This window comes from Microcaecilia unicolor, unplaced genomic scaffold, assembly GCF_901765095.1.
Source record: "Microcaecilia unicolor unplaced genomic scaffold, aMicUni1.1, whole genome shotgun sequence".
Classification (NCBI taxonomy): Eukaryota; Metazoa; Chordata; class Amphibia; order Gymnophiona; family Siphonopidae; genus Microcaecilia; species Microcaecilia unicolor.
The window spans coordinates 457-288,814 of record NW_021963017.1 but is presented as its reverse complement, the minus strand read 5'-3'; the positions used below and the strand labels follow the sequence as shown (position 1 = coordinate 288,814).

Sequence of the window (288,358 nt, the reverse complement as noted above, 5' to 3'; positions counted from 1 at the left end):
TACGAGTATTAAATACAGTTTTTGCTCCATGAAGTAAAGAAATCAGGTCAGACATTTAAGATGGAGCAACTCAACATAGAATTTTGGGACACTGTAATGCTTAAATGTAAATTGTACTCATGCCTCAATTGGAAGCCAGTGCAATTTAGAGTAGAAAGCTCTAATTGGGTCATATGTTTGAAGTCCATAGATCAGCCAAACGGCTGTATTCTGAATACTTGTGTACAAATACCCACACCACCAACAATTTAATTCCAACAGAAAAACATGCAAACCTGAGAACAAAAGGCAGGAATGAAACATTACCTGTGCAATTAGATCCATTATTCTTCCTTTAATATGAATATCTTTAAGGGGGATAGAGTTACCAGAAGTATCCAGAAGACCAGCTTTTATCTTGTGCAATGAGCTGTTATCCAAAGAAATCTCTAAATATGAATAGCATGAAGAAGAAATATATTTTTGCCTTTGCTGAATGAGTATCATGACTTAGGTAACAGACATATGAACTGTCAGTATATTTCATTATCCTAAACCACATGGTGGTTTGGTCAGAAACTTTACATTTCTTGTTCACACGACCTTGGTACATCAAAAAGGCAGTAAATAAATCCTAATAAATAAACAAACAAGCATCCAGTAGGGAGTACACCATTGCTACATATATGAATACGAACAAAAAAAGCAAAACTGGGCCTTCAAGACTGAGACAACAGGAGTCCTCTATTAATAAGTGACCCAACATGGGTCGTGTTTCGGCGTTACATAACGCCTGCCTCAGGGGTCTAGTAATAAAGCATGTGGAGGGGCATAATCGAACGCGAACGCCCATCTCCATGGGTGTCTATGTCCGAAAACGGGTACGTGAAGAGGCGGGACAGACCGTATTTTTGAACAAAATGTACGTCCATCTTTTTTTTCGATAGTACAGTTTGTGCCGGCCAAATGCATCAAATTTGTGCGGATTTGAGCTGGGCAGTATCGTTTTTCAGCGATAATGGAAACCGAAGGCGCCCAGCTCAAAAACAATCAAATCCAAGGCATTGGGTCGTGGGAGGGGCCAGGATTTGTAGTGCACTGGTCCCCCTCACACAGTGGCGTACCAAGGAGAGGCAGTGGGGGCGGTCTGCCCCGGGTGCACGCCGCTGGGGGGGGTGCCACGCGCCGGTCAGCGTCGTTGGTTTCCATGCTCCCTCTGCCCCAGAACAGGAAGTAACCTGTTCCGGGGCAGAGGGAGCATGGAAACGAACGACGCTGACCAGCGGCGTGCACCGGGGGGGGGGTTCTTTCACCGGGGTGGGGGGGGTGTCCCTTCGCCGGGGGGGGGGGGGGCGCTGCACGGGGGGGGGGGCACTGCACCCGGGGGGGCGGGGCGCATCGGCGATCTGCCCCGGGTGTCAGCGCCCCTTGGAACGCCACTGCCCTCACATGCCAGGACAGCAACTGGGCACCCTAGGGGGCACTTGTAAAGCATAAAAACAAAAGTAAAATACCTCCCAAGTCCATAGCTCCCTTCCTTTGGGTGCTGAGCCCCTCAAATCCCCCCCAAAACTCACTGCCCACAACTCTACATCATTACCATAGCCCTAAGGGGTGATGGGGAGCACCTATATGTGGGTACAGTGGGTTTTGGGGGCGGTCTGGTAGGCTCCCATTTACCACCACAAGTTCGAACAGGTAGGGGGGGATGGGCCTGTGCCCACCTGGGTGAAGTCCACTGCACCCACTAACAATTGCTCCAGGGACCTGCATACTGCTGTCATGGAGCTGGGTATGACATTTGAGGCTGCCATACAGGCTGGAAAAAAAGGTTTTTCAAGTTCTTTTTTTTTGGTGGGAGGGGGTTAGTGACCACTGGGGGAGCCCGGGGAGGTCATCCCCGATTCCCTCCAGTGGTCATCTGGGCAGTTGGGGCACTTTTTTGGGACTTGTTCATGAAAAAAAAGGGTCCAAAAAAAGTGACCCAAAATTGCAGTAAAACCGCCTTTCTTTTTTCGATTATTGGCCGAAGGCGGCCATCTCTCCTCGGCCGATAACCACGCCCCAGTCCCGCCTTTACCACACCTCCGACACGCCCCCGTCAACTTTGGTCGTTCCTGCAACGGAGTGCAGTTGAAGACGCCCCAAATCAGCTTTCGATTATACCGATTTGGTCGCAAACGGGAGAAAGACGCCCATCTCCCGATTAGGGTCGAAATATGGGCGTCTTTCTCTTTCGGAAACAAGCTGGATAGTGGCATAAAAATGAGAATAATAATAATAATTACAAAATAATAATGATAATAAAAACAACATAGGCAACATATAGTGTAATGATAAAACAGCATCACCATAAAATCTCTCTATATAAAAAGCAACACCAACGTTCTATGAAGCCTCCAGCCGGAAGTGTGAAGGGGGCGAGATATCCGGTTTCCCTATGAGTGTCTGCCCCGCCCTCTCTGTAACACAGTCAGTGAAGGAAAACAGCAGAGCACGAAATCAAATCGCTGGCTCTGTAACAGTGAAGGACTCAGAGGGGGGAGGGGAGAGAGGCCAGAGGGCAGGGACACACACACTCCCACATGCACACAGAAGAAAACATCGCTAGCCCCCGTTTCATTTGCATCAGAAACGGGGCTTTTTTACTAGTATTTATATAAAAAGGACATTACCAAATAATTAGAAATACTTTAGGAATACATATGTGTGTGTATAAAGTATGTACAAACTTAAGAAAATCCATCCATCAAAATGGGCGAAAATGTTCAAGAACATCTATAAATAAAAACCAACCACATATAAACCGAACATATCTATGTATAAACATCCATATCTGATTCTGATGAATGAATCAAATGAACACATGTAAACATGGGTTTAAATTCCTATATTCATTTGTGTACCATATTATTAAGTTTAACCAAAAAAAATTTGTATTATTAATTTTAACCAAAAAAAAAAAAAAATTGTTTTAAAAGAATGTTTATAAGAAGTGTGTATGTAAAAGACAATACCAATAATTAAAAAATACAAATATAGTAATTAAAATAGTGATAAAAATGACCTCCAATGTATTAATAAACAAATTTAGGTTAATGGGGACAGTGGGTTGGGGGGGGGGGGAATCCACAGGAAAGGGAGAGTCTGGAAAATCTGTGGCTTTTGTTGAAGAAGGTTCCCAGACCAATACTGGTGATATACAAATTTTTGAGGGAATATGACCCTAGGCCATTTGGTTTTCAGGGGGCTTAGGAGGAGGATTTAAATTACTGTTTTTCTGATCAGGAGTGGGAAGTTATTTGTGGGGAGGTGCAGAAAGCCTCGGTATGTGTTTTGGTGCAGGCAAATGCATATAAAAGTCTTATCCCGATGGTATTACACACCTGAGAGATTGAAGAGGATGTACCCCAGTGCGTCGGATCTATGTTGGAGGTGTGGTTCACAGAGGGGTACTTTTATACATATATGGTGGTCATGCTCCGGGGTGGTACCTTTTTGGCAAGATGTTATGAAAGTATTAGTAAAGTTGATTGGATCATCCTTGGTGTGCAGCCCTTTGGTGTGTCTCTTGGGCTTACATAATGAAAGGGAATCTTGGGAGGAGCGGAAATGGTTACGATGGGAGCTGGCAGCAGCTAAGTGCCTCATAGCACAGTACTGGAAGAGGGTAGATCCCCCGACATTGGGTGATTGGAAATGTAAATTGGGTCAGTTAATACAAATGGAGAGACTAACGGCTTACCGTAGGGAGGGTACATGGCGACATAAGGGAAGATGGGTTCGCTTACAACAGCGATTGACAAGTATTTAGGTCAATGGAGCCTTATAGGAGGGGGGAGGGGAGTGGAGAGGGAGGGGGAGAGAGAGTGCTCCAAAAAACCACGAGGTGCTCTTAAGCTGAGTTGGAGCTGGAGATGGTGAGAGTGAAGGGGAGGGGGATGTTGTATCTGAGGAGTACAAGGTTTAGTTGGGCTGTGGTGGTTGTCTTTGTGATGATCTTGTTATTTGTTGTAGTGGATATAGTGATGAGTTGGTTTTAGATGTAGTAGTGTAGTAAAGTATTTATGAGCCCCTGCGTGGGCAAATGTGAGCGAGATGTGCTCTTATTACAGAGTTATGCAAAATAAAAATATTTTAGATTGGAAAAAAAAAGTGTAATTAAAAAATATTCTTTACCTTCTGACTGTAAATGACATGGAACTCTTTCTGCCACCTCAGTAATACTTATATCAGGAAAAAACTCTTTCACATTGTCTTCCTCCAGGCAAAATTTTACAATATATCCCATTTTGACCTGGTTTGTATTATATATAACAAATTCATCATCCTATAAAAAAAAAATTACAAACCTGTATATAGATATATAGACATATATTACAGTTACAAATCACACCAAAAAACATCCACCCATTTGTCTAAATGTGCTTCTTTTAATGCAACTGAACTGTATCATAGCACAAATGCAAACTGGAACAAGCAAGCAATCAAAACAAAAGATTAAACAGCTTAAATATCCAAATTTATTAAGACAAATTTTTTTTTAAATGGGACACTATCAACAATAATTCATGCAAGCGCCCACAAAAAACATGCGAGAAGCACAGACATAATGAACAAATAGCAGCAGACAGGTGACCAAGATATAGGGCACCAGAATGGTGGCGTGCAACATAGACAGTTCCAGGGCACACTTTATGAGCAATTCTATAACTGGAACGCAGCAGGTGCCTACTTCAACTGAGTATCAATGCACCTAACATTTAGGTGCTCACACTTACGCCAGTCATAGGGCTACTGTAAGTGCAAGTACATAAGTATGGAAGGGTGGTGCATACCGTAAAATATTCTTAACCTTTAAGGGGTATATTCTATAAGTAGTGTCTAAAACTCGGTGTGAAAATTTAACATTTAAATTTATCACCAATTATCAGTGCAGATTGACTCATTAAGTTATGCGCATTAAATGGGGGCACACGTCCAATTTAATGCACGTAACTTTTAGGGCCAAATTCTATATATGCTGTTAAGTGCCTAAATGAGAGCCTTGTCAATGGTTTTTAAGGTTCTCAAGACTCATTACTGGTATGGTTCAATATGTATTTTCATACCTCAAAGTCCGAGAGGCTGCCTGGTGCTTTCCGAACCCCATGTACACTCTGATATCCTGCTGGGGCTTTGGCTAATGAAAAATCTGTCTCGTACAGCTCCATGCATTTCCCAAGAGCCACGCTACATACCACTAAGAGCCGGGAGCCATCTGTTTCACTGGGTTTTGAGTATTTGATGCAGGTACTTTGCATAATAAAATACACAAGCAATAAATGGTTACATGTTCAAGGACATCAGTCTTGGTATGCTAGAATACTTATCATGGGGAAAAAAAAGAGTAAAAAGATAATTTGAGTCACAGATAACATTAGTTGACAACCAAGTTAAAAACTATTTATGATAAATAATTTGAGATATTCCCAAAGTGAGATTTTAAACAGTAGCAGATTCCAAGGACAGTACTCCAGTGGATACATGTATGCATTTTGTATATTTGCTTTTTAAACCTTATTCTCCCCTTGCTTTTCAACTTTTTTCAGGATGATTCTCTAGGAGAAATTAGCCAGAGGGGTAGCCAGGTTAATCTGTAGAAACAAAATCATCAAAAGATGCAGGTGGTGCCTGAAAGATTTATTGAGGCATAAGCTTTCAAGAACAAGAGTCCACTTCATCAGATGCACAAAGTATAGTGGAAGAGGTGGATATGTACGTACAGTGCTAAGACAGTTTGTGAACACCTAAATAATAAGTACAAATTCTTACCATAAGACTTTTGTTTAATTGAAAACAATCCACCCTATATTCAAAGAAGAAGCTCCAGGCCATTTAAACTGCTTAGTCAGGATTAACCAGCAATATTCAACAGCACTTAACCGGACAGTGCCGATTAATGCTGCCACTAAATGGCCAACCAGTGAGGTTAGGGGTGAGCTAAGGTTGGAAATCAGGTGGCACACAGCTCAGGCTGGTTAGCGGCAATATTCAGACTGCAAAGCAGCTAGGTTGGAGCATAAAGTTACGACAGAAAAAGGCTGTCCTAAAATTTTATGCAACAAATTTAACCGGGCACTGGTCCGATATCAGCTGTGACCTGGTTAAACTTACATAGGGTCTAGCGAGGCTGCAGCAGCCATTTTGGAATGCAGGCTGGTACCAAACAGGAACAAGTGGGAATTTCTCCTACCCGAGTTTCTTCTAGATCACCAGGAACTTTTTAGGCAAGCCCAGAGGGCCTAGGGAGGGGAGGGGAATGCCAGACTTTGCATTTGTTTTTATGCAGGTCCTCGCCAATATTCAGCTGGGATCTGCCTAGGTGTTTTATGCAGATCCCAGCTGACTATCATCCTGGACTTACATAAGCTCCGGCAGTTAACACCATTGAATTACCCCCAGATATTCAATGCGGTTGCCTAAACACGGCCCAGCACTGAATATCCGGGGCTAATTCTGGCCACCATGAGCTAAATAGGGATCGGACTATTTGCTTATGTAACAAAAAGGGTATAAATTAAACAATTCCATGTTTCATGAGAAACTATAATTTACAAAGTAGGAACAATAAGACTACTTTACCATCGGTGTGTGAACAGTAAGTGTATCCTAGCTCCCTTAGCACAATTAATTGGCTAATTAAATTCAAGTGCTTAAATAATTGGGTAACAAGTAATCTGTTCTGCAAAGTGAATCTATCTGCATGAGAATATTTGGGCATCTAAAAGATTCTGAGTTTGGCCTTCACCAAAAAAAATTTAGTAGCAACTCATTCTAAGGTCAAAAGAAATATCAGAGGATCTACAAAAAGTAGTTGATGCTCATTTGTCCAACAAGGTGTCAAGACCCTTTCTAAATAATTGCAGCACCATCTATCCACTGTGGGGGTAATTTTATAAAAGATTTTCTGTGTGTAGAGCTGATGCTAAGGGGCAGAAAAGGCCTTTTAAAAAAACTCTGTAACTGTTTACATGCATGTAAGTATATGTGCCTGTGAAGAAACAGTGGGTTTTAAGTCTGTAAAATGTATTGGATATTTTCCTGTCTTAAATATGTCTGAAGTATATTTCTCCTGTTTGGCCAGCAGATCGTGCATGTTTACACTTTAAGCTGTTACAGAGGACTGACATCTCTTTCTTTTATTTGGAACACAGATAATAGGAAGTGCCTGTAGTGATGAAACCAGTTTTTATTTGAAACTTAACTGTTCTGGGCTATGACTGGCCTGGAGTTTTGAAATTACCCAGCAGATGCTGGCTGTTGCTTCAGTTTCAGCCTGGGAGAAGAAGAGAGAGAGAGAGATCTGTTTTGCTGAAGCTCTGTGAACAGATATATGCCCTGATCTCCCCAGGTACTTTCTAGGCAGTATGTAAGTGTTTAATTAGTGTTATAATTGATCCATATTTCAGTTACCTGTTATTGTTTGCCAATTGAACTATTTTGTTCCACTGTTCAATATTTTTTAAGAGAATAAACAAATTGTTTGTTCACCCTGTTTGCCTGGATTGATAAAGAATCCTGGTGGTTTGTGTGTTGGTCTGCGAGTGCTCTCTGGGGACTGTGGCTCCAGAAACCTAGAAATCACTGGGGATAATCTGTGAGTGGGAGACTCACCCAGAGGCAGTTGTGACCCAGTCAGTGGGAGGAGAATACTAGTGTAGAGCACAAGAAGCAGGTGCAGGTGGACCTGAGCTGTGCTGGGGATAGACCATCTAAGTGGCCGCAGGGTAACCCCAGGTGGGTTCGTGACAGTGCCTAAAGGATTGTGCACACTTATACATGAGCCCTCGCAGGCATAGTTTGGAATGAAGAGGAGCTGAAATTGTAATGTACATGTGTATTTTATAAAATATGCAGAACATCACGTGCTGCTATGAGCTGAACAGCAGCATCTTGCTGAAGCTCTGGGGCCCTCGCATCCATATCATCTTAACTGCTGCACTATATCTTTGTTTGGTGCTGGATGGTGGTGGGACATTTCTTTATGGACAAACATTTGAACAAATTGCCTGCTGGGATGCGCATAAGGCTGTTAAAGAAAAAAGTAAGCCTGGCAGTGTGGAGGCCAACATGGCGAAGGATCCTCCCTTGCCGCCACCGGCCTTTACTGACACCCAGCTCCTGCAGCTAACATCGGCAGTAGAGAAAGCCTGGGAGCAGAAGTGGGAAATGATGGATCAAAAACTGGATTTGTTTCAAACGATGCTGGACGGTTTGGGGACCCGCACGGGGGACTTAGAAGCCAGGGTTTCGGCTCTGGAGGATGACTCCCACGTGTACGGCCCAGACATAGTGTGTCTAAATCAGCAGCTAAAGGAACAAATGAACAAACTGGAAGATCTTGAAAACCGCTCCCACAGGAACAACTTGCGTATACCGAAGGTATTCTCCGAGGACAGCAGGCTGATTGTTCTCACTGATGGGTGACGTCCACGGCAGCCCCTCCAATCGGAATCTTCACTAGCAAAGTCCTTTGCTAGCCCTCGCGCGCCTGCGCGCACCGCACATGCGCGGCCGTCTTCCCGCCCGAAACCGGCTCGAGCCGGCCAGTTTCATATGTAGCAAGACAAGAGAAGGGAAGACACAACTCCAAAGGGGAGGCGGGCGGGTTTGTGAGAACAATCAGCCTGCTGTCCTCGGAGAATACCTTCTACAGGTATGTAGCATTCGCTTTCTCCGAGGACAAGCAGGCTGCTTGTTCTCACTGATGGGGTATCCCTAGCCCCCAGGCTCACTCAAAACAACAACCATGGTCAATTGGGCCTCGCAACGGCGAGGACATAACTGAGATTGACCTAAAAAAATTTACCAACTAACTGAGAGTGCAGCCTGGAACAGAACAAACAGGGCCCTCGGGGGGTGGAGTTGGATCCTAAAGCCCAAACAGGTTCTGAAGAACTGACTGCCCGAACCGACTGTCGCGTCGGGTATCCTGCTGCAGGCAGTAATGAGATGTGAATGTGTGGACAGATGACCACGTCGCAGCTTTGCAAATTTCTTCAATGGAGGCTGACTTCAAGTGGGCTACCGACGCAGCCATGGCTCTAACATTATGAGCCGTGACATGACCCTCAAGAGCCAGCCCCGCCTGGGCGTAAGTGAAGGAAATGCAATCTGCTAGCCAATTGGATATGGTGCGTTTCCCCACAGCCACTCCCCTCCTATTGGGATCAAAAGAAACAAACAATTGGGCGGACTGTCTGTTGGGCTGTGTCCGCTCCAGATAGAAGGCCAATGCTCTCTTGCAGTCCAATGTGTGCAGCGACGTTCAGCAGGGCAGGAATGAGGACGGGGAAAAAATGTTGGCAAGACAATTGACTGGTTCAGATGGAACTCCGACACGACCTTTGGCAGGAACTTAGGGTGAGTGCGGAGGACTACTCTGTTATGATGAAATTTGGTGTAAGGGGCCTGGGCTACCAGGGCCTGAAGCTCACTGACTCTACGAGCTGAAGTAACTGCCACCAAGAAAATGACCTTCCAGGTCAAGTACTTCAGATGGCAGGAGTTCAGTGGCTCAAAAGGAGGTTTCATCAGCTGGGTGAGAACGACATTGAGATCCCATGACACTGTAGGAGGCTTGACAGGGGGCTTTGACAAAAGCAAACCTCTCATGAAGCAAACAACTAAAGGCTGTCCTGAGATCGGCTTACCTTCCATATGGTAATGGTATGCACTGATTGCACTAAGGTGAACCCTTACAGAGTTGGTCTTGAGGCCAGACTCAGACAAGTGCAGAAGGTATTCAAGCAGGGTCTGTGTAGGACAAGAGCGAGGATCTAGGGCCTTGCTGTCACACCAGACGGCAAACCTCCTCCACAGAAAGAAGTAACTCCTCTTAGTGGAATCTTTCCTGGAAGCAAGCAAGATGCGGGAGACACCCTCTGACAGACCCAAAGAGGCAAAGTCTACGCTCTCAACATCCAGGCCGTGAGAGCCAGGGACCGGAGGCTGGGATGCAGAAGAGCCCCTTCGTCCTGCGTGATGAGGGTCGGAAAACACTCCAATCTCCACGGTTCTTCGGAGGATAACTCCAGAAGAAGAGGGAACCAGATCTGACGCGGCCAAAAAGGAGCAATCAGAATCATGGTGCCTCGGTCTTGCTTGAGTTTCAACAAAGTCTTCCCCACCAGAGGTATGGGAGGATAAGCATACAGCAGGCCCTCCCCCCAATCCAGGAGGAAGGCATCCGATGCCAGTCTGCCGTGGGCCTGAAGCCTGGAACAGAACTGAGGGACTTTGTGGTTGGCTCGAGATGCGAAGAGATCCACCAAGGGGGTGCCCCACGCTTGGAAGATCTGGCGCACCACTCGGGAGTTGAGCGACCACTCGTGAGGTTGCATAATCCTGCTCAACCTGTTGGCCAGACTGTTGTTTACGCCTGCCAGATATGTGGCTTGGAGCACCATGCCGTGACGGCGAGCCCAGAGCCACATGCTGACGGCTTCCTGACACAGGGGGCGAGATCCAGTGCCCCCCTGCTTGTTGACGTAGTACATGGCAACCTGGTTGTCTGTCTGAATTTGGATAATTTGGTGGGACAGCCGATCTCTGAAAGCCTTCAGAGCGTTCCAGATCGCTCGCAACTCCAGAAGATTGATCTGTAGATCGCGTTCCTGGAGGGACCAGCTTCCTTGGGTGTGAAGCCCATCGACATGAGCTCCCCATCCCAGGAGAGACGCATCCGTGGTCAGCACTTTTTGTGGCTGAGGAATTTGGAAAGGATGTCCCAGAGTCAAATTGGACCAAATCGTCCACCAATACAGGGATTCGAGAAAACTCGTGGACAGGTGGATCACGTCTTCTAGATCCCCAGCAGCCTGAAACCACTGGGAAGCTAGGGTCCATTGAGCAGACCTCATGTGAAGGCGGGCCATGGGAGTCACATGAACTGTGGAGGCCATGTGGCCCAGCAATCTCAACATCTGCCGAGCTGTGATCTGCAGGGCTCCTGCCTCGGACGTGTTCTTCACCAGCCAATCGTCGAGATATGGGAACACGTGCACTCCCAGCCTGCGAAGTGCTGCTGCTACTACAGCCAAGCACTTTGTGAACACCCTGGGCGCAGAGGCGAGCCCAAAGGGTAGCACACAGTACTGGAAGTGACGTGTGCCCAGCTGAAATCACAGATACTGTCTGTGAGCTGGCAGTATCGGGATGTGTGTGTAGGCATCCTTCAAGTCCAGAGAGCATAGCCAATCGTTTTCCTGAATCATGGGAAGTAGGGTGCCCAGGGAAAGCATCCTGAACTTTTCTTTGACCAGATATTTGTTCAGGGCCCTTAGGTCTAGGATGGGACGCATCCCCCCTGTTTTCTTTTCCACAAGGAAGTACCTGGAATAGAATCCCAGCCCTTCTTGCCCGGATGGCACGGGCTCGACCGCATTGGCGCTGAGAAGGGCGGAGAGTTCCTCTGCAAGTACCTGCTTGTGCTGGAAGCTGTAAGACTGAGCTCCCGGTGGACAATTTGGAGGTTTTGAGGCCAAATTGAGGGTGTATCCTTGCCGGACTATTTGCAGAACCCACTGATCGGAGGTTATGAGAGGCCACCTTTGGTGAAAAGCTTTCAACCTCCCTCCGACTGGCAGGTCGCCCGGCACTGACACTTGGATGTCGGCTATGCTCTGCTGGAGCCAGTCAAAAGCTCGTCCCTTGCTTTTGCTGGGGAGCCGAGGGGCCTTGCTGAGTCGCACGCTGCTGACGAGAGCGAGCGCGCTGGGGCTTAGCCTGGGCCGCAGGCTGTCGAGAAGGAGGATTGTACCTACGCTTGCCAGAAGAGTAGGGAACAGTCTTCCTTCCCCCGAAAAATCGTCTACCTGTAGAGGTAGAAGCTGAAGGCTGCCGGCGGGAGAACTTGTCGAATGCGGTGTCCCGCTGGTGGAGCTGCTCTACCACCTGCTCGACTTTCTCTCCAAAAATGTTATCTGCACGGCAAGGCGAGTCCGCAATCCGCTGCTGGATTCTATTCTCCAGGTCGGAGGCACGCAGCCATGAGAGCCTGCGCATCACCACACCTTGAGCAGCGGCCCTGGACGCAACATCAAAGGTGTCATACACCCCTCTGGCCAGGAATTTTCTGCACGCCTTCAGCTGCCTGACCACCTCCTGAAAAGGTTTGGCTTGCTCAGGGGGGAGAGCATCAACCAAGCCCGCCAACTGCCGCACATTGTTCCGCATGTGTATGCTCGTGTAGAGCTGGTAAGACTGAATTTTGGCCACGAGCATAGAAGAATGGTAGGCCTTCCTCCCAAAGGAGTCTAAGATTCTAGAGTCCTTGCCCGGGGGCGCCGAAGCATGCTCCCTAGAACTCTTAGCCTTCTTTAGGGCCAGATCCACAACTCCAGAATCATGAGGCAACTGAGTGCGCATCAGATCTGGGTCCCCATGGATCCGGTACTGGGACTCGATCTTCTTGGGGATGTGGGGGTTAGTTAATGGTTTTGTCCAGTTCGCAAGCAATGTCTTTTTCAGGACATGGTGCAAGGGAACAGTGGACGCTTCCTTAGGTGGAGAAGGATAGTCCAGGAGCTCAAACATTTCAGCCCTGGGCTCGTCCTCCACAACCACCGGGAAGGGGATGGCCGTAGACATCTCCCGGACAAAGGAAGCGAAAGACAGACTCTCAGGAGGAGAAAGCTGTCTTTCAGGAGAGGGAGTAGGATCGGAAGGAAGACCCTCAGACTCCTCGTCAGAGAAATATCTGGGGTCTTCTTCCTCTTCCCACGAGGCCTCACCCTCGGTGTCAGACACAAGTTCACGGACCTGTGTCTGCAACCGTGCCCAACTCGACTCCGTGGAGCCACGTCCACGATGGGGGCGTCAAGAGGTAGACTCCCTCGCCCGCATCGGCGAAGCTCCCTCCGCCGACGTAGTCGGGGAGCCCTCCTGGGAGGCGACGGCAGCCGGCACCGCACGCAGCACCGACGCCGGAGACCTCACCTCGGGCGATGGGCCAGCCGGCGCCACGCTCGACGGTACCGGTGGCGCAAGCACCGCCGGTACCGGAGGGGTAGGGCGCAACAGCTCTCCCAGAATCTCTGGGAGAACGGCCCGGAGGCTCTCGTTCAGAGCGGCTGCAGAGAAAGGCATGGAGGTTGATGCAGGCGTCGACGTCAGAACCTGTTCCGGGCGTGGAGGCTGTTCCGGGCTGTCCAGAGTGGAGCGCATCGACACCTCCTGAACAGAGGGTGAGCGGTCCTCTCGGTGCCGATGCCTGCTGGGTGCCGACTCCCTCGGCGACCCAGAGCTCTCGGTACCGACACGGGAAGGGGACCGGTGACGATGCTTCTTCAACTTCTTGGAACGAAGCATGTCACCGGAGCTTCCCGGTACCGACGAGGAGGACGTAGAATCCAGCCGTCGCTTCCTCGGGGCCGAGGCCGAAGGAGGTCGGTCTCGGGGGGGCTGTACCGCAGGAGCCCTCAGGGTAGGGGGAGACCCACCCGAAGGCTCACCGCCACCAGCAGGGGAATGGACAGCCCTCACCTGCACTCCTGACGATGCACCACCGTCCGACGACATCAGCAGACGAGGTCCCGGTACCACCGACGTCGATGCAGCTATCCGATGTCTCGGCGCCGATGCAGAGGGCCGATGCCTCGATGCACTCGATGCACTGGCGGCCGAGGATGAAGCTCTGGACGCTGAAGACGTCGATGTACACGATACCCCCGGTGCCGATGCCGACGAAGAGCCCGAGAACAAAACGTTCCACTGGGCCAATCTCGCTACCTGAGTCCGCCTTTGCAAAAGGGAACACAGACTACAGGCCTGAGGGCGGTGCTCGGCCCCCAGACACTGAAGACACGACGCGTGCCTGTCAGTGAGCGAGATAACCCGGGCGCACTGGGTGCACTTCTTGAAGCCGCTGGAAGGCTTCGATGTCATGGGCGGAAAAATCACGCCGGCGAAATCAAAATCCGAAATGACGAAAATGAGCACCAAAAAACTTTGAGGGAGAAAAATCTCGACCGAGGCCGAAAAGAGGCCTACCCCGACGACGAAAGAAAACTTACCGGGGCAAAGACTGAAAATACGGGAAGGGGCAAAACGAAACCCAAGGGGGCTTCCGGAGCACTTCCCGAACGAATTCTAATATTTTCCGAAGAAAAAACACGTCGATTAGACAAAGGACGCGCGAGGTCGACTCTCCGGGGCTCGACACGGCGAAAAACACAACCGTACCGAGTGCGGACGAAAGAAGACTGGCCGGCTCGAGCCGGTTTCGGGCGGGAAGACGGCCGCGCATGCGCGCGGGCGCGCGAGGGCTAGCAAAGGACTTTGCTAGTGAAGATTCCGATTGGAGGGGCTGCCGTGGACGTCACCCATCAGTGAGAACAAGCAGCCTGCTTGTCCTCGGAGAAAGTGGGGTTAACAGAAAAACTCCCTGAATGGAACCTAGCGACTTGGCTGGCTAAGGAATTGGCCCTTACAGACACAATGGGCCCGGTAGTGGTGGAAAGGGCACATTGCGTCGGGCGCAGATAGGAGGATCAGAACTGACCAAGAGTAATTATGGCAAAAATATTGAATTACAGACATAAAGTTGAAATTCTTCGAGGGTTTAAATTACAGAGAGACTCACTGATGCACGACGGGCGCAACATACTGATGATTTTACAAGATTTCTCCCCCGCACAAAGCAGCATCAACAGTTTCATCCTCTCTGCTCAGCTCTTATAAAAGAATTCATTTTGCTTTACAATATCCAGCACAATTAAGGGTTTCAATTCAAGGTCAATGGCAAGCTTTCAAGACTGTAACAGAGGCAAAATCAGCATTATTGAACAACAGATTGATTGATGCGGATTAATCCATGTTGCATTTGTTGGTGTGGTACAGGAGTAAATATATTACTAGTTGCTTTAACATAGTGTATTATGGTGACATAGCCTATAAGCAGTTGCATTTGGAGGTTGGGGTCCCTAGCACTTAATGTGATCTTTGCTTCCATCCCCAGGTCTGTTCCCTGGGTAGATGGATTGGGTTAAGTTTAGGGTTGGGGGGGAATGGGGAGGGAAGGTAGGAAGGATGAGGGGACCTGTACTGGATTTACAATGGTTACATGGGAAGGGGGAGGAGTTCTCGGGAAATAGAAGGGTTGAGGGTACTGTTAACCTGGGCAAGAAGGGTCAAAATTGCATTGAATCTGTATGAATATGTTGCTGAATGTATGTTTACAGGTTTTAATGGAGGGGATAGGAATGTGCATAGGGGATATCTCTTTACCAATGTTAGTTTCTTTAAATAGCGTTTGCCTACATGAGTAATATCTTGGAATGTAGGGGGCATTAGTTCCCCGATAAAGCACTCTAAAATTTTGTCAGCATTAAAACGCCATAAATCAGATATAGCTTGTTTGCAAGAGACACGTCTCACGGATTTAGAACACGCTAAGTTGCAGAGATCCTGGGTAGGGGAGATTTACGCGGCTGCCTCACAGGGGCAGAAAGGGGGAATGGCAGTTTTGTTTCGAAAGGGGCTATCGTATAAAGCTACTTTGGTGACAAAAGGGACACAGGGGAATTACATAATTTTACATGTATGGCTGCAAGGCATAGACTTTCTGCTAGTGGTGTTGTATGGTCTCAATTGTTATGACCCAGTCTTTTTTAAATCGCTGGTTGGATGTTGCTTGCACATAAGAACTCAAAGTTGATGGTACTGGGTGATTTTAACTTAGTTTCGGACCCGGTTTATGACTGTTCCAACCCGAATTCTTTGCATTATTCAGGGCAACGGACCAGAGAGTTCTCTATACTCTCAAAATCTCTTAACTTAGTTGATGTATGGAGGGCACTGCAACCGGGTGAGCGAGATTACAATCACCAGTCAAGGGCTCATGGAACACAAGCCTGTTTGGATTATATTTTGATGGAATGTTCCTTGTTTCCTCTGACATTAGCAGAGACCATAGGGCCCGAAGAAATTTCAGACCATGCTCTAGTGTGGGTGGACCTAGAAATACCTGCTGATAGTCCGGGTGGAAAAGGGAGGAAATAGCCAGCCTACTTGTACACAGACCCTCAATTTCAGAAATACATAAATATAAGGTGGGCTTAGAATGCGGCTAATAATGGTGAACAAGCTCAAAATCAGCCACTATTATTTTGGTCTGCATCGAAGGTGGTGATACGGGGAGACAGCATTGCATTTTGTAGTATGAAGAAAAAGCGTAGAGCAGCAGGTATTTTGCATTTAGAAACAGTTACGAAGGGCTAAACGGGCCCATGTGCAAAGGCCTACAAAGGCTACTCTGGAGAACTTAAAAGCCACTCAAATAGCTCTCAATACTCTATTTTACAAAATAGAGACTAGCAAGCTCATTTTCAAAGCACTTAGCCTCCCAAAGTTCCATAGAAACCTATGGAACTTAGCCTCCCAAAGTGCTTTGAAAATATGCCCATAGGTCATCTCTTTATTATAAGTATAGATTGCAAAGGTTTGGTAATAGACCGGGACGAATGCTTGCACGACTAATTAAGAATTGGGGATGGCCTCAGACCGTGGCAGCCCTACGGGACAAGCGTGGAGTGCTTACAAGTGATCAAGGGGAAATAGGGAGCTATTCACAGAATATTTCTCCTCCCTATATAAAGCAGAGTTGATACCTCATGAGCGAAATCTATTGGATTATTTAAAGCGCTCAGGTTTACCTACACTGTCCTTAGCAGATCTGGACTGCTTGAACGCACCCCTATCGTTAACTGAGTTGCAAAAAGCGGTAAAGTCGCTAAAATTTCATTCTGCTCCAGGTCCTGATGGATTCACAGGAGATTATTATAAGACCTTACCCCCAGCGGTTCTGGCCTCCGTGCTAGAATATTATGAGGAGGTGATATAACAAGGTAAATTTCCCATTTATGCTAATACCGCGTTGATAACTTTAATACCAAAGTCGGGTAAATCATCAGAGCAGGCAGACTCCTATAGGCCGATATTGCTTCTAAATGTAGACATTAAGTTGTTAGCTAAAATATTGGCTGAAAGATTGGCACAGTGTCTACCAAAATTGATAGGATCTGAGCAGGTGGGGTTTGTATGACACCATCAAGCGGCGCATAATGTCAGACGTTTACTACTGGCAATGGCATCTCGCAGAGATAAAGGTGTTCCATTCTTGGTGGTTAGCTGGGATGCAGAAAAGGCCTTTGACCAGGTGGGATAGGACTATGGCTGCTATGGGAATTACTGGTTGGTTTTTACAAACGATACAAGCTCTCTACTATCATCCTCAGGCATGCGTGTTAATTAATGGTATTAAAGAAAAAGAATTTATTATAGAAAGAAGCACTAGGCAAGGATGTCCCCTCTCTCCTTTATTTTTTGTGATATCATTAGAGCCATTGCTCCGGATGCTCTCGCTTACAAAGGGGATAGAGGGCATCTCTCTTGCAGATCAATGTATCAAAGACTGGCTTATGCTGACGATTTATTACTGATATTGACAAATCCACCCCAATCACTAGAGTTGCTGCTTACAAGTATTAGGCAATTTGGGCACATTTCTGGTTTCAAGATGAACTTAAATAAATCCTTTGCTCTTCCTGTATTAACAGGAAGGCAAATAAATTGGAGAGAACAGTTTCCCCTTAACTGGGCACAGGGCTCAATTAAATATTTTGGAGTACACATTCCAGCAGATTTAAATTTGTTATATGAAAAAAATATTCAGTGGTTATTAAAGGAGACAAAATTGAGGTTGCATGCATGGGGCTCCTTACCTATTTCATTGTTAGGACGTATAGCATTATTCAATATGTTTATTGTCCCCAGATGGCTTTATGTCTTTCAGATCCTACCTTTGTATTTGAAATGGGGGGATGAAAGGAAACTGAACACATTGGTTCAGTGTTTTCTCTGGCAAGGTAGGAAAGCTCGTCTTCCCATATCAACCTTATATATACCGGTGGAGTACGGGGGGTTGGGATTACTTAGCATAAGATTTCTTACTATTGCCAGTGGCATGAGGCATATTAATGACTGGTTTAGAGCCACTCAAGATTACTGTAATACAACTATGGAGTTACAACTCTCCCTGGGAGTTCATTTCAGTAGTTATTTGCACACAAACGGTGAGTCCATACCAAATGTGTTAAAACATTCTTTGATTATGAAGTCTGCAAAAGCAGTTAGGAGGTGGATTTGCCAATTACATCGTTTTTCTGCAAAGGTAACACCATATTTGGCAATTTGTGATAATGCGGCCTTTGCACCAGGACAACTGTATTCTGTCTTCCGCAGATGGAAGAAGCAAGGTATTGTGTACTTACTACAGGTGGTTTCCAAAGAAGATCGTATAAAAACTTTTCAAGGTCTCCAAGTAGAATTTGCCTTGCCACATTTTGATGAGTTCCATTATGCTCAACTGTGGCATTATGTATCATCGCTGCCTTGGGAGTCAATGACAGAAGACATACAAGAAGAACTTTCATCTGCTTTCTCTTTAGAAGTGCAGCATAAGGTGTTGCTTTCTTTTCATCACAGGCATACACGGGACTCAATACCTGAGTTGGATTATTCAAGATTGTTGTCTTTGTGGCAAAGAGATTTACAAGTAAACATCACTGCAGCGCAAATTAAATCGCATATACTTTCGATTCAGCGTTTATCTCCATTGGCATTACACTGGAAGTTACAATACAAATTTGTCCTCCGTTTATATATATCTCCTCGAACGGCATTTCATATGGGACTTTCTCCTTAGGGGTCAAGTCTGAAGTGTGGAGCCAGTGGTGCGACCCTAGGACATATGTTCTGGTCCTGTAAAGGCATTGCAAGTTTTTGGAAAGCAATCATGCTTCACATATCTAGCTTGTGGAAGACAGGTTGGCATTACGACCCTGCACTCTTGTTTGGACAGCCTAAGTTGGGACACCCGATGCCGTGTGGATTTGCATCCTTTGTCTCTAGGGCCATTATTGTATCCAAGCAGGTAATTCTGGCAGAGTGGCTGACATATAAATACCCTTCACTATAACAGTGGTGTATGCACATGCTATTTCTAATGCGTATTGAGCGGGTGGGAATTACAGATTTTAATTCCAAAGCTGGAGATAGTTTTCAACAGAGTTGGAGCCCCTTTTGGAACACTTTAAGACCCTCAGCCCGGAGCCACCTGTTGAACTTATAGACTTAATGATGAGGAGGGATGTTTGGGAGGGAGGGGAGGGGGGAGGGTAGGGATGGGAAAGGTGTAGTGGGTAGCAATTGGGAGGTTAGTTTACAAACTGGATGAAATGGGATATTTCTACAGACAGTTGTTGTAGCAATGTACTTGGATTTGTTTGTTTGAATAAAAATGATTTAAACATAAAATATGCAGAACATGTGTAGCGTACAGGCAGGGCCGCTGAGAGACTGGGCCGGGCCTGGGGCAAGGCTGCCCCTGGGGCCCCGCCCCCACCCCCATCCCCTGCATTGAAATCACAACGTCTCTCACCTCCATGTGAAAGTGCTGCAGGCAGCAGATTGCTTCCCTTCAGGCCTCCTTCCCCCCCTGTGACCCGCCCTCGCGGAAGTTACGTCAGACGAGGGCAGGACAAAGGGAGGGAAGGAGGCCCGAAGGGAGGCGATCTGCTGCCCTGCTGCGCTTTCACACAGAGGTGAGAGGCGCTGTGATTTCAATGCAGGGGGCCCGGCCCGGTGGCAGACGGTTGGCGACGGAGGACGGGTGGGACTGCGGCGCCGGGCCCCCCTTGGAGGCCCGGGCCTGGGGAATTTTGTCCCCCCTGGCTCCCCCCCCCCCCCCTCGGCGGCCCTGAGTACAGGCACACAATTACAACTTCGGAGTACATGAAAAAGTGCCTATTTTATAAAAGCAATTTAGACATCTTTTATAAAATTATCCTATAAGGCTACAAATAGAAAAGTTGAAGAGTACTGGGAAAGCAATCCTAAATCATAGTGCTTAGCCATATGTACAATGGCTGAATATAGCCGCTATACATATGCCAGTAGCAGTGACTAACTTGTACATATATTCAGCACCACTGCCTATTCACATGTTGGGCTGTGGACCTGTAGAGTACAGCAATTTGATTCAACTCCTGAAGAAGCTGAAGATCGAACCAACTTGAAGTCTTGAGCTGGGCACGGTGGAGTTTGGATGTCAGTAAGACCACATTATTGGTGCTGCTTCAATAGAGCTACAAAATTATAAATTAAATATTTGGAGTGACTATTTTTGTAAGACTTTTTAGTAGGTTACAAGTGAGTTGTCAATGATTGCACTGTAATAAATGAATTTGTACATACAGCACAAGCTACAGTGGTTTGATTTGGTGATGGTTTGATCAGGGGAGCAAGGACTATTAAAGCCTTATCGAGCTGAGACTGTGAAGCTCCTAACATTTTGCGAGTCATCTACTTCACCTAATAATTTTCACATTCAGTTAATCAGATCCAGCAATTTATTGTGAGCAGTGTTACAGAGTTCCAACAGATTGCAAGTATACTGATTTTAGCCTGTGAGGGTCTCTTTTGGAGTTGAATAAAAAAATCAAAATATATCATTTTTTATAACATATGTATTCAATGGGAATAGTTTTCTCTCTTATTAGGGTTTTGATTAGAATCTAATCATGTTTTTGAGTATAAACTGTACTAAAATACACACTGTTCTAAGAGTTCACAAACTGTTTCTCAAACACATACACATATACACGCACATGTGGTGATTTTCATTAAAGTGTTATTTGGATGGGATAAAAGAAGGGAGAACAATGATGCCAAACTTCTCTCTACCCCAACTCCTCTCCCCTTTGTACAGTTAAGACATTGTTAATATATATATATATTTTTTAATTCAAAGTGGTGCCTACCCTGGAAACAAGCCCCCCCTCCCAAAAGAAAAATCTAGAAGCTGAGCTGTAACTACCCTCTTCCACCTTGACCTTCCCAGAAGAGTGGCAGACAGACTGCACCCTCCCCATGAAGAAAAACAACCAGACCATGCCTCTACCACACATCAGCACAGTCAAACTTCAACAGGGTGACTGGCAGAGTGGCCAGTCAGTGCCATGCCCCTAGTGATGGGAACTTGATTGGGAGATGAGGCTTATGGTGGGAAATGGACAGCTGCCCCAGGGCTTCAGTTTCCAGGCAGGTGCAAAGCAGTTAACCAAAGGTATGGCTCCTCAAGCCCTTCACTGGCTTGGATGAAAGAAGCAGAATAAGGGCTGGTTGTCTAAAGGTTTTCAGCCTGCAGTAAAAGGGGCATTGCTCAATTGTCCACTGTACATGGAGAACTACCAGGAAGAAAACTGGGACTCCTTTTCCTCAACCCACAGGGCTAATGAATCGACTTCCTCCTCTCCTCGTTTCAGCTCATTTGGGTCACTGATGCTGCTTCCTGCTCCTTCAGTCCCTGTCAGGTGCTGAGGCTGCCTCTTTCCCTTCAGGCTATACAAGCTGCCCAGGTGAAAAGGTTCATGGTCAGTGACCCAGCACAAAATCACCACTGTATTACATTACACTTCATGCTTCTGCCACAGTGAAAGCCTATGACTCAATAAAGTTGTAGGTGCCAACAGCAAATAGCGAAACACCACATACCCAAAGAGGCCAAACACACATAATCCAAACATTTTATATTTAAACAAAACTTTAGGTACATGATTTGTAAGCAGTCTGGCATCAGTTGGTATGTTATTATCCTTTTTATTTGTTTCTATAAGATCTATGAATATGCTTTTTATGCTCTCCTGGTTTTTATTCACCTATGCTGTTTTATTTTGTTTTTGTGTAAACCATCCTTTTTCAGTCCCTATTGCATAATTGCTTTACACTGACCAACTAGATTCCAATACCCATAGCCAGCAAGAGCCAAAGAGAGCAACCTGTCCTACTCTTTTAGAACAGAGGTTCTAAACCCAGTCCTCAGGTACACCCAGCCAGTTAGGTTTTCAAATACCCACAATGAATATGCATGAGATAGATTTGCATACAATGGAGGCAATGATTGTAAAATTCTCTCATGCATATTTGCAATGTATATCTTGAAAACCAGACTGGTTTGATGTGTCCTGAGGACTGGGTTACATACCCTTGAAATGGAGGTAGGGCATGCAAATCTCTGTCATGCAAACTCATTGTGGGTATCCTGAAAACCTAACTGGCTAGGTGAGTCCTGAGGACTGGGTTCAGAACCCCCGCTCTAAATGAAGAAAAGCAGTCTGCTTAAACCATTCTCCCAAGTGCCACAGATTAAGTTGCAGAACTTTAAGCTGAGATACTGATCCAGATAAAATGGAAATATTATACAAGTCAAAATCATAAGGAGTCAAATGCATGTTATGGCATTTGTTATGCAGCCAGCAATTTAATTTGTTAATGAGATAATGAGGATAACTTTCTAATAGGCTAAGTGAAAAACAGGAATTCAATTTAAATAATTATAGCACTAATATAAGCTAATTCTGTAATATCCTAGTTGAAAAAAAAAGATGGATAACAATGGATAACAAGCATGAGTAATGGAATAGGAAAGACACATCCCCAGACTTCAGATACTACTCCTGGATGAGATACAGAGATAGAGAGATACAGAGATAGATATAGAGAAGGCCCAAAACATGCCAGACCTGATGGAATCACCAAAGTAAATGCCGCTGCCAAGGTTCCCAATATCTGTCCTCTCCAAGCCATGATCTTCTACCACCATCTTTGGTAGAAGTAAACCACTGTGAGGATGAGGGAAAGAAAAATGAGTAACACATCCAGATATGCTGTCATCTGATCACAATGTTGCTCTCTGACATAAAATGGAAGTGTTCAAGATGCCACATATAAATAAGACATTTCACAGAAACTGTAGAAAAGGTAATCTGGAAAAGTTTATTTATTTATTTTTGTGCATTTTTACCCCACATTTTCCCCACATGAGCAGGCACAAGTTTATTAGAAAGGATGTGGGGACACATTTACAAAAACATCAGATCTGTTTCATATAAAATACAGTAAGTCAAATCCGTTATACTATATCAAAATCTCAATGTTTCCAAGTATTTTTTTATGTTGTCCATTTCTAATCAGAGGTGGAAAAAGAAGGCTGCTAAGAAAATGCAGTGAGGAACACGGAGATACCCATTTTAATAACACAGTAGCAAAGAACCCGTTCTTAGATGGCTTCTTAAGACCCAAACTTTGTTTGGCCCATGGAGAAAAGCAGCTCACCACCAAGTATCAACTCTGATGCCATGACCTCCCAGGTGTTATTTAATGCTCTTACCGCAAAGCATCTAGTTGGAAATGACTGCTCTTACCGCAAAGCATCTAATTGGAAATGACTGCAGATGGTCATAACGGGAACCATGAGGTTGCATAAGGATGGTGGTAGAGATCATGAGTCTCCCAAGAGAGATGCTGAGGACAATCTATTGACACATGGATTGGTTTAAGGAGATAAGGAGTAACCTTTATGAGTTTTGTGGTAGGATTTCTGAGATGGTGGAGGTAGAGAATGACGTGGGGACAGTTTATCCCCGTCCCATCCCTGTGAACTCTGTTCCTGCCCACGCCCATCCCGGTGAACTCTGTGCCTGTCCCATCCCTGCAAACTCTGTCCTCATCCACAGAAGCCGCAAACAGTTGATTTTATATTTAAATCTTTTATTACAGTATAAAAATGAATATTCTGAATTGTCATTAATAAAGCAAAAATAGAACGAAGATACATCCCCCATCTTCCCTCCCTCCTCTCCTTTCACAAATGATCCCCTCCCCTACACTCCTTCTTTGTCCCACTACAAAAAACACCCTTGCATTCAGCAAATATGAAGCAGAAGCACTCCCCTATACTCCTGAACAAGTGTTCTGCTTTTTAATCCAGCTTCTCTCATGCCCCCTGCCCCCTTCCTAGCCTCTCACATAGGTTCTCTCATGCCCCCTGCCCCTATATGGTTATTAACACGTTAATTGTCCACCCTGTCCCCTGCTTCCGGCTCACTTTTGTGCTGCGCGTAGCACATACATCGAGCGCCCTCATTTCCTGTTTCCGCAAGGGCAGGACCAAAGCTTCAGAGACAGAAGGGAAGGCCGAAGGTGCGCCGAGCAAACAACACACTTTTCGCTGCCGACGCCGCCTTAACCCCGACGAGGTATGCCTTTTAGATTTCGGAGGAGGGGGGGCCCTGGTGCTAGGAGGGAGGGAGGGCGGGCAGCCTGGTGCTCGGAGGGAGGGAGGCCTGGTACTGGATGCTGGGTGGGACAGAGGCCTGATGCTGGGTGGGAGGGAGGCCTGGTGCTGGGTGGCAGAGAGGGTGGGAGGCCTGATGCTGAATGCTGGGTGGGAGGGAGGGAGGCCTGGTGCATGGTGGAAGGGAGGGATGCCTGGTGCTGGGAGGGAGGCCTGCCTGCCTGGTGCTGGGAGGGTAGGGGGGGAGAGGAGGGTTGCTGGACATGGATGGAGGGAAAGAAATGAAGAAAGGAGGAAAGTAAAGAAATAAATGGAAAGGAAGCCCTGGAAACGGAGTTAAGAGAACAGATAGAGAGCAGCAGAATCAGAGACTAGGACCAATATGGATGGAAAAACAAAATCACCAGACAACAAAGGTAGAAAAAAATCATTTTATTTTCATTTTAGTGTTTGGAATATGTCCAATTTGAGAATTTACATCTGCTGTCTTATTTTGCACTGGGTATACTGGAGCTGTAACAGCTTACAGAAATGATTTATAATGAAAAAAATAATGTTATTTTTTTCTCCTATACTAGTATAATATTTTCAATCATGTCTGTTTATATGCGCCATGGCTGGTGTAAGGGGTGTGGCTATCACAGGGGTGGAGTCATATATGGTGACCCCGCCCATAATGAGTACCAGCACCTGTTATTCAGGTTAAATTGCCCTGTTGGCACTTTGTGATAAATAATTAGATTTTGGGTTGCTGTTTGGGCACTCAGTCTCTGAAAGGTTCGCCATCACTGGTCTAGAGAAACACAGAAAAGGCGTAAAGCCTTTTTGGTTTTGTGCCCAAGGACTTTGGCATTAGGTGCAAATTTTGTACTTAAATTTTCTTGTATATGCAGTATATTAATTCAGTCTAAACAATTTCAATTCTTTGATCCCAAGCAGTTAGAAGATTTTTTGCTGTCTAAAGAAGAGGTTAATGTTATTGTCTAGACACAGATGTACACTGTAAGATAGCTTGGCGTAAGCTACCTGGGTAGCATAAATTTAGTATTGCTTCTTAGATACGTTAAGTAATCTTTTTCCTTTCTTGGATCTAATTTACCTAATGTATAGTGGGCAAAAGTGGTGAAGCTATTTCAGTTAAGGATAACTTTGAATATTTTGTTATGAGGTATTTCCAATTTCTTGTATTATTTTTCTCTGAGTTGTATAATATATATAATTTAATAAAAATAATGAACATAACTTTGAAAAGGAAGACTATAATAAAATGAGGAAAATGGTTAAAAATAAACTAAAAGGATCGACTCCTACAGTTAGGACACTAAAACAGGCGTGGACGCTATTCAAAAATACCATCTTGGAAGCCAGTCCAGATGAATTCCACATATTTGCAAAGGTGGAAAGAAAAGAAAACGACAGCCAGCATGGTTAAAAGCTGAAGTAAAAGAGGCTATTACAGCCAAAAGATTGTCCTTCAAAGAATGGAAAAAGGATCTAAATTAAAAAAATAAGAAGCAACATAAGAACTGGCAAGTCAGATGCAAAGCATTAATAAAGACGGCTAAAAGAGATTAAGAGAAATATGCCGCAGAGGCTAACAGTAACAACCTTTTCAGATACATCAAAAGCAGAAAGCCTGTGAGGGAATTCATGGGACCGTTAGATCACGAAGGAGCAAAAGGGGAGTTCAGGGAGGACAAGGCCATAGTGGAAAACCTGAATGAATTCTTTGGAGGAGGAGGCTGGCTCAGGGATACAGGTTTGTGGTGGCACAGAGGGCTACATGCACTAATCAATCGTTAGAGCCCTTCCCTTACCAATTCCCTTAGCGAATCGGTAAGGAACAGGCATGCATCAAGGAATAGGAATGTAAATGAGTTGCTCGTTGTAGCTCACTTGCATTCTCTATTCCATCGTTAAACAGTCAGCCAATTGGCCGGTGGAGCATGCGCAGAGCAGCCAAGCGTTCTTTTTACAGGGGTTGAATGAGGTCCAAAAAAGAGCCAAGCGTTCTTTTTACAGGGGTTGAATGAGGTCCAAAAAAGAGCCTGCAGCATCGGAGCCTGTTTGATTTTTTTAAATAAAGCTTCACTTAAAAAAAAAAAAAACGTACATTTTGGGTGGCCTCCCTCCCCCCCCCCCCCCCCCCCCCCCCGCAATAATAAAAACGTCCTTTTTGGCCGTGCTTCACTCAGCTGAGAGACCTAGAAGTAAGGGAGGGGCGTCCAAGCAAGTAGAGTGGTAACCGAGTGGTTAGAGCACCGGTCTTGTAATCCAGAGGTGGAGGGTTCAAATCTAATAGTTTTGTTAAAAAAAAAAAAAAAAGGACAAGCACTTGGATTTTTTTTCCCACTTTTTTAAGTTGTATGACGTCTTTATTGAACATTTATCAAAACAGCATCAGAGCCTGTTTGATTTTTTTTTTTTTAATATAGTGAAGAACGTCCATAAAGGACGCTCCTGACGAGCACTTGGCCGTTTCCCCCCCCCCCGATTGTTTTTTTTTTTTTTACATTTTAATAATTTTTCCAATCCCGCGTAGCCCCAACGAGAGGTACAGACCTCTCGTTAGATTTTCCAGCGTTTTCCAGCATTAAGGCAATCAGAAAAGGTTAGTGCATCTCATTACAATAGGGTTTCTAGACGATTTGCTCATCTGCATTCCGTTTTCGTTAGCTGCTACCGTCGTCGGAAAAAAGTGTTTAGTGCATGCCAGATTTTACTACTTGCTCGTTAAGGGCTCGTTAAGTTTAGTGCATCTGGCCCAGAGTGGTCATGGGGGGGGGGGGGGGGGGGGGGGGTGGAGGCAGCGGGTTTTGATTTCAGCCGAAAATGCACTTGCATTTTTGGTCAAAACTGAAGAACGGCCAAATCTGGATTTCAGGCCTGTTTTAGTACTGAAGCTAAACTGAAATTTGGTCAGTTTCTAATTATAACCATAGGAGGCTGTGCTAAGTGCTAGTATGAATAGGGTACACTGTAACACTGAATGTGGAACTTCCTGAAGATGATAAACTTTTGGGCAGGTGTTTGAGAACATTTAGGGCCCTGTTTACTAAGCCACACTAAGGATGCACTAGCGTATTTAGTGAACGCTAATGATTAGCACGCACTAAACGCTAAATCGCCCATAGGAACATATGGGCGACTCTAGCATTTAGCGTGCGCTAAAAACACTAGAACACCTTAGTAAACAGGGCCTTTAAGTAGCATGATTGGAGTGAGGCTATATATGAACCCACAGATAAATTTACTACACAAAATGGAGGTTCTGCCCAAGGGTGCAGGACCCTATGTACTGTTTATACACAAAGTGCTGATAGCAAAGCACTGTATTCTATTACAATGGGTGTCCGATTACCTACTGACTCTGGTGTTATAGCAAAACCAAATGTATGAATTATTGCAAATGGAGTACATGTCAACAAAAACAGCAGGATTAATAGCTAAAAAGTTATTTTTGAAAGTTTGGACCCCTTTTTGGGGATGTTGATGTTCGTGCACTGCCTTGTTAAAAAGTTTAGAAGTGTAAAATGAAGAAGGGAATGTTGGGGTGGGAGGATTTGGGGAAGTGGATTTGACTAATCATTCTCGTCACTCATAGCAAGTTTATTTCAGAATTGTTTATGTGATTTTGAAGATAAAACCTGGATATATATTTCATACCTCTCTGGAGATATGGCAAAATAAACAAGTTTAACTTAAAACAAACATTTACCTTAGTGCTTGAATAGTGCACAAGTTGCCCCTTGCTGGGAAGCAGTATGCCTGAATACAGGGCCGGTCTTAGGCAGAGGCAACCGAGGCGGCCGCATAGGGCCCCGCGCTTAAGGGGGCCCCGCGCTTAAGGGGGCCCCGCGTGGCGCGCCTCAACTCTGCCTCTCCGACCGACCCCCGCTTAGACTGCACCGCCGCATCATGATTTGATCCCGCTCCCGCTCGGCCGCTCCGCTTCTGCCTCCGGTCCGGTGCCCTGCCCACTCACCGCTGAGCCCGCTGTCAGCTCCCGCCTCTCCCCGGACCCGACAGACAATTGCAGGCTTGCAGCGACGCCACGAACCCCGACAGTCAGAGTTGCAGGCAGTGATGGCTCACCCACCCAGCTTTTCCCTTCCCGCCCAATGTCCCGCCTTCCTTCTGATGACGTATTTCCTGAGCGGGAAGGGAAAAGAGGTGAGCCTGATGTGAGTGAGTCGACTTCAAATAAAGTGAAGTGGAACGGAGCTGATCAGCTGGAGCAAGTTTGTGCGCCTCCTGCACTGCCACTCAAAGGCAAGCCAGCCAGGTATTTATGATTATTAGCTTTTCTTCCCCCATCTTTTTTTCCAGCTCTGGAGCACAGCAGTCTCTTCCCCCTCCCCCTCTCCAGGGCAATTAAACTGTAGATCACGATCACCATGTGGCAGAAGAACATCGCCCACTGAAAAATGCCTGTTGAAGAATTAAAAACAAAACGACCCCCCCCCCCCCCAAGCATATTTACATCAACATAGCTATACATTTATTTATTCACCTTTTCAGTTAAGGCATCATTGCTGTTACATAGTAACATAGTAGATGACGGCAGAAAAAGACCTGCACGGTCCATCCAGTCTGCCCAACAAGATAACTCATATTTGCTGCTTTTTGTGTATACCCTACTTTGATTTGTACCTGTGCTCTTCAGGGCTCAGACCGTATAAGTCTGCCCAGCGCTATCCCCGCCTCCCAACCACCTGCCCCTCCTCCCAACCACCGGCTCTGGCACAGACCGTATAAGTCTGCCCAGCACTATCCTCACCTCCCAACCATCAGCCCTGCCTCCCAACCACCGGCTCTGGTACAGACCGTACAAGTCTGTCCAGCACTATCCCCGCCTCCCAACCACCAGTCCCGCTGCCCACCACCGGCTCTGGCACAGACCGTACAAGTCTGTCCAGCACTATCCCTGCCTCCCAACCACCAGCCCTGCCTCCCGATCCTGACTAAGCTCCTGAGGATCCATTCCTTCGGCACAGGATTCCTTTATGCTTATCCCGACACTTAGGGAATATGTTAATCCTTCTTCTCAGTCAGGTGGATTTGTGACCGCAAGCAATTAAAGTAAAAGGCGGGACTGAAAGTGTCCGGGGGGGGGGGGGGGGGGGGGACTGACAGGAGTTCATTAAACAAAAGAGATTCTTGGCGGCAGAGGTGTTTTTGATCCACAACTACCTGATTTTCACTGACTTTGCATGCACAAAGCAGGCAGGATGGCCTGCCTAAACTGTTTGATCTTTAACTCCAGGCAGCCTTTCTGAAAGAACCTCCTAACAATGAACTACAGATAATAGAGAAAGGGGAAGCCTTGATGACCCCCTAGTGTGGTCAGTGCAGTGCACACAGAGCTACACAGGACATGCACTTGAAATTATGAGCACTTAGGCCCTCATGATCAAAAGCAAACTCTGGCGCTAGAGGCTGTTAACGCCATACTAGCACCAGAGTTTGCAGCCGACCCATGATCAGAGCCCTCGAGCGCCTGAAACAGCGCACTCGAGGGCTCTCAGCGCAAGTAGCATGCAAATGCATGCAAAACAGGGCTTCTAGCGCAATTAGCCTGCAAACGTATGCTAATTGGCGCTTAACGCATTCATCCCCAATGATCAGCGACCAGCGCGCCAAAGATTGGGTCGCTGGCCGCAGCAAAATCAACGCCAGCTCCGAGCTGGCGTTAGATTTTGCGGATCATTGGGGAGGAATGGTGAGCCCTGTCCAGCATTCAGTTGCATGCTGGCAGGCCCCCGTTCCCCCCCAAGGCAACAGCACACGGGACTGGAGGTCCGGAGGACCTCCGGTCCCCCCCCTCGACGATTCGACCCTCCCCCGAACCCCCCCGAAATCTTCGTGGCCGCCTCCGGCCAAGCGTTGTCCCACCCTCCCACCAGCGCCGGGGGGGGGGGGGGGGGGGGCTGGAGGTTCGGTGGGCCTCCAGCCCCCCAAACCCCAAGAAATCCTTGTGGCCGCCTCCGGCCAAGGGCTGTAATCTACCAACGAGGGGGGTGGGGCTGGAGGTCCACCCCAACTCCTCCCCCCCCCCGCGTTCTCCACAAATCCCTGGTGGTCCGTGGTGACACGTAACCCCACCCTCCTCCCTCCCTCCTGGCCCACCTACCTTTTGTTGGAGGAGGGACGCAGCCTGCATGCCTCCCTCCTCTTCCTTTCGACGTCGCTTCAAAATGGCGGCGCCCAGCCCCGCCCATTGCATCCTGGGATGCGCTGGGCAGGGCTACATACCATGTAAGGGAATCGCTCCCTTATATGGTATGTAGCCCCTCCCAGCACATCCCAGGATGCAATGGGCGGGGCTGGGCGCCGCCATTTTGAAGCGGCGTCGAAAGGAAGAGGAGGGAGGCATGCAGGCTGCGTCCCTCCTCCAACAAAGGTAGGGGGGCCGGGAGGGAGGGAGGGAGGAGGGTGGGGTTACGTGTCACCACGGACCACCAGGGATTTGTGGAGAACGCCGGGGGGGGGGGGAGTTGGGGTGGGCTGTAGGTCCAGTGGATCACAACGATTTCTGGGGATTTGGAGGGCTGGAGACCCACCGATCCTCCAGCCCCCCCCCCCCCCCCCGGTTGCAGATGGGAGGGTAGGGCAGCGTTTCTCTAAAGCCGGCAATCAAGTCCTCTGGGGGCTCGTGGGGGGGGGGCTGGAGAACCACCGGATCTCCATCCCTCCGTGAACATGGGGGGGGGTCGTCGGGGGGACCGGAGGTCCACTGGACCTCCAGCCCCCCCCCCCCCCATCGCTGGGGGGGGGGGGGGGAGTCGGTTTGGCCGGCGGCGGCCTCTTTGTTGGGGGATCGGCAGGCCACTTTGACAGTTTTGGGCTTTTGACAGCCCAGACCTGTCAAAGAAGTGCAGGAGGATTGTGCTGAGCACGTGCTCGGGTGCAATTCTCCCACACTTCAACATGATAATCAAAGATAATAGCGCTGCTTAGATTTGCATGCATTATCTTTGATCATCGATGCAGAAAAGCCCTGCGCTGTCCCGGCGCTATTTTTAGGGCACTGTTTGGAACAGCGCAGGGCTTTTGATCATCTGGGCCTTAGTTAGCAGAAGTCCTTCACACTGTTCTTTTTAGCTGTACTTGGTTCACTGAAACAAAACTGGCTAGTGCTGTGTAATTACCACTGATCCTATGCCCACCAGTCATACCATAGTTATAATTTGCTGTTAGCCTATTGACTTTTCTGTTTCTTCAAATGTTTTGATTTGCAATTTTTTGGTGTTGCTTTCTTTTTCTTTTTTTTCATTGGTGGACTCTTGCAAGTTAAAAAAAAATTAGACTTTCAGACTGGTGGAATATACACTTTTAGAAATCTAGAATAAATGATGCGCTTAAATTTGGCTTTTTTTTTTTAACCTACAGTGTGACAAACTGCCTTGTTACTGGGCATTTTTTTTCAGGAAGGTGCATAGGCTTGAGAAGGTATAGTTATGTTTGCACCTTTTGCTCCTAGATGCCCTTATGGGATTGGGAGACTGGGCATCCAAATGGCAGATGACATTTATTGTGAGCAAGTGCAAAGTGATGCATGTGGGAAAGAGGAACCCAAACCATAGTTATGTGATGCAAGGTGCCACACTAGGAGTCACCGCCCAGGAAAAGCATCTACTACTACTACTTACCATTTCTATAGCACTATTATATGTACGCAGCGCTATACACTGGACATGAAGAGATAGTCCCTGTTCGACAAAGCTTACAATGTAATTAGGACAGACAAATAAGGGAATTACTAAGGTGGGAATGATAAAACATGGGTTCTGAACAAGTGAATAAGGGTTAGGAGTTAAAAGCTGCAGCATCAAAAACGTGGGCTTTTAGCCTAGATTTGAAGACGGCCAGAGATGGAGCTTGACGTATCGGCTTAGGAAGTCTATTCCAAGCATATGGCACAGCAAAATAAAAGGAACGGAGTCTGGAGTTAGCAGTGGAGGAGAAGAGCGCAAATAAGAGAGATTTACCCAGAGAACAGAATTCCAGGTAGGAGTGTAGGGAGAGATAGGAGTGGAAAGATACTGAGGAGCTGCAGATTAAATGCACTTGTAAGTCAATAAGAAGAGTTTTAACTGTATGCAGAAATGGATAGGGAGCCAATGAAGTGACTTGAGAAGAGGGCTCATATGAGCATAGCAAGCAACACTGGAGGAATATAAGTCATGCAGCAGAATTTTGAACAGATTGAAGGGGAGAGAGATGGCTTAGTGGAAGACTTGTGAGAAGCAAGTTGCAATAGTCTACATGAGAGGTGATAAGAGTGTGGATAAGGGTTCTTGTAGTGTACTCAGAAAGGAAAGTATTAATTTTGTTGATATTATAGAGAAAGAAGCAACAGATTTTATTAGTCTTCTGAATATGTGCAGAGAAGGAGATTGTGTGTCCGAACCTCTGACCCCCCCGGGGTTATGAGAATTGGAACTACTAATTGTAGTGGACTTGAACTGAATAATTTCTGGGGGGGGGGGGGGGGTTCATGATAGCATTGTGCTTATTATTTCAATCAGTTTTTCTGTACAAGTTTAGCTTCATTTGTCTTAATTTGAAATTTCTTAAAAAATTTTCTAAAAATTGAATAATCTTATCAATGGGGTGGAGCTGGGGTGGGGCGGGGCTAGGATAGGGCCCCACCAAATTGGTCTGCACAGGGCCCCGCACTTGCTAAGACCGGCCCTGCCTGAATAAACATTAGAGTGGAAGGACAGTCTAGTGGTTACAGCAGTGGGCTGAATACCAGTACAGTCAGGGTTCAGATCTGTAACTTTGGGCAAGGCATTTATCTCTCCATTGCCTCAGGTACATGGGGGAAGTTAGCAATGTGGGTTACCATTTATTCTGATTATTTTACCACTAATTCATTTTAGCACAGGTCCTATTTTATTGCAATAAGACCTAGTTACTAATAAACTGGGATAACAGTAAGATAACAACCCACTTTGATAATTTCCCCTCAAAGACTGCAAGCTTTCTGGAAACGGGGAAATACCAACTGAATACAGAACGTGAACACCAAAAAACCCACAAAACCATGTAGCAGGATATAACACACACTTACCGAGAGAGAATGCCAACAAAGTTGCAAACAGAAGAGGAATGGAGTAAGGACTGAATATTGCCATACTTGCTCTGAAATGCTGCTGTTTCATTCATTCTGCCAACTCTGTATACTTGCAAGACTTTCACTGGAATGTCACTATAAAGACAATATTAAAGATTTCCATAGAAGAAGATTCAAACATCATTGTCATTTCTGCATGACTTTCCACTTTCTTTCTTTAAAAATTTTTTTATCTATCAAGTTTTTACAATATACGACCAAGTAATAAGCACTTGTACAGAAAAGTGATCTAATAGAAAAATTTAAATCAAAATAATATTACTGCAAAACAAACAAGACTAACAATAGGAAACTAATCACTCAAGTCCACAAAACTGGATTCAAGAATATATGTAGGAGAACTAAGGAAAAATGTTAAGAAAGCAAATATTTATTTATTTAATACATTTATATCCCACATTATCCCACCAATTGCAGGCTCAATGTGGCTTACACAATCTGTAGACAAGGCTACAGTGCATGAAGTACAATTATACAGTTTAAAAGTAAGATAGTAAACAACATTTGAAACAACAATATGTAAAGAGAAAAAGATAACTAGTGTCTTTGAATCTTTGTTAGACTAGAAGTTAATTTGAATTATGTTGAGCCTGGAGAATAAGCCTTTTTGAACATTACAGTCTTCAATAATTTTCTGAATTTTAAGTAGATCAGGGTACATTTGACTAATTTGGGTAGAGCATTCCACAATTGTGTGCCTATATATGTGAAGTTGGAGGCATAAATAGATTTGTACTTAAGGCCATTACAGTCTGGGTAGTGTAGATTCAAGTAGGATCGTGAGAGACTGGATCTATTTCTAGGTGGCAAGTCAACCAATTCAAGCATATATTCTGGAACTTCCCCATAAATTATCCTGTGAATTAAAGGTGCAGACCTTAAATATATACCTGCAAACTAAAAGGGTCTCAAAATCTAAACTAAAGAGACGTTCTAGGTCAGTTCCCACCCACCAATTCCCATCTGGACAATTCCCACCATACTAGGGAGGAGAATTCCCACCCATAACCAAAAATGCACAGCACACTAGGACAATTAATCTCCTTCCCTTTCCCCTTCTAGATCATTTGGGGAGGTGTGGGGGTCAATACCCCTCCCAAACATTACCTTTAAACATGCCATACCCAAATAACTTATTCCACTCCCCAACACTGTCCCAGTGGCAACCCTGCATGTTGATAGACCACCTGAGCTTTGCAGAGTTACCAGAGAAAAGCACACCAAAGAAAACATTTGGGGAAAAAAAATCCTTAAAAAAAAAAACAAAAACTACTACTTATGACTTATTAACTAAATATTTAAAAAAATGACTTTTTCCACACCCCAATACACACCAATTCCCACCAGAAGCCAAATCCAGAAAACAAACTTTTCCTCGCTCAGCAAATCAAAGAAAATTACCCTTAAAACAAACCATCATATTTGAATCCAACCCTCACCTGCAGGATTACGCTACAAAACAAGCTATTTTAACACAAATCTTGCAGCCTGTCAGCAATTCCAAGCATCACCATTAACCGATCATCCCAGCAGCGACTCAAACAGCTTCACTTCCGTACCTCTCAATGCCACGTCATAGCACGTCACACGTGTGGGAGTTCAGGCAGCACAAAAAAAAAGAAGGGACTCAATACTACAACACCAACTGGAGAACCTCAATCTTATGGGAGTCCTTCATCAATAAACGATCTCCACATAAGACTGAGGTTCTCCAGTCTCCGACTGCTGTCGTCAACTTACTTTTGCTTGTCACTATTAGCACACTGGCATGGTTTTACCATATTATGATAGTAGAAATTTTTAAGACTCTGTCCTGAGATTTTACTATTTTCAGGAGCGGTCATCATTAAAGAGTACAGAGATCTATGCATGCCAGTATGACAGATTTTAATGCACCCAGAAGAAAAAGCAATAAGTTCTTAGAATGAACCTGTGGTGAAACAAAGGACTTTCATGCTTGCAATTTGTAATGTTGACTTATGACACTTTTTCTCTTTCATGGTAATTTCCGTGTTTGGCCAGCAGGTGGTGTCTGTCCTCTGCACTATAGCTGTAGCGGAGGTCCATTTTTCTTTTAGCTGATCTTCCCCAAAGAAAAGACGAAAACCCCAAGAGTAATCTGCAATGCCATTGGTCAAACACCCTTAGGGCTAATGCTCTGTACCCTGATTGGCCCTGAAGCCCAAGATCTAGCCAGGTGCTAGAATTCTCCAGTCTCAGAGTAAAAGTGTGGAGGGGGGTAGAAATCTGCACTGAAACCCTATTCAAATCCTGTGAGCAGTTCCTTTTCTTGATTTCCTCAGGTACTACTTAGGTTTACAACTTTTACTGTTCACGGTTCTTTTTTTGTGATAATAAACCTATTGGTTTGTTAGCTCTGTTGTCCTGGACTAATTAAGAATCCTGGCAGTTTCTGTTCTCTGTGAGTGGTTTTCTGGAAACTGTGGGACCCCTAGGATTGTGGCCCCAGTATCTCTAGAAACCACTGGGAAAATAACTTGTGGGTGGAAGACTCGCCCAGAGGCAAGTAGGACCCAGCAGGTGGTGGAGGGTATGCTAGTGTAGGTGCACATGCGCAGGTGCAAGCAGGCTTGGGTAGTGCTGGGTAGGACCCTTCAGGTGGCCACAGGTTAACTCTAGGTAGATGCTAGAGGCAGCACTCCAGGCATTATGTGTCAGAACCCCAAGTCCATTTTCTTTGGGCATAGATTTGATTTTCAAAAAACTTTATACAGTAGTTCTGTAGCTGCTATAGGATGCTTACCTATGATTGTTTTGCAGCACCTGGTGTTCAACTTGTAGGAACTCATCACTGTCCGGATCCACATAGTCTATTTTGCATCTCAAAGCACGATATTTGGCAAGAGCGGGTGGATTAGGGCTCGACATGCTTGTTTCACAGACATTAACCATGTCCCTTATCAACTACACATAGGAAAATAAAGAGACACTCAGAATTATCATAATCATCATGCACCAAACATATATAAAGGTCAATATCTACAAAGAAATAAGCAAAATATATACACACAAAAATATCAATAATTACAATCAACAGTTATTATGCAAGTTCCATCCAGAACTAAAAGCGCACACTTTCCAGTATGTATGTCTATACATACATGTTCACTAAATAAATAAATAAAATTTAAAACGTTCTTTCCTTGACATGACCTGAAAACCTAGTGTAGAAAAGGCATCAAAACCAAAATAAATTATTTACAGGAAAACACAAACATACAGCAGTCTTAAAGGCCTTCTTTAAGAATATAGGCTAATAAAATACAAACAATTTTCAAAAGGCACAGAGTATTTATCATAACAAAAAATGAAGGGTTTATGGAGATCACGTGACACCAAGCCTGGGAGAGAATGCCGATAACTGGAGCTCCCAGGCCCGGCCACTGTGAACCCCCATTGGTCTGACTTACCATTAATTTTATACCACATATCTGCTGCATCAGGGTGTGTTCTTTGGTTTCGTACCCCTGGTGCCTGGACGTTTGAGCTGAATGGCATTTAAAGGTCTGTGGAAAGACGTGGTGTGCCGTAAATCTCACAAGAGCAAGGTGGCGGATCCACAGAAGCCCTCCGCGCCTCCATTAGCTCCATGTGGATAGCTGAAATTGTGACCGAGGTGATGGCAGCAGTGAAGCTCACTTCATAAAAAAGAGACTACAGCAAATTTCCAACAAATTTGATGTGGTCACAGAATGCCTCGAAGATCTCCATAATGATTTCACCATGACACAGCAGAGCGTTGACACGTTGGAATCATCAATACAATGGCTGGAGGCCTTGGAGCAATCCCTTATTAAAACAAGTGGCCTCCCTCAAGGATACGATCGACGACCTAGGAAACCATTTGAGGCGTAACAACCTTAGATCTGTGGGGTTATCTGACTCTATAAAAGATGGTGAACTGGGCGTTTTTGGTTTTTTTGTTTTGAAAATTGGCTGTCAACTTCACTACAGCAGCAATCCAGGGCGGGGCCATTCCAAATTGAGTGGGCACATCGGGTTGGATCCTGAAAACTAGACACCTCCCACCTGAAAATGGGGATATGCCGACTTTTAAGTTTCCAGCACAAGCAAGAAATTCTGCAGGCACTATGAACTGGTAAAAAACTCATGCATGAGGGCCGCAAGGTCTTATTTTTCCAGGATCATTCGGCCCGGGTTATAGCGCTGAGGAAGAGCTTTAGCCCTGTTTGTTCCACCCTCTTTGCCCAGAAAATTAAATTTGCGCTTCTTTTCCCAGCCTGGCTGCAGGTGGACCATGGCAGTAAGATGCTGTTTTTGGATACATCAGGCGACATTGGATTTTGTACATTTAAGCTGTTTGACAGAAGTTTGGTTTTTGTATTGCTTCTGTATAAAACCAATAAAAACATTTCAACTAAAAATGAAGGGCTTATTTCTAAAAAACCCTCTAAATCCAATTTCCAAAACCCGCTAAATCCACATTAGTTGCATTGGATTTAGAGGGTTTTGGAAATAAGCCCTTCAAATATAACTAGCCCAAAATTGTTTAGATTTCTAATACTTTATACAGTACAGTCTCGATTATCTGACCTTCACTAACCCGACCATTCGGCACACCTGACAGATTCTCTGGTGATGTCATCATGTCTCTTTCCATTTTCCAGGATTGCACAGAGGGAAATTTCGCACCTGAGACAGTTTGTTATAGACCAGGGACTCTGCTTTTACAGTCTTTGTTTCTGCATTGTTTGAGGGGTTACCATTGTTTTCTGTTATCATCTGACTTTTCACTTATCCAATAACAGGTCGGTCCCATTTACATCAGATAATCCAGACTTTACTGTACTAAACATTTATTTAAGAATCATCCTTTAACATCTTCTTAATTTTCCACTGTTCCAGAATATTCACCTTAATTTATCTCTGCTCAGGAGGATTTGAATTTCTTTTCTAAGCTGTTGAAGAGCGTCACTCCCCCAGATTCTATATAGGTCATCCAAATTTGGGCGCAGAGCCCAGATGTGCATCTGTCCCACACTATATTCTATAATGCTGTGCACCCAAACAACCCAAAAGGAGGTGTGGCCATGAGAGGGGCATCGACGGATCAGGGGCGTTCCAAATATTTAGGCACAGTGTTAGTTTCAGCAGCTGTAAGTCCTCACGCCCATAGATGGATGCAGGAATATGCTCTGGACCTCTTTTACAAAACCATGCTTGTGATTCCTGTGCAGCAATGCTGACGAAAATCACTGAAAGAGAATGGGCTTGTCAGCATTACCACACCAGGGACCGCTAGCTCAGTTTGATAAAAGAAGCCCTCTAAGCGCTACGGTATAAAAGGCACTAAGCTCAGCTCAGAGTGCGCTGGAGTGGAGGAGTAGCCTAGTGGTTAGTGCAGTGGACTTTGATCCTGGGGAACTGAGTTCAATTCCCACTGCAACTCCTTGTGACTCTGGGCAAGTTACTTAACCCTGTACTGCCCCTAGTACAAAATAAGTACCTGAATATATGTAAACCGCTTTGAATGTAGTTGCAAAAAAAAACCTCAGAAAGGCAGTATATCAAGTCTCATTTCCCTTCCCTTTATAGAATAGTGCTTGGCCCAGATTATTCCCAGGTTTAGTCTTCAGCACCATTTATAAAATTCCCCCTCCCCATAGCATTCAGTTTTTCCTTTACACTAATTTTCAAAGAGAAACCACCCCAGTGGATTCTCTTTGAAAATCAGCATACATTTTGAGTACTACAGCATCTGTATACTTTGCACCTGCTATTTGTTTTAACGACCAAGAGGATAAAATAGTGCAAACACGTTTGAAAACAACAAAGCAGTCATGTTCTTTTCCTTCCCCAACCTAACCACATCCCTGGGAATGACACCTCACAATCCAGCTAAAAGGATGAAAGATGTGGATGCCTGTGCATACTTTGGGTGGCCAGAATGCAAATTTTCAGAAAGAACAATCTAGGTGTGGCAATCCATTTTAACATGGCTAGCTTGATCTGAAGAGTGAAGAAGTGGCATAAAGGTTAAAGCTGCAGGCTGAGAACCAGGGAAGACAGGGCTCAAATTCTGTTGACACTCCTTGTGACCTTGACAAGTTATTTCACCGTTCATTGGCTCAGGTGCAAAACTTACAACCTTATCTTAAGTTTTTATATACTAACCTGTTCTAACTCATATTTAACACAGGCCCCATTATTCTTAATGAGGCCTATTTATTAATAACCTCTTGTATCACAAATTAATACACGTGACTACATTAACACAGGTTAGCAAATCCAGCGGATAGAGAAATATCTACTGTGCCTAAATATAATTGACCAATAAAAAGGCATAAACTAAATCGAAATAAATAAAAATTGTCCTCCCCAAGCAGGGTTAGAACTAGGGCAGGGCAACTAGGAATTTCTGGAAGGCACCATATTTTTTAGGGCACATCTGGCTCTGCTTTGTGGGGAGAGGAGGGTTGCAACACCTTTGAATTACCTGCAGCAGTGCCCAACAGTTAGTCCTCATGCTATCCATAGGAACGTATCTCATAATGATGGCACCACCATTTGTTTTTCTGCACTGGTTTTGCATACAATAACAGTCATTCAGATGCAACACTTTATTTCTTTCTGAAGAAATGTGGGAAATTAAACCAAGATAGACAGTGACACCCACTTCCTAACTAGCTCTACAAAATTAAAACTGCATTTTAAAATCAGCAAAGGGTTAATAATCCAAGAATATTTTTCATTTAGAAACATAGATTTCTCTTCTTTAAATCACGTAGATTATGTTTTACCTGACATAAGTCCTCTTTGGAAGACAAGAGCTTTTTGTTAACATTATAATCGATTCCATTTTTGTGAGGGATAATGCGATAGAATTCCAACATCATCTGTTTCAAAACTTCTGCTGAAGCCCCATCATCCAGAGCCTTTCTGACATGAAACAAAATACCTTCACCTTTGCTCACCTTTAAAAAAAAAAAAAAAAAAAAAAGATCATTACAGGAAAAATAAATAAAAAATAATCTCTAACACAGATACCTAATGGCAGAAAACAAATATACACATATCTAGATAGCTTTTCACATTGAGATACATGGATTGTGGATGGTATGCTGTTCTCAAACTGATCACATTCAGAATTTGCATCAATATACTACAAAACAATGAGAAGAACAAAACATTGGTGGTTATAAAACTGCACAAGGTCTCAAGCTACAATGGTTAAGTGTAGCCACACAGTGAAATCAAGACTTCGCGATCCCATCCATCAGGATTAGTCAGGCTGAATGAACTATGGAAGTGGTGTACTCAGGCAAGGGAAATGAAAGAAAGATGGCTAATACTACTATCAATCCCTACAGTCAGTGTGTATGGCTGAGGTTCCTCTCCAGTCCTTGGCCTGGTGACGCTACTTTGAGCTTTCTGAACATACTGTCTGAGCAAGGATTTGTAAGGGGGGGGGGGTCTGAACCACAGAGTCAGAAACAGGAAGACAAATCAGAGAGATTAAAGAAAAATTGTAAAGCAAACGCAGATGAGACTTGTTAAGAGGGCTCTGGCTGTGGGACTAGTGAAACTAGCCTGGCAGGATAATTGGGGATAAGGTGGATGTCATGAAATGCCTAGCCACCCAACTGCGGTTACCCCACCGCCAATTAGAGGGTCTATCCCCTGCACAGCTCAGGTCCGCCTGCACCTTCTGCTTGTGCTCTACACTAGCACCCTCCTCCTACCGACTGGGTCACAACCGCCTCTGGGCAAGTCTCCCACTCTCAAATTATATCCATTGATTTCTAGGTTACTGGGGCCACACTTCCAGTGGTCCCACAGTTCCCAGAAAGCACTCACAGAACCAACGCACAAACCACCAGGATTCCTTATCAGTCCAGACAAAGAGGTAATAAACTAAATTGTTTATTGTCTTTTAAAAATGAACAGTGTTCAGAAAAATGTGCAATCAGCAAACAATAACAGGTAACTGAAATATGGATCAATTATAACACTAGCCAAATATTTGTTTTCTTTCTAAAACGTACTTGGAAAGATCAGGACATATAGCTGCTCACAAGTTATCAAATGTAACTGTTTGCAGGGCCTTAGCAAAGAGATCTGTCTCTCTCTTCTTCCTGGCTAAGACTAGAGTAAAAGCCTCCAAATAAAATGAGCTCCTGTGCCAATCAGAGCCCAGAACAAGAAAATTTCAAACATATACTGATTCTTGCTTCCTGTTTGTGTACTAAAACTAAAGAAAAGAACATTCATTTCTCCATAACAGCTTTACAGCAAAGAAGCACCACCTGCTGGCCAAGTAGGAGAAATACACTTCAGGACATAATGCAGGAAAATGTCCAATACATTTTACAGGCTTAAAACACACAGTTTCTTCACAGTGTATATGAGTTTTCCTTTGAGTTTTACAGTAAAAAGCAAAGCAGTTTTAGTTGGAGGTGAAAGCCTCTGAATAAAAAAAGAATTAGGAAGAGATGGGTGGTGGAGGCATGCATGCTCAGCTCTGTAGTAATAGTATTAAATGAGAAGGGAATGAAATGAGGCTTGAAGACCCATTTCAGCAGAACACTGAGATCCAAACCAGGGCATCTGAATTTTGGTCGTGTTCAATTTCAGCAGTATCTTACAAAAGGCTATACTACCAAAGGCTTTATTTTTTTCAAGTTGTTTTTATTTAAACTTAAACCAAAAACACAAATGAAAACAGTATACAACAAGAAAAAGGACAAGTATGTTAAACGACAGGCTCCTTTTGTAAAATATCGATAGGGACATGCAGGAGTGCGCGTGGATGTGACAAAGCAGCCATTCTACACATGGAAAAAAATAAGCGTCAGAAGCCTGGCAGCTTCCACATAAAACTGTTGTCACTTCCATGTAGAAATAGTGGTGCTTCCACATGTAGCTGTCCAGTGAGTACCGCCCATAAAGTAGTGAAGTCATTAAAGAGAATAATTACCCTCTTAATCCCTAGTATAAAGCCCAAGCCAAAACATGTGCTTTCTAAAAATCTGTGCATGCCTTTGAGCTGGTGTAAAACCTAACCAGGACATTTTTTCCAATAAACATTATTTCCTTTGTAAAACGGGGAATACACGTGTAGATTTTTATCCCATTCAAGGCATGCCCAGACTATGCCTCCTTGTGTAAACCTCCCCGTGGAAACAGCAGCTTTCCAAAATTGGCATTTACACGTGTATGCAATCTATATGTGCAGATACCACTATCTGCGCATGGAGATGCTTCTAAAATAATCCCCTATACCCCTCATTCTATAATCTTAGTGCCTAAATGTAAACACCATTTACGCTCTAAGATTACAGAATATTAGCACTTATACGTGTGAATGTTACAACTGGGCTCTAAGCAGTATTATGTAAACCTGGCACGCAACTCGCATAGCAGGTGGAGAGGAATCGATTTTCCACTCATTCAAAAACTACAAAGACCAGGGGCACTCAATGAAATTGCATGAAAATACTTTAAAAATAAATAGGAGAAAATATTTTTTCACTCAAAGAATAGTTAAGCTCTGGGACTCATTGCCAAAGGATGTGGTAACAGTGGTTAGCATATTTGGGTAAAAAAAAAAGGGCTGGACAAGTTCCTGGAGGAAAAGTCTACAGTCTGTTATTGACATGGACATGGGGGAAATCATTGCTTGCCCTGGGATTAGTAGCATGGAATGGTGCAACTAACTGGGTTTCTGCCAGGTACTTGTGACCTCGATTGGCCACTGCTGGAAGCAGGATACTGGGCTAGATGGACCATTGGTCTGACCCAGTATGGCTATTCTTATGTTGTTAAACTGGGTTTGCTGATTTGGCTATGAGAGTAAGTAAAATAAAATAAGAAAATCATTCTTACAGCCTACAGCACCAGATGTGGGACATGAACTGCCAGAGATACTCCTGATCAAATTTATTTATAGAGCTTATACCCGCCTATAACTAAGTGGCTTACACAAAATAATGCATGCAAAATACATCTGAGTTTTAGGATTCGGGGTAGTGAATAAAAGAGTTTTAAGTGTGTGGGTCCATCACCCCTTGTGGACCAGTCCACGTGCTGAGCAGAAAGTGTTAATACAGCATCGATGGTGGCTCATCCTCTTGGATATCCTTGGGCTTTTTTGTTTGTGGGTTTTTTTTAATTGCGCCTAACACTGTTTGTGTTTACTCCAAATAGCTCCCAGACTGGCCCTTTTACAACCATTTCTATTCAGCAAAACATGAATTTCCCAAAACATTTGTTTCTGGAGCTAAAAAAAAAAAAAAAAAAGATCAGGGTGAATGCTCATTTGTTAACATATTCAAGTTTGTTCTCATTTACAAATCATTACCACGCTCTTATATAAAGGTATCCCCCAACTCCAGGAGAAGGGGAGGGAAACTTTATGACTGAATAGGGCCCTATCTACTATAATAAAACTTACCCTCAACGTTCTGAAGACAACATTCTGAAGTCACTCAGTCACTCCCTGAAGGGTTCATGGATTCATAGTGGTGAAGCCACAACACTGACCATGTCTCTCTGCCCCGCCCTCGCATGACGGACCAATCAGAAAAAACACCCTCAACATTCTGAAACACAAAGGACCATCACAACACCGTTCCCAGGCAACACTAGGCAACATAAGACGGACCAATCAGAGGAAACTACGTGACAATAAGGGAGGAGCATTCCCCAGCAGAATGGCTCATTATCTGTGCAGCACGGAGAGCACAGAACCACCACTGGAACAAGAGAAGAATATTCCTGCTGTGGGTATGTGCAAAAATAGACCGGGGGGGGGAGGGGGGGGGAGAAATTTTAAAATGCCTAATGCCAGTACTGAAGAGTGCCAGAGGGCCTATAGCAGAGACTATATTTGGGATCGCTTGACATGGAGTCAGAGGAGCCGGAAAACAACGTGCCCGTCACCATCTGGGACGTGGGCGAACAGGACAAGCTGCGGCCCAGCTGGAAGGATTACCCGCGACCCAGCCAGCAGCAAACAGCGACCAAGGACAGCACAGCACATTCCCCAACCCCCAAGCAAAAAACAAAACAAAACAAAAAAAGACACACATCAACAACCTACACACACACACAAAATAACTCTGTGACACATATACACACAAAAAAAGCCACATGTTAGCGCCCGTTTCATTGGTTTTGGAAACGGGCCTTTTTTACTAGTATAATATAATAATTAATACACTCAACTCACATCATTGAGACTAATGCTGTTTACAGGTTTGCGAAGTATATGATCCAAGTGGCCAAGTGCTTCTACCCAAATGAGCTCCACAAAATTATATGTCTCTGGAGATAAGCTGCTTGTATTTCTGGCTTCTTCAAGAAGTTGCTGTAGAAAGAAAAACAGTTTGCCAAGGTAAAGTGTTGTTCACATACGAAGAAACTGTCCAAGTGCTATGCTTAACTAATTATAACTGGACTGTGCCCTGAATGCCCAAACCATAGATTAGCCTGATGCTACACACAATAGAAATACAATAGAAAAATCTCACTTGATAAAAACTACAAAGTACTCAATATGATAGTAGATTCCTATGAAGTGCAAGATCTAATTAATGAGAAAGAGAAGAAGCCTCTGTGCCCAACCTCCACCCAAAAATGTTATTTATGGCATAAGAAGGAAAAAACTGGGTCAACTTTCTTCATCGGCATGAAAAAAAAAAATTACTCAATTCTTTACTTGCTAAAAACGTCACAGGAATACTGAATCCAAAGAAATTAATTTAAAAAAAAAAAAGCACTTAGCTTAAAATTCTGAACACTTGTGAAGACAAACGTTATTTATCCCATAAATAACATTTCTGGGGGGAGGTTGGGCACAGAGGCTTTTTCCCTCTCTCATTAATTAGATCTTGCACTTCATAAGAATCTAGTATCATATTAAGTACTTTGTAGTTTTTAATCAAGAGAGATTTTTCTATTATGTTGTTCAGATACTCTCTTGTCCTTGTATTTATCTATCACACACAACAGAAATGCCAGATGGGGTCTCACTCTGCTGTTATGCTCTTTTTGTTCTAATGTTTCAAAGAGGTGTACAGTGCAAATCCGCTTAAGTGCAAGGGTCTGGGACCAAAGAAATGCATGCAGTTAACCAGAGCGTGCACTTAACCCTTGTGACCCAAAGAAGCTTGACATCTGATAAACATATGTACAGTACTGTTTATTATTATACGTACAGTATACAGTCTCCGTTAACTGACATTAGGCATACTGGAAGTAATCAGTTATAGTCCCCTGTACAATCTTGGGTCTGTGAGTTCCATACACTACGTCTGCCAGACGGTAAAACCTGTCATAGCACTGACATCCAGTGGCCTCCAGATAGGCCCTCACGGTATTGAGACTCTCCAGCGCCAGCGCTCTTGTAAAAGTGACAGGAGGTTATTGAATTTCGTCAGCATGTGCCTCGCTGTTCATTTCTTCATCTGTTCCATCATCAGCCGTTGTTGCCTGCGTGTAGGCGCATATCTCAACATCAGTGCTGTCTTCAGCTGTTTGTAGATCGTGATCAACAGTTACGTAGCGATGGAACTCCTCTTCAGTAACACCGGCTGGGATGTCAATAACCTCTTTGTCTGACATGTTCGCAACAGCTTCCCTCTCCACATCCTTAACAAAGCTTGCCCGCTTGTAGCAGTTCACAATGGTTGCCTGTGTAACATGAATCCAGGCTTCTTTCTGCATATGTAGGGAATCCAACAGTGATAGATTACGAGCCAGATCAATAGCACGTTTATCCTTGCCAGTCTGGTCATCCATAACACTCATCAGACGACATAGCACAAGAGCCCGATAATGTTGTTTGAAATTGGCTATTATGCCCTGATCCATAGGTTGGATCAGAGAGGTAGTGTTTGGTGGCAAGAAGACCACCTTGACGTTAGACAGCCTGACATCATCCCTGTGTGCCACACAATTATCACAAAGCAGCAAAATTTGACGCTTTTGTGCCCGCATTCTAGTGTCTAACTTCTTTAGCCATTGCTTCCAAATTTCCCCAGTCATCCATGAATTTGCATTAGCCTCGTATGACACAGGAAGTCGCTTAACATTCTTGAAGCAACGGGGCTGTTTGCTCTTTCCAATGACGAGGGGTTCCAACTTCTCACTCCCATCCATATTGCAGCAAAGGAGGATCGTCAGTCGGTCCTTCGACGTTTTATCTCCAGTAGTTTCGGCATATTTGAATGCAAGTGTTCCATCAGGAATTGCTAGCCAGTAGAGACTGTTTTTGTCAGCATTGAAAATGTCACGAGGTGCAAACTCATTCAAGATGGTAGGAAGAACTGAAACAACCCAATTTTCAGCACCAAAGTCATCAGCGTCTTGTTTCTCACCATGCTGTTTTTTTAAATTTTATGTTGTTCCTCTCCTTCCTTCTTTCCAACCATCCAACAGTGGCTTTGAATTCAGTTAGTCCAAGACTTTTACCTAGCTGGTTAGCTTTCTCCATAAGCAGTGGACCACTGACAGGAAACTGTCTGCTCCTGACTCGAGAAAACCACCAAAGAAGAGCATGTTCTACCTCCTCAGCTTTTCCCGCCCGTTTTCATTTCTGTTGTGGATTTGTATTGTTTTGCCAGTCTTCTAGAAGCTGGTCTTTCTGCTTCAAGACACGTGAAATTTGACTGGGATTGACACAATATTCTTTAGCAATAGATGCTTGACTTTGTTTGTTTTCTAATTTTTTTAAGAACTTCTATTCGTTCAGCCAGTGTTAAAGTCTTACAGTTCCACCGCGGTGACGACGACCCCGGTGTACGCTCTAACAACATTCTTTCGCTTATTCTGCCTGTGGCAGTTAAAGAGGTGGTAAATTTGAAATCTCGTTGGTTGTCACGCGCCAATCGGCTTCCACATTCCATGCACGCGCTTATGCGGAGTCTTTCCTGCAGAGGAGAGGTCTTGAACCATGCATATAAATGAATCTTGCACTTATCAGTGGTGTGCTAAACTGAAGATTGTGTTGTTATTCAGCAGTTTTTGATTACTGACAACCTTTATCAGTATAATGGACTAAGGCACAGTGTGTTAATATATAGACCATTGTGAGGTTTTCAGACTCCTGATGCAGGCTCGTTGTGGACAAAACACAATTTATATCAAGTCTATTGAACATCAGTAAAGTTTTCTGCAGCACCTTTGGTGTGAATTTTTTGTTTTTGGTCACTTCCGCTTTGTTGTTTTTTTCTTGGTACAATATTATTCTTCATGGACAGAATCATGATTTGAGCTCAGATATTCCTGAAATTCTGGCCCTCTGTTCTCAGTTTATAAAAAGACTGTTAATACTAGCAAACAAATTTGAAAATATAGGACTCTTTGGGGCTCATTTTCAAAGCGCTTAGACTTATGAAGTTCAACAGGATACTATGCAACTTTTTATGTTTAAGTGCTTTGAAAATACATTGCATTCCATTTAAGTGCACGCTCTGTTTGACTGCATGCCGCACTTCGGTCCCGTTTTTGGCACCATCAATTTCTATGGGAAGAAAATGATTGTTTCTGTCCCGACTACCACCACCGGCAGCTCCGCACACTCTTTCAACTTGGTACAACTTCCTAGCAACACTGATTCAGTCAAAAACGGTAGACCACATTTTTCTTCCCACAAGCTTAACTAAACCAATGCGTTCCTGATCTTTATTCTAATCCTGCTTCCAGATTCTATGTACTTTCTCCTTTCGAAGGCAGCTGTCCGTCAGTAAATTCCAGTTAACTTCCTGCAGAATATCTATTCCAGCTATTCCCGGTATGTAATTGACTTGCAGATAAACTGCATCATCCTGGACCATTAGTATACCAGAGCTTTTTACCACCTGGCCCAAGCAGTCAATGATTGGTATGTCCATTCCATTCACTGCAGATAGTTTCACCAGTGTGTCTTGTAACTCGACCTGGTCTTCCAGGTGTTGCTTTCTGAAATAACTTGCGGTAATAGTTGACACTTCTGAACCTGTGTCCAAGCAACATGGAACAGGCACATTCCCAGTGAAAAGTTCTACCAGGGGACTTGCGCCAAAGGTTTTGCTTGTTCCTGTCCCAGGCACCCGAGTGCCTACTCGCTGAAGCCACATAGCCGAGGTAGAAGCTTCTGAAGTAGAAGGAACCACCGCTGTTGTCATCATCCTTCTTGATGAGTTTTCTCTCTATTCCTTGGAAGCAACGGTGGACACTGTGCAAGACATTGTTCCGGACACTGCACTCAACATTACACTTAATGCTCCATCACGTTTTGCATTGGATAACTTCTCCACAGAGCCAGCCCATGCTACACCCAACACATTTTTTACTCTTTCACTCCAGCTTCAGCTTTCTCCTGCCACATGTCCAGACTCTAGACACCAATAGAAGACCAGGTCTCCTCATTCATTTCTCAAAGGTGTTCTACGATCTCATACACATCTAAACTGACTTCTGGCATTTCTGTTCCACTCCAACCTCTGCCTACTGTTTTCTTCTCTCCATCCACAGGGCTGTTGGGAAACAACTGTACTGTTCTTATGCTTGCCTCTTGTCCCTCAGTAACTCTGTCATCATAGTTCATTTAATTCAGGCTCCATCCTTGCCTCCGCACTAGTGCCTCACAGCGCTGCTTCACTCTTAACATGAGTTAATATTTTCGGGGGCCTCTCTACCCAATCAAGTGACATATGTTCCTCAGCCCACTTCACCGCTTTCTGCAAGATTCCAGAAAATGCTGGCGCCAGAGCTCTTTTCAGTCTTTTTTTCATCTCATGTCTAAGGCTACTTTCATGATTCCCAGAACAAATCTTTCCTTCAATATCTTCTGAGAATCACTAAAACAACGTGGGTCAATCACCTCTATTCGAGCTAGCTTTTCTTGGAGACTATAAGCAATAGGTACGCATATCTTCACCAGGCTCTTGCTTTCGGTCATAGAACTCAACTTGAACTGTGACAGGAACCTTGTCACCATATACTGTCTTCAACACCTGAAACAAATCATCCACCGTCCTCTGTGACCCTGGTGGAACAAATTGAGCAGTAACTCTTGCCTGACCAATCAAATGGTCCTTCACAATTTCTAGCTGGTCTTCAGGAGGGATACAAAGTGCCTTCAATGCTGCTCTGGTCCTCTCAAGCCATTGTTCCACAGTGTAATCTCCATGTTTCTTTGGGGTGCCAGGAAAATCTGGGATCTTATCTGGCTCCCAATCAAAGAACGTATTGCTTTCAAAATCTGCACCCTGGTTCATAAAATTATCTACAGCGAAGCCCCAGGATACATGACAGACCTCATAGACCTACCAACCAGAAACACAACAGGATCAACATGAACAAAATCTCCACTACCCAAGCTGCAAAGGACTCAAATACAAATCAACCTATGCATCCAGCTTTTCCTACATAAGCACACAACTATGGAACGCATTACCAAAAGCTGTGAAAACAACTTATGATCACTTAAACTTCCGGAAATCATTAAAAACTAACCTGTTCAAAAAGGCATAACCTACCGACCCAACTTAAATGCCTGTACTCTGTAACACAATGAAACCAAAGCTCATAATGGACATATAATAACTCTTCCTCTCTACAATTCTCTAATGTGTCTATACACACGAACCTTATTCTACCACATTACTGTATTTGTTCATACCAGAATTGGCGAACGCCTTTACGGTAGTATGTAAGCCACATTGAGCCTACAAATAGGTGGGAAAATGTGGGATACAAATGTAACAAATAAATAAATATGGGATATACGTAGCTATGGGCATTCAGAGTCCCTCCAGGAACCTTTCCATAATCTGCCGCTCTATCCTCTGTTCTTCTTGTGTTTGTCTCAATGCCTCGTCACATCGCCACAGCTGTAATTTCTCCTTGTAGGCACTCCACTCTAATTCTAGAGCTCTGGTCCAATCTTCCATGTCAACAATCTCAGGGAGCGCCCCAAACCCCAATAAGGACTGAGCACCACTCAAACAATGGTCAGTATCTGCGGGCCACACACACACCCAGGAAACCCTAAGGTGGAGAGGTCATACAGACACCTATTTTGAAGTTATTCTATAACACAGAAGTGCCCTTGTGTTTTCATAGAATAGCATCACAAAATTAGCTGAAATTGCAGCTAAAACGTGGCCACATGCAATTACAACTCCTCCAAATTTGGTCTAAATATATCCAGCAAAGTATTTTCAACCCATAAACCTACTTCGTGATTCCATCCATGCATCACCAAACTTCTTTTACACTCTGGTTGCATATTTATAGGTGTGTATCCAGTGGGGTAACTGAGTCCCAATACACACGTGAAATAGTACTAAAAAGCAAAAACATTCTTGAAACAATTAGACCCTTAATATTTTATATGGTTTTTGGTTCAAGTCACTGTATGGCAGATAGAGTTTGCTATATTGTAATTACATAATAAAAAATACTGTTTCTCAATCCTTAGTCCTGGGGGAATTCTTCAACAGTACCATTGCAGGATTTGTGCAGAAACCCCCTGCCGTGCAAAATTATGCAAAAGGGACTACAATGCAGCAAAAACTGCATTGCAACCAGTCAAACCCCGACCCCTCGATAAACATCACCTCCTGAAGTTTCCCCCTGCACTATACTTCCCTGAAAAAAACATAACAGTTACTTAGTTTTGAAAAAATTTTGAGTTAACTAGCCAGATGTCCTGTAGTTCCTGTATTTTTTCTTTATATTTTTTTTGTTAAATTTTAAGCAAACAACTTACACAAAGTATGGTAAACAGCTTATTCACTATAAACTTCACTAAAGCAAACAATTGCTAACATTTTTGCACCAAATGAAAATACATATTGCCCATGCATACTCTTCTTCTTTGAGCTTACTAACCATACCCCTCCTAACATTATCCACTCTGCAGGTAACCTTTATGTGAACATGAAACATTTTCCCCTTCCATAGTCATCCCCAACATAACTTGAGATTGTCCCCTGGTTCTTGGGGACAAACTCCCTTTCCCCCTATCCCTTCCTCCCCTCCCATTCTTTCCGAGCCCCAATCGTACTCCCAGATCCCACCCATCTTATACACTTGCTAGACATTGTTGAAGTCGAATCCACCCCCCATTGCGTCGTAGGCCTCCATCTCTACAATACGCCGTGAGGCGTTCCATATGTAGAAGCTGTCCCAATTTACACTTCCATTCACCCAGTGTCGGGGGGGGGGGGGGGGGGGTCTATCGTTTTCCAGCGTTGCGCTATGAGGCACTTAGCTGCCGCCAACCCCCATCACATCAGTTTGCTCTTCTCCCAAAAGTCGCTTTCATTGTGCAAACCCAATAGGCACACCAAGGGACTGCACACCAAGGATGTGTCCGTCATAGTTACTAATGCTTCTATAGTAGCCTGCCAAAAAGGGACCACCCTAGGACAGGTCCACCAAATGTGTAGGAAAGAACCTGTCTGGGACCCACACCTCCCGCATAAAGTTCCTGTATTTTTTAACATGGTAGTCATTTAATATTTTGAATGCATTTTCAAGCCTGTAACAAAAGTCCAAAACATAGTATCTCTTGATATATGGGAGATATGTTAAGCCAGAACACAGTACTGTATTAGTTTTGGTCAAGGGATTTATTCAAAGAAATTGTTTTTTGTTTTACTTTTTCTCATATTTACATTCTCAACAGTTACTGTGTTTTGGCATCAGGCCTAATAGGAGCTGAATAACTTTACGTTCAAAAAAAGATCATAAGTGCTACTCATGTCTCTCCTTTCAGAACACTGCTCATAAAATCTGGGCAATCCAACACTCTCTCTCCTGCTCCGCATTACTACCAAGTCACTTAAGCCCCCGTTGTCTTTTCCTGCTTCCACTGACTGCTAAAAATCTCTCATATACTGTAATAACTTGTAAAGCTAGAGAAAGCATAGTACTGCTCTAAAGAAGTAAAACTGAAAGCATATGAAATCAAAACCAGTAGAAACCTCCTGCAGCATCTCAGAAGCAAACCGGATTGCTTCTTGGGGGACATCTTCTTTTAATGTGAAATCTTTCTTCTTGAGATCTTCAAGATAGACATCATAACTTTCGCAAGCCTCTTTCGAAGTTTTCACCTGTAGAAACTGTGTTTCTTTCTGTTAATCACAAAACCACCATGTTTTAATGAACAGGCTGGACTAATGATGCCTCACACTCTCTTCTCTTTCACAGTTTGGTGATAAAAGAAACACTTATATCACTGAACTTGCTTTCTACAGATTCCATTACTATATAAGGAGGCATATTTTCAAAGCACTTTGGGAGGCTAAGTTCCATAGGTTTCTATGGAACTTTGGGAGGCTAAGTGCTTTGAAAATAAGCCTCAAGGTCAGCTCATGATTAGACAAATCAGCATAAACTCACAGAGAAAGAGAGAATATTATGTGTTTTCCATTTAAAATATTTTGAAGTCTGTTACTAAGAGTTATGTTTTCTCTACTGTGTCATTAAAACCAATCTACTATAGATGGTGACAGTGCTACAAATTTATATTCAGAAAATATTTTCATGCTTTTGTGCTGACTTGCTGCCTCAGTGAAATACACTGTCACAGTGTTACCAATTACTTTAACTATATTGGGAAACCTTCTAAAAATGCATCGAACACATCAGTGGCGTCGCCAGATAGCTGATTTTGGGTGAGCCTGAGCCAAACGTGGGCACACAATTATCTCCCCACCCCTCTGCCCTCCCCCCCCCCCCCCCCCCCCCCCCCGTCCAAATACAAAATATAAAATACCTGAGCTGGTGGGGATCCCCAAGCCTTGACAGCTGAAGACCTCCCCAGGAACACTGACACTGGCTGCAGAGCTTGAAGAGTTCTGGTCACTAAACAGGAAGAGGAGATCTTCAGTTGGCGGAGCTTGAGGATATCCACCAGCCACAGCAAGGGAGATGTCTAATTTTGGGTGGACCCGAGCCCAAATTGGGGGCATGTGCCTTAAATTCATGAAAAAATGGACCACCACAAAATATGAAGAGTATTTACTATGCACTGTTGTGCAGTTAATACAACTGAAGTATATTCTCCTGTTCTCTTTTGCCTTGGGAAATGGAAAGAGAAAAAGAATGTCAGATGCTCATTTAGAGCCCGATGTACTAACTAAAGTTTTTTACTCGTGTCGTGCTTAGTGTAGCCGGTCCATATCATACCAATTATTTATCACTTAGATCTGTACAGAATATTTTTAAGAGACTGGTGAAAAGATTTTTAAGGCAATAAAAATTACCTGAGATCCATTTGATAAACCAAAGTTTGCTGAAATGCGAAATGGAAATGCATAATTTTCCGATAGTTGCTGCAGCTCAACAACTGCCATTTCTTTTAAATCTGTTAGAATCTGAAAAAACGTTTTCCAGTTTAATACATTTCTACATAGACCTCACACCCTCAGTGATATGCTACCAAGTTTTAATGGATGCTCACCAGCTCTGCTCCACTCAGTGAGCCACTCTTTCTTTCAGAAATAAAGGATTCCCTACTAGGGTTATCGTATTTGCCCTAAGGAAAAAGAGGAAACATGCCCTGGCCCCTGTCACACCTCCACCCTCCCAAACAGGCAGATGATCAAAAGCCCTGCGCTGTTCCAACAGCGCTCTAAAATAGCGCTGGAACAGTGTGGAGCCCTATTAGACCTATGATCATAGATAATGCATGCAAATTTAAACAGCGCAATTATCTCTGATCATGGGGTAGAAGTGCGGGCAAATTGTGCCGAGCATGCGCTCAGCACAATCCTCCCGCACTTGTTTGACAGATCTGGGCTGTCAAAAGCCCAAACCTGTCAAACACAGGGGCTGGAGGTCCATGGGACCACCAGGCCATGACTACCCCTGTCCCGAGCAACGTCATCAACCATTTTGCGGCGGCAGCGTCATCCCATGGAAGAGGAAGGAGGCAGGCTACCTACCTCCCTCCTCCAACTAAGGTAGGGGGGGGCAGGAGGGGGTTCTTTTTTACACTGGACCACCAGGGATTCTTCAGACGTTGTGGGGGGGGGGGAGTTGGGGTGGGCTGGAGGTCCGCCGGATCTCCAGCCCCCCCCCCCGGTCGCTCGCTGGGAGGGGGTTCTTTTTTATGCTGGACCACCAGGGATTCTTGAAAACGCTGGGGGAGGGCGAGCTGGGGTGGGCTGGAGGTCCGCCGGACCTCCAGCCCACCCCTGTCGCTTGCTGGGGGGGGGGGGGTTAGCCAGCGGCCACCAGGGACCATTTTCTGGGGGTTTGGGGGGGCTGGAGATCCACCGGACTGCCAGCCCTCCCTGAACCTGGGGGGGTGGGATCGTCGGGGGGGGGAGGGGGAACAGAGGTCCGCCAGACCTCCTGCCCCCTGTTGGCAGGTTTGCTTTGGGGGCAACGGGGGCCTGCTAGCATGCAACTGCATGCTGGACACAGGGCTCACCATTCCTCCCCAATGATCTGTAAACCCTAACGCCAGCTCGGAACTGCCGTAGGGTTTGCCACGGCCAGCAACCCAAATTTTGGCACGCTGACCGCTGATCATCGGCGATGAATGCGCTAAGCCCTGTTTAACATGCATTTGCATGCTACTTGCGCAAAGAGCCCTCGAGCGCGTTGTTTCACTCGCTCGAGGGCTCTGATTATGGGGCGGTAGCAAACGCCGGCATGCCGGCGTTTGCTTTTGATCATCTGCCTGAAAGAAAGCCAGATTCCCTCTCTCTCCCCCCCCATGTACATCCTCTCCCCAATTTTCCTGTCTCCCCCCACCCACGACTCCATTCGTTCACTACCCCTCCTGTACCTTATTGTAGTGCCCTGGTGGCCTCTTTGGGCCAGGAAAGATGGGGCCTGGCATGGCTACACTGTCTTGCGCCTGGCGCCAATTCAAAATGGCTGCCGACAGTTCAAGCAGTGACCTTGCAAGACTTCTGTGAAAGTCTCATGAGGCCATCACTTGAACTCTCAGCAGGCATTTTGAAGCAGCGCCAGAAGTAAGGCCGTCTACAGCCACGCCAGGCAGGAAAGATGGGCTTTTTACTGCCCCGTAGAGGTCACTAGACCACCAGAACACTACAATAAAGTAAAGGAGGGGAGGGGAGGACACCCTGAAGCCCACCACCCTACCCGTTCGTCAGCAAGTCCAGACAAATGGGCAGGCTGGCAAAACCTGCCCAGATGCCTGGCCATGTCCTCACAAAGAGGACATGACCGGGTAAAACTGGCCATATGGTAACCCTATTCCCTCCCATCATATTTTTAAGGTCCTATAAGCCTACATGTAATGGTACTAAATAAGACAGCACCAGTCAGCAGTGGCCATTTCATTAATCAAATTGCCTGACTGGCAGGCATGCTAACATCTCTATCTCTTGGTGCACCCAGCAGAAGCATTCCACTATAGCAAGCAAGATAAAAAATGGTAGAAGAAAAGCATTTGAACAAAAAACTCACTTATGATATTAACATTTTTCTTTTTATTCCTTAATACTTCCAGCTCAACTGAAATGAGGGCTAGAATCTGGTGCCATAAGCCTTTATTACCTACTCCCTAGCAATTAACCTTCCTTTTCACCTTCTTAACCCCCCTTCCCCCCCACTCAGCCCCAATCCCACCCCACCCTGTATAGCTGATCAGGTCACTACAATGCAAATGCTCAGCCAAGGGCCATGCACCAGGGCTCGTTCTTGAACTCTTACATTACAGTACTTGTAAATGACATATCTAACAATTCAATGCAGGTTTCCAGAGATGATAACTAGATAAACCTATGTATTACAACATTATTAAATAACCAATAACCCATTTTAAGATTTCAAAGACACATATTTGCAGAATAAAAACGTTTTTCAAGATTTCTAAAAGAACTTATAATTAGTCATAGCTCTAATATCTTCCGTTGAAGTATTCCATGTATTAGTGGTTTGATAAGCAAAAGTTGACTTCAATACCATTTTATACCTTACCATTTTTGGACTGGGAAAGTAAAGTGTCTGCTGATGTCAAAATGAACAACTTCTACTTGTTTCTGGCACAACTACAATACTGAGGAACTTGCCCACCTAAGATGGTAAAAAATCTCTGTACACAACTTAAAATGGCTAGTGCCTCTATTGAAACCTAATGACATTTCATAAACAGGGGCATTATTCTATGAGCTAAACAAACAAAAAAAAAGACTAAGACTCTGAAACCATAGGCCCTAAATCTGGTAACTTGGTGCTGCTCATAAGCAATGGCCATGGAAACTGAACACTGCCGCCTCAACACCCTCTCAGCCAATCTGGGTAATGGAAGGCTCAGTTAAGCAACTGAACTGGGGACCTTCAACAGTGAACAGCTCTTGCCACCTCAGCCGCTTTACTGGTCCTGCTGCCTAATAAGTTAATAGAGGGCCTTACTGTTCAAGGTCATCACTGCACAAAGCTCTAGTATATCACTACTCCTCCTCTCACTCTGCTTGTCCTTTACCTCTCACGGGATTTGCATGTGCTGATGGCTTTGACCCTAGCAGTAGCACTAACAAACTTAAATCAGGCAAAGGTCAGTAAAATACTTTAATTGATTTACAAGATAGAGAACTGCAACTGCAAAATAATTCAGCTGATCCAACTCTTACTTTTTCAAGAACAGCATACTTTGCAATTTCGACATCTTGAAGATTGGTAGGATCCAGATTATCTTTGGTATAAATTCTGAAATAAACAAGATAAATTGGTAGACTGTTAACCCCAGAATATCTACAGGGTGTAATCCCCTGAAGTTTTCTGGTATTTTCTCAGCAACCGCTTGGAATTTCAACTTGAAATTTTACAACTTTATTTGTTGTAACTCTCTACGTTTATGTATCGAGTGGAATGAGATTATCTTTAAACACAAAGTTACAGACTTTGAAAAACAAACCGGGGTACCAGCTTACTGTTAATGACATCAGAGTGATGTAGACTTTTGTCTGGGGAGCAATGTTGGAGGCCTATCACAAGCTCCACCCTCTGCAAACAATTGGTGAACTCAAGGAAACTGTTGCAGATGATCTCGGATAGCCTGCCACAAGGACCAATCAACAAGGCTGTTAGAACTTCCCCAAGGAACTATGTTAAAGCTGGGGGGTGAACACTTTGAGCATTCATGGTGACTGTGAAATTCTGACACACTGTTAACTGTATCGTTTGGATGATGTTATTTTACCGTGTTTTAGTTTGAACATTTTTAATGCACAAAAATCACTAGGTAGTAATGCTAAAATGTCAGCAACATCAACACAGCTTAAGATAATTAAATGTTGTTTAATAGTAATATGCAAGTATGATGACTACAAAAGTATGTAAAATTTCTCACTGAAATTCAAAGCAGTTGCTGAGAAAATGGCAAAAAAGCTCTAGAGGGTTACTTTTCTTTTGCCTCATGCTGTAGATGGTCCCAGAGCTAGGGCAAGTTAATAACCAGACATGCAGTTTTGTTGTTGAACATCCCTGACAGGCTTTCAATTCATTCTCATTTAAAAAGCTATTCTGCATCCAAGAAATTATGCCAAAACCTTCAAACATCAGAAGACAGACATTTAGCTTTCAAGCATACTCAATTGTTTTTCTTTAAAATATAGGGATCTTACTTTAACTTGCAAAAACATAAATACAGTCAAATCTCGATTATCCGACCTAAACGGGACCAAACCAGTTGTTGGATAAATGAATAGATGGATAATACAGAAAACAACGGTAACCACTCAAACAATGCAGAAACAAAGGCAGTAAAAGAAGGGTCTCGGCTCACAACGGTGCTGTTTTGCTATAAAAATAGGGTCCTGCACTATTGGAAAACAGAAAGAAAAGATGCATGATGTCACCGGGGGTCTGTCGGATATGCTGAATGGTCGGATCAGTGAAGGTCGGATAATCAAAACTGTAACTTTCAAATACGGATATCTGGAATTGCTTGGCTTCCAAAACTTAACTGTACCCTTGGTCACAATACAAATTAATTCAACATAGTTTCACTTGGCTTTGACCCTATCCAAAATGTAACTTTAAAAAAAAATGTATGACTGGATTTCAAGTTTCTGGTTCACACATTTCCCTCTGGTTATACTACGTACAGAGTACAACTAAAGAAGCAGTGTGTTATTTTGAGTGGAAAAGAAGTCTAGTGATATGAGAACCAGACAATGCACGGTTCAAATCCTCCTCTCATTGACATTCCTTGCAACACTGGGCAGGTCAAGTGGAGGGGCATTTTCGAAAGAAATGTCTAGATCAGAATGTAGTCGTTTTACAAAGACGTCCAAATTCCGAACAGGAAAGAAGGTTATTTTAGAAAAAGATGGACTTCTTTCTTTTGTGTTCAAAAATACTATGGACGTCCTGTGATTTGGATGTTTTGGACGTCCTTTTTTTTGGTCCATTTTCGAACAAAAGACATCCAAATGCAAGACATCTAAAACAGAGGAGGAGTGGCTTAACAGTTAGTGCAGCGGGCTTTGATCCTGGTAGCATGGGTTCAATTCCCACTGCTGCTCCTTGTGACTCTGGGCAAGTCAAATGCGCCAGCAGCATTTTTGGATACGACATCTAAGTCTGAATTTGGACGTCTTTTCTAAAACGTCCAAAATCAGAACAGGAAAGGTCATTTTCTACAAAAAAAAGTTTCTTTTCCTTTTGAAAATGCTGTTTGGAAAAATGTTTTGTGATTTGGATGTTTTATTTCTTGATCCATTTTCAAACAAATACAGCCAAATGCAAAATGTACAAAATACACAAGAAAATCCAAAATAAAGTGAAACCATTCACATGTTCTAAGTGTGGTAAAAGCACTGTGTTCTGGTAAAGTCAGTGCAATACAAACAAAGCTATGGCAGACAGCAGGAAACCAAAGAGCAGAGGTGGCCAAAAAAAATGGAGGCGTTAAATCACAGGTGCAAATAGGAAGTCTTTATTAATGGCTGACTTCCTATTTGCAACTGTGATTCACGTCTCTGTTTCATTTGACCACCTCCGTTCTTTGGTTTCCTGTGTTTACTCTGCACAGTCTTTTCCTCTCTTTCGTTTTTCAGACAGCAAGGAATACAATTCACATAACAGATATGATACAATGCCAGCACAAGATCAATGAAACACCTGTCAGCTTTGTGAGTTCCTGTGCTGAGCAGTGGGCTGCCGGATGCGAGGAATTCGGACCCGGATTCCCAGACAACCCCGAATTTCACCTGTGGTGACCGCCGTTCCCTGAGGGTTGAGCACCCAGGTGTGGGCGGCAGACAGGACTTATACTGAGAGGCAAGAAGCGGGGTGCCATGAGGAGCCAGCTGATGGAGAGCAGAAGGAACAGGTCCAGGTACAGTCCATTAATTACAGGCAGGCAGCAAACAAGAGTGCGTAGACCAGGTTCTAGCGAACGTATCACAGGCAGGCAGCAGACAAGAGAGCGTAGACCAGGTTCTAGCGAACGTATCACAGGCAGGCAGCAGACAAGAGAGTAGGCAACGTATCACAGGCAGGCAGCAGACAAGAGAGTAGACCAGGTCCAGGCGACGTATCACAGGCAGGCAGCAGACAAGAGAGTATACCAGGAACTAGCAGGGTCCAGAACCAGAAATGCACACAAAATACAGTGAAGAAGAAAGCTCACCAATTAGAAGCCGAAGCAAAGCAGCAGAGGAAGAGCTTCCCTGAAATAGTGTTGGCGTCTGATGTCAGCCGGGACCAGCTGGGGGGGGGGGAGACCAGTCGAGGACCAATGGCAAATGAGGGAGAGAGTCAGAAGCCTGCCCGCGGAGGAAGCCAATCCTTGTGAAGCAAGAAGGCATGGTTACGGCCCAGGGCAGGCCGCAGAACGGGGCACAGGAAGGACAGCGGTGCTCCCAGTACCTGTGGGAACGGCGGCAACATCAGCGTGAAGGCAGCGTGGCCGACAGGAGCGTCGGTCCAGCTCAGTGCTGCTGAAGAGAGCACCGGGCCCGCTACAACGGTGGGTGTTCCTGGTTCCCTGGAGCATCCCGCCGAACCGGAGGTGAGGGGCATAACAACAACTAATAGGCAGACATTAGAACATTCAAATAACAAAGATATGGTAACACTGTTTTTACAATACAATAAGGAATCTTAATACATAGCCGAGGGTGCAAGTGAAACTGAGATATGTAGATGGATGAAGTTTTACAATGCCCTTGGGCAGCATGTTAAGACCTGTTTTAACGTGTGCAATAAATTTTACCAAGTTGCACATTAAAATTCTTTTAGCATGAGTCTTAAGTACACATATCAACTGCCAGGTACAGAATAGAGTGGTTATTTACATTCCTTACGGCCTCTCCCACTTCATAGGCAAGCCGTAAGTGATTTCTCACACCCAAGGATGTGAACTCTCCCTTCAGTTATTTTTATTCTAAGTTTCCCCAAGTCATACACAAGTGTAATGCCCAGCTTGGATTCTTCTTCTACAAACTGGCTGGAATTAGGAGTGTTATTGTGACTTGCTAGTCACTGTGACATGGTTAGAGTCAAATAAGGGTATCCTGCAGATGAACAAGCAAATTGATGGCTAAAAATTCATGTTTTTAGTATTTGTTCTTAGCAAATAGAGGGAAGTAAACATACATTGATGATTCTTTTAGCTTGCTAAGGTATTGTAAGAACTTGAACAAAAATTAATCCTAACATAATTTTACTCTAAAGAAACTGTAAAAAAAAATTTGATTTTCCACTCCTTGATTGCTTTTTTTGATAGTGTGCTGAATACCTCAACCTTATCTCATTCATATCTGTTAATTTAATTCCTGGTTGGCAATAATACATCCCAAAAGGTATGTAAGGGAGTGGGTGATTCAAGATAGGGTTTCCTTAGAAACACTCCCTCACTGTCAGGCTTCACATGAAACACTGGATAGTGAGCCCTTGGGCTACTGCCGAGGGCGGCAGCGGCAGGAGGAACACCCACCGGAACAGAAGCCACAGCAGAGAGCAGGAAGATAGTCCACAAACCCAGCAGGACCGTGGGCAGGCAAAATAAAGTCCAAGTCCAGGCACAAGGTTCAAAGGCAAAAACTGAAAGTAGCAAGGGAAGCACAGCAACAAACAATCGCAGAAGACACACCTCCGAGGACCTCTGTTGTAAGGCAAACTAGTGAAACTTCCAGGTGGTTAATAAAGGCCAACAGCCAGGGAGTTCACCAGGTACGGAAACAGCTTAGTTCCAAAAAGTCTCAAGACCAACTGGCAGCCTAGAAAATCCGGACCGGACCGGAATGACTTCTGGAACCGGGAAAACCACAGACAGACAGTCCATTGCGACCACCAAGGGGCGAGATGAATGAGAGCATGATACCGGGGCAGAGTCATAACAGTTCCTCCCTCTCAAGGCCCCCCCGGACCTCTCGGGTGATCTAGGTCTCCATGGATATCTCTGATGGAATCTGTTGGTGAGTTTAAGCGAGTGATCCATAATCCCCGTACTAGGCATGGGTCGTGAGACGGTCGGTTGTCGACCGGGCTGGAGCTTGTACACCGAGTTGGCCCGAGTGCCCAGCACCGAAGCAGGGCTACCCGCCATGATTCGCTGGGGACTCCTCTGCGAGCCTTGATACTTCCGAACATCATGGCGATCCCGAGCCTTAAGACCTGAATCCTGTCTTCAAGGGGAGGTGTAGGGTAACCCGCCTCAAGGGATCTTCTTAGAGCTCCTGATGGCGGAACTCTGGGGTTTGGACGCCTTGCCGACTCCAGCTTGGGACTGACTGATCGGGGGTGCCATGCAGACACAGTTCAGACCCATTGCAGCAACATCCAAGTCCTGGGACTGTGAGTCACTAATGTTTATTTATTTTATTTTTATTACATTTGTACCCCGCGCTTTCCCACTCATGGCAGGCTCTATGCGGCAGGCAATGGAGGGTTAAGTGACTTGCCCAGAGTCACAAGGAGCTGCCTATGCCGGGAATCGAACTCAGTTCCTCAGTTCCCCAGGACCAAAGTCCACCACCCTAACCACTAGGCCACTCTTCCACTTCATGTCAGTCCAGGCATCTGATTCTTGGTCTTGCCGTTCGCTGTCAATCTCACCATGATCCGACACGAGGCAATCCTTCCTGCAGGACTCACCCCAGTCCAAAATCTCACCCTTTTCCCAGTCTAAGATCGGATTGTGGCTCTGTATCCACGGTAGACCCAACACAATGGGTTGCACGGCTGACTGGAGGACGTAAAAGGAAATGTCTTCTCTGTGATCCCCAATACATAAGCTCACCGGACCCGTCTGGGTGTTTACATAACCTTGAATGCGTCCATAAACTGAAAAAAGCCGCATGGTCTTAGGTAGTTCTTGTATAGGAATGTTTAACTGATGAACCAGGGCCTCGGTTATAAAGTTTCCACCAGCCCCAGAGTCCAGGAAAACTTCAGTCTGTTCCTTTCTGTGACCAAGATCGAGCACAGCTGGCACCTAGAATTGAGTACGAAGAATGTCAGAAGATAGACTTACTATAGTGCCTGCTGTCAAACCCTGATCCAGGGGTGCCGGTTTAAGAGGGCACCTGGCCGCATAATGTCCAGTATCACCACAATACAGACAAAGGTTGAGATTCTGACGTCTCTTTCTCCTGCATGGAGAAACCAAAGATTGCTCAATATGTACCCACAATTTATGATCCTCCCTCTGAAACCACTCAAGAGCCGATCTAGACTGCGCAGCACAATAATACCAGAACAAGTTAGGTACCCCTAATCCCCCAGCATGCTTACTCTTATATAAAAAAGCACGCGGTCTATTATGATACCAAATAAAACGAATCAAACTGTCTTGAATGACCTAGACAAACGAAAGGGAAGTACCTGAAATAAATACAATAAGCGAGGTAAAATATTCATTTTAATCGCAGCAATCCACCCAAACCAGGTGAGACCCATGGACATCCATCTATCCAAATCTCTTTGCATCGCCTTCTGAACAGCCGGATAATTAACAGCAAACAACTCTGACAGGTTCCCAGGAATCTGAACCCCCAAACAGCGAAGATCTCTGACAGACCATTTAAAAGCAAAGGAAGTCTTCAACGCCTCCATCAGCCTAGGTGATACCCCCACAGCCATCCCAGTGGACTTACTCGCATTCAACTTGTATCCAAATATCTGTGAGTACGCCGCCATCTCCTTCATTAAGTTAGGAAGAGAAACTAACGGTTTAGTCAAGGACAGGAGAACATCGCCCACAAATAATGTGATTTTATGTTCCTGTTCTCCCACCCTTACCCCGGTGATGTCTACATTTTCTTGAATAGCTGCCGCTAAAGGCTCCATCGCCAGAGCAAATAGAAGAGGAGACAACGGACACCCCTGTCTGGTACCACGCCCCAAAAAGAAAGCCCCCAAATTCTCCCCATTTACTCTCACACAAGCCTGCGGCGAAGAATAGAACGCCTGAATCCAGGACCTATAAAACGGTCCCAACCCAAATCGATGTAAAACCTTATCCAAATATCCCCAATGTACCCTGTCAAAGGCCTTTTCAGCATCCTGTCCTAATAACCCCACAGGCCAGGCTTTCAACTGAGATGCATAAAGTAAGTCCAAAGTTTTACGAATATTATCCATTGCCTGCTACTTTGCTCCAAAACCGACCTGATCTAGATGGATTAAATTAGGAAGCACATTGCCCAAACGATTCGCAAGCACCTTAGCCAATATTTTAACAACAGTATTGAGTATAGAAATAGGGCGATATGATGCACATTCAGTTTTATCTTTGTCTGGTTTTGGAATTACCTCCAACCAGGCCTCCATCATAGACTTGGGAAAAGACACACCATCCCTAACAGAGTTAATGACCAACATCAAATAGGGTGCCAACTCCCCCACAAAGGTCTTTAAAAAAATTCATTCGTAAATCCATCCAAACCCGGCACCTTACCCGTCAGCAATGTCTTAATAACCTGCATCACCTTGTCCACCGTCACCGGAGCTTCCAGTTCCCTTCTCTGTAATTCAGATAAAACCGACAAACCCCGAGCAGCCAAATAATTGTCAATTTCCTCAGTCTGTACAGCAGCATACAGAGTCTCATAAAATTGGGCAAAACGTTCCCGAATCCGAGCCGAAGTATGTACCATAGCTCCATTTTCATCCCGCACTCTCAAAATATGCCTACCTGCTCTCATCTTTCTTAATTTTGTAGCCAACAACCACCCAGGTTTATTAGTACATTCGTAATGAACTTGTTTTAAACGTGCATGCACAAATTGCAAACTCTCATCATGCAACGCAGCCAGCTTCAATCGTACCGCTTGAAGCTTCCGAAAGTCAGACACAGAGCCTGAGGCCCTGTACCTGTCCTCCAAAGCACTTTATGAACCCTGAACCGCGGACTACCACACTTAATAAAATAACCTCTCGATACTGTCTTAAAGGCATCCCACACTGTACCCAATGTCGGTCCCGACTCCATATTAATAGCAAAATAGTCTTTTAAGACAGGAAGAAAATTAGCAACAATATCCGGGTCCTGTAACAAACAGTTATTGAATGTCCATCTTCAAAGAAGGAATAACTGCCCTGACCGAAGCATGGTCTGAGATAGTAATATGACCTATGTAAGAGTCACCCCCCCTCCTCTGACAAGGTTTTATGAAAAAAAAAAAAACCAAACAGTCTAATCTGGAATAAGAGAGATGCACAGGAAAATAAAAGGTATAGTCCCACCCTCTAGGGTGTCCCAGTCTCCACACATCATAAAGACCCATAGCATCTACAAAATTCCTCAAAGCCTTAGAAATTCTATAGTCAGTCGAAGCAGGAGGAGCAGATCTGTCCGTCCCGGGCTGCATAGTAGCATTAAAATCTCCTGCCACCAGCACTTTATCCCAAGCAAAATTCTGCAACTCCTTCTGGAGGCGCACAAAAAAACTCTCTTGCCGCTCATTTGGGGCGTAAACACTAGCCAAAGTGTACTCCTCCTGCCCCAACATAACGTGCAGAAAAAGATAGCGACCCTCAGTGTCTCTCTTTAAATGCACAAGTTGTACCTGCACATCCTTATGAAACATAATAGCCACCCCTCTTTTCTTAGCTCCCTTTGCATCAGAAGCATAATACACAGTCGGGTACTGCGAAGAAGATAATAAACCCTCATGTTTCTTTAAAAAATCAGTTTCCTGCAGGAAAACCACATGTGGAGGCATCAAACATAACTCACGCAGTAAAGAATGCCTTTTGTATGGAGAATTCAGACCCTTTAGATTATAAATGAAAACCTTAAAGTCTGCCATCCGACATTCTCTGTCCAGAACACGATTGGTGAAAGGAGCCTACAGTCCCCTAATCCCCAAGAACCCAAACTTCCCCCCCCCCCAACCTCCTCCTATCCCCCAACCCAAAGCACCCCAATCCTCCCCCCCAACCCTTCCCTCTCCCCCTCACACACTCCCACATTCCTTCCCCCTCTCATCCACCCACCAAACAGTGCCACACAGCACCACATGGGAAGCAGAAGGAAAAAGACCTCACGGGCCAAACAAGAAAAAAAAACCCCAAAACAAATAAAATACCCCTCAACCCCTCACTCTTACCCCACCTGCAAATATCACAAACAATAATTCACCCTTCACCTTCCACCAATCTAAACACACGTCAGCTCACACAAGAACAATCTCCCTACAGAAATCACATTATGTCAACAGAAATCAATCCCAACAGCAACCAAACCAGTCCAGGCTACAGTTTCTCATGTCTGAATCCCATGCTTCTTTGCTGTCTTTGCCACTCTTTTCCACTTCTGAAGCCGGGCTTTCGTAGAGGAGGCCACCCCACCGGCAGGGCCTCAGTTAGGGTCAAACCAGCCTCATGCAGACACTTCCATGCAGCCCCCACATTTCGGCAGCGAAACTGCTCCCCTTTAAGTTCAAAACACACAGCAAAAGGGAAAGCCCATCGATAGGCTATTTTTTCTTTGGCCAGGATCTCAAGAACTGGTTTCATAGCTCGCCTCTGATTCAAGGTAAACAGGGAAAGATCTTGATATATCGAAACACGTGCCCCATTATACTGCAGAGCAGGATTCTGACGAGCCTTTTGCCATAACTGATCTTTACAAGCATAAGTAGTGAATCTCACAACAGTATCTCCTGGTCTGTTGTCTCTGGCTCCAGCCGCGAAACTCTCACCCATTCTCTGGGACACCTCAAAACCGAAGATTTTGTCTGCGACCCCAGTTCTCGAGGTCATCCAACTTATACTGAAGCTGCTCTGCCTGCTCATCCAACTTGGCCAAACGCAGATCCACTGCCTCGTTCTTCTCCGTCTGCTCGTCCGCCCGCTCTTCTAATGCTTCCACCCTGCCCCCCAACTCCCGCAGGTCGACGCTTAACGCATCCACATGTTCCAGGATTTCTTCTTTTGAGGCCAGAATTTCAGCCCTGATCGCCTCAAGACACTTAGTCAGGTCCTGCGGAAGAGTTTTCTTAGGAACAGGGTCGCTCTGCTCCTCACGGGAAGAAGCCGAGTCCGACTCAGACGATCTCCGCGGCTTAGGGGAAGCATGGCGAGACAAGCCCCGCACCATCTGCCTCGTGGAAAGGCGTTCGCTTTCCCGAAGTGGCGCAAAACATTTTTTACTCATCTTGTAGAGAAACACCCACCAAGTCTCTGCAGCCCTTTGCAAAATGAAGGAGAGGGACATTACCACGAATGGTGCTGTATAAAAGGTAGGGAAGCGCAGGAGCTAAAGGATTAAGTGGCCATTCAGCCTCATGACGTCACTTCCTCCCAGTATACCTAGCCTTTTAAAGTATTTTTAAACATAGTCACATACACAAATCACACACCAACCCTCACCAAAAATAAACAAGTTAAAAATAGAAGTATGCACATAAAAACTGAACTAAATCAACCTTTGTATAAATTAGAGTGCAATACTGGAAAAAGATATAGAAATACATTCTTCTTATACTAAACAAGATATTTAATTATTCACAACACATTTATACCCTGCAGAACTGATCAAGACCATGCTATGAAGCAAACAACCAAAACATAAGTAATCAGATAAAATAGATAAATAAAACATTACAAAACACTGACAGGATAAAAATATGCAGCCAGCTTCTTCCAATAAAAAGACCTAATGGAAAGTTTCAATAAAGAAGTCTACAGCAGCCTCCTAAATTGCAACAAATTACATTCAGCTCAATGCAGGTCAATGATAACTTTACATGACAAAGAAAGGAAAAGTAGTAAACTTGCATTTCTTGAACACAAATATCATCTCAACAGACTCTGAAGATAACCAGGAAAGTAGAAAGGATCCTGACAAACTTTAAAGATCAATAGATTTTTGATCCTTCCATCTATTTCACATTTATAGCCCTTTTCAACCTCACACTCTTGTCCCCACTCAACTTCCAACTAAATGAGCTGTGATTGGCTGACAGAAACTTGGAGGGACTTAATGGAAAGGGAAGGGAGTTTAAACAACTGAATAAGTGGTGCAGTGGTTAGAGCACAGGTCTTGTAATCAGAGGGTGGCTGGTTTGAATCCCCCTATTACTATTGTTTTAATTTGGACGTCCCTGACTGCACTTGCATGTTTTTTTTTTCTTCAGATTTTTGCTCTCTGCATGGGTCCCGCACAGCACCAACTAAACTAAAATTGCTCCGGGGACCTGCATGCTGCTGTCATGGAGCTAGGTATGATATTTGAGGCTGGCAGAGAGGCATCTCAGGGGGACCAGTGCACCACGAATGCTGGCCTCTCCCACGACCAAATGTCTTGGATTTGGTCCATTTTTGAAATGGCCGGCAGCGGTTTCGATTATCGCTGAAAAACGAAAACGCCCAGCTCAAAAAACACCCACATCCAATGCATTTGGCCGGCACAAGCCATATTTTCGAAACTAAAGATAAACGTCCATCTTTTTCGAAAATACGGTTCGGCCCGCCCCTTCATGGACCCATTCTCAGTGATGGATGTTTTTACACATGGGCGTTTGCATTCAATTATGCCCCTCTAAGAGTCACTTATTTTACTATTGACACAGAACAATACCTGTTGCTGTCAGTGTCTTTTTCTTTCCAGTCTTTAGGAGTCTCAAAAACCTGGCTCTTTTCTTGGTCTACAAGAAATTTACAGAGATTTAAAGATTAATAAACTATGCTGAGACCTACAAAATAAGTTGAACCTGCATATTCTCTTCACCTTCCTTTCATCCTGTTAATAACATAGAATATCCTTGTCAGAAGGCACAGCAGTGGCTTTACTTTTCTCTACACAGAAGAGTCACTACATTTTCTTACATAATTGAAAGGTTATCTCAAACTTACCTTTACAGTCAGCAAATCAGGTTGTTTGGGGGCAGATACTGGCCTGGATATCCAGATTAACTAAAGCAAATTTCATTCAATTACATTCTGATTTAAATGTGACATCAGAAGATTATTTCATCTATGTTCAGTCTGGGTATTGTGAAAATCTAAGCAGGAATGGATTATAGAAGCTCAAAAGGCAGAGAATATCTTGTTTTGGAACAGATAGGTCACAGGTTAAAATTCCTAGATCCTCTCTCTCTCCGACAGTCTCTCATTTTCTGGGGAGCCAGCTTAATCAAATCTGCCTCTACTAGACCATGGTTCCATGAACCTTCATTTACAGTGACCCAGGGGCGTCCCCCACCCATCATTTTATAACCCACCACCCAGGCTAGCCATTTCAGTGACAGTCCTTGATTAAGAGTCAGAGACCACAGCTCTTATATGAATTTGAAACGTAAATACTCAAAATGTGGTTAGCAAATGTCACTGTTAAGCTATGGAGACATCTTTAATCCCTAGATGGTCAAGAAAGCAGAAACCGTATCTTGCAACCAAACCCAAACCACCACACAATTCTGCACTGAGCCACAAAACCAAACACTTAGTTCCTGAAATTATCTCCATAATCCCCTCCAAAGCATAAATATAAAACAGAAGCAAAATCTGAATGTGTACATTATGGTAATGGAACTTTAAAAAGGAAGAGATAAACAGATGACAGCGGTAACAAAATAAAGGCAAAACTGAAAATCAGATTAGGGTCTGTGATACTGCTGTAAGTATTATTCCAAACTGCAGCTCCTTGTCTGAGCCACTGCTGCACTGGGCATGAGCCCCCCCCCCCCCCCCCATCTATAGGAGGAGCCATATTCCCCATGCCTTGTGTTTCTTTGTAGGATGGTCCTCCTGTTTCTGGTTCTGTCTGTCTTGCCTGTTCTTGGCAGGGCCCAGACTAAAGTCCTGCACGGGATCGGGGTTTGCAGGGTTCCCACGGGGCGTTCCTGCGGCGTTCCCATGGAAGTGTACAATGCACTTGCACCAGCCTCTCACCCACCGAGTGCCAAGTTCTTTGAGTGCCATCTCTTCCTCCTTGCTTTAACAGCACAGATGCGGAAAGTCTCCATTAAGAAGGTGATACAGTCACAAATGGTGACGAAATTCAAAAAGGCATGGGATGAACACAGAGAATCTCTTTGAACAAACAGTATGTTTTAAGCCTGTAAAATGTACTAGATATTTTCCTGAAGTGTATTTCTCCTATTTGGCCAGCAGGTGGTCTTTCTTTGCTGTAAAATTGTTATAAGGAACTGAATGTTCTTTTTCTTTAACACAAGCAAGAAGCAATATACTTTTAAAACTTGCTGACTGGGCTCTGACTGGCTAGAGTTTGAAAAATTACCCCGTAGTACTGCTTCAGCCCAGAAGAAAAGAGACACAGATTTTTTTGTTGAGGCTCGGTGAATTTTGCGTCCTGATCTTCCCAGGTACTTTCTAGGAAGTATACAAATGTCTAGTTAATGTTGTAATTGATCCATATTTCAATTACCTGTTATTGTTTGCTGATTGCACTTTTTTTTACTTCATTGTTCCACTGTGACTTGCCCAGAGGCGGCTGCGACTCAGTCGGTGGGAGTGGGTGCTAGTGTAGAGCACAAGAGGCAGGTACAGGTTGACCTGAGCTGCGCTATGCTGGGGATAGACTCTCTAAGTGGCTGCGTATTTTGTGACAATCTCTAATTAGAAAATGGAAGTTATAAAAAACCTAAACTTAAATAGCTGCATGTGTGTGGACGTGTCGAGAGACGCTTAGATGCAACTCCGGCTGTGATAAACTAGGACAGATACCATGGCAGACTTGTATGATCTGTGTCTCATATATGGCAATCTGGTTTAAGATGGGCTGGAAAGGGCTTAGACAGCAATTTTAGTGGATGTAACATGAGGACAGTGCTGGACAGACTTTTACGGTCTGTGTCCCGCAAACGAGAAGACAAACAGCCTGGAGTGGGCTTCGACAGCAACCCCAGCAGTTGGAACATAAGAATAGGGCTGGGCGGACTTCTATGGTCTATATCCCATAAAAGCCAAAGAAAGACAATAACCAAGTATATAATATCATGTTCATTGTATCATGAATTGATAATGAGTGTGACAATTGGGCACACTGGATGGACCTTTCAGGTCTTTTTCTGATGTCACTTACTATGTTACTATTAATCCTCTCTACTCCCAGGCTGATGCATGGACCTCAGCTCTGACACAGGCACAAGCATCAGATGTCACCTGACCTACTGGCATGTGTATTTGGCGACCTCACAGCCAGTGCTAGTGAATCAGAGATAAGTTTTATATGTGTGCATCAGAGTGTTCCAACTTCTGTTCCTTCCTTGCCTGCAGTGCTGTAGCTCGAACCCAGAGATAGACAGACTAGAATTTTTTTTTTTTATGTACCATTAAATTCTTGCAGGACTGAGTGCGGACAGGTTAAATTCATGCGGGCAGGGTGGGAACGGGTTAAATTCTTGCGAAGATGGCTAAGATTCAGTGGAGATGGGTAAAATTAGAGCAAGGATGGGTAAGATTTCTGTCCCCGTGCCAAATCTCTAGCACAGACCAGACAGTAGAGGTTTATATGCCCTACTCCTAGGCTACATCAGCACTAGATCATTATCTGTGGTACCTTCTTGATCCTTGCCCATCTCCTGATTTCCAGCTGGCTAGGATCCCTGTTTTCTATGCCTGCGCTCATACTCTTGTGTTCCCAGTTTAAATCTCCATTCCAGCTGGCCAAATATCATGTATCCTTTGATTCCTTGTCAGTGCTCCTGCCTATGGATTATGCTTTATGTACTATGCCTACCTACAGGCTACTGCAAAGGGACAAGTGAGGAAATTTACTCATTGTACCTGTATATATTTAACCTGTGTATTATGAGGCTAGTACATATTAAACTGCCATGAACTTACTGTGATGTGCACTGCCTTTTACCACGGGACCAATCCTTTGTGGCTGCTTAGGTCTCGGCTGGTTCCCCTCACACTCCTCCAAAGCATAAATATAACCTGTCCTCAAAAGTCAATTTATTATAGAAGGATTCACTATATATATGACATTATAAGAAATTATAGTCATACATATGTAGTATCTTCTTATATAAATGTATTTATCCACATTTGTAGGTTACCTTTCTATGAAATATACTCTAAACATAAAATACATACACTATAGTGTTCACATATTTGATCAATACAAATACTGATCTTTGTAGATTTATGATTCAAATCATTTTCATATGTCTTTTAAATATGGGGTTGACATACAGTTAACACATCCATCTAAAAATTAACAAGATTGCTTATTTGGTTATTTTTCAGCTGATTTACCTGCTAATATGTAGTCCTAACCTTAATCAGAAAAACCTTAAGCAGAAAAAAAATGACACATGCCATATACTAATGATAATGATACATATAATAATGCTAAATATCTAACTATATCAAACTGTAAACCACCTGTAACTTTACTAAACTGTAAGTCACACTGAATCATCAACCTGACTGGAAATGTGGGATACAAATGCTGAAATAAATTAAAAATAAAAATAAGCTTTCTACTAGGTTTAGGACAGCTGTTTATGTAGTCTTGCTTAAGGGAATAAAGTGGATTGTGCTGAATATTGGCACTATCTGCTCATCTTTTAGCCCCACCATGGAACATACCCAATCCCTCCCAACCTTAACCACATTACGTTTAACCAGCCATCAAGATATTCAGACAAGTTATGTGGTCAGCCGCCCTGGATTTTCAAAATATGATGATTTAATTCCAAAATGAACTCCATAAATCATTTTGAATAAAGACATATTTTGACATCATATATGCCAATCATTCATCTCTTTTGATTTATTAACTGATTTTCTAAAAAGTTAGCATTACTAAAATATCTTAGCTGTCTGCTGAGAAGAGTACCAAATACCTTTACCTTGACTTTCTGTCCCTTTCTTTGGATCTATCTGAACTGATTTTTTAGCAACGTAATCATCAGCTTGTAGGAGCCGCCTTTCTTCAACACAATTCTGGATGAAGTCACTGAGTAAAACGGGGATTTGATACTTCTGAATGGTTTTCAGCTGATAAGAACTTAATGCATCAATATTATCCACAATGATGTGAGAGCACTGGAAAATATAAAATAACTGCAATCATTATACTTCTCTAAATGTTTAACTGCTGGCGATAACTGTACTTAGGGACAGAGATCATGAACATTTTCTGAGACACAGCACACTGCAATTTATTATTTATTAATTAGGATTTATTTACTGCCTTTTTGAAGGAATTCAATTGTAGTATTAATCACAAAAAAAAAGAAGAGGAAAAGCCTTCATAGTCAAATAGCAGACGATCAAAAAGGAGCAAAGTTGCCAGATTAAAAAAAAAAACAAAAACCAACAACTTTATTCCACACAGAAAAAAAAATGTCTTGCTTTGGAAGGACTCAACATTAGCTATGTTTAGGCTTCCCACCTGTATCAGATGTCATACATTAAAGGGGACAATTCTACAACTGGGTGCTACAAGCAGGGCCAGCTCAACCTATGGATCAGTTGAGGCACTGGCTCAGGGCACTGAAGATCAAGGCCGTCAAAATCCCAGTCCAGCCTACCTTCAAACTCTTAGAGGGATAGATGTCTAATTGGGATTCTGGTGCCCTTTATCACCAGCATCTTGAGCCAGTGCCTCACCTGGTCCAGTGGGGGAGGGGGGCAGGGCTTGAGCGACAAAGGGAGATACTGGATTACAGGCTGTAGTGGAGTGAAGGGGGCATCGGTGCCAGTGCAAAAAGTTGGCTACGGGCGTGCCAGTCCTAGCTACAAGATGGGCGCATAAAGAACACGGTCTGTGAGCCTATTCTATAAAAGCACATATAAGCAATTATTGGGCAGAGTGGTGCTGGAAAAAATGGTCATGCCCCCCAAAATACTGTACCCTTTGCAGATGTTGCCCCTCCTTGATTGCTATAAAGGAGGAAGCATTATATAAAGGGACTGTAGGATCATTTCTCTGGGCCAGATGTAGGGCACAGATTAGCTACACTAAATTCATTCACTCCCAGTCACGGGGGGAGGCCCTCATCTACCAGATTTACGTCTTTACAATGTTACAGCGCTGATCAGGTGGATACATGAGCTTTATACTGGCGTTTACAACTATGCACCACGTTATGTATGAGCGGACTGCTCTTATCCTTATTCGGCTTTTAACCTTTTACAGGTGCCCATGATGGGGTGGGGGGCTGCACCCTCTGCTCCACCCACTTCGTCGGGTGTGGATGTGTTGGAGACTCCGTTCCAGGGAAGCATCTGGTTCCTCCCCTTTTCTAGCAACGGTTGACAACCCTCACTTCCTGGAGGAGCAGGGTGCAACCTGTTTTAGGGCATAGGCGAAGGGGAGCTGTCACTATGTTGGACATTTTACAGATCCAGAGGGGGCTGTCTTCCCTTCGTTTGCACAAGCACAATGGCAGCTTTCTCATTCTGACTTCTTAGCTTTCTTTCAGCTACGGCTTTACTGTGTATCCCTTGTCCCTTCTGGTGTCCGGGGACATTCTTTTGCCACATTGGATAAACTTTTCTGTCAGCAAATGTCGCCCTTGTGAGTCCCTGTGCCAAGCGGAGCACAGATGAGAGAGACTCGAACCTGGGCTCTGCTAGGCAGCCGAGCAACCCCGAAACTTCACCTGCGGTGACCGCCGGTCCCTGGGGGTTGAGCCCCCAGGTGCGGCCGGCCGGCCGGCCGGCAGGACTTCAGTAGGTTGGGAAAAAAGGATGCAGAGGAATCGGCCAAAAGTAAGTGAGCGATGTTCCCAGGCACAGGCAGAAGTCAGAAGCAGGCCGAAGGTAATCCAAGTCCGAGCAAGGGTCAGAGACTGGCAGCAGGCAGAGAGTAGTCTGGGTCCGAGCAAGGGTCAGAGGCAGGAGCAAGTAATACAGCAACGAACAGAGAGAGTGAATCGCCTACCTTAGTAAAAGCCGAAACGATGAGGCAGGGAGGCAGCGCCCTGAAGTTGAGCAGATCATTGTAGCTGAGAGAGATCAGCTGGAAAGGAGCGCTGCTATAGGCTGGAATGCCGAGGGGGGAGGAGCGCAGGAGTCTGCCCGCAGGAAGACCAATCCCTGCGGAGCAGGGAGGTGGGCCCATGGACCCGAACAGCCCCGGAGTACCTTCGGCGCTACGAGACGGAACGCCGAACCACCGCCAACGGTGCGTCGGACGTCAAGAGAGCGGACGACCCCGCACCGCCAGAGGACCTGGCCGCACCGGTGGAAAGCGCTACGGCATCAAGACAGCGGGGTGTCCTCATGCTGCCGGAGGCCTCGCCGGCCCAGAGGTAAGGGACGTGACAGCAAATAAATTGGCGGCGTGGTACACCGTAGGCAGGGAACATCGACCCTCTCATTTGGCCTCATGGTGGACTGGGCAGCTGGGAGAGGACTTATCTGAGTCAGAACTGGCTGCTTGCTTTGTGTTGGCCTTCAAGGCCATTCCCAGTGCTAGTCTGCATGAGGTGCAGTTCAAGCTATTGTACAGAGCTTTTATCACTAGCTCTAGGGGGAAGCAGATGGGTCTTTGGGCTGATGATACCTGTGTGATATGCCATTGTGCGGTGGGCACTCTTGTCAATCACTTCCTTGAATGTATGAAAATACGGGACTTTTGGATCTTGCATCTTCGGGGCGAGTGATTAATTTAACCATTGAATGGTCTTACCGAGTGTTACTTTTGGGGATGAATCTGCTTTACGTGGACAGGGTATACTTGATTCTCAGGGTCGTTTTATCTGTGTAGCATTAATGTTGGCCAGGAAGACCACACTGGTACACTGGGTTGCTGAAAGCCCGCCACCCTTGCAACACTGGAATGCACAGATGCTTCAGATGGCTCGTTGGGAGCAGGAACAGCTTAAGTCTAACCAAAAGCTGATGAATCAGGCTTATCGTTCCCTTTGGCAACTTTATGTTGCACTATTTCAGGGACCTGCAGATGTTCCAGGAGTGGGGAGGGGGCTGTCTGTTGGGTAATTAAAATTGGGCAGGATGTTAAAATAGTACTCAGCTGAGGGTACTGTCTTTTGTTGTTGTTTATATTTCAATCTGTTCATTTGCTGTGAATTGTGGTTTAGGACTATGTCTTTTCATTTTGTTGCATGAATGTGAATGTCTTGTACCTCAATAAATATTTAAAAAAAACACACACACATTAAAATGTATAGCAAAGACATTGTGATATTTAAGACTTTTCTGGAAGAATGCTATTTGCCTCTTTTTACCTGTGGTTCTGTTTGCAGGTATGAATGACCCCATTTGCCTGACTCATTTGTTACATATCACCTGAAGCCAGATGCTCATGCGCTCTCCTGCTCACAAGCTAATTTTAACCTTTCAGTTATTTAATGCAATACAATTTCCCTTTGACAAACACTAAACCTCTTCTTTTTATTGTACACTTGCATAAATTGAACTGGTTTAAGTAGCACACTACTCTGGATTTGTTTTATTTATAAAAGTTATCTAGAAAAAAAGAGAAAAACAGTTTCAATACCTTTTTATTTAGCACAAAAGAAATGACTCCCCCATTTTCTTGTATGTGACTTTTAATCTTTTTCTTGTCCAGAACAGATAAACGGGTCACTTTCAGAAAGAACACACAGTTTGCAAAGATTCCCACAGCCATCCTGTCAAAACAAAATCAAAACATTTTAATTGTTAAATAACAATGGTGCTCACCTGTAACACGTGATTTTCCATAGACAGCAGGATTGATAAATGGGTGACATCATCCAAAGGTGCTGGGACAGAATTATTTAAAAAATAGCTTAGAACTTTAGTGCAAAATTCTGAGTATGCACAGCCCCTCTCACACACAGTGGTCTCCTCAGCTACTAAGCTCATTAGGGTTAGACAACTCTCGGGGAGATGGGAATGATTGCTTGCCTTATCAATCCTGCTGTCTATGGAAAACATTTGTTACAGGTGAGCAACATTTCTTTTTCCATCAACAAGTAGGACCGAGTCAGGCATTAAGTGAGTGACTCCAAAGATTAGGGCTTCTCAGCAGCGTACTGTCCTAGTCCTCAGAGCAGACCACAGAGTCAAGCGTGAGAGTAGTTAGATAACAAGAACAGATTGACCAGCACTGCTAGTGTTGAGCATGGAGCAGGGTGTGGGTCAAACGACAGGCACCGTTAATGTTGGGGGGTAGGGACTGATGCCGATGCTGGGACCAATGCCAATGATGGAGCTGGAGCAAGAGAGCAGGGGCTGAGGTAATGTTGAGAGAAGATGGCCGAGGCTGGGAGATGGGGACCACGGCCAATGGTTATACTGGGAGAAAGGAGAGGAAGAAACAAGGACATATGCAGGGGAAACACTAGGGAAGAATAGATAAGTATGGGGTAAAGGCAGAGGTAATGGATGTAAAGAGACAGGATGGCAAATACTAAGGGCACAGGGATGTAGGAGAGCAGGAACTCAGACTTAGCAGAGACTCTAAGATTGTGTGGGAGATCAGAAGAAGAAGACAGACTAAGAGTGGATGGGTACTGCGAATGTGAAGACTCATGATTTGGGTAGGATTGAAGTGCAAGAACTTACGGATTACATGGGGGGATAGTGGGGACTAACACCCCCCCCCACCCCCATTTATTAAGCTATGCCAGTGGCTGCTGGTGCGATAATGCCGACACAGTCCATTCACTTTGAATGAGCTGTGTCGGCATTGCCGCGCAGCTTAGCAAACAGGGGAGTAAGACATTGAGCAAAGAAAGGAAGGGCAATGGTGATCAGGTGAGGGCTATGAGACTGAGTGCAGATAAATGGGGGTGAAACTTTTGAAGGACCTGGAGGGTGTGGGGAGGGGTTGGAAGGCAACTGAAAGGTGAGAGACAGTGAAAATGAGGAAAGATGGTAGTCTGCATAGAGGCAAGGCATAAGAAAGGGTCTAGATGTGTACAAGGGATGAGTGGCATGGCTGGTGAAGGGATGAGAGAGAGATAGGGAATGGAAGGACAAAGGGATAAGAAGAGGAAATAGAAAGCTGGTAACTATCTGAAAGGTGAAAAGGAGGAGACTAAAGACAGGAGGGGGCAGAAGATGTAATAAAATCAAGCTATAGGTAGTTAAAAAGTCAGATGACAGAAAAGGAAAGAAAAAAAGATGAAAGAAGGATCAACGTTAGAAACAGATGTAGGAAGAAACGGAATAAAACAGGGAGAGTGAAGAAAGAGAAAATGGAAGACTTAGAAGAAAGCTAAAACAAGAAGAAATGGTAAAGAGACCAGGACCACATGACTCTGTGTACATTAATGTCTGTTAGTGCACGCTAAGGCCCCCTTTTACCAAGCCGTGCTAGCAGCTGCCAGTGCGGTAATGCTGACAAAGCTCATTCAAAATGCATTACCGCACAACAGCCGCTAGCACAGCTAAGTTTTAATAAAATGGCCCCTTAGGGATTTAGCTGGGGAAAAAATGTTTTTTTTCTGAACCACTGAACTTACAGGAACCAAATTATCAGAATACAGGTCCATATAAAACCTGGAAATATTTTTGGAAAACTTACAGACTGAATGCAAAATTGCAGACAAATAAAATCACTTTTTTCACTGCAGTTCCAGGAATGGCCAAAAGGTAAAGTATTGTAATAGATTACACTGATATCGTATGGTCATTGTGAATACTGCAGCACATACCAATAACATGAGGATAAAAAAAGCACCTTGTTAAGAATTTCTCTGCAATTTCTTCTTTTCCTTTTGCTGTTAACTCACCTCTTTATCCATCTTCTGTCTACCTATATAAACTTTCTGTTGCATGAAGGGGGGCACACTCAAGAAGAATGTCAGGAAGTATTTGAAGGGGGCAGACTCAAGAAGAATGTCAGGAAGTATTTGAAGGGGGGCAGACTCAAAAAGAATGTCAGGAAGTATTTTTTCACGGAGAGGGTGGTGGATGCTTGGAATGCCCTCCCGCGGGAGGTGGTGGAGATGAAAACGGTAACGGAATTCAAACATGCATGGGATAAACATAAAGGAATCCTGTGCAGAAGGAAGGGATCCTCAGGAGCTTAGCCTAGAATGGGTGGCAGAGCTGGTGGTTGGGAGGCGGAGCTAGTGCTGGGCAGACATATACAGTCTGTGCTGGGGCTGGTGGTTGGGAGGCGGGACTAGTGCTGGGCAGACTTATACGGTCTGTGCCAGAGCTGGTAGTGGGAGGCGGGACTGGTAGTTGGGAGGCGAGGATAGTGCTGGGCAGACTTATATAGTCTATGCCAGAGCTGGTGGTGGGAGGCGGGGTTGGTGGTTGGGAGGCAGGAATAGGGCTGGCCAGACTTATACGGTCTGTGCCCTGAAGAGGACAGTACAAATAAAAAAGTAGCACATATGAATTTATCTTCTTGGGCAGACTGGATGGACCGTGCAGGTCTTTTTCTGCCGTCATCTACTATGTTACTATACTATGAATGCAGAAATTTAGGCTAGAGGAATAAGGAAGTTCACTTTCTGTTAAGAGCCTTTTCCTTTGTATTTTTAATCCTACCCAAAAAAACTCATTCAGTCTCTCATCTTTCCAGGTCTCAGACTCAAGAAACTTTTAGCATCAGAAAGCAGCCAATTCTCAAACTTTTACCCAGTCTCTGCACAATTTTCCGACTGAAAGTAGTTGTATACTTTCACTTTTAAAACTGCAATGGGTACAATCAATGTACTCGTGTATTGCCATGGGTACAAAGTAGTCATGGATGTATGTACTTGATTTTTTTGTGATGCTTTCTACATGGAATCCGCGTACATTATTTTCCTCTGCTGGGACTGCAGTCTTCAAATTAGGCCAAAAATATGTGTGTTGAGGAACATCACACATACCTCTGGCCACCTTTATGGTTGGCAGTTGTCAGACAGCCCTTTTATCTGGTTAAATTGACATTTCATCAGATACATGGCCTTTGAAAACTGCTGTCCCATGCACATGTACGGAAAAGTTATGTCTTACCTGATAATGTTCTTCCCTTTAGTCTTATCAGACCAGTCCAGACAAATGGGGTTATCTACCAGCGTACAAAGACAGAAAAAGAAAATAGTTCAAGTGATTTGCCCCTTAAGTGTATCATGCAGCACAGAATTTCACTATTTTGAACAGCAAAGCAATGGTGCTCAAAATCCACCTTATAGTCAATATTGAAACTTGAGACTAAGGGGCTCATTTTCAAAGCACTTAGACTTACAAAGTTCCATAGGTTATCCAACTTGTAAAGCAGTTTTTATGCACTGCTATGTATTTCTCCTGATGAAGATAGCGAAACAGAAGGATTTCCTACTGTCGAAAAACAAGGAAATTGGACATTTTTGCCAGAAGGATAATATAAATTGGACACTTTAATTTTGGAGAAACCCCACAGACTGTGAAAATCTTATGAGACTGTACCTTTGTCAGGACAATTTGGATGTTCTGAGCTAAGTAAAGTTTACTTTTTGTTAGAATTAGAATCCATTCATTAGTGTGGATGTAAGTTTAAGCAATTCTAGGAATGTTATAAGAGTCTTTGCTCTATTTTCTCTTTACTTGCAGGAAGGCTTCTCTTTTTGAATTAAGATTTTAGTCTAGTGAGGGATTGTTAATTAGTGTCTATTTGGGTGATTCATATTCATAGTGAGATTTAGTGTTGTGGGCATTTGGATCTGTATTGTGTTAAATTGTGTTACCCTCCCTTCTGTTTTTAAACACAGACTTTTCTCCCACTTCTTTACACTTTTTTTAAATATTCTGGGAGTTTTTCTCTGTGGTTTTTTTTTTTTTTTTCGGAAGGTGGTGGAAGCCTGTGATGGTAATATTTACAGTGGAGCATAGAAGTCAGACTCCCTGTTACACTAAGGCTATTTTTAAAAATTTAATATATTTTATCTTTCAGATCTGAATCCCCACTGTGACACTATATTGGAGTGATGTGTTTGATAGTTTCTTTGTTACATTTATATCCCACATTTTTCCCAAACAAGTTTGAGTTCAATGAGTTTGATATCTGAAAAATAGTTTGTAACCAAAACAAAGTTAACCAGGGAGGGATTCTGGACTGGTGTGATAGGACTAAAGGAAAGAAAGTTATTAGGCAAGACACTATTTTTCGTTCCTTAGCATCCTATCAGACCAATCCAGACAAGTGAGATGTAAGTAAACTAGTGGCCTCAACATAGGCCAGGACTAAAAGTTTGAAACATTCAAAAGAGAGAATTTTGCAAACAAACGCATCATAAATCTCCCCAATCAAATATATATATAAATAAGTAACTGATAGAGAGAAATTGGAATAGCTTTAGAGGTCCTTTCCAGTGGTACCCAGTAGAGAGAACCAAGATCAATCAGAAGGACTCTGGAAAGACAGTATAGAAGAGGAGAAGGAATCAAGTCCCATGATAAGTAGGAATAATAGAAAATAGCACTGATAGAACATAGAGGAGATGTGTAACCGAGAACAAACCCAACTGATGTTTTTCTTCAATGGACCTTTGAAGGTGACAGCCTAAGATCAAAGTATATCTATGAAAGGAATATTGTAACTACAATGGAAGTCATGAAGGAATTGAATATCCAGAGAAGGAAACATAAGCAAGCTATCAGGAGCTGAAAAGCCAATGTGTTTCCCTGTCTACATCTGTGACAACCAGGGAAAATCTAGCAAATTGAAGAATCCCCTTTTGGTAGAATATAGAAGATAGACCAACGGTGTCTAAATAAAATGGCTATCGACTGACCTTGTGCCACAAAATGCCCTATTCAGACATAAAACCCCAAATATCTTTATAAGAGCAAGAAGAGAGCATATGGGCCCTGAGACATGCCATGAAATATGAGACACCCAGAGATGGGAGCCTATTAGGTTCAAAATAGAACTACAATATTAGAGACTTCCTGAAGCTGTGTAACAGCAGTGGCTGCTTGGCTTTTTACTTCCTAATTTAGACTGTATCCCATTCTTGCTCCCTTATTTGTGTTCCTCTTGAACTTTTACTGTTAACCATTCAGCTGCCATATGGCAACTGGTGGACTATCAAATGAAATGTTAGCTGTGCAAAAACATCTAGATTGTAGAATCGCACAAAGTATGTGGTTTCTATAGCCTGAACCATTATGGGCAACTGGTGAAACCGTAATAAATAGTTGAGCAGAGTAGAAGAGTCAGCCACTAAAACCAAAGAAGGCAGTCTACTGGAGCACCCATGCACCATAAGTAAATGCATCAAGATATGCTATACATGTAGCTGCAAATATAAATCCCCAAAAATTTAAGGCAATAATTTATACCAAAGCCATACACCACTACCTCTGTTGTGCACTTGCAATAGTCACCTGTTTTGCACAGCTGCAACAACTGGGTCGCTTCTATAGCTGCAACAACTGCCAGTACTACTCAGCTTAAGTAAACACCTATTTTCCTTGCCTGCAACCACCACCTGGGTTGCACAGTACCAGTATTTCATGGATGCCACAATCAAATCTCTTATACAGTTGCACAATCAGCTATGGTGGGTCTTCATTGTTGAATACATGTAGCCGCAGCAGCTAGAGCTATACACATGGATGCCAAAAACTGGAGATATCCAGGCCACCGCTGTAGTTGGAGTTAGAAAGGCAGGTGAGCAGCTGTATACATACAGGAGTCCACTGTAGATGATGCCATATAGTCAGTCTATACAGGTGGCCACGGTATCTGGTGTTATACAGGTGCTATTGAAGCTAGTGTAAAACTGGCAGCTGCAGTAGCTGGAACCATACAACAGTTGCAGTAACTGGTGCTATTCAGGCAGCAGAGTGATAAAGGTCTGTTACCACAGCTACATCATGCAGCTGGCCCCTGCAGCTGAAGTTATAGCTGTGGATGCTGCATGTAATACGTTAGCTTTGGCAAGTGCATGTGTGTCAATAAACTGAAGCTATAGTGCTCAATTGTACTGGAAACAAAGTTGTTGAGCAGAGATCAGAGCAGCTTTGTTTCCAGTACAATTGAGCACTACAGCTTCAGTTTATTGACACACATATTCTTTTTATATTTGGATAGAATTAATAATCAACAGACGGCAGAGAAGACTCCTAACGCAGGCCAGTACGGCCGAAACACAGCTGTGTCGAGTCCCTTTCTCCCTGCTACAGTTTGGCTAATAAAGTTGATTCTTCATTTTTACATCCAAAGTGTCGTCTTTTTTATGTAATTTTTTGATTTTGATGGATTCATCTTTTAAATACATATTTTATGATTAATTTTAAATTTTGATGTATTTTATATATATATATTTTTTTTTTTTTATATTTTTTGGTCATCTTTGCTGTTTTGTTTCTTCTTCTTCTAGTAGGGTAACTAAGCCAGCTCTGAATCATCACCAACTACCGAACCTCTTTGATTGTATTTCTCTGTAACTGAAAAATAGTGATACCATGCTGAATCTGGTAAGCCAGCTAAGTAACTCATGTTGAAACTGATTGAGCCCATCGAATTTGGTAGAACACATCCCAAACTGAATTGTACTCCTTGGATGGAATAGAAAGTTAAAGCAGACAGGTCGTCTCCTGGCCTCTTACCTTAGGTAAATGCACCAAAAGTAGAGTAACTTCACTGAATGACTCTTCAAAAGGTATCGTCAATAAAAATTATATTGCCAATCTTTTCCAAAACTTCTATCAGTCACTATATTCCTCAGTCTTCTACCTCTGATAAAGACTTAGATGCTTTTTTTCTCACAACTTTCCCATTCCACTTTAACGGAATCTCAATTTATTTATTTATGAACATTTATACCCCACTTTTTTCCACTTAAAGCAGACTCAAAGTGGCTTACAATGTACAGATTAATCAATTACAATTACATTGGATAGGGGAGAAGGAACAGGGTAAGAAGGAAAAGGGAAAGGGAAGAGAGACTAAGATGGACTGTGGAAATCCAGATGTGGAGATGGCCCAGAGTGGTTCGAACAGTTCACGGCAAGGCGATCCACAATTGGGAGCTGTAACAATACCCAGTAGGCGCAGGCGAAACAGCAATATGTGGCCAGGAGAATGGTAGTGGTCACCAGAGGCAGACAACAGCAGCTGGAGGCGGACAATGCCGGCGGGGCCCAGAATGACAACGGGTCCGGCAATACCACCGCAGAGAAAGAAGGAGTCTCTTAACTTCCCCATTACGCTAGAAGAAATCAAGTCAGCCATTACAATATGTCCATTAAATAAAGCGTTAGGAACCGACTGTCTCTTGGCCGAATTTTACAAAGTCTTTTCTTCAGACCTTTGTCCCCTTTTGCATTCCTGTTATAATATTATTACTGATCAAAAAGTCTTTGGCTCTTTTGTAGAGGCCAAAATTGCTATTCTCCCTAAACCAGGAAAAGATCCTGCTTATGTAGCGAATAACAGACCTATCTCACTTATAAAATCTTGACAGTAAAATATATGCCAAACTGCTGGCTTTAAGGTTGTCCTCCATTCTCCAGTCATTAATCCATCCAGATCAGAATGGATTTTTACCAAGTAAATCCACTACAGATAACTCAAGACTTTTTTGTAATATATTTTCCTTAGCGCCTAATTATTCACAGCCCTTGATTGCATTATCCCTGGATGCATAGAAGGTACTTGATACAGTAGAGTGGTCTTACTTATTTAAGGTTCTATTCTGGTTTGGTTTTGACACTCCTATTAATATGATTAAAATCCTGTATTTGAAACCCCAAACCAAAATCGTCTGTCAATAATATGCTCGTCTGCTTTCTCTGTATCCAGGGGTACATGAAAGGGGTGTCCCCCTGCCCCCCTTTATTTAATTTAGCAACAGAACCTTTAGCCATTGGACTTAGACAAAATCCACTCTATATTACCCCCAATTCAATTCCTCATATATTAAACTTTAAAGATTTTTCCCACATATCAGGGTACAAAGTGAATTGGGATAAAACAGAATCAGGCTTATTTTCGAAAGCTCTGAAACAGGCTTCTTTTACTAGTCCTTTAATAAAGATTGATATTTGATTGGGCCCTTTGGTATAAGGAAAATAATCTGTGACTTCTCTCTCAATTAATAGCTAATGGAAAGTTTAAAACATTTGCACAATTGCAACAAGAATTTTCCCTCCCCAACTCCCAATTTTTCAACTGACACAGATTACAAATGCCTATACTTTCATACTAACTTGAATATTAAAGTTTTACTTTTCCTCTACCAATTTATCTTGGTCCTGCTCCAAGCAAAAAGGCTCATTTAAATATATATTATTTGATTGTAACAATGTATACACCTTTTAGCTTGATATGTGGTCCAAAATACAGGATATTATACAGTTTACAGAACCCTTAGCTTTTAAACACATTATTTGGGTGTCTCTAGTAATGTCTTACTCTCTATTCAGATGAAGCCTCTCTGATTTTCTTATCTCCATAGCTCTAAAATTGTTTATTCAGCATTGGAAAGATAATTCTAACTTGTCCATTTTTTACGGTGGAATACTTTATTGTTTAGGAAATAAGAATAAGAAGACATTTCTCTAAAGTTCATTTCCCCAACTTGTAAATGTAAGCGGAAATGGCTTAAGTTTTATCATTATTTACCTAAACACTCAAAAATCTCCACTGTACCGTAAGAATGTTTCCTCTCGCCTGCTCATTTTTATGCTTCATAGTTTAAGCGTAATGTTCCTTGATATTTACATACATAACATGTTAATAACGAATATAATTCGGCTCTATATGATTTTGTATGACTGTCATGTCAAAATAACCTTAATAAAGATGATTTAACAAAAAAAAAAAAAAAGAGGAAGAAAACGAAAGCAGAGTGGACAAAAAAAAAACCACAACTGCATTTACTTAAAAAAAAACATAATAATAAAAACGAGGGGCAGTTTATATATATAGCTTAATTCAGTTCAGAATAATTTTTTATAATGAGTGGAAAACATCTCAAGAACAGTATATAAAGTAAAAGGTATGCACGAGGATAAGGACAACGGGGAATCTCTATGCTGTTGGTGATTTCACTAAGGGGAGATGAGAGATAAACTAGATCCCCCTATACACCTCGACTCAAACGTGACACCTGAGCAGAACACAAAAATAGAGGCGCTCACCTCGCGCAGCACAAAGATTCTTTAAGATCAGCACAGCAGCCCTCTCAGGACTGGCTCGAGAGTCAGTCCATAGAACGCAATGAACTTACGTGCACACCCGGGTCCCTCACCCACGGATGTACCAAGAGCATGCGCACTGATCTTACCCCATGTTGGTCATTCTCAGTTTCCCCTTTCCCCGCGCAGCCGTCATTGCCGTACTCTCAAAACAAAGCAAGCAAACCTATGAGCAGCTGCATCTACGTTGTCGCTCTTTATTGAATGTTGGTAGCATTTCTATTTCTATTTAATCTCGCTTATATTTTCAAACATGCCTGCTTGTGCAGCGTACGGATGTACACAGAGGAAGTATATTAACGGAATAACTATTCACAGGTGGAGTAGTAATCCTATATAATAAAACACACCTCCAACATTCTGAAGCTGACTGCATGGCTGAGGCATTCCTGCTCTCTGTATCCATCTCCTGAATTGACATCACGTACTTCCGGGTTCGTCACAAGCAGAAGTGACCAACCACACGAGGTTTCTTGGCTTCAGAATGTTGGAGGTGCATTCTATTAAATAGGATTGGTCAGTTCCTTGAAGCATAGCCAGAGCTCAGTATCCTGCACAGTAACGCTCAAACACCAGAGAGAGAGAGAGAGGGAGGGGGGGCTGACACAAGAGAGGGGGGGGGAGGTATCTCTGTCACACACACACACACTCTTTTTCTCACACAGTCAATGTCTTTCTCTCTCGCTCTCACACACTCTGTGTGCTGAGGCATTCACTCTATGTCACACAGTCACACACTCTCTTGGTCTCATACACTCAGTCTCACAGAGAGACTGTGACTCACACACACTCTCTCTCGCACACACTGTATCTGTGTGAAACACACTCTCTCTCACACTGTGTATCACATACGCACTTGCACACACTCTCATTCTCACACACACACACACACACTCTCTCTCTCAAAGACACACTCGCACCCAGACTCACTCTCTCTCTCTCACACTCGCACATTCACTCTCTCTCTCACACACAGTAACTCTCGCATACACTCTCTCAAACATACACACTCCAAGGAAAACCCTGCTAGCACCCGTTTCATTTGTGTCAGAAACGGGCCTTTTTTTTACTAGTTTGTTATAATTCGTAATCAGTGTGTCATTTGAAGGGGCTAGTTATAGAGACACCCTAGCACGTATTATATTCATTAAGAGATTTTTATTTTCTTCTGGTAAAGGGCCATTAAAACAGACATCATGTTATGAGAATCAGGTCAGCATTCAGAGATTCTATCTATCTATCTATCTATCTATCTATCTATCTATCTATCTATCTATTTCTTTATTTATTACATTTATACCCCTCATTAAACATGAATTAGGTTGAAAACGGAGAGCATTTTCAATCTTTTTTTTTTCCTGTGCCTACATCAAAAGAAAAAGATGGCATGTGGAAACTTGCTACTTTTGTTTTGTGGATTGAAGTTCAGAGTCAGTGTAAATCTGCCAACATTGTCCAGTTCGGCACACTATTAGCTGTCACATTCATACAAAGTTAGTTACATTCAGTGGAAAATACATCTGTTTGCCCAGGCTGCCTGCTATGTGAATATTCCATCATTGTTTCATTATTGTTACCATGTATTACATATGGACATTTGCTTTAAACTGATTGTTTTCATTTTTTTATCCAGACCTTACATACACATGGTTTGCTTTTTAAACCTAAAGGTGAATCCTAAGGATGGTTGAATAATTAGATATAAACTGTGTTGTTTCTGACTTTACTTGTTTTGGAGTGCTTTGGGTCCTGGTGATCCTCGCTTGGCGGGGTTGGATGCTGTGGCTCAACCTTGGCCCTCGGGCCTCCTGTATGTGTTCCCTCCTTGGCCCTTGATAGAGCGAGTACTACTTCGGATTCATCTGCACCGAAGATTGGTGATTCTCATCGCTCTGGATTGGCCAAGGCATCCGTGGTACGCGGATCTCGGGCGGATGCTGGTGGACGCGCCTCTTCCTTTGCCTCGGGTTCCGAACCTGTTAGTTCAGGGTCCGGTGACTATGGAAGATCCTTGCCGCTTTGGTCTTACGGCCGGCTTGGCTCTTGAGAGGGTGCAATTGAGGGACAAGGGCTATTCTAATAAGGTTATTGCCACACTCTTGCATGCTCGCACGCGGTCTACGACTACGACTTATGCTCGGATCTGGCGCACTTTTGAAATGTGGTGTACGCCAAAGTCTATCTTGCCGACTCTGGCAACAGTCTCACTCTTGCTGGACTTTTTGCAGGACGGGATACAAAAGGGCCTGGCCTACAATTCCCTTCGAGTTCAAGTGGCAGCGTTGGCCTGCTTCTGGGGGAAAGTCTCCAGATTGTCCCTTGCTGCTCATCCGGATATTCTCCGTTTTCTCAGAGGGGCGCTTCGTCTCCGTCGTCCTTTGCGGTCGCCTTGTCCAGCTTGGAACCTGGGGCTCGTGTTGAAGGTGCTCCAGTGATCTCCGTTTGAGCCTCTTAAACGGGCTTCTGCGAAGGATGTGACTCTCAAGACAGTTTTTTTTAGTGGCAATGACGTCGGCTAGAAGAATGTCTGAGCTTCAGGCTCTTTCTTGTCAGGATCCTTTTCTACAGTTCTCGGAATCTGGGGTAACTGTTCGTACGGTGCCTTCTTTTCTGCCTAAGGTGGTTTCAGCTTTTCACCTCAACCAGCCCATCTTTCTTCCTTCTCTAAGGAGGCGTTTCCGGACTCCTTTGAGCAATTGCGCCTTTTGGATGTCCGCAGGGCTCTGTGGCAGTATCTGCAGATGTCAAATGAGTTTAGGAATTCTGATAATTTATTTGTTCTGTTGGCAGGTCCCCAACGGGGGTTTCCGGCTTCTATGGCCACTATAGCCCGATGGCTTAAGGAACTAATTTTTTCGGCTTATCTGCTTTCAGGGCGGTCGCCGCCTGAAGCGTTTAAAGCACACTCTACCAGGGCAATGTCCTCTTCATGGGCTGAAACGGGTGTTTTTCCTCTTCAGGATATCTGTCGTGTGGCTACCTAGCTTCTCAGCTCTCTTTCGTGTGGCATTACAGGCTGGATGTGGCAGCGCGGCAGGATGCGCATTTTGGAGCACAAGTGCTTGCTCGCGGAGTTGCCTGTTCCCACCCTACTTAGGGAGTGCTTTGGTACATCCCATTAGTTAATGGATTCATCTGCTGTTGATTACAAGGAAGGGAAAATTAGGTTCTCCTTACGTTGGAAAACAAAAAAGACACAACAAAAACAAGTGAATAAAACATATAGTACGAGAGGTAAAATTGACCCGCAAACATTCTGGCAACAATTCTTTACAGACGAATGGAAAACTCCCACAGACTCCCCCCAATTTCTCCAAGAATGGGACAACCAGGGGCATATCTGCGTGGGGCCTCAGGGGCCTGGGTCCCCGCAGATTTTGCCCTGGACCCCCCTACCGCCATCAACCCTCCCCCGCTGCCGTTGCTTACCTTTGCTGGTGGGGGGCCCCAACCCCCGCCAGCTGAGGTCCGCTTCCACCTGCCGCTGCCTTCAAAACTACTTCTTCAGCCGGCGGGGGACCCCAAACCCCCGCCAGCCGCCCCGAGGTGTTTAAAGTTCATCTTCGGCCTCCGTGGCCGTGCTGCTGTTGATAGGAGCTGTTGAATCCACTTCGGAGTCTGACGTCGTTGTACGTTGTACGTGCTGCGACATCAGACTCCGAAGTGGATTCAACAGCTCCTATCAACAGCAGCACGGCCACGGAGGCCGAAGATGAACTTTAAACACCTCGGGGCGGCTGGCGGGGGTTTGGGGTCCCCCACCGGCTGAAGAAGTAGTTTTTAAGGCAGCGGCAGGTGGAAGCGGACCTCGGCTGGCGGGGGTTGGGGCCCCCCGCCAGCAAAGGTAAGCAACGGCAGCGGGGGAGGGTTGGCGGCAGGAGGGGGGTGGAGAGAGTCATTGGTGGCGGTGGGGGCTCTGACAATGGCGGGGGGGGGTCGGTGGCGGCGGGGGGGGCTAAAATGTGCCCCCTCCCTCTGGCTCTGGCCCCCCCTACCGCCGGAGTCCAGATACGCCCCTGGGGACAACAGATGCAAAACAGTACTAGATAACATAGCACCAATACAAACCAGAACCTCACATAGAATAAATTCTATACCATGGTTCAATGAAGAGCTGAAAGAACTAAAAACACAAGTCAGAAGATTAGAACGAGCATGGATCAAGAAAAAAGACGTACATACACTCAAAGACTGGAAAAAACTACAAAGGAAATACAAATACACTATCAGACAAACTAAAAGAACATACTTCAAAACCACAATAGGACCAAATTACAAGGACACACACAAACTCTTCACACTCGTAAATAAACTCCTAAACACTACACCGGTCACCTCTAACAACACAGACATCCCATCTGCAACCAATCTTGCAAAGTACTTCAACGAAAAAAATCACAAAGCTACAACTCATGATACCTACTAATAAAACTGAGTACACAAGCATCCTTGAATGCCTAGACTCAAAACTAGGGGAATGACCAGCAGATCGATCATGGACCAGGTTTGACACGATATCTTCTGATTAATTCTCAAAATGGCTCGGAAAATCGCTAATTCACAATGCAAATTAGACGTTTGGCCCAATAGCCTAATGAGATCAACCCCCAAACAATTAAAAAAAGACCTTACGAAGCACATAAACTACAGGCTTCAAAACGGCCTCTTTCCCACGCAGAAAGGAAACATCCTACTTACCCCACTGCCAAAAGATGCGAAGAAAAGCACAACGGACCTAACTAACTATCGCCCAGTAGCATCTATCCCACTCATAACTAAACTCATGGAGGGCATAGTGACGAAACAACTCTCTGATTACCTAACCGAACATTCAATTCTGCACGAATCTCAGTCAGGATTCCGGACAAATCACAGCACCGAAACGGTACTATGGTCGGCAATGAACATTTTCAAACAAGCAATTGCAACCGACAACAACATACTCCTCCTACAATTTGACATGTCTAGCGCTTTCTACATGGTCATAGGCGCCAACTCCGTGGGTGTTGTGAGTGCTTGAGCACCCCCAATGGTCACCCACCGGAAGTTCCCTGCAAGGCGTCCCCCCTCCCTCCGAAATTTAAAAGTCACTCATCTTACCTCCTCGTCGGAGGAGTTACATCTGCAGCACCAGCCCCGGAAAAAGCGTGCAGGCAGGAGACTCAGCTGTTCCGTTTGGTCTCTCTCAGCTCTGGTCCCGCCCTTGCGTAAACAGGAAATGAGGGCGGGACCAGAGCTGAGAGAGAGCAGACGGAACAGCTCTGAGTCTCCTGTCTGCATGCTTCTTCCTGGGCTGCTGCAGATGTAACTCCTCCGACGAGGAGGTAAGATGAGTGACTTTTAAATTCGGAAGGAGGGAGGGAGATGGGGGGGCCATCCTGAAACTCGGAGGGAGAGGGAGGGAGGGTGGGTAATCTCTACATGCGGAACAGCATCATGTACATTTTGTTAATTTATACCAGCAAGGAAGCAGAGACAGTTTTTCTATAGTGTCAGCCAAACTCTCAGAACTCTGTAAGCAGTCCGTTGCGTATAAAGAAAAGGAGAAAATCTGTAGAAATTAATATACCTTTCTCAGTGAAAACAACCACGGCTTCCATTGGTCAGTTTAATTTCTAAGACAAATTAGTTAGTAACCAAGTAAATGTAATTCACAATTTTTGTTTCCATAATTGAGCCAGCACTTATAGCTCCATTAAGCTTGCAGTTCACTAGAATGGATCAGATCTCTTTACTAGGGTGCCATGCTCCTTCATTCACAACTCCCATGTTCCTCCACGTAGCCAAACTATTGGGTTAATTAGCCAGGACTAAAGACCACAACAGCTCCATCTAGAACCTGATAACATATTAATCGGAAATCTGGCTAGTAGATATTCTGTTGTGTGCAATAGTTAACTCTTAACCACCCAAGCATGGTACAGAAGTAGTTGTTACAGGCCTTCTTTCACTAAGAAAAGCCAGTGTCCTCTATATGGCAGCACATAGCATTGCCAGTAGGCCACCACACTGGCCCCATTAGCTTTCTAATGGACTTTATAATTGTGAAATCTGATGATGGTTGTTTTATCATTGCTTCACATACTTATAAAGTATTAAGACACGTTATTCATATCTACAGTACATAATGCCTTTTAGCTGTACCTAACCCTTCAACTGTCCCCTATCCCTGATATGACCTGTCTGTCCTAACCCTTATCCCTTACTTGTTCTATCTGTCTGTCCTAATTAGATTGTAAGCTCTATCGAGCAGGGACTGTCTCTCCATGTTCAAGTGTAAAGCGCTACGTACGTCCGGTAGCGCTATAGAAATGATAAGTAGTAGTAGTAGTAGTAGTGATGGGGGTTCTGGAACTGGGAGGGTGAGAAGGGGGGCCTGGAATTGAGGGGGAGGGGAATGCACCACCTGTAAAAAAAAATTTCAGAAATTCAGCACCCCCATTCATTTTGAAAAGTTGCCTCCTATGGACATGGTTAACCATGAAATACTATTACATATACTAGAATACTTCGGAGTAGGAGGCACACTTCTCAAATGGTTCAAAGGATTCCTGACCACAAGACCATACCAAGTCATAACCAACGCGGACATATCATCCCCATGGACACCTGAATGCGGAGTTCCCCAAGGATCCTCCCTATCACCAACTCTCTTCAACCTAATGATGATACCACTAGCCAAACTCCTAGCCAACGAAAACTTCAATCCCTATATATATGCAGACGATGTCACGATCTACATCCCATTCAAACAGGATCTAAACAAAATCACCAACGAGATCAACCAAAGCCTCCAAACCATGCACTCCTGGGCTAATGCGTTCAAACTGAAACTCAACGCAGAGAAAACACAATGTCTTGTACTAACCTCACAACACAACAAAAACATCTACTCCAAAATAACCACACCATACTGTTCTCTTCCCGTCGCGCAAAACCTAAAAATTCTTGGAGTGACTATCGACCGAAACCTCACACTCAACTAAGAGAATGTTCCACTCAATGTAGAAACTCAAAAGAGTAAAACCTTTCTTCCCGAGACATATCTTCTGCACCCTGGTACAGTCAATGGTAATAAGTCACCTGGACTACTGTAATGCACTATACGCCGGCTGCAAAGAACAAACTATAAAAAAAACTCCAAACAGCCCAGAATATAGCCGCCAGACTCATATTTGGAAAAAATAAATATGAAAGTGCTAAACCCCTAAGAGAGAAACTCCATTGGCTCCCACTCAAAGAACGCGTTGAGTTCAAGATCTGCACGATAGTACACAAAATTATACACGCAGACGCCCCAATCTACATGCTAAACTTTGTGGACTTGCCTCCCAGAAACGCTGTAAGATCAGCCCGCAAATATCTCAATCTGCACTTCCCCAGCTGCAAAGGACTAAAATACAAGCTAACACACGCCACCACCTTCTCCTACTTGAGCACGCAGCTGTGGAATGCTCTACCTACAGACCTGAAAGCTATTGACGAAATAATTAACTTCCGCAAATCTCTGAAGACTCATCTCTTCCAAAAGGCCTACAAGGAAAATACATAGCCTACAAAACTACTTCATCAATCCACAGCTCACCTCTAACTTACCTAATACTTTCCGTCTATCCTCCCTTACCTAATCTTTAAACAGTAATAATTGTACTTGTTATCATGAAACGACTATGCCTATCTTCTCTTACCAACATTCAAACTATAAGAATTGTACCTGTTATCACGAAATGATTATGTCATAACCACACTCTGTAAGCCACTTTGAGCCTGCATATAGGTGGGAAAAGGTGGGATACAAATGCAATAAATAAAAATAAATAAATAAATAAATGAATAATTTTCTTTCCTTTAGTTACAGCAGATTAATCCATGATCCCTCCCTGACTGACTTTAGTTTTTGTACAGATGTTGCATACAGACACTGTGCCTCATCAGGAGTACTTGAAAACAAGCTATCAGAGTTTCTACATGCTGTTTTTATTGCGGGAGGTTGATAACATCCCTCCTTTGTTTGGTTATTGCCCCGGTTCTGGGGCGTTTGTTCTCTGTGAGGAAAGTTTATGTTATACTAGCCGTAGAGCCCGTTGAAACGGGCCATTGGGTCGCTGCTGCTCCCTCCCCCTGAGGACGCTGCTGGCCCCTCCCCCTGAGTTGCCGCCGCCGCCACCCCGTCTCTTCGCTATTCAACTTACATCTCTGGAGCAGGCAGATCAGCTGAGCTCCCGTCGGCCTTCCTTCTCTGCCTGTGTCCCACCCTCGTGTGACGTAACGTCGGCGAGGGCGAGACACAGGCAGGGAAGGAAGGCCAATGGCAGCTCAGCTGATCTGCCTGCTCCGGAGATGTAAGTTGAATAGCGAAGAGATGGGCTGGGTGGAGGGGTGGCGGCGGCGGCAGCGACTCCGGGGGGGGGGGGGGTGTACCAGTGGCAGCGACCTCAGGGGGGGGAGGGGGAGTGGTGGTGACCTCGGCGGTTCCCTCCCCTTCGCGCAGTTTCCCTCTCTGTCCCGCCCCCCCGTCATCACGTATTGATGCAGGGGCGGGACAGAGAGGGAAGTCTGCGCATTTGCGAGTGAGTACGGTCACTCGCCATTTATATGTTTGATTGCCTTTTTTATTCACTCTGCTTTGGGCGTCCTAGAACACCATGTGCTTTCAGTGTTCTCTATCTCCACCTGCTGGTAGGCAGATACAATCCATCAGTTAATGGATTAATCTGCTGTGACTAAAGGAAAGAAAATTATCAAGGTAAGAACCTAATTTTCCCATCAGTCACATGCAGGAATTCCTGGCTGATCACGAACTCTGAAAAGACCTCCTCTTGCTAGGGCAACTCAACTGTCTGGTATAACTTGTTACAAATATCCATCTTTAAATTTTTTATTAATTTATAATGATACAGGGATAAGAAATGCAAAATACAAATATCATTTACTGAGAAGAGGTGTAGCAAGGACTTTAAGGATCCTATTACAAGTCTCCAGCCCATATGCAGAACCTATGATTGGTGTAGGGGAGGGGAGAGGTGACTGCATCATTAGTACTATCAAAATACACTGCAGACAAGTAGTTCTTTGGAATGAGCTTCTTGCAAGAGAGTTTTCTCTCCTGACTCAGGGCGTTGTCTTTGCTTAATGGTGAATTATCCAAGAAATATACTTTTCCTGTGTTTGCTCCTGGTGAGAACTATTTCTTTACAACAAACAACTATTTGCTTTTCTCTTTATATTTTATTTCGCTTCAGAATCAGTGATATTTCCTGTCATTTGCTCTTTTCTCTATTTTTTTTAATTTTTTTAATCTTTTTTTTGTTTTTATGTAATTAACCTGACTTGTTCTAATTACCAAAGCTACTGATGTTAGATTTTCTAACTTTGCTATTATCTTTCCACAACTTGCTGCTGATATCTGATCCTGTGCTGGTGAGTAATAAAAGACATTTCCTCTTTCTGATTGCCGTATAACTTTTTTTTTTTCTGTAGTTATAGAATGGCATAGCCAAATGCATGCAGCAGAACACTATCATCTTTATAACACCAGCAGGCTTATTTTCGAAAGAGAAGGCATCCTTCTCACAGGGTCACTCAAATCGGTATAATCGCAAGCCAATTTTGGGCATCCTCAACTGCTTTCCGTCACGGGGACAACCAAAGTTCCCGGGGGCGTGTTGGAGGTGTAGCAAAGGCGGGACTTGGGCGTGCCTAACACATGGGTGTCTTCGACCCATAATGGAAAAAAAGGGTGTTCCTGACGAGCACTTGGACGACTTTACCTGATCCTGTTTTTCTTACGACCAAGCCAGAAAAAGGTGCCCGAACTGACCAGATGACCACCGGAGAGAATTGGGGATGACCTCCCCTTACTTCCCCAGTGGTCACTAACCCCCTCCCACCCTCAAAAAACATCTTTAAAAATATTTTTTGTCAGCCATCACGGGGAAAACCAAAGTTCCCAGGGGCGTGTTGGAGGCGTAGCAAAGGCGGGATGGGCGTGCCTAACACATGGGCATCCTCGACCCATAATGGAAAAAAAGGGCGTCCCTGACGAGCACTTGGACGACTTTACCTGATCCTGTTTTTCTTACAACCAAGCCAGAAAAAGGTGCCCGAACTGACCAGATGACCACCGGAGAGAATTGGGGATGACCTCCCCTTACTCCCCCAGTGGTCACTAACCCCTCCCACCCTCAAAAACATCTTTAAAAATATTTTATGCCAGCCTCAAATGTCATACTCAGGTCCATGACAGCAGTTTTAGTGGGTGCAGTGCACTTCAGGCAGGCGGACCCAGGCCCATCCCCCCCCCACCTGTTACATTTGTGGTGTTAAAAATAGAGCCCTCTAAAACCCACCAGAAACCCACTGTACCCACATGTAGGTGCCCCCTTCACCCGTAAGGGCTATGGTAGTGTTGTACAGTTGGGGGTAGTGGGTTTTGGGGGGCTCAGCACACAAGGTAAGGGAGCTATGTACCTGGGAGCATTTTATGAAGTCCACTGCAGTGCCCCCTAGGGTGCCCGGTTGGTGTCCTGGTATGTGAGGGGGACCAGTGCACCATGAATGCTGGCTCCTCCCACGACCAAAGGGCTTGCATTTGGTCATTTCTGAGATGGGTGTCCTTGGTTTCCATTATCGCCGAAAATCAGAAACAACCAAGTCTAGGGATGACCATCTGTAAGGACAACCTAAATTTCTGGTTTTGGGCGTCCTCGACCGTATTATCGAAATTAAAGATGGGCGTCCATCTTGTTTCGATAATATGGGGTTTCCCCGCCCCTCCATCGGGACGTTTTGCGAGGACGTCCTCAGCAAAACTTGGGCATCCTTTTCGATTATGTCCCTCCAGGCTTCCCAAGTTAGATTACAACAACAGTTAAGATGAACCCATCAGGAAACAGGATATCTTCACTGAAATCTGGCCATCTGTATTGTATAGAAGAACAGTGAAGAAAAATTAGTACAAAACTACAGAGTTTAGAATTGCAGTTTCTACCAGCTACAATAATTTTTGAAGCTGTTTGAATTATATTCAATTGTTATTTCTTGTCTCCTCCACTTTTAAGGCACAGCCTATCCAACTGAAACAGCTTTAGACTTGTTACAGGTGAACCAACAATAAAGAATGATAACGTGGATTCAGCAGCTCATAGGTTTGTTTGTTTACTTGCTTTGTTTTGAGTATATGGCAATGACGGCTGCGTAGGGGTGTGGAAACAGAGATTAACCAAATTGGCTTCCTTGCTTACTTGGCTCACTTCTACTCCTGTCTATTAAACCTCCTTGGTCTTACCTGATACTTTTCTTTCCTTTATTCACAGCAAATTAATCTAGAGGCCCTACCCTGTTTTCCGGCAGTTTCTATCAGTTACTTCTCTGTTGGAACGTATTGTTGCATTTTTACATTTTAGGTGGACTGTTGTCATTGGTTTACATGTTTTGCAGTTCCTGCTTTGTCACGTTTTTCCCTGTGGGAAAGGAGAAATGTTAGAATTCTGTTTCCTTCTGCTTAGTTATGATAAATACTGCCTGAGCAAGGAGCACTGAACTGAACTATCTCCACCTGCTGGTAGATGGTTATAGCCCATAAATCTCTGGATTAATCTGCTGTGACTAAAGGAAAGAATTATCAGGTACAAACATACATTTTCAATATATCCTTCCCAAATCAACCCTCCCTAGCTTCTAATACCGACAGTACATAGAGAGCATTTTACCAATGCCAAAAAGATGGCTTTACTCAACATTAAATAACAAAAAAAGGAAACTGTCAGGTTTTCCAAATGTTACGTCTGTGCTTTCCTCGCCCTCTGGTGGCCAGAGCGGGTGGCTGCTATGGACCATCACTCGTTCCAGATTTTAGCTTAGTCCGATCCGGATCTTCCAGGCTGCCAGGTTTGCTTGTGTTGTTTGAGCCTGCACAGCACCCGTAGCTGCCTGGTGATTGCCGCAGCTGAGTTTCAACTGCTTCTGGGCTTATTAGCCATCTTGAAACATTTCTGGTTGCCTTTGCATTGCCTTAGGCCCTGGTACGTGGGTGCTTGTGCACTTCTGCCTGAGAGACTTTGTCTGGACCCGATTCTGCTTTTGCTGGTTTCCTGCCTTTTGAGCCTTGCCTGATCCTGGACTTTACTTTGCTTGCCGCCTGCCTTTTGACCCTTTGCCTGGACCTGGACTTTGCTTTGCTTGCCACCTGCCTTTTGAACCTTTGCCTGGACCTGGACTTTGCTTGCCGCCTGCCTTTTGAACCTTTGCCTGGACCTGTCTTCTGTTTGCTGGCTGACTGCCTAGAGACCTAGCCTGGATTTGCTGGTACGTCTGTTCTGCCTTGCTTCTGGTGTGGGGTGGTTTTGCCTGCCACTGCCGCTCCTCGGCAGTGGTCCAAGGGCTCACAATCCAGTTTCTTGCTTAGAAAACCTAACACCAAAGCAGAAACTAGGTTCGTGAGCCCTTGGGCCACTGCCGTGGAGCAGCAGTGGCAAGCAAAACCACCCCACACCAGAGACATGGCAGAACTCTGACAGGGACAGCTAGAATTCACCTGCACTTGACCGCCGTTCCTCAGGAGTTGAGCCCCTGGGTGCAGGCGGCCGGCAGGACTTACCGGACAGGGCAGGAACTGGATACCAACTAGGCTGAACAGAGTCTGAGGGTCAGAGGGGAAAGGAATATACATGGACAGCAAGGCAGGAAACTGGGCTAGGACTCACAGACAGACAATACTACACAAAGCAGGAAATGGAACAAGCTAAAGGACAGGAACTGAAAGCTGCCAAGCAGCCACTGAAACAGGGTACAAATACTGACAGACAAGAGACAGGACTGAAAGCCGCAGAGCAGCCACTAAGCAAGAGACACAGACAAACAGAAACTAGACCAAGAATACTAACCAGAAACAAGACTAAGAAATAAGCAATAAACCTAAGCTAAAGTACACACAGACTAACTAGAATCAGACAAGGAACTATACAAGAAACCAGACTAGGCAGAAGTGCCACAAAACAAACCAGGGACCTTAGACAATGTAAAGGCAAACACAGAAGTTTCCAGGTGATTAATAAAGCCCATCAGCTGCAGAAGTTTAGCTGCAGGAATCACAAAGCAGCTGCGGGTGCTGTTCAGGCACAAACAAGAGAAGCAAGTCTGGCAGCCCGGAAGATCCGGACCGGACACGGCTGAAGTCTGGAACGGGTGACAGTCCATAGCAGCCACCGGTTCTGGCCACCAGAGGGCGAGGTGAGCATAGACAAGGAAACAGTCACCATCGTGACAGGTGAATACTTGGAATGCCCTCCTGCGAGAGGTGGTGGAGATGAAAACAGTAACAACCATAAACTTAAAATGTGGATACATAGACAAAAATTAAACTTAAATCCCAAGAAGCCACACTCTGCAGGCAGTGCAACACTAGAGAAAAACAGCACCTTGCTCTCTTCAAATTATAAAGAAAACAGTGTAAATTTACAGTGAAGCTCACATTTTCCACTCACTAAATTAAGAATAAAATTATTCTTTCTACCTTTGTTGTCTGATTGTTTTTTTTTTGTTTGTTTTTGTCCAACCATGTATGTCCCAATCTCCAATTTCTGCTTCCCTCTATCTTAACTTTCTTTACAAGATCTCCAGTTCATCTCCTACTTTTCTCCCTTTCTGTCTTCTTGTAGCGCTATAGAAATGCTAAATAGTAGTAGTAGTTCTTCACTTCTCATAGATCCATCTCTGACTTTGATCTTTTCCCTTCAGCTTTCCTTAATGTAGTTTTCTGTCTCTCAATCTGCTCAGACTTAATTTGTTCTTAGTATACATAATTTCCCTCACCCCAACCATCCCATTCTTCATCCTGTTACTGATTTTTGTTGTTTTGCTAACTCTCCCCTCTTCCAGCCCTTTCTCGTTCTAATTCTCCTTCTCATTCTATTTCCTCCCTTCTGTACAGCACCCTCTATCTTTATTTCCACTCCTCTTAACAGTATCTTCTTTCTCTCACCCCCTTCTGTCCAGCATCTTATAGGTCTTATAGGCCATTTAATTATGTTGAAACAAATGAGATCTGCATGAAACAAAATATTTATTATTATTTTGACTTATAAAACCAGTTGTCACTGAAACATGCTTGAAACAGAATAATCCATTTGTATATCTAAAATGTAAACTTCTACAGAAGAGATGAAGTGAAGATATGATTTAATGTGCAATATGGATGGGAGTGAGAAGTTGGAACCACTTGTCATTGGAAAGAGCAAACAGCTCCGTTGCTTCAAGAAAGTTAAGCGACTTCCTGTGTCATTCGAGGCTAACGCAGATTCATGGATGACTGGGGAAATTTGGAGGCAGCGGCTAAAGAAGTTAGACACTAGAATGCGGGCACAAAAGTGTCAGATTTGTTGCTTTGTGATAATTGTGCTGCACACAGTGATGATGTCAGGCTGTCTAACATTAAGGTAGTCTTCCTGCCACCAAACACTACCTCTCTGATCCAATCTATGGATCAGGGCATAATAGCCAATTTCAAAAAACATTATCGGGCTCTCGTGCTACGTCGTCTGATGAGCGTTATGGATGACTAGACTGGCAAGGATAAACGTGCTGTTGAACTGGCTCGTGATCTGTCAATGTTGGATTCCCTACATATGCAGAAAGAAGCCTGGAATCATATTACACAGGCAACCATTGTGAACTGCTACAAGCAGTCAAGCATTCTTAAGGATGTGGAGAGGGACGAAACAGATGCAGCTGTTGCAAACGCGCCAGATGAACAGGCTATTGACATCCCAGCCGGTGTTACTGAAGAGGCGTTTCATCACTACGTAGCTATTGATTATGATCTACAAACAGCTGATGACAGCACTGATGTCGAGATATGCGCCTACATATACATATGTATACATACACACACAATGGAAGCTTTAAAATAAAATAATTTATCCTGTGCTTTTTAAGACAGCGCCTAGCCAAGTGGAACAGCTTTAGACTTTTTACAGATGTGCTACAAATAGGCAGTCATACGAGGAGTTTGCTAGTGTTTTTGTGAAGAAATATCTTTATTGACATAAAAAAAAACTAAAGGCATATAGCACAGCACAAATCTACAATACAGCATTGGAAATAATGAAGCTGTTGAGCAACGTCAAACATTTTTCATATAACCCTTCACCTCCTTCACAGACCTCTGGAAAACTCTCCAATTCCCACTATCCCCTCCTAACGGAAAGAATGCAAAAAAATCACGTTTGCTATTGCCTTGGGTAGAGAGGTGTGGTAGCCGTGTTAGTCCACTCTTAAAGGTTATCCATAGAAATCAAACAAAATAAAACATGAAAAAGAAAATAAGATGATACCTTTTTTTTTTTTTATTGGATCTGGGTTTCCCAGCCCATTATAAACCATAAAGGTAAAATTATGTATAATCATACCTGATAATTTTCTTTCCATTAATCATACAGTGGGGGAAATAAGTATTTGATCCCTTGCTGATTTTGTAAGTGTGCCCACTGACAAAGACATGAGCAGCCCATAATTGAAGGGTAGGTTATTGGTAACAGTGAGAGATAGCACATCACAAATTAAATCCGGAAAATCACATTGTGGAAAGTATATGAATTTATTTGCATTCTGCAGAGGGAAATAAGTATTTGATCCCCCACCAACCAGTAAGAGATCTGGCCCCTACAGACCAGGTAGATGCTCCAAATCAACTCGTTACCTGCATGACAGACAGCTGTCGGCAATGGTCACCTGTATGAAAGACACCTGTCCACAGACTCAGTGAATCAGTCAGACTCTAACCTCTACAAAATGGCCAAGAGCAAGGAGCTGTCTAAGGATGTCAGGGACAAGATCATACACCTGCACAAGGCTGGAATGGGCTACAAAACCATCAGTAAGACGCTGGGCGAGAAGGAGACAACTGTTGGTGCCATAGTAAGAAAATGGAAGAACTACAAAATGACTGTCAATCGACAAAGATCTGGGGCTCCACGCAAAATCTCACCTCGTGGGGTATCCTTGATCATGAGGAAGGTTAGAAATCAGCCTACAACTACAAGGGGGGAACTTGTCAATGATCTCAAGGCAGCTGGGACCACTGTCACCACGAAAACCATTGGTAACACATTACGACATAACGGATTGCAATCCTGCAGTGCCCGCAAGGTCCCCCTGCTCCGGAAGGCACATGTGACGGCCCGTCTGAAGTTTGCCAGTGAACACCTGGATGATGCCGAGAGTGATTGGGAGAAGGTGCTGTGGTCAGATGAGACAAAAATTGAGCTCTTTGGCATGAACTCAACTCGCCGTGTTTGGAGGAAGAGAAATGCTGCCTATGACCCAAAGAACACCGTCCCCACTGTCAAGCATGGAGGTGGAAATGTTATGTTTTGGGGGTGTTTCTCTGCTAAGGGCACAGGACTACTTCACCGCATCAATGGGAGAATGGATGGGGCCATGTACCGTACAATTCTGAGTGACAACCTCCTTCCCTCCGCCAGGGTCTTAAAAATGGGTCGTGGCTGGGTCTTCCAGCACGACAATGACCCAAAACATACAGCCAAGGCAACAAAGGAGTGGCTCAGGAAGAAGCACATTAGGGTCATGGAGTGGCCTAGCCAGTCACCAGACCTTAATCCCATTGAAAACTTATGGAGGGAGCTGAAGCTGCGAGTTGCCAAGCGACAGCCCAGAACTCTTAATGATTTAGAGATGATCTGCAAAGAGGAGTGGACCAAAATTCCTCCTGACATGTGTGCAAACCTCATCATCAACTACAGAAGACGTCTGACCGCTGTGCTTGCCAACAAGGGTTTTGCCACCAAGTATTAGGTCTTGTTTGCGAGAGGGATCAAATACTTATTTCCCTCTGCAGAATGCAAATAAATTCATATACTTTCCACAATGTGATTTTCCGGATTTAATTTGTGATGTGCTATCTCTCACTGTTACCAATAACCTACCCTTCAATTATGGGCTGCTCATGTCTTTGTCAGTGGGCACACTTACAAAATCAGCAAGGGATCAAATACTTATTTCCCCCACTGTAGCTGATCAATCCATAGACTGGTGGGTTGTGTCCATCTACCAGCAGGTGGAGATAGAGAGCAAACTTTTGCCTCCCTATATGTGGTCATGTGCTGCCGGAAACTCCTCAGTATGTCGATATCAAAGCTCCATCCGCAGGACTCAGCACTTAGAGAATTACACCCACGAAGGGACACTCTGCCCAGCTCACCACCGCCGAAACGGGGGAGGGGAATTAACCCAGCTCATCCCCACACAAGTGGGGGAGGGGAATCCGTCCAGCTCATCCCCGCGGAGCGGGGGAGGGACACCACACCCGCCGATGCGGGGGGATCTGGCTTATCCTGCAACCGCGGGAGGAGCTGACTGACCCTAACACCGCCGAAGCGGGAGGGGTACAAAGCTGCCCTACAGCCGCACGAAGCGGGAGGGAGTGCCGGCAGAATTTATGTCTCAATCCAGCCCCGTAAAACCGGGGGGAGAGGAATGCAGCAGCTCACTGTAACACAAACTCGTCTCAACTCTTGAAGAATCCAAGTGAAAAAACTTGAACACGAAGTCTTTCTGAAGTAACTGAAGACTAAACTTGAACCTGAAATGCAACCAGAATAAAAACAGTACAGATATCTGGGAGGGGCTATGGATTGATCAGCTATGATTAATGGAAAGAAAATTATCAGGTATGATTATACATAATTTTACCTTCCATATCATCAAGCTGATCAATCCATAGACTGGTGGGATGTACCGAAGCAGTACTCACCCAGGGCGGGACATTGAAATCCCTGACCTCAACACTGAAGCTCCAAACCGGGCCTCTGCCCGTGCAGCCACCGTCAAACGGTAATGCTTGGAGAATGTATGAGCCGAAGCCCAAGTTGCCGCCTTGCATATCTCTTCCAAGGAGACGGATCCGGCCTCTGCCATCGAGGCCGCCTGAGCTCTCGTGGAGTGAGCCTTCAGCTGGATAGGCGGCACCTTCCTTGCGGCCACATAAGCCGCTGCAATGGCTTCCTTGACCCATCTTGCCACTGTAGGCTTAGCAGCCTGCAGACCCTTACGAGGACCTGCAAACAGGACAAACAGATGATCCGATTTCCGGAAATCATTGGTCACTTCCAAGTATCTGATGATGACTCGCCTCACATCCAGATATTTAAGAGCAGAGTACTCCTCTGGGTAGTCCTCCCTACGAAAGGAAGGGAGACAGAGCTGCTGATTCACATGGAAGCGAGAAACAATCTTGGGCAGAAAGGAAGGCACTGTGCGAATAGTCACTCCTGCCTCAGTGAACTGCAGAAAAGGCTCTCGACATGAGAGCGCCTGGAGCTCGGAAACTCTTCTGGCTGAAGTGATAGCCACCAAAAAGACTGCTTTCCACGTCAGGTCTTTCAGAGATGCCCTTGACAAGGGTTCAAAAGGTGGCTTCTGCAATGCTCTTAGCACCAGGTTGAGATTCCACGCAGGCACCACTGAGTGCAGAGGAGGGCGCAGGTGATTAACTCCCTTGAGAAAGCGCACCACATCTGGCTGCGAAGCCAGGGAAGCACCCTTCAGGCGGCCCCTGAAGCAAGCCAGAGCCGCTACCTGGACTTTAAGGGAACTGAGCGACAGGCCTTCCTCCAGACCTTCTTGCAGGAACGCCAACACTGAAGAAATTGGAGCAGTGAAGGGAGAAAGTGAGCCTGCTTCACACCACGCTGCAAAGATACGCCAAACCCTGGCGTAAGCAGTAGAAGTAGAGCGCTTCCTCGCTCTTAGCATAGTGGCGATGACCTTGTCTGAGAAGCCCTTCTTCCTCAGACGCTGCCGCTCAATAGCCAGGCCGTAAGACCAAAGGGGGAGGGATCCTCCATCACCACGGGACCCTGATGTAACAGGCCCTGCTCCACTGACAGCCGCAGAGGATCGTCGACTGAGAGCCTGATCAAGTCCGCATACCAGGGACGTCTGGGCCAATCCGGACCCACCAGGATTACCCTGCCGGGATGCTTTGCCACCCGGTCTAGCACCCTGCCCAACATGGGCCAGGGCGGGAACACATAGAGGAGCTCTTGTGTCGGCCACTGTTGGAGAAGAGCATCTACTCCCAGGGATCGAGGGTCCTGTCCTCTGCTGAAAAAGCGCGGCACTTGGCAATTGGCCGATGACGCCATCAGATCTAGGCTCGGCTGGCCCCAGCGCTTCGTGATGTCCAAGAACGCCTGAGCAGATAGTTGCCACTCTCCGGGCTCCAAGGTATGGCGACTGAGAAAGACCGCCTTGACATTCATGACTCCGGCAATGTGGGCCGCTGAAAGCTGCTCCAGGTTCGCTTCCGCCCACTGGCAAAGATTCATAGCCTCCTTGGCTAGAGGGGCGCTCTTGGTACCTCCCTGGCGGTTGACATAGGCCACAGCCGTGGCATTGTCTGACAGGACCCGTACAGGCTTCAACACCAGTACCGGGATGAACTCCAAAAGCGCCAACCGAATGGCTCTGAGTTCCAGGAGGTTGATAGACCACTTTGCCTCTGCAGGAGACCAGAGCCCCTGCGCTGTCCTTCCCAAGCAGTGGGCTCCCCAGCCCGACAAAGAGGCGTCCGTCGTGACGACAATCCACTCTGGGGTCACCAGAGGCATTCCCGCAGACAACTTGTCTGTCTGCATCCACCAGCTCAGCGCCTTGCGCACTGCTGGGTCAAAGGGAAGGCGCACAGCATAATCCTCCGACATCGGAGTCCAGCGCCGCAGCAAAGATTGTTGAAGTGGTCTCATATGAGCCCTGGCCCAGGGCACTACTTCCATCGTGGCCGTCATAGAGCCCAACAGCTGCACATAGTCCCAAGCCCGAGGAGGAGAGGCTACTAGGAACTGGTCCACTTGAGCCTGAAGTTTGACAATCCGATTGTCTGGCAGGAACACTCTGCCCACTTGGGTGTCGAATCGAACTCCCAGGTACTCCAGGGACTGAGTCGGGCGCAGCTGGCTCTACTCCCAGTTGATGATCCATCCCAGGGAGCTCAAAAGAGCAACTACCCGGTTCACAGCTTTGCCGCACTCTGCATAAGAGGGGGCTCGGATCAACCAGTCGTCCAGATAAGGATGGACTTGTACCCCTTCCTTTCGTAGGAAGGCCGCGATGACCAACATTACTTTGGAAAAGGTCCGCGGAGCAGTAGCCAACCCGAATGGGAGGGCTCTGAACTGGAAGTGTCGTCCCAGGACTGCAAAACGCAGAAAGCGTTGATGAGGAGGCCAGATGGGAATATGCAGGTACGCTTCCTTGATGTCCAAGGATGCCAGGAACTCTCCTGCCTTCACTGCCGCTATAACAGACCGGAGAGTCTCCATGCGAAAGTGCCACACTTTCAAGGCCCGATTGACCCCTTTGAGGTCGAGGATAGGCCGGACAGAACCTCCTTTCTTTGGTACCACAAAGTAAATGGAGTAACGTCCCTTGCCAAGCTGACTTTCTGGCACCGGAACGACCGCGCCCAGGCGGATCAGATTGTCCAAGGTCTGCTGCACTGCCACAGCTTTGACCGGAGACTTGCAGGGAGAGAGTACGAACCCGTCTTTTAAGGGTCGGCAGAACTCTAGCTTGTAGCCGTCTCTGATGACTTCCAGCACCCACGCGTCTGAAGTTATTGTGGTCCACTCGCCCAGAAACGAGGACAGCCGTCCTCCAATCTGCACTGGGGCGTGGACCAAGGCCCCGTCATTGGGTACGAGACCCTGGGGGAGGACCGGAGGGAGCACCTCCGGGACGGCGGTCTCTGCGAAAGGAATGCTGCTTGGGGGAGAAATTCCTCTTGAAGGAAGAAGGGGCAGAGGAGCCCGACTTGCCCGGGCGGTACCGACGGGCTTCCTGCAACCGTCCTCTGAAGGTACCGGGACGAGTACTAGCCCGAGCCCTGACCTCTGGTAATTTCTTGCCCTTAGACGTGCCGAGATCGGTCACGATTTTGTCCAGCTCGACCCCAAAGAGCAGCTTGCCTTTAAAAGGCAATCCAGCCAGGCGGGATTTAGAGGCGTGGTCAGCAGACCAATGTTTCAGCCAAAGCCACCGCCGCGCAGAGATTGTCTGAGCCATACCTTTAGCTGAGGCCCTCAAGACATCATACAGCAAGTCTGCCAAATAGGCTAAGCCCGATTCCAGGGCCGGCCAATCAGCCCTCAAGGAATGATCCGAGGGGGAAGCCCGCTGCACCATAGTCAGGCACGCCCTGGCCACATAGGAGCCGCAAACTGAGGCCTGCAAACTTAAAGCAGCCGCCTCAAAGGACGACCTTAAGGCCGCCTCCAATCTTCTGTCTTGGGCGTCCTTCAGGGCCGTGCCACCTTCCACCGGCAAAGCCGTTTTCTTAGTCACCGCAGTGATTAAAGAATCCACGGTAGGCCACAGATAGGCCTCACGTTCACTCACAGCCAAAGGATAGAGGCGGGACATAGCCCTAGCCACTTTAAGGCTCGCTTCCGGGACATCCCATTGAGCCGAAATTAAGGTGTGCATGGCATCATGCACGTGGAAGGTTCTAGGCGGGCGCTTCGTCCCCAGCATAATGGCAGAGCCAACAGGGGCTGAGGGAGAGACGTCCTCCGGAGAGGAAATCTTCAAAGTGTCCATGGCCTGTAACAACAGGTTGGGCAAATCCTCTGGGCTAAAAAGCCGCGCTGCAGAGGGGTCATCCGCTCCATCCGAGCGGGGATCTATCTCCTCCAAGGAATCCGCAAAGGACCGTTGGGAGACCTCAGACACGCTGCCCTCATCTACATCGGAGGAGACAAAGTCCTCCAAGGCCTGGGAATCAACCCGAGGGCGTTACCTCTGGGAACCTCAACCTCTTTACCAGACGAGGGAGCAGGGGCAGCGTTTTGCATGAGGAAAGCCTGATGCAGCAGCAAAACAAACTCGGGGGAGAAACCCCCCAGACTGTGCACTTCTGCAGCCTGGGCAACAGCCCTAGACGCACTCTCAACCGGCGCTCGCAATAGCGGGGGAGAGACATGCTGCACATCCAAAATGGCGTCCGGTGTGAAACTCCGCGAAGGAGCCGCGCGGGAAGAACGGCGCTTAACTTTAGCCGCTTTTGTGCCGTCGCCCAAATTAAGGGCGTTCATGGCATTAATGTCTCCAACCTCAAGGGCGGCCCACGAAGAAGCCGTCCGAGCCGCGTGGCCGGCCAAGATGGCGGAGGCGAGGAGCGGGGGATGGGCGTTTATGGCGGGAAAAACCGCCACGCCGGAGGAAGGACCGGGACATTCATCGGTCACTAAACTGTCACCCATCAAGGGCGAATCAGGCTGTAAAACCCCCGCATCCCCTCTAGAAGCGCTCCAGCGATCCGGGGAGCGACCCTTTGCGCCCTCGCCCTCCGACGCCATATGCCACGAGGAGAAGAATCGGGGAACCCCCTGCCCGCTATAAAAAGGTAAAATTACCTGCTTGCCGCTCCGAGCTGTAACGAACTGGTGTCCCAGTGAGTAGCTGCAATGAACGTTTAAATAAACGTCGAAATAAACGCCTTTAAGGACGTTTAAAATTTTTTTTTTTTTTTTAACGGAGCCAGCGGGAGGGGGGAGAAAAGGAGGGACCTGGCACCACCAGGTTTGCACTTGCTCAAAAGAGCCCTCAACCCCAGGCCTCAACAAAACCTAAGGATTAGGCTTGGAGGCCTAGCCAGAGCTGCTGCTGTGTGTGACCACCACCTGCTGAGATAGAGAACATACTGGGGAGTTTCCGGCAGCACATGACCACATATAGGGAGGCAAAAGTTTGCTCTCTATCTCCACCTGCTGGTAGATGGACACAACCCACCAGTCTATGGATTGATCAGCTTGATGATATGGAAGTTGTATTTCTCTGTTTATCACCCCCCTCTCACCTACCCACACCCATCCTGTTAGACTATCTACTACTACTACTATTTAACATTTCTAAAGCGCTGCCAGGGTTACGTAGCGCTGTACAATTTAACAAAGAAGGACAGTCCCTGCTCAAAGGAGCTTACAATCTATGGACAAAAATGCAGTAAATCAAATTGGGGCAATTTGGATTTCTCACAGATAGAGGTACAATGGTTAGGTGCCGAAAGCGACATTGAACAGGTGGGCTTTAAGCAAGGATTTGAAGATGAGCAGGGAGGGGGCTTGGCATATGGGCTCAGGGAGTTTATTCCAAGACTATCAATGAAATGCTTTGATGTCCCCATGCACACCTCCTACCCACCCCCACCCTATCAGACTGTCAAAGAAATGCTTGGATGTTTCACTTATATATACATCTGCTACCACATTTGCTTATTTCCGATCTGACAAAAAAGGGCAACCTTCGAAAGCCAATCAAGAAATGTATTAAGTTATGTCTAATAAAAAAAGGTATCATCTTATTTTCTTTTCCATGTTCTATTTTGTTTGATTTCTATTGCCTTGGGTAACTCAATATGGCGGCAAGCTCCGCCTACTGGCTTCAGCCCAGATAATGGGCCAAGCACGTTCCTGCTATCTCATATTTTATTAAAAGTCCTTGTCTGCCTTAGCCCGGGTAGAGAGCAATTGCTGCGCTGAATTACTGAAGGAAGGACCCTGCATATGTAGTTGGTCACTGAGAGGCTCGTATATTCCCACATGACCCAAAGGAATTACTTCCATTCCAGTAAATCACCCCGTTCTCCAGAGTCAAGAATGGATCTCGCTCTCTTCAGGTTCTGCTTCTGGTGCGCAATTCTTTCAATCTACAGCGTCCTCCGGGTGGCTCCTGCCCTCATCTGACGCAATTTCCTGATTCCGGTGAGGCGGGACATTCGAAGGAGAGACGTTGCATGAATACTGGGATGGTAGCGCTCTAAAGCAAGGAAGTTGGGGCTGGTGGTGGGTAATCACTACTCACGGCTGGTGTCAGTTTGACGGTAGGATAAGAGGGTGGGGGTGCCTTATCGCGGACAGGGAAGGGGGGGGGGCATCCTAGATCGGGGAGAGAAAGAGAGAGATGGTAGATGGGGAGGGAAGACTGGTCCTAAAATGTATGTAAGGGTGTGACTTGGTATCCCTGGTAACGTGATTTCCACTTTACTTTCATAGTCATTCAGCCCTCACTGGCGTTATTGGCTTTCCTGTTGCTCTGTAAAATGTCTGCACATTGTTCTTCTTGCCTTGTTCCTTTTTAAGTGGGTTGTGTTGTTTTTGATCTGTAGGTAGCTACGCTTGATTCACTGAGACGTTTCTCGCGTTATGTGTGTAAGGCGAAAAGCCTTTAAAAATCCAGGTGCAATTGTACACTGTAATAATAGGCTGATCGGCCATTATCAGCTTTTTTTTTTTTTTTTTGGTAATGCAAAAAGTGGGTTAAAAGATTTAGTTTAAATTGTACAGTAATTTTTTTATGTCAGTTGAGGTCATTGGACCTCGCTGAGAAATTGCATCAAAGTGTAACAAAATGTTTTTAATTAAACAAAGAATGTTTGGTTGAGAAGTAGTTTGTAGTGGGACGTTCCAAATTCTAAACGTATATATTGGTTTGTTCTGAGCACACTACATGTTAAGGGGAGAATTATTAATGTGATGTAAAAGTTGGGCTTTCATTGCACCTTAATTTCCTGCTGGAGTGACTAAACCTGTGGTATCCCAGGGGTTGTATTGGGGTTGGAGATGGAGTGAGTCACAGCCTGTTCCTTCTGATGATGGGTTCAAAATGGGCATCTGGGACTCCTAGTAGTAGTCGGGGGGGGGGGGGGGGGGGGGGGTTGCCATTAGGGGTCAATGCATCTTAAAAACTACTTTCAACTACAAACTATTTCCCTTTATCCTACGCTTTTGCAGAATGAGATCTTTTGGATCTTTATTTTACCCCTGCATTTGTAACATGAATGGATTAAAACTGCTTTGTTACTGCATAATGGGTATTAAATAGTGAATTTGCATTTGTTTTTTCTTTATCAGTTGTGTTTGGCTCTGAATGGATTGTTCCAGAAAAGTAGTATAAAATTTGATGATATATAATTTGATACTTAGTGTGGTGGTACTCAAAAACAATAGAATGCCCAGTGCACAAAGGCAGCCATAAAATATGGCTGCCTTGATAAAACTTACCGAATTGCAAACAGGGACCGATGCACAAAAGAGATTGCATGCAAATGAGATGCATGAATCCCCCTTTGTGCATCAGTTGCTGTTTGTGACTCAAAGCATAAAAATCCCTGATGGTCTAGTGGACCACCTCTGACCCCCCAACACAAAAAGCACCTGGTGGGCCAGTGGACCCCTTACCCTCTCTAAACTTGAGACTTTCCTTGGGTGGGGGGTCTAGTGAACCCCCCAAACTTGAAAAACATCCAAGGGGGAGTCCACCACCTCCCCCTCCAAACTATCCCCATTCTGACCCCCCTGAAACAATTCCCTTGTGGTCCACACCCCCAGTCCCCCTAGCAAAATCACCCTGGTGCGCCAGTGGACCCGGCTCCCCTGCACCCCCGCAAAGATCTACCTTAGTGGTCTAGTGATCTCCCCTCTCTTCTCTCCTGCTTCTATCTTATAAAGTTCTAGGCAGGAGCAACCCCTCCCTCCTGCTTCGGGCCCTGCTGCTTCAAAAATGGTGGTGCCCAGCCCCTGCCCGATATATTTAGGGAATCTTCAAAATGGGGGGAGTGGGGATTGCCAGGGTGAGGGTTGGGAGCAGAGAAGTAGAGAGCACACGCTGGAAGCCTTTACAGCTACCAGCTTGTGCTTCCCTTCTCTCCGCCAGCTCCAGAGCAGCCATAAAATTATCTCGTTAAAGCTAGGTGCTCTGGAGTTGTGTATTGTCTGATAAACTAATTAGAATGTAGTTGCATGAGGTTCTTGGTGGCTATTAATGGCACACGTTAGAGCCACAAAAAACCCCTTTGTGTATTACTCACTTAATGTTGTTTGCTTTAGACTAGCTACAACCAGTCTAAAGCAAAAGTTCCCAGTTCGGTAAGCTTTGTGCATCGGGTCCTAAAAGAGAAGCATGTAATAATGTATGCTGCAAGCGCATTGTGAATACCAAGTGTACTGTAGTTTTGTTTGCCCCATTTCAAGAAAAGCGTGATAGCATTACAAGGGCAACAAAAATAATAAAAGGGGCAATATGCTGAAATCCTAAATTCAGTTTGCTACAATAATCAAAAAATCAAGTAGAATGTTAAAAATCAGTCAGAAATGAGTGATGAATAAAAGGAAGAATATCAAACTGCTTAGATTTTGACCATGTATGCAGAGAAGGGTGATTAAAAATAATAAAAGGGATGAATGACTCCTTAATAACCTACAACAAACCAACCTCCAAATAAGGGAAAGTATGCTTATATAACTTATACAGAAATTCACAATACACTTATATAAAGATTTTTTGTTCTTATAACCAGTCCCCCTGTTTACTAAGCCACGCAGCAGTGTTGATACATCCCATTCAAAGTGAATGGGCTGTGCCGGCATTTGCACACAGCAGCCGCTAGCGCAGCTTAGTAAACAGGGGAGCAAGGATGGTGTTGGCACCATACAGTGTCACACACAGCCATCTCTCATATTTGTAATTCTTGTATCTGTCCAAGTTATTTATTGAAAAGAATCAAAATTGAAACAAAAAAAAAAAAATTTTTCTGATGAAAATATAAGGTGCTTGTGAGTTATGATGAGCAATCTGGATTACAGTCCAATTTCTATTCTTCGTCTGAAAGAGCTGTAATTTTATTCCTCAGTCCACATGAGCAACAAAGTTTTATAATGAATCCCATTGAAGTTTTTCATACTGTCAAAGGTTATGAGCAAAAAAATCTTGTTATATAAATGTATTGGGAATTTCTGTATAAGTTTCATATATACATACTTTTCTTTATTTGGAGGTTTGTTGTGGATATAGCAATTTTTCCTCCTAGGTTTATTCTGTTTACTCTTTTGTGTGTGTGTGTCCTTAAGAATAAAGGTTAAACAGATTACGGCTCTTCAGTTTAGAGAAGAACCAATTGGGAGGGATGGAATAGTTAAATAGCATCCTCTGAGGACAAGCAAGCTATAATCTCTCTTGTGTGGGTATCGCAATCTGCAGTACCTCGTCCGAAGATTATAGACAGTTTAAAATGTCTTTGAGCTTGTGCAGCACTCCCATCGCGCATGTGTGAATGCCTTCCTGCTCGCTGCGGGAGAGCGGGTCCTGCAGTTACTTTTTTCCCACTGTTAGGAAAGGATGCCATTTTCTCCTGCTCCATGCTGGCTGTGATTTTTTTTTTTTTTTGTGCCTTCCCTGTTTTTCTTTTTCAGTCTTTCCCTGTATTTTTGTTTTCTTTCTTTTTTTTTTTTTGCGTGCTTTTAAGTTTTTTTTTAATTTTTTTTATGGTGCTTGGTATGCAGTTTTTAGGCATGGGCTCCGGTTGTGCTTGCCTCTCTCTTTTATTCGGCTGCTTTTTCCCTTTTTTTTCCCGACACCCTCGCGTCATTTGATTCGGCCATGGCTGTATTCCCTTCCATGTCCTTGAAGGTGCCCAGTGGCTTCAAGCATTGTTTCTAGTGGAATCGGACCATCTCTGGCAAAGACACCCATTCTTAGTATCTTAATTGATTGGAGCCTGATCATTCTCCTTCTGACTGTCTTCTTTACCCATTCTGGGAGTGATTGTGCATCGAGTGAGTCTCTACCTGCCTCATTGCTGACTTCCTCCAAGACTGGTCTGCATTGGACCCGACACCAAGGCAACGTGAGGATGTGACATCATCCTTGTCAGTACCGAGGAGCCTCGATTGTTGTGCCTTAGGCAAAGGTCAAGAAGTATTGGCATCGATCTCCTACACATGGTACTGGGAACTCCAAAGCACCAAGAGAATACCTGGTACCTGAGAAGCATCGGTGCCGGGAGGACTGCTCCCCTCTATCTAGGAAGTGCTGGTGCACAGGTCTTCTTGCAGCTGGGAACAGCAGACACTGACGGTTCAGTAGTCTGTCTCAGACCTGATGCCCCAGCCTTTCCCGGTGTTGGCCGTCGAGCGCATCTGGGCATTGCTCCTTGAGCAGCTGTTGGGCTATTTCCAGAAGAGTGCATCAGTGTCTGGGGTGCTTTCTCCTGCCATGCCTCTCTCTTCAGCCCTGCATGGCCCTTAGTCCAAGGTGAGGAATCTGGTATTGACTGCCGCCCAGGTTGTCACCCCCTCGACGTTGGTGGAGGAAGCTTTGCTGGAGTTGAGGCTGGAGCTGACTCCTTGATGCCCAGGGCATGGCTCCTCTATGTTGAGGCAGGCTTGGTCTCCCTGAGGAGTTCTTTGCTGACACTGATGAGGAGCGCTCATGGGTATCGGATGAGGACCCACAGTACTCCTTGGAGGAGAGTTCTATGGTGTACCCTCTGATCCCTTCCCTCCTGAAGAGAGGTGGAAGTCTCTCCCGGAAAGTCTCTCTTTTCCCTCTTTTGCTAGGGAAATGGCTGCTGCTATTTCCATTCATTTGTAAGTGGAGGATGAGCCCAGGGTTAAGATGTTTGAGGACCTAGACTACGACTGTCCTCCTAGAGAGGCTTTGACTGTCTGGTGAAGAACTAGGAGTGTTCTCTGTCTGTCCTAGTACACCCCGAGAAAATTGACACCATGTACCTGATTCAGGGTACCCCTGGGTTTGATAGGCCCTAGTTGCCTTATCACTCCATGGTGGTGGAATCCACACTCAAAGGGGCCAGGAGTTCTAGGGACTATGCTTTGGTGCCTCAGGGCAGAGAAGCTAGGACCCTGGACTCTTTTGTCCTTAAGATGTATCAGGCCTGTATGCTCATTTCCCGTATTCAGTCATCTGTATTAGAGCATCTACTTGTGGGACTCGGTGCGCAGCATGCTAGGTTTGGCAGACTCTCTTCCACCAGAGCAGTTATCCACAGTTATCCAAAGCATGAAGGCAGCAGCACAGTTTGCACTCACAGTCCCCAGTACTGTGTATAGTTTTCTAGTCTAACAGGAAGCCATTGCAACAGAATGAGGCAGAGCCTGTGAATGGATCACAGGCTTTCTGCTTTATCTCATTTTTAATTAAAATACTTATATACTGCCTATACAATACCAAAGTTTGTTCAAAGCAGTTTACATAAAATTGCCTAAGAGCTCCTAGTGGTTCCATGCTTTTAGAGGTTGCTCAGGGGAGTGGGCTGTTTCTGGCCAACCCAGAATGGTCTGACCCAGGCCTCCAGTTTAGGGAGGTCCTTTCGGTTGAGCTCCTTTCAGGGCACTATCTGGGGGAGTTAAGACACGGCAACAGAGAACAGATAATTGCTATCATGTGGATGGTTGTTCTTCCCCTTATTGAATGAATGTTGATTACTTGCTTCCTTATTTTATGGAGTTCTACTTTTATGTTCTTAATGTTTTGAGTTGCCTACAACTAAAGCAGTATATTAAGTTTTTAAATAATAAAGTTAGAGAAGCACGGTTTCTTTCCAGTGGTGGTTTCTACATTACTCTGCTCTTGGAAGTCCTCAATATCTCTGCCTTAGGTGTAGAAGGTTTTTGAAACCTGGCGTGCAGGACAGTCTCTGACCCATTGGTCGGCTCAGGTTCCCAATATTCTGGGTTTCTTACAGCAGGGTCTGGCATTGGGCTTCCTGCCATTTGAGCCTCTGCACTCCGCCTCCTTTAAAGATCTCACTTCAAGACAGTTTTTCTGGTCGCCTTCATCTTGGCTTGAAATGTTTCTGATCTGTAGGCTCTGTCTTTTTGGGACTTGTATCTATTGCAGATGACTCTGTTTCTGTTTCCCTGGTTCCTTCTGTTCTCAATAAGGTGGTTTCTTCTTCTTTGTGAATCAGGAAGTTCCATTGTTCTGTGGATCAGAGACTCCACAAGCTGGATGTCCAGAGGACGTGGTTAAAGTACCTGAAGGAGACGGATCATTTTCACCTTTCATATCACCTCTTTGTTCTTTTTTTATTGCCCTAGGGAGGGCCAGGTAGACTTTAAGGCCTCCTTGCAAGGTGGATCAAGGTGGGTATTGCAAGAATCGTCTTGTGCCTGAGGGCCTCAAGGCCTACTCAACACTGGCTCAAGCTGCTTCCTGGGCAGAGGTTTGGGCAGTGGCTCCTGAAGAGATTTGAAGAGCAGCAATGTGATCGTCGCTCCATTCAGTTGGCAAGTACTATGTATTGGATCCGTCATGTATGGGGGATGGGTTGTCTTCCCGCGCCCAGTAAATTTGCTTCGGTACAACCCACTTGTGCAGAACAGTGTAGTTAAACACTAAGGAAGGAGAAATGATGTCTTACCTGATAATTTTCTTTAGTTAGCTGCACTTTTCTGCAACCTGCCTTCAGAAGATTTGGACCTGGGAATCTGGGTATGCAGACAAAAAAAAAAAAGAGTAAAATTATACATATTATAATTTACAGCAAAACGGGTTCCCTTGATATTTCCATATCCTTGAGTATGCAGGGTAGTGAGTGCCACTCTGTGGTGTTATGTTTGCTTGATTATCATTGTAGCTGCAGTAGTTGATGGGGCATGGGTGTGTTACAAAAAGGGACCTTCTGCTACTTTGGCAGATGTATACTGGATATTTCCAGGGAGCACCACTAGATAATACTGGCAAGGTCACTGGTAAAACTCCTGTGGAAAACAGTGTAGTTGCCTAAAGGAATGTAAATTATCAGGTAATACATAATTTCTCCATTCCAGTGACGTTGCAGGTATGTGGGCTGGTGCTGATTGGAAAACTTCAGTATTTCCCTACCTCCAGCAGATGGTAGGTTGTTCAGGCTGTTGCTCCTGATGCTTGGCCTAGCTCCTAGCAGTGCAGGCTGAGGCTGCACAGCTTGATTGAGCCTAACGGGTGATTCCCAGGTTCCCAGATCCACAATCTGGACCTGGTAAGTGCGGAGCAAGCTGCGCTGTCCAAGTCATCACCTGCGGTCCCTAGTTGGTCTTACAGCTTGGATCTTGACAGGTCGCAACTAAGGATGAAAAGGATATCTTGAGGATTTGATTACTACTTTACTTCTGGCTAAGAAGCATTCCACATCTTTTGCATATGCTTGGGTATGGAGAGTATTTCAAGCATTTTGTTGGGAAAGGGCCATTTCCACGTTTCAGTAATCTTTACATCAAATTTTGGCTTTTTTTTTACAAGAAGTTTTTGAAAAGGGTATGGCCTACAACTTTCTAAGGGTTCAAGTGGCTGCCTTGGAATGTTATTGTGGCTATCTGGCCCATTCTTCCTTGTCTTCTTACCCTGATGTGGTGCATTTTCTTAGTGGGGGAGTCAGTCTTCTTAAGCCTCCTCTATGTGCTCCTTCCCTTGTTTGGAATCTTAAACTGGTTCTCAGGGCCCTTTAGAAGTCTCCCTTTGAGCTCTTGAAGAAAGCTACTGTCAAGGACCTTAAAACCTTAGAGTCTGTTTTGCTTGTAGTGGTTACTTTGGCTAGATGAATCTTTTAGATTCAGGTCTTATCCTTCAGAGATCCATTCCTTACCTTTTCTGAATCCAGAACTGTGCTGTCCTCCTTGCTGAAATTCACCTCATCTTTTCACATTAATCAGCCTTTGTTCCTTCCATTCATTAGCAGGGAGGCATGTGATGTGGATTTTGCATCTTTGCATGTTTTCGACATCAAGTTCTACTATAGTACTTGGAGGCATATACTTTGGAGCATCAGTACTTTCTGCTGGTGTTTGTCACCTGCCCAGCATAAGGACTGCTTTGCTACATCCCATTTGTCTCTGGGTTTATCTGTTGCTGATGATGAGGAAGGGGAAATTTGTCTTGCCTGATAATTTTCTTTCCTTGAATCACAGCAGATAAATCTGGAGGCCCTCCCTCAACGACCTTCTGGGTTAGGTGTTCACTTTTTCTGTTTGGGGATTGTTGTTACAGGTTCAGGTTTCTTCAAGTTCCTGTTCATATATTATTCCTCCTTTCTATGAGGAAGGAGAAGTTTTGTTTGGCATGTTCTTTCGTAACGCATTTTTATGAGAAATAGTGGCTGACTAGCTGCTTACCATCCTATCTGTCAGAGTTTAGTACTTGTACTCTATCTCTATCTGCTGGTAAATGGTCATAACCCATTTGTTTCTGGGTTCATCTGCTATGATTCAAGGAAAGAAAATTATCAGGTAAGAAGACATTTCTCCCTTTCTGATATGATTCCTCAGGCTCCTCCAGCTTGCATTCTGCCTCCTCCATATGCTGGCAGAACATGAGCTGGAGGAACGCGAGGAGTCACATGAGGAAATGGGAACTCACATTGCTCTATCTGAGCTCAGTTAATTAAGTAGGCTAGTCAGCTCTTGGGCTGTTGCTACCAATCTTTTTTTAAATGCCAGCTGCAGCTCTAAAAGTATCTCACAAAGTTTTCCCTTGGTAAGTTTTTGCTTCCACTCTAAATGCCACACCTCTGAAGAGATTTCCAACTCAAGATTTGTTGCTGCTGTGCCTTCAGAGGTTCCAGCCATTACTCCATATAGCCCTTCCACATCCTTCTGTCTGCAATGACAGATCTGCATGCCATTAATAGGATGCCTTCATTTTATACTCCATCAGGCTGCGATATCAAGATTCTTGCAGATCAGGGGTTCCTCACCAGGAGCTCTAGGCTTAGGCAACCATCAACCAATGAGGTCACCTGGAAGTCTCAAGAGCTTGTTTTAAATCTTCAAAATTATAATTTTATGCACAGATATAATGTGTTGCGTTTCAGTTTAAATCTGCAAAATTATAATTTGAAGTACGGATATGTGTTGCATTTAATTTTTGTACTCATTGTGGGTGATAACTGCTTCTAATCAGAACCTTGCTTTATAAGATTGTATAAGCTAACAGAGTGAGATGCAGTAAACGTGGTAGACATGTTGGGAGTGATACCATCATGATATTAAAGTGTCTTAAAACCACAGAATAAGATGGTAGATAATATAGAATCTACCAGACCTCGTTTTATCTTCACTTCCTTGAAATTGTCCTCTGTGCTAATACCACATTTTTGACACAATTGTATGTTAGGTATATTCAGTAATAACTAACTATCTTTTGTATTTTATTTCTTTAGGTACTCTTTTGAAGATCAGTAGACATGTAAAGCCAATTGGAATGCTGCAAATCATGCCGTTTATGTGGTAGAACTGACTGGAGCCAAATTTTTCAAAATGCCTACCACTTCAGATCTGAATATTGAACAGAACTTTATAACACAGTGGATGTCCAGCGCTTCGCGAGCTGGAGTTATACTTAATCCTTCCTTTTCTGCTCTGGAAACAATTAGCGAGAGCCCACTGTGTAGAAGTGGAAACATCTCAGTTAATTCCCAGATAAAATCCGTTCTTATCTCAGGCAGTGGCAATTCTATAAATGAAGACTCTCTTCATGAAGAAGAAATTTCAGAGGCTAACTGTTTTTATGAAGAAAGTGACACAGTGGAAACAGTAAACCCATTGAGAGCATCACATTGGGCTAAGAAGGGACCCATGATATTTAAAGATGCCCCAATTGAATGGGAAGACATTAGGACTGGTGATTTAGGAAGTCCCGGAGAAGAAATTCATAATGATCCTCTTTTGCAAAAACTAGAGCAGGTAAGAAAAAAAATCAGTGACTTTGGGCTTCTGTTTCTGTTGTTTTCTATTACTTCACTTGTCCCCTTATAGAAATGTTGAATATTTATTTATTTTTTTGGATGAGTGGAAATATTTTTACAAAATTTCAGATATAAATGCCATGCTGCTTATTTCATCATTAAGTTTAACTTTCCATAGCGTCCCACAGATCAATCCAGAGTCTTGTGGGTTGTGTCCCTCTACCAGCAGGTGGAGATAGAGAGAACCTCCGAGGTTTGCTATATGTGGACCTGTGCAGACAAGTAAACCTGAAGTAAACCTCAGTATTCTCTCTATCTAGCAGGTGGAGGGACATCTCTGTGCAGCTCTGGTTTGATCTGGCTACTGGTGTCCTTTGGGCCTAGTTCAGCACAGTCAGGGGTTGAGTGGCTGTTTGTAGCTTCTGGTGTACACCTGGTGGTGCCAGGTCCCTCCCAGTCTCCCCCTACCTTTCCTCCGTTGCCCGGGGCTGTGGGCCTGATTGGGTGTTGCCTTTCTCTCCTGAGTGAAAAAAAAAAAAAGGTAAGCGTCTCTTTTAAGAGACTTTGTTTTTGTTTAATCATATGGAGGAGCTAGACGGGCTGCCGAGTCTGTTTGAGGGGCAGGCGTTTGTGGAGCGTTTCAGTGCCGTCTGAGGTGGCTAAGCGCTGCTGTCGGTGTGGGGGCTGGAGAGCAGCGTCGGGGGAATGTGAGTCGTGCCGCCGTCAGCCCACAGTGGGTGTTCAGTGTGACGGGGGTTCCCCTTAAGCGTCCGGTGAGTCGGAAGTGCAGGGGATAGTTTCAGCGGTTTCCTCGGGGCAGTTAATGCAGCTCGCGTCGGCGGGCACCATTTTTTTCCTCTCAGGCGCGACCAGCTCCGCACGTGGCTGTTGACAGACAGGAGGCACAGCGCGCTTCTGTGGCACAGGCTCTGATGGAGGAAAGCAATTTAGAGGAAGCAGGGGAGTCCCTTTCAGTTTGTTTTATTAATGCACAGTGCCTTTCTTCTGAAGAAGTCAGGAGCTTCTCTTCAGGCAGCCCCGTCTCTTCTTCATCAAACTTCGGTTGCTGCAGCCTCTCAGTCTTTCCTGCCAAAATGTCCCCGGGTGGAGATTTTGGATCCCGAGGAGCTATCTGACACAGATGGCCTGGTTTTGTCTCCGGGCCGTCCCTCAGAATCATTGGATTTGGCAGATGAGGTCACCCTGCCTTCTGAGGAGGGGGATGACCCGATGGCTGCCTGCCTTTTTCGCAGGGAAGAGCTTCCCTCCCTGATTATTAGGGATTTTGAGGTTTTGGCCATTTCACCCCCTGAATCATCAGGGGGAACAGGTCCAGTGCTCTCTATTATGTCTGGCACCAAATGCCCACCTCGTTCCTTTCATGTGCATGAGGCCATGAAAATCCTTATTTCGGCGCAGTGGGATGCGCCGGACAGTGGGCTTAAGGTTGCTAGAGCTATGTCATGTCTTTACGCGATGCTTGCTGCTGACTTAGACTTGCTGAAGGTTCTTATGGTGGATTAATTAATCACAGCGGTCAGTAAGAAAACCACTGTCCCTGTGGAGGGTGGCATGGCACTCAAGGACCCTCATGATCATAAGTTGGAGATTTTCTTGAAGCTGTCCTTTTGAAGTAGAGGCCCTTTCCCTGCAAGCTTCAGTTTGTGGCTCCTATGCGGCGCGGGCGTGCTTATCGTGGGTACAGAAAGCCTCCTGTCCGGAGGACCTCGTGGCTGTTTTGCTGGCCTTAGAGTCCGGTTTAGCCTTCCTTGCGGATCTTTTTTATGATCTTTTGAGGGCTTCGGTGAAGGAAGTTTTCCTAGCAGTCACCGCGCGTCGCTGGCTGTGGTTGCGACATTGGGCTGCAGACCTGGCCTCTAAGTCACGGCTTTCAAGGCTTCCTTTTAGGGGAACACTTTTGTTTGGAACAGACCTAGAACAGATTGTGAAGGACCTCGGTGACTCTAAGGGCCAGCGCCTCCCGGAGGACAGGTCCAAATTTGTGCGACTGGCGGGACCTAGACCTAAGTTTAGGGATACACGTCATTACCGTCCACGTTGCGGGGCCTCTTTTCAAAGAGCAAGGTCTTCTCAGAGACCTCAGCCCTTTTGAGGTGACAGGCGGGCCTTCCTTTCCGGTAACAGAAACCAGCCCGCAGCCAGGTCCGCCCAATGATGGGGCCCTGGTCTATCTCCAGCTGGTTATTGGGGGCTGTCCCTATTCCTGGTGGAGTGGACCAGGGTAACATCCGACAGATGGGGGTTATCAGAGACGGCTACAAGTTGCAATTGCTCGCCCCAAGGTGCGGGCAGTTTGTTACACCCTCCTCAACTTACAACGACTGGGAGCCGTCCAGCCTGTACCCCCCAGCAGAAAGAGGGTGCGGTCGATACGCCATTTATTTTGTGGTGCCAAAAAAGGGCGGTTCTTGGTGACCCGTCCTAGACTTCAAGTGCATCAACAGGTCCTTACGGGTTCGGCATTTCTGCATGGAAACCCTCCGCTCGGTGATCGCAGCGGTACAGCCAGGGGAGTTTTTGATGTCTCTCGATCTCCCAGCTGAGCCTGCTGGACTTTTCAACCCTGGTCCAACAACCCCCAGTAGAAAACAATGTGACTGCGCTACCCACCCCCACCTCCCTTCTTACGATAGCAATCACTTCAGCTACCCCATGTTCCCCCCGTTCATTCTCTCTCTCCCACTCAAGCATATCATTCATACTTACCCCATCTCTACCCCCCTATGTACCCTCTCCTCCCTCTTAAGTTGCACTTCCATCCAACCCCCCCTCCCTGAACAACACAGCCAAAATTTATTCACCCTGCATCCTCTCTGGCTTCTTTTTTTTTTTTTTTACTTTTAGTTTGCATAACTCCATAACAAGAGCACATCTCGCTTACATTCGCCCACGCAGGGGCTCATAATTACTTAACTACTACGCTACTACATCTAAAACCAGCTCATCACTGAACCCACTGCAACAAATAACAAAATGAACAACCACTGCCCAACTAAACCTTGTACTCCAAAAATACATCATCCCCTTCCCCTTCATTCTAACCATCACCAGCCCCACTTCCCCTTGAGAGCACCCCATGGTTCTTTGGGGCACTCTCTCTCCCCCTCCCCCCTCCTATAAGATTCCATTAACCTAAATACTTGTCAATCGCTGTTGTAGTCGAGCCCATCTTCCTTTTCCCTGCAGTGAGTCGTTTATCTCTCCATTTGTATTAACTGACCCAATTTATACTTCCAATCACTCAATGTCGGGGGATCTACCCTCTTCCAATACTGTGCTGTAAGGCACTTAGCTGCTGCCAGCCCCCAGCGCAACCATTTCCGCTGTTCCCAAGACTCCCTCTCGTGTAAGCCCAAGAGACACACCAAAGGGCTGCACACCAAAGATGATCCAATTAGCTTTACTAATGCTTTCATAACAGCTTGCCAAAAAGGTATCATCCCAGGGCACGCCCACCATATATGCATAAAGGAACCCCTTTGTGCACCACACCTCCAACACAGACCCGATGCACCAGGGTACATCCTCTTTTTAATCTCTCCGGTGTGTAATACCATCGGGATAAAAATTTATATGCATTTTCCTGCACCAAAACACATATTGAAGCTCTCTGAACCTCCCCACAAATAACTTCCCACTCCTGATCAGAAAAGCGGTAACTTAAATCCTCCTCCCAAGCCTCCTGAAAACCAAATGGCCTAGGGTCATGTTCCCTCAAAAATTTATATATAACTGATATTGGTCTGGGAACCTTCTTTAACAAAAGCCACAGATTTTCCAAACTCCCTCTCCTGCGGATTTCCCCCCCCCCCCCCCCCCAAGCTAATGTCCCCACAAAATGTTGAATCTGTATATAGGGAGAATGGTCTCTCCCTGATAAATTTATATGTGGAACGTTTCAAAACTCTTCAACCCCCCCCCCCCCCCCCCCCCCCGCAAATTCACCCGGAAATTCATAATGCCTGCTTGCTTCCACCGCACAAAACTAGCATTTTCTCTCCCTGCCCCAAACCTTGGCTCCCATCTCAAGGGTCGCCAGTGTCGACACCCCGTCAGACTGCCCCCATTTCCTCCTTACTCCTCCCCACACTTCCATCAAATGCTCACATATTGGTTCTGTATCCCTGCCAAAATCACTCCCACTCCTTCAGTAGTCCATAAATAAGAGTTCATCAGCCTGTGCGGGGGCTATATGATTGCTCCAACTGACTAGCAGGCTTAGTTATCCCCCTCTCCCAGTCCATAATCATCCTCAATTGAGCAGCAATATAGTACCATTCAATATTGGGTACTGCTCTGTCCCCCCTCTCAGGGGCACCCCATAGCACACGTCTAGCCAAACGAGGATTCCTACCCCCCCATATAAACTGTGCCACTAGACCCTGCAATTGCTTAAATATCCGTTTCGGAACCGCCACTGGTAGCGCCTGAAACAAAAATAACAATCTAGGCAGCACATTCATTTTCACCACTGCCATATGCCCCTACCACGAAAGCCACAATCTCTTTCATCTGGACAACTCCCCCTGAATTTTATCTATTATCTTCCCATAATTAAAACTATACACCCTACCCAAGTCCCTAGGAATCTGAATCCCCAAGTACCAAATATGATGCTTAGCCCACTTAAACACAAACAATGCTCTCAATCTACATTGTTCCCCTTGCGGCAAAGAAATCTCCAATAGTTCACTCTTTTATCCTTCTTAATTCTTAGGCCAGCGTATTGTTCAAATTCTTCAAAAATCCCCAACACAACAGGTAGTGTCCGCTCAGGATCCACCACATAAAGTAACACATCATCTGCAAATAATGCGATTCGGTGTTCCTTCCCCCCAACCTTAATACCCTGAAAATCCGGATGCTGTCGGACCATTACCGCCAATGGCTCCATGTATAGGGCAAAAAGAAGTGGCGACAAGGGGCATCCCTGCCTGGTCTCTCTACCTATTGGGAAGAAGGAAGTATAACCTCCATTAATGTTAAGACGTGCCTTCAGTGCTGTATACAAAGCTGCCACCCAAGCCCCAAAATTGTCTCCCAAGCCCATGCGATTCATCACTCCATACAAAACCCCCCAGCTCACCCGGTCAAAAGCCTTCTCTGCGTCTATAGCCAACAAAAACGTACTAGACCGGGATCTTTGTGCCTCTCAAATCAAATGAAGAGTGCGCCTAACATTATCCCCTACCTGTCTCTTCGGAATAAGTCCCGATTGGTCAATGTGGACCAACTTCGGCAGCACCCTAGCCAGCCTATTAGCCACGTTGGGTAAGTGCAGTCGGACCCCGCTATTATTTTTAATGCACAAATCCGAAGGGACTAGACACGTCCTTCTATTTCAGCGCCATCTTGGATTCCCCTCTATCCTCCTCTCTGCCCTCTTATTATAAAAATTGTCCCTCCCCAAGTAGTCTCCCCAGACACTTTGAACATCACCCCAAAAAACAGATATCCATAAACCTAAAATGTTCTTATGGCCCTCTGTGTTAGAGATCCCAAGCAAAAGATCAAAGGATTCCACATCCGTAGAACCCCCCTTAAGCTTGCTGGATGGGGTGCTGTCCAGAAAGAAAAAACAAAACAACACAGTATGGTGGATTTGGCCTGATCACTTATCAGATGTTACCTTCACTCAGCAGGCTCACTTTGTCCCTCTTTATTAAGACTGTCCAGGAAGGCCTGAGCCACTGAGATTTCCGAGAACAGGACCGATTTCCCTGCATGCCAAATCCTGAGTTTAGCTGGGTACATAAGCGAGAAACAAATACCTTTGCTGTGCAATGAAGTGCACGTTGGCGCCATGACTCTGCGCATTTGCTGTACTCCGGTTTAGTAATCATAAAACATTAACAGAAGGTGTCCTTCATACTCCAATGGCGACTTCTTAGAACGGAAAGCTTTGAGCAATTGTTCCTTTTCCTGCCAATTTATGTAGTGTGCGATGACTGTATGCGGTTTATTGTCGCGCTCTCCTCGCAGTCCAATCCGGTGTGCACGGTCACGTTGCATTCCATTTTTTACAGTCTTCTATTCCTAGCTGTTCTGGCAGCCATGTGCTGAAAAACTGGTATAGCTCCCTGTCCTGGACTGACTCAGGCAGACCAATGACCCGAAGATTGTTGCGGTGGTTCCTGTTCTCTTGCTTCTTCAAATGCTCGCGGAGGGCCACTGCCTCTTTTTGTAAATCCGCAATCTGCGATGCCATGCCACGCCACGTGTTGCGTCCTCCTGCTCTGACACATGCTGTTCCACTTCTACAATTCTCCGGGTCTGTGTATCAAATTTCTCGCTTATATCCTCCACCGCCGTCTGGCCCAGTCTCCTTTCTTGTGCTCTGTCGCCTGCTGAGACTCTTGGCCCGCCGCCATCTTAGTTGCTTTCAATGGGAGAGCTTTTTTGTGCTTAAGGCCTCTCTTGCTCCTCGTGGGCATGTTTTCTCCCAAAATGCGCGCTCAGACGTTCAGCTATGCCCGAGCAAAGCCCAGTCGAATCAGAAGTGTAATGAAATCAGCAAACCTGGGAATGACACGTATAATTAGCAGGTGTTTGCAGAGATTCGACAGAGCTCACTTTCTTGCTGCCGTTCAGGTAGCAGGCATCACGTCCCCTATTCTGTTTCTTAGCGGCTCACAGTGTGGGGTTGCTAAATGTGGAAGCAGACTTCTGCGTCCGCTCTTTGAGGCCATTCAAAAGGTGACAGTGAAAGATTTTACTTTGAAAACGGTTTTTCTGGTGTCAGTTGCTTCAGCATGGCACATCTCAGAGCTTCAGGCTCTGTCTTGCTCCAGACTGTGCCCTCCTTTTTGCCCAAGGTGATGTCGACCTTCCAAGTAAATCAATCTGTTATTCTCCCGTCTTTTCAGAAAGAAGAGGTCGGGGTCAGTTTTCCTTCTTGAGGTTACTGGATGTTTGGAGGATGCTCATGTGTTACCTGTAGGTTACTAATGGCTTTCGGTGGTCAGATAGGCTTTGTCCAGTTTGGTAAACAGAAGCTGGATCTCATGACTTCTAAGGCTTCTATCGCCCCTTGGTTGAAGGAAGTGGTGGCAGTGGCCTATATCCTGGAGGGAAAGGCTCCTCCGGTTTTGAAAGTTCATTCTACCCAGCGTATTGACGCATGTTGAGCGGAGGCCTCGTTGGCCTCTGCAAGGCAGCGACTTGGGCTTCTCTGCATAAGCAAGCACTACAGGGTTGATGTTCTACTCGTCCTGGAATAATGGGAAGAAATGTAATGGAAGGAGAGCTTAAGAATTACTTGATGATTTTCTTTCCATTAGTTCTTCACACTATTTTCTAGGAGCCCTCCTGTTTGCCTTCCGCCTGTCCCTGGACGGAGCTGCTTGTCAGAACTGAGCCTTCGGGGGCTCTGGTTTTTGGTTTCAGTCTGGGTCTATTGAGTTATGCAGAGATCGAACATGCTCTTGGTTCTTTATTCCTTGCTTTTGGACTGATACTGAGGAACTGGGCTGGTAACTGGGGGCTATGTATTACGGCTCAGTTCTGTATGTTGTATCTCCATCTGTTGGTCGATGGATCATGACCACCCACTCATCCTGGAATAGTGTGAAGAACCAATGGAAATAAAATTATCAGGTATTTCCTAATTTCTCCTTACTAACAATGTGCATTAATCAGATTAATGCACATTAGTAAACCTAGCCCTAAGTTTGTACCTGATGCAGTAGAGAGCAGAGTGACTTGCCCAAAGTCATGAGGAATATCAGTGAGATTTGAATTTTAGTATCCTCTGTTTTGAGCTTGCTCTAACCATTAAACAACTACTCCACTCCCAGTATATGTACTGTGGAACACTTTTTATTTTATGTACAGAGATTTGATATACTGCTATCTTCAATATTGTTTCGAAGCGGTTTTCAAAATGAAAGCCCAAGAGGGGCAGCGGGGAAAGGGAAGGATAGGGAAGAGGATCCTTTGTCAGTCTGTGTTGTTTTGTTCACTTAGACCAGGCATCAACACATTTTTATGAAATCTATGAACAAGTGTTTGAGACCTCGCTTGCTTTTTGTCCACAGTGTAGTTTATTTTATTTTATTTTTTTTGGGGGGGGGGGGGGGGAAACAAGAAAGGAAGGAGGGGCAGGAATCCCCTTCCAGATCAGTAGTAGATTTTTTTTTTTTTAAGAAACTGATTGATTACTAAAGTTGCCTTTCATCTAAGGTGCCTCTGCAACGAACGGGCAGAATCCAGCCATTTCCCTTCATGAATCATGCTATTGTGTATTACAGCACCACCTTAATAGGTGAAGTAAAGAGGCGATTGCCTCTTCGTTTCACATATCACCATAGCCTGGGTCCCCAACATCCTTCCGCTCTCTCTCTCTCTCTCATACCCCCCCTCCTATCTTTTATCCAGCCCCTCCCTCCTGTCAGAGCTGCCATCTATTCCCCTCACCTGCAGATAAAAACACGTATGTTCTGCTTCCCTGCTGCATCTCTGCTCTCATAAGCTTGAAGTGTGCTGTTCAGGAAGTTTGGCTTACTTCCATGTTTTCAAGTCTCCTGAGACTGAAACTGCAAGAACTCCTGCACTTCCTGAATAGTGCAGCTCAAGCTTATATAGAGTTCAAGTTTTAGGCACTTTGGTGACCTGGTGCTTGTGGTTTGTCGAGCTCTGATTTAGACATCCGGTTGAGGAATTTTCACATGTGGACACAGTGGTGCAGAAACCTCTCTCTTATTCTCCACAAAGATTCAAACTCGTCTTTAATTTATGCATAGTTTTAGTGTACTGTCTTTGGACGTTTTCTGTTCTGTGTGGAGGACAACTTTCCAAAGTTGTCGTCCTTTTGAAAGATTTGACTTGTATGGCATGTTCCTATATTTGTGTCAACAGGGACTTAAGATACTAGCCAAGGGCAGGGCAGTGCCTTCAAAATATGCTCTAATCTTTCTGAGATTGCAAGTGAACTAGTTTCTTTCTCTGAGTAAACAGATTGGGGGGGGGGGATTCAAAATGTAGTAGGATTAGGGACACATGAATTTTGAGTGAATTGATTACGTTTGGATAAATATTTCCAAGGTTATATTACGTGTGGAGGGTAGGAGGAATATGTGCAGACAGGGATGTATTTATGCCTGTATGTCAAAATATCTTAAATGGTTCTCTGCTAGTAAACACTGCTTCATGCTAGTCACATGCAGTGCTTTTACAATGCATTTATAAGAACATTTATATTTTGAAAAGCTTAAGGAGAGGCAGCAGGAAAAACAAGATCAACTGAAGAAGAAACAAATGGAACAAATTCAAAGGCTCATGGAAGAACAAAAGAAACTTCTGGTTTTGGTGTCTGGACAGAAGACACTTTCAGGTAGGCCCAATAATTACTACATTTTAAAGTAGCTCAGTTTATATTCTTGTTTAAAATTTTTTATTTTTAAAATTTCCCATCATAATTATATTTGTCTATAACACAGAATATCACCTGTAAGCAACCACGATAAACAAATATTCCTTTTAACATTCCCTGTGCATCCCCCTCGTATACATATACACTCACTCTGGTCCAAAGTGGAGGTTTATTGGCTTTCTTTAGCATCTTTACTAAATCTTTGATGTGGAATAATCAGTTTCTCCATCAAAGCAATACGCTTCAATTGCTCTCACCACCTTTGCAAAGATGGAACTTCCACCTGTTTCCAATGTTTTGCTATAATACTTCTTGCTGCCATTATTCTCCATTTTATCAGCTGTTTCTTAATTTTGCTTAATCTGTCTGGTAATGCACATGGTATGCAAATTTTTGCTGCTTCTTGTATTAATTCCCCAGATAGTATATTATTTACCTTCCCACCCCTTTCCAAAAGTCCATTACTTCAGCTCGCCCCCACCATATGTTCCAGAAGGTCTCTTCCTGGCCACATTGCTTCCAGCGATCACTTTTCTCAACTTTAGAGGGGATAAAACACCATCTGTGTAGAATCTTGTAGGCATTCTGCCTTTTAATGCTCTTGTAGACTATTTACCAGCTGTTTCGTAGATCCTCTTCCACCCACCTATAGAGATTTCCTCTCCCAACTCTCCCAAATCTTTTTTTTTTTTGTAACAATAGGTTTTTATTAATGTAAGCATAGAGAATCATAAACAGTTGATAGAAATACAACCATCAAGAATATTGCTAAACACAGCAAAAACACATACATTTCTTTTATTGGAAAAGCAGCCCCCTCAAACCCTTACAATCCCCCCCCCCCCTTACACCTCTACAAAAGAAACCAATCGGTAGTACTCTAGAGCACAGGTACTCTTCAGTGCCCCAGATTGCTACCTTAATAATACCCCTTCCCCCTTGGGCAAAAACTTGAAGAACCTCATGAGGGTCACCCCCAATTGCAGTATGGGTTCCAGATGAGTCCATTCATCAGTTTATCAGTTAACTTTTCTAGTTCACTAACAGTCTACAATTTGAAGATCCAATCCAGTTTTGTGGAGCCTGCAGATCGCTTCCAATGAGCAGCTATATCAGATTTAGCCGCTGCCAGACACATACGTTTGAATCTCCACTGCCAGACACATACGTTTGAATCTCCACTGCCATTTAAGGCCTCATTGATTATTCAAGCCCAATAAACACCACTTAAGGTCTTTAGGAAATAGAGTCCCCAACTGAAGGAGAGTAAGTAACTCTGTTACTGCAGTCCAAAAATCCTGAATTAAGTCACATTCCCACCAGATGTGTAGAAATGTCCCTCAGTCTTTACCCCAATGCCAGCAAATTTCAGGGGCTGTGGGAAACATCTTATGCAACTGTACTGGAGCATAATACCATTGGGTAAGGACTTTATAAGCATTCTCTTTCAACAAGACACAAATTGAAGCTTTCTTAATCTCCAGACATACTGCTTGCCATTCACTCACTGTCAGTGTACTACCAAAATCTTTTTCCCAGTGGTCCATAAAAGCATGTTTCTGAAATTCCCCCCTCTAAGGAACCAATAAATAATGGAAACCACACCCCTCAACTTTTCCAAATCTTTCTATAGATTTTCAAAATGCTCTGTGTCATCAGGATTTGCCTGTAACCACCCTTGACAGGAAATGTAGTGTGTGACTTGAAAATAAAAATCAGTAGCAGGAATCCGAAACGTCTTTTGTAACCTCGGAAATGGGATCAAATCCCCCACATAAAACATATCCCTAAACCTAAGCAAAACCAATTATCCCCAACGTTGTAATGTCACAAATCCCACCCCAACTGAAAAGGCAGGTTCATATTTCATATAGGGCAGTGATGAAGAGCGACGGCCACCTCTGAGTCTAGATTTAGGGCAGCTCCTTAAAAAAAGTAGATGGAATACCCATGGATTTTCTGAAATCTTCTGATATGTTTTTGGAAAGAGGCCCAAAGAGAACTCTGCAAGGTAAACCCCTGCATTCCATGTTGCTCTAGCCTAACCAATGAAGAATGTAATCCACATTCTCTGAGGACAAGCAGGCTGCTTGTTCTCACATGTGGGTCGACGTCCGCAGCGGCCCAGGAATCTGGAAAAGTTTTTCAAGCAAAATAATAGTCTTTCCAGAGAATTATGTCGCGTGACTAACGCGAACGACTTCCTGCCCACCATGTGACTGTGCCTCTTTAGTTCTTCTTTTCTCCGCGGTGAGGTGCAGTTTGTTTTACGCGTCGCTTCTCTCTGAGGCCCAGGAAGAACTTCTCTGTGAGAATCGCTTCGGCCTTTTGGCTGCACGGTCGGGTTTTTTTTCCTTTTTTTGTGCTTTTTTTGTCGTTTGATTTCATCAAAACCGTTTTTTCTTCCATGTCATCGAAGACACCCAGCAGCTTCAAACGTTGTACTCGGTGCAACCGGACCATCTCAGGTACAGATTGGGCCCGACCATAGCCCAGCTGCTTGTAGTCTGTCTTCGTATGAAGAAACGGACCCAAGCGTCCCAAGAAGCCCAATGGGAAAAGCTTTTTGGGGCTCAGTCCGGACCCTCGACATCGACATTGGTACCAAGGTTGGCATCGTCGACATCGACAGGAGCATCGACGTCGAGGAGAGAGGTAATGGCTGCTGAGAGACCAACTCGCACTGGGAGCAGTGAGGCGTCAAGTGAATCTCCACCTGTCTCGAGGCCTCCCAAAGGATTCATCAGAAGTACCTGGGATCTTCCTCTGATTCCCACGAGCGCTCTTGCTCAGTGTCAGACACAACCTGTGTCAAGGTATTCTGACACTGGACCTGCCTCGACGCTGAGGAACGATGTCCTCTGTGGCGATGTCGAGAAGTCGATGCCCAATCCCACTCCACCGATGTCGAAGGGGAGTCGACCTGGGTGGCCTGAATAATTATCTGGTTCGAGAAAAGCTCAGGATGGTTTCCCTAGGCACACTTCTTCCCATGATTCAGGAGAACGATTGGCTATGCTCTCCGGATTTAAAGAATGCTTATACACACATCTCGATACTCCCAGCTCACAGGAAGTAGCTTCAATTTCGGCTGGGAACTCAGCACTTTCAGTATTGTGTACAGCCCTTTGGTCTGGCATCTGCGCCCAGAGTGTTCACGAAGTGCTTGGTGGTAGTCGCTGCGTCGCTGCACAGACTGGGAAAGCATGTGTTCCCTTATCTCGATGATTGGCTGGTGAAGAGCACCTCGGCAGGCGCTCTACAGTCCATGCGAATAACTATTCAGGTGCTAGAACTACTGGGGTTCGTAATCAATTATTCAAAGTCCCATCTCAAATCAGTTCAAAAATTGGAATTCATTGGAGCACTGTTGAACACAAAGACAGCTCGAGCTTATCTCCCCGAGGCGAGGGCATACAACCTCCTGTCCCTAGTGTCCTTCGTTCGAGCGTCTCAACAGATCACAGCTCGGCAGATGTTGAGACTTCTGGGGCACATGGCCTCGACAGTTTATGTGACTCCCATGGCACGCCTACACATGAGATCAGCTCATTGGACCCTAGCTTCCCAGTGGTATCAAGCTGCGGGAAGTCTAGAGGATGTGATCCAACTGTCCACCGACTTTCGGAATTCCTTGCAGTGGTGGACGATTTGGCCCAATTTGACCTTGGGACGTCCATTCCAAATTCCTCAGCCACAAAAAGTGCTGACGACGGATGCATCCCTCCTGGGGTGGGGAGCTCATGTAGATGGGCTTCACACTCAAGGAGCTTGGTCCTTTCAGGAGAAAGGTCTTCAGATCCAATCTCCTGGAAGTGCAAGTGATCTGGAATGCTCTAAATGCTTTCAGAGACCGGCTGTCCAACCAAGTCATATTGATTCAGACAGTCAATCAGGTTGCCATGTATTATACCGACAAGCAAGGGGGCACCGGATCTTGCCCTCTTTGTCAGGAAGCCGTCCAGATGTAGCTTTGGGCACGCCATCACTGCATGTTTCTCCAAGCCACTTATCTGGCAGGCGTAAACAGTCTGGCCGACAGACTGAGCAGGGTAATGCAACCTCACGAGTGGTCACTTAACATGGACGTTGTCCGCAAGATCTTCCGAGCGTGTGGCACCCCCTCTGTGGATCTTTTTACCAATCAGATCAATCACAAGGTCCCTCAGTTCTGTTCCAGGCTTCAGGCCCACGACAGACTAGCGTTGGATGCCTTTCTCCTGCATTGGGGATCAGGCCTTCTGTATGCATATCCTCCCATACCTCTAATAGGGAAGAGTTTGCTGAAACTCAAACAAGATTATGGAACCATGATTCTGATAGCTCCTTTCTGGCTGCATCAGATTTGGTTCCCTCTTCTTCTGGAGTTGTCTTTTGAAGAACTGTGGAGATTGGAATGTTTTCCAACCCTCATCACTCAGAATGAGGGGTCGCTTCTACATCCCAGCCTCCAGTCCCTGGCTCTCTCGGCCTGGATGTTGAGAGCTTAGAATTCGCCTCCTTGGGTCTTTCAGAGGGTGTCTCCCAAGTCTTGCTTCCAGAAAAGATTCCACCAGGAGGTGTTACTCTTTCAAATGGAGGAGGTTTGCCGTCTGGTGTGACAGCAAGGCCCTAGATCCCCTTTCTTGTTCTACACAGACCCTGCTTGAATACCTTCTACTCTTGTCAGAGTTGGGTCTCAAGATGAACTCTGTAAGAGTTCACCTTAGTGCATTAGTGCTTATCATCGCCGTGTAGAAGGTAAGCCTATCTCTGGACAGCCTTTAGTTGTTTGCTTCATGAGAGGTTTGCTTTTGTCAAAGCCCCCGGTCAAACCTCCACCAGTGTCATGGGATCTCATCGTCGTTCTCACCCAGCTGATGAAAATTCCTTTTGAGCCACTGAATTCCTGCCATCTGAAGTATTTGACCTGGAAGGTCATTTCTTGGTGGCTGTTACTTCAGCTCGTAGGGTCAGTGAGCTTCAGGCCCTGGTAGTTCATGCACCTTTATATCAAGTTTCATCAGAACAGAGTAGTCCTTCGCATGCACCCTAAGTTCTTGCCGAAGGTGGTGTCTGAGTTCCATCTGAACCAGTCAATTGTCTTGCCAACATTTTTTCCCCGTCCTCATACCTGCCTGGTGAAAGCAGTTTGCATACCTTGGACTTCAAGAGAGCATTGGCGTTTTTACGTGGAGCGGACAAAGCCCTTCAGATAGTCCGCCCAGTTTGTTTCTTTCGACCCCAACAGGAGGGGAGTCGCCATCGGAAAACGCACAATTTTTAATTGGTTAGCGGATTGCATTTCCTTCACTTATGCCCAAGTTGGGTTGACTCTACAGGATCATGTCACAGCTCTTAATGTTAGAGCCATGGCTGCGTCAGTGGCCCACTTAAAGTTGGCCTCCATTGAAGAGATTTGCAAGGCTGCAACGTGGTAATCAGTCCACACATTCACATCTCATTACTGCCTTCAGCAAGATACCTGATGCGACAGTCGGTTTGGGCAGGTGGTGCTGCAGAATCTGTTCGGGGTTTAGAATCCAACTCCACCCCCCCTAGACCCATTTTGATTCTGTTCCAGGCTGTACTCTGTTAGTTGATTTTGGTTTCAGGTCAATCTGTTATGTCCTCGCCATTGCGAGGCCCAGTTGACCAATGTTCATTGTTTTGAGTGAGACTGGTTGCTAGGGATACCCCACATGTGAGAACAAGCAGCCTGCTTGTCCTCAGAAAAAGCGAAGATACTTACCTGTAGCAGGTATTCTCCGAGGACAGCAGGCTGATTGTTCTCACAAACCTGCCCTCCTTCCCTTTGGAGTTGTTGTTGTTTTTATGCTTTTTGATTAAACTAAAGAGGCACGCTCACACGGCGGGTGGGAAGTCGTTCGTGCATGCGCAGTTCCTGGAACTCTCTGGAAAGACGTTATTATTTTGCTTGCAAAATTTTTCCTGATTCCTGGGCTGCTGCGTACTTCGACCCACATGTGAGAACAATCGTCCTGCTGTCCTTGGAGAATACCTGCTACAGGTAAGTATCTTTGCTTTCCCAGGCTAAATCAGCTTTAATTCTCAAGGCCAATAATACCAAAGAACATTGGGAACACCTCTGCCCACCAGGTCAACTGCCTGCCACGTCACTTTTTGATAAAGTCGAGAGGGCTTCCCACCGTAGATGAATGTGGATATCCCCGCGTGAAGAACCCGCAGAATAGACTGAGGTACAACCTCTGGGAATGTCTGAAAAAGGAAAAAAAAGGCATGATAAAATAGCTGTACAACCCTACCAACCTTTTCGCCAACAAAGTAAATCTCAAATCTGTCGCCATAAGTACATAAGTATTGCCATACTGGGAAAGACCAAAGGTCCATTGAGCCCAGCATCCTGTTTCCAACAGTGGCCAATCCAGGTCACAAATACCCGGCAAGATCCCAAAAATGTACAAACCATTTTATGCTGCTTATCCCAGAAATAGTGGATTTTCCCCCAAGTCCATTTAATATCGGTCTATGGACTTTTCATTTAGGAAGCCGTACAAACCTTTTTTAAACTCCGCTAAGATAATTTAAAGAAAAAAACCTGGCACCAGTCTTTAGAATACCCAAACAACAAAAGTTTACGTTTTGCCCAGTAAAAAGGAAAATCCTGCCGCAATCTAGATTCATCCTGTGGGGAGACAATGTCAACCCTGGAGAGGTAATATAAAATAAGAAGTCATCCACAAACAAAGCAATCTTATGCATGTCATCTCCCACTTCAATTCCCCGTATATCTCCCAAAGACCAAACCCATTGAGCAAGTGCAGCAATGGAGAAAGGGGACAACCCTGTTGAGTATCCCGTTCTATTGAAATGGTGTTGGTGTACCCACCGTTAGTACGGATCCAAGCCATTGGTCCTGCATATAATTGTTGTAACCATCCAATTAGTTGCGGCCCAAATGCCATAACCAACATAACTTGCCAAAGAACGGGCCAAGCGAACCTGTCAAAGGCCTTTTCTGCATCAGTAGCTAGAAAGGTCACTGGTTCTGCACAGTCCCTAACCAACCTTAGTAATTTCAGCGTCCTACAGATATTATCAGTCACTTGTCTCTGGGCTGGAATCAGGACTGATCCTGGTGAATAAATGTAGGAAGCACCTGACCCATCCTATCTGCCATCACCTTTGCCAAAATTTTGATATCTACATTTATAAGGGAGATCGGTCTATATGAACCACAAACCGCTGAATCTCTGCCCGGTTTCAAAAGTACAGAAATGCCAGCCTCTCACATGCTCTTCGCCAAGCGCCCTCCCTCCCAACTAGAATTGCCTATCCGGAGAAGGAGGGGGCTCACCTCCATACCAAACATTTCATAGAATTAACACTAAAACCATCCAAACCCGGAGTTTTGCCCCCACCCAACCCCTTTATCACTTTCAAGATCTCTTGATGGGAAAGGGAGCCTCAAGAAAAGCCTGATCAACCTCCGAGAGGCATAGGAGAATTACCTGAGAAAGATAATCCTGAATTTCAGAAACATTTAAATTGAGATCCTAACTACATAATCTATATAAATAAAAATGTAAATGTTCGTTTGTTCAAAATCTTAAATCTCCGAAAGTTCTTCACCGATTGCTTTCAAATTTGGACACAACGTTGCATTCGAATACGCGCATGTTTTTATGTCACAGCTGTCGTACTCGCGGAGTGGAAGTAGTGCGACGAGTAATTGCAAATCAAACTGAGGAACAACGGCCATCAGCGAACGAGCGAAACACACAAACAATGGCTCAAATATGTGCCGAGGAAACAGCACAGCGACGTGCAGCCAGACTTGGTGCACGGTTGCGAGCATGGCGATCGCGTTCTGCAGCTTCAGATCTGCTTTGTTCTCAACAGAATCAACGCGACAGGCTGACAGTGGCTTAAATTTCTGAAAGGTCTTCACCGATTGCTTTGAAATTTCAACACAAAGTTGCATTCGAATACGCGCGTGTTTTTATATACCTACAATTGCAAATCAAACTGAGGAAGAACGGGCATCAGCGAACGAGCGAAACAGACAAAGAATAACTCAAATATGTGCTGAGGAAACAGCACAGCGAAAAAAAATCCCTCGAGGCTCTTGATCAATCATTGCAAGATTTGTGTGGAAACATCAGACCATTTGGGAACACATTAATATTGCTTGCAGGACATTTCAGGCAAACATTACCTGTAGTTCCTCGATCCACACCAGCTGACGAAATAAATGCTTGCCTAAAATGCTCTACTTTGTGGCAACACGTAAAGACGTTAAACTTAACTACAAATATGCGTGTCCAATTGCAAAATGATCAATCAGCTCAGATATTGTCACATCAATTGCTGAAAATTGGTAATGGAAACGTGCCGGTTGATCTGACCTCAGGACGAATTTCATTGCCTCATAACTTCTCCAATTTAGTGATGTCAAAAGAACAATTGGTTGAGAGAGTATTTCCCAATATTCTAACCAATTATAACAATCACGATTCGCTGAGTGAACGAGCTATTCTTGCGGCCAAGAACAAAGACGTCTACGAACTGAACAATATTATTCAGTCTAACATTCAAAGCGAGCCACTCACATACAAGTCCGTCGACACTGTCCTGGAAGCAGATGAAGCGGTTAATTATCCAACAGAATTTTTCAATTCACTCGATCTGCCAGGGATGCCACCGCACGTACTGCAATTGAAAATCAGCGTGCCAATTATCATGTTGCGAAATATCAACCAGCCAAAGCTTTGCAACTGCACGCGGCTTGCAGTAAAAAAATTTATGACCAATGTCGTACAAGCAACAGTCTTGACAGGACCTTTCAAAGGTGAAGATGTCCTCATTCCTCGCATTCCTATGATTCCAGCAGATATGCCATTTCAATTTAAGAGATTGCAATTCCCAATTCGATTGGCATTTGCAATCACCATCAACAAAGCTCAGGGCCAATCTTTAGAATTCACCTGTTTACATCTACACACGGATTGCTTCTCATATGGACAATTATATGTTGCATGTTCTACAGTCGGCAAACCAGACAATCTCTTATCTCTGCACACACAATGGAACAACAAAAAATATTGTATACCCACAAGCATTGTGAAATTAAACATATTAGAAACGTGCACTTCCTCTTTTCTTTCTTTTCTATTTAACCAGACTGAGCCACAGCAACGCGTGGCCGGGTAGAGCTAGTTTCTTATAGTATTGAATAAAATGTTCATGAATCTCCCCATCCATGTAGCGTAGGGATCCATCCAGCCCTTTAATCTTCAAGATCGTGGCCCCTCTCACCTTGTCCTGCAAATTTCTCGCCAACATACTACCAGACTTATTACCAAATTCAAAGAAACTTCTGTTTAAGCAAATGCATCTGAACTCTACTTTCTCTTCCTGTAAGGTATGCAGTTCAGCTCTACATTGCTGTAAGTGATTCAGAAGCTCAACCGTGGAGCATCTCGGATGTTGTCTCTAAATGTACTAGTTGAGCTTGAAGCCTAAGCTCCATTTGCTCCTGAGCTTTTTTTTCCTTACGTGCACCCCACTTAACCAAGTGCCCTCTCACCACCGCTTTCAAAGCATCCCATAAAGTTCCATCCAAAACTGTGTCATTATCATTACTGTCCAGGTAGCATTTCATGACAGCTCTAATATCCGCACAAGCCACTGGGTCCCTCAGTAGGTATTAAGTCTCCAAAAGGTTTGGCGCATCTCTTCAGCCAAGGCCCCCATAGATATCCAAACCGGGGCACAATCAGAAATTTGGATGCTTTTTATATGTGAATCAACAGTCTGTCCCCATAATTGCCTACTGCACACTTCTATGCAAGTACATATACCTTGTGTGTAGGAGTAAAAAGAGTACATTGTTGTTTCGGATGCTGTAAGTGCCAAATATCCAAAAGATCCAATGATTTCATCAAATTAATTTCGAGAAGCTGAGCTAGCCTCAGCTTGATCTAGTGTCATCCCATATGGCAGGTTAAAATCACCCCCCAGTAGCAACATACCTTGAGTGAATTTAGAGAGAGCTTCATGTATATCATAGGAAAATTCCCCCAGCCAATATTCGGGGTATATATATTTATGAAAGTATAGCACTGCCCAGTAAGCCAGCTTTTAATTGCTAAGCACCACCCAAGAGGATCTTTGTAAATACTGTCATGGACAAAAGGTATGCCTACGAACATAAAGTGCTAACTACCCCCCCTCCTTTTTTTTTCTCCCCAGAGGGATCAAAATGCATATAGCATTCAGTGTACAATCTGGATTGTAAAAGATGCTGATCCCATCTCTGGATATGTGTCTCCTAAAGCATATAAGTCAGAACATTCAAAGCTTTTAATCTTCAGATCATATCATAGATATTTCCCCAGAACCTCAGTGATGTTAATCACTACCAATTTCAGGCTTTAGCGATATATACAACATCAATATCTTCACCGGTTCTTTTTAAATATATAGCCTCCTCTTATAGTTAGCGAAATATCTCAAATTAACTTATCTTTTCAAGTTTGTTTAGTTTGTCGGACTCAGGGGATCATCTGCCCGACATGCACGTTTCGCCCAAACATGGGCTGTCTCAAGGACATTCCCCTGCAATACACAAACCAGAATGTTACTAATTTCCCCAGTAACATTCTGGTTTGTGACATTGTTATTATGTATGGCTATATATGTTTTTATACTTGTTTTGTTTTCATAGTTTGTACCCCTGACGCAGCCTGAGGGCGAAACATGGCCACGTCGGGTATTCCAATAAATGCATTTGATTCCACTGCTTTATTGTTTTTTATATACTGTTTTGTAAGCAATTGTGTGCCTTTTTGTTTTGGCATCTGTGTTTAGACAGTGGAGGAGAAATGGGTATTGGTACTTGGGACACTTCAGACAGTTGGGAGGTGAGACCTTTCCCTCATTTGAGCAAGCTAGGCGTGCATGGCAAATCCCCAACTCACAATTTTTTGCTTTCCTTCAAGTGAGAGACTATATTCTGGTAGCCGAGCACAAGCAACCTTTACGCAAATGGATTATCTATTTTTACAAATTCCCCCCCGGCTTAAACAAATTGTCACAATGGCACCAGCTGATTCGGACCACTAGGAAGGCCCTTTACCTGGTGCAGCTGGTGGAGACTTGGAGCAAGAACATAACAGATCCTGTATCAGTAGACATATTGGGGGCTGCATTTTGGAGTTTTCATTCTGTGACGCCTAATGTGGCACTCAAGGACATCCAATATCGCATTATGCACAGGGGTATAATCCGTCTATCTCCGAGAACGGGCACGTGAAGGGGCGGGACAGACCGTATTTTCGAAAAAGATGGGCGTCCATCTTTTTTTTCGATAATTCGGTTTGTGCCAGGCAAATGCATCAGATTTATGCGGATTTGAGCTGGGCGGTATCGTTTTTCAGCAATAATGGAAACCAAAGGCGCCCAGCTAAAAAATGAACAAATCCAGGGTATTTGGTTGTGGGAGGGGCCAGGGTTCGTAGTGCACTGGCCCCCCTCACATGCCAGGACACCAACCGGGCACCCTAGGGGGCACTTGTAACAAAAAAAAAAAAATTAAAATACCTTCCAAGTCCATAGCTTCCTTACCTTGGGTGCTGAGCCCCCCAAATCCCCCCCAAAACCCACTGCCAACAACTCTACACCATTACCATAGCACTTATGGCTGAAGGGGGGGCACCTACATGTGGCTACTGTGGGTTTTGGGGGCGGTTTGGACTGCTCCCATTTACCAGCACAAGTGTAACAGGTAGGGGGGGATGGGCCTGGGTCCACCTGGGTGAAGTCCACTGCACCCACTAACAACTGCTCCAGGGACTGCTGCGATGGAGCTGGGTATGACATTTGAGGCTGGCATACAGGCTGGAAAAAAAAGTTTTGACAGTTCTTTTTTTTTTTTTTGGTGGGAGGGGGTTAGTGACCACTTTGGGAGTCAGGGGAGGTCATCCCCGATTCCCTCCGGTGGTCATCTGGTCATTTAGGGCACTTTTTTAGGACTTCGTGAAAAAAAAAGGGTAAAAAAAGAAGTGACCTACATTCGCGCTAAAAACACCTTTCTTTTTTCCATTATCGGCCGAGCGCGCCCTTCTCTCCTCGGCCGATAAACACGCCCCAGTCCCGCCTTCACCACGTCTCTGACACTCCCCCGTCAACTTTGTCCGTTTCCATGACAGATTGCAGTTGGAGACGCCCAAAATCGGCTTTCGATTATACTGATTTGGGCGCCCCTGGGAGAAAGACGCCCATCTCCCGATTTGGGTCGAAATATGGGTGTCTTTCACTTTCGAAAATAAGCTGTATTACCAATCAAAAAGGGAGAGTCATGGGGCTATGGGCAGATGATTTTTGTGTCAAATGCAAGGCTCATGTGGGCACTTTTCTATACTCTTTTATGGAATGCGGTAGTTTGATACTGCTTTGGTCATGAGCTTTGGGGGTCTATTGAGAATACCTTGCTATGCACGCCCGAGTGGTCATATTCGGCAATACCGTTGGGATGCGCGGGTCCCCTCAGGGGCTGGGAGAGGCACAGTGTAAGTTTATTCTAGTAGCCACCTTACTTGTTAAAAAATGCATTCTGCAGGCTTGTTTAGACAGCACCCCCCCTCAGTAGTTGTTTGGTATGGCCTTATGCGTGAAATGGCCAGTTGGTTACTTACCTCCCTTAGGTACTCTACCTCACTGGGGCAACGCCAGTATCGTGACCTATGGAACAGAGTCTCTTCTTTGCTTATGGTAGGTAGAGCATCCATCTGAAGATGCTACCCCTTGATGACCATCCTAGTCCCTTGGGTGAAGGTAGAAGGGGGGTGATCCCAATTCTGACAGATAAAAATGAGTAGGGGCTGCCCCTTAAATACGTGATGGTTGGACAGTGGAGGAGGGGGGTGGGGAGTTTTTTCAGTTAAAACTTGAGTCTGGCAAATCTCTTATGTTTTGTTTTTTTCTGAATAGTGTGTTTTTATAAAGAGGCTAAGCAACTATTTGTAAACAAAATCCTTTTGTATAGGTTGCAATGTGTTGTTATGATTTACCTTTTATGATTGTCAGTTTTTTTGCTTCTGACTTAATAAAGATATTAAAAACAAAAAAGCAGGACACCTGGCTAGATACCTTTGGCCTGACCCAATGTGACAGTTCTTAGCTAATAAATCACAGATTATCTACTTCACTACATGCTGTGTCCAGAGCTTAAGATTCTAAAAAGTCAAAACAGAAGTTCTCATAATACTGTAATTGTTAAAATTAAGTTTCCTTTTCATCTTTTTAAGACTAGTACACATGAATGGGTTTATGTCCTCCTACCAACAGAAACAAACAGAGAAAGAGGTCTTTGACTCTGCTTCCTTATAGAGGTTGATGCGGGAGGAAATTAGGCCATTTTTTTCATCTCGGGCAGATGGTGCAGATGTCTGAACTGGTACAGTTTTAGAGTATGATATTGGTGATTGAAGCCTCGTTTACTTTCCTAGAGGCTTGGAGACCAACTCTTAGGAAGCTTCCAGGTGACTGTCCTTATGGGCTGGTTCTCCCTTTCCCCTTGAGGGACCAACTGCTGGGAGGATTGTGGTCTTAAAGTGGTGATTGGGCTTATCTAGGGCTAGTTACCTTTATGGTCTTGGAGAACTCGCCCAATTCCCAAGAGAACAAAGCTGTTTGATTCCCTCACCAACATTTAAATCCTGACCACCTGCAGCTTTTCAAAATTTTAACCAATCTCCTTCCCTCTTCTCCAGACATCTCCTCTTCTGAGGGAGGCCAGTGGTGTGTGATGTGCCAGACCCGTAGGCTGACAACTGTGGCTATGTCTCTGTGTTTAAGTTGTGACTTCTGGGTAAATGGAGATCTTGTAAGAGCAAGCTGGAAAAAAAGCCCAAGGAAGATCTGATAGTAGATCCGGATCCATGAATCTTTTAGAACCTTCTCCTTGATCTAGACCATCAGGAAAATTGTGTGCGGAAATGGGAAACTGGATTTCAGCTTTAAGATCTAAGCTATATCCACTGCTTAAGAAGGAGCTCTGATATTAAAAAAAAAACTGTTTTCAGTCACTATTTAAACTTGAAGGTGACAACTTTTCATTATTTTGTAGGTGAAAACTCCATTTGTGATGAGCCAAATCCAGATCAATCACTTGGAGAACACACTAATTCTGATCTGCATGCTGAGAATGATGATTTGTTTCCAAGCACTAATGGAAAAATATATTCAGAAACAGCTCACACTGAAGAAAGGTAAATGGATGATTTAATATTTTGTGTGTGTTCGTGTGTTTACAATGCATTTTTCCTGTTTTCTCTGTGTTAATAGGTGGTGAGTTATTAATGTTAGCACAGGTTTCATTTTAACACACAGAATCATGACGGCAGATAAGGGCCAAATGGCCCATCCGGTCTGCCCTTCATCAGTAACTACTAGCTCTTTCTTTTCATAATGGATCCCACGTGCCTGTCTCACACTTTCTTAAATTCTGACACAGTCCTTGTCTCCACAACCTCCACCTGGAGGCCATTCCATGCATCCACCACCTTTTGTGTGAAATAGTATTTCATGCCCTCTCGTTGCAGAGTTTTCCTTCATTTGGAAAAGGCTCATCTCCTGTACAATAACACCACTGAGGTATTTAAATGTCTTTATCATATCCCGTTTCTCCCGCCTCTCTTCCAGCGTATACATACTACTAAGACTCTTAGACTACTTCGGGATTGGTGGAAATATACTTAGCTGGATCAAGTGTTTTCTTACCACCAGAACATACCAAGTAAAATCAAAATTAAACATATCACCTCCCTGGAAAGCAGACTGTGGAGTACTTCAAGGATCACCACTATCACCAACACTTTTCAACATAATGATGATCCCACTGGCCAAGTCCTTATCAAAGCAAGGCCTCAACCCGTTCATCTATGCAGACGATGTCACAATATACATTCCCTTCAGACATGACCTAACAGAAATCACCAGTGAAGTCAAACTCTGTTTGAACACCATGGACTCATGGGCAAATTCTTTTCAACTGAAACTGAACACTGAAAAAACACACTCTCTCATCCTCTCATCTCAGCACAATACGTACAAACCCACAACCTTAATCACCCCAGACCACACCCTCCCTATATCAGACAGTCTGAAAATACTTGGCGTTACAACCGACCGCAGCCTCACATTCGAGAGCCAAATGAACTCTACACTAAAGAATGTTCCACTCAATGTGGAAACTCAAACGCGTAAAACCTTTCTTGCCGAGGGAAATATTTCGCAACCTTGTACAATCAATGGTACTAAGCCATGCAGACTACTGCAACGGAATCTATGCGGGATGCAAAGAACAACTTATAAAGAAACTCCAGACCGCTCAAAACACAGCAGCTAGGCTGATATTTGGTAAATCGCGATTTGAAAGTGCCAGACCCCTCCGAGAAAAAACGCACTGGCTTCCACACATTATCAAAAGCCTTGAAAACGACTTACGACCACCTGAACTTCCAGAAAACACTAAAAACAAACCTGTTTAAAAAGTCATATCCTAATGATCCAACTTAAATGTCTGATCTCTGCAACACAACAAAACTAAAGTACGTAATGGACAAAACACAACTCTCCCGCTGTACGATTCCCTAATGTGGCTGTGCCACAAGAACTTTACCTACCAAAACATCACTTTGTATTTGTTCACACTGGTGTCAGCAAGCGCCTCTCCGGTACTATGTAAGCTACATTGAGCCTGCAAATAGGTGGGAAAATGTGGGATACAAATGTAACAAATAAATATAACGCTTATGGGAATTTCTTTTTAGAGAAGGTTATCAATATGGATGTAGAATCACTATACAGCAACATTCCACATGCGGATGGCATAGCTGCATGTGGGAGACTCCTAAAAACATCCACACTGGACCATCAATACTCACCAGAAACTATTACAAAATTAATCAAATTCATTTTAACTCACAACTACTTCCGCTTTAAGAATGATATCTATCTACAAATGATGGGCACCAGGACAGCACCCCAATATGCCAACCTTTTTATGGCTGAGCTGGAAGAGACATTTCTGAATACATGCCAGACCAAACCTCTAAAACACTACTGGTACATCGATGACATTTTTATGATTTGGACGGAAGGGGAAGAAACTCTGAAACAATTTTACTATTCCTTCAATACATACCATCCAACAATCAGATTCAAAATTGACTACTTCCCAGAAAAAGTCAATTTTTTGGACACCACAGTCTCAATCAGTGATGGATGTATACAAACATCTATATACAAGAAACCCACAGACAGATGCAGCTACCTCCACAACTCCAGCTTCCATCCTTCACATACAAAAAGAGCCATTATTTACAGCCAAGCCACAAGATACCACCGTATCTGCTCGGACCCAGGGGATAGAGACAGACACCTTGAAACCCTGACTGCATCCTTCAAACAGGCTACAACCCCAAAAGTAATCTCCAAGAATATTGCCTCCTCCCTCAAAACACCCAGGGAAAGTCTGCTACAGTACAAAGAAAAAAAAAAGCCACAGACAAAATCCCCCTTGAAGTGACATACAACCCAGAGCTGGAGAAACTGAGGAAAATCATAAGAGACCTACAGCCTCTACTCCAGGAAGATGAATTACTGAAAGAGATATTCCCATCCCCACCAGTGCTTGCCTTCCGACAGCCACCCAACTTAAAACACAAGCTAATCAGAAGTAAACTCCCAACACAGACTGAAAAGGAAAAGAAGGGCACATTTCCCTGTAATACATCCAGCTGCAAGCTATGCCAAAACATTTCACAGGACCCCACTGTCATTCACAAAGAAAAAATATTCAACATAAAGGAATCTTTCACATGCTCATCTTCCAATGTGGTATATATCATTCAGTGTAAAAAATGTAATGAAGGATGCTATATTGGAGAAACAGGCCAGATGCATAAGACAAGATTCAGTCTGCACAAACATCACATGAAGATAGCCGGTGCCAGTCAGGTTCCCACCCCGGTGGGCCAGCATTTTACAAGACCAGGACACTGCACCAGTGATTTAATAGTTAGAATCCTGAAAGGTAACTTTAAAACAATACAGGAACGTAAGACTTTTGAAGTCAGAATGATTGAATATTTTGACACCCAACAGACAGGACTTAACAAAGATCTGGGTTTTCTAGCCCATTATAAACCATATAATTGTATTTCTCTGTTTATCACCCTCCTCTCACCTACCCACGCCCATCCTGTTAAAATATCAATGAAATGCTTTGATGTCCCCATGCATACCTCCTACCCACCCCCACCCTCCCAGACTGTCAAAGTAATGCTTGGATGTTTCACTTATATGTACTATCTGCTACCACATTTGCTTATTTCTGATCTGACGAAGAAGGGCAACCTTCGAAAGCTAATCAAGAACTGTATTAAGTTATGTCTAATAAAAAAGGTATCATCTTATTTTCTTTTCCATGTTTTATTTTGTTTGATTTCTGTTGATAACCTTAAGAGTGGACTAACACGGCTACCACCTCTCATTTTTAGAGAAGAAAAGGCCTCGGATTCTCTATAGCCCCAATAGTTTATAGTTCACAGCCCATTTAGGATTTTATTTTTTAATCACTGTAGGAATCATGTGACTCTTCCTTCCCTTTCATTTGAATTATAGTTGTTTACTGCATCCTCTGTCTCATTTGTTGTGATAAAGTTTGCCTTCTCCCCCCCCCTCCCGAATGCCTGGAAACACACCACTGTTGTTCACTTTCTACAGTATTCCTTATTTGATACTAATATGGACTGCTATGAAATGCTTCCACTATAGCATTTATTTTTCTCAGAACTTCTAGAAGGGCCCTTGTATTCTCATCCAACTGTTTTTGTTTGACAGTGTTCTCAAACCCTTGGTTCCTGCCTTAATACTATTGAAGCCTTATTCCTGTCCCTTTTTATTGTAGCATGAGATGATATATATCCTGATTGGCACCTCACAAAGAGTGCAGATTTATCTCTGGTGTGTCATTGCTTTCCATATATTTCCTGATTTGATTTTGAATATATATGTAGAATTGCATCTTTTTAGTCTCCAAGAGCTAGCTTTCTTGTGTGAAGTTTGGAGGACCTTAACCAACCTTTAAATGTACTGGGGCCCAATTTGACCAGGTTATCTGATCAATTTCACATGAAGTTATGAGAGCCAGATCTGGCTGTTCATGTAATCTAGCCAGGAGTATGAATTATGAACCATGTAATCAAACACCAATTAAGCCATATTCAGAGACTCCCCCCACCTCCTGTGGGCTCATTGGAGACGAGTTGGTGTGCGGGGATTAGGTAAGCCAACCTCTAGAGTACATTTTTAAAGTGCAGGGCTTTGGGGAGTAGAATTTTGTATCACCCCAGGCTGGGGGAGGAGATGTATCAACCCTACTAGGTCAACACTAAGTTGATGCATCCCCCCTTCCTCTGGGGGAGAGGGTCCAAGGACCCTTTAATTTTCACTGGCTGCTAAGTTCCTGGCTGGCAATATGTGAGAAATTCCTTTCCAGGTTTAGCTAACAATGTAAATGAGCCAAAAGCTCATTTGCATCTATTAACTACATTTTGTGGAAATGGGTACAAATCCTTGAACATTTTTGTAGGTTAGTATGTAGGGCTCTGTTTGAGAGATGCAGCTGTTAGATTTTGTGATGTTCTGAATATATGCGTAGAATGAAAATAGCTGAAAAAATATTTTTGAGGAATTTATTTGCCCTGGTATATTACAATATGACTCATTATGGACTGTTTTGAATTCCAAAAGGCCCATTCTATCTGGTATTAAAGAAACAAAGCAAACATTTGAAGAGTTCCTAGATGAACAGATAAAACTGGAAGAACAACGAATGAAGCAGAGAGACCAGCTACAGGTATGCATTTAGTTGTTTTATATGTTAGGAATTGTAGATTTATCAATAAAGAGTTAATTTGTAGATGCCTTTAAAATGGAGATCCTTAAATCATTTTCCTTTTTTAGTACTTCTGAACTAAATTTAAAAAATAAAAAGACAAATCTATCTATGTCTAATCTTTCTAATCTGTCTCTTTTCTATTTTTCTAATCTAATCTCTTTTCTATCTTTCTAATCTATCTAATATCTAATCTGTCTCTTTTCTGTCTTTCTAATCTGTCTTTCTAATCTAATCTGTCTCTTTTTCTAGCTAATCTATCTCTTTTTCTGTCTTTCTAATCTCTCTATCTTTGTCAACCTACACTTCTCTGACTGCACCTGTTCTCTGGATGAGACATAAGTACATAATGCTATGCTTGAAATAAGATATTTGGATAATATGCTTGTTATCCAGTGAATGTTTTTCAGTTATTGTGCACATCATCCAGGTCTAAGAATGCTGTTTCATTTCATTACTTGTGTAATTTATTTTAATTTAGTTTTTCCTTAGCATTTAGCTACACTGTTCTGCACAAGTGGGTCTCCTACCAGCAGATGAAGGTAGAGAAAAAAACTGAGTTTTACCAGTGACCTCACCAATATTAGCTCTTGCTCCCTGAAATGATCTGGTATTTTTTCTACCTCAGCAGATGATAGGTTCTGCTGTCTGGTGCTCCTTCCTGCTCCCTGGCTTAACTTACTTTTCAACTGGCTGCAGAAGCACAGCTTGGTTGAGCCTAATGACCACTCTCAGGTTATCCAGTGCCTGGGCCAGAACTGGTCAAGTGAGGAGCACAGCTCTGCTTCCCCTAGTTGTGCTTGTTAGCGACTACTGAGTGAGGCTTGTGGCTCAGTCTGCTCGATCATGCCCAAGAGGTGTGGTCCCCATTTCCCCACCGTCCTTGCCCATTCACCCTGTTTGGCTGTAATACCCCTGGGGTCCCCTGCAGCTTCCAAGCATTTAAGGAAAAAAAAAAAGGCTTTGCCTGTATTACCTTTATTCCTATGTAAAGGGAATAAGGCTGTTTAAGTTAAAAAAAAAAAAAAAAAGACTAGTAGCCTTGGGGGGGGGGGGGGGGGGGGGGGAGGAGGAAAAGAGAGAAAGTGGGAGAGGTGAGGTCTGCGGAGACATTGGAGCTTCAGGTGGCTTGAACGGCGGGGCCCACAAGCACTAGCCACATGGTCAAGCATGCCTGTAAAGCCAGCAGATTAGTACATCTGCCGGCTCTATTTGTCCCTCTTGTGATGGGCTGTTTCCAACATCAGAAGAGGGGGAGGGGGAGCTGCTTCCTCCTCTCCCTGCTCTGATGTGTTGGGATTCACGGTCCTGATGGCTTAAGCAGGAACAGAGCCCATATTTCCCAAGCTTGTTTCTCTTCTGCTGCTGTTTCTTTAGTCTTAGGGTGGGGTGGGGGGAGGGGGCATTTCCTTGCCATCCACTCCAGGTTCACCTTCTGGGGTGGGGGTGGGGTCTGATGGAACAAGGGGGATTTTTGCCTACAGAGCCTGACCCAAATGGTCAAACAAGCCCTGCAGGAGGAAGATGGGCCCTCAGATACTAGTGGGGCCCCTAAGGGCCTGGATGTCTCCAGCAGGTGCCCCCTTTCAGTGGCCAAATGCCACAAGGACATAGCTGAATCATGAATGCTCCAGGACATCTGGACAGGACCTGGATGTCTTCTCTGACCCTCGGTCCCTCTCAGACTAGAGGACTCTCCCATCCAGAAGGAGAAGGAGCAGTCCCATGTGGTCTGGCTCTTCTGTCGTGAGGAGCTCTCTCGTCTTATTGATGAGGTTAGAGACACTTGGGATGTTCATATCTCCAACTGCGGACCCTACTGAGGGATATTCTGTATTGGAGGGCATTTCAGGACCCCAGAAGCATTTTCTGCTTCAAAAGGCTCACTCACATGATGCTCACAGAATAAGGGGGTCTGGACACTTGATTGCCTTTACTTCTTTGCCCCTGAACAAGTGGAGAAGTATTGGGCAATACCCCAAGGTTGATTCTCTTCATCACTGCTGTCACCAAAGCTACTGTGTTCCCGTTTAGGGCAGCTCAGCCCTCCAGGAGCTCCACAATAAGTGAGTGGAGCAGCAGTTGCACTTGGCCTTCTCAGTGAGAGCCTCCAATGTACAAGTTGTCATCTGTGGCGGCTGTGTGGTACGTGCCATGCTGTGCTGGCTGCAGCAGCTACTGAAGTCCACTGAGGTATTCCACCTGGAATCTGGAGTGGCCTTCTTGGTTTCTCAGTCAGTGTGCTCGGCTGTGGTGGGCCGTCACAGGCTGTGACTCTGTCATTGGGTTGCAGATGCTGTGTTCAAGAAGCTCCTCAGTCAACAACCTTTTCGAGGGTGTTTACTGTTTGGGGAGGGCCTGGGGAAGTTGGTAAATAATATGGAGGAGGCTTGCCCCCTTCTTCCTGAGTTGAGGTCAAAGGGTTCTCGGTGTTCTCCTGTTTCCAGAAGTTTCTCCAGGGGAGAGAACCATGTTTGGCCAGTTCGGCGTACTCCAACCCAGGCCTGCACTTCAGGGAGGCTTTTTCAATATTTTGGTTATGTTTACAATTGGAAGAGAGTTTAACAATAATGCTTCCATATTTCCTATGCATCAATAACCAATTCCACCATATGTAAATGGATAATGTTTTTTTGTCTTTCCAGTGATTTGATTTATTATTTTTAGTGCAACTGAAATCATTAATTGAGTAAGGATTCTTCTTCATCTGTAAGAGGATGAGCTAAAGAAACTACTTTCTAAATAATATATTGAACAGACAATGATTCTTTAAATTTTTTATATATCTAGAATTTTAATCCATACTTCAGCCCAGAAAGGTTGAATATTATTACATTCAAAGAATGTGGATGAAAGACCCATGTTTGCAAGACCAGCTTAAGTCTTCCTTGGATAAACCACTTTTCATTGATTTTTACTGGAGTCCAAAGAGTGTGATGTTGAAGAAAATGTAGTGATTGCATTACTGAAGATGACAGTGATGGATGTGGACCTTGAAGCCAAAATATGTTCCATTGGTCATCATTTAGAGATGAATCGATGTCCTTTTCTTAGGCTGTTTGAGCTTTTAAATTATAGTTCCTTGCGTTAATTTTAAAAGATTTATAAAAAAGAGAAGCACCTATAGTCGCTATGTGTTGGCTTGCTTGTTTGTTGAAAATCATATTATATTGATTGTGTAGTTTAAATAAAGTTTGGAATATGTGATAATTAGAGATTTTAGCATGATGTTGTTCTAAGTATTTTAAATGTCACTTTCAAGCTTATTTTGTTCAGCTTTTTGTTGATGTTGCCAGTTAATGGAAAAACTAATAATAGCCCTTCTAATGGAGGCTTTTAGAGCATCCCACCAAGTTGAGGTAGATGTTTTTTCTATTCTATTATGGTGACAGAAGTCTTTGATAGCAAATTTAACAGTATCATGAAAGCCATCTTCATTGAGAAGGGTGGGATTGAACCTCTATTGAAAATTCTTATTTTGTGGTGGTAAAATTTCTAATTTTAATTGAATGGCTCCATGTTAAGTAATACGGTAGTTAGAATATTAGAGAATAGGACATTTGGGACTAAAGTATTAGAAATTAAAAAATAATCTAGGCTTGAGCGGACTTTTGTGTGATGGTGAGTAAAAAGTAAAATCTAAATCAGGAGGATGGATTAGCCTCTGTATGTCATAGAGATTCATTTCTTGAATAATAATATTTAAGGTTTATCTGCTTTTGGAGGAAGGAGCTGGACATCTGGATTTCCATAAAATTAAGTATAAGATTAAAATCATCTCTTAGAATAATAGGATTGTTAGAAAATTGTGCTAATGTAATGTTTTGAAAAAAGGATCTGCTTTAGGCACATATATGTTACAAAATATAATTGGCATTGATTCTATAAGTGTGTTAACGTATACCCATCTGCTTCAGTGCTAGAACTATGGGATTTAATTACCAGTGGTAGAGAGGATTTATAAAAAAAAAATCTGTCCCTTTTTTTCTTTTTTTAACCTAATGCAGGAGAAATGACTCCTAAATAATACTTATTACGCTTCTGAAGATAATGCTCATCATCTAGGTGGGTTTCCTGTAAGAAAAGAATATCTGGAGGCAGTTTTACCAATGTGATCCTAAAATTTATGTCTCTTAAAAGGACTATTAAGTCATTTGATATTTAAAGAAATCACATTAAGAGGACCATTAATTTTGATTAATATGGTCAAGAAAGATGACTTGAACAGACAGAGAAGTAGTATTGTGAAGTTATGACTGAAATATGAAAGCAATGAGTTGTGAAAGAATATAAATACATTGCTCATAGTATAAAAATTGAACCAGTTAATAACCGTGACTAACTGTGAGTGTGCCATCATGAGAACAGGACAGATTACATGGAAAATTTGACCCTAAAATTGAAAATGAGACCTTTGTCAGATGTTATGATTAAGTTAGTTGAGGTAGTCACAATACTATCTATAATGATGATATTATATAACCATAATATTAATTGAAAACCTGGGGGGTCACGTGATGCCAGAGGACTGAGCGGTCGTCTGTTAGCTCGGCTCACCTCATCTCGTCTTTTCTCTTATAATGACGATTACGGCACCTTGATATCATGTTAAGTAGCCCTGTGAGCCAACCGAATGTGTGCAAAAACAAATGGTGTGTTATTAACGGGTGTGTAGGAGCGGAATGCCAGTGAAAGCTCTGAAAAGGAGAAAGGCAGCGCGGTGAAAAGCAAGATTGCGTCACCGGTGTTGCCAGCACCTCCAACCCCACCGTTGCGGAGCCAAAACCTAGCTCCGGCGCACGAGGACATGGTGCAAGTATCCCTAAAGCATATGTCGCAGTTATTGGATGATAAGCTTGCCAAGTTACTCGCAGGCATGGATGAAATCGGGGAATGTATCACCAGCCACGTGGCCAGAATACAGCATGCAGAAGAGCGTATCTCTGCTCAGGAAGATCATATGGTAGCAGCAGAAGGGCGTATAAGAGAACTGGAGACGCAAATCCGTACGTTGGTAGACCGAGTGGAGGATCAGTAAAACAGGGGCCGATGGAATAACATCAGGATTGTGGGTGTTCCTGAGTCTGTCCCTGATGTGGAGTTGAAAGCTGACAGAAAGCTGGCTTCCCAGACAACTGGGCCTAGAGCCGGAGATGGGCATGGGTCAGGTGGAGCGGGTCCATCGCATCGGGCTGCGAAGGAAAGCCAACGGGAGGCCAAGGCTGATCATTGCAAGGTACCTGAATTATGCTATAAAAGCAAAAATTCGTGAGCAATATAAGAAACAGCGCAATGTGGAATTTAAGGGAAATCGGATATTGCTGTTCCAGGATTTTTCTGTCAGTCATGGAGCAGAGGAAGGTGTTGGCACCGTACTGTACTAAGCTGTTTGAGAAAGGAATTAAATTTGCATTCCAATACCCAGCAAGGGTACGGATTACCCATAACAACCATACTTTCACTCTAACAAAGGCAGAGGATCTACAAGCCTTTCTGAAGAAGTTACTGAATGTACCAGAAAGGGCCGAGGAGGTGCGGGGATTGCCTGGTTAAGGAGGACATGGAGTGTTATCTTAATTTGATTAGCCAACTAATAGACTGTTGCAAGCTAAAAAATATGATTATAGAGTGGAAGAAGCAAAGTGATGTTTTTCCAGCTTGGATGATTAGTTTAAGAATTGGTCAGTAAGCGGATCTCGCAAAGAATAAAATATATACTGCATAGCACATTGATATTCACACGAGATGAGGGGGTGCGCATACTTCACCTCCAGTATAGAATGGTTCCTGGACCCGACATGGGGGTCTAAGGGGATGGGATTGACAGGACACTGGTCGGTTGTGGAGGGTGCGTGTCCTCCCCTCCCCCCTTGAAACGGCAGAGAAGGTTTCTGACCGGAAATGTTGTGCCACAAATGAACGGCAGCAACGTGCCGACACGAGGCGAATGAACCTATTTTTGTCAGAGAGATGACAGTTGGATCCAGACATAATAAGTACTGTCACTGATTGCAGTTAATTCATTGATTGTTGGGTAGGGGTTAGCACCCCTTGGGGGGGGGGGGGTGGATTGTTAGATTGTTTGTTACTTCATGCTGTTTATTTGCCTTGGTTACAGTGGGAGGAGGCAGGGGAGGGGGTTAGGTGCTCTTCTTTTTTGGGCATGATTGAGGGAGATAGGGCCTCAATCAGGGCGAAAGGTGGGGTGGGATGGAGGGGGAGTTTGGAAACGGGTGTGTGGATTTTGTTTCGCTTCATAGGGATCTGTGCCGGGATGAGTGGGGGTGCGGATGTGGATATGCATGTGAGGCTGTTGGGGAGGGATGTCTGGTATAAAATTGATGTATTGAGAGTGAGTGAGATGGGGGTATGGGGAGGGGAGGGAGGTTGGGGAGTTGGGAAGGGGGGAAGGGAGGTCGAAGTTGGGGTTCCAGGGGAAGAATAGGGGGCTGAGGCTGAAGAATGAGAGACTTGTTGCTGTAGTGCGGTTGCTATGCTTGCAGGTGAAACATGAATGGCTTTCCTTGTGGAGCGGCACTGCTGGGATGTCGCCCTGGAGGGTCTTTGTGTCCTTACGGTATTATATTAGTATGGCCCTGGTGTGGGGGAATGGGTAGTTTATGGTTAGCTTACTTTAATGTAGGTGGCATTCATTCTCCAATTAAACGTAAAAAATTTTTGCATTATAGTAGGCAATTAAGAGTGGATGTTCTTATGCTTCAGGAGACCCATTTGTCTTCACCAGAACATCTTAAGTTGAAACAGGGTTGGGTGGGTGAGATTGCCTACTCTTCGTACAACAGTAGACAAAGGGGAGTAGCTATCCTCGTGAGTAAAGGGTTAGATAGTACCTGCCACAAAATTGTTCAGGACCCTGAGGGAAGATTTGTGATTTGGGCGGGTAGTATTCAGGGACTGGGTAGCTTTGTGTTCGGTATATGCTCCGAACGTCTACTCCCAGAAATTCTACTCTCAGCTGTTGGCTGCTCTGGCACCACTGCCAGAATATCAACTGGTTGTGGGAGGGGATTTTAATATAACGGCAGATCCACTAGTTGACTATAATCCATCGAAAGCACAGCCTAAGGGAATGGAGGACAGGGGGAATAGGGCTTCTCCAAAGAGATCTGGGGCTAGTGGACGTTTGGAGGGTGCTACACCCGGATGACAGAGAATACACTTTCTACTCACATGTACATAAATGTCAGGCTAGGTTAGATTATATTTTACTATCACAAACTCTCTTCTCTGTTAGTCGTTCTGCGGAGATTGAGGCGAGAGTGGTCTCTGATCATAGCCTGATTTGGGTGGATATAAGCCTCTCGAGGGTTAGGAGTAGATTGGGTTGGCGCATGAATCCTACCTTGTACCAAGAGCCAGAATTCAAGGAATTTCTCCAAAAGGAATGGGGACACTACCTAACAGATAACAAGTCATCTGTATCTGACCCGATCGCCTTGTGGGAAGCAGGGAAGGCAGTGATGAGAGGACAAATTATAGAATACATGGCCAGAACTCGAAAAAAAGGAGATGGGGAACTTCTTACCCAGTTCCGCCTACTCCAAGATGCTAGGACATTGGCAGCGTGGGGAGATGAAGCGGCTAGGAACACCTTCAGAGAGTTAAAAACTAAGATTAATGACACTTTGAATAAACGGGCGATGAGGGACATTCAGTTATACAAATACCGACTCCACAGATGGGGGAATAAGACGGATAGATTGCTGGCCACCCTGGTTCGAAACAGACCTGCTAAGCAACTAATAAATTGTATCAAATCTGTAACGGGGCAGACACTGTCTAGGGAAGAGGAGTTACAAAAGGCGTTTGTGGATTTTTATAAATCTCTGTATGACGGGGAGTTGTGACTTGAACAAACGGGAGGCATTCTTTCAGGGCCTTAGGCTCCCCTCGCTGACGCAAGAACACCGAGATATCTTGAATGTGTCTGTTCAGGGGCTTGAAATATAAGAAGCTATAAAGAAGCTTATGCTAGCAAAAGCTCCGGGGCCTGAATTTTACAAGATTCTGGGAGGTCAGATAGCAGGGCCATTTAGCGAAGTATGCGAAGCATTGTGCACAGAAGGGCAGTCCACGGGTGCCATGACACATGCATCTATAATAGTTCTGCCTAAACCAGGCCGCGATCGGGTGCTGCTGTGTTTCTACCAGCCCATCTCCTTATTAAATCAGGACATAAAACTGTTCGCTAGCATTATGGCTGCCCGGTTGGGAAAGGTGCTTCCCATTCTAGTGCATGAGGACCAATTGGGCTTCATCCCAGGGAGGTATGCCTCTACTAACATTCTAAGAGCGTTGAGTGCAATTCAAGCAAAGGGGGGGTAAGCCGGGAGATATCATTGTTAGCCTAGATGCAGAAAAAGCATTCGATAAAATTTTATGGGACCATCTTTTTTGGGTTTTGCCACAGTTTGGCATATATGGGGAGTTTCTGCACGGGATCCTGGCTTTATACAGGATTCCCACAGCACAAATTTTGATAAATAATGCTTTGTCCCTGTCGTTTGCGCTGCAAAGGGGTACGAGACAGGGGTGCCCTCTGTCGCCTATGGTTTTTGTTTTGGCCTTGGAGCCTTTGGCAGGAATAAGAGTAGAGAAGTGTGAATACAAAATCAATCTTTTTGCAGATGATATGTTAATATTCCTGGGGCAGGCGACAAGGGGGATACCCATTTTGATAAATCTTATCCAACAATTTGGATTTTTCTCCAGTTTGAGGTTTAATTTTGATAAGTCTGAGGCAATGTTGCTGTCCGCTAATTGTGTCTGCAAGAGCTGCTCCGACTTCCCTCTGGCCTTGACAATGGGACCTATGAAATACCTGGGAGTATACCTGCATTTAGACTTTACCTATATATACAAGAAAAATGTCTGCGACAAGTTAGAGGCCATTAAACAGCTATGTCGACAATGGAAGGATCTCCCTGTTTCGTTTTTAGGACGTGTGGCACTCGTTAAAATGGTGTTGTTCCCTAAGATCCTTTATGCTCTGCAAATGATGCCACTGTGGATTCATAGTAAAGATGAGGGGGCCTATAGGGGAGTGATATCGTCCTTTATTTGGGGAGGTCGCAGGGCTAGGATTGGGTATAGCAAGCTCACCCGTCAGGTAGCGAGGGGGGAGTCAATCTGTCTGATCTTAGGCTATACAACGTTGCAGCGCTTCTCAGGTGGCTACACGAGGTACATACGGGTTGTTATGTTTTTGCTCCCTCAGGGGTGTGGGAAAGTTCTAGACCTCCTAGGATCTTGCTAAGGCCTATCTGCATATTCCCATCATAGCCCATCACAAACATTATCTTTGCTTCTGTATTCTTGGGTGCTATTTGCAGTTTTGGTGTCACATACAGGTTTTGCTGAGCCCTTGGACCATGGTTGGGGCAGACTGTTCAGTCTTCCGTAGGCGAATCACCCTTGTGTAATCCTGTCCATTGCCCCTGGTGAAAACACTTCAGCCTTAGAGGCTGGAATAAGAGAGACAATCAGACTTAGATATAGGCGCAACCAGAAAAAAATCTTTATTGGTATCTCACTAAGCCAATACAAAATAATTGTTCTCTCTGGAGCAGGTTGTCATACTGTAGCCAGACACACAGACTGAATAACAAAACTGCTCAGCAAAAACTTTCTTATCCATCACATATATATTGTTGTAAGTTTTGTTTCTCCTAAATCATGTGATTTCTCCTAAACTAACTTGTGATCATATATGGATCTTCCTGTTTCCTTCCATCACACAATATAGTAATATACAAAAATGGCAATTTCCTCCATTGTATCATTCTCTCCTCTTGTGTGCACATGCACACTTTGTGGCAATTGGCTAATTCCTTATCTGTAAAAACCAGCTAACAAATAAGTAGTATGAAACACCTGGTGTCCTTCTACCTGACAGGAACAACTCCTTTGGAGGGTCCTCAGTCTCTCATCAGCACCAAGGTTATATCCAATTGTATCTGCCATATATGGGCCGCATAGCCTCAGTTCCTCCTGTCACCGTGACATGTAACATGTACTTTCCATTTACTGAGAAAGCACTGTAGCTTACATGCAGCTGAAGGAAGAAAATAAAAATAAGCTGAGAACAGGAAGCCTGGAAAACTGAGGGCTAGCAGTGCCATATTACAGGCCTAGTATAGGAAGGAATATACACCCTGGCCAAGGTAGATGGGAAGCTGTGAACTGGCAGTGACCTGGGAGGCTAGAAGCCGGCATCTGACGCTGAAGACAAGACGCTGGCAGCTGGAGGCTGACCCAGAGGCCTGGGATTGTATGCTGGACACAGGAGGCTGGAAGCAGACACTAGAGCCTTGGTTTCTGGAAGCCAGTAATGGACTCTGGAAGCTGTGGATGGATTCTGGAACTGAAGACTGGAAACCACAAACTGAAGACCACTGTCAGTTGCCGAAGCAGACCTGTTGCAAGGCAAGGAACTGAGTCAGCTGTCCTTTGAAATAGATCTCTGGGCGTCTGACGTCATCTGACCCTTCCCACCCATGGCTGGTCAAAAACAGTCCCACACATGTGCAGCATGATTAGTGAGGAGGAGACCTGCAGGAGCCATGCCAGGAGCACCTGCACTGGTGTGTCAACAAGGGGCAGAGAGGCAGGAAGCATCAAAGAATGCACGGGACCTGACCCTGATGTCAGGCATCGGAACTGAGCCAAGCACGGTGAGGCCGTGACATTCGGGCCTTGCCCTTTGGTCTGGTCAAAGCCCCCCACACCTTCTCCAATGTTATGGTGGTAGTTGCTGCTTTAGCTACATCACCAGGGGATCACAGTACATCTTTACTGGACAACTGGCTGATTCAGGCAGATTCAGCCAAAGAGATCAGGCTGTCCACCTTTCAGGTCATCTCTTGGTTGGAGACCTGGGCTGGGTTGTGATTTGAGGCATCTGGTTCCCTCCCCGGTCCTGGAATATCTGGGAGTCCGCTTTGACTCTGCCCAGGGGATGGTGTCCTTCCTGGAGGACAGGGCAGAGAAGCTTTGAGCGCAGTAGCGCAGATTATATGAGCTCATGGTCCCCTCAGTATGGGACCAATTGCAGCTCCTGGTTTCCATGGCTGTGTTGCTGGAGGTGGTGCTGTGTGCGATGCTCAAATGTGGCTCTTGTGGCAGGCTCCGTTGTTTTTGTGGGCTCTCTTCTCACAGGACTTTCCTCAGACACTTTCGCCCAAGCCAAAAATCGGTCTGGTCTGGTGGGGGACATCCCAGTTCACCTCCTGAGACGGGTGCTGCTGGATCCCCCACTATGGGTGCTTGTCACCATGGATATGAATATGTGAATCTCCTTGACTGGGGAGCTCATTGCCTAGGTCATATGGTGCAGGGGACCTGGACTCAGCAGGAGGTGACCTGGGGGGGGGGGGGGGGGGGTTTATCTGGTCCTTCTAGAGTTCCAGCTGCTCCTTTGGGGAAAGGCGGTCAGGTTGATGTCTGACATTGCCATAGCCGTGGCTTATATCAACAAGTATGGCGGCACCAGAAGTCAGGCAGTAGCCTTGGAAGCAGCATACCTTTGTCAGTGGGCAAAGAAACACCTGCAGACCCTCATGTGCACGTGGACTTTCTCAGTTGCTGTCTCCTGGATCTGGGAGAATGGGAGCTGGGGCAGCTGAGCTTTCAGCTCATTCTGAACTAGTGGGACCCCCTGTTGGTCAATCTGATGGCTTCCAGATCCAGTGTGAAAGTGGGACATTTCTTCAAGCATTGAAGGGAGCCAGCCTCTCGGGGGATAGATGCCCTAGTCCAGCCTTGGCCACAAGTGGAACCTCTGCATGTGTTCCTTCCATGATCTCTGATAGGCTGTCTTTTACACAGGATTGCATGTCATCCTCGTGTAATCTTTCTTGTAGCCCCAGATTGGCCTCGCAGACCTTGGCACACAGTCCTCGTGTGCCTGTTCAAAAGTGAATCTCTTATTGCCTAGAGGCTGGGACCTTCTCTGGCAAGTTCTAGTAGAAATGGAAGATATGGACCCCTTCTCGTTTATGGTCTGGCCATTGAGAGGAAGTGCTTAAAGAAGTGTGATTTTTCTCCCACAGTAGTTTGTACTCTGCTGCACTCTCAGAAGTCTTCCACATCCCTACCTTCTGTCAGGGTATTGGGCTCCCTGAGGGTCCAAGTAGCTGGTCTTTCTTCAGGGTAATGTGAAGGGCACCTCCCTGGCCTTGCATGGCAAGGTGGCCCTTTTCATGAAAGGTGTGGCGCATTTGCGCCCCCTACCCGCCCCCTGCACGTCCCTTGTGAGGACCTCAACCTGGTTTTCTGAGTACTTGCGGAGGCTCTGTTTGAGCCTGTGCAGTTGACCTCTATTAAGGACCTTACTCTCAAGACTGTTTTTTTGGTCACAGTTACCTCGGCACAAAAAGTTCTGAGCTGCAGGGTCTGTCATGTCGTGACCCTTATCTCGACTTTATGGAGGACTTAGTTTCCCTTTACAAGGTTCCTTCCTTTCTTCCTAAGGTGTTGTCTCCATTCCATGTGCGCAGAGGGTGACAAACTGACTCCAGTCCTGGGAGATGATATGCAAAAATCCTTTATTCAGTAGCACCACATGAATGACCCGGCATGGATTTTTATTATAAATGTATTACATTGAAAGCAAAAACTCATTAAAGGTGCAATTAAAGATTGCAAAATTACAATTAAAAGATTGCAATAAGTAACACTATTAAACTAAAAACATGCAAGTATTAAAAAGACTGCATAAACTATTCATTATATTGTCATTAAACTGTGTCTGAATACTCATAAAAGATAAAGGAGCTATATATGAAACAGCACATGGGAAGCTATCCAGCATAAAAGGAAATAACCTTGTATGACAAAGCTTGTGAGATGAAACAGCAGAGTGGAGACCATCCAACATAAAATAAATGCACTTGATGTTGCAGAAGTCTTGTTTATAAATAAATATGTAATATAAAATAGAAACATATGTAATAAAAACATTGGTGTGAGAGTATAACTACTATGAAATGGACTGATAAAAGGGACAGACATGCAAGTAAAAAGAATCCTTAAAATACACTCCTACCTCTGTGTAAGGTAATGGTATATGACCTGGTGCAGTCGATGAATGAAATATCCTGCATACAAAGTCTATACTGTATACTCTAAAAAAGCAAATTGCAGATATAAAAGGGAGAAAGAACCATGAATCACAGTTTAAAATGCTAAAAACCCAAAATCTATATTAAGTGCTAAGAAACAGGTTAAATTAAAGCCAGTAAAATGAAACCGGTTAAAAATAACCGGGTAAGGATAGAATGGTTAAAAACTAAACCAGTCAAACATAACCAGTTAGCATGAACCGGACAATAAAAGCTCCTGGCACTATAACAAGCAGGCGCCAGAAAGGACTGTAAAAAGGGTGTGTGTTACTGCAGCAAGCAAATACATTGAAAAATTTCTAAAAAAAAAAAAAAAAGAATAGATTCTTACTGGTATGTAGTCTTGAAACAGCACTTCAAACACCGCCACATTGAAGAGTGAACAAGATTACAGCCTGATGACAATTTAAATGATTTAAGGGTTCATGAATAAAGATGAGTACATGAATAATAATAAGATGCTGAACATGGATGAGTGCTATGTTAAAGAGAGTGGGTTAAAAATATACCCGGTTAAAAGGGACAAAATGACTGGTTAAAGTACAATAAAAATTGGTTAAAATAAAAGGTAAAATAAGTGATTATGATGCAAATAGGGTTGAAATACAGAACAATAGATAAAAAGGTCATCACCAAATACATAAATTTTAAGTAGATAAGACACACAGATAAAAACCAATGTGAATGCACAAATAAAGAAAGGGTCTATAATATATTTCTGAACTGAGACTCTGCGGTGCCAGGGTTCACATGTGAAAAATGGTTCTTTTTTCCTCCTGTAGGAGGTGCTTGTCAATATTCTGTTCCCTCCAGGGTTTGTGGTGAAGCTTGAGAACAAAAAAACTTCAAATCCTGGATTGTGTGGTTCTGTGTATACCAGTGTACTACAAGTGTGCACCGATAACACAAAGGCTAATACAACTTTTATGTTCTATAATGCAGGTTTTGATGGCTCTTTTAGTTTCCCCTACATACAGAAGATTACAAGGGCATGTGATGATATAGAGAACTTGTGTTGTGTGACAATTAGAGGAGTGTTTAAGGGTGTAGACGTTCCCTGTTGTTGGATGAGTGAAGGTCTAGATTTCCAGTGCATGTGGACAGATGCTGCACCTTCCACTCAATCTGTGTCCCAAATATAGGGTCTGCAAATGGATCCACAGCAAATTCTGGCAAGGCGGAGGGAACAATCTTCTCCTTTAAATTCCTTCCTCTGGAATAGGCTACAACCAGATTTTTGTTTTTAAAACATTTGTGGCCCTCAAGGATATGCCAATTTTTCCTTATAATTTTATGGACCTGTGTTGCAATGTTGGGAGTACCTCAGTGTACGTACAACATCTGGAAATTTTCTGTTCTGTTTGTGAGTAGATAACTTCTGGGTTTATGGCTTGCCTTTTCAAATCCATCCTGGATACAGTGTGGCAGATAACCTCTTTGGGTAAACCTCCATTTCATGATGGCCCTGTATCCTCTCCTTCTCTAGGTCCATCCCATTATTTTTTTAGAGAAGATCTGGGACAGGTCTACCAGACATACACCAAATACGACTACGCTTCCACTCCCAATCACGAGTTCATCACTCTTATCCACCCAGAGGGAGAGGAAGAGGCTACCCCAGAGGACTGCGAGGCAGGATCCCTCAATATCCCAATTACCAACATCAGAGGAAGAACAACTGGAGGTAGATAGTCCTATCTTCAATTTATCAGATGTCAGTCTTAACAGACATGCAAATTGATGTTTTATGTAAGGGTATCTCTTCCATGCCTACCACCTAATCAGATAGATACAACGCATTTCAGACCAGAGTAGATCTGTTTGTTTCACGTGCAAATTATAGATCATCCAGGCCTTCTCAGAACCACCCTACATCCCAAACTGATATCTTTGTGGTCAAAAATCCCTCACAGTGGATCCCGCCTGGCTCCATGGATCCCCTGATTAATGCATTCAGTATAAGTATCCAATGCAAAGCCTCCATGATAGAGAAGAAAAAGAAACAGCGTTTTTATAATCTTTACAGAGTTAAGACGCAGCCGTTTGAGACTTGGCCATAAATAGTGAAATAGTTATCAAGCCAGCAGATAATGGTGGAGGCATCGTGATACAAAATTGCAGTGATTTTATGGCGGAAATTGAAAGACAGCTGACAGACAATACTTCATAGTTCTGAACTTGGATACCACTTCTTCTCTACGGCAAGACATTAAGGAAGTTGTCTCCCTTGCCATCATCAAGGGGTATTTTAACAGCCGAAGAGGTGTATTCCTTTTATGCTGGATACCTTTCCATGTGCTGTTTCATATATATCTCCTTCATCTTTTATAAGTGTTTAGACACAATTTAATGAGACGGAATAGTTTATCCAGTACACTTTTTAATACTTATATGTTTTTAATTGAATACTGCTGCTTATTGCAGTTTTTATTGTAATTTTGCAATTTTTAATTGCACCTTTAATGAGTTTTTGCTTTTCAATGTAATAAGTTTTATAATACATTTGTTCTTATGGTCATGTCACTTTTATACACAGTTGTTCTAACCTCTGAAACAGGCAGTTGCATCTGTCGAAACATGAACCCATGTCTGGTCATTCATCTGGTGCTACTGAATAAAGGATTTTTGCATATCATGTCCCAGGCTTGGAGTCAGTTTGTCACCCTCTGCTCGTGTTGATTTCTGTGACGTTCCATGGAGGGGTGCTCCTGTTTTCTGCCCTTCGACACCTTGGTTGTTCTCTATTCCATTTGAATCAGAAAGTTTGCTTGCCCTTTGTGACAGGAGACTCCAAAAGCTGGACATCCAGAGTACGCTGCTCTGGTACCTGAAGGAAACGATTTTCGCCTCTCTGATCACGTCTTTGTTCTTTTTCATGGCCCTAGGAGGGGCCCAGGTGGCCTCTAAGGCATCCATTGCAAGGTGGATTAAGGTGGCTATTGAGAGTGCCTACATTTGCAAGAATCATCCAGTGCCTTGGGACCTGAAGGTCCACTCCACACATGCTCAGACCACATCCTTGGTAAAGGCCTGGGCTGTGGCTCCAGAATAGATTGTCAAGTGGCAACTCCATTTCTTTGTCAGACTGTACAGATTGGCCAAGGACTGTTTGGACGTTTGCAGAGCCATCATTCGGGAAGCCTTGTCTTCTCCTGCCCAGTAGACATGTTTCAGAATATTCCACATATGCAGAACAGTATAGCTAGATACTAAGGGAAGGAGAAATTATGTGTTACCTGATAATTTTCTTTCCTTTAGACATCTTCACTGTTCTGCAACCTCCTTGGAAGAATTGGGCCGGGGACTCTGGATATGCTCTGTGCTTCACTTATAGTAAAAAAATAAAATAAAACAAATATAGGAAGACAAGTCACACATTTCACAATTTACAGCAATATGGGTTTCCCACGAGATTGCTATATCCTGGAGTATATCTCTCTCCTCTTCAATCTGTCCAGAATTCTGCAGCACGACTTATTTTCCGCCAGAATCGTTATGCCCACACTAGTCCACTCCTCAAATCACTTCACTGGCTCCCTGTCCGCTTCCGTATACAGTTCAAACTCCTCTTACTGACCTTTAAATGCATCCACTCTATGACTCCTCACTACCTCTCCTCTCTTGTTTCTCCCCACATTCCTTCCCTTGAACTCCGCTCTCTGAACAAATCTTCTTGTCGTCCCCCTTCTCCTCCACCGCTAGCTCCAGACTTCATTCCTTTTGTCTCGCAGCACCTTATGCCTGGAACCGTCTTCCCGAACCCATACGTCTAGCTCCATCTCTTCCTGTTTTTAAATCTATGCTGAAAGCCCACCTTTTCACTACTGCCTTTGGCTCCTAACCACTACTCATTTGCCCTCCTCCTCTTTACCCATTAATTCCTTTGCCCGTTCTATGTCTTGTCTATCTGTTCTACCTAGATTGTAAGCTCTTTGAGCAGGGACTGTCTCTCTATGTCAAGTGTTCAGCGCTGCGTGAGTCTGGTAGCGCTATACAAATGCTATTAGTAGTAGTAGTATACAGGGTATAAGATGTTCTCCTGGTGACACTTCTTTTATGCATGTAATTCAGTTTAATGCATATAAAATTAATTTATATAATGAAATAAAATACTAAAAAGAAAAATTTGAGGGCTGCATATCCCTGACCACTTTGGGCAGGATGTACAAAAATTATCTCTCTGACACTATGACAGTGCATATGAATGTTTCTGTAGCTATGACCTACTGGTGGTGTAGACCAGTGATTTCTTATGGAGGGCCTGCCTAAGTTGTGACCCCAAATGTGAGTATGGGGTCATGACCCACAATTTGGGAAGTTCTGCTTTTAGTGGTAATGATGTTATGTTGTAGAAGTCTTAAGTGCCAGTTGAGATATGAAAAGGACTGAATGAATCTTCTAAAATGAAATTCAAGAAGAGAGGAAAAAGTATAGTAGTACTTAATCTATTGATTTTTCCAGGAATCACTACTATTGTAGCAGTAGTAATGTTTAATCATGGTGTTTAGCTAGATTCCATTATATAATCTTATGTTTTGTGAAAGGAAAATGAGTTAGAAATTATATCCTATTTTGATTTATATATTAATGAAAATATAGTCCTTATATGAACTGATTAAATGATCTAATATAATCTTTACGTCATGATTTGATTTTAGAGCCTGGAACCAATAGTTAAACCTGTGGTGAAGAGACCTTTTTTGAAACGTGGAGCTGGCCTAGCTAGGTTTACTGATGCTAAATCTAAATTATCAAAAAGCAAAGCGGTGACTCAACAAAGAACTGAGGACAAAAATGCAGCAAAAATGGAGAGACCGCAGTTACAGAGGAAAAGTACACCTGTAAGCAAGGAACAGCTTTCTGAAAATGTAGTTACAATTTTTAATCAGATAGTTAAACCAAAAAACAGTCCTGCTATATCTACTCAGAAGATAATGGTGCTTAAAAACATAAATACAAAGAATCCCTCTCCACTCACAATACATGAGCTGTCGGAGAATAAACTTGATGGACAATTAAGAAATTCTCTTCGATCAGAAATAAGCAGCAAGCTAGAAACGAACAAAGATGATATGGAACATGCAAGGCAGGTATTTGATGTTGACAGCAGGCTAAGAAAAAATTTGGATGGAGTTGAAAAGCTTCTGACACCTACAGTGTTGACATCCATGTATTCTACAAATGTGCCTTCAAAAAACCCAGAATATTCTTTTGAGCTTTCATTCCAGAAGAGATCTGAAACATGGGAAAAAGAAAAGGAAAAAGAGAGCCTGGAATTAGATGAATTTCTGCTCTTCGAACAGGCTGCGGAAGACGTATCCTTCTCTAGTAATTCCTCATTTGTATTTAAACTATTGGCTCAAGATCAGCAAATTAATAAAGGTCGACGAATGTCTTCTACTCCTGTTAAATTAGGACAGCAGCATCATCATGCAAGTCTATTGAATTCTGTAGCTACCGATAGCAAAACTAAACAGGGAGAGCATGCCACACAAGCAAACAAAGCTGACAATGATATAACAAGATCAAACCCTGATTTTAAGACATCTAGTAGTACACTGAATGAACAATGTCATAATTCAAGTGATAAGTTATTTCAAGCATCTTGCACGGACAACCCATCATTAAAAAGTGGTAAGTTGGATACAAAAGCAAATGAGAGAAATAGTGTGTTAACTTCTAACTCTGAAGATGACCTTGATACCACTGTAATAAATGAAAAATACAACACAGAGGAGTTACTTTTTACCAATAGGGAAGATAACCCAAACAACTATGATTGTCAAGTACCTTCCAAAAATATTAGTAAAGAGTGTAAAAGCAGGGACCAGGATCTTGACTTATCAGACCAAGAAGATTACAATAATGAGGATTTCAGCATGTCAGAAAACAAAAGTGAAAAAAAAGCTGCTATACTTAACTCCAGCACATCCATTTTAAATGGAAATGATGCTGGATTTGATGATGACAGAACCTGGGCTGACCTTGAAGAGAATGAGCAGCTTCTTGTAACAGAGATCTACACTAGTAAAGACAAAGCACAAAATGGAACATCTATCCCAGATAAAGTAATAAAAAGGAAGGTTGCTTCGATAAAGAAAGATGAACAACCTCAAGAAAGGATGGATAGCATTACAAGTAGTCCTCTTACATCTGATCTAATGATGAAACTGTTTCCTGCACTAAAGCCTAAACAGAAATGTGACTCGCATATGGTACAAGATACTAGATTCAGACCAGGACAAGAAGAAACAAAAGGTAAAACATAAATATCATATAAATAGTTTTATTTTGTGATATTTGTTGTCATGATTGTGATTCACCTTAAATGCAGAATAGCTTCTGTAAACAGCAAGGTATTGTAGACTGGATTTTTATCACATTTTATCTACCCACAGTATCTTATAAGTGAAATACTAGATACTTGATCTTTGCTCCCATTCCTCAAGGACTGCCAAGAGGTCAGGTTTTCAGGATATCCCTAATTAATATGCAATAGCAATTTGTATACAGAAGAGGGAGTTTGTCTCATTCATATTCCTCAGGGTTATCCTGAAAACCTAACTCAGCAGCCCTCAAGGACTAGGAGTGAAGACCTAGGTACTAGTTGATTGAAACACTCATTTCTTCTAAACTTACACTTGGTTATCTGCCACATGGCTGAGACAGAATGTGGTTTTTAGCTTAGTGATCTTCATTTAGTAGACCATGAAAAGAATTCTTATTTTGCTAGGATGTCTGTTTCTAAAATCTCATTTTGTTTTGTCATTTTAAAATCCTTTTGTGCAGTAAGTTATGATTTTAATCAGAGAGAGTATGCTTGACGTGGTGTACTTAGATTATATCAAAGCCTTTGACACAGTTCTGTATAGGCCAGTGTTTTCCCAAGTCCAGTCCTAGAGTACCCCTTGCCAGTCAGGTTTTCAGGATATCCACAATGAATATGCATGAACTTGATTTGCATACACGGCCTCCATTATATACAAATCTTTCATGCATATTTATTGTGGATATCCTGAAAACCTGATTGGCAAGGGGTACTCCAGAACTGGACTTGGGAAACACTGGTATAGGCGATGTCTGTAAATTAAGTTCCCTTGATTTGGGCCTTAAAGTGAATGGCTGGGTTAGAAACTGGTGAGTGGATGGTGGCGAAGGGTAGTGCTAAATGGAGTACACTGATAATGTTCCTTTTCGTTCTTGGTCCAATATTGTGAAAGGGCTGTCTGGCAAGGTTTACCTGTTTGTGGATGATAACCAAAATTTGGCACAGTGTAAACAGACCTGATGATGTAGATAACAAGAGAAGAGATCTAGCAAAGCTTGTAGGTTGGTCTAGAATTTGGCAACTAAGATATTTTGATACAAAATGCAGAGTCATGTATTTAGGCTACAAAAACCTGAAGGAGTGGTACAGTTTAGGAGGTAAAGTACTTTTTTGCATGGAAGAAGAGCAGGACTTAGGGGTGATCCTGTCTGATGATGGTAATGGTAAATCGGTTTTCTATCCCGTTATTACCTTGCAGTTCTAAGCGGGTTACAATTTTTTAAGAAGCCAGTTTCATTTAACTGGGAAGAAGGGGCATAATAATAATTTCAATTATTAAGAAAAAAGAAATAAGATCAGCAATTAGCATGAGATACATATTTCTGAAACAAGAGGGTTTTCAAATTTTTCCTAAAAAGAATATAGGACTGAGAAGATTTAAATATAGGTGAAATCACAGTCCATAATCTTGCTGCTTGAAATGCCAACCCTAATTCAAAGAGATGTAATCTCTTTTTACCTTTTTATGATGGAAAAGAGTAACAGTACTAGTACATCTTGTTCTCAAAGCATAGCTGAATATAAAGTGTGGATGTAGATAATCTGGTGCCAAGGCATGTAGAAGTTTGAAGGGAAAGGTGATGGCAGAAGCCAGAAAGATGTTTGGATGGATAGGGAGAGGAATGTCCAGCAGGGAAACGGGGATATTTCTCCTGTATAAGTCTTTAGTTTTTTTTTTTCCATGATTTTTGTTTATAGATTGTAAACTGCCTTCATCTACTAGTTAGTGGAGGTGGTATAGCAAATTTTAATTAACTATAACTACTGTGTAAAGTTCTGGAGACTGCACCTTCAAAAAGATACACATAGGATAGAGTCTGTAGAGAGGGCTGCTAAGATAGTCAATGGTCTTTGTCATAAAGCGTAAGGAGACGAACTTCAAGATCTCAATATGTATACTCTGGAAGAAAGGCGGGAGAGGGGAGTTATTTATTTTATTTATTTATTTGTTTGTTACATTTGTTACATTTGTATCCCACATTTCCCCACCTATTTGTAGGCTCAATGTGGCTTACATAATACCGGAGAGGCCTTTGCAGGCTCCGGTGTTAACAAATACAGGGTGATGTTGTGGTAAGATCAAGTTCATGTGGCACAGCCACATTAGGGAATCGGAGAACAGAAGAGTTGTGTTATGTCCATTATGTGCCGTAGTTTGGTTGTGTTGCAGAGATTAGGCATTTAAGTTGGATCTGTGGGATATGCCTTTTTAAACAGGTTAGTTTTTAGTTATGATAGAGCTATTTAAATGCCCCCATGGCATAAATGCACAGGAGGAAAAGAAGTTCTGGAATGAGAAGGCATAGGATGAAGGTGAAAGGGAATAGGGAGTAACCTGAGGAAATACTTCTTTATGGAAAGGGTAGTGAATTTGTGGAACAGTTTCTCAGTGGAGGTGGTGGAGACAGACTGTATCTGAATTCAAGCAAGCTTGGGGCAAGTACGTAGGATAGTGGCTCCCAAACATGCCCTGATGGAATCCTAGCCAGTCAGGTTCTCAAGATATTTGCAATGAATATTCATGAGCGAAATTTGCATGCAGTGCTTCCACTGCATACAGGTTTCTCTTATGTATATTCATTGTGGCTGTCCAGAAAACCTGACTGGCTGGGGTTCTCCTAGGACTGGTTTGGGAATCAATGATATAGGATCTCTAAGGGAGAGGAAGGGATAGCAAATAGTATGGATGGGCAGACTGGATAGGTCATGAAATCTTTTATCTGCTGTCTTCTCTGTTTCTGTGTAAGCTTTAGCATTTTTAGTTTTGATTATTTTAATTGCTGAAAGAGAAATACATTGTTTTTTGGAGTATTTTTTTCCTAGATCAGCGTTTCCCAAGTCCGGTCCTGGAGTACTGCTTGCCAGTCAGGTTTTCAGGATATCCACAATGAATATTCATGAAAGAGATTTGGATATGATAGAGGCAGGCCTGGACTTGGGAAACACTCTCCTGGATTGTGGATCATACTTTTCTTCAGAACGTTGAATAACTAAAAGTTTTATGGTGTGTTTACAGGAGACACTTTTCGGTCCCAGCTTTTGAAGAAGAAGTTGGTTGAGTTAGAAACGGAAATTGAAAGATTTAAGATAGAAAATGCCTCATTGGCAAAACTTCGTGAAGAGAGAGAGCAAGCATTGGAAACTCTCAGGTAACTGATGTTAGCATATGTGTACACAGTGCCTTTTAATGGAACACAAGTAACATAGTAGATGATGGCAGGTAAAGACCTGCAGGTTTTATCTAGTCTGCCCAACAGTCACATTCATTATCAATTCATGGTTTAACTAACCATATTACTTGCTAAGTTCAGCTTTAAGATGTCTTCCTCTCTCCTATTGAGTCACATAGCACCTGCACTCCCAACAATTATGAATGTGGTGTAAAATACATATACTTGATTTTGATCTGTCTTTTTTTTTTTTTTAATATTTGTACCCCGCACTTTCCCACTCATGGCAGACTCAATGCGGCTTACATGGGGCAATGGAGGGTTAAGTGACTTGCCCAGAGTCACAAGGAGCTGCCTGTGCCTGAAGTGGGACGCAGACCGTAGAAGTCTGCCTGGCACTGGCCTTTTTTCTGCAGTGCTGGAGTTGCTGTTAAAGCACCAGTCCTGCCCATCATAATACATTAACAGCCATGAGGTCATTTAAGTTTTGTTTTGATACCTTCCCCCTTCTATTTAGGGATACTCTGTGTTCATCCCACACATTTTGAATTCTGTCCCTTTTTTTTTTGTCTCCACTACCTCCACTGGGAGGATATTTCAGGTGTCCACCACCCTCTGAGGAAAAAGTATTTCTTGATTTTAGTCTAAAGTGTATCACCCTGCAACCTCAATTCATATCCTTTAGTTTTTCTGCTTCCCTGTCTCTGGAAAAGATTTGTTTGTATATTAATATCTTTCAAGTAGTTAAATATCTGTATCATGTTTTAAATTAATGCATGTCTTTCCTGTCCCTACTATTTTTTTTCTAGTGGATATATACTCAGGTTTTCAAATGCCTTCTCATACCTCTTTGATGCAAACCCCATATTTTGTCACTTTCCTCTGAACCGTTTCAAATATTTTCATATCCTTAGCAAGCTACAGCTTCCAAAATTGAACACAAAGTACTCCCAAGTTGTGCCTCACCAATGGCTTGAGCAGGGAAAAGCATGCCGAGCATACCTCATGGAATTATTCCTGAAGTCTTTGTATTTGTGTATGTGCATGTAATCTTTGCTTTTGTATGATTTTCTGCTTTCTGTGTGGGCTGGTATGTCTGTACATGTTCTGTGTGTATATGGACGTGTTTGTGTATGTGCGAATTAATGGTTGTATGTGGTGTGTCTGTGCTTGCATGATTGTTTGTGTGTATGTGTATTTATATGTGTGTTGGTTCTCTAAGTGGTAGGGTAATTTTTTGGGGGTGAGACCAGCTTGAGTGGTGGGACAAGTGTGGGAAGGGGTAGTTTGGGTTTTGTTTTCTTTTGTTGGGGGGGGGGGGGGAGGAGGTGGAGGCAGTTTAAAAGGAGGAATTCCCTAACTTCTATGATTCACTGTATGTAAGTTTCTAACGGCAGAAAATGGAACTGCTTCTCCCATAGAAATGCATTGGGCCAGTTTCTGAGGGGTTTCTTTCCCTTGAACCCCTGGTCTGATCTGGCCCATTTTTCAAATTGATATGTCTTTTATTCTTTTTCCCATTGCGGTGTTTCGTCCCATTCCATTTTCTGAGATTTATATTGCCCACAGAAGAATGAATATTCTTGAACCCCATTTTCATAATTTTTTCCAACTTGAGTTGTAAAGAACAAAAAAAATGCCAGTATTCATATGCAAAGTGTAGGACTGCCTTTGAGGGAAGAATGATCCGCAAGGACTTCCCCTCACCCACCACCCACCCACCCACACATTTGCTCCACCCCTGCAGTAGATTAGAGAGCCCATGAAAAGGCAGCATAGCGCATATTACACTGGTCCCTAGAACACCAAAGCGCTTCTTAAGAAAACAGGGCAAACTAAACTGCTATAACTCCTTACACAAAACAAACAGTGGTAGCAGAATTCTTTACCTCAGTTGCATATAACCTCAGACAGATGCTTGCCAAATACAAAGTAAAGGACCTTAATTAGAAATAGAAACGTGCAAACAAAAACTGAGCTGGGAACCTCAAGAAGCCAAGCTCTGCATACAGTGCCACACTGTAGAAATAGAAGCATAATTGCATGTCGTCCTATACAGTGCAAAATACGAAGACATCAGATGTGCTGCACATTCATATATTAAAATCGTGTGCAAAAACATTATTTTCTACCTTTTTTTTTGTTTAGATCAGTGGTTCCAAAACCTGTTCCTAAAGGCACCCCAGCCAGTCAGGCTTTCAGGATATCCACAATGAACATTCATGAGAAGATTTGCAAGCAGTGGAGGCAGTGCATGCAACTGCATCAAATCTCTTTCATGAATATTCATTGTGGATATCCTGATAACCTGACTGGGGTGCCTCCAGGCCCAGTTTTGGGAACTACTGGTTTAAATAATTTGGCTTTGATGTAATACATCTCCCCCACCCCCAATCATAATGGGGGTTCAGCAGCTGCAACAAGATCCTCATCCCCATTTTTCTTTTCCTTGTTTAATTGCAGTAAAAACAATTGACAAGCATCTTTACACAAATATTCTTATACAGGACTTTTATGTGAGCATTTATGGTGCGGTATACTAACCCAAACCTTCAAGTACACCTCAAATTTGTGCAATTTCTTGAAATCATAAAATCAATTTTCTTAAAAGTTGTTAGATATTAAACTTACCCCATTCTTTTCATGGAATGTTTTATAGATTTTAAGAACTTTTTAAAAGACCCTAAAAATAATGTATCTCAGCCCAGAAAAATTTCATTTTCTCCTGGACTAATATAGCTACTAAAGCTGTACATCACTGATCTAATGAGGAAATCAGTTTTATTGCATATGGGAGGGGGGATATTTTACAAAAGATTTTCTGTATATAAAACCTTTTTCTCAGAGGACAAGCAGGCTGCTTGTTCTCACAAGTGGGTCGACGTCAGCGGCGGCCCAAGAATCGGGGAAAAAATTTTGCAAGCAAAATAATAGTCTTTCCAGAGAGTTCTGTCACGTGAGCAACGCGAACCACACATGCGCGAACAACTTTCCACCCACCACACGAGTGTGCCTCTTCCGTTCTTTACTATCCACAGTGAGCTGCATTTCGTTTTCATGACGCTCCTCTCTCAGGCCCAGGAAGAACTACTACTGTGAGATTCTCACCTCTTTAATTCTTTATTTCTTTTGTCTTTTTCTTTTCTTTTAAATATATATGTAAAAAAAATCTAGTTTCTGGTAGTTTTCCCGTACTTCTTTTACTTTTTTTTTCCCTGTTAAAGTTTCCTTTCTTTTTCGATGTGGCCGGCCTTTGAGCCGCGCAGTTGGGTTTTTCTCCTTTTTTTGTGCTTTTTCTTTTTGGCACAATCGCGTTGTTTGATTTCGTCGAAGCCGTTTTTTCTTCCATGTCATCGAAGACACCCAGCGGCTTCAAACGTTGTACTCTGTTCAACCAGACCATCTCAGGTACAGATACCCATGCCTGGTGTATCCAGTGCCTTGGGCTGGACCATAGCCCAGCTGCTTGTAGTCTGTGTCTTCGTATGAAGAAACGGACCCAAGTGTCTCGAGAAGCCCAACGAGAAAAACCTTTTGGGGCTCAGTCCGGTCCTTCCACATCGACATTGGTACCGAGGTCGGCAGCGTCGGCATTGATAGGAGCATCGACGTCAAGGAGAGAGGTGATGGCTGCTGGGAGACCCACTCGCGCTGGGAGTAGTGAGGCGTTGAGTGGGTCTCCACCTGTCTCGAGGCCTCCACCTGTCTCGAAGGCCTCCTGTTATGCAGGCCCCCCGGCCCCGAGGAGACATGAGGATTCCACATCCTCCTCTTCAGTATTGAGGAGTCTTGATGATGGTTGTCGAGCGAAGGCTAAGAAGCATCGTCATCATTCTTCTTCGACTTACAGTACCGGGAGCTGTGGGGCGTTGAGTCGGCACCCGAGAAGCGTCGGTGCCAAGAGGACCGCTCCCTCTCGGTACAGGAGGTGCCAGTGAGTCGGTCTCTTGGCAGCCCGGTACCTACTCCTGAGCCCCCACAGATTCTGACACCGCCTGTTCCACCGGCTCCGCAGCATTCTCCGATGGCGGCTCTTGACAGTCGTATCTGGGCCTTGTTTCCAGAACTTTTGGAAGGCTTACTGCGACAATCAGCTTCGGTATTGGGGGTGCTTGTGCCTCTGGTGCCATCTGCTGTAGTGGTATCTGGCCCAGCTCCTGTGGTGAGGTCTCCGACTCTGGTGCCGCCTGCCACCCAGGTCGACTCCCTTTCAACGTCGGTGGAGGGAGCTTCGCTGCAGTCAGATTGGGCATAGACTTCTCTACTTCGCCATAGAGGACATCGTTCCTCGGCATTGAGGCAGGTCCAGTGTCAGAGTACCTTGACACAGGTTGTGTCTGACACTGAGCAGGAGCGCTCATGGGAATCAGAGGTAGATCCCAGGTACTTCTCTTCCGATGAGTCCTTTGGGATTCCCTCTGACCCTTCTCCTCCGCTGGAAAGAAGACTATTACTTCTACTACTTATCATTTCTAAAGCGCTACTAGACGTACGCAGCGCTGTACACTTGAACATGAAGCTCGACAGAGCTTAAAATCTAATTAGGACAGACAAGAGATAAGGTAATATTAAAGTGAGGATGATAAAATAAGGGTTCTGAACAAGTGAATAAGTACATAAGTAATGCCACACTGGGAAAAGACCAAAGGCCCATCAAGCCCAGCATCCTGTCCCCGACAGCGGCCAATCCAGGTCAAGGGCACCTGGCAGCTTCCCAAACGTACAAACATTCTATACATGTTATTCCCGAAATTGTGGATTTTTCCAAGTCCATTTAGTAGCAGTCTATGGACTTGTCCTTTAGGAAACCGTCCAAACCCTTTTTAAACTCTGCCAAGCTAACCGCCTTCACCACATTCTCTGGCAACAAATTCCAGAGTTTAATTACGCGTTGGGTGAAGAAACTTTTTCTCCTATTTGTTTTAAATGTACTACACTGTAGTTTCATCACATGCCCCCTAGTCCTAGTATTTTTGGAAAGCGTGAACAGACGCTTCACATCCACCTGTTCCACTCCACTCATTATTTTATGTACTTCTATCATGTCTCCCCTCAGCTGTCTCTTCTCCAAGCTGAAAAGCCCTAACCTCCTTAGTCTTTCTTCATAGGGAAGTCGTCCCATCCCCGCTATCATTTTCGTCGCCCTTTGCTGCACCTTTTCCAATTCCACTATATCTTTCTTGAGATGCGGCTACCAGAATTGGACACAATACTCAAGGTGCGGTCGCATCATGAAACGATACAACGACATTATAACATCCTCACACCTGTTTTCTATACCTGTCCTAATAATACCCAACATTCTATTCGCTTTTCTATACGCAGCAGCACACTGAGCAGAAGGTTTCAGTGTATTATCGACGACGACACCCAGATCCCTTTCTTGGTCTGTAACTCCTAACGTGGAACCTTGCATGACGTAGCTATAATTCGGGTTCTTTTTTCCCACATGCATCACCTTACACTTGCTCACATTAAACATCATCTGCAATTTAGCCTCCCAGTCTCGTAAGGTCCTTCTGTAATTTTTCACAATCCTCTCGCGAATTAACGACTTTGAATAACTTTGTGTCATCAGCAAATTTAATTACCTCGCTAGTTACTCCCATCTCTAAATCATTTATAAATATATTAAAGAGCAGCGGTCCTAGCAATGACCCCTGAGGAACCCCACTAACTACCCTTCTCCATTGTGAATACTGCCCATTTAACCCCACTCTCTGTTTCCTATCCTTCAACTAGTTTTTAATCCACAATAGGAAATTACCTCCTATCCCATGAACCTCCAATTTCCTCTGTAGCCTTTCATGAGGCACCTTGTCAAACGCCTTTTGAAAATCCAGATACACAATATCAACTGGCTCCCCTTTGTCCACATGTTTGTTTACTCCTTCAAAGAATTGAAGTAAATTGGTCAGGCAAGATTTCCTCACACTAAAGCCGTGCTGACTTGGTCTCAGTTATCCATGTCCTCGGAAGTGCTCTGTAATTTTGTTTTTAATAATAGCCTCTACCATTTTCCCCGGCACCGACATCAGACTCACCGGTCTATAATTTCCCGGATCTCCCCTGGAACCTTTTTTAAAAATTGGCGTTACATTGGCCACCCTCCAATCTTCCGGTACCATGCTCGATTTTAAGGATAAATTGCATATCGCTAACAGTAGCTCCGCAGGTTCATTTTTCAGTTCTATCAGTACTCTAGGATGAATACCATCCGGTCCAGGTGATTTGCTACTCTTCAGTTTGCCAAACTGCCCCATTACGCCCTCCAGGTTTACCATGAATTCAGTAAGTTTCTCCGATTCGTCCGCTTGAAATACCATTTCCGACACCGGTATCCCACCCAAATCTTCCTTGGTGAAGACCGAAGCAAAGAATTCATTTAATTTCTCCGCTACGTCTTTGTCTTCCTTGATCTCCCCTTTTACCCCTCGATCATCCAGCGGCCCAACCGATTCTTTTGCAGGCTTCCTGCTTTTAATATACGAAAAATTTTTTTTACTATTTTTTTTTTTTTTGCCTCTACTGCTATCTTTTTTTCGTAATCCCTCTTGGCCTTCTTTATCTGCCCCTTGCATTTGCTTTGACACTCCTTATGCTGCTTCTTGTTATTTTCAGATGGTTCCTTCTTCCATTTTCTGAAGACGTTTCTTTTAGCCCTATTAGCTTCCTTCACCTCACTTTTTAACCACGCCGGCTGTCTTTTGGACTTCCATCTTTCTTTTCTAATTCGCGGAATATGTTTGGCCTGGGCCTCCAGGAAGGTATTTTTGAATAGCATCCATGCCTGTTGTACAGTTTTTATCCTCTCAGTTGCCCCTCTAAGTTTTTTCTTAACCGTTCTTCTAATTTTATCATGGTCTCCTTTTTTAAAGCTAAACGCTAACGTATTTGACTTCCTATGTATAGTTACTTCAAGGTTGATATCAAAACTGATCATATTATGATCACTGTTATCAAGTGGCCCCAGTACCATAACGTTCCCCAGATCATGCGCTCCACTAAGGACCAAGTCTAGAATTTTTCCGTCTCTCGTCGGCTCCTGCAGCAGCTGCTCCATAAAGCTATCCTTGATTTCATCAAGGAATTGTACCTCTGTAGCGTGTCCCGATGTCACATTTGCCCAGTCTATATTTGGGTAATTGAAGTCACCCATTATTATCGCATTTCCCATTTTGTTTGTGTTTCTGATTCCTTGTGTCATTTCTGCATCCTCCTGCTCATCCTGGCGAGGCGGATGGTAGTACATTCCTATCACTGTCCTTTTCCCTTTTCTACATGGAATTTCAACCCACAGTGTTTCAAAGGTGTGATTTGTGTCCTGCTGAATTTGTAATCTATCTGAGTCAAGGCTCTCGTTAATATACAATGCTACCCCTCCACCAGTCGCGGTCCACCCTATCACTACGATATACTTTGTACCCCGGTATGACAGTGTCCCACTGGTTATCCTCCTTCCACCAGGTCTCAGTAATGCCTATTATATCCAATTTTTCATTAAGTGCAATATATTCCAACTCTCCCATCTTATTTCTTAGACTCCTAGCATTTGCATATAGACATTTCAGAGTATGTTTGTTGTTCCTATTTGCATGATGCTTAGTGCTTGACACTATTGATTTCCCATCTTCTGTGCAACCTCAGTATCCAGAAATCCTACCTTCCTTGTTTGTGAGGTATCCTTGCAAGATACCTTATCCCGAACCATGCGCTGTTTTGTGACTGTCGGCCTTTCTCCCATATCTAGTTTAAAAGCTGCTCTCTTTTTTTTTTTTTTTTTTTTTTTTTTTGAATGCTGACGCCAGCAGCCTGGTCCCACCCTGGTTAAGATGGAGCCCATCGTTTCGGAATAGGCTCCCCCTTCCCCAGAATGTTGCCCAGCTCCTAACAAATCTAGAACCCTCCTCCCTGCACCATCGTCTCATCCACGCATTGAGACTCTGGAGCACTGCCTGCCTCTTGGGCCCTGCGTGTGGAACGGGTAGTATTTCAGAAAATGCCACCCTAGAGGGTTAGGAGTTAAAGGCAGCATCAAGGGGGGCGTGTCCAAGATGGTGACTCACACTCGAGGCTGAACGCTCTGGTGCTGCTGGATGTTGTTCTCTTTCCTTGAAATTACAAATCGGAGAGAAACCTAATGCCTCACACTAAGAGAAAAGGTGTGGTGAGGAATACGCTGTCGGTGCTCCTCACCTCTACGCCTCTCCAGACGCTGGATCGCTTCATCGCGACCTGCCCTAGAGGAACCGGCGTGGTGCAAGCCGCTGTGAATGATGCCGAAGGAGTGACGCCATTCCAGGCTGTTGAAACATCTCTTTCACCGCCGGAGTTTAACACCCCGCCGTGTCCTGCTCGTGAGAGAGGGGGGATGTTGGACCTGATCTCATCGGAAGGCGACGGAGACAGGCCCGAAAATGACGGCACCGCCCCAGAACGAGCAGAGGAAATATCTTTGGAGCTATTAACCCCACCGGTGGTAACGTTGGATTCAATTTGGAAGGCTATTCAGGCTTTGACAAAAATAGTGACGAATACTGCCCAGGAGACCAGACTTCTATTGAGTAAAGTAAATACCTTGACAGAAACAGTGGAGAAAGTAAAAATTGAGTATACAACAAAGTTTGAGTCAATTGAAACAGATATGACAACGCTGAAAGCAGTTAATATGACTATAATAAAAGATAAAACGTTGATGATGAGGAAAATAGAGCAAATTGAAAATTATAATAAACGTTTAAATCTAAGGATTTTGAATTTTCCAGTGGTAGATGGTATTGCTCCAATGGAACTATTTCGAAAATACTTAATTGATATTTTGCAATATTCCCCTTCACTTATACCTCCATTGAACAAAATTTTTTATATTTCCTTGCAAAAGAAAAGTCAGGGGGAATTGAGGGAAAAAACTCAAGTTGAAGCTGGAAATAGTTTACAAGATTTAACAGCATTCTTGGAACAGTCTCTGTCAGTAATATCTCAGCGTCAAACACTTTTAATTTCTTTTGTCTTCGAGCAAGATAAGAATTCATTATTTAAACTATACTTTAAGAATTCTAAGAAGATTTTCTGTGGCTCTAGGCTTTGGATATTTCCGGATGTTACAAAGACTACACAGGATAAGAGAAAATTATTTCTATCACTGAGGGAAGAAACCAGGGCATTAGGAGCCACTTTTTTGTTGGCGTATCCATGTAAATGTTTAACCAAATATCTGAATGTTAAATACGTTTTTTTTTAACCAGATCAGTTAAAATTTTTTTTGGAACAGAAAAAGCTTTCCAATGTGAATCCAACATAGTTTGAACATACTGTTAACATGGGATAAGAGGGTAGAATATGAGTTAGGCCATTTTTCTTTATTATATATATCTTATGTTCTCCTGGTTAAAAGACTAACCCCCCACATGTAGTGGTCTAAGGAAGAGTAGAAATTAAGATGTATAACTGTTTGGTTTATGGAAGAGAATTCTTTATTTAAATTTTACTATCTCTGTTTTTCCTGATACAATATGCATATTCTTGTAAATTGTTAAACTAAATAAAAAAAAAAAAAAGCAGCATCAAAAAGGTGGGCTTTTAGCTTAGATTTGAAGACGGCCAGAGATGGAGCTTGACATATCGGCTCAGGAAATCTATTCCAGCCATATGGTGCAGCAAGATAAAAGGAACGGAGTCTGGAGTTAGCAGTGGAGGAGTAGGGTGCAGATAAGAGAGATTTACCCAGTGAACGGAGTTCCCGGGGAGGAATGTAGGGAGAGATGAGAGTGGAGAGGTACTGAGGAGCTGCAGAGTGAATGCACTTATAGGCCAGTAAGAGAAGTTTGAACTGTATGTGGAAACGGATAGGAAGCCAGTGAAGTGACTTGAGGAGAGGGCTAATATGAGCATAACGACCCTGGCGGAATATTAGTCATGCAGCAGAATTTTGAACAGATTGAAGAGGAGAGAGATGGCTAAGTTGGAGACCTGTGAGAAGCAAGTTGCAATAGTCTAAGCGAGAGGTGATGAGAGTGTGGATGAGGGTTCTGGTAGTGTGCTCAGAAAGGAAATGGCGAATGTTGGTGATATTATAGAGAAAAATACGACAGGTTTTGCAGTCTGCTGAATGTGTGCAGAGAAGGAGAGGGAGGAGTCGAAGATGACCTGAAGGTTACGAGCTGATGAGACAGGAAGGATGAGAGTGTTATTCACAGAACTAGAGAATGGGGGAGGAGGAGAGGTTGGTTTAGGGGGAAAGATAAGAAGCTCAGTCTTGGTCATGTTTAGTTTCAGATGGCGCTGAGACATCCAGGCAGCAGGGTCAGACAGACAGGCTGATACTTTGCCCTGGATTTCGGCTGATATTTCTGATGTGGAGTGGTAGATCTGGGAGTCATCAGCGTAAAGATGATACTGAAAACCATGGGATGAGATCAGAGTACCAAGGGAAGAAGTATAGATGGAGAAAAGAAGAGAGGACCCAGGACTGATCCCTGAGGTACACCAACTGACAGTGGGATAGAAGTCGAGGAGGATCCACTAGATTATATACTAAAGGTAGGCTGGGAGAGAGAAGAAGAAAACCAGGAAAGAACAGAGCCCTGAAATCCAAGTGAGGACAGCGTATGAAGGAGTAGGCTGTGATCAACAGTGTCAAAAGCAGCAGATAGATCGAGAAGGATGAGGATAGAATAGAGACCTTTGGATCTGGCCAGGAACAGATCATTGGAGACTTTAGCAAGCGCTGTTTCAGTTGAATGAAGGGGGCGAAGGCCAGATTGAAGTGGATCAAGAATAGCTTGAGATGAAAGAAAGTCAAGGCAATGGCGGTGAACAGCACTTTCAAGTATCTTGGATAGGAAATGGAGGAGGCAGATGGGGCAATAGTAATTAGCAGAGTGTCTCCAGATGATCACTACTACTACTACTTATCATATCTGTAGTGCTACCGGACGTACGCAGCGCTTCACTCTTGAACATGGAGAGACAGTCCCTGCTCGATAGAGCTTACAATCTAATTATGACAGACAGGACAAGTAAGGGATAAGGGTTAGGACAGACAGGACAAGTAAGGGATAAGGGATAGGGGACAGTTGAAGGGTTAGGTTTAGGAGTTAAAAGCAGCATCGAAGAGGTGGGTTTTTAGCTTAGATTTGAAGTTGGCCAGAGATGAGGCTTGGCGTACCGGCTCAGGAAGTTTATTCCAGGCATACGGTGCAGCAAGATAGAAGGAACGGAGTCTGGAGTTAGCGGTGGAGGAGAAGGGTGCAGATAAGAGAGATTTGCCCAGTGAGCGGAGTTCCCGGGGAGGAGTGTAGGGAGAGATGAGAGTGGAGAGGTACTGAGGAGCTGCAGAGTGAATGCATTTGTAAGTCAGTAAGAGGAGTTTGAACTGAATGCGGAAACGGATAGGGAGCCAATGAAGTGACTTGAGGAGAGGGCTAATATGAGTATAACGACACTGGCGGAATATTAGTCGTGCAGCAGAATTTTGAACAGATTGAAGAGGAGAGAGATGGCTCAGTGGGAGACCTGTGAGAAGCAAGTTGCAGTAGTCTAAGCGGGAGGTGATAGGAGTATGGATGAGGGTTCTGGTTGCATACTCAGAGAGGAAAGGGCGAATTTTGGTGGTGTTATAGAGGAAGAAACGACAGGTTTTTGCAGTCTGTTGAATATGTGAAGCAAAGGAGAGGGAGGATTTGAAGATGACCCCAAGGTTACATGCTGATGAGACGGGAAGGATGAGTGTATTATCCACAGAAATAGAGAAAGGGGGGAGAGGAGAGGTCGGTTTAGGTGGAAAGATAAGAAGGTCAGTCTTGGTCATGTTTAGCTTCAGATGGCGGTGAAACATCCAGGTAGCAATGTCAGACAGGCATGCTGAAACTTTGGCCTGGATGCCTGCTGAGATATCTGGTGTACAGAGGTAGATCTGGGAGTCGTCGGCGTAAAGATGATTCTGAAAACCATGGGATGAGATCAGAGTACCAAGCGAAGAAGTATAGATGGAGAAGAGTAGAGGTCCCAGGACAGATCCCTGAGGTTCACCAACTGACAGCGGGATAGAAGAGGAGGAGGATCCACCAGAGTATACGCTAAAAGTACTTTTGGAGAGATAAGAAGAAAACCAAGAAAGAACAGAGCCTTGAAAACCAAGCGAGGATAGCGTAGACAGTAAAAACCCAATCTAGTAAATTAAATAGCTAATGAAGAAAGTTTGGATCAGGATAAAGATCGTGCCTTTAAAAGGAGTCATCTGAACTGCACGTAAAAATACCAGCAGGAGAGCTAAGTGTGAAAGGACAAATGTGTGCAAATTAACCAGACCAGAACAGGAAAGAGAAATCAGTGACTCTGCTTGCGTTGTCTGGATGTTAATTGATCTGCATTTGGGTGAAACTGTAACTGAAGGAAAGCAGTGTTGGACTGTTCCGATTTATCAGAAGAGCTAAGTTGTGAAAAATAGAAGATGTATAGAAGTTAAACCCAGTGTGTGCCTGCTAGCATTTCCTGGTTGTCCTCATTCCTGAAAGTGATTAAGTTTAAGTACCCTTTCCTGCACAGAAGTGACCCCCTCCCATCTGGCTCATCAGTAAGCAAAGGCAGCTAGAGGAAGAACTGTTTTTGTGTTGGCAAATCTGCAAGATTTTCATTCTAAGCAAGCATAGAAAGACATATGATCGTTTTTTCCGGATGTGCTGGTTTTTCTTTTATGAACATTACAGTTATTCCTATTGGAAGTTTTCTATTTTAGCCCCTGACGCAGCCCTTTTGGGCGAAACAAGGCCTGTGTCGGCATTATTCTGGTATCATTAATAAAAGCTTTGGATGTCATATTGATCTGCTGTTTTGTTTTCCTCATTTGTGTGTAGGCAAGAATATGCATAGGCAGCCCTGGGGCATCATTTGGGCAGTGTTGCAATGTGTGTATGTACACATGCATACCTACATCCATACCCGCATAGCCCTACACCTACACCTATTTATTATTATTAAGATTTATTTACCGTCCTTTTGGAGGAATTCACTCAAGGCGGTGTACAGTAAGAATAAATCAAACGAGCAGTTGGTGATTACAGCAGTAAAAATATTCAACTAAGAATACAAAGTATGGTATGGCAATGTCAACACAATATATAATAGAACATTATAATTGGTAATGAAGGGTAAGGCAAAGTTGTAACATATAGATGGGTAAGAAAGTAAGGTGACTGATTTGAAGAAAGTTGCACATGAGATCTGAGAGATGGTTAAATATTATCTCAGCCCTAGTCACTCCTTGTGTGTGTGAGTGAGACTAACAAGTTAGTTACTTCTTCCATTAAAGGCCTGGTTGAAGAGCCAAGCTTTCACCTGCTTCCTGAAGTAGAGATAGTCTTGTGTTAAGCGAAGCCTTTCAGGCAATTCATTCCAGAGTTTGGGGGCTACTCCGGAGAAGGCTCGCTTACAGTTATCTCATTGTGTAATGTCTTTTGGAGGAGGGTGTGGTTAGTGAAAGTCCTTGGGAGGACCTTAGTGTCCTTGGCGTTGTGTGGAGGATCCTCCTATTCTTTAGATGCTCAGGGCCATTTCCTTTCAGGGCCTTGAAGATCAGACATAGAATTTTAAATTTAGCCTTGTATTGTACTGGTCACCAATGAAGAGTTTGTAAAAATGGTGTGATGGGGTCACGTCATGAGTCTTGCTGCTGCATTCTGAATCAGCTGGAGCTGGTGCAGGCTGTTTGTAGTCAGACAGTTGTATAATGCATTGCAGTAATCCAGTCTTGATGTTACTATGGCATGCACAACCCATACACACCTATGCTCTTATACTCCTCTACAGACACTCCTCCACACATGCAAGCAGGTGTAAATTTGAACTGGTTCTGGGGTCTTGTTTTATAAAGTTGTATAGGACATTTGCATATGGTAGCTGCTCTTGATACTTGTTAACTTTTGGGAGGTGCCCTTGTTTCCAAATTGGTGTAAATGTCAGCGTCTTTGTTTTGCTGTGATTTTATGCAGCTCTTTTGGGGCAATTTTATACAAACATAGAGGCATCTACTTGCCTTTATAAAAGAGGCTTCAAATATCAGGAATAGGTGGGTGGCAGCACTGAGGGAGGGGTGCATGATGGTGAAAAGCATGCAAAGTATGCCTCAGTTATTTCCAGTCCCTTTTGTGTGTGTGTGTGTGTGTGTGTGTGTTAGCTTTGTGTCTGTGAGTGGAAAAGGAGAGAGAGAGTTTGGCAGGAGCTGTTCCCTAGCTGCTATGTTTTAGTATTACCAATGTTTCTATGCTGCAGAACATGGAACTAGCTGCTCCCATAGAAATACATTGGGCTAGTTTTGGGGGGACTTTATCTGAAATTCCCAGTCTGATGTAGCCTATTTTCAAGCTAGGAGTCTCTTCACTGGGTTCTACCCATGCCGAATTCTGTTCTGTTAAATTTTTGTAATGTTATTTTGCCCCCAGATAGACATTATTAATTCCTGATGTGTAATTTCTTTCCACATCCATTGGATTGGAAAGAATACAAGTGGCAAAGTGTGTCAAAACAGTAGTTCATTAAAGCTAAACCTACCCCCCAAATGATTGTGTTTCAGCCTTGATATCTAGAATGGTAACTGCAATGTTCTGAATCCAGCATGATAACATATTATTTAACAGCAACCTTGAGATTTACCCCCAGGGACGTATGAAAAACTACATTTTGTTCATTCAGTTATTGTCTTTGTTTAAGGATGGGATATGATCATCTGAACATATTAGTCTCAATCTATATTGCCTGACTTATGATGTGGTTCTATCATCTCCCTATATAACTCATTCAGAAACTTTTTATTTCTCAAGTATTCAGTATGAGACTTTGTATTCTAATTTTAGAAAAGAGGTTGCAGACTTTGAACAGCAAAAGGCAAAAGAATTGGCTAGAATTGAAGATTTTAAAAAAGAAGAAATGAAAAAACTTCAAAAGGAGCGAAAAGTTTTTGAGAAGTATGCGACGGCAGCAAGAGCAATTCCAGATAAAAAAGAGCGAGATGAAATTCAGGTAATTTTAAAAGGATATTTGAGTTAGTAGTATCTTTGTGGGGATTGTGAACTTCCTATTCAAGGAGTATATATTTTTATTACAGTACCGTGAATCTTGGATTCATATCATAAGTTTTGGATTTTAGTTTAAATATTTTTTTATTAAGCATCAACAGTCTTTTCAACATACAAAAAAACTGCAAATAGTCAAACACTTTTTTTTCACAACTGACAATGATCTGTTTGACCTATTTTCATTACAGAACATTCTCCCCTCTTCCTATCTCATCCCATCCCCCATCCTTTCCTGTATGTATAGAGTGCATCAATATACACATCATGGATTGCATGAGATCATTTTATCAGCAGACAATACACCAGACCTCAAAATAAAGATCTATATATACTTTTCCTTTTGACATTTGTTAAGTGTACAAAGTAAATAATGGTTTTTGGGCAGGTACAATTTTAATGTAATTTAATATGCATAGATTTGAAATATGTTAACTTTTCCACCCAACTTAAACAGCCCAAGGGGTGCTTCAACTGAAAGCTGTTAAAAATATGAACATTAAGATTTTGAGGAAGAGCAATTTTCAGACAACCAATTTATACATGTATGTCTTTACAAATTGGCCTCTTTAAGGCAGTGATTCTCTACTGGGAGCGTGTGTCACCTCAGCTGCATCCTTCCTGAGTTACAGTAGCAAGCCGTGTTTAATCTGATTTCACTTCTGGTGACCTTATGCTGTAACCTTAAGAAGGAACTCTGCTGAGAATAAATGAAGGCAGGTTGCTGGGGCTTGTATGGTCGCCTCTCCTCCTGGATTTGAGGGGTGGGATGATATTTGGGGAAGGAAGAGGGGGAGATACTGAACTGTTGGGGGGAAGGGGAAAAGCTATGGGACCTTGTCAAGGAGATAAGTGAGAGGAGGATGGTGAGTACAGAGTGTAGAAATGTGTTAAGGGGGGTTGGATGGAAGTGAAAGGGGAATTGGAGGCTGAGACAAGAGAAATGAGAGAGGTAGAGTGAGAGGAGGAGATGAAAAGTTGATAGGAAAGTGAAAAGAAGATAGAGGACTGGAGAGGGAAGAGGAGGGTGAAATTTCAGCAGGCATGAAATAAAGGGAGGAAAGAGCTAAAAGGGAAAGATCAAGATGTTAGAGACAGATGAAATGAGGAAATGGAAGAAAATGAGAAATGACAAATGGACAGCAGCCACTGGACAGAGTTAGCAGAAGACAGACAGGAAAGCAGAAAAGAAAAACTGGGACCAACAAAATTGAAAAATAAAATGCCCAGATAAAGGTTAGCAAATTTTTTATTTTGAATTTATTAACTGAAGTATGCTAGCTTTAGGAAACGTTTCATGGATGTTTTTCTATTGTGTTCAGTTCAAAAGGAAGTGCATTTCTGCCTTTTTTTTTCTTCAGTGTTGCAGTATAGCCAAGTTTCATTTGGGGTTCCCAGTTCAATTTCGTCTTCATATTTCTATTTCTAATTTGTGATAACCTTGTTTTGTATTTGGTGAAGGTTTGTTTGAAGGTTTGGTGACAAAAAGACTAAAATGAGCAGCTCGCAGGGTAAAAAACTTGCATCAGGCGTGGATGCTGTTCAGAAACACCATCCTAGAGGTACAGGACAAATATATTCCGCGTATTAGAAAAAGAGGAAAAAAAGACCACACATCAGCCGGCGTGGCTAAACAGTAAGGTAAAGGAAGCCATTAAAGCCAATAAACAATCCTTCAGAAAATGGAGACGAGAACCAACTGAAAATAATAAGATAAAACATAAGGAATGCCAAGCAAAATGCAAAGCGGAGATAAGGAGGGTGAAAAAGGACTTTGAAAAAAAGTTAGCGTTAGAAGCGAAAATACATAGTAAAAAATTTTTTTAGATACATTAAAGCAGGAAGCTGGCTAAAGAATCGGTTGGGCCGCTGGACGAAAGTGGTGTTAAAGGGGCGATCAGGGAAGACAAAGCCATAGCGGAGAAATTAAATGAATTCTTTGCTTCGGTCTTCACCGAGGAGGATTTGGGAGGGATACCGGTGCCGGAAAGGGTATTTGAAGCAGGTGAGTCGGAGAAACTAAACAAATTCACTGTAAACTTGGAGGATGTAATGGGTCAGTTCTGCAAACTGAAGAGTAGTAAATCACCAGGACTGCATGGTATTCATCCCAGAGTGTTAATAGAACTGAAGAATGAACTTGTAGAGCTACTGTTAGCTGGAAGACTGGAGGGTAGCCAATGTTACGCCGATTTTTAAAAAGGGTTCCAGAGGAGATCTGGGAAATTATAGACCGGTGAGTCTGATGTTGGTACCAGGCAAAATGGTAGAGGCTATTTTTAAGAATAAAATTACAGAGCACATACAAAAACATGGGCTGATGAGACAAAGTCAGCACGGGTTTAGTGAAGGGATGTCTTCCCTCACCAATCTACTGCATTTTTTTGAGGGGGTGAACAAACATGTGGACAGTGGGGAGCCGGTGGATATTGTGTACCTGGTTTTTCAGAAGGTGTTTGACAAAGTGCCTCATGAAAGACTCCAGAGGAAACTGGAGAATCATGGGATCGGAGGTAGGGTATTACTATGGATTAAGAGCTGGTTGAAAGATAGGAAGCAGAGAGTAGGATTGAATGGTCAGTATTCTCAATGGAGAAGGGTAGTTAGTGGGGTCCGTCAGGGGTCTGTGCTGGGACCGCTGCTTTTTAACATATTTATAAATGACCTAGAGATGGGAGTAACTAGTGAGGTAATTAAATTTGCAGATGACACAAAGTTATTCAGGGTCGTCAAGTCGCAGGAGAAGTGTGAAAGATTTCAGGCGGACTCCACGAGACTGAGGGATTGGGCATGCAAGTGGCAGATGAAATTAAACGTTAAGTGCAAAGTGATGCATGTGGGTAAGAGGAACCTGAATTACAGCTATGTCATGCAAGGTTCCGCGTTAGGAGTCACAGACCTAGAAAGGGATCTGGGAGTAATCGTTGACAAGACGTTGAAAACTTTTGCTCAGTGTGCTGTGGCAGCCAAGAAAGCGCACAGAATGTTGTGTATAATTAGGAAAGGGATGGAAAACAAACACGAGGATGTTATAATGCTGTTGTATCTCTCCATGGTGCGACCGCACCTCGAATATTGTGTCCAAGTCTGGTCGCCGCATCTCAACAAAGATATAAAGGAATTGGAGAAGGTACAGAGAAGGGCGACGAAAATGATAAAAGGAATGGACGACTTCCCTTTGAGGAAAGGCTGAGAAGGTTAGGGCTCTTCAGCTTGGTGAAAAGGCAGCTGAGGGGTGATATGATAGAAGTCTACAAAATAATGAGCAGAGTAGAGCGGACAGATGTGAAGCGTTTGTTTACACTTTCAAACAATAATAGAACCAGGGGACACAAGATGAAGCTAGAATATGGTAAATTTAAAACAAATAGGAGAAAGTTTTTCTTTAATCAGCGTGTAGTTGAACTCTGGAACTTGTTGCCGGAGAATGTGGTGGCAGCAGTTGGCCTTACGGAGTTTAAGGGGGGTTTGGTCAGATTCCTGAAGGAAAAGTCCATTGAACATTATTAATTTTTTTTTTTTTTTTTTGGGGGGGGGGGGGGGGGTTGCTAGGTTCTTGAAGCCTGGATTGGCCACTGTGAGAGACAGGATGCTGGGCTTGATGGACCCTTGGTCTTTTCTCAGTATGGCGGTGCTTATGTGGTTATGTGCTTATGTTTGTTTTGTGAGTGACTGAGTTGCAGCATTCTGTTTGCATGTAGTTTCTCTTTAGAAACCTGTAGCTCTCTCACTTGTTCTGTTTTATTAGTAGTTTGGTGTATTGATGATCCAGGGCCCAGCATAATATTTGCAGAGTTAATTGCAGGTATTTATTTTATTGATTTGGATTTTGCTTACACCTTTTCTCTAGTACCAAGAGTTCTTGCTGTTTGAATGATAAGAACTGGTGCTACTACTGTTTTGGCGGGTTTGCTACTTGTATGTTAAGATTTTTCTCTGAGGATAAGCATGCTGCTTATTCATACTTGTGTGTGACGTCATCTTACAGAGCCCTGGTGTGGATGCTGATTCGCTAGTACTAGAGAAAGTTCTAGCAGTGTCCCATCATGCATGCGTTGGTGCCTTCCTGCCCGACAGTTGAGCACGGGTCCTTCAGTTTCTCCCCCCCCCCCCCCCGGAACTGAGAGGACACATTCGCACGGTCCTCTCTGCTTAGTGTTCCTTCCTTTTTTCACTTTCAGGAGTTCCTTCCTGTGCGGATAATTTTTATTTATTTATTTTTTTCATATTTCTTTTTCCTCATAGTTCCCTTAATTTTTTGGCATTTTTTAAAGTTTCCTCTTATTTTTCGTGGGTAGCTGCTCAGGTCGCATCCCCAACCTCAGTTTGAATCCTGTCCCTTTTTTGTTCAAGATTGAGGAGTTTAATTTAGCTGCGATTGTTTTTTTTGATGTCCAAGAAGACCCCCAGTGGCTTCAAGTTGTGTGCCAAATGTTGCCGCGTTATTTCATTCATAGACTCGCACATCCTGTGCATTGGGTGCCTCTCTTTTTTATCTTTGTCTTAATATGCAGGCTAGAACGCAGAGAGTGTGACTGGCTCAACAGAAGTGTCTTTTTATCTCTTCGAAGGCCGGACCAACACCTTCGGCAGCAGCAGCATCGACCTCCATGGCTGCTCCAACACGAGTAATCACTGGGAGTGCACTGACATTGAGTGAATCTCCACCTGTCTCAACACTGGGCGCTGTTAGTACCAGCCTCGCAATGTTTTCTTTCTGGATTTCCTCCTGCTAAGAAATCCAGAAAGAAAACATTGCGAGGCTGGTACTAAGAACGGCTAAGGGGGAGCCCTTGACACAGCCTTTTAGGGCGAAACATGCATGTCGGGCATTGTTGAACCCCTGGTCTGACCGTTTAGTGCAAGTTAAGTATTGCTTATAAGTAACTTAGAGATTAAAAATTAAAAAGTAAAATGAACAGTTAAATAAGTAAATGAAGAAACAGTTTAATAAAATATTATCGCCAGTGAGGATTTGGGTGCTGTTGAATGTCCAATAAAAGAGTGAAGTTGGTCATGTGCACTGCTGAGGCGATAAAAAACATATGAATGATCTCTATATGATATATGGTTAAGGTGGAGGTTAAAATCATATATGAGCCTTGTTAGGGGAGTAGTTACAGTTGAAGGGCTCTTAAAGAGAGAGTTAGTAGTGCCAAGTACGTGCAGTACCTTATTGATGCCACACATTAGCATGTTTCGGCTATAGGATTCTGTACTGTGCAGGTGTAGTTGTATGTTTCTGTCATAACATAAGAATCTTTATAACTTCTCTTTTTCAGATTCGCATTAATTTAATACACTTGCTTCATATTATTAATTACTGCGATTTTGCTTAATATGCGAAAAATGAATGTCAAAGAGTCAACTGACAATCCCACTTTGCCCATTTGCGTTGTTGGAAAAAAAATTGTCGGCAACTTGCCACCATGGTTCATTTTATTCTAAAGAAATTGGTCTGCATTATGTGCACAGCTTGTCCGCCAATGAAAAAATGCTCATTACTCGGCGATCGGAGGTTGAGTTCACAGATGACGACCAAATCTGCCTGCATCACAAAGCGATGTATTTGGAAAAGTATGAAATGAAGCAAAAGTCGTGCTGCAACTCATTCGACAAACAAAATCACATAGTTAAACATGGACTGTTGAAAGTCGATCTAGCCATGTCCGATGATTTGAAAAAATTGAAAACAAATGTGAAGCCGGGCCAAAAAATGTGTTCCAAGTGTAAAGCCAAATATGTTTCAATGGTCGAAAGCAAGGCAGAGTCATCGTCATCAGAAAATTACGATATGGACATTTCAGACACTCTTGATCAAAGTTTGACTGATTTGGGGACTTCTCCATTAAAAATTCGGAGGTTGGCCAGTAGGGATAAAACTGGATATGTGAAAAGAAAAATTGAACGCTTTACACTTGGAACACATTTTTTGGCCCGGCTTCACATTTGTTTTACATTTTTTCAAATCATCGGACATGGCTTGATCGACTTTCAATAGTCCATGTTTAACTATGTGATTTTGTTTGTCACTCGGGTCTTTATGCTTTTGTAAAGTCTCTCATGCCAAGTCCTGATATACTGTGACTTTACAGTTGTCCTAGATTATCTCCTTCTGGCGAGCTTTGTGGAGGATCTCCTCCTCCATATATTCATGATTATGTCCCAGGATGTAGAGTCGTGTCTGTTCCTAGACTGCGGTGCACCCACTTCAGTTTGCTGTGCTGAACAGGATCCACATTTGCATTCACATTTTGTTCCTTTAAGCAACAGTTCTCAGATTTGGGACACCACTTCAGCACAGTCCTTATAATTTTCAGTCTCCAGGATTCCTTTAAATATTAAATTGTATCTTCTAGACTGGTTTTCAAGGTTCTTGATCAAGTCCAGCAATTCCCAATGTCCTTTCCGATGCTGCGCTTCTGCATGCATGGCCTGCATATCCCTTTCCAAACCATCCATTCGCTCGTCAATGTGCTCTACCCAGTGTCCAGTTTCACAAACATTGCTGCAGATTTCAGCTAAAGCCACCTGCACATCACTGTGCACTGCTTTCATTTTGTCTTTTGACACTGTGAACCGGTGTCACTTTACCATTGTTCTCAACACTGGTCCTGAAGTCATAGTCCTCCAGCTCAGACTGGTTTGGCACCATCTTTGAGCAATTTGACTCAGCCTTACCTGAACGGGGATGCTGCCAATCCTCACTGTCTAATGCAAATTTAAATTCTCCAAATGCTTTTTGGTGGACATGGGAGGATAAGATTTTTATACCATTGAAGTACTGAAAAATTCAGTGCAGAGAGTAGGAGAAAAAGCTTTTATAGCTGCCTCAATAAAACTCAGCTCGCAGATATCTATACTCCTGCAGTGACGTCACTTCCTCTCTCTCTCTGTTGCTTTTCTATTTATTTCTCTATTATGAAATAGAGTTCCTTTTCTTTTATGGGTTTTTTGTAAACCACTTTGCTATATTGAAGACAGGCAGTATATCAAATCCAATAAACCAGAAATTTTCCTACTTTCTGTAGTACACCCCCTGATTATCCAGTCTGACCTCATCACTTTAACTAGGTCCTTACAAATCTACTAAAAGCTGATAGAAATCTATGTCAGTTCTGTTCCTATTTGTGCACATTTAACTTCATTGTAGGTCCTTGTATTGACTTCCCATGAGTCTGTATTGGGAAGAAATTATACTTCCCAGCATTGATTGTGGTGTACCTGGCTTCTAATCTGCTGATCCAGCTTTTCCTTGCTATATTTGTGTATGTTCAGTATGTAGCTTGTATGAAAGCACTGATGCCCCAGCCGGAATTTACCGCTACAACAGTGTCCAGAAATAACTTCTTCATGCTCAAAGTTAATAGAATGCAAATGAGATGTGCTATTAGTTTTGAGCATGAGGAAGTAAAGTGGGCAAATTTTTGCCTGGGCATGTGCTGAAGAGCCCAGTCGCAATCCTCTCACAGAAGAGGTTTGACAGGTCTGGGCTTTCCTCCCACAAACTTAGGTAGTCCAGCGGACCCCAACCCCTAACCCCTCATATCCCCCCCTCACTGAAAATACATAAAACCCTGGTGGTCCAGTGAACTTGACAGACCCAACCTGACCTCCCCCCCCCCCCCTCCAAGGACAGCCCTTGTGGTCAAACCCCTCATTCCGCAAAGCAGGAGGAGGGACTAGCACTCCCTCTCTCCTCCTGTGGTTGCCTCCTCTAAATGGCGGCACCCTGCCCTTCCCGGTGCATCCTGGGATGTGCTGGGCAGGGCTTAATTACCATATAAGGGAGAAATGTCCTTATATGTTAAACCCTGACATCGGGGGGGGGGGGGGGGTGCTGCCATTTTGAGGAGGTACCTGCAGGAGGAGGGAGGGAGTTCTAGTCCCTTTTCCTGCTTTGAGGTATGAGGGGGTTTGGGGGAGCAGGCCCACTACTAGATTACCAGGGTTTTATGTATTTGCAGTTGGGGGGAGGATGAGTGGTCTCGGAGGTCCTAAAAGGCAAGCAAATGCATGCTAAGCAGGGGGTCCCCATTCCTCCTCAATGCTCCGAGCCGGCGTAGGGTTTACCGTGAGAGCAACGCACTTGTTTGACATGCTGTTCGCTGAGCAATTTGTGTTCAGAGCCGGCAAGCTAGTTATTTCACGTGCTCACTGGCTGTAAACATTCTGTAGTAGCAAATGCAGATGCTAGTCTGGCACTAATGGCCTGTATCGCCCGCATTTGCTTCTGAGCATCTGCCTGCCAGTTATTAATATAAGTATGTTTTACTTTAGAGTGGATGACCTAGAAATATTTTAAATCAATACATTACCTGAGATTTTTGGCCTTGTTTTGAATTACCTTGATTTAGTACATTGTCACTCTTTTTCCTCTTGTAAGGCTTTAAAGCAGCAGCTCGTGGATCTGCAAGAAGAATTAAAACGAAAAGAGGCAAGGTGGTCAACCACACACATCCGCCTAAGAAACCAAATAGAAGCTGTAACAAAGGAAAATGCAGAAATGCGGCAGGAAATTAAGGTTCTGGAAAAAATTCGACTGGAAACCTGGAAGAAAGCAGAAGCTCCTGAAAACGATAAGGAGATTGAAAATAGGGTGGTCCTGAAAAGAGTAGAATCATCAGTAAGTTCTTACCTTATCTGTGCAAAAATGCAATATATTTTCATTTATTTAAAATTAGCTTTGGAAACATAAGCTGTAATGTTTTTGGTTTTCAGTATTGACCTGTTTTTATAATTTTGTAAAATAGCCATTTTTAATCTAGTGGTGTTATATCTATCATTTAATTGTAACCGTGCATGGTTAATGCTTTTGCAGAACAGTACTTTAACTCACAAGAAATGAACATTGCAGTAAAATAGTTCTTCCCTGCAATGTTTTTTTTTTTTTTTTTTTTGGGGGGGGGGGGGATGGGGATGGGGTGCTTAAAAAAACAAGACAAAAATTTCATAAATGCTGAGCTGGCCAGCAGGTGGCAGCATAGCAGTGTTTTCTCCGAGGACAAGCAGGCTGCTTGTTCTCACTGATGGGTGACGTCCACGGCAGCCCCTCCCATCGGAATCTTCACTAGCAAAAGCCTTTGCTAGCCCTCGCACGCCGATGCGCACCGCGCATGCGCGGCCGTCTTCCCGCCCGAAACCGGCTCGTGCCGGCCAGTCTTCTTTTGTCCACGCTCGGTACGGTCGTGTTTCGCCGTTCGTGCCCCGGAAAGTCGACCTCGCGCGTCGTTTTCGACTCGTTCTTTGAGAGAAAAAAATTAAGAGAAGTGTTTCGGGAGGAGACCTTTTGGTTTTTTTCCTTTCCCGTATTTCGAGCTTTTCGCCCCGGTAAGTTTTCTTTCGTCGTCGGGGTAGGCCCTAGTTAGGCCTCGGTCGAAGTTTTCTTCTCCCTATTTTTGTGGTGCCATTTTCGCCATTTCGACTTTTGATCTCGCCGGCGTGATTTTTCCGCCCATGACATCGAAGTCTCCCAGCGGCTTCAAGAAGTGCACCCAGTGCGCCCGGGTAATCTCGCTCACTCACAGGCATGCGTCGTGTCTTCAGTGTCTGGGGGCTGGGCACCGCCCTCAGGCCTGTAGTCTGTGTTCCCTTTTACAAAAGCGGACTCAGGTAGCGAGGTTAGCCCAGTGGAACATGTTGTTCTCGGGCTCTTCGTCGGCATCGGCACCGGGGGTATCGAGTGCATCGACGTCGTCAGCGCCCGGACCTTCATCCTCGCCCCTGATTGCATCGAGTGCATCGAGGCATCGGCCCTCTGCATCGGGGCGACATCGGAAGGCTGCGTCGGTGTCGGTGGTGTCGAGACCTCCTCGTCTGCTGATGTCGTCGGACAGTGGTGCTTCGTCTGGAGTGCAGGTGAGGGCTGTCCATTCCCCTGCTGGTGGCGGTGAGCCTTCGGGTGGGTCTCCCCCTACCCTGAGGGCTCCTGCGGTACAGCCCCCCCGAGACCGGCCCTCTTCGGTCTCGGCCCCGAGGAAGAGACGGCTGGATTCTACGTCCTCCTCGTCGTTGCCGGGAAGCGCCGGTGACGTGCTTCGCTCCAAAAAATCGAAGAAGCATCGACACCGGTCCCCTTCCCGCGTCGGCACCGAGAGCTCTGGGTCGCCGAGGGAGTCGGCACCCAGCAGGCATCGGCACCGAGAGGACCGCTCACCCTCTGTCCAAGAGGTGTCGATGCGCTCCACTCTGGACAGCCCGGAACAGCCTCCACGCCCGGAACAGACTCTGACATCGACGCCTGCATCGACTTCCATGCCTTTTTCTGCAGCCACTCTGAACGAGAGTCTCCGGGCCGTTCTCCCAGAGATTCTGGAAGAGCTGTTGCGCCCTACCCCTCCGGTACCGGGGGTGCTTGCGCCTCCGGTACTGTTGAGTGAGGCGCCGGCTGGCCTGTTGCCCGGGGTGAGATCTCCGGCATGCGGTACCGACTGCGGCCGCCTCCCAGGAAGGCTCCCAGACTACGTCGGCGGAGGGAGCTTCACCGGTGCGGGCGAGGGAGTCTACCTCTCGACGCTTCCACCGTGGCCGTGGTTCCACGGAGTCGAGCTAGACACGGTTGCAGACACAGGTTCGTGAACTTGTGTCTGACACCGATGGTGAGGCCTCGTGGGAAGAAGAGGAAGACATCAGATATTTCTCTGACGAGGAGTCTGAGGGTCTTCCTTCTGATCCCACTCCCTCTCCTGAAAGACAGCTTTCTCCTCCCGAGAGTCTGTCTTTCGCTTCCTTTGTCCGGGAGATGTCTACGGCCATCCCCTTCCTGGTGGTTGTGGAGGACGAGCCAAGGGCTGAAATGTTTGAGCTCCTGGACTATCCTTCTCCACCTAAGGAAGCGTCCACAGTACCCATGCATCATGTCCTCAAAAAGACATTGCTGGCGAACTGGACCAAACCATTAACTAATCCCCACATTCCCAAGAAGATCGAATCCCAGTACCGGATCCATGGGGACCCAGAGCTGATGCGCACTCAGTTGCCTCACGACTCTGGAGTTGTGGATTTGGCCCTAAAGAAGGCCAAGAGTTCTAGGGAGCATGCTTCGGCGCCCCCGGGCAAGGACTCTAGAACCTTGGACTCCTTTGGGAGGAAGGCCTACCATTCTTCTATGCTCGTGGCCAAAATTCAGTCCTACCAGCTCTACACGAGCATCCACATGCTGAACAATGTGCGGCAGTTGGCGGGCTTGGTGGATAAGCTCCCCCCTGAGCAAGCCAAGCCTTTTCAGGAGGTGGTCAGGCAGCTGAAGGCGTGCAGAAAATTCCTGGCCAGAGGGGTGTATGAAACCTTTGATGTTGCGTCCAGGGCCGCTGCTCAAGGTGTGGTGATGTGCAGACTCTCATGGCTGCGTGCCTCCGACCTGGAGAATAGAATCCAGCAGCGGATTGCGGACTCGCCTTGCCGTGCGGATAATATTTTTGGAGAGAAAGTCGAGCAGGTGGTAGAGCAGCTCCACCAGCGGGACACCGCTTTCGACAAGTTCTCCCGCCGGCAGCCTTCAGCCTCTACCTCTACAGGTAGAAGATTTTTTGGGGGAAGGAAGACTGTTCCCTACTCTTCTGGCAAGCGTAGGTACAATCCTCCTTCTCGACAGCCTGCGGCCCAGGCTAAGCCCCAGCGCGCTCGCTCTCGTCAGCAGCGTGCGCCTCAGCAAGGCCCCTCGGCTCCCCAGCAAAAGCAAGGGACGAGCTTTTGACTAGCTCCAGCAGAGCATAGCCGCCATCCAAGTGTCAGTGCCGGGCGTCCTGCCAGTCGGAGGGAGGTTGAAAGCTTTTCACCAAAGGTGGCCTCTCATAACCTCCGATCAGTGGGTTCTCCAAATAGTCCGGCAAGGATACACCCTCAATTTGGCCTCAAAACCTCCAAATTGCCCACCGGGAGCTCAGTCCTACAGCTTCCAGCACAAGCAGGTACTTGCAGAGGAACTCTCCGCCCTTCTCAGCGCCAATGCGGTCGAGCCCGTGCCATCCAGGCAAGAAGGGCTGGGATTCTATTCCAGGTACTTCCTTGTGGAAAAGAAAACAGGGGGGATGCGTCCCATCCTAGACCTAAGGGCCCTGAACAAATATCTGGTCAAAGAAAAGTTCAGGATGCTTTCCCTGGGCACCCTTCTCCCCATGATTCAGGAAAACGATTGGCTATGCTCTCTGGACTTGAAGGACGCCTACACGCACATCCCGATACTGCCAGCTCACAGACAGTATCTGTGATTTCAGCTGGGCACACGTCACTTCCAGTACTGTGTGCTACCCTTTGGGCTCGCCTCTGCACCCAGAGTGTTCACCAAGTGCTTGGCTGTAGTGGCAGCGGCACTTCGCAGACTGGGGGTACATGTGTTCCCATATCTCGACGATTGGCTGGTGAAGAACACATCCGAGGCAGGAGCCCTGCAGTCCATGCAGATGACTATTCGCCTCCTGGAGGTACTGGGGTTTGTGATAAATTACCCAAAGTCCCATCTTCTCCCAGTGCAGAAACTTGAATTCATAGGAGCTCTGCTGGATTCTCGGACGGCTCGCGCCTATCTCCCAGAGACGAGAGCCAACAACTTGTTGTCCCTCGTCTCGCGGGTGCGAGCGTCCCAGCAGATCATAGCTCGGCAGATGTTGAGATTGCTGGGCCACATGGCCTCCACAGTTCATGTGACTCCCATGGCCCGCCTTCACATGAGATCTGCTCAATGGACCCTAGCTTCCCAGTGGTTTCAGGCTGCTGGGGATCTAGAAGACGTGATCCACCTGTCCACGAGTTTTCTCGAATCCCTGTATTGGTGGACAATTTGGTCCAATTTGACTCTGGGACGTCCTTTCCAAATTCCTCAGCCACAAAAAGTGCTGACCACGGATGCGTCTCTCCTGGGATGGGGAGCTCATGTCGATGGGCTTCACACCCAAGGAAGCTGGTCCCTCCAGGAACGCGATCTGCAGATCAATCTTCTGGAGTTGCGAGCGATCTGGAACGCTCTGAAGGCTTTCAGAGATCGGCTGTCCCACCAAATTATCCAAATTCAGACAGACAACCAGGTTGCCATGTATTATGTCAACAAGCAGGGGGGCACCGGATCTCGCCCCCTGTGTCAGGAAGCCGTCAGCATGTGGCTCTGGGCTCGCCGTCACGGCATGGTGCTCCAAGCCACATATCTGGCAGGCGTAAACAACAGCCTGGCCGACAGGTTGAGCAGGATTATGCAACCTCACGAGTGGTCGCTCAATTCCCGTGTAGTGCGACAGATCTTCCAGGTGTGGGGCACCCCCTTGGTAGATCTCTTCGCATCTCGAGCCAAACACAAAGTCCCTCAGTTCTGTTCCAGGCTTCAGGCCCACGGCAGACTGGCATCGGATGCCTTCCTCCTGGACTGGGGGGAGGGTCTGCTGTATGCTTATCCTCCCATACCTCTGGTGGGGAAGACTTTGTTGAAACTCAAGCAAGACCGAGGCACCATGATTCTGATTGCTCCTTTTTGGCCGCGTCAGATCTGGTTCCCTCTTCTTCTGGAGTTGTCCTCCGAAGAACCGTGGAGATTGGAGTGTTTTCCGACCCTCATCATGCAGGACGAAGGGGCGCTTCTGCATCCCAGCCTCCGGTCCCTGGCTCTCACGGCCTGGATGTTGAGAGCGTAGACTTTGCCTCTTTGGGTCTGTCAGAGGGTGTCTCCCGCATCTTGCTTGCTTCCAGGAAAGATTCCACTAAGAGGAGTTACTTCTTTCTATGGAGGAGGTTTGCCGTCTGGTGTGACAGCAAGGTCCTAGATCCTCGCTCTTGTCCTACACAGACCCTGCTTGAATACCTTCTGCACTTATCTGAGTCTGGTCCCAAGACCAACTCTGTAAGGATTCACCTTAGTGCAATCAGTGCATACCATTACCGTGTGGAAGGTAAGCCGATCTCAGGACAGCCTTTAGTTGTTCGCTTCATGAGAGGTTTGCTTTTGTCAAAGCCCCCTGTGAAGCCTCCTACAGTGTCATGGGACCTCAATGTCGTTCTCACCCAGCTGATGAAACCTCCTTTTGAGCCACTGAATTCCTGCCATCTGAAGTACTTGACCTGGAAGGTCATTTTCTTGGTGGCAGTTACTTTAGCTCGTAGAGTCAGTGAGCTTCAGGCCCTGGTAGCTCAGGCCCCTTACACCAAATTTCATCATAACAGAGTAGTCCTCCGCACTCACCCTAAGTTCTTGCCAAAGGTTGTGTCGGAGTTCCATCTGAACCAGTCAATTGTCTTGCCAACATTCTTTCCCCGTCCTCATTCCTGCCCTGCTGAACGTCAGCTGCACACATTGGACTGCAAGAGAGCATTGGCCTTCTATCTGGAGCGGACACAGCCCAACAGACAGTCCGCCCAATTGTTTGTTTCTTTTGATCCCAACAGGAGGGGAGTGGCTGTGGGAAAACGCACCATATCCAATTGGCTAGCAGATTGCATTTCCTTCACTTACGCCCAGGCTGGGCTGGCTCTTGAGGGTCATGTCACGGCTCATAATGTTAGAGCCATGGCAGCGTCGGTAGCCCACTTGAAGTCAGCCACTATTGAAGAGATTTGCAAAGCTGCGACGTGGTCATCTGTCCACACATTCACATCTCATTACTGCCTGCAGCAGGACACCCGACGCGACAGTCGGTTCGGGCAGTCAGTGCTTCAGAATCTGTTCGGGGTTTAGAATCCAACTCCACCCCCCTAGGCCCATGTTTGTTCTGTTCCAGGCTGCACTCTCAGTTAGTTGGTAAATTTTTTTAGGTCAATCTCAGTTCTGTCCTCGCCGTTGCGACCATGGTTGTTGTTTTGAGTGAGCCTGGGAGCTAGGGATACCCCATCAGTGAGAACAAGCAGCCTGCTTGTCCTCGGAGAAAGCGAATGCTACATACCTGTAGAAGGTATTCTCCGAGGACAGCAGGCTGATTGTTCTCACAAACCCGCCCGCCTCCCCTTTGGAGTTGTGTCTTCCCTTCTCTTTGTCTTGCTACATATGAGACTGGCCGGCACGAGCCGGTTTCGGGCGGGAAGACGGGCGGTGCGCATCGGCGCGCGAGGGCTAGCAAAGGCTTTTGCTAGTGAAGATTCCGATTGGAGGGGCTGCCGTGGACGTCACCCATCAGTGAGAACAATCAGCCTGCTGTCCTCGGAGAATACCTTCTACAGGTATGTAGCATTCGCTTTGTGCTTTACTCACTGGCTGACAGAAGTGAAGGGGCTAACTCTTTTTTTTTTTTTTTTAATTATTTATTCATTTAATCAATATTTACAAGAAACATCTTGCTTAGGAAAGTGTCATTTAACTAGAAACTATTACATAAGGAAATACACTAGAAAGAGCAAATAAATCTTTACGCTTTCAAAATGATCACTCAAGTCCATAATTGGAGATCCAAGATTTCAGGTAATCTAAGGGGAGAATTATACTAAAGGAAAAAGTTATACGGTAAATCCGTCTCTGCTAAGAAATTATACATTATTCTTTAAAGTTTCTCCATTCTAACTGAGGCTAATAGTGCTGACAAATGTTCAGGTTCAGTAAATACGTATTTCTTCCCCCCCAGCCTTACTAAGCACTTGCAGGGGTACCTTAAAAAAAAGGCACCCCCGAAATGCAAAATTTCTGGCTTAAGGAGTAAAAATTGTTTCCTCCGTCGTCGTGTCTCCTTGGAGACATCAGGAAATAACAGTATTTTGAATCCCAGAAAGGGGTTCTCCTTATTATGGAAAAAAAGATGGAAAATCCAATTCTTATCAGGTAGTAAGGCGACAGTCGCTACCAAAGTAGCGGCCGTCGCCAGTTCAGAGTCAGAAGTCTCAAGCAAAAGAGAAACATCAATAGGTTTTTCAGTTTCTTGATTCAAGTTCTTTTCTGGGACATAATAAACTTGGGAAAAGGGTGGAAAATCCTTTTCCTGAACATTCAAAGTTTCACGGTGATACCGTTTCAACATCTCAAGAGGAAGAACATTTTGAATCCTAGGAAAGTTAACGAATGTCAGGTTATGATTTTTAGTATAATTATCAAAAACCTCTGTTTTCCGCCTGAGATTAGTTACATCTTTTACCATCATAGTTTGTAACATTTCCAACTTCATAACCCTTTGATCAATTCTTTCCATTTTTTCATTTAAAACTTTAAACTCTTCCTCCCTTTTTTTTTCAAATCAATTTCAATACTCTTTACTCTTGGTAGAAACTCATCCGTCTGCTTAAGAAAAAGTTGTCCCAGGTTGGACATTAAATCCCACAAAGCATCTAAAGTCACATTCTTTGGCTTGGTCACTAACTCTTTAGGAAGTTCAAACCTTACTGAAGGCTGTACATCTGTTTCACTTCGTCCCTCAGTTTCTCTCTCTTCACTCCGTGGCAACAATGTGGGCAAACTGCCCTCCATGCCTTCCCCCGATGGTAGAAACGCTTCTCCCCGAAGTTCTTCCGGGTCCCCTACAGCTTCTGAGGGGGACCCCGTCGGGTCAGAGAGGAAAGAGCTTGCGCCAAACGGCTGAGGAGGTGGAGTGCATGCAGCGGGGCTTAGAGTTGTTTCTAGTCCGGGGGAAGCCAATATCTCCCGTTCGCCGGCGTTCCCAGTCGGAGGCGTTTCGCCGCCTTGTATAACTGCCCGTGGCCTCATAAAGCGATCCAAAGGACCAGGTAACGGGGATAGAAGCGGGGAAGCTCTGCCCGCTGTTTTTCCTCTATGTTTAGGCATAGTCACAGGAGCGAGGTCTGAGGTGTCCTAGCAGGGCGTAGCCATCTTGGATCTTCCCCCCGCATACTTTTAAATAGCGTGAAGGGGCTAACTCTTGCTATTCTGAGGTAGGGGTATCCGCTAACTGGAAGACAGTTCAAAATTAGCAAAATTGCCAATTCTGTGGTTAAACCGCAGAATTGGGCGGTTTTCCACGAGCCTCCATGGGAAAAATGCAAAAGCCATGGGTAGCACTTTTTTGGCCTGTTTTCCTACAGGGGCCCTTGGCTTGGTGGATTTTTCCCCCTCGCCAAGCCTGTTGCAGCTTCAGAGATAAATCTAATAAGCTTGCATGACATTTAGAGGAGCATATCAGAGTGTCAGTAACCCATATGAAGTCACTTTTGTATTAAGTAGATATTCAAGGCTGTGATATGGACTTCAGTTTAAACATTTGCTTCTTGTTTGGAGGAAGATTCCTGATATGATAGTGTCTTTTCTCCAGGGTCTCACTGGAAGTACAAAAAAACAAACAAAAAAAAAAGCAAAACAAAAAACCCAAAACAAAAATACTGCGCCTCTGGGTCATGTGATGACCATGGAGTGAATGGATGCTTGCAAAATGAGCTCTGGGATACCTTTTAAAAATTCAGTATTTATAACCATCCCCTTAGCAACAGTACACTATATCATCGGAAGATTATCGAAAGACCGATCTGCTGTTAGAACCTTGCAAGCGTTGAAAGAAGTAAAGCAATGGCTGGAAAAACCCTATTGCTAAATTTGGGAGGAAAGTTGTGAGCAGGATGATGAAATGGCGGCAGAGACGCGCACACTGATGGTCACACTCCAAGATGAAACAGTGAAGGTGCTCACAAAACATATTAGAGCGATATTGGCACACGAGCTCTCCATGCCATGGTGGAAAAGATAAAAGGGTGCCTGGAGGGTTAAGAATTCAAGAGGTAGAGAACCAGATCACTCATATGAAAGATCAAGTGGATGGAGCAGAAACCATGATCCACAGCACTGAGGCAAAACAAGTTCTTCTGATATGCATTGAAGACTAGCAGAACAAATTAGAGGAATAACATCTGCATTGTGGGGTTGCCTGAATGGCCAAAGACTAAGCGATCTCAATATTTGAAACGTGGCTGCCTGAGAACTTTGGAATGCAGGTGACAGATCTCCTTATTAAAATAGAAATAGCTCACAGAATAGGAGTTGCTACGGCCTCTGGAAGTCAGCTGCAAACAATCATTGCACGGATCCTGAGTTTTGCAGACCAGCTTAAGATCATGACAGAACTGAGAGAGACCTGGAGGATCATTTTCAAAGCACTTAGCCTCCCAAAGTTCCATAGAAACCTATGGAACATAGCCTCCCAAAGTGCTTTGAAAATATGCCTCCTGGAATATGAGAGGCAAAATATATGCCTCTTTTTTTTTTTTTTTTTAATTACATTTGTACCCCGCACTTTCCCACTCATGGCAGGCTCAATGCGGCTTACATGGGGCAATGGAGGGTTAAGTGACTTGCCCAGAGTCACAAGGAGCTGCCTGTGCCTGAAGTGGGAATCAAACTCAGTTCCTCAGTTCCCCAGGACCAAAGTCCACCACCCTAACCACTAGGCCACTCCTGCACTCTTTCAAGACTACTCTGTACAGGTCTTTGAACGGCACAAAACTATGGCTCCCTACTGCATGCAACTGTACAGGCAGGGTTTCAAGTTTGCGCTTCAGTTTCCTGCAGGGTATCTTTGACTTAACTTAGTCATCAAATGTCTTTTGAGACTCAGCAGGATCTCAAGGTACTTATGGACAAACTGCCAAAGGAATAGCATCATCTGACTCTGTTACTACTTAGGCAGTGCTTTCAGAAGTGTGCACTAGAGTTTGAGGTGCTCAACTAGTAGGCAGCGCATAGGGAGAGCTTTCATTGGAACTCATTTGGAAAGATGTCACAAAGTTTGGTACTGCTTGTTTGTTGTGTAGTTGCATTCATATTAACAAATTTGAAAACTGTTCTGTTAGGGTCTAACACATGTGTGTGTGCTGAGCTAGCGATGGAGGAAGAAGTCTGCTTCATGATGCACAGTTTGTTTGTCATACAATATCCATGGTAAGCAAAGGCTAACTTGGAATAAGAATGATTTGGGGACAACAGGATTGATTTGAGTTTCAAACTACAGGGTTCGACAAATAGGTATTGATACTCTGCACCAGGGCTATGGGGTCCATCCAGAAATGTTAAGGCGACCCATTCAATGTTAGGAAGACGGTTACCTCTTCCCTCATACTTCTGGATGGATCAAAGCATTGAGAGACCTTTAGGAGGCTCAAAACCTCCTAGTATTTGAGTGAAGTTTATTAGGGATATACTGTCCTTTCTTCCAGGCTCACACCAGCAACTTCAGAAAAAAGTATATCACAGTAGATTGAAATTGCTACTGTGACATCTGTGGTACCTCTGTATGAAACAGGAGATGATGATAGCCATATAATGAGGGAGGGAGCTGACTCCTTTTGCTTATGTGGTGTTGGAACCCAGGAGTTGGGTAATGAGGGAGGGTACTCTGCATAGCAAGGGGGGAGGTAAGGAAGGGGTTCTTGGGGTTGTATGTCTATAAGAGGAGAATGTGAGCAAAGGGGATTTCTGGAAGGTAAGATTGTTTTTAACCATGGAATCGGATTGAGACTGGTTCAGTGCAGGAAGGAAGAGAAAACTCTGTGGGCCTGTCGGGGGGGGGGGGGGGTCTTGGAGGTACAGAAGGTATGAAGTGTGTTACTGAAAGAGAAGAGATAGAAGGAAATTACAGAACTTAGTGATGTTGGTTGAATTCACTTATTCATAAAGAAAACAAAAATGCTGCAGCACTTAGCACAAGAGGGCACAGATACATCTTTCCTTCAAGAAACACAGCTGTGTACAGGAGGTAATACAAGACTTTGAAAGCAGATGTCTAATAATGTTTGGACTTTTACAGGGACACAGAGTGCTATTATGCAACATTTATACCCCCAATGTTGACCGACACAGTTTATTTTCATTGTTGTAGAGTACAGTGACTGTGTACCAGTTATAACTGGGAATTTTAACATGGTTAGTAACTGGTATGCTGGACAACTAAAACACCACGTAAAGATAGCAATAAAATGTAGGTTAATTTCTTAATGTTGGACCTTGATGAATGACATACCCTTAACCCTTTGGGAATGGATTTTACATACTATTCCAGCATGCATAATCTATGTACCCATATAAATTATATTCTCCTCCCCCTAGGTCTGTTTGCCAGGCTCACTAGTGCTGCTACATTATATGGGCATAAATCTGACAGTCCTGGGCCTCTGTTGTCCCTGGGTAAGATTAGCTTAGAATATCCTATCTGTCCACCCCTTGCCTTCCATATAAATTTTCTGAAGAGTCCCCTATATTGTTGCTCTGCCTTTTTTCGTACCTATATGGTTAGAGTTATTAGAACATAAAGGAATTTAGGAAGATAAACAGAAGTTTTCACTCTCAAAAAACATATTGATGAGGTACTACACCAAAGGGCACTAAGCAGTATACAATTCTATAGAAATCATCTTCATAGATGGGGGAACAAAACTGGTAGCCCATTAGCAAATCCATTAAATCTAAATCTATAGATGGCATCATGACAGAATTTTAAAGATTTTATACAGAATTCTATGATACAAACCCATGTCATTGTGCTAATAGAAAACATTTTTTTTTTTTTAGTTTACTAAAGAGGAGCTCAATTATTTGAACAGGGACATTGGTGCTGAGGAAATAATACAAGTGATAAAATCTATAAAATTAACGAAAGCCCCAAGCCCAGCTGGCTTAGGGGCAGAGTATTACAAGATTTTAGGGGATTTTATTGCTAACACATTGCAACAAATGTGAAGAGACAGCCAAAAAACAATTGGGTTGAAAGCAGAACCATGCATATGTAGTGTTGCCCAAACTAGGGAAAGACCAAAAACAAACAGGATTTTACATGCCAATCTCCCTCTTAAACCAAGACCTTAGGATCATAGCAGTCACGTTGGCTGATCACATAAAAACAATATTCAGTACAATGTTAACTCTTTTATTCCGCATTCACCCAGTGAATGTAGCTGGATGTGTTTTCATAACAAGAAACCAGGACACAGTGGGAATTATAAATAGTAAAATATGAATAACACTTCAAGATAGAACAAAAAGATAAGACCGCTCTAATGATTTCATAGTGTAGAATACATTTCTGAAACATAAGTGTTTAAATCATATTATTCCCAGCCTTATTCTTGGGGACCAAGTGGGTTTTGTGAAATGGGGAGGTATGTGTCTATGAACTTATACAAAGTGTTAGCAACACTTTACACAACACAATGATGTGTCAGAAATGGTGTTAGCCAGTCTAGATTCTGAAAAAGCTTTCAAAAACGTCACAAGGCAATATCTTGAATGTATGTTGCCTAGGTAGGGTAAAACAGGTGCTTTTCTAGATTGGATGAAAACATCATATAATTTACCAACTGTCCAAGTTCTATTAATGGGAAGAAAACAGCAGATATAGAATTAAAAAGGGGGACAAGACTGGGATGCCTCCTGTCTCCAACTTTATTCATATTGGCTTTAGAGCTGTTAGCCGAGAAAATTCACAGGGCTAGAGAGATTGTAGAGACTAAATTAGGGAAGCAGAATTATAAGATCAGTTTATAGGCAGATGATATGTTACTTTGTTAATAAGGCCAAAAACAATATGAGGACATTAATTCAGCTGATAGAACAATTTAGCAGTTTTGTTGGGCTGAAGACTAACTTCAACAAGTCAGGTGTGTTTTGCCTCTCTAAGAAACATGCTTCAAGTGAGTAGAGGGACTTCCTGCTGGATGTGGCCCAGTTGAATTTAAATATTAAGGAATTTACATCCATTGGATCCCTAAAGAACTGTGCAAAAAGAATGTTACAGACAAAATCTTACATATTAAACAGTTACACGAGAAATGGCAAGAGCTACCATTTTGGTTATGCGTTATCGTTTATTTCAGTCTTGATATACTGTATCACCTTTCAGTAAAACAACCAAGGCAGTTTACAAATAATCAATTACAATTGCATATGTTGCACTAGTAAAAATGGTCTTCCTAAATTCCTTTATGTTCTGAAAACGTTAACTATATTAGTATGAGAGAAGACAGAGCAACAATATAGGGGACTCTTCAGAAAATTTATATGGAAGGCAAGGGGTGGACAGATAGGATATTCTAAACTAACTGATCTTACCCAGGGAAAACAGAGACCTGGGACTGTCTGATTTGTGCTCATAAAATGAAGCAGCACTTTTTTTGCTGTATACACAAAGGGTACACAAGCAATTTCAAGTTAACATCAGAGAGTTTCATGGACAAATGGTGTGCACCCTACAGACTTTGTGAACATGCTTCACACAGCTCTGCCAAGGTACTGTGGAGACCTACAGGGCCATGTGTTTAGGAAAGCATGGAAATGATGGAGAATAAAAAGCAGAGGCTCTTGCAAAACTCACTATTTTTGCAATTTGTAGGTAACCCAGCTTTCCATTTGGGGCTTGATAAACTCATTTTTAGTGGTAGCATGAGAAGGGATACAGAGACACGGGTATATTTATGAGAGTGAACAAGAGAAAAAGGGAATTTTAACTCATCAAACATTTGTCACTGAGTAGATGATGACATTTGGGGTGGTTTGCCATCTTTATAGGCGTCAGTTGGGAGGTTGTTGCCATACATCACACTTTATCTCAGGAGAGAGCTGCTGTATATTGTACATATCTAATGGAGTGCTTGAGCAAGCTTGGTCAAGCTGGGAACCCCACTTCTTCTTGGTGGGCTGTCATCATTTTTGCCCCTTTTTGGTTGACGCTAGAAAACCCTATCTTTTGTGACTGAGATTAATTGTATCTTTCCAGAAAATAGTTTTCCCCCTGTAACTAATGTACTGTGATGTCTTTATTTAACTTAAATACACACCTTATTATATTTCAATAGTTTTTTATTGATGGCAATTGAATAGATACAAAAACATCAAGTTGAAACAGCAACGGTAATACCCAAACACTATAACAAGCGAGATTACACTCTGACATCATTCTAAGTACATATTTGTAAAGGTGCTCTTATTTGATATGACAGTCGTAATAACAATCACATTACCCACTGATTGTGTTGAGGAAAAGGCCTCGAGAAACCCCATGACTCTAAAGGTCACTCCGGGGTTGGGCTTTCTCATCATAGGCCAGAAAAACCCCATCAGATTATTTTCAACACGCTATAAACTTTAAACACAGCTTAGCTTAGTTGAAAGTACATCTCTGTGTTCCCATCTATCTCTTAGTCCGTGATCAACGATAGCCAGCGTTTCGAATTCTGCTTCAGGATCACCAGACAATCTGTAAATGCAGAGAAAACCAGTAGGTAAAAAGCATTCCCTCTCATCATTAAACACTCCTGCCATATACTCACTCACACTTTTTTCTGTTGGCGAGTGACACAGAGACATCCCCCTGGAAACATGGCGCTGCTTTTAAAACAGTGGTGACGTCAGACACTGAAAACCCTGATTGGTTAGATCGCTATAACATTAAAGCATTAGGTACTGTTTTAAAATAACACCCACTCCCACTCCCCCACCCCCAACAAAAATCAAAAGAAAAAAAGGCATACAAATTCTAGCCTCACTAGTTTCCGTAGATCATCCATTACTGCAAGTATTTGATCATTGGTCAAACAGCCAAGCTTTAGACAATTTATGGAATCTTAAATAACCAGACTCCAACTGAATTTCCAAAAGTAGATGCCTGCTACATTGTAATTGCATATCAGATGGAACACTTTTAATAATGAGAGTTGAGAGAAATGCAGATGATGCCAAAGTTTATAAAGGTCTGCCAAGTATTGAGGAACCTTGCTATTTACTACCCTAAAGATAAAACACTAACTTAAATTTTTCAAGAGATATCTTAAAATTGATATTATATGATTGCACAGTTTTTGCTCCAGTCAATAGTCTGGCAGCCATATTCTGGAGCAATTGCAACTGCCACAGTCGTCTTTTTGGCAGCCCAATATATGAGCAATCAAGGCATTTACCATTTGAATAAACTCAGTTCTTTGAAAGAACTTTTTTGTATGCTTAAAAAGGCATAAGCCACTCCCCCTATGACTAAACCTTATACATTCCCATTTAGCAGGATTCTGTTTCAACCTACTGCATCTAAATGACCGTGCTAAAGATGTCAAAACACAAATTAATATACCCCATTAAAAGCAGTGAGGTCTTTATCTAAAGTTATTTCAAATTAAATGTTGTCCACAAATTGGTGAAACTTGAATCCAAATCTCCCCACAAATGATATAACAAGTCCAAAAACGTATTAAATACAAGACTAAAGAACTGAACCCTGTAGTAGACCACATTTGACAAAAGATAGTATTGCATAATAAATGTTGCTTAAAAACAGTCTGGATCTCCTAAAATAAAAAGGACTTGAATCATGCAAGAGCTGTGCCTGTCATCCCTACATTTTGGAGCCTCTTGCAAAAGTAAAAAATGGTTATGTGTGTCAAAGGTTGCTGTGAGATCAAGCAAAATCAATCTGGCAGAGTTGTCAACTGGATTGAAATTCATCCTACAGGGTAGATCCATTCTTGGTTTTACCCCATTGCAGGCAGGGAATTGTAGTTGTGATTTTCCCATTGCATTTCCTGAGAAAAGCAGGACTATAAGCCTTTGCCTGCAATGGGGTATATCCAGGACTGAATCAGCTCTGTTGAGTGAATCTGGATCCAGTTGGCAACCTTACATGGGAGGTTTTGTTGTTGGGAAAAGTGTGCTGTGTTTGTGCTGCCAGATGATGTCAGCCATCTGTGTGATTGAACTGCTGTTTTCAGAAAATCCCTTTTACAGGTAAATGTGACTTCATTTTCTAATAAGTACATGTGGAGACTGAGGCATTTCTCTTGTCAAAGAAATGCTTCCTGAATATTCTGAAGCACAAAATGACTCATATTTTCATTGCTGTTTTGAACATGCCAGAGTTCTTACCTGACATCACAAGAATGGAGATAATGCCATGTACATTTTAAAAGTGTTTTTCCTTTTAAGCAAAAGTGAGAAAATCTAAATATTAAGCAGCCATGTTTTTTATTGTATAATTTCAGAGTCCTCTTAATAGAATAAAAAAGAGCCAGACTCCATCTCCTGGATCCGTAGCAGAAAAGAGCAATAAGACTAATTGCAGAAGTCATTCACCGGCAAAAGGTATCTATTATAGTTTATTAAGAAATTTGATATACTGCTAGTATAACCACGTTGATCAAAGCGGTTAACACATAAAATAGTCTAAACACTACAGAAAAGAAAGGAGGAAAGGAACGCCATTTATAACAGGATAGTTCTCTTTCATCCAACAGGAGGGGTCTTAATGGTAGAATATAGGGGCTGGTGTGCCTTAGTCTGTGACAAACAGGTTAAATCTTTCAGCTAGGTAGAAGTGAGGGCCCGAAAGCCAAATGAAAAAAAATGGGTCTTCAGTAACTGTTTAAATCTTGAGAGGGAAGCCTTAGGAGGTGGGAGGTTCCAAAGTTTTGGAGCAATAACGAAGGCCATGGATCATAATATCATGTGTGGGTGATGTCATCCATGGAGTCCAGTGCGGAAACTGCCATATGCACTGTCACTTTAAATCTTTGAGGCAGTGCCCCTACCGCGCATGCATGGGTGCTTTCCCAACCGATACTCAAGCGTGGGACCAGCAGTCTATATCGTTTTCTGCATAGCAGAGAGGTGGTTTTTAAAATCTCTCCTCAGCACGTCAAATGTTTGCCTTTTAGGTGACTTTCCTTTTTCAGGATATTTTCTCTTCACATTCTCATTTTTTCTGTGTTAAGTTGTTCAGTGTATTCAATTTTTTTCAGTTATTTTTCATTTTTCAAATTTTGGCCTTTGAGGCCTCTGACCCCTTCTTTTGCCCAGGAAACATCGACCATTTTCGGGCACGTGACTAGTCGAGCTCCCTGGGCCATAGAGCCTTTGACCTTGCGTCGGCCATTTTTCCCTCCATATGAACAAGGGTGCCGAGTGGCTTTAAGAAGTGTACTTGATGCAAGAGGACTATTTCAGGCACAGACCCCCATAATTGGTGTGTTCAGTGCTTGGGTCCATGCAAGCAAGGACCCTTAAAACCCGCAGAGTACAGCATGAAAAACATTTTGGTTCTACATCAGCATCTGCATTGAGCATGGCAGGGGATTCAGCACTTGACACGGAATCTGCATTGACATTGAGTGCACTGACGTAAAATCAAGATGGTCCAATGTCGGACTCTGTAGTCTGAATGCGTAAGGACTCTACATCCTCATCAGTGCTGCGTTCATTGAGGTATGTGCAGCGTAAAAAGCCTAAGAATCATTACCATTGTTCTCCCTCCAGGCGCTCTGCCCACACCTCCCCTGCATCGATGTCCTCAATGCACGGAAGGCATCCATGCCACAGTGACCATTCTCCTTCTCTCCAACTTTATTTCTCAGGCTGTGTTCACACCATTTTCTCAGCCGGTACCGACACCTACTCTACAGCAGGAATTCCAGGCAATGCTGAAGGAAGAGCTTTCAGGGCTATTGCATTTGCAGTCTATATGGGCTTACAGAGTGCTTGTGCCAGCCTCAGCCCAGTCCATCGATACATTGGAGAGACAGCACGGGAGAGGTCCTGCATACCGGCTCAATGCTGACATCTGGGGTGGCATGAACCCGATTGACGTATCTATCATCATCGGCAGAGGAACTTTCTCGAACTTCAGGGACTCATCTGCTTCGATGCATCTCGAGACAGAGCCGATGCTGTAGTCAGTACTCTCTTCCATGTACTTTCCATGAACAGTACTTTGAAGAGTCAGACTCTAACCTCTCCTGGAAGATGGATCAGGACCCACAGGACCTCTCAGCTGAGGAGTCCTATGGCATTCCATTTGATTCTTCTCCGCCACCTGAGAAATGTAGGTCTCCTCCAGAACTTATATCCTTTCCTGGCTTTGCCTGGGAGATGGTTCAAGTCATACCTTTCAAATTAGAGACAGAGGAGGAACTTGGTTCAGAACTTTTTGAAGTTCTGGATTATGACTCTTCTTTTAGAGAAGGAGTCACTGTTCCACTCCATACAATTATGAAAAATACTCTAATCAAAAACTGGGAGATTCTACTAACAGGTAGCCCTAAAGAAAATTGATACAATGTATAGGTTACAAAAATGCACTGGGTTTGAGAAAAACACACATCATTCCCTAGTTCTGGAATCCACTTTAAAAGACACTCACAGTGCAAGAACTTATGCTTCTGCTTTTTTAGGAAGAGAAGCTAAAACATTGGACTCTTCCGGCAGAAAAGCATTTCAGGCTTTAATGCTAACCAGTTGCATCTTAGATTATCAATTTTACTCCACATTGTACTTAAAATCTCTAATACAGTGTACTCTATCCTTTGCAGAATTCCTTCCCCCATGAAGGCTGAGGAATTCCATAACCTTCACAGACAACTTCTCGACTGTCGTAAATATCTGGCAAGGCATGCCTTTGATTTATTTAATTTATTTATTTATTTGCATTTGTATCCCACATTTTCCCACCTATTTGTGGGCTCAGTGTGGCTTACAATACTTTGAGAATGATGGAAGTACAATTGGTTACAGTACGATTATGGATTACATTATGATGAGTTATAGAAGACAGAGTAAATACAGGATATCATTTGGGAATAGAACATCAGAAGATAACAGTGGTGAGTTGAGAGGGGGACAAACAATATCGAGGGAACATAAAGGTCTAACATTCTTATTTGTGGGTAGGGTTTTAAGGGTGGTGAGGATACGGGAGAAGAGACTTCAGGATAGAGTGTTTTGGTGCGTATCTATTGGTTTGTATGGACTTCATGTGTTTTGATCCTTGCCGTAGATTTTCTCAAAGAGAGAGGTTTTCAGTAGTTTGCGGAAGTCGTCAGTTTATAGATCGTTTTCAGATTGCTTGGTAGTGTATTCCAGACTTGTGTGCTCATGTATGTGAAGGTCGATCCGTGCAATGCTTTGTATTTTATTCCTTTGCACTTAGGAAAATGGAGATTGAGGAAGGTTCGGGAAGATCTTTTAGCGTTTCTGGGTGGTAGGTCTATTAAATCAGACATGTATGCAGGGGCTTCCCCATGAATGATTTTATGGACTAAAGTGCATACTTTGAAAGTGATGCGTTCCTTGAGTGGTAGCCAGTGTAGTTTCTCCCGTAAGGGTTTTGCACTTTCGTATTTTGGTTTTCCGAAGATGAGTTTGGCTGCTGTATTCTGGGCTGTTTGAAGTTTTCTCAGTATTTGTTCCTTGCATCCTGCGTATAATGAGTTGCAATAATCCAAGTGACTTAGTACGAGTGATTGCACTAGACTGCGGAAGATAGATCTTGGAAAGAATGGTCTAATTCTTTTCAGTTTCCACATGGAGTAGAACATTTTTTGTTGTTGTGTTGTTCGCATGAGTCTCGAGTGTTAGGTGGCGGTCAATAGTGACTCCAAGGATTTTTAATGTTCTGAGATTGGCAGATTTAGTTTAGGTGTGTTAATGCCGATAAACTTATTCGTGTTGTATTGGGAGGTCTGTATGAGGCATTGAGTTTTTTCTGTGTTCAGTTTCAGTCGGAATGCATCTGCCCAGGTGTTCATGATGTGTAGACTTTGGTTGATTTCGTTAGAGATTTCATTAATGTCTTTTTTGAATGGAATGTATATCGTTACATCATCGGCATATTTGTATGGGTTAAGGTTCTGGTTTGTTAGAAGTTTTGCCAGGGGGGGTCATCATTAGATTGAAAATAGTTGGAGAGAGGGGGGATCCTTGCGGTACTCCACAATCAGGTGTCCATGCAGCTGACGTAGTTGAGTTTGATATGACTTGATATGAGTGTAAGGTTAAGAACCCCTTGAACCAGTTTAGGACATTGCCTCCGATGCCAAAATATTCGAGAATGTGTAATAGGATTCCGTGATCTACCATATCAAAGGCACTTGACATGTCAAATTGTAGGAGGAGTATATTAGTGCCGGTTGCAATCATTTGTTTAAATTTGGTCATTAGGGTAATTAATACTGTTTCTGTGCTGTGATTTGACCGGAATCCTGATTGAGAGTCATGTAGTATGGAGAACTTGTTGAGGTAGTTTGCGAGTTGTTTGGTAACCGTTCCTTCGGTTATTTTGGTTATTAGTGGTATAGATGCTACTGGTCTGTAGTTAGTTATTTCGTTTGTGTTTTTCTTAGTGTCCTTGGGTATTGGTGTGAGTAAAATGTTTCCTTTTTCTTTTGGGAAAAGTCCGTTTTGTAGCATGAAATTCATGTGGTTAGTTAGGTCAATTGTGAATTGTTGAGGGGCTGATTTCATGAGGTTGTTTGGGCAGATATCTAGTTTGCATTGGGATTTGGCGAATCTTTTGAGCGTTTTAGAGATGAGGTCTTCTGATATTAGTTCGAATTCGGTCTAGATTCTGTCTGCTGGGTATATTCCATCTTCTGGGTCAAGACAGTTTAGGAGTGTTGTGTATTCAGTAGGGCTGGTGTGTATTTTAAGTCGTAGTTGTATGATTTTTTCCTTGAAGTATTTCGCGAGGTCATCGACCCCTGGTGTGTCTTTGCTGTTGTTTGTTACTGGTGTGGTGTCTAGCAGTTTGTTTACAAGGTAGAAGAGTTTGTGTGTGTCTTTGTAGTTTGGTCCAATCATTGTTTTATAGTGTAGTCTTTTAGTCTGTTTGATGGTATATTTGTATTTCTTCCGGAGTAATTTCCAGGCATTCAGTGTATGTTCGTCTTTCTTTTTGTTCCATGTGCGTTCTAGTTTTCTGACTTGTGTTTTGAGTATTTTCAATTCCTCAGTGAACCATGAATTTGTTTTTTTCCTGTGTGATGTTCTAGTTTGGATTGGGGCGATTGTGTCTAATGTTGTCTTGCATATGTTGTCCCATTCTTGGAGGAATTGAATGGTGTCTGTATTTGTTGACCATTCGTTTTGGTAGACCTGTTGCCAGAATGTTGTGGGGTCTATTTTTCCTCTCGTGGTGTATGTTGTTCGTTCATGCTTGTTTATTTCGTTACTGTGTATTTTTCGCCAGTGGAGGGAGATCATCGCTTTGTAGTGGTCTGTCCATGGTGTAGGTGTCCATCTTGTATCTGTGAGTAGGAGAGTTGAGTCTGGGTTGAATTTGTGTGTAATGATGTCCAGTGTGTGTCCTTTTTCGTGTGTTGGTTGATTGTTAGGTGCGTGTAGATCCCAGAGTTTTAAGAAGTCTTTGCATTCTTGTGTGCCTGTTGAGGTATCGTTCTCAAGGTGTAGGTTGATATCTCCTATTATGAGGATGTTAGAGGCAGAGACACATGTGTTGGAGATAAAGTCCATGAGTTGTGTTTGGGAGTCTTTCCATTTTCCTGGTGGCCTGTAGAATATTATTGTGTTGAGGTGTCCTTGTAGGTTTGGATGAGAGATTCTTGTTGAGGCAATCTCGAGTTGTGGTGAGGTGGATTCGCCAGTAGTTGTTATGGTAAACTCAGATTTGTAAATTATGGCTATTCCGCCACCTCTTTTTCCATTTCTTGCCCAGTGGGTGATTTTGTATTCTGGTGGGCATGTTTCTGTGATGGCGGGGTCTGTAGGACTGTGGAACCATGTTTCCTTGATAAACAGAAGGTCTAAATTCTCTGTGGTAATCCAGTCTAGTATGTCTATTGCTTACTGCTGATCTTGCATTGATGTATCCTATTCGGATGAAGCGGTATGGTTCTGTAGGGAGGTTAGATGTATTTATTTTTATTAGTTGTCTGTTTCCTCGGTGATTGAATTTGTCTTTGTTTTTTTTTTTCTCTTTCTGTTGGTGAGGTTCATATGTGGAGATTTTTCCTTTAGGTTGGTTGTTGTATTTTTGGTCTGGTAAGTTGTTGATAGTTTGTACATAGAGTTGGTGGATTGTGGTTGGGTCGTTATTGATGTTAGGGGTGGTCCGTGCGTGGTAGATTATGGGAGTGAGGTAGATTATTATCAGTAGCGTATTATGTCTGTTCATGTGTTTTTATCTTAGCAGTAGCAATGCGACATCTCTCCTGGCTCAGGGTCTCCAACCTCACATCTGCTGTCCAGGAGCATCTAGCAGATGTCCCTTGTCATGGAGAAAACTTGTTTGGTGGCAAAGTCAAGGAAGTGGCCAACCTAATGAAAAAACATACGAGTACTATAAAAACTATCCAGGCCACAGACTTGTGCTAGCTGTTCTTCTAGCAGAAGATTTGCAGGAGGATTTTGACGCTCCAATTACTATAAATCTAAGCATCATTATACTTCTACTCCTCCTCCCCCTCAAAGGACTACGTCCCAGCACTCACATTGAAGGCAGCAGCTGGATCAAAAATCCCAGACACCCTCTCAGTCTAAACAGCAACCCAGTTTTTGACTCCTTCCTAGAGAGCATTGCCACTGTACAGTTGTCTGTGCCAAGCGACCTACCGGTGAGTGGGAAATTAATCCTCTTTAAACAGAGGTAGCCTTTCATACCCTCCGACCGTTGGGTACTACACACCATACAGCATGGTTATGCTTTACATTGGGAGAATCTGGTTTTAGCTCCCTTCAAATGACACTACTTCGAGAGGAGCACTTGGCCCTTGTCCAGCAGAGTGCAATAGAACCAGTTCCTCCATCAGACAGGGGTCATAGTCTATTCCAGATACTTTCTTATACCAAAAAAAAAAATTTTTTTTGGGGGGGCGGGGGAGGGGGGGGAGAGATCTGACCAATTCTCAATCTACAAGACTTAAACAAGTTCTACCTAAAATATGGTATGGTTTCCCTGGGATCACTTCTTCCCATGATAAACTCAGTGACTAGCTTTGCTCTCTAGATCTCAAGGAGGCATTCACGCATATATCTATTCTCCCTCTGCACAGAAAGTTCCTCTGCTTCCGCTGTGACACTCTGCATTATCAATACAAGGCCTTACTGTTTAGCTTGGCTTCGGCTCCTCGAATCTTCATGAAGTGCCTGATAAATGGTAGCTGCAACACTTCGCAGGTGGGGCATACACATCTTCCCCTACCTGAATGACTGGTTAATCAAGGCAGCCTACCGGGAGTCGGCACACATCGCTGTTCTATCCACCATCAGGCCTCCTATAACTCCTTGGGTTTGTGATTAGTTATCCCAAATCGCATGTTCAACTGGTTCATACCTTGGAATTCATAGGGGCTCTCCTCGATACAACTGAGAGCAAACAATATAGTAAATCTCTTCACTCAGATGTTCAAATCCATCCAAATGTGCTCTGCCTCAATCACACGGCCTCAATAGTTCACGTAACACCATTTGCTTGATTCCACTTCCACATTCTTTGTTATACACTCTCTTTTCAGTGGTCTCAAGCCACTGGTTTACTCTCTGCTCGTACTTGAGTCATTCCACAGCTATGCAGCTCTCTACAGTGATGGATGGTGTCCCAGAATCTTGCCCGTGGTGTTCCATTTCAGCACTGTCCCCATCACAAAGTCATCAGGGATACCTCAATGGTCTCCACACACACACACGGTTCTTGATCCCCATAGGAGAAACGATGACAAATCAATCTCCTGGAACTGCAAGTGGTCTGGAATGATCTCTACTACTTCTACTTCTAGTGCTACTAATCATTTCTATAGTGCTACTAGATGTACAGAGTTCCTAGAAAGCTCACTGTAAGTTTTTTGTTTTGTTTTGTTTTGTTTTTTTTGTACCTGGGGTTAAATGACTTTCCCAAGGTCACAAGGAGCTGCAGTGGGAATTGAACCCAGGTCACCAGGATTAAAGCCCACTGTATTAACCATTAGGCTGCTCCTCCACAGGCAACCAGGTTGTGATGTATTACCTGAACAAACAAGGAGGAACAGGTTCTTACTACCTCTGTTGACAAGCAATCCAGATAGGCAGCTTCTGAAAACATCTATATAATAGCTACTTAGATCCCCAGCAAACAGCATGGTGTAGCGGACAAATTGAGCAGAGTTTTTCAGCCTCATGAATTGGTCCCTCGGTATCTCTATATCTCATTGAACATTCCAGCAGTGGGGGACCCCAGCAATAGACATATTTGCTTCTTTTCAGAACAGCAAGCTTCCCCACTTTTGTTCCAGGATATATGCTCCCAACCAAACAGCCCAGGATGCCGTCTTACTCCACTGGGGAATAGACCATCTATACGCCTTTCCCCCACTATCTGTCATAGGGAAAACTTCTCAAACTGCGTCGAAACCAAGGGACCATGGTTCTTATTGCTCCATACCAGTCGCATTAGATCTGGTTACCTCTTCTTCTAGAGTTATTGTCCAAAGAACCATTGAGATTAGATCCTTTTCCAATCCTGATAACACAGAACAAGGGTTCCTTCCTCTATCCAGACCCTTGCTCTCTAGCTCTGACAGCTTGGTTCCTGACGTCATAGATTTACATTCCTGAAACCTTTTGATGGCTTCTCTAGGATACTCCTAGCCTCTAGGAAATCTTCTATGCAGAAATGTTACCATTTCAAGTGGGAGAGATTTTTCCTTCTAGTGGGCATCCAGAGCAGTCGACCCTGCTAGGTGCTCTCTTACTATCCTTATGGTGTACTTCCTCCATCTCTCCTTCTGTCCTCAAAATGAACTCGGTCAGAGTACACGTGAGTGCCATTGGTGCTTTTCACTTAAAGGTTGATAACAAACCAGTTTCTGTTCATCCCTTGAAAGGTTTATTTCATACCAAACTTCCTATCAAACCACCCTCTGTGGTTTGGGATTTTAATGTCATCCTCGCAGCTGTTATGAAACCTCCTTTTGAACCACTTCATTCTTGTTCTCTAAAATTCCTCACTTATAAGGTAGTGTTCTTAATAGCTCTTACTTGTGCCAGAAGAGAAATCGAACTTCAAGCCCTAGTGGCAGACCCAGCTAACGCCAGATTCTACCACGACAGGGTTGTACTTCAAACCCACCCAAAATTCCTCCCTAAAGTGGTATCAGAGTTCCACCTCAATCAGTCAGTTGTACTTACTGTCTTCTTCCCTAAGTCTCACTCTTATCTTGGAAAAGCAACACTTTTGCACTGACTATTATTACACCTACACTCTCTAACCCGGTCTTTTTTTAAACTTATATGTAAGTTACACTTGTGCTCCATTTTTCAGCTTCCTTTTGTTCAACAATACCATTTTGTATTTTATTCACAAACTGTTATCTTGACACCTTATTATTCAGTGATTCTGTGTACAGGTTTGTATTTTTGATGTTACCCTAAGCTTTTTAAATAATGTTTTATTATTGTTATTTATTTCCTAGAATGTCTCTGTTACATACATCCTAGTTTTATCATTTTTTGATTATTATCACCTTTTGAAATTGTGCCTTTTATGTCAGCCTTTTATCTACTACTACTTTGTAGATCATCATATGGAGTCGTTTACATGCTTTTTCTGTCCATCTGATACATTATATTTTATTATTTTATTATATCATTGGATACTTATATATTTTTTTTAAATCACATGGCCCTATACATTTATATGTATTTTAATATAATTTTACTTTTTTATATGTTGAATTTATATTTGTTTTTAATGTATGTCCATTGTTTTTAGATCCCTGATGTAGGCTCTACGCCAAAACACAGTGCTGTGTTGGGTCTTGAAGAATAAAGGTTTTATTACATTCCTCGTCCTTCTGTTCCTTTGTGGGAGGGCCGTACTGATTACATTACTCCGTTTGCTGGTTTCTACTGACGTAGTGATATACGGTCCTCCGCTTTTGTGGTGCCCCTTTACGTTTCGGACAGGCCTTCATCAGAGGGTCACACAGGTTTCCAAACCAAATCAATGAGGTTTAAAGCAGGTGCTCGCAGGTGTGCATGAACAGTTCTTCAGTGCAAATGCCAAAGAACAACTGAAGCCAAACTTCCTGGCTTTGCCAGTGGGCCCAGCCACTCCTTGGTAAATTCAGTATCTGATCAATTACTACTCAGGCACTGATAGGAAAGGTGACATTAGCAAAGATCAAGAGATTACTGCATGAACCTCTGTGAAAGGAATGAACCTCATTTGTTAACCAGGCTATTATTGGCTGTGATCTATATTCAGGTTTACTGTAGGTGTTTTGTTTTTTCTTTGGCAATGCTTAAATTGTGCCAAAGGGTTTACAGGATTTAAGATTTATATAGGCATACCAAGGTGCACATAGAAATTCTTTTTACGTAGAAACAGAGAAAAATTAAGACAGATAAAGACCACATAGCTATCTGTTCTGCCCATCCATGCCATCTACTATCCCTTCGAGACCATATGTATTTGTCCCAAGCTTTCTTGAATTTAGACACAGTTTTCTTCTCCACCAGGAAGCCATTTTTCACAGAAAGCGTGGTGAATTTGTAGAAATATTTCTTCAGGTTACTTTGGGGTTTATCCCCTTTTCACCTTCATCCTATGCCACCCCCCACCCCCATTCCAGAGCTTCCTTTCAATTGAAAGAGATTCTCCCCCTTTGCATTCGTGTCATGTAAGTATTTAAACCTCTCTATCATATGTCCACTCACCTGCCTTTCTTCCACAGTATACATACTGAGATTATTAAGTCTGTCCCCATGAAGACTACTGTCCATTTTAGTAGCTGCCCTCTGGACTGACTCTATCCTTGAAAAAATACAGGGCCCTTAGGCCTATCGTGGGACTAAATCTTTCTCTCTTCATTGGTATCAGGAAGCAAAAGTAAAATCACTGCCCTCTTTTCTCTGATGGAATGGGTTCAAAAACATTGGCCTCGCCGCTAAGATTCAGTTATACCAGCTCTTCACGAGCGTGCACTTGCGGGACTCGATACGGCAACTATCGAGCTTGGTTGATACTCTCCCATTGGAGCTGGCCGAGCCTTTTTGCCAGGTGGTCAAGCAGCAGAAAGCGTGTTGAAAGTTCCTGGCCAGGGGTACATTTGACACTTTTGATGTAGCATCCAGGATCACTGCTCAGGGTATAATGATGCGCAGACTCTCATGGCTGTGTGTCTCTGACCTGGATCATTCTGTCCAGCAGCGAATGGCAGATGTTCCTTGCCGGGGGACAACAACCTTTTTGTGAAAAAGTAGAGGACCTTGTTGATCAGATCAAGAAGCATAATGATGCTATGGATTCTCTCTCCCACTGGGCGCCTTCTGCTACTGCCTCCTCATCTAGGAGGTATTTTTTGGGGACAAGAAGTGCTCCCTATTCCTATCCAAGGTGTGGGTACACTCCTGCTTCTTGGCAGCCTGCCCAGGCTAAGCCCCAGCATACTCGTTCTCGTCAACAGCTCAAGTGGTCGAAGGGTTGGGATTCTATTTCATGTTCTTCCTTGTGTAGAAAAAGACTGGGGGGATGCGTCCCATCCTAGACCTAAGGGGCCTGAACAAATTTCTGGTTCGAGAAAAGTTCAGGATGGTTTCCCTGGGTACCCTTCTTCCTATGATTCAGGAGAACGATTGGCTATGCTTTCTGGACTTGAAGGATGCTTACACACACATCTCAATACATCCAGCTCACAGGAAGTATCTTTGATTTCGGCTGGGAACTCAGCACTTTCAGTACCGTGTATTGCCTTTTGGTCTGGCGTCTGTGCCCAGAGTGTTTACAAAGTGTCTGGCGGTAGTAGCAGTGTCGCTATGCAGACTGGGCATGCATGTGTTCCCTTATCTCGACGATTGGCTGGTGAAGAGCACCTCGGAGGCAGGCGCTCTACAGTCCATGCGAATGACTATTCAGGTGCTGGAGCTACTGGGTTTCGTCATCAATTACTCCAAGAAATTGGAATTCCTTGGGGCTCTGTTGAACACAGACAGCTCGAGCTTATCTTCCCGACACAAGGACAGACAACCTCCTGTCCCTGTTGTCCATGGTTCGAGCGTCTCAACAGATCACGGCTCGGCAGATGTTGAGACTTCTGGGGCACATGGCCTCCACAGTTCATGTAACTCCGATGGCACGTCTACATATGAGATCAGCTCAATGGACCCTAGCTTCCCAGTGATATTAAGCTGTGGGGGATCTAGAGGATGTAATCCAACTGTCCACTGGCTTTCAGAATTCCCTTCAGCGGTGGATGATTCGAACCAATTTGACCTTGAGATGTCCATTCCAAATTCCTCAGCTACAAAAAGTGCTAACAACTGATGCATCCCTCCTGGGGTGGGAAGCTCATGTAGATGGGCTTCACACTCAAGGAGCTTGGTCCTTTCAGGAAAAAGGTCTTCAGATCAACCTCCTGGAACAGTGAGCGATCTGGAACACTCTAAAGGCTTTCAGAGGTCGGCTGTCCAACCAAATCGTTTTAATTCAGACAGACAATCAGGTTGCTATGTATTACACCAACAAGCAGGGGGGGGCACCGGATCTCGCCCTCTGTGTCAGGAAGCCGTCCAGATTTGGCTTTGGGTGCACCATCACGGCATGTTTCTCCAAGCCACTTATCTGGCAGGCGTAAACAACAGTCTGGCCGACAGACTGATCAGGATAATGTAACCTCACGAGTGGTTACTGAACATGGGAGTAGCCCGCAAGGTCTTCCCAGCGTGGGGCACCCCCTCGGTGGATCTTTTTGCCACTTAGATCAATCACAAGGTCCTTTAGTTCTGTTCCAGGCTTCAGGCCTACGACAGACTAGCGTCAGATGCCTTTCTCCTACATTGGGGAATAAGCCTTCTGTATGCGTATCCTCCCATACCTCTAGTAGGGAAGACTTTGCTGAAACTCAAGCAAGACCGCGGAACCATGATTCTGATTGCGCCTTCTTGGCTCTGTCAGATTTGGTTCCCTCTTCTTCTGGAGTTGTCCTCCGAAGAACCGTGGAGATTGGACTATTTTCCGACCCTCATAACCCTGAACGAGGGGTCGCTTCTACATCCCAACCTCCAGTCTCTAGCTCTCATGGCCTGGATGTTGAGAGCTTAGAATTCGCCTCCTTGGGTCTTTCAGAGGGTGTCTCCCGAGTCTTGCTTGCTTCCAGGGAAGATTCCAAGAAGAGGTGTTACTCTTTTAAGTGGAGGAGGTTTGCTTGTCTGGTGTGACAGCAAGGCCCAAGATCCTCTTTCTTGTCCTACACAGACCCTGCTTGAACACCTTCTACACTTGTCAGAGTCTGGTCTCAAGACTAACTCCGTAAGAGTTCACCTTAGTGCGATTAGTGCTTTTCATCGCCATGTAGAGGGTAAGCTTATCTCTGGGCAGCCTTTAGTAGTTCGCTTCATGAGAGGTTTGCGTTTGTCAAAGCCCCCAGTCAAACCTCCACCAGTGTTATGGGATCTCAATGTCGTTCTCACCCAGCTGATGAAACCTCCTTTTGAGCCACTGAATTCCTGCCATCTGAAGTACTTGACCTGAAAGTTTGTTTTCTTAGTGCCTGTTACTTCAGCTCGTAGGGTCAGTGAGCTTCAGGCCTTGGTAGTGCATGCAACTTATATCAAGTTTCATCACAACAGAGTAGTCTTCTGCACTCACCCTAAGTTCCTGCCAAAGGTGGTGTCAGAGTTCCATCTGAACCAGTCAATTGTTTTGCCAACATTTTTCCCTGTCCTCATACCTGCCTGGCGAAAGCAGTTTGCATACCTTGGACTGCAAGAGAGCATTGGCCTTTTACGTGGAGCGGACAAAGCCCTTCAGACAGTCCGCCCAGTTGTTTGTTTCTTTCGACCCCAACAGGAGGGGAGTCACCATCGAAAAACGCACAATCTCCAGTTGGCTAGCAGATTGCATTTCCTTCACTTATGCCCAGGGTAGGTTGACTGTAGAGGGCCATGTCACGGCTCATAATGTAAGAGCCATGGCTGCGTCAGTGGCTCACTTAGTCATTCTCCATTGAAGAGATTTGCAAGGCTGTAACATGGTCATCAGTCCACAAGGGACTTGCTGTGCATTGAGTTCCAGTGTTTCTTCATGGGAGAAGCATGCTTGTCCAGGGATGAGAGGTTGTCTTGAGTAGAGCATAGGAAATACCTTGTTTTTGCGATCTGCAGCCTTATGAATGGTGACAAGGCATCAGACATGTTGCTCTTGTGAGTCCAGCAGGAGATGGTATGCATGCTGACTTTGTCTGGTATCGTGGCAAGGGGGGGGGGGGGGGGAGAGCTAAAGAGGATTTTTGTTTGTTTTTTTGCTTTAGGGGTAGGAGCAAAGGAGGAAAAAGGGCTTGGGAAAGTTTTATTTTTATTTTTATTTTTTTTAAGTTTGAAATGTTGTCACCAATGGATGTACATGTCATTAATCATAATCTGTTATACAGATAGACTACAGAGAATCATATAGTTACAGTACAAACTGAGGTAGACTTATATTAATTACGCAGGTTGTTTTTTTTTTTTTTTAAAGCAAAATCTGCTGGAAGACTTAAATCTGTACCCGTTGGTGAGCCAGATAGTTCAGATAAGATAAAGGTACACACAGCTGAACTGCCAGGAATTTCTTTGCATGTAAGTACCATATCTATAGTTTGAATATGTTTTGAAGTTAAAATACTTACATTATTTTTATTCCAGATATTAATAGATGTGCTTTCATAGTACAATGAAGACTTAAATTGCAAAGTTATGGCAAACATAGTGCGCAGAAGTTTACTTCAGAGGTTCATATGAATGACGAAGGGGAAGTAGTCTTGAATTGATACTGGTATTTGTACTAAAAGCCAAAATTAAAACTACAGTGTTGATTTAGTCCTGTCTGTTGCCTCTGAGAGATCTGCTTGAAGATTTCCCATCAACATGCACGGGTGAATCAGCCACACAAATGGATGATGTCCTGCAGGTGGGATTAAGATGGTCGTTCTCTCATTTAACAATATGCTACTATAAATGACCAAGTAAGAATATGCTGCTTGTCCCCAAACCAAGTAAAACAGATACTGAGAAATCAACTGATATCTAGCTGATATGTGATTAGAATGGAGTGTATTCAAAGCCAATGCATTACAATACATTCCTGATGCCTACTGCTGCTTACCACAAATAAGTCATGAAAAAGGGAGATAATTAGGCATATTTTCAAAGCACTTTGGGAGGCTAAGTTCCATAGGTTTCTATGGAACTTTGGGAGGCTAAGTGCTTTGAAAATATGCCTCAATGAGGCATATGGAACTTTGGAAGGCTAAGTGCTTTGAAAATATGCCTCAATGAGGCATATGGAACTTTGGAAGGCTAAGTGCTTTGAAAATATGCCTCAATGTTTTCCTAAATGCACAATTTCTTCTCATTAGATGTTATCAGATGCTAAAACTAATACAATATAACAAATTACCAGTGAACATTGTTCTGCACAGATCAAATGTTTCTGAGTTTTCTAGGAAATGTTTAGAAACATTTCTACCATACTTCAATTTGTCTTTTTCCACATGTCAGTATGGCCTTTTGATATAAAATTAAAAAACAGCATTCCCCTGCTAACTTAATTCTATTTTTGTCCTGCATGTATTCAGTTTTTGGTAATTTTTCCTTCGGTCTTACCTCAGAATGTTTTTTTTAAATGCTATGCTTTGTTTCTTAACCAACTTTTTGATACTTTTAATTTTTTTTCTTTGCTTCCTGTTGGATCTCCCAGTCACAATTTTTCTTCTTAGATTGTCTTTTGGATAAAAATAGCCTCTCTTGATTTTGCTTTGATATATTTTTTAAAGTATGTCCAGGGCAGCAGTTTCAACCCTAAATCCACTGGATCTACAAGAAAACCCTGGAAGACAATCCTAAAAGGCAATGTTACTAGTTTAATAGGCTAGGTGAGAGACATGGGGAAAGATGGTCTAGATAGTGGGTTTCCTATAGGAATTTGTATATGCATCTACCGAAAGTGGACTACTGGCTTCTGTGCAGATTAAATGGGCTATTTTGGACTTTACATTCCTTTACTTTGTAGGCCAGTGGCTTAAAATTTTGTTCCAAGAGCAGGAAGAAGTTGCCCATCATGGATATAATACTTGGGTAAGAATCAAGATTCAAGTCTTTAACATCTGTTTGAGGATATCTGTAAGGGCAATCAAGATCTATAAGATTAAACTACAGTCTTATCTGAAGAAATTGAAGAAGACTGATACATTGAACCGACACTGAAGAAGAAACTGAAGCAGAAGGATCCTCGGACCACACTCGACCGATGACACAGAAGTGCAAGTGGAGACATGAGGCCTTTTGGCACCAAAACCAAAGAGATGCCCCAGAGATAAGTGTTCTTACTCTCCCAGCTTTTGTCCAAGGATCAAGATCAGGTTCTGAGCACTCAAGGACAGGATGTTGAGAAAAAGGCAAAGGAACATTAGCATAATCCCCTTGGATTATAACTGAACTGAAGGTGCTTTGCTACTGGACATAAGGGTAGGTCTCTAGATCCATTTTCCTGTCTCACAAAAAAAAATCTGCTTGAATGCTGTTTACAAAAATACCAATTCCTTGAGGGTGCATCTTGGTGCAGTTGGTGTTTACTGCCATTTTGTATATCAAACTATGTGCATTCTCATGGGACCTATGTGAGGTTTGACACAGTTAATGAAAGTTTTCTTCAAGCTGCTGGCATCTTGTTGAGTAAAGTACCTGAGGGTGGAGTGGTTACTTCAGCACATGTCTTAAATTCCTGCCTGAATTTGAGATGAACTGTTACCTTACAACATTTTTTCCAAGGCCACATTGCAATAAAATGAACAAGTCTTGTACACCTTGGATTGCAAACAAATCATTGCCTTCTATCTGAAACAGACTGAATATCTAAGGATCTTTGCTCTTGGAAATGTACTGCTGAAACCTGTTTTGTTGGGAGTCTATTCCCCCATGGCATATTTTTATAATTTAGGGTTGTCTTTCAAAAAAAAAAAAAAAAAAAACCAACAACAACAGAGAATGAGGTCTGATCCACCAAAAATGGTTTATTATGCTTTTGGCAAATTTATAGTTCTTGCTTTCCTCTTTGATTATTGAAGATGGTTCTTAGCTAAGGGGTCCTATATGTTTCTCAGTTTCCATATTGAAGTGAAGCACACTGCAGAAATGGCAACTGCTGTGCATACCTGGAGGTGTTTCCAAACTTATCCTAGAAAAGTATAAGGGCTCAGTTTGCAAAGATATTACCCATCTCTATCACTGGTGATTTCTCCTATCTTCAGAGAAAATCTGTCACAGAGAAACAATCTTTGCTTACTAGTTTAATATCATTTTTTAAATGTAATCTATCCCTAATACGTTTTAAAGGTTTCTTAAAGAAGTCTTTTGTGGATTTCAGAGTATTTCCTCCAAAGAGCTATCTGTACCACCAAAAACCTACATTTCTGGGATTAAAGGAAATGATGAAATTCAAGAAGAAATTAATTATGCTGATGGAAAGGTAAGTTCAATAATTTGCTTTCTAAACAAAAAGTGTAATCTATGAACAAAGGTTTAGAACTTTTCTTTTACTGTGGACTTTAAGCATTCAAACTTAGTCTGGCAGTATTTGTATTCATCTCAGCAGAATAATCACCTGTGTATTTTATAAAGGTCTGTTATGTGACCTGCTATTAAGTCTGTGCAGGTATATATAAATGCAGACTCAGCTTGTGTAAATGACCAAGTTCCTCATTTTGTTTTGCAGTTGCTCACAATTGCATGAAATTTTGCAGCAAGTAAGGAATATAGTAGTTGCAGATAACCATTAGTAATGATTTAGACACCACTTTTTATTATCAAGTAGGTATGTGGTGTGAGCCCAAAGTCCTTACAAACATGATCACCTCACTCGTCGTTCCGATTTCCTTATTTATAAATATGTTAAAAAGTACCAGTCCTAGTACAGATCCCTGCAGCACTCCACTGTTCACTCTCCTCCATTGAGAGAAATGACCATTTAACCCTATTCCCTGACTCTTAAAGTTCCTCATGAGAGACTCCAGAGAAAATTAATCAGAAGCTTTCTGAAAATCTAAGTACACTATATCAACCAGGTCACGTTTTTCCACATGTTTATTCACGCCTTCAAAGAAATGAAGCAAATTGGTGAGGCAAGACTTCTCTCGACTGAACCCATGCTGACTCTGTCACACTAAACCATGTTTGTCTACTCCCCTAGAACCCTTTTTGAAAATCGGCGTCACATTGGCTTCCTTCCAATCTTCAGGTACTATGGACGATTTTAATGACAGGTTATATATTACTAACAGGAGATCAGCAATTTCATGCTTGAATGCTATGCTTTGAGTACTCTTGGATGTATGCCATCCAGTCCAGGTGATTACTACTCTAATTTGTCAGTTTAGCTCAGTACATCTTCCAGGTTCACCGAGATTTCTTTCATTTCCTCTGCATCATCACCCTTGAAAACCATTTCTGGTACAGGCAGATCTCTTACATCATCTTCTGTAAAAAGAGAGAAGCAAAGAAGATGTAAGAGATCCCTTAATGTGGGTGGTATACATTCCCCATTAAAACATACCAGGCTACTACAAGCCCTGAAGAGAATGCACACAGATGTAGCGCTACTGCAGCAAACACATTTGAATAAATTGGAACATTTGAAGTTGAGGTGGCACTGGGTTGGGGAGCTTTTCTGTGCCATATTCAATAATCAACAATGGGGGTTAGCCATATTGATTAAAAAGACTTTGGCTTTCATACTCTATAACTCTTATCAAGACCCAGAGGGGAGATTTGTAGTGGTGACAGGGATGTTGTAGGGGACCAAGGTAGTGCTGTGCAGCCTTTACGCCCTTAATACCTACACGCATGAATTTTTCACTCATATACGAGCACGCTTAGCAATGTTTGATAATTACTCACTTATTATAGGGGGAGATTCTAACATCACCAGTGACCCTTTAATAGGCTGTAGACCACCTAGGCAGCCCTTGGGGGATCATGAAAGCAAAGGAGGCGGGAAGTACTGCTGCGCAGACTTGTACGGTCTGTGCCCTGAATAAGGCAGGTACAAATCAAGGTAAGGTTTACACATATGTTTGTCTTGTTGGGCAGACTGGATGGACCGTGCAGGTCTTTTTCTGCCGTCATCTACTATGTTACTTGATTGAAGAGTTGGCAGTTTTGGATGTTTGGAGGTTGCTTCGCATGGAGGAACATGATTTTAATTTTTTCTTTCACGCCCACATGGTCCACGCTCACTTGGATTACATCTTGGTTTCTTGTAAAATGTTTCGCTCTGTGGTGCAGACAGCAATAGGTGATGCTGAGGTTTCAGATCACGCCCCAGTGTGGGTTGACTTTACCTGAGATAACTTCTGTTGGTCTCTGCAGCGGCGAATGAATCCTGCTCTCTATCAGAACAATGATTTCAAGGTATACCTTAGAAAAGCTTGGTTAGACTATTTGGCAGAAATTGGGTGGAGGATGTGGGACCTTGGATATTTTGGGAGGCAGCTACAGTGGTTATCGGAGGAAAAGTTATTGCCTTCACCTCGGCACTTCATAAGAAGAGGGAGCAGGATATACCAGCAGTAGCAGCTAGGCTACGGAAATTGCCCCAAATATTTCTGTTGTGGCCTATGGAGCAGAACCGAATCTCGTATTTTGAAAAGAAAAGGGAATTACAGAGTCTATTGGATGCACGGACTTTGTACAACATCAAGCTCTATAAATATAGACTGTATAGGTGGGGCAACTAAATGGGTAAACTATTGGCATCTTTAATGAGACCCTGATCTGATAAACGTTACATCACATGCACTACATTACCCGACATGCAAAAGGAATTCACCTGTTTTTATACTTCTTTGTACGACTCGGGTCCTTTTATAGTCCAGACTTCGAGTTATTCTTCTGACACCTAAAACTACTGAGCCTTGTGGAGGAACAAGCGACTTCTCTTAATGCTCCATCAGATGGGAGGGAAGTGCAGGGGGTTATTAAACTTTTAAAATTGGCCAAAGCCCCAAGGACCAGATGGGTTGGGCACAGAATTTTATAAAATTCTTCAAGATCTTCTCATTCCACCCATATGTATAATGATATTCGGGATTCTCATGTCATGGGCTCTACCTTGAACCATGTTTACAGCACCTTGATACTGAAGCCTGGGAAGGATCCCAAGTTGGTAGGTTCCTTTTGGCCTATTTCCTTTTTTAGCCAAGATCTCAAGATTCTGGCGGTGATTTTAGCAGCTGGACTAGGGAAGTTCCTTCCATTCCTTGTCCATCCTGACCAGGTTGGCTTTGTTCCTGGTAGGTCTGTGTCAGCTAATATCTTTTTTTCCCACTTTAAATTTTTATTATAATAAATCTGCAACAGTCAATTTCGCAAAGAGCACATCCTACTCACATTTGCCTACGCAGGGGCCCATAAATACTGAACTACTACATCTGGAACTAACTTATCCACTATATGTACTGTTTCAAAACTCGTAATATTAAACTAGTCCCATAAACAGTCTCCACTCCCCAACTAAACCGTGCACCCCTAATATACCTCATCCCCTTCCCCATCCCTGTAACCATCCCCAACTCAACTTAAGAACGCCCCCTGGTTCTTTGGGACACTCTCTCTCCCCCGCCCCCTCCTATAGTACTCCACAATCCTAAATACATGTCAGTCGCTGTTGTAATCAAGCCCATCCACCCTTATGTCGCAATACCCTCTTCCTGCGGTATGCCGTTAGTTGCTCCATTTGTATTGACTGACCCAATTTACATTTCCAGTCACCCAATGTCGGGGGGGGGGGGGGGGGGTCTGCCCTTTTCCAATACTGTGCTGAAAGGCACTAGCTGCTGCTAATCCCAAGTGCAACCATTTACGCTCCTCTCAAGAGTCCCCCTCATTATATAAGCCCAAGAGGCACACCAAAGGGCTGCATACCAAAGACGATCCTATCAATTTTACTAACGCTGTCATAACAGCGTGCCAGAAGGGCACCACCCTGGAGCATGCCCACCATATGTGCATAAATGAACCCCATTGTGAATTACACCTCCAGCATAGGTCTGAGGAACAAGGGTACATCTGCTTCAATCTCTCAGGTGTGTAATACCATTTAGACAAGACTTTATATGCATTTTCCTGCACCAAAACACATACCAAAGCTTTCTGAACCTTCCCACAAATAACTTCCCACTCCTGATCAGAAAAACGGCAATTTAAATCTTCCTCCCAGGCCCCCTGAAAACCAAATGGTCTAGGATCATATCCCCTAAGAAATTTACATATCACTGATATTGGTCTGGGAACCCTCCTCAACAAAAGCCACAGATTTTCCAGACTTTCCGTCTCCTGAAGGTTCCATCCCCTCCAACTCAATGTCCCCACAAAATACTGAATCTGTATATAGGGAAAATTGTCTCCCCCCCCCCCCCCCCCCCGGCAAACTATACATGGAGCACAGCATATCAAAACTTTTCACCCTTCCCCCCCCCCCCCCCCCCCCCCCCGCAGCACAGCACAGAAATTCACAATGCCCGCTTCCTCCTACCACCAGGCCGGAGCTTCAGTCCTGAGCCGCCATTCCTGGAGCTGACGTCACTTCCTCTGTGTCAGCTAATATCTTAAAGATTTGTCAAATACTCCAGGAGGAGGCAGGAAGATCAGGAGATGCAATTTTATCCAGTATGTATGCAGAAAAAGCATTTGACAAAGTGGTATGGCATTACCTGTTTTGGGTCCTTCAATGGTTTGGCATCTCTGGGGCCTTTCTGGAATGGGTAAGAGTGTTGTACAGCAAACCCACAGTTCAACTTCTTATTAATGACGTCCTTATGGATCCTATCTCTCTGGATACGGGCACAAGGCAGGGTTGCACTCTTTACCCTCTTTCTCTGGAACGTCTGGCTGCTCGGATTCAGCAGGGGTCTGGGTTGGAGGGCATCCGTATGGGGGAGCATATCGTGTAAATCTGTTAGCTGACGACATGCTATTACTTATGAATAATGTGACGTCATGCTCCCAATTATTATGCGGATCATATGTGACTTTGGGGACTTCTCAGGCTTGCGAATTAACTTTGGGAAATCTGAGGACCTTCCTATTACAAACCTGTGCACGTGTGCATCCCGTGGAGACTTCCCTCTGGCATGGGTGCATACAGGGATTAAATATTTGGGGGTTTATTTGAGTGCTGACTTTGACTGGATGTACAGGAAAAAATATAGAGACTGGAGACAATATGTCTGCTGTGTGTGCAATGGAATGATTTTCTAGTGAATTTTTTGGGTCAAGTAGCCTTTACTAAAATGGTTCTCCTTCCTAAACTGTTATGTCCGCTCCAAATGCTACCCCTGTGGGTGACTAGGAGAGAGGAGGAGCTCTAGCACAGTGTCATTAGCTCTTTTCTCTGGCACTCCAAGCGGCCTCGCATTGCCATATCTAAACTGACACATAACAGAACTAAAGGAGGAGTGTGGCTTCCAGATCTCAGACTTTACAGTGCAGCTTCCTTAATGTGCTGGAGCCATGAATTGCACACTACACCCCCACATTATTCTCTTTCTAGATTCTAGCAGACTTGTTGTGCCCCTTTCAATGTGTTCTTGGTCTTGCACAGATGGCTGAATCGTAAGTTGGGCCACTTGGGTAGAAATCAGTTTATTTTAGCGTTGGGCAAGATGTGGAGGTGGCGAAGGATTAATATCGGGTGGAGGGGAATCCGTTTTTACCCTTGGTAAACAATCCTGACTTCCCAGCCGGTATTGGGTAGGGTGCATTTTGGCAGTGGTTACAGGGTGGCTGCCAATATCTAGGGCATCTGACTGAACTGGGTGGCTACTACTACTACTACTATTTAGCATTTCTATAGCGCTACAAGGCATACGCAGCGCTGCACAAACATAGAAGAAAGACAGTCCCTGCTCAAAGAGCTTACAATCTAATAGACAAAAAATAAATAAAGTAATCAAATCAATTAATGTGAACGGGAAGGAAGAGAGGAGGGTAGGTGGAGGCGAGTGGTTACAAGTGGTTACGAGTCAAAAGCAATGTTAAAGAGGTGGGCTTTCAGTCTAGATTTAAAGGTGGCCAAGGATGGGGCAAGACGTAGGGGCTCAGGAAGTTTATTCCAGGCGTAGGGTGCAGCGAGACAGAAGGCGCAAAGTCTGGAGTTGGCAGTAGTGGAGAAGGGAACAGATAAGAAGGATTTATCCATGGAGCGGAGTGCACGGAAGGGGTGTAGGGAAGGACGAGTGTGGAGAGATACTGGGGAGCAGCAGAGTGAATACATTTATAGGTTAGTAGAAGAAGTTTGAACAGGATGCGAAAACGGATAGGGAGCCAGTGAAGGGTCTTGAGGAGAGGGGTAGTATGAGTAAAGCGACCCTGGCGGAAGATGAGACGGGCAGCAGAGTTTTGAACCGACTGGAGAGGGGAGAGGTGACTAAGTGGGAGGCCAGCAAGAAGCAGATTGCAGTAGTCTAAACGAGAGGTGACAAGGGTGTGGATGAGGGTTCTGGTAGAGTGCTCGGAAAGAAAGGGGCGGATTTTACGGATGTTGTAAAGAAAGAAACGACAGGTCTTGGCGGTCTGCTGGATATGAGCAGAGAAGGAGAGAGAAGAGTCAAAGATGACCCCAAGGTTTCGAGCTGAGGAGACAGGGAGAATGAGAGAGCCATCAACAGAAATAGAAAACGGGGGGAGCGGGAGGTGGGTTTGGGGGGGAAAATGAGAAGCTCGGTTTTGGTTATATTTAATTTCAGGTGGCGTTGAGACATCCAGGCAGCAATGTCAGACAAGCACGCTGAAACTTTGGTTTGGATGCAAGGTGAGATATCAGGGGTAGAAAGGTAGATTTGGGAGTCATCAGCATAGAGATGGTAGGAAAAGCCATGGGATGAGATTAATGAACCAAGGGAAGAAGTGTAGATAGAAAAGAGGAGGGGACCAAGAACAGAACCCTGAGGTATGCCGACAGGCAGAGGGATAGAAGTAGAAGAGGATCCAGCAGAGTGAACACTAAAGGTGCGGAGGGAGAGGTAGGAAGAGAACCAGGAAAGGACAGAGCCCTGGAATCCAAGTGAGGACAGGGTATCGAGAAGTATGCTGTGATCGACAGTGTCAAAAGCAGCGGAAAGATCAAGAAGAATGAGGATGGAATATTGACCTCTGGCTCTCACTTCCCCTGTTTTGACCAAATCAAGCGAGCGTGGAACCTTCCAAACACACTTTTTTCATTTTTTTCCAGGAGAGAGATTACTATTTTTCTGTGGTGTGCAATGTGGGTTCCCCACTGCACTTTACCCAACTGAAGCAAACATTTTTGAGCATTCCTACCTTTTTAAACATATTGACCTGATGGTATCACCTAATCGGGGATAATAGGCTGGCTCCTCATCTGGAACAGTTGACTAAGATTTGGAGCGATGATCTGGGGGAAGAGATTTCCCAGGATCTTTTACAGGGGGCATTTGAGATTATCCCTGATTACTGCAAACACTGTGCTTTGTAGGCATGCTAGAGGTACTTATATATCAGAGAACATTACCAGATAGCAATACTATAACTCGTGTCTAGGGAGGTGTAACTCTATAGCCCGAATGACAAGCTAGCTGTTGTAAAAGAAACCATGCCACAGATAGAATATATTATTATTTATTATGTAAAGAAAAATATATATATAAACAGTACTGAAGCAAAATACCAAGCAAAATACAACAATAACTTGCTATAAAAATAGATTATCACCAGAATAGATAATACAACATGATTATCCTAACGAACTAACTAAAGGAGTGATTACACAACCCAGTACAATCCTGAAATCCTAATAATTTTTATAAGAACTTACTACACGTCTTATTCAAAATACAGTAATTACCCGAATACACAGACCAGAAGTCCCGACGTAAACCTATCTGTCTCAGACAAAGTAAGGACTAATTATCCCCGTGACCATAGGTAATATATCCTGTTATCTCACCTTGCCGTCTGTCACAGACTCCCAATGGTAGAGAAGCGGATTTTTCCTCTGACTCGCTGAAAACCTCAGCGAGCCCCCCAGTCCAGGAATACGGTCCGAGAGTTGAATTCTGGATGCAAATGGTACAGTCTTAGATAAGGCCTGATGTTGTAGCTGAGCAGGCCTTTTCAGTTGGTTACAAGGCACGCAGTTCACTGGTGTTAGGAAAATCAGCCTCTGGCTCTTCCAAGCGTTCTGTTCACCTGCAAATCCTCCGGTGTTTGTCTTCTCGTGTTCTCCCTCCAACTGAACTTTCTTCAGTCAAACTTTTTGGTATCCCAGGGTCAGATGATACCTGTGTACCAATCACATATGATGACATAATGTCCAGCCAGCTTCATGGTCAAGAAGCGAGCCTTTGTTCAATGGCATGCAAACTCCCTGTCTGATCGCCATACTCCTGGAGCCATGTCTCTCTCTCCTCCAATGTTCCCAGGAGATAATGGGGCTAGAGTGCAACAAAGAAAGGGTAAAAGGGGTGATCAAGGAAGACAAAGATGTAGCGGAGAGATTGAAAGAATTTTTTGCTTCGGTCTTCACCGAGAAAGATTTGGGTGGGATGCCGGTGTCGGAAATGATATTTCAAGCGGACGAGTCAGAGAAACTTACTGACTTCATGGTAAACCTGGAGGATGTAATGGGGCAGTTCAGCAAATTGAAGAGTAGCAAATCTTCTGGACCGGATGGTATTCATCCTAGAGTACTGATAGAACTGAAAAATGAGCTTGTGGAGCTAGTGATATGCAATTTATCCTTAAAATCGAGCGTGGAAGATTGGAGGGTGGCCAATGTAACGCCGATTTTTAAAAAAGGTTCCAGGGGAGATGTGCGAAATTATAGACCGGTGAGTCTGACGTCGGTGCCGGGGAAAATGGTAGAGGCTATTATTAAAAACAAAATTACAGAGCACATCCAAGGATATGGATTACTGAGACCGAGTCAGCACGGCTTTTGTGTGGGGAAATCTTGCCTGACCAATTTACTTCAATTCTTTGACGGAGTAAACAAACGTGGACAAAGGGGAGCCGGCTGATATTGTGTATCTGGATTTTCAAAAGGCATTTGACAAGGTACCTCATGAAAGGCTACAGAGGAAATTGGAGGGTCATGGGATAGGAGGAAAAGTCCTATTGTGGATTAAAAACTGGTTGAAGGATAGGAAACAGAGAGTGGGGTTAAATGGGCAGTATTCACAATGGAGAAGGGTAGTTAGTGGGGTTCCTCAGGGGTCTGTGCTAGGACCGCTGCTTTTTAATATATTTATAAATGATTTAGAGATGGGAGTAACTAGCGAGGTAATTAAATTTGCTGATGACACAAAGTTATTCAAAGTCGTTAACTCGCGACAGGATTGTGAAAAATTACAGAAGGACCTTACAAGACTGGGCAGATGACGTTTAATGTGAGCAAGTGCAAGGTGATGCATGTGGGAAAAAAGAACCCGAATTATAGCTACGTCATGCAAGGTTCCACGTTAGGAGTTACGGACCAGGAAAGGGATCTAGGTGTCGTCGTCGATAATACACTGAAACCTTCTGCTCAGTGTGCTGCTGCGGCTCGGAAAGCGAATAGAATGTTGGGTATTATTAGGAAAGGTATGGAAAACAGGTGTGAGGATGTTATAATGCCGTTATACGCTCCATGGTGCAACCGCACCTTGAGTATTGTGTTCAATTCTGGTCGCCGCATCTCAAGAAAGATAAAAAACTTGAAAGAATTTATGAGGAGAGACTTGTCGACCTGAACATGTATACCCTGGAGGAAAGGAGAAACAGGGGTGATATGATACAGACGTTCAAATATTTGAAAGGTATTAATCTGCAAACAAACCTTTTCCGGAGAGGGGAAGGCGGTAGAACTAGAGGACATGAAATGAGATTGAAGGGGGGCAGACTCAAGAAAAATGTCAGGAAGTATTTTTTCACGGAAAGAGTGATGGCTGCTTGGAATGCCCTCCCGCGGGAGGTGGTGGAGAGGAAAACGGTAACGGAATTCAAACATGCGTGGGATAAACATAAAGGAATCCTCCTCAGAAGGAAGGGATCCCCAGAAGCTTAGCCGGTGGTGGGAGACAGGGCTGGTGGTTGGGAGGTGGGGATAGTGCTGGGCAGACTTATACGGTCTGTGCCAGAGCCAGTGGTGGGAGGTGGGGATAGTGCTGGGCAGACTTATACGGTCTGTGTCCTGAAAAAGACAGGTACAAATCAAGGTAAGGTATACACAAAAAATGGCGTCTGTGAGTTTATCTTGTTGGGCAGACTGGGTGGACCGTGCAGGTCTTTTTCTGCTGTCATCAACTATGTTACTATATGGTGGAACTAGAAAAGGTGCAGCAAAGGGCGACTAAAATGATAGCGGGGATGGGACGACTTCCCTATGAAGAAAGACTAAGGAGGCTAGGGCTTTTCAGCTTGGAGAAGAGACGGCTGAGGGGAGACATGATAGAGGTATATAAAATAATGAGTGGAGTGGAACAGGTGGATGGGAAGCGTCTGTTCACGCTTTCCAAAAATAGTAGGACTAGGGGGCATGCGATGAAACTACAGTGTAGTAAATTTAAAACAAATCGGAGAAAATCTTTCTTCACCCAACGCGTAATTAAACTCTGGAATTCGTTGCCGGAGGACGTGGTGAAGGCGGTTAGCTTGGCAGAGTTTTAAAAGGGGTTAGATGGTTTCCTAAAGGATAAGTCCATAAACCGCTACTAAATGGACTTGGGAAAAACCCACAGTTCCAGGAATAACATGTGTAGAATGTTTGTACGTTTGGGAAGCTTGCCAGGTGCCCTTAGCCTGGATTGGCCGCTGTCGTGGATAGGATGCTGGGCTCGATGGACCCTTGGTCTTTTCCCAGTGTGGCATTACTTATGTCCTTGGATGAAGTAATCTTGCAATGCTTAGCAGTAATTTTCCTTTGGAAGAAAGCTGGATTCTGATAGTTACAGATGCATTCAGGTCACAGGCTGTAGAATCCATATTGTTATAAGAATGGTTCTGGCTTGTATAGGCCAAGACCAGCAAAGTTGAGATCTCAGGTAAATACCCCTACAGCTTCAGGATATCCAATATAAAATTCTATTTAGAGTGTACATGGGTCTCTGGGAAGATGACATTTGCAAATCTTGGTAGACATCAAAGCATTTCAGTGACAATCTAACAGGGTGGGGATGGAGGTGGATGGGTGAGACAGGGGGATATGCATGGAGACAGGAGAGTGACAAACAAAGCAGTACAATTTGCAATTTTATGGCTTATAATGGGCTAGAAAGTCCAGATCTCTGTTAAGTCCTGTCTGGTGGGTGTCAAAATATTTAATCATTCTGACTTCAAAGGTCTTAAGTTCCTGTATTGTTTTAAAGTTACCTTTCAGGATTCTTACTATGAAATCACTAGTACAGTGTTCTGTTTTTGTAAAGTGTTGCCCCACAGGTGTGGCATCCTGGCTGGCAATGGCGTTTTTCATGTGATGTCTATGTAAGTTAAATCTTGTTTTTAGCATCTGGCTTGTTTCTCCAATATAGCATCCTTGGTCACATTTTTTACACTGGATGATGTATACCACATTGGAAGATGAGCATGTGAAGGATTCCTTTATGTTGAATGTTTTTCCTTTGTGAATGACTGTTAGATTGTCACTGAAATGCTTTGATGTCTCACTTATATATATTGCCATCTACCAAGATTTGCTTACTTCCGATCTGACGAGGAAGGGCAACCTTCGAAAGCTAATCAAGAAATGTACTAAGTTATGTCCAATAAAAAAGGTATCATCTTATTTTCTTTTTCATGTTTTATTTTGTTTTATTTCTATTGATTACCTTTAAAAGTGGACTAACACGGCTACCACACCTCTCTACTCAAGATTTGTTTTTAGGAAACTGCTTAGTGTATATTAATTCTTTTAGCCTGTTAGTCTAGTTTTAAAACTAAAAGCTCCCTATAAAAGAGATGGTGGGGAACTACATGTTTTTCTATCAGTCTTGTAAAAACAAACATCATCTGTTTAGCAAGCTTATCAGGAAAAAAATTGTTATCTAAAAACCATATACACAAAGGAAACAGTGACATGGAAGTGTATAGGGGAAAAGGTAATTTAATCTTTTTCAGTACGGCTAAAGTGCAGGTTTCAGCGCAAGCTCAAATGGAGGAGGAGGTTTGGAGGGTAATTAGTAACCAAAAGCAACTTTTATTTTTTCATGGGGCTACTGAACTCAGCCAAGGGACAGCTGAAGCTGGATCAGAGCCCGTACTTCCCTTAGCTGGAGGTGAAGTGATCAGTCCCTGTTGCAGACTTCCTACTGGGCTAGCTGTGTAGATAATTTTGGGGAAGCAGATGTATTGTCATCAAGCATAATAGGCTTGTAACCTTCAGCAACTTTTGGTACTTCTGTCAGAGCAGGGTATAATCCTGGCTTTGAGGAAGCACTGTTTACTGAAGGACTGTAAAGGGGGAAGTTTATTTCCCATTAGTTTATCAGACTGCTACTTCCACAAGTTAAACACTTTCAGATGTTCTAGTAATGAGTTTAGCTTTTCAAGTTTCTTGAGCAACAAATCACTAGGCAACACACTACCTGTCATTTCATTGAAAGAAAAGATCCTTTTCACTTAGCTTAACCTGTTTCTCACTGTACTTTATAATCTTTCTGTTCCTCTGGATTTGCTACACAAACAGTCTCTAATGGGGAAGTCATACTGATAAACTTCTAATTGACAATTTGATAACAAAAATGCAAATAATTACATGTACTTATACCAAACATAATATATATCACACTTACCCGAGAAAGACAGAAATATAAAAAATACGTCACGCTTCCCTTCAATTTTCCTTTTCCTTCATAATATTTCATTTACCAAGCGTCTTCGGCCGGAATTCTCAACAACAACAGCATTAACCTTTTCACAATACTCAACCTTTTACTTTCACAATGCTTAACCTTTTACTTATCTGAACCCATAAACCCCTCTTGTCAGTTAAAGGACTGACTGGGGACGTTCGCCCACAAAGTTACCTTGAGGATGGCGATCACCCACCTGAGGCAATGCACCTGTCTGCCCCACATTGGGTGCCAAATCTTCACTTTCTGTCTTGCCTCTGAGACAGAAGTAACCTTCTGGAGGTCTCCTGGGGGGTTGGACCCTTGAGTAAATCTTTACTCCCCCAGGCAAGAAAAACTCTGGCTACTAAATAAGTATTAGACATAATAAATGTTTATTCAAATTGTCAAAGAAGCCAATCAGTAATTATTGAAATAGTAACAAATAAACTCCCAATACAGTATAATATGTAGCAAATAAAAACAGAGGTTTTCCTTGGAGCTGTCAGTATGTCCAGCTGCTAGTGGACACACTGAGGCTCGCCATCCTCAGTTTTGTTTCCTCTTAAATACTTTTCTCTTCCTTTCCTTATTATCTTAATTATAATTACGCATCCTACCTAATGAATATGCATCTTTCCAGAATATTCTGCTTCCTGTTATGAAACATGTTCCAACTTGTTTCATCAAATTCTATAATTTATTTCCTTATTATATTGGCAGTCAGGGCCTGTCATGCGTATACGTTTTCATTACATAATGGGTAAAGTTACTCTGTTAGTACCCCCACTCTCTTGCTAAGGCTATAATTTTGCTCACACCCACTTACTTCTCCTTTTGATGGTTGATCTGGATACAGCAGATGTCCTTAGTCTTAGGAGTCTCTGTCTTAGTTGCTGACCAGCAACGTACCACAAGTTAGCATAGCATAAGCCAAATGTCAAACCACAGCCTTGGAAGGGTAGCTTTCAGAAAAAGCAAATTTTTATAGCTCTCTTGCACCTCTTAAGTCTGCTCCCAGCAAAATAGCTATATTAAATTAAAAACTAGAAATATGTATGGTTTGCACCTTTTCATGGCCTCTATGATATACATTATTTTAAGTGGTTGTATTTAATGCAGACATTCCCTTTGAGGCTTTTGCAGAAAGTTGTGAGGCATCTCTATCCGTTGTTAAGTTTGCTGGTTAGGCAAGAAACCCAAACTGAAGTTCCGTTACATGTTGGGTAGTTGGTGGCAAGGAGGACTGGGGATATCAAACTTTTAAGATGTACAATTAAGCTTGCTTGCTTATTGTGACACATTAGAGACTGGATGCTTTTGAAGAGTTAGTTTACTCCCCTTGATTTGGAAAAGGTCTTCTATGTCCCCTATAATATTTTTTCATTGCTTTTGCGGACTGGGAAAGGAAGGGTATCATTTTAAATGCTGAATTTAAGTGTAAACTGCTTAGAACTTGTCAGTAAAGTGGGTTACAAATGGCAAATTAAATTAAATTTTATTGGAACACCTTTTGACTGAAGATGGCAATCTCCTGTCTTTTGAGGACCTCTTGCACTGTATAGGGGTGAAGTGGGGAAATAGGTACTCTTATTGCCAGGTTCAACACTATATTAACTCTTTTGGCCAAGGAATCAGTTCAGATGGGTATGGGATGGGGTAAGGGGATGATAAACATCAGGGTTATATCAGCGTTAGTAATGGGAGCATGGTTTCAGGAATGTTATCCGGTGTTTCATAGGGCTTATCTGACCCAAAAACAGCTGTATCTATTGGGTGGATTGCAATTCCCTCTGTCTGAAATATAAGTTGGAGTTGTCCAGTGACACAGACATTTTGGGCTAAAATGGTGAGGTATATGGCTTTCACTTTGGGATGTGGAGTTCTAGGCTCAGTAGAACAATTGCTTTTAGATAAGCCGGGTTCCTTTAGGGGTAAAGACAAGGGGGGAACACTTATATTTTGAAAAATGTGTCTAGTGGCATGGAAATGTATACTACAGTATTGGACAATCATCTGTTCCTCCAGCATATTGGCACTGGAGGAATCATCTACATCTTCTTGCAAGTTGGGAAGCAAGAGATGCCAGAGGCTCCCCAAAAATGAAAAAGCATTTTCTGTTGATGTGGAAAGCTTACTTAAGTAAAGTTTACTGTTAAATTGCTTATGATGTTTCAATATGTGAGTGGTAGAGGATAGGTTGGCCCACCAGGAGTTGTATACTGAGGTAAGGGGTAGAGGGGGAGGAGAGAGGGGATGGATGTTTCCAGTGGTGTGCTGGTAAATGTTTAACAGGCTCTCTCCCAAGTCCACCTCTGTGCGCCCCCCCAACCCCAAATTGCAGAGCTGGCTATAGCCGGGGAGAGAGCCTGGGGGGGGGGGGGGCAATGCATTACTCCAGGAAAAAATATTAAATGATCCCAGGTTCCAATCTAATTCATGTTTAATGTGGGATAAAATGCCATAAATAAATAAATATAAACTTTTAATGTTGAGCACCTGATTCTCAAAGTGGACATATTCCAAACATTATAATGAAAATAACATGATTTTTTTCTACCTTTGTTGTCTGGTGACTTTGTTTTTCTGATCATGTTGGCCCAGTATCCGATTCTGCTGCTATCTGTCATCTTAACTCCGTTTTCAGAGCTTCCTTTCCATTTATTTCTTTACTTTCCGCCTTTCTTCTTCATTTCTTGCCCTACATCTGTAAATAAAAGCTGGGTCCTCCGCAGACTTGACTGTCCAGTGGATCCAGCTTCTGCCTATTTTCTTCATCCATGTGTTTTTCTCCTCTCTTCCTTTTCCCTCATCTACTACTACTACTAACATTTATATAGCGCTACCAACCACACGCAGCGCTGAACACTTGACATAGAGAGACAGTCCCTGCTCAAAGAGCTTACAATCTAAGTAAAACAGACAGACAAGACATTACGGGCAAGGGAATTACAGGGTAAAGAGGAACAGGGAAGGAGGAGGGCAAATGAGTAACGGTTAGGGGCCAAAGGCAGTAGTGAAAAGGTGAGCTTTCATCTCCTCCCTCACTCCCCTCCATCCATGTCCAGCATTTCTTCTCTCTCCCTTCCCTTTCCTCCACCCACCCATGTCCAGCAACTCTCCTATCCTCTCCCCTGCCCTCCCTCCATCCATCCATCCATATCAGCAATTCTCTTCTCTCCCCCTGCCCCCCTCCAGCCACCCATACCCATCCATTCTCTTCTCTCCCCTGCACCCCTCAGCAGCACCTCTCTGCTCTCTCCCCTCGCATTTATTATTATTAGCATTTGTATAGTGCTACCAGATGCACGCAGCGCTGAACACCTGATATAAAGAGACAGTCCCTGCTCAAAAGAGCTTACAATTTAAATAATACAGACAGACAAGACAGTTATGACAAGGCAGGGCATACAGTTTAAATAATACAGACAGACAAGACAGTTATGACAAGGCAGGGCATACAGTTATGAGAGTAACCTATAGAATTCTCTGGCACTTAGGTGCAAATATTTACTCCAGTTCTATGGCCGGCGTTAAGTTCTCATGCTGAAATTCTAGGCACATGTTTTAGCTGTTACTCTAGTATTCAATAAAGGAAATCAAGCATCTATTTTTCTCTACAGAATAGGTGCCACAGAGAACCCTCTAGGGATTAAATTCTGTATATGGTGCTGAAAAATAAGTTAAGGTGAGGGAGTAATAGAAGCTAAAAAGCACAATCAAACACATTGAACTGGGCTGGTTCATGCTGTATGTGATGTAATTTGTGACTTTACTGCCTCTGGTGAGCAGAAAACATACCACTGAATCATCAGGGAACTGCTTACAGAAACTCTTACAAGGCACCCACCCATCCTCTTCTTAAAAAAAAAACCTAAAAACATACATTGAAACAACAGGATATAATACGGGGGGGGGGGGGGGGGGGGGGGGAGGAGAAAGCATACAGACCAAGCAAGACTGCAGAAAATAAGAGCTGCCGTTCTGAGGGAAATATCTGGTACTATCTTTTCAAAGGCCAAGATCTGGATAAAACTGTCTCTAGAGCATATATAAGCAATAACGTTGAGCATGATTACTTTTCTGTCATGTAATTCTGCAACTTGTGTGATATCTAAACATTGTACCATATTAAACACAGAAACTTGAATGCCATAATCCAGCTCCTGAGGCCGACCTATTATCAGTACTTTGACTGTAAGGAATGAAAACTGTTAAGCCTTGTTGCTCTTGCACCAGGCATTTTGTCCTGAAGAAAATCAATACTTATAAATGCTTTAAAAAAAAATGTGTATTATGTCTTAATACATTAGTAAAGTGGCACGTCGTTAACAAGGATTTTGATGATTATGCTAAAACAAAGCTAATCAGAATTGCAGGACATCTTATTCCGTGGGGTTCTGAATGACAATCAAGAAATAGTCTTTATCTGGAGAACCATGATTTCATTTTTCTTGGAGCGTATGTGCAGGAATGTGAGATCATTCTGAGGATCAATTTCACGAACTGTACCTCGTGCTTTTATCATCAAACTGTGCATTAGACCTGCATACTGAACTGTCGTAGAATTGTCCATAGTGCTTTTGATGGGAATACCTTCGGCATTGACGATGATTCCTTGCGCTCCTTTCTGGCTCTGGATCCGCTTTAGCGTTTCTTCTACCTCCGCCATGATCCCGACACTGCGGCAACCAGTACAGACAACAATTAGGCACCAGCCCTTCCGCTTCTCTCCACTTCCTTGCCTCTTGCTCTTACCCATCGCCATCTTCTCCGTTTAATTTTTTTAAAGCAGTGTTCACACATCAACAGGAACAGGCTGCTTCAGCCAATCCCAGGGGCCTTCCTTCAGTGTGTTCCGCCCCCGAGGGCTGAAGGAAGGCCTCTGGGATTGGCTGAAGCAGCCTGTTCCTGCTGATGTGTTAAATTTTTTTTTTTAAAGCAGTGTTAAGCGCAGGTTCGCGCGAAGCTAAAGAAGAGAGGTTGGGGGGGAGGAATAGAAACAAGTGCTGCGTGTGCCGGTGTGAGAAGATGCCCGAAGCCACAGGGGACACAGTCGACACTGCATGTGGGGACCAGAGCCCAAATTTTTGGGAGCCGGTTGTTAAAGTAGCTACTTTTAGATATTATTTATTTATTGATTTTAAATTACAAGTACATTAACTTGCACAGGAAAAACAGAAAGCAACAATCTCATGTAACATTATATTGCATATATCTACCTAAAATGATAGAAATACATTCTTCCTTAGATCTCTATTGGTGAGAGACGTTAAGAAACATGAGGAGACATTTAAATCAAAAAGAAAATTTTTTTTTTGTATAATTCGGCTTGCCTTTAAACCCACACATACTATTAGTTGATAAGTGATGTTATTACAAAACAGGTGCCTGGATTTTTTTCATTTCTAGGAAAGATCGTAGCTGTAAAGGATCGGAGAAAACATATTTATTCCCCTGAAAGTTAATCCTACACTTACAGGGGTAAGCTAGCAAAAACAATGCACCCAAAGCTCTAGTATCATTTCTTAAGTCCAAAAATTGTTTCCTTCTATCCTGAGTTGCCTTCGCAACATCTGGGTAGATCCATATTTTCTGTCCATAAAACATTTTAGTGGAATTTTGAAGTATAATTTAAAGACATGGTTTAAGTCTTGCTCAAACACAAATTGAACCAACAATGTTCCTCTATCAGTTATATCCATATTAGAATCTTCCAGAAATGCAGTCAGATCATGGGGTTCCTGGGGTTCTCCTTGTAAGTTTCTTGCAGGACCTGTATTCAAACCTTTTTTCAGAGGTAAGTAATAAATCTTATTATATGGGGGTAAATTTGAAGCTGGTATCTGCAGAATTTCCTTCAAATACATTTTAAATAACTCATCTGCTTTTATCAATGAAGAAATAGGAAAGTTCAAAAGTCTCAAGTTCAAACGTCTATTATTATTCTCCATTAATTCAATTTTCTGGTGAATTATTTGTTTATCCTTAATTAGAGCTTCTACTGAAGATTTTAAACCATTAATTTCAATTTGTGTCTGTTGAGTTTGGGTGTTAGTATCGTTTTTTATTTTTTCCAATGAGGCATCAAATTTTTCTAGTTTACTCACGATTGTGGCAAATTCATTAGTAGATTTAGTTACTGCTACCGTCAAAGCTTGAACCGCTTTCCAGACTTCCGTTAATGTAACCTCTCCTGGATTTTCCTGGGACTTTGAGTCCTCCCCGTCAGAACTCCGAGGTAGTTTGCCGAACGAAAACCCCCTAGCAGCGACTTCCGCATCCAGCGGGGTTTCCCCATCTCGGGTCGAAGCAGGGCAGGGAGGCGGGATCAACTCCGGCGGCGTGAGAGAAACCTCATAGCCCAGAAGCGCCGACGCTCCTCCGTCGGGGCTTAGCATCGGGCTCGCCAAACCGGTCTCTGGTGGGATATTCTGCAAGAAGTGATCGAGAGTTTGCTGAGTTGGGGTCGAAGTTATTGCCTTCGGCAATAGGCTTTTCGTCGCACCCTTCCTTTTAGTATGTGGCATATTTCAAGGAGGAAACGCTTTCAGCGTTCTCAGTCAGCCTCGCGCAGCATTCAGGCGGCCCTAAAGTAGCTACTTTAACAACCGGCTCCCAAAATTCTGAAAAAAATAACAACCGGCTCTCACGAGCCGGCTCCAGCACACCACTGGATGTTTCTGATACATAGACTTGAGGGCCATAAGAATCAAGCCCTTTAGATAGTTCCATGAGCTAAGGAGTGAAGTCAGGGAGGTAATAGGGGTGGGAATGTACTGTATTTCTGTCGCTGAGTGAGTGAAATGGTAGCACATCTGGTGGTAGATCTACTGAGTTGTAAAAGGGGGGGGGGGTCTGTTGGGTTATCTAAAAAATGCTGATGACTGACGCATGTTTTTTTGTTATCACTGTTATGTCATTGTGTTTTTTTTATAGTCATCAATAAAAAAGATCATTTAAACTAAATCTGTTCAAATTTATGTTTAAATCATTTTTATTAAAGAAAGCACACAACAATATACTATATGGTACTAGTTTCACAATATGAAGAAAGAGTCAGCTTTGGTAGTCAGTGTACAAATATCAACTGTAACAGCCGCAAACACTCCACCCCCCCCCCCCCCCCACTCTCACTGCAATGAACCTACACACAGAAAAACAGTGGCCTGCCTTAATTATGGAGTCAACTATGAGCTGTAGGCTGTAAACTATCCCAAAAATGCTCCCAGATCCCTTGCAATTGCTGTCTTAGTGTCAATACCCAGGAGGGATGATATCTGATAACTCCCACACTCTGTAATGTCTTTACCCAGGTTAGGTAGCACTGTGATTCCTGCGAATGTCTGCATGTATTAAGAGAAGAATGTCTAGCAGGTTAAATGGGGTGATAGTGCTTCTATAGAAGAGTCTGGTAAGATATTTTGAGTATACAGTCACAAAAGAGAGGGGATACAGTATACAAGAACAACCAAACAAAGCAAACACTCGGCCTTCAGGATTGAGAAAAATGTAGTCTCCATTATAAATAAAGAACTACATTTTTCTCAATCCTGAAGGCCCAGTGTTTGCTTTGTTTGGTTGTTAAGATATTTTGAGTAATCAGGTACCATCAACCCTGGAGCCTTCTCTTCTTTTGTGCACAGAACTACACCTGCTATACTGTAGTCCAAATGCACGATCTTGCATTTTTTAACATTAAATCTTAGCTACCAAACTTGAGACTATTTCTCAAGCTTTGCCAGATTCCTCTTCCTGTTTTCCACAACTTCAAGGGTGTCTGCCACAAAAAGGCAAACCTTTCCTGTTAACCCTTTCACAGTATTTTTAAAAATGTTGAAAAGAGCCAGACTAAGAAGAGATACCTGTGGTATGAAACTGGGAATGCCCATTTCCTTGGCATTAACTCCATTTACCACTATTGTTTTGTGCCCACTCAACCACTTTCTCTCCTAGTCGATCATTTTAAAGCACATACCAATAGCACCAGTTTATTTAAAAAGTACTTATGCAGAACTGAGTCGGAGGTTAAAAGAAGTACAGGTATACCACATCTAGTGTTCTCCCTGATTCAACTTTAGTCATCATGTAAAGAAATGGATCAGATTTCATCTGATAATATCTGCCTCTAGTAAATCATGCTGTCTCAGATCCTGTAATTGATTGGAATCAAGAAACTCTTTTCTAACAGCAATTCCTTTAATTTATTCATCACTGAGGTCGTATTAACATGCCTTTGTAGCTTCTAGCGTCTGCATTCAACTTTTGTGATGAGGAACCACAACTATCTGCTTTCAGTGCACCAGAATCAGTGCACAATGCACAAATGTGGTCTTATGAAAATTATGGTCTAATTTGCTTTCATCCCTGTTTGTGGCAAAAGGTGGTAGTGAGGGGGAGAGGTGTTTTCCCTCTCCCATTCAAGGACTTAAACCTACAACCTTCAGCACTCCTAATCAGCACACTTGCCACCTAGCCACCCAGCTACCTGAATACCAGCAGCAGCCCTGAAACTCAAGATACTGTTTTCTAATGATTTATTACATCAACTGATTGCCAATATCCTTTTTTTTGTGAGAAATAGTTCTTTTGTTGATTTGTAAATGAAATAATATGCCATTGAATAGCACTATGTTTTAGAACAGGGTCATTGAGGGTGGTACTGATTACCACTGTATAAGATAACTTTTATTTTATTTGGTGTAAAAAAAATGTATTTCTAATTGTTCCTATGCTTAAACAATTTACCATTTAAAGCAAATTCCTTAAAACATAAAATAGGATTATTGATAAGTCTTAACTTTCATCCACCCCTTCACATTAGCCAAAAGCCTCTTGGAACATCAATATTTCAACCACTTTCCTAAGTTTCAAATTGCCCTACCAAATCATCTTAGATTCCCTAGCTAAGGCCCAATTACAGAAAAAGCATGACCTTAAGTAAACATTTTCCTATTTAATTTTTATCATTCAGGTGATAAAGTTTCTTAAAAACGGTTGCCACGTTATTCATTTTCCAAATGGAACACGCAAAGATGTGAGCGCAGATGCCAAAACTATAACTGTAACATTCTTCAATGGAGATGTCAAACAAGTAATGCCAGATCAAAGGGTGGTATGTATCAAATATATCAAGACTGTTTTATTCTTGTGGTTCATTTATTTATTGCTTTATGTAGTGCTTTTGGTCAAAGTGCTGAAATGCAAAAATAAAAGGACAGGTGACTCAGGCCTATTTAGAAAAATTAGAGGAAATCTTATTTGTTGTCACACTCTTTGGAAACTTTGATAAGCGAGTGAAATAATGAAGTTATGTATATTGAAAGAGAAGCTTGACAAATAACTTGTTACTGGACAACATTCCACTGCCAGTGATGACATTTAAAAGGCTGTCAAATCATAATTGTTTCACATGCTATATAACAAGATATTTCCTTTCTGTTTTCATTCCCCAACTTGTTTTAGTTAATGGTTTTGGTGTAGGGCCAGTATCTTAAGGAAATGTTAACGTTCTTATCTTAGCATTTTGCTTGTTTCCTTATCAGAAAAAAGTCTTGTTGACTATTTCTTATTTTCGGGTTTACCACTTGGAGGTATGAGAGAGTCTTTTCTATAGCAGAGACTTTGTTATACAATTCTTGCCCACATGTGCTCTGTTTAATAATGGATTACATTTTAGAATGTTCAACATTTTGTTTGCCTCTCTCTCTCCCCCCCCCCTCAATGGTATTTGGTTCTGAATAATGAGACTTCCCTAGTTTTAGAGACATGAATTGATGTATTTGTTGAACTGTATGGTTATTGTACTTATGATTTAGTCACCACCACCATATATTGTCTTTGACTATATGTTGTATATTGTATCAACTTTTTAGATACGATTTTAGTTATGCTTAATATATATCATCGTGTTATATTTTATTATGGGTGTGCAGTGTTATAATCCACCAAGTATGATTTTTATGGCCAAGCACTATATATAACTACAAACGACCGCCTAAACGTCCGGAAAACACTAAAAACTAACCTGTTTAAAAAGGCATACCCTACCGATCCAGCATAAATGCCTGATCTCTGCAACACAACAAAACTAAAGAACGTAATGGACATAACACAACTCTTCCGTTGTACGATTCCCTAGTGTAGCTGTGCCACATGAACTTTATCTTACCACAACATCACTTTGTATTTGTTTACACCGGAGTCTGTAACGCCTCTCCGGTACTATGTAAGCCACATTGAGCCTACAAATAGGTGGGAAAATGTGGGATATAAATGTAACAAATAAATAAATATAAGCATTTTAAATAAGTGGAGAAAGCATCCTAACCTCTCTACATGTGTGTGTTGAGTCAGTTGCGGGGGTTAGTTCTTTTTGGGGGGACAGTTTGTGGTATGGTGGGTGCTATTGCTGGGGGGGGGGGGTAATCTGTGCACGGGGCAATTAACAGGTTTGTTGGCTAGTTGTGGGGGTAGTTTTTGGGGTGGGGGTAATTTTCAGGTTGGTGGGACAGTTGCAGGAGGGGTAACTTTTGGGGATGGGACCAGTTTGCAGGATAGTAAATAACACTTCTGTTCTTCCAGTATCCTCAACTCATAACCTTGGGGTCATCTTTCACTCCTCTGTCTCCCTCTCTGCACATATCGAACAGACTGCTAAAACATGTCACTTCTTTCTCTATAACATCACTGAAACTCAGCCCTTCCTTTCTGAACATACTACCAAAACCCTTATCTACATTTGTTACCTCTTACTGTGACTACTACAACCTGCTCTTCACAAGTCTCCCACTGAACCATCTCTCTACCCTTAAGTCTAGTCAAAATTCTCTTATATGACTTATCTTCCAACTGACCCCTCTTCCCAAGTCACTTCATTGGCTTCCTATCAGTTTCTGCATACAGCTCAAACTTCTCTTACTGACCTACAACTGCATTCATTCTGAAGCTCCTCATTATCTTTTCTTTCTCCTCTGTTCTACCCTCTCTCTACAACTGTCCTTGGGAACTCTGCTCATCACTCTGCTTATCTCTGACTTTCATCTCCACTGCCAGCTACACTCTGTTCCTTCCTTTCTGCAACATATACGTAGAATAAACTTCCTAGGTCTGTGTATCATGCTCTGTCTCTGGTCCTATTCAAATCTTGGCTAAAAGCCTGTCTTTTTAAATGAAAGTCCCTAATCTTTAATTTGTCCTGTTTGTTTTGAACAGATTGTAAACTCTGTTGAGCTGGATTGTCTCTTACGTTTCTGCAGAGTGCTGTGTAAAACTTGCAGTGCTATAGAAATAATTAGAAGTAGTAGTAGCGTAGTTTTTGGGATTGGGGCAGTTGTGATAGAGGGGATAGTTTGGGGGCTTGTAGGTAGGTTGGGAGAGAACAGGGAGAAGCAGTTTGAAAGGAGGAATTCCCTAACTGCTGTGTTTCACTTTATGTAAGTTTCTATGCTTCAGAAGCTTAAAGCCTATAGAAATTGCATTGGCCCATTTATTTTTTTTTTTTGAGGGGAGGTTTATTTCTCTGGCATTCTTGTTCTAATAGCTCATTCAAGTTAGATTGGAAAGAATAACAAACTGCTCTAGTCTGTTGCTGTCTTCATTCTTTTTATGCTCATTTTCAAAGCACATAGACATACAAAGTTACGTGGAGGGGCATAATCGAACGGGGGCACCCAAGTTTTCCTGAGGACGTCCTCGCGAAGGGGCAGGGAAACCCGTATTACCAAATCTCAACATTTAGGTCAACCTTAGAGATGGTCATCCCCAGTTTTTGGCAATAATGGAAACCGAGGACGCCCATCTCAGAAACGACCAAATCCAAGCCATTTGGTCGTGGGAGGAGCCAGCATTTGTAGTGCACTGGTCCCCCTCACATGTCAGGACACCAACCAGACACCCTAGGGGGCACTGCGGTGGACTTCAGAAAAAGCTCCCAGGTGCATATCTTCCTTACCTTGTGTGCTGTGCCCCCCAAAACCCACTGCCCACAACTGTACACCACTACCATAGCCCTTAGGGATGAAGGGGGACACCTAGATGTGGGTACAGTGGGTTTGTGGTGGGTTTTGGAGGGCTCACATTTACCACCATAAGTGTAACATGTAGGGGGAAGGGTGGGCCTGGGTCTGCCTGCCTGAAGTGCACTGTGGTACCCCCCTAAAACTGCTCCTGGGACCTGCATACTGCTGTCATGGAGCTGGGTATGATATTTGAGGCTGGAAGAAATATTTAAATTTTTTTTTTTTTTAGGGTGGGGGAGTAAGGGGAGGTCATCGCCGATTCCCTCTGGTGGTCATCTGGTCAGTTCAGGCACCTTTTTGAGGCTTGGTCGTGTAAAAAAAAATGGACCAAGTAAAGTCACCCAAGTGCTCATCAGGGATGCCCTTCTTTTTTTTCCATTATGGGTCAAGGATGCCCATGTGTTAGGCACGCCCCAGTCCCGCCTTCGCTACGCTTCCGACAAACCCCCGTGAACGTTGGTCATCCCCGCAACGGAAAGCAGTTGAGGACGCCCAAAATATGCTTTCGATTATGCCGATTTGGGTGACCCTGGGAGAAGGACGCCCATCTCCCGATTTGTGCCAAAAGATGGGTGCCCTTCTCTTTCGAAAATAAGCCTGATAATAACCTATGTAACTTTGTAAGGCTATGTGCTTTGAAAATGAGCCTCATAATATTCTTATCCTTGCCTCCCTCCATAAAATTTCTTGCCTAACAAGCTTAACTTTTTAAACATTTTAATTAACTCCGGAAATAATGTTTACATTTTGTACAAAACTAGAACAATTCCTCTTCCGTCCTCCCCCCACCCACAGAACTTTCCAAAACACAAGTAATCATAAAGAGCTTGGATGCTTTAGCCCTTCACTGCACATTATATAATCTGTAAATATATAACAGACCAAGTTCTTATCCAATAAGGAAGTGGTCAGATAAAAAGAACTGTGACTGACCAATCTTTCTCATCATTAACCCTCCCCTTAGTTAGGAACCTCTGCATGACAGAGTAATCACCCTATGAAAAGCCAGAGTTACCTCCCAAGTTATTTACCACAGTACTGTTGGGGGGTGGGTGGGGAGGAGGGGGGGAGGAGGGCTGAGATCATCTGTACAAGCATGAAGTAAAAACTTAAAAAATGCTATGTGGAAAAAGCCTTTTTGCATAGAACTAGAGGTATAAATCCCCTCTCTCTATCAGCCAGCCTCTCAGGTGATGCAATAGACAGCTGATTATTCAGCTTCAAATCTGGCAGTCTTATGCCATCATAACGCCACCCATGGAATAAATATTCTAGACGCATTTTGTGCTTCCCTCCGCCCCAAGAAAATTTTAACTCTCTGCATAACAGCAGCAATCTCTACATACTATATAAACTAGGGTAGTCTGCAGGACATACAGCCACTTAGGGAATAACATCATATGAAACAACTCAATATGACCTAAAAAAGGACAAAGGCAGGGTTTGTCACAAAAATAGTTGTGTCTTGGTTATCTGAACCCAATGGGAGACATTAAGGGAGTAAAGTTTCCTAGGGTCCGCTGGAAGCAGTATTTCCAAATATTAAAATGAACCCTCAGCCTGTTTAAGGGCAAAAGGCCCCTGTCCAGCATCTGCATAGAGTGATTATCTGTAGCTAAGGCCTCAGATTTAAAAAAAATATCATTTAAACCCTGAGAACTCCTGAAAACTTTCCAAGAGAGCACTTAGGGACCTCTAAAGGTTTGTAAGGTAAAGCAAAGCTCATCCGCTTAGGCTGCTATCTTGAATGTGAGCAGGCCTACACGAACTCCTTCAATATCTGGAATATTTTGAACCTCTCAAATAAAAGGGTTCAAAGGCAGTAGAAAAAGGAGGCTGGAAGGGAAACCCCTGCTGAGTCCCCTGACAGATTTCAAAAGAACTGGAAAGAATCCCATTCACCCACACCTTTGCCTTAGGACAGTGGGCTTAAACGGCTTGTATGAAAAACTCGCCAAAGCCCATACATCCGCAAAACCACATACATAAAATTTCAGGAAACGCGATCAAAAGCTTTTTCAGTATCAGCTAATGAACAGTGATAGGTGGACATGATGTGCCTCCTCTAAGGAGACCAGAATTCTCCAGACATTTTTAGCTGAATATCTATGGCAGACAAACTCAACTTGTGGGCCTGCAATTATAGAAAGGGGAATTTGAACTAGCCTGTTAGTCAGAATTTTTGCCAATAGTTTTGTTTCAAAATTAAGCAATGATATTATAGGACAATAGGATTCAGCTAAAGTTTGATCCTTGCCTGGCTTTGGAAGAACCACAAGTTGGGCCATTGATAGTGAATCCAGCAATACCTGATTCTCCAGTATAGCTGAGAACATCTTTAGGGGAGTAGCTACATAGCCCTGAAGAATTTTATAAAATTCATTATGAAGGCTAACCAGGCCTGGGGCTTTGTGTAGTGGGACTTGATGAATAGCTCATGTAATTTCATCTCTCAATATAGGCACTTCTAAGTGATGCCTCTCAGTCTTGTCTGCAGAAGGAAGGCCTAAGCCAGAAAGTGAGGTGTTTTCCTCTCGCCCCATGATAAAGGGGATGGGACGACTTTCCTGAAGGCTGGGGCTCTTCAGCTTGGAGAAAAGACGGCTGAGGGGAGATACGATAGAGGTCTATAAAATAATGTGTGGAATTGAACGGGTAGACGTGAAGCGTCTGTTTACACTTTCCAAAAATACTAGGACTAGGGGGCATGAGATGAAGCTGCAAAGTAGTAAATTTAAAACGAATCGGAGAAAATTTTTCTTCACTCAATGTGTAATTCAACTCTGGAATTCGTTGCCAGAAAATGTGGTAAAGGTGGTTAGCTTAGCAGAGTTTTAAAAAGGTTTGGACGGCTTCCTAACGGAAAAGTCCATAGACCATTATTAAATTTGACTTGGGGAAAATATTTCTGGGATAAGCAGCATAAAATGTTTTGTACTTTTTTGTGGATCTTGCCAGGTATTTGTGACCTGGATTGGCCACTGTTGGAAACAGGATGCTGGGCTTGATGGACCTTTGGTCTGTCCCAGTATGGCAATACTTATCTACTTATCTCTGTATGCTCTGCATATAGAGAGACATAAAAGTCTCTAAACATGTTACTAATCGCCTGATCATCTTTCCAGCACCCCCTGACCAGACTGAATTTGAATGACTCTGACTCTACAGAGTTCCTCCCATTGCCTGGCTATTTTAGCTAAAAGTGATTACCCCCTTTATTAACCATGAACATCTGCTTTTTCAGTGTTTTCCCCTTCTCTCTGGAATGACATCCCTTCTATCTTCAGTCCAAACTTTCCCTTTTAAGATTTAAGGCCATCCTTAAGGCCCATTTCTTTTCCCAAGCTTTACCACATGAACATAAATACAGGTAGATTACCCATGTCTGTCGCCACCTCATTCCAGTAAAACTTCCTTTCATCACTGTGTGATCTGTTCTTTTTCATTACCCTCCCCACCTATTGTGTCTTTCCCCTTCTTTATTAAGGTTAGAATTCTTCCTAGTTTTAGTTATTATGACCCAATCCTACAGCCTTAGGTTTCCTTCTCTCATTTCCTATATAATAATACTCACCTCCAACGTTCTAACCTGCCTGGGACCGTGGACCCCTCGGATGTAGTCTGCTAAGCCGCTTAGAATGCAATGACGTCAGTAACATCACTGACAGCTGATTCCAAGGCAAGGGGAGGAGTAGGGAAACACGCTGCCTGGGAATCAGCTGTCAGTGCGCCGCTCCATGCCACTTCTGAGCAAGTGACAGGGAGCGGGGCAACACAGAACCCCTCCCCCCCCCGGCGCATCACCAAAGCACCCCCCCCCCCCACACCCGAAGAACATCAACACCCCCTCCCTCCTATCCCGTTCTAGGTCCCCTCACGCCCCTCCCACCGAGTTCAAAACTCCCCCTCCCTCCGATTTCAACAGCCCCCCTCCGCGTAACTGACCCCTGGACCCCCGTGCTGCGATCCTCTCGACCCCCCCCTTTCCGCTGAAAACCCTCCCCCCGCTGCCATCGCGTTCCTGTGCTGACGACAACCAAACTTCTCTTCTCGGCTGCGCCGGGGCGTTGCTTGATGAATGATCATCTGTTCAAGTTTCTGTGCATGCGTCTGACATGGTGTGAGGGGGCCTTGAACTGGGAGGGAGGGTGTTGAACTCAGAAGGGAGGGAGGGAGGGGGGTCTGGAACTCAGATGGAAGGAAAGGAAGGAAGGGAGGGAGGGAGGGGGGTCTGGAACTCGGAACGGAGGGAGGGAGGGAGGGGGGTCTGAAAGGAGGAGGGGAGGGGGGATTACCTTGCTAGCGCCCGTTTCATTGCCTATCGAAACGGGCCTTTTATACTAGTTAACTATATTTTATTGTGAACCACATAGATAACTTTGTTTATATGCAGTATATTAAATAAACCTGAACTGTTAACTATGATAAAAAAGTGTGTATTTATAGTAAAAGTATAATTTTGCAGAACTTTGCTGAAGAAAAACATTTAAAGTTGCCTATGTGGCCAAAAGTTGTGCTTTGTTGATCGTAGAAGGGTGTTCTCCATAAACTCTACAGTCCTGATGCACTTGCCATTCTAAATGAATCCGTTCACGTTCTCTTGCCTTCTTCCTGTGGCTAGCATAGCAATTATATCATCTAACAGAACCACCTTAGCAGCTTCCCCAAAAAAACAAGCAGCATGGAGTGCTGCAAGTTTAGCCTACCATAATCCTGCCATTTCTGAACAAGATAGGAAATTTAACATAAAAATAAAGGTCAGATGGGAACTTCCAGAGATAAGACCCCATTGTTTTTAGTGATGGAGCTCCAGCCATACCATTGCATGGTCTGTCATCATATAAGGGCCTGTTTCAGCCAAGTGGACATTAGAAAATAGAGACTGAGCAACTATCACGTAGTCAATACAAGATTGGGAAGAATGAGCACGGGATAAATGGGTATGATTATGCTTGCACGGATGAAGAACCTTCCATATACCCAACAAATCAAGTGTTGTGCAAAGAAGGGGGATGCCATGAGTAAGATCATATTTATTGTGGGCCAAAGTGTGATTTATCAAGCAATGGATCGTGGACACAATTGAAATCTCTCCCAAGAATAAGTGGAACAGAATCAAAGAACAAGAGGTATTGAAGTGGAGCAGCAAAAAAAAATCTTTTATCATAGGAGTTAGGTACGTATATATTATATAATAAAACTTGCTGTCCATTCACTAAGATATGGGCAAAAATATATCTACCCTCCCTACCTACTATAACAGTATGTTTTTCCACCACCCACCCCTAGCTCAACTCTTCATTTATAGTCAATTATTCTAATAGGACAACAAGAGGGGAGTTTTCATTAGTTTTAATTATTTAATTAGCTTCTGAGAAGCAAACACTAAATACATTACACCAATCTTAAGGCTTTTTATATTCATCCGATATCCCTAGTACCTAAAGAAGTTTTAATTAAACAACTCTATAATACTAAGATGCAGACAGTGGTCCAGCAGCGAGAGGGGTGCTATCCAGTCTTTTGCACTGAGTGTCACATGTATGGTTATCTCCCAGTTGGTGAGAGGTCATAGGTGTGTGCTTGATGCAAAGAGCTCTTAGCTTTCAGAGAATGAGTCAGTTCTCTTGAGGCTAGAGTAGCGGAGGAACTGATGGAGACAGAGAGGTACATAGAGGAGGCCTACAAGGACGTTGTAGAGAAGTTTCACCTGCATTCTGGCAGCCCTTGTGCTGCCTTGGAGGAGGGAGATCTTCTAAAAGGAGAGCATCACCCTGGTGCAGCTGGAAGTAATCTTGTAGCCAGGACCAGCACACCAGGGGATGCTGTATCCTCTCTCACCGAGGGTGTGTCTCCAGGAGCTACTGCCCAGGAAGGAAGGGTTAGAACAGCTGTTGTAGTTGGTGATTCAATTATTAGGCATGTAGATAGCTGGGTGGCTGGTGGGCATGAGGATCACCTGGTCACTTGCCTGGTGCGAAGGTGGGGGACTTCACGCGTCAACTTGATAGGATTTTAAATAGTGCTGGGAAGGAGCTGGCTGTCTTGGTACATGTGGGTACCAATGACATAGGAAAATGTGGGAGAGAAATTCTGGAAGCCAAATTTAGGCTCTTAGGTAGAAAGCTCAAATCCAGAACCTCTAGGGTAGCATTTTCCGAAGTGCTACCCGTTCCATGTGCAGGGCCCAAGAGACAGGCAGAGCTCCAGAGTCTCAATGCGTGGATGAGGCGATGGTGCAGGGATGAGGGTTTTAGATTTGTAAGGAACTGGGCAACATTCTGGGGAAGGGGGAGCCAATTCCAGAAGGATGGGCTCCACTTTAACCAGAGTGGGACCAGGCTGCTGGCATCGGCATTTAAAAAGGAGATAGAGCAGCTTTTAAACTAGAAACTGGGGGAAGGCTGACAGTTGTACAAAATCGCATGGTTTGGAACAAGGTATCTTTCAAAGATACCACCAAAACAGGGAAGATAGCGAGGTTGCAAAAAAGACCATAGTAGATAGGTGACCTTAAGTAAAAATCAGACAAAAGATTGCAAATTAACACTGTCAACTAATGAGCAAGATGTAAATAGAAACAAACAAACATAGTTTGAAATGTCTATATGCAAATGTCAGAAGTCTAAGAAATAAGATGGGAGAGTTAGAATATATTGCACTAAATGAAAATTTAGATATAATAGGCATCTGTGAGACCTGGTGGAAGGAGGATAACCAGTGGGACACTGTCATACTGGAGTACAAATTTAATGGTACAATTTGACAAATTAAAGAGTAGCAAATCTCCTGGACCAGATGGTATTCATCCCAGAGTACTGATAGAATTGAAAAATGAACTTGCAGAACTATTGTTTATAATATGTAATTTATCTTTAAAATCAAGCTTGGTTCTGGAAGATTGGAGGGTGGCCAATGTAACGCTGACTTTTAAAAAAGGTTCCAGAGGTGATCTGGGAAATTATAGGCTGGTGAGCATGATGTTGGTGCCAAGCAAAATGGTAGAGACTATTATAAACAACAAAATTACTGAGCATATTCAAAAGCATGGATTAATGAAACAAAGCCAACATGGATTTAGTGAAGGGAAATCTTGCCTCACCAGCCTATTACATTTCTTTGAAGGGGTGAACAAACATGTGGATAAAGGTGAGCTGGTCGATATTGTGTATCTGGATTTTCAAAAGGCGTTTGACAAAGTACCTCATGAAAGACTCCAGAGAAAACTGGAAAGTCATGGGATAGGAGGTAGTGTCCTATTGTGGATTAAAAACTGGTTAAATGGTCAGTATTCTCAATGGAGAAGGTTAGATAGTGGGGTTCCCCAGGGGTCTGTACTGGTACCACTGCTTTTTAACATGTTTATAAATGATCTAGAGATGGGAATAACTAGTGAGGTAATTAAATTTGCTGATGACACAAAGTTACTCAACGTTGTTAAATCACAAGAGAATTGTGAACAATTACAAGAGGACCTTACGAGATTGGGAGACTGAGCATATAAATAGCAGATGACGTTTAATGTGAGCAAATGCAAAGTGATGCATGTGGGAAAGAGGAACCTGAATTATAGTTATGTAATGCAAGGTTCCACATTAGGCGTTACCGACCAGGAAAGGGATCTAGGCGTCATCGTTGATGAGATGTTGAAACCCTCTGCTCAGTGTGCGGCTAAGAAAGCAAATAGAATGTTAGGTATTATTAGGAAAGGAATGGAAAACAAAATGAGGACGTTTATAATGCCTTTGTATTGCTCCATGGTGTGACTGCACCTCGAATATTGTGTTAAATTCTGGTAACCGTATCTCAAAGATGTAGTGAAATTAGAAAAGGTACAAAGAAGGGTGATGAAAATGATAGAGGATGGGATGACCTCCCTATGAGGAAAGGCTAAAGTGGCTAGGGCTCTTCAGCTTGGAGAAAAGACGGCTATGGGGAGATAAGATGCAGGTCTGTAAAATAATGAGTGGAGTGGAACGTGTAGACGTGAAGCGTCTGTTTACGCTTTCCAAAAATACTAGGACTAGGGGGCATGCTATGAAGCTACAAAGTAGTAAATTTAAAACGAATTGGAGAAAATATTTTTTCTCTGAACGTGTAATTAAACTCTGGAATTCGTTGCCAGAGAATGTAGCAAAAGTGGTTAGCTTAGCAGGGTGTTAAAAAGGTTTGGATGGCTTCCTAAAGGAAAAGTCCATAGACCATTATTAAAGTGGACTTGGGGAAAATCCACTGCTTATTCCTAGAATAAGCATCATAAAATGTATTGTACTTTTTTGGGATCTTGCCCAGGTACTTGTGACCTGGATTGTCCACTGTTGGAAACAGGATGCTGGGCTTGATGGACCTTCGGTCTCTCCCAGTATGGCAGTATTTATGTACTTATGTGCAAAAGAATAATTAAGCCTGCTTTTTCTGTTGATAGCTGGGGCAGCTATGCATTTTCTCACCCACTATTTCCTTGGTTTAGTGTGTTCTGGATGATTTAGATGTATTTCTGTAAAAGTGCTATAAAGGCCTATTGTCTATTCAACATTTGTAAAATTTTGCACATTATATGGGTGATATGCCACCCACATTCCAATAAATTATTTTAACCATTTTCTAGATTACTACACCCAAGTAGGTCTCCCAGAGAAAGATCAAGTGATGCACCCTGGGGAGCAAGACTTGGGAGCTACATATGAACCAGAACAATGGGACAAATGCTTCAAGTATTTGCTCAAGGTAGTGGTTCCCAAACCTGGTCCTGGAGGCACCCTAGCCAGTCAGGTTTTCAGGATACTCACAATGAATATTCATGAGAGAGATTTGCATGCACTGCCTCCACTGCATGCACATTTCTCTTTCCAGGACCATCTTTGGGAACCACTGGCTCAATGTCTCGATCCCCAGCAGTCTTATGGAGAGTGGGTGCAAAATCCTGGTATTTCACTCCACAATGCCTTGTTAAAATGTTTGGCCATGGGACAGACCTATGCTGGAGGAACTGTGGAACTTTAGGGGACATAGAATACATTTGGTGGCTTTTCCCCTTGGCGCAACAATATTAGACAAAGATCTTGCAGTTGGTCCATCAAATGCTTTGGGTTGTATATCCTGCCAAGGCGGAGTATTTTCGGCTTCATTTCGGGCCGAGAGGAGTAAATTCAGAAATTCATAAACTGGCTACCAGTATCTTTGTTGCCAGTAAACTAGTCTTGGCCGCTGCTTGGAAACAGCTCACTCTTCCACCTGTTACAATTATTTTGCACTAATTGGGTTATATTTATCAGATGACAAAGTTAACAGCTATGCGAACTGGTCAGATCAGTCCATGCATTGACCACCCTTTTGCTAGGTTGTGGATTTTCTGTGACTCCGTGGCTGGAAGATGACCCGTAGCTTTGGGTTTCGGTGGTTACCTGGGAGTTGGGGTTTGCTTTCTGATGGGTGGGAGGTTTGAAATTTGTTGTTCACATTGCTTCTCTGTTTTTGATACGTCATTGATGTCATGTTGATGTCTTTCTTTTTCATGGTTTTTACAATAAAATTGGATTTAAAAAAATTGATACGCTCAGGGGGAGAGATGACCCAGCCCTGCGTCTTCCCTCCTTATCAAGTCTCCACCAGTAAAAAAGCTCCACCAAGAGAAGCAGTCCCTGGTGCAATATTTGAAGGTTAGAATGAGCATACGTTTCCAAATTGCCCTTTCCCTCTACCAACCCTCTCCCCTTCCCACCGTCAGCATTCCATCCGACCCAACCATTAACAAAACATAGACCAAACAGAACCATATAAATGTACACATCAGAATAAAAAAACATACCCACACCTCAAAACCATCTGTAGTTTCATCTTATTCCTACCACCCCAGAAAAAAAAGCATATAATGGTTCCAGTTGGAACCCACTCCAGGGGCAAACACTCATCCCCCTTCCCATACACCCAAACCCACTTAGGAGAGTCTAAATAAAATACATGAAACACAAATTTTACCCTGTACACACAAATTATATGAGCTGGAATTCAGACCTGAGGCCTGGATGTAAATGAGATCCAAACAAACAAACAAACAAAACAAACAAACAAACAAAAAAAAGACTAAAAATAATGATAAAGGAGAATTGCCCAGGTATAGAAGTGCTCAGCAAGGTAGCAACTCCTAACAACTTGAAAAAAACCAGTTGCCTATAGAGCAGAGGATAAAAATCATTGTTACGATTTTGAATTTTAAAGTCCTAACAGTTTCTCCGACAGGATTACATCTATATCAACCTACTCATAATTTGAGATCTGCAAATAAGAACTTGTTGATAGTTCCATCTTTCAGTGTTGCATGATAAGTTATGGAATTCTCTTCCATCCAGTTTGAGAGAAATTCAACATTTTGTCCTTCTTAAGAAGGAATTCAAAACTTTTCTTTTTATCCAGACATATGGTGGGGTGTCTATGGTTACCTGCAGGGTTTGTTTTATTGTCGAATTTTGGGCCAGTCTCTGTGTATGAATTAGTTCACTGCAGGATTTTTAGTATCATTTCTGTTGAGTTAGGAACAGCAGAGGAGGTTCTGTATTGATTTTATTGTATTGATTTTTTTAATTATTTTGTTTTGCTACGTTTTTTTCTTTGTATTGTGGAAGCATTGTATATGTTGATAGTGTAATCCACCGGGAATTATTTAGATTGTGCGGAATATAAATAAGGGCTCCCTTTACAAAGTCACGTTGGTGATTCCAGCACGGCAAATGTGACAAAACCCATTCATTTCCTTTGTGCTTCTTCGCATTTGCCATGCCATGCCAGAATTGCTAGCACAGCTTTGTAAAAGGAGCCCTAAATAAATATAACTCAAGATTTTTTTCCCAAAAGGAGCAAACAGATTTTCACGTCAAAGAGCATATAGCAAGTTGCTAAAGCGACATTAAGGTCGCTACTGATGGGGACGAAGGTTCAGTACCCAACCTGGCCAGATAGTCCTTGGCCTCTTTCAATGATGTAAATATTCACTGCTGTCCTTGATCCATAACTCTCAACTTTGCAGGATATAAGAATGCAAATTTTTTCTTTCATTTAAATAGCTGAGAGCAAATAGAAGCACTTTGTGCATCATCGCCGCACTTGCAGAATAATCCTGGAAGCACAAAATGTGCTTAGCCTCATATTCTAATTTCTCTCCGTTCCGGAGTGCCTGCATGATTGCTGTTTTGTGAGCAAAGTTAAGAAGTTTAAGGATCACCACCTGGGGTCTTGAAGTCCCTACAGGAACCCAAACAGTGGCCCCTTTCTATACAAAGTGGCCCCTCGTTCATAGGTTGCTTCAGGCTTTGAGTCGGTCACGTTTCCAAGCAACCTTGGGGCTCTGGGTCAACAGTAGACTCTGGGAGACCCACAAGCCTGAGGTTGCTCCTTCAGGTCTAATTCCCAGTGTTGTCTAGTTTTTCTTTTAAGGCTGATATGTGCCTGGCGAGACCTGCACGTTCTTCCTCCTCCTCTTTTGCAGAATCCTCTAAGTTAGCAAGACGCACATTGCTCAGCCCCTCCATCTGGTGATCCAAGGATTCCAGCTTTTTGCAGATCTATTTGGAATTTTTTTTGTCAAAAGATTTTTCCATCACTGCAGTGATTTCCCAGGTAATCCTGCCTTCCAAGCCAAACCCACAGTGGAAGCAGGTGAGCAGGTAGCATCCACCATCTTTGATTCGGCTCTACAAGGTTTTTTACTGACTCTTTTCGGCAGCTTTGATGCCACAGGAGACAGAAAAACTCCAAAGGCAGCTCTCCTACCAATTTAGCTCACTCTCCTGTAAGTTTGAATGCTGAAAATCTAGGGGTGTATAGACTTGGGGCGGTAGGGAAGGGTTGGAGCCGGGAGCTAGCGAGAGCACCTCCTGCTCATCCTGCGATGCCACTAGAAGTTGCCCAATAAGCTTAAAAATCATATTTTAATGATTTATAATTTAGAAAAGACTTTTTATCTCTTTCTAGAAAGAAAGGTTGACAAACAAGTTGTAGGTGACCCATTTGGTTGGATTAATTCAGTGGTTCCTAAAGTCTGTTATGGGGAAAGTCAGTCAGGTTTTCAGTTACGTGAACATGCATGAGAGAAATTTGTATGCACTGCATCCGTTGCATACAGATTTCTTATGTATCTTCATTGGGAAAATTGAAAACTTAATAGCTGTTGCTTCCTCAGGACAGGTTTTGAGAACCATTAAACTAACTTGATAAACTGTTGATTTGCTTTTGAGAGCTATATTCTTTTCATTGGGTCAAAATAAAATGATCAGTGCCATTGAGGGCCTAGGTAAAGCCAGTGGTGCTTGATTAAGTTAGTTAAGAATGTAGCCATTTTTTCTGCCCAGCAAAGAGCAGAGTTGTGTACTTGTAATGGAGGTTCTCCATAGATAGCAAGATAAATCAGCCACCCAAGCCAGTGATGACATCTGTTGGTTTCCAAAGATAGAACAGCTCTTTCCAAGTTCATAACTTATTTTAAAAAAATGGTTCTGCATATGTGCAGACTTGCCCCACACACAGTACAGCCCCCTTGGTTCACATCTCCAACATTTGGGGAAGTAGGTAGGATTATGTGATGAATTTATCCTACTATCTACTGAAAACGTCAGATAAGCAGTTTTCTCTATAGATAAGTAAGATGAATTGACCACACAAGTAAGGACTCCCAAACTGAGGGTTACTGAAAAGTCACATGCTCAGGTGTACTGATGTGAGAAGTGATAGTTCACAGGCACTTTGGAATAAAACCTGGTTTGAGCCACCAGCATGAAGAATAGTTGAAAGTGTTGGATCCTTTATACAAATAAGTTCTTGGGTATTGCTTGACCAAATTCACGTCTCTTCTAGATAAATTATCAAAACAGCAGTGCACAACAAAGATATGTAAGGAGGACTATGAGTCTGGCAAATGAATCTGATGTGAATTTTGCTTTTGCAAGAAAATCAAATCACACATAGTATAGATGGGCAGACTGGCTAGGCCATATAGTTTTATCTGACTTCAATTTCTATTTACTATCCCTCTCGCTTAGAGATCTTGTCCCAAGTTTTCTTAAATTGAGATACAGTCATCGTCTCTACAGCCTTCACGGGAAAGACATTCTACATATTCACTACCCTTTCTGTGAATAAGTATTTCCTTAGGTTAATCCTGAGGCTGTCCCCTTTCACCTTCATCCTATGCCACCTCGTTCCAGAACTTTTTCAATTGAAAGAGACTCTCTTCCCGAGCATTTATGCCATGGAGCTTCGTTAAATGTCTGTTATATCTCCTGTGTCCCACCTTTCTTCTAAAGTATACATACTGAAATCTCTGTCTGTCCCCTTACACTTTATGATTACCATTGACCATTTTAGTAGCAACCCTCTGGACTGACTCTGTTCTATCTTTTTGAAGATGTCATCTCCAGAATTGTACATAGTACGTAAATGAGGCCTTACTGGAGACTTATTCAGATGTATTATCACCTCCATTTTTTTGCTGGCCAGTCCTCTCCCTATGCACCCAAGCATCCTTCTGGCTTTTGTCTTTTCTGTTTGGCTACCTTAATATCATCATATATGATCATCCCCAAGTCCCACTCCTCTTTCATGCACAGTACTTCACTCCCTAAACTGTACTTGTCCCTTGGGTTTTTTGTAGCCCAAATAAATAACCCTGCAAAATATTAGTTGCCAAATTCTGGACCATTCTTCAAGCTTTTCTAGGTCCCTCCTTGTGTTGTCCACACAATCAAGGGATGTCTACTCTATTGCAGATTTTGGAATCATCTGCAAAGAAGCAAACCTTACCAGACAGCCCTTCCGCAATATTACTTAAAAAATGTTAAAAGAACCATCCAAAGAACCAATCTTTAGGGCACACCACTTGTAACATCTCTTTCCTCAGACTGAGCTCCATTTACCACTACCCTTTGTCGCCTTCTACTCAACCAGGCCCCTTCTGTTTAATGGGACATTAGATAACGATGAATTTTTAATTCACTTGTAACTTTGATTAGTGGAATATAAATTTTAAAAAAATACTGATAAATCAATGTACTGTACTATGCACAGCTGATAGCATGGATCTGTGGAAAATGTTTCTCCCCATTGATCCAACAAATTTGGATCCTTGCTAGGGATATGATCCCTATTTTTTTTCAGCTTTTTCATACCTGATTCCACCATTATAGGATGGTGGGGTGAGGCAGTGGGCAAAGAATAATTCTAAGAAATCATATTTGTTAATTCTAACTTTCACTCTGCAAGTGAAGGAATGCCAGATGGTTCAGATTATTTTGAAAGTTTAGCTTGCCGAGCTAAAGGTTAGAAAGGTCAGAGACAGAAATTTCTTTCACCCTTGTGAGTGATGGATTGCTAAATGCTGGCACATCTGTATACTATTATAAGCCAGGCATATTGCAGGCAATTTGAAAGGATTAGGCTGAAATACTATTTAGAAGTTCTTGATATGTAGATTCTAGATATTCTTGAATTCTGATTTCTGTGTATTTTAGAATATGTATTATAAGGATGCTTATTTTAGAATATGTGTATTCTGTGTAGTTAATATGTAGGAAACCTTTTTAAATTCTGTATTACTCTTTGTCTGACTTTCTAAGCAAAACTGTAGTTGAAGAGATCAACATATGGTTTGACTTAGCCATAGTTCTGGCTGGTTTAATGTATGGAGCTGGTGGGTGAAAAAGGTCAGGAAAAGTCTTGATTAATTATAGGAAAATGTAAGAATATCCATTAGCTTCTAAATGAACCCAGTTTAAGCTATAGCCGTATGCCATTAAGTAAGACTGGCCTTGACCCCTTAATGAATGCCAGAGTTCAGTTAGTAGTTAGTATGAACCAGACTAGGAATATGAGAATAATAAATGTCAGATTGGCCCCTTCGCCCCTCAATGAACCTAAGTTAATCATAATAAAATGTAAGAGACTGGTGCCAAATTGTCTGGTTTGAGAGGCCCCAGGTCACAGGTCAGTTTAGGATGTCTGGAACCTATGTAACTGATATTTTTAAAGTAATGATTGGCTGAGGCAAGGTAACCAATCTATTCTTTACCATCTGGAAAGTAAGGGGGGCTAGGAGGGGGCTTAGGACTGTATTTAAGTGGGAGCAGAAGCAGCTTACGTCAGAAAGACAGGAGAAGGAGCTCAGAAGAGAAGAAAGAGAGCAGAAGGAACAGACAGGAGAAGGAGAGCTGCAGGAAGACAGACAGCAGCAGAAGAGAAGCAGCTGAGACAGAAGCCACAAGATCCAGAGAGCTGAGAGAGAGAGAAGAGAGCTAGAACTGATGTCCTGCTTTGTTTGCTGGCAAATAAAGAAGATTTCTACCTCATTCTGGTGTGTGCTGCTTGACTCCTGAAGTACCACAGGTTCTGCTAACAATAGGGGTAATTCATGCATCCATTCCTGCAACAGGGTAATTAGACTTTATTGGAAAAAAAAAAAAAAAAGGAATAAGTGGAATCTTGTATTTAATTCCAGATCAGAAGGATAGATACTGGTGTATGCCACATACAACTGTTGTTCCATGAGTAGTTTGTGAACAAGGGCAGCTAGTACATCTTTAAGAATCCCTATGTAATGGAGAAGGCCAAAAATGTCTGACCTAGGCTTAATATTCTGTTTCCATATCATCAACCTGATCAATCCATAGACTGGTGGGTTGTGTCCATCTACCAGCAGGTGGAGATAGAGAGCAAACTTTTGCCTCCCTATATGTGGTCATGTGCTGCCGGAAACTCCTCAGTATGTTCTCTATCTCAGCAGGTGGTGGTCACACACAGCAGCAGCTCTGGCTAGGCCTCCAAGCCTAATTTTTAGGTTTTGTTGAGTGCCTGGGGTTGAGGGCTCTTTTGAGCAAGTGCAAACCTGGTGGTGCCAGGTCCCTCCTTTTCTCCCCCCTCCCGCTGGCTCCGTTAAAAAAAAAAAAAAAAAAAAAAAAAAATTTGAACGGCCTTAAAGGCGTTTATTTCGACGTTTATTTAAGCGTCTATTGCAGCTACTCACTGAGACACCAGGTCGTTACAACTCGGAGCGGACAGCAGGTAATTTTTACCTTTTTATAGCGGGCGGGGGTTCCCCGATTCTTCTCCTCGTGGCACATGGCGTCGGAGGGCGAGGGCGCAAAGGGTCGCTCCCCGGGTCGCTTGAGCGCTTCTAGAGGGGATGCGGGGGTCTTAAAGCCTGATTCGCCCTTGTTGGGTGACAGTTTCGTGACCGATGAATGTCCCGGTCCTTCCTCCGGCGTGGCGGTTTTTCCCGCCATAAACGCCCATCCCCCGCTCCTCGCCTCCGCCATCTTGGCCAGCCACGCGGCTCGGCCGGCTTCTTCTTGGGCCGCCCTTGAGGTTGGAGACATTAATGCCATGAACGCCCTTAATTTGGGCGACGGCACAGAAGCGGCTAAAATTAAGAGCCGTTCTTCCCGCGCGGCTCCCTCGCGGAGTTTCGCGCCGGATGCCATTTTGGATGCGCAGCATGTCTCTCCCCCGCTGTTGCGAGCGCCGGTTGAGAGCGCGCCTAGGGCTGTTGCCCAGGCTGCGGAAGTGCACAGTCTGGGGGGTTTCTCCCCCGAGTTCGTTTTGCTGTTGCATCAGGCCTTCCTCATGCACAACGCTGCCCCCGCTCCCTCGTCTGGTAAAGAGGTTGAGGTTCCCAGAGGTAAACGCCCTCGGGTTGATTCTCAGGCCTTGGAGGAATTTGTCTCCTCCGATGTAGATGAGGGCAGCGTGTCTGAGGTCTCCCAACGGTCCTTTGCGGATTCCTTGGAGGAGACGGATCCCCGCTCGGATGGAGCGGATGACCCCTCTGCAGCGCGGCTTTTTTCGCCCAGAGGATTTGCCCAACCTGTTGTTACAGGCCATGGACACTTTGAAGATATCCTCTCCGGAGGACGTCTCTCCCTCAGCCCCTGTTGGCTCTGCCATTATGCTGGGGACGAAGCGCCCGCCTAGAACCTTCCACGTGCATGATGCCATGCACACCTTAATTTCGGCTCAATGGGATGTCCCAGAAGCGAGCCTTAAAGTGGCTAGGGCTATGTCCCGCCTCTATCCTTTGGCTGTGAGTGAACGTGAGGCCTATCTGTGGCCTACCGTGGATTCTTTAATCACTGCGGTGACTAAGAAAACGGCTTTGCCGGTGGAAGGTGGCACGGCCTTGAAGGACGCCCAAGACAGGAGATTGGAGGCGGCCTTAAGGTCGTCCTTTGAGGCGGCTGCTTTAAGTTTGCAGGCCTCAGTTTGCGGCTCCTACGTGGCCAGGGCGTGCCTGACTATGGTGCAGCGGGCTTCCCCCTCGGACCATTCCTTGAGGGCTGATTGGCCAGCCCTGGAATCGGGCTTAGCCTATTTGGCAGACTTGCTGTATGATGTCTTGAGAGCCTCAGCTAAAGGCATGGCTCAGACAGTCTCTGCGCGGCGGTGGCTTTGGCTGAAACATTGGTCTGCTGACCACGCCTCTAAATCCCGCCTGGCTAAATTGCCTTTTAAAGGCAAGCTGCTCTTTGGGGTCGAGCTGGACAAAATCGTGACCGATCTCGGCACGTCTAAGGGCAAGAAGTTACCGGAGGTCAGGGCTCGGGCTAGTGCTCGTCCCGGTACCTCCAGAGGACGGTTTCAGGAAGCCCGTCGGTACCGCCCGGGCAGGTCGGGTTCTTCTGCCCCCTCTTCCTTTAAGAGGAATTTCTCCCCCAAGCAGCATTCCTTTCGCAGAGACCGCCGTCCCGGAGGTGCTCCCTCCGGTCCTCCCGCAGGGTCTCGTACCCAATGACGGGGTATTGGTCCACGCCCCAGTGCAGATTGGAGGACGGCTGTCCTCGTTTCTGGGCGAGTGGACCACAATAACTTCAGACGCTTGGGTGCTGGAAGTCATCAGAGACGGCTACAAGCTAGAGTTCTGCCGACCCTTAAGAGACGGGTTTGTACTCTCTCCCTGCAAGTCTCCGGTCAAAGCTGTGGCAGTGCAACAGACTTTGGACAATCTGATCCGCCTGGGTGCGGTCGTTCCGGTGCCAGAAAGTCAGCTTGGCATGGGGCGTTACTCCATTTACTTTGTGGTACCAAAGAAAGGAGGTTCTGTCCGGCCTATCCTCGACCTCAAAGGGGTCAATCGGGCCTTGAAAGTGCGGCACTTTCGCATGGAGACTCTCCGCTCTGTTATAGCGGCAGTGAAGGCAGGGGAGTACCTGGCATCCTTGGACATCAAGGAAGCGTACCTGCATATTCCCATCTGGCCTCCTCATCAACGCTTTCTGCGTTTTGCAGTCCTGGGACGACACTTCCAGTTCAGAGCCCTCCCGTTCGGGTTGGCTACTGCTCCGCGGACCTTTTCCAAAGTAATGGTGGTCATAGCGGCCTTCCTGCGAAAAGAAGGAGTACAAGTCCATCCTTATCTGGACGACTGGTTGATCCGAGCCCCCTCTTATGCAGAGTGCGGCAAAGCTGTGGACCGGGTAGTTGCTCTTTTGAGCTCCCTGGGATGGATCATCAACTGGGAGAAGAGCCAGCTGCGCCCGACTCAGTCCCTGGAGTATCTGGGAGTTCGATTCGACACCCAAGTGGGCAGAGTGTTCCTGCCAGACAATCGGATGGTCAAGCTTCAGGCTCAGGTGGACCAGTTCCTGGTAGCCTCTCCTCTTCGGGCTTGGGACTATGTGCGGCTGTTGGGCTCTATGACGGCCACGATGGAAGTAGTGCCCTGGGCCAGGGCTCATATGAGACCACTACAACACTCTCTGCTGCAGCGCTGGACTCCGATGTCGGAGGATTATGCAGTGCGTCTTCCCTTGGATCCAGCAGTGCGCAAGGCGCTGAGCTGGTGGATGCAGACAGACAAGTTGTCTGCGGGAATGCCTCTGGTGACCCCAGAGTGGATTGTCGTCACGACGGACGCCTCATTGTCGGGCTGGGGAGCCCACTGCTTAGGAAGGACAGCGCAGGGGCTCTGGTCTCCTGCAGAGGCGAAGTGGTCTATCAACCTCCTGGAACTCAGAGCCATTCGGTTGGCGCTTTTGGAGTTCATCCCGTTACTGGTGCTGAAGCCTGTACGGGTACTGTCGGACAATGCCACGGCTGTGGCCTATGTCAACCGCCAGGGAGGTACCAAGAGCGCCCCTCTAGCCAAGGAGGCTATGAGTCTATGCCAGTGGGCGGAAGCGAACCTGGAACAGCTGTCAGCGGCCCACATTGCCGGAGTCATGAATGTCAAGGCGGACTTTCTCAGTCGCCATACCTTGGAGCCCGGAGAGTGGCAGCTATCTGCTCAGGCGTTCTTGGACATCACGAAGCGCTGGGGCCAGCCGAGCCTGGATCTGATGGCGTCATCGGCCAATTGCCAAGTGCCGCGCTTCTTCAGCAGAGGACGGGACCCTCGATCCCTGGGAGTAGATGCTCTTCTCCAACAATGGCCGACACAAGAGCTTCTCTATGTGTTCCCACCCTGGCCCATGGTGGGCAGGGTCCTCGACCGGGTGGCAAGACACCCCGGCAGGATAATCCTGGTGGGTCCGGATTGGCCCAGACGTCCCTGGTATGCGGACTTGATCAGGCTCTCAGTCGACGATCCTCTGCGGCTGCCAGTGGAGCAGGGCCTGTTGCATCAGGGTCCCGTGGTGATGGAGGATCCCTCCCCCTTTGGTCTTACGGCCTGGCTATTGAGCGGCAGCGTCTGAGGAAGAAGGGCTTCTCAGACAAGGTCATCGCCACTATGCTGAGAGCGAGGAAACGCTCTACTTCTACTGCTTACGCCAGGGTTTGGCGTATCTTTGCAGCGTGGTGTGAAGCAGGCTCACTTTCTCCCTTCACTGCTCCAATTTCTTCAGTGTTGGCGTTCCTGCAAGAAGGTCTGGATAAAGGCCTGTCGCTCAGTTCCCTTAAGGTCCAGGTAGCGGCTCTGGCTTGCTTCAGGGGCCGCCTGAAGGGTGCTTCCCTGGCTTCCCAGCCAGATGTGGTGCGCTTTCTCAAGGGAGTTAATCATCTGCGCCCTCCTCTGCACTCAGTGGTGCCTGCGTGGAATCTCAACCTGGTGCTAAGAGCATTGCAGAAGCCGCCGTTTGAACCCTTGTCGAGGGCATCTCTGAAAGACCTGACGTTGAAAGCAGTCTTTTTGGTGGCTATAACTTCAGCCAGAAGAGTTTCCGAGCTCCAGGCGCTCTCATGTCGAGAGCCTTTTCTGCAGTTCACTGAGGCAGGAGTGACTATTCGCACAGTGCCTTCCTTCCTGCCCAAGATTGTTTCTCGCTTCCATGTGAATCAGCAGCTCTGTCTCCCTTCCTTTCGTAGGGAAGACTACCCAGAGGAGTACTCTGCTCTTAAATATCTGGATGTGAGACGAGTCATCATCAGATACTTGGAAGTGACCAATGATTTCCGGAAATCGGATCATCTGTTTGTCCTGTTTGCAGGTCCTCGTAGGGGTCTGCAGGCTGCTAAGCCTACAGTGGCAAGATGGGTCAAGGAAGCAATTGCAGCGGCTTATGTGGCCGCAGGGAAGGTGCCGCCTATCCAGCTGAAAGCTCACTCCACAAGAGCTCAGGCGGCCTCGATGGCAGAGGCCGGTTCCGTCTCATTGGAAGAGATATGCAAGGCGGCAACTTGGGCTTCGGCCCATACATTCTCCAAGCATTACCGCTTGACTGTGGCTGCTCGGGCGGAGGCCCGGTTTGGAGCTTCAGTGTTGCGGTCAGGGATTTCTATGTCCCGCCCTGGGTGAGTACTGCTTCGGTACATCCCACCAGTCTATGGATTGATCAGCTTGATGATATGGAAGGTAAAATTATGTATAATCATACCTGATAATTTTCTTTCCATTAATCATAGCTGATCAATCCATAGCCCCTCCCAGATATCTGTATTGTTTTATTCTGGTTGCATTTCAGGTTCAAGTTTAGTCTTCAGTTACTTCAGAAAGACTTCGTGTTCAAGTTTTTTCACTTGGATTCTTCAAGAGTTAAGACGAGTTTGTGTTACAGTGAGCTGCTGCATTCCTCTCCCCTCCGTTTTACGGGGCTGGATTGAGACTTATAATTCTGCCGGCACTCCCTCCCGCTTCGTGCGGCTGTAGGGCAGTTTTGTACCCCTCCCGCTTCGGCGGTGTTCGGGTCAGTCAGCTCCTCTCGCGGTTGCGGTTGCAGGATAAGCCAGATCCCCCCGCATCGGCGGGTGTGGTGTCCCTCCCCCGCTCCGCGGGGATGAGCTGGACGGATTCCCCTCCCCCACTTGTGTGGGGATGAGCTGGGTTCATTCCCCTCCCCCGTTTCGGCGGTGGTGAGCTGGGCAGAGTGTCCCTTCGTGGGTGTAATTCTCTAAGTGCTGAGTCCTGCGGATGGAGCTTTGATATCGACATACTGAGGAGTTTCCGGCAGCACATGACTACATATAGGGAGGCAAAAGTTTGCTCTCTATCTCCACCTGCTGGTAGATGGACACAACCCACCAGTCTATGGATTGATCAGCTATGATTAATGGAAAGAAAATTATCAGGTATGATTATACATAATTTTACCTTGTTAGGGAGAGGGACTTCCTTAGCTATTGAGGATATAAGGTGTCTTCAACAGGTGAAGCACTTCTTGCAAGGGGCCACAGTGGATTAGAAGGAATATCTTTAGCATGTTTTTTTTTTTAACTGAATGATGGGATGATTGAGACTCCTGATGAGTGAAGATATCACTGTAGTCCATGGAATGTTTGGAGTGGGAGCAGGACACTTCAAGAGAATATTTTTTAAAATGAATAAGGACAATTTGCTGATAACAAGAAGACAAAAATTTCATGAGAGGGTTGTTTTAAAGCTAGTGCTGATGAACATTGTGGAGCTTCTATTCATGTAGGTGGATCCTGCTCCTGAAAACCAGGCATGACTTTTAAAATAATATTTAAAGTGTCGCTGGTGTTTGAGCAGGCTTCAGTTTTGAGTGATAAATGAGGAAAACTCATCTTCTACACTCACTACAATTGGAGAGGTTATCCTCTGGATATTTTTGGGTGGTTTATCTGTATCAGTTTTATGTGCTGGGTGCAAAGCAGAGAGCAAAAGATAAATCTCCTGAACACTACAAATGCTTAGGGGAAGAACATTTCTTCTGCACATGTTACTTTGCAGATGTCATGGCACCAAGTCTTACCCCTTAGCTTACTGTGTTCATTTTCATTTGACTGTACATTGAGCTTTTGATGTATATGGTATTCAGTGCTAGAAGTATTGTGCTTTTGTTCTGTGCTATGACTATGATGTAGGTGGTTTCTTAATGGTATTCTGTGCTGATTTGGAGTTCGTTGGTGACTGGGAGCTTGGCACTTGCTTAAATAAACCTGTGTACTTTCCTTTTCTCAAGATGGACCCAGGAGGCTGCTATCTGAGGGAGTATTAGCTGATCCCACTGAAGATGGCTGGTATTATAATCTCCGTAGAATAGCTGGCCAAGCACTGTGAAGCCTGAAGATGTCAATGAATCTCCTTGCCCTTGGTGACATCCGTCCACAGTTGTAGCAACTACTTATGTTGTGGTCTGCTTCAAGGCAGAAAATACGTTTATCGTGTGCATCCACCCTGGTCATATTATTGTCACACATTGGCATCTATGAGAGCCAACATTTCTCCCGATCTTGTGAGAGAAAATAAGTGTAATGAAAAAGAAAACGCATAAAATCTATTGTAGAGGTGTGAAAAAACTAATCTCACACTTAGATGGTAGATAAGAAAAAGTGAAACGGAGCAGAACCTTAGGGATTTGGGACCCTTTTCCAGTAAGCTCAGAACTCTGAGACAGTTATTCCATCTCAGTGCCATTCGATGATGTCACCCACATGAGCTGATTCATTCTGCTTACTAAGAATGAATGCTACCTGTCCCATTGTGATGAAGCTCCGATGTATCCCACCTCATTTTCCTGAATCTTGTTTTTTTCCTTATGACTTCATCTTTTACTTCTCAAGAGAATAGAGTCTGACTTGTTTTCAATACTGCTGTCCTGTTCTTTCTGCTCTCCCTTTCCACATCTCAGACCTCCCCATTGTTTGCTACCTAAATTTGGCAGAGAGCTCTTGTTTGGCTGTTTCTCCAGGTCCCTTTTTAAAATTTCCAAATATTTTTCAACTGTAGGCCATTGCAGGTTCTTTTCAATTTGACCCTCCTCAGTAATCCAGGTGTGATGACCATGTTTTCCAGCTCCTCCCTCATTAGTTCAGGGCTACTCTTATTTCACAGCTTTGAAAAGAGCACCATTGTAAAAGTGAGGGATTTGTTAGACCTTTTGTTTATTCTTGTCCAAGTGGACTAATTCGGCAAGTACACTATTTTTCTAGAAGAAATCTTCATGACGCTGTTTTTTTCAACAGATTTACTACTATGCTGATGCCCATACAACCCATACCACTTATCCAGATGGGCTTGAAGTCTTACATTTCTCAAATGGACAGATAGGTAAACACTACTTTAAAAGATTTCTAAACTATTGTAATATCAATATATTTCTTCTCACGTACTGTTGGAATGACACATACCTTGTGCTTTTTTTATTTTTCTTTTTAATAGAAAAGCATTACCCTGAAGGAAAAAAAGAAATTACATTCCCAGATCAGACTGTTAAGAATTTGTTTCTTGATGGGAGCGAAGAAAACATATTTCCAGATGGCACCATTGTTCGTGTTCAGCTGTAAGAGATCCAGTAATTTCAGTTGTTTTTTTTAATAATGCTGTTTTTTTTTTTTTAAATAATGCACAACCTTATGCTGTAGAAAATGTGTATGTATGTGTGTACTACTTGCTCCTTATAATCAAATCTGAATGCAATGATTGCTTGTTTTCTGAGCAGCCTACCAGAAACACCCTATCCCACTTAGAGCAGTGTGTCAGTTTATAGTCCTTCCAGCGGTTTCTTGGCAGTTTTTCTTCTCCTGTAGGCTGAGCTTAGTTTCACTTTTTGGGCTGGCTATCCATGATACTGGGAATGACTTCAGAACTGCAACTACATGTGGTTTCTTTTTGCATCACAGTGCCCTCTGGCACTGCCTTTCTGGGTCAGATTGTTGCTAGCTTGCTGGCTTCTATCTCAGCATTATCTAATATCACAGGCTTGGGCAACCACAGTCCTTGAGGAACCCAACCCAGTCATGTTTTTTCAAGATTTTCACAATAAATATGCATGAGATTGATTTGCATGTATTTGTATGCAAATAGATCTCGTTCATGTTCATTGTGGCAGTCTCGGAAACCCGATTGGGTTGTGGCCCTCGGACTTTAGTTGCCCAACCCCCGAGATCTCACAAGTCGGTGGAATGACTTAAGCTGAAAACAGGCTCCAGGGTTTCTGATGCAGTCGCAATCCTTATTTGCATGGTGCTCCTCCAACCCTCTTCCAGCACACCCTGGAGTTCTGTATTAGAGGTAGTCAAAGGCAGATGGATATGACCAGGACATAAAATGTTTTCCTTCATAAAGAATAACAATCAGTTGGGAGTCACATGATGTGTAAGAAGAGACTTGCTAGCAGTTTACCCCATGAATAGAGGCTGTGAAGACGGGAAATAAGAGAAAAGATAAAGAGCAGCAGTGAAAACACTTTTTGTTAGGAGGGACTTGAACTGTATGTGGAAGTAGATTGAGAATCAGGATTGTGGATGTCCCATGAGTGAGGATTTCACTATCCTCCTTGTCCAGCAACTGGAATTCATTTCAGCCCTGCTCGATACACAGAGTTTGAGCCTTCCTCCCACGACTGAGAGTGGAAAATGATTGGCTTCTCAGGTTTGTACCTTTCAGTAGGTGCAGAGATGGTGAGCAGTTTACCCGAAGTTGAAATAGACCTTGATGGGTTTTTAAAATATATTCTGGTTGAAACTGGGTAAACAGCAGCGAGAAGTCATGCAGGGTACACGGAACACCAAATATCATAATGCGTGAAGTGTTGACAAGCAGCAGCCCAAGTTCCTGAAGAAGCCAAGATGGGTGGAACGGTGGCCCCGTTCAGTATAAGTGCCGTTTTCCTTGGCGTTTTAAACCACCATGTGAATTTTTGAATATTTTAAAATTTTGATTGAGTTTTGATGCCCACTAAAAGCACTTGAAAATATTTAAAAATAGAAAAGAGTTTTCTGAAATTAATGAAAGAAATCTGATACCGGTTCAGTTGTAGGTTGGTTGTACCCTAGGTAATCCTATGGCTCTCTGAGGTCTTTCTCCTTTTTTTAAAAATAGAATTAAAAAAAACAACAACAAAAAACAAGGTCACATTACCATAAGAACTTTGCATTCACTGGTGGTCTTTTGAACTTTTAGCATATTTTACTGTAATTTGTACACCAGTATTTATTATACTCGGTGCTTTTTTTGTGCCGGTATGCGCTGGTAAGGTGTACCGGTACCTTTTTTAATATCCTGCCCCCGTTTCTTCTCACTGCCTGCTCAAGAGTCCGCAGTCACTCAGTGCAAGCGGTCCGGCACCAGCACACTCAGCCTTAGTTCCAGCCTATCGACTCGTGGCAGTCCCTGTTGGTACTGTCCCTCTGACACATATGTATCAGAGAGGACGGAACTAATGGCCTTCCTGAGCACATGGCGCTGGGCGTGAAGGCTCCTCAGCGCTGGTTCTGGGCCTTCTGTTTGGCTGATTACTACTGGCCCGGACTTGCAGGCAGAGGGAGAAGGAGGAAGGGCAGGGGGAGAGAAATGCCTGGCATGGATGGGAGGGAAGGGCAGGGGGAAAAAAGGGAATTGCTGGACATGGATGGGAGCGGAGGGCAGGGGAGAAAGGTGAATCACTGGACATGGATGGGTGGAGAGCAAGGGAATTGCTGGACATGGATGGGAGCGGAGGGCAGGGGAGAAAGGTGAATCACTGGACATGGAGGGGAGGGCAAGGGAGAAAGGAGAATCACTGGACATGGATGGGAGGGGAGGGCAAGGGAGAAAGGAGAATTGGAGGGGAGGACAGGGGGAGAGGAGAATCGCTGGATATGGATGGGAAAGGAGGGTGGGAGAGGAGAATTTGTGTACATGGAAGGGGAGAGAGAAGAATTGCTGGATATGGATGGCTGGAGGGAGGGGAGAAAGGAGAATCACTGGACATGGATGGAGGGGAGGACAGGGAAGAGAGGAGAATTGCTGGACATGGATGGAGAGGAGAGCAGAGGAGAATGGCTGGGCATGGATGAGGGCAGGGAAGAGAAGTGCTGGACATGGATGGATGGGAGTGAAGAGAAAACAAGATGCACATGGATAGAGATGAGGGAAAGGGAAGAGAGGAGAAAAACTGCACATGGATGGAGAAAATAGGCAAATGCTGGATCAACAGTGTACCTCCTCCAATCAAGTCTGCGGAGGACCCAGCTTTTACTTAAGGATGTAGGGCAAGAAATGAAGAAGTAGGAAAGTAAAGAAATAAATAAATTGACAGGAAGCCCTTGAAACGGAGTTAAGAGAACAGAAAGAGAGAGAGAGCGCAGCAGAATCATAGACTGGGACCAACATGATCAGAAAAACAAAGTCACCAGACAACAAAGGGAGAAAAAAATCATTTTATTTTTATTTGTGTTTGGAATATGTCCAATTTGAGAATTTACATCTGCTATTTTATTTTGAACTGTATAGGAGGAATTTATTTTTGTTTTTCTGGTATTGTGCTGTACACAGAGTCTAGCTTCTTAGATTTCAGGTTGATTTTTGAAGAATTTGAAGAGAGGCTATCTCTGTTCTGCATGTGAAACTGCAAGGTAGTCTCTGAATAGGGATCTATTTGCGATTCTGAGATTTTGATTAATATTGTGTTTCAGATTTGGCAAGACTGTTCTAATTCCTGGTGTGTGTGCTGATTTGGTTTGTGTCATTTTGGGTATACTAGAGCTGTAACGGTTTACAGAAATTATAATGAAAAAAAATCAAGTTATTTTTCTTCTCCTATACTGGTGTAATATTTTCAATGATGCCTGTTTATATGCACCATGGCTGGTAAAAGGGATGTGGCTACCGTAGGGACAGAGCCATAGATAGTGACCCTGCTCCTAAGGTTACCCATAATGAGTACTTGTACCTTTTTTACTACAAAAAAAGCACTGATTATACTGCATAATTCGTGGTTTTGAGTCCATGTGTACCCTTATCTCAATGATTGGCTACTGAAGAGTATGTCAGAGGACGGTGCTCAGATGCTCTAGCTTCTAGGGCTCATTTTAAACTACCCAAGTCCCATCTCCACCCTGTTCAGCAATTGGAATTCATTGGAACCCTGCTCGATACGCAGAAGGTTCGAGCCTTCCATCTTCTGTAGTCACACTGGCTTCTCAGGTTTGCAACCTCTCAGAAGGTCACAACTCAGCAGATGTTGAGGTTGTTGGGACATATGGCGTCCACAGTTTGTGATGCCCATAACACGCCTTCATATGAGAAATGCCCAACGGGCCCTAACTTCTCAGTTGTGCCAAGCCATGGGGAACCTGGGAGATGTCATCCGTGTCCCCCCAGAGCTTGCTCACTTCCTGTTGTGGTGAACCATTCGATCCAATTTGACTCGGACTTCCATTCCAAATTTCTCAGCCACCAAAAGTGCTGACGACGGATGCATCTCACCTGGGTTGGGAAACTCATGTAGATGGGCTTAACAAACAGGGTGCTTGGTCCCTAGCAATAAGATCTCCAGATCAATCTGTTGGAGCTTCGGGCTATTTGGAACACTCTAAACAACGGAATCAAATACTCAAGATGGTTCAACAAGAAAGATTTCCAGTTTTGCAAAGGGGTGAAGGTCTGGTTGCGGAGACAGGCATTTGGATAAAATTGTGGAAGGGAGAAAGGGAACAGCTGGGGGTTCCAGATATTAGGAGAGTGTGATGCATTATTATAGAAGGGGATTTTAAATTGTTTTGATTGATTGGTTTTATTGTTGTTAATTGCCTTTGGCATTTCTTGTAGCAGATTTCAATTCAAAACAAAATAAATACATGTCTGATAAGCAAAGCAGTTAAAATGATATACAATCTGAAGAATTTAAACATTAAATCTGGAATATTGAGGCTTAATTGGTGTATAATATTGAAAGTTTTACATATTCTGCTGTCTTGCAGTGATGGAAGCAAAATCATAGAGTTTGATAATGGACAAAGGGAACTGCACACCTCACAGTTCAAGAGACGAGAATACCCAGATGGTACTGTCAAGACGGTATACAACGATGGACATCAAGAAACTAAATATGCCTCAGGGAGAGTAAGAATCAAAGATAAGGATGGAAGTGTTGTAATGGATACCAAATAACCTATTTCTGTAAATATTTGCAGTGTGAATCATGAATGTATTTATTTTTCAACGTGCAGTTATATATATATATATAATTTGAAGTTTTTTGATTGTTTTTTTCTGAATTAACTAAAGTATAGAAAAATATATTTGTGATTTTAAAAAAGGGCAGAAATATGTTTTAGGTCTATACACCACTAAAATGTACATAACTGTATATATGTATATGCATTACAGATATTTTGTGATGTTCTGTTAAGTTTCTAAAATAAATATTTTTGAATTGATTTATTGGGATAGTCACATGCATTGTGGAAAGTATAAGGAACAGATCTGCAGTCAATTGTCCATTGTTCAGAATTGTTGGGTATTAATGTACAATACACCTTTAAGACATATTTCATCAGTGTGAACCAGCTTTTGCTATTGTTGTCAGTTCATTTATGCACATGGATCCAAAGGGCTTGTTCCACAAAGTGTTTTGCCAAACATTTGGTAGGTAGGATTTCGGACAATTCAACAGTTGTTGAAAGCATCTGATCCATATTTATTTATTTATTGGGATTTATTAAACAGTCTTTATGAAGAGATTCACCCAAGGCAGTGTACAGTAGGTACAATTTAACATAACTTACAATTTTGTTAACTGCATAACAGTAGTAAAGTGACCAGATATAAGCATAAATACAATTAATGAGATAAACTGCATAGATTTGATGATAATCTTACAATACAATGAAATATTTTACTGTGTAGCCAAGGGGCCAAGTAGAAACAGGTGACACCACAGATCATATTACAGTGTGGAACCCTCTGAAAAGGGTGTTTTGCTAACATTTCTATTCAGAAATTACTGATTTATGATCATAGAGGTAGTATAAAGGCACTCACCTTGTAACTATTAGCAAAGTCTAAGGAAGAGTGTGGCATAGTAATAGGGAAGTGGATATCCACTTGGTAACCACAGTTAATTCTCACGGAGACAGGGACAATCTGCATGGTATTACTGTGGTAACGGTATTAATGATCATGGTTTTACTGCAAGGATGGGGAGTTTTAATGCGGTAATACCTCCAAAAGAACTACTACTTAAAAAACCTGACGCTTGTGAGAATGTTTTGTCATTTTGGCAGAGCAAGGAAATGGGTTGGCCTAAATTAAGTCAGCTTGCAAAGTATCTTTTAGTTATTCCAGCAACCAGTACCTCATCTGAAAGGACATTTTCACTCGCATAAAACAAAGCTGAAGCCTTAAATGGTTGATGGACTGTGTTTTTGCATGGACTTTAGGAAACACTGAGCTATATAATCAGTATTTTTCTTGATGGTTAAATAGATTTTTTTTCTTCAAGCTATGTGTCTTATTTCTATGCTTAAATTATTGGGGATAGAGAAAGAAACCCTGCATATACTCTAGTCCAAGGGAACAATATAAGAAAGTGAAACCTCTATTCCAGTGAGCTTTCCAATTTTAACCCTTATACAGCCCCATTTTAGATAACAGGACTTGAGATGTCCAGGTGAGTGCATCTTAGGTTTCACCAGTATTTTAGAATAGAATCTACCGAAATAGAGCCTGTTCTGAAATACAGTAGAAATAAATGTGTGCAACATAAACATCCATTTTTAGAGAAATAAACGTATATAATATTGACAGGTTCAAAGCCAGCACTTAACTGGTTAACTTTCCTGCTTATTTTCGAAAGAGAAGGGTGGCCATCTTCTGACACAAATCGGGAGATGGCCACCCTTCTCCCAATGCCGGCCAAATCGGCATAATCGAAAGCCAGTTTTGGCCGGCTTCAACTGCTTTCCGTCGTGGGGATGGCAAAAGTTCAAGGGGGCGTGTCAGCAGGGTAGTGAAGGCGGGACGGGGCGTGGTTAAGAGATAGCCACCCTCGGCCGATAATGGAAAAAAGAAGGGCGGCCCTGACGAGCATTTGGCCAACTTAGTCCATTTTTTTCACGACCAAGCATCAAACAGGTACCCAAACTGACCAGATGACCACTAACCACCTCCCAACCCGAAAAAAACAACTTAAAAAACGTTTGTCCTTTTTTTTTATTTTATTTTTTTAGAATATATCGTTTGCTATGCCTCCGTCCCTGCGATGGCAGTTGAGGATGTCCAAAATGTTTCTGTGAGGAGGACAGCCATGCCTTTGCTATGCCCTCTGACACCCTTTTTATTTATTTATTTGGATTTTGGATCACAAATAGCAGCAGTGGAATTTGAACCGGCCACCTCTAGATTGCAAGACCAGTGCTCTAACCAGTAGGCCACTCTGCCACTCCCTTGAAATTTGGCCATACCTGTGGGGGGAGGGAGCAGTATGCAGGTCCCTGGAGGGGGGGAGGTATGTATGTGTCAGCGGAGGCATAATGAAGGCATGGACGTCCTTCTTTCAAACATTTTGGACGTCCACAGGGATGGCCAATTTTCAAGGGAGTAGAGTAGCGTGGAGGAATGGCAGAGTGGCCTAGTGGTTAGAGCACTGGTCTTGCAATCTAGAGGTGGCCAGTTCAAATTCCACTGCTGCTACTTGTGATCCAAAATCCAAATAAATAAAAAGGGTGTCAGAGGCATAGGAAAGGCATGGCTGTCCTTCTCGCAGAAACATTTTGGACGTCCTCAACTCCAATTGCAGGGAAGGACGTCCTCAACTGCCGTAGCTTCCCCTCCTTAGGAAGGAAATTGTGTGCAAATGAGCTAATAGCGAGCAGCTCATTTGCATGCATGCCCATTTTCCTTTCCATATCGGTAAGGGAAGGGCTTTTTATATTGTTAGTGGGACCAGTGCACTACAAATGCTGGCTGCTCCCACGACCAAATGCCTTGGATTTGGCCGGTTTTGAGATGGCCGCCCTCGGTTTCCATTATCGGCGAAAACCAATGCCGGCTATCTGAAACCCGGTGATTTCAACATTTATGTAGAGATTTGGCTGGCCCCAACCATATTATCGGAAAAAAAAAAAGATGGCCGGCCATCTTTTTCGAATTAGTTGGCTCCGCCCATTTTATTCCCCTCTTTGTGACCTTAGAAACATAACCAGTTATTATCCCAACGCTGTCAAAGTAACTGGTTAATTATATCTTTGTTAAACTATGAAGCGAAGATTTTGGCAAACCTCTTAGCTCAAGTTTTACCTCACCTGATAGTATATCCACAGGTGGGATTTGTGAGGGATAGACAAGTAAGAATTTTGGCCTCTCTGGACATCCAAAGGGAGAGAGTTCCCTCACTTCTAATTAGTTTTGATGCTAAAAAAGCATTTGATAGTCTGTTGGAGCTTCATGTTTGCAGCTTTGAGATTCTGTGGCTTGGGAGAATTCTTTATAGGAGCTATAAAAATATTATATAGAGCCCCAAAAGCTAGAGTATGGACTAATGGAATTATCTCTGTTTTGATAGCCACTGGGGCATGCACCAAGGTTGCCCCCTCTCACCATTGTTATTTTGGATCCCTTGTTGCGAGAGATTGAGTAAACTGGACATCCAAGGTATTGCTATTAGTCCCCAAACAAAGTATTTATTTTCCTTTTTTTTAGGGGGGGGGGGGGGAGGTTTTGGTATTTTTACTGAACTTTAGGGAAAATGCAATATAAAAGCAAGTAACAAACTGAGAGCATATAAAGAACAGGAACAAGATTAACAAAGCATGGGATCCACATTAGGTATCTGTTAAAGGGGAGAAAAACAAAAAGAAATCCTATGTCAAAGTTATTTCCAGTAGATAATTTGTATTGCTGTTAGGGAAAGGGAAATGGGACTTGATATACTGCCTTTGTGTGGTATTTTGCAACTTCATTCAAAGCGGTATACATATATTCAGGTACTTATTTTGTACCAGGGGCAATGGAGGGTTAAGTGACTTGCCCAGGGTCACAAGGAGCTGCAGTGGGAATTGAACTCAGTTCCCCAGGATCAAAGTCCACTGCACTAACCACTAGGCTACTCCTCCACTTCTTTAAGATGTACTTTTTTTTAGATGTACTTCTTTCTTTAAGGTAGACCACTGTAGTAAAGACTTACTTGAAACTCGCTTTTTTTTTTTTGCTAAGTACATCTAAATCTATATGTAATACACACCAAATTCCACTAATTAGAGAAGTCCACCTTATCTAAGTTTTTCCAGAAGCCTAAAACAATTTTAAGAGAAAGCAAAGAATCTTGTAAAGGACAAATGTTCTCTTTGAGTTAGGATTGAAACCAAAGTGATTTCAGTAAAAGGTATTTCTAACATAGGTCCTTGCATATTGAGAATAGTACAGATGGTAGCCTAAACTCAGACCCAGTATTTATGCACATAGGTACATTTAAACATATCCTTTTTGATTGTATTTATTTATTTGAGGATTTAAATTTTTGAGATTATAAAAATGAGATGCAATATGACCGTTATTAAATTTTGTGCAGTATGTAATTAAATTTAGTACTTCCTTTAGGTCTCTATAGGTTACATTTACAAATCACTGATCTAAGCTGTAGCCACCTGAAAAATTCAGAATCCCTCAAATGATATGATTGCATTTCCGCGTAGGTTCTCCAATTAATGGAAGAAGGATTAATAAAAGCACTTATATCTCATGTAACTTGTTTTTGCCATGTGATCCAAAATTCCATGTAGACAAGTGCAAAGTGATGTACATTGAGAAGAATAACCCAAATTACAACTACACAATACTAGGTTCTATATTAGGAGTCACCAAGGAAAAGGAGCTAGGTGTTATTGTAACACAGTACATGTCAGCAGATATTGTGGACATTTATGTTAAAATCTTATGCTCAAGTATGTGTGGCAGTGATAAAAAAAAAAGCAAACAATAATAGGGAATTATTGGAAAAGGAATAGAAAATAAAACAAAGCATATCATAATACATCTGAGACCGCACTAAGTATTGTGTGCAATCCTGGTTGCTGCATTTAAAAAACTGGACAAGGTACTGAGAAAGGCAACCAAAATGAGTAAGAGGATGGAACTCCTCTCATATGAGAAAAGGCTAATGTTAGGGCTCGTCAGCTTAGAGAAGAAATGGCAGTGTGTATATATATATATATATATATATATGGGGGGGGGGGATTTGATAGAAGTCTATAAAATCATGAATGGAGTGGAATGGGTAAATGTGAACAGATTGTTGTCACCTCAGCTGTGAGTTCTGCAGTCCATACCAAGCCAGAAGTGGTTATAATCATTGCATGGAATTAAAATAGAAGAAAAAGTGTTAGGATAGGTCCAAAAGGGTGGGGGTTCAGGCCTAGGACATCAAACATAATGAAGGGAAGAGGATGGGATGGGGAGGTTCAGCTTTCATCTTAGAGACTGGAGATGGAATAGGGGAGGTGAAATAACAAGTACACCAATTGGAAGTGCCGGGTTCCATGCCTAGTGAAGCAAAGCAAGGGTTTGAAGGTTGGGATACCTCCTGGAGAAGACAGAACCTTGTATCATTTGGCCATGACCAGTTGGTTCAGATGAGGCCTTTACTGAGATGTATTTCTTGGAATGTTGGGATTTCATCACCAATTATGGAAGATCTTACAAGCTTTAAACAGGTACAGAGCAACAGTAGCCATGCTCTGATACCTATCTTAGCATGCTAAAACAAAAAGATGGGGATGTTGTGTGAGTACCTTCAGGTACTAAGAAAGCAGAGCTGGTGGTATTGTTTCACAAATGGGTGGACATGATGGAGATTAAAGCTATGGCAGCAGACCTGGGAGGCTATTATGTGATTATTCACTTAGGAAATCAGTGAACTTTTGTAACATTAATCCCAATAATTCTGATAAAATATATTTTTTTTTCAAGTGATTCTGTGGCATCTAGACAAGGAGTCAAAACACCCATGTGTAGTTGGTGGGGGATTTGACCCCAGCATAGATAAGTCTAATGCTACCGGTTTAGAACACATTGCTCAGTGGCAAAAAGAGTACAAAACCCAAATACTGAAAAGACTCCAAACTGCCCAAAACACAGCAGCCAGACTTATTTTTGGCAAATCAAAATTCGAAAATACTTCACCTCTTTGAGCAAAGCTTCACTGGCTCCCCATCAAAGAATACATTTCAAGATCAACACAATGACCCACAAAATCATCCACAATGAATCCCCTGGTTACATGACTGATTTGATCGACCTCCCTGCCAGAAACAGATCTATTTCTTCACGAACTTATCTTAACCTACATCTTCCCAATTGTAGAGGAATTAAATACAAGACCTACTACGCATCCAGTTTCTCCTTTTTGGGTAGCCAGCTTTGGAACACTCTACCCAGACCAATCTGATTAATAAATGACTACTTACCCTCTAGAAAAATGCTAAAAGCTCATCTCTTTAAGCAAGCCTACCCTAATGCCCCAACATAATCATACCAACCTCCACTCCAAATTCTGTTCTGACTTAGATACCGACCTCCCATCCTTCTCTTCTCCATCTCTCCTTACTTTTATCCCTCCTTACTCCTTTTCTCCTAAATCATACTATCCTATCTTGTCTAACCTCTCTTCCTAGTCATATATTATCAAGCTCAATTTATCATACACTACCAAGCCCAACTTTACATTGTTTCACTACTGTTTTTGAAATTTCTATTCTATAACTTTGTATTGCAAATTACTATGTAAGCTGCATTGAGCTTGCATTGTGTGGGAAAGCGCGGGGTACAAATGTAATAAATATTGGACAAAACTCCATCTTTTTGGCACTGAAAAAAAATAAACTGCATCAATATGGGAATTGCAGGGAACTAAATAGACCAAAGAGGAAAAAGATGTAAATTTGGGATCCCAATGTCAAACATTTACCTTCAACAGCACAGAGATATATATTGAATGGTTTAAAGACTCAACACATTCTGAATACTAGGTGAAAGTAGTTGAACTACATGACAAGTGGCTTGGGGGATGACAAACTGGCTGTTCGGGGGGGGGGGGGGGGGGGGGGAGGGAAGGGTGCCGGGAGTTTAATGAGGGAGGGATACACAAAAATTATATTAAAGGGTAGGTATGATGTGTTGGGAGATGAGAAAGAGAATTGTATCCAGAGCTGTCACAGATATCTGGGCTGGGGGTGAGGAGAGACAGGACAAGCACAGGCTCTCCCTAAATAATCCTGATTCATAGTAACATAGTAGATGACGGTAGAAAAAGACCTGCATGGTCCATCCAGTCTGCCCAACAAGATAAACTCATGTGTATACCTTAGCTTGATTTGTACCTGCCTTTTTCAGGGCACAGACCGTACAAGTCTGCCCAGCAGTATTTCCCGCCTCCCAACCACCAGTCCCGCCTCCCATCACCGGCTCTGGCACAGACCGTATAAGTCTGCCCTCCACTATCCTCGCCTCCCAACCACCAACCTCTCTTCCCCCACCTGCTCCGCCACCCAATTTCGGCTAAGCTTCTGAGGATCCATTCCTACTGCACAGGATTCCTTTATGCATATCCACACATGTTTGAATTCCGTTACCGTTTTCATCTCCACCACCTCCCGCGGGAGGGCATTCCAAGCATCCACCACCCTCTCCGTGAAAAAATACTTCCTGACATTTTTCTTGAGTCTGCCCCCCTTCAATCTCATTTCATGTCCTCTCGTTCTACCGCCTTCCCATCTCTGGAAAAGATTTTTTTGCGGATTAATACCTTTCAAGTATTTGAACGTCTGTATCATATCACCCCTGTTCCTCCTTTCCTCCAGGGTATACATGTTCAGGTCAGCAAGTCTTTGCTCATACGTCTTGGAACGCAAATCCCATACCATCCTCGTAGCTTTTCTTTGCACTGCTTCCATTTTTTTTAACATCCTTCGCAAGGTACGGCCTCCCAAACTGAACACAATACTCCAGGTGGGGCCTCACCGACGACTTGTACAGGGACATCAACACTTCCTTTCTTCTGCTGATCACACCTCTCTCTATACAGCTAGGTCTAGGTCTAATCAACAGAAGGCAGCAAGTGTGACTGGGTGGGGGTAGGGTGGACAGGATGGGCCAGGGGCAAGAAAGAAAACATGCTGGAACTGGTTTGGGCATTCAGAAGTTATCTTAATGCATAGTTGTAAAATATTTGAAAGATCTATTTGTTGACTTTGTGTGGTTTATTGGGTTTCTAATTAAAAAAATGTTTGAATTACAAAACAAAAAAAGTTTAGATCCCTGGAGGAAAAGTCCTAACCATTTAGACCTGGGGAAAGCCACTGTTTCTTCCTGAGGTTAAGTAGCATGGAATCTTGATATTTTTGAGACAATATGTCTGCTCTGTCCTCTGACAACTGTACCGGTTTATAATGTGATCCTAAAATGTGGTTAATGCCTTTACTGTTATTCTCATTTC

At 43.9% G+C, this 288,358-nt stretch overlaps 2 protein-coding genes, 1 long non-coding RNA gene and 1 pseudogene across 4 annotated transcripts in view; 2 read left to right on the top strand and 2 right to left on the bottom strand.

Annotated features, from left to right (window-relative positions):
- The window catches only part of LOC115458756 (protein mono-ADP-ribosyltransferase PARP4-like), a gene marked incomplete at its 3' end in the record, with an annotated part of 153,292 nt that extends 67,499 nt beyond the window's left edge, over positions 1-85,793 (bottom strand). The window contains 16 exon segments of the mRNA XM_030188568.1: positions 307-428; positions 4,159-4,309; positions 5,091-5,274; positions 22,605-22,703; positions 33,237-33,374; positions 36,064-36,224; positions 40,082-40,255; positions 44,512-44,649; positions 52,259-52,408; positions 53,543-53,653; positions 56,891-56,966; positions 68,296-68,362; positions 72,542-72,737; positions 76,162-76,294; positions 79,608-79,662; positions 85,722-85,793. Coding sequence (XP_030044428.1) covers positions 307-428; positions 4,159-4,309; positions 5,091-5,274; positions 22,605-22,703; positions 33,237-33,374; positions 36,064-36,224; positions 40,082-40,255; positions 44,512-44,649; positions 52,259-52,408; positions 53,543-53,653; positions 56,891-56,966; positions 68,296-68,362; positions 72,542-72,737; positions 76,162-76,293 — 1,899 coding nt within the window.
- Positions 85,794-109,609: 23,816 nt separating this feature from the next.
- On the top strand, positions 109,610-280,122 carry LOC115458757 (centromere protein J-like). 2 transcript variants are annotated; one of them, XM_030188570.1, is made up of 16 exons: positions 109,610-109,674; positions 118,789-119,311; positions 128,542-128,665; positions 142,797-142,938; positions 147,488-147,593; positions 165,433-167,032; positions 170,119-170,251; positions 185,122-185,287; positions 193,727-193,966; positions 210,199-210,298; positions 224,433-224,533; positions 227,319-227,420; positions 248,747-248,887; positions 275,130-275,214; positions 275,326-275,446; positions 279,849-280,122. In XM_030188570.1, exons 2-16 carry the CDS (start codon positions 118,886-118,888, stop codon positions 280,036-280,038), a joined length of 3,777 nt encoding a protein of 1,258 aa, XP_030044430.1. In that variant the 5' UTR covers positions 109,610-109,674; positions 118,789-118,885; the 3' UTR covers positions 280,039-280,122. The 2 variants fall into 2 exon arrangements, with proteins under 2 accessions (XP_030044430.1, XP_030044429.1); XM_030188569.1 differs by lacking the exon at positions 109,610-109,674 and adding an exon at positions 109,765-109,788.
- LOC115458759 lies at positions 216,424-219,122 on the top strand. The gene is made up of 3 exons (XR_003940145.1): positions 216,424-216,536; positions 218,141-218,142; positions 219,097-219,122. It is a non-coding gene; the product is annotated as an uncharacterized LOC115458759 (long non-coding RNA).
- LOC115458758 lies at positions 243,886-244,444 on the bottom strand (annotated as a pseudogene).
- Positions 280,123-288,358: the final 8,236 nt, after the last annotated feature.

What these genes read in the sequence shown, in the direction of transcription:
- LOC115458757 (XM_030188570.1), top strand. Translation starts at nt 118,886, where the DNA reads ATGCCTACCACTTCAGATCTGAATATTGAACAGAACTTTATAACACAG. An exon ending in ACAGCTCACACTGAAGAAAG is followed by an intron (nt 142,939 to 147,487) that starts GTAAATGGATGA and finishes GAATTCCAAAAG; the next exon opens with GCCCATTCTATCTGGTATTA. An exon ending in AGCAGAGAGACCAGCTACAG is followed by an intron (nt 147,594 to 165,432) that starts GTATGCATTTAG and finishes ATTTGATTTTAG; the next exon opens with AGCCTGGAACCAATAGTTAA.